Source organism: Pholcus phalangioides, unplaced genomic scaffold (genome assembly GCF_987345545.1).
Source record: "Pholcus phalangioides strain wild (caught in Gottingen) unplaced genomic scaffold, Ppha-v1.0 ptg000039l_1, whole genome shotgun sequence".
In the NCBI taxonomy this organism is placed as follows: Eukaryota; Metazoa; Arthropoda; class Arachnida; order Araneae; family Pholcidae; genus Pholcus; species Pholcus phalangioides.
In genome coordinates this window covers 7821032-8064824 of record NW_028301625.1, presented here as the reverse complement: position 1 = coordinate 8064824, position 243793 = coordinate 7821032, and the positions used below count along the sequence as shown (strand labels likewise).

At 35.6% G+C, this 243793-nt stretch overlaps 1 protein-coding gene across 5 annotated transcripts; it reads left to right on the top strand.

Moving 5' to 3' along the window:
* The first annotated feature begins 1566 nt into the window (after positions 1 to 1566).
* On the top strand, positions 1567 to 239891 carry LOC149065528 (tight junction protein ZO-3-like). 5 transcript variants are annotated; one of them, XM_089253416.1, is made up of 30 exons: positions 1567 to 1838; positions 27194 to 27311; positions 30678 to 30831; positions 112841 to 112888; positions 125750 to 125874; positions 141371 to 141473; positions 146603 to 146690; positions 147555 to 147658; positions 148709 to 148853; positions 152378 to 152438; positions 156660 to 156820; positions 157982 to 158045; positions 166061 to 166211; positions 171930 to 172032; positions 189800 to 189848; positions 191200 to 191370; positions 193213 to 193352; positions 193449 to 193499; positions 195038 to 195133; positions 203164 to 203252; positions 206484 to 206694; positions 207145 to 207242; positions 207486 to 207737; positions 211193 to 211216; positions 213250 to 213313; positions 214956 to 215096; positions 218527 to 218606; positions 228270 to 228496; positions 232934 to 232999; positions 238479 to 239891. In XM_089253416.1, the coding sequence occupies exons 1-30, from the start codon at positions 1808 to 1810 to the stop codon at positions 239191 to 239193; spliced, it is 3930 nt and encodes a 1309-aa protein (XP_089109542.1). In that variant the 5' UTR covers positions 1567 to 1807; the 3' UTR covers positions 239194 to 239891. The 5 variants fall into 5 exon arrangements, with proteins under 5 accessions (XP_089109542.1, XP_089109543.1, XP_089109546.1 ...); XM_089253417.1 differs by having other exon boundaries at positions 214956 to 215100; positions 218531 to 218606; positions 238479 to 239317; XM_089253420.1 differs by lacking the exons at positions 1567 to 1838; positions 27194 to 27311; positions 30678 to 30831 and adding an exon at positions 44536 to 44761.
* Positions 239892 to 243793: the final 3902 nt, after the last annotated feature.

Genomic DNA, 243793 nt, shown 5'->3' with positions numbered 1-243793 from the left:
AAATGCAGATTTTCTGAATTAATGAAAATGCAGCATTCCAGAATGGATGAAAATATGTAGATTTTCTGAATTGATGAACATTCAGAATTAAAGAATGGATAAAAATGCAGCATTCCAGAATGGATAAAAATGCAGCATTCCAGAATGGATGAAAATGCAGATTTTCCGAATAATGGATGAAAATGCAGATTTTCTGAATTAATGAAAATGCAGCATTCCAGAATGGATAAAAATGCAGCATTCCAGAATGGATAAAAATGCAGCATTCCGGAATGGATAAAAATGTAGATTTTCTGAATTGATGAAGATTTTCTCAGAATTCCGGAATGAATGTAGATTTTCTGAATTGATGAAGATTTTCTCAGAATTCCGGAATGAATGTAGATTTAGAATTCCAGGATGAATGTAGATTTAGAATTCCAGAATGAATGTAGATTTAGAATTCCAGAATGAATGTAGATTTAGAATTCCAGAATGAATGTAGATTTAGAATTCCAGAATGAATGTAGATTTAGAATTCCAGAATGAATGTAGATTTAGAATTCCAGAATGAATGTAGATTTAGAATTCCAGAATGAATGTAGATTTAGAATTCCAGAATGGATGAAAATTCAAAATTTATGAGATGAATAATGCCAGAATTGATGAAAATGTAGATTTTCTGAATTGATGAAGATTCAGAATTCCAGAATGGCTAAAAATTTAGAATTTATGAAATAAATATTTCCAGATATAATGAAAATGCAGATTTTTATTAATTGTTGAAGGTTCAAAATTCCAGAATGGATGAAAATTCCGAATTTATAAAATAAAGAATTTCAAAAATAATGAAAATGCAGATTTTCTGAATTGATGAAAATTCAGAATTCCAAAATGGATGAAAAAACTCAGAATTTATAAAACATTTTTTTGAATTGATGAACGTTCAAAATTCCAGAATGGATGAAAGATTCCAGAATGATGCTGCAGATTTGCAAAATTGATGAAAATTAAGAAATTTACGAAAGATATTTTTATTATCGTAAGTTCAAGTGCTCCTCCCGCCTCCACACACACAAAAAACGCTAGGCGCGGTGCGACCGCACCTATTGCCAGTGCCGTCTTAACTCATGGGCCCACCCGGGCACGACCCAGGGGCCTCACAAAAATGAGAACCGGTTCAAATTTTCAAGAATTCTCCAAGTAGGGTCCCGGAAAAATCACTTGGCCCGGGGGCCCATGATGCTCTTAAGACGGCCGCGCGCAGGGCCGCAACTAGATGCTTGGTCACCCTAGGCAAGCGCGCATTTTGACGCCCCCCCCCCCCGGTAATGTTGAAGGAGAGGTTTCAGAATGAAATTTGCGCTCCCTCGGGTCTAGCACCCGGGGCACGAGACCCGCCTGCTCCCCCCCCCCTAGTTGCGGTCCTGGTGCACCCCTGAGGGCGTCTCCGCATATGTATACGAGTGTATGTTTTAGCAAAGGAGGTAAAAAGAAATGTAATAAATTGAGTTTTGTTGTTCACCCGTGAGATGGCGCCCCTTATGAAAACAACACCGGTCACAAACTTTGCCGAACCTTTCGAATAAACTCTAAGCGTCATGTGTGGATGATCTTACGCTGTTTGATGTGTATAAACATGTGTCAGATCATGCTCATTTTCTCCGAGTAAAAATAGAAAAAACGTGAATAAATTACCTTCAGTGAAGCCATTGTTAACAATTTAGAGATCTAATAACAACAATGTCCAGCTGAATCAAATTGGAAAACAGTGAAAAATTATAAACAATCATCCCTTCAGTATCGGTGGCAATTGGAATATTATTAAATGCATTCCTCTTTAAATGTTTATGGACGCGGTAAGTTTTTTTTAATAACTTTTATTATAATTATTATGTTATTAATTGATTATCAAAAATAATTATGTGGTCTTAAATAACAATACGGTCTCGCTTTTTTATAATTACGTGATGATGAAACCGTTTTTTTGGGGTCAAGAAATTCTCGATGGCACTTGTTGCTCCGGGTTATCATTAAGTTTCGGTGAAAGTTGTTTTTTCGGACTTGGTAGTGACCATTGGTCCGCAACAAAAACGGGCCCGTCTTTTGTCAGGGTCATTTATTTTTTAGATTGATAATTCGATATTGTATAACAATTGTTTGGATTTCTTTTTTGTAACGAGTTTTTTTTTGTTGGAATATATTTTATTTATTTATTTTATTTCTTCCTTTGCAATGTGTTATGTCACGCTTTGCGATCCATTGACATTGATGGATATCATGACCGTTAATAGACAAAAAATACTGTCGTTGTGGATGATTTTATCGTGAGAAATTTCAATTATTCGAAATCTGTTTTATTATAAGATTTAAGTATTAATTTTGATTTAATTGTCGAATATTATCTTAAAATGTTTGAAACTCGTTTTCGTTTTCCTAAACTGTGATTGAGTCGAGTTATTACAGTGAAACCTCTTTTTGATGCAGGGTCGTCTTAAGGGCCTGTTTCTCGCATGGGCAAACGGGGCACGTGCCCAGGGTCCACAAATTTTCAGGGCTCCGAAATTGGCTGCCTTTTGTATTATAGGCACTGGCTCCTCCCCCACGCCTCTGGCTCAGAGAACATCTACTGCGCCAAAAATTCATAGTTGCCCAGGGCCCGAACTTATAAAAAAACAAGCCCTGGTCGTCTCAACAAGTTCGGGGCCCATGGCAGAAACTTTTTTTTGGGTCCCTTGAGCGAGCCTCGACTTTTTTTGTGGTGTCCAAAAAAGACATATCTAAAATGTACAGATGATGTTGCAAAAACCTACACAAAATGTTTCCTCCCCCCTTTGATAATTTAAAAAGGTCCGGTTTTATTTGGAGATCTGGGGTTGGGCCCCGTGGTCTAGCCCGGTAAAATGCCACTTCGTAGAGGGCCACTCTTCTCGTTTCTCATAAAATCGGCCTTACGAAGCTATCCTGTCTCTTTATAGCTTCCCCCCACCACCAGGGTCAAAATTATTTTCTAAAATGAAATCCGGAAGATTTCCAAGAAGAAAATCTAGAACACATTTTCAAAAAGAAAATTTGAAAGTCCGAGATCCCCTGCCTCGTTAGAAGTACCTACAAATTTACATAGCCTACTTACTTTCGAAAAAATTGGAACTCTAGATCTAAATTTAATGAGTCCCGTTTCTACAGTTGAGGGCTCCGGGTCTTGCCTAGGTGGGCCCCATAACAGTATTGTTCCGAAGAGGTGAACCATGGCTCCCACAACGGGGGAGGGCCGACAGGGCTCCAGTCCGGGGATCTAAGAGACCTATACATTCGAGCAAATGTAACCAACAGGCTTATTGGTTGTTTTTTTCCAAGTTTTGCAAAAGATCTTTCCTAAAACTTTTATAGTGTAATGCGCTGACCTTAGACCGGGTAATATAAAAAGTTTTAGAAAAGATCCTTTACAAAACTTCAAAAATGCAACCAATAAGCGTATCGGTTACATTCGAGCGAATGTTTCTAATAGGCTTATTGGTCGTTTTTCTCAAATTTTGTAAAAGATCTTTTGTCAAACTTTTATAGTGTAAGGACGGTATTACACTATAAAAGTTTAATAAAATCCCTTTTATAAAACTTGAAAAATCTAACCAATAAGGTTATTGGTTACATTCTAGAAAATGCAACCGTTAACCTTATTGGCTGCATTTTTCAAGTTTTGTAAAAGGATTTATATCAAACTTTTATAGTGTAATACCGGCCTTAGGCTATAATTTCTAGAGACCCGGGGACCATTAATTTTTCGGGGCTCCCTGGAGCTCCGATTCGATATAATTAAGGTCAGCATCCAAAAATCACACAAAACTTGAAAGCACAAAAATGTACTAAAATATACGTAGACTAAAAAAAATTTATAAAAATTCAGAATGAATGAGTTTCCAATAATATAATTTGGGTTCCCCCAATAAGAAGCCATAAGTTATAAGACAGTTGAAATTATCAAGTTTTATGTAATGATGGGAGTAGACATTTTATTTTATTTTTTTGGTTCCCAAAGAACATGCAACTGCTCATGTGACGTAATAAGCAAGGATGGTCGGCCTTTTTTTGCGGTATTGTACGCACACCAACACTTGTCTTGTATTTGAAAGAGTGAGAGTTCTTTCGTAGTACGTAGTAGGTACTTGTTGCTCACCTCACACATACGCTGGAGCACCTGTTTCAAGTGGGAGGGTGAACAAGAGGGCCACAAAAGAGGCATCAAGAGAGAGGGTGAATAAGAAAAGAATAGCTGAACCTTTTTGTCCGGGTGAAAGGTCAATTCTCAAAGCTTAACATTGAGTCACGTTACGAGGCGGGACGTCGTCAAGGAACCTGGAAGATGAAGCATCATCATACTTCAAGAGAATCCCCCATAATTCTTATAATTTTTTTTTTTTTAAGATTTTGAAATCTCTTGAAATATCCTCAAATGTCTTCATTATTTTTTTCGAAATTAGTTTTAAATGGAATTAGTGGATCTATGCAAGACCGGACCAGCAAGTGCGCATCGGGCCGAAAATATAAATATTAGATGCCGCCAGGGCCGGACTAAGGATGGATTCACATCTACAGACACTTACCGTGGCGTGTCAGACGCGACAAAATTCTTTAACATAACCAATGAACGTATTCATATCTATATTATCGTGGCTGTGCAGGCGCAGACAGAATTTATGCCGTGTCTGTAGATGTGACTCCACCCTTAGGCAGTGCTGTCTTTTATGAATGGGCCCACTCGGGCACTGTCCGGGGGGGCTCACAAAAATGAGATCCGGTTGAAATTTTTTGGAATTTACCAGGTATGGCCTACCACTTACGACGGCCCTGCCCTTAGACAGGTGTGAAGGGTGCGGCCACACCGGGCCGCTACATTTATGGGCCACAAAAGAGGGATAAAAATGTTTTGATTACATTTTGACTTCTTCTTAACGAAGCAATAACTTAAAATTCAGTCCGAGATAGAGAATCTCTAACATTCAGACAATGAAACATCTGGCCTAGGATTTTGACATACCTCCTTCATCTTGTGTCCTGGGCGCTGGATGGAAGGGGGAGGCGTTAAATAATGTTTGCCCCAGGTGGCAAAAATTTTAGTTACGACCCTGGAAAAGAGTATCCGGTCGAGGCCCTGGGTAGATAATCTTTCTATCCCTGATAGCCCTCAACCGTTAAGTGCCTGGGAATACACAATTTTTTCACTGGGCAGCGGGTACTATTGTCTATATTTATTTCCGAATGACTTTTTACTATGATATGTATTATATAGTATTTGACTATAAAAATAGTAGTTTTTTATAGTCATTCTTGGGTGCCAATGTGAACCTTGCACCAGGGACAACAATGTGAACATAGACACTATGGTATTGGAAGACCCTGTTCAGAGGGCCGCAAATATTTTTTTTTTTGCACCGGGCCGCAAAATACTTAAGCCCTTCCCTGGGTGCCGTAAAACCGGATTTTAATGCATTGATAATGTATTAAATTTTGACTCTGAACTGCTTAACAAAATGGCTAGAAAAATTTTACCTATTTATAGATGTGTCACATGAAAAAATGCTACTTATCAACAGACACACATAAGGGCAGGAACCCATGGCCTTCAATGGGGCCTCGGAACAGAGGGGCTGAGGCTGTTTGAGCCCCCCCCCAATAATTAATAAAACAATGCAATGCACCCCTCCTCCTCCTAATGCGTACGGGCTCGAGTCCCGTATATACGGAACGACTGCCAACTTTCATTGGCTGAAAGTTGCCAGTCAATGTTTTCATGTACTCCTTATATTGATTTTCAGAAAATTACAATGTTTTGGTTTGTAAAGTATTTAAATGATATAAGATCAATCATTGGGACCCCAAGCTAGAATCCTGTCGGCCTTCCCCGTGGAAAGAACTGTGGTCTAAACCAGTGTTTCCCAAAGTAGTCAATATCTTCCCCCCGGGGAGTGATGAAATGATCCGGGGGGGGGGGGGGTGAAGCTATGAGTATAATATGGAATCTTATGGGTTGGCTTGAGTTGGGGGCGATGAGAAAAAAAATCAAGGAGAGGTTCAACGATAAGTTTGGGAAACTGGTCTAAACAGCACCATAATCTTCCCCACCCAGAGCAAAGGTATCCTCTATTTTTAGGGCAGTATTTCTCAAGTGGTATCGGGCATGGACATCAGTCAAACCGGGCAGTAAGTGGTTCACCATTGCATTTTTACCCATTTATTTCCCATTAGTCTTGTGTATAACCGGGCCGCTGGCTTCCAAAGGTTGAGACCTATTGATCTACCCTACTAACAGACTTGAAGAGCGTCACAGATGTCTCAACTTTTAAAAAACTTATATGGTGTATCAGAACTTTTTTTTAAATTTTAGTCTCGTTCACACGAGTCTCCGCCCTTTATGCACCTATCCGGAAATCCCTTGATTTTAAGACGGTCCTGCATGCAAGAATATAAACCCTCTAAAGCCGGGATTACACTATAAAAGTTTGATGAAAGTCCTTTTATAAAACTTGCAAAATGCTACCAATAAGATCATCGGTTGCATTTTCTAGAATGTTACCAATAAGCTTACTGATGGAAATTTTCAAGTTTTATAAAAGTACTTTTATCAAACTTTTATAGTGTAATCCCGGCCTAAGACCGTGTTTTTGACGAGGTTTCCAGCCAAGACTTCTGGCAGACACCCCATAAACGAATTTTTTGGTAGATGTATAAAATAAAGAATATTAAAACTCTGGGATCTATGGACTGAATTAGAGATCTTCAACCTTTTTCCAGTAGCGAGTACTGCCTGTATCCCATGGGCGGAGATACGGGGGTGGGGGGCATGAGGGGGGCAGCGTCAAAGATGAAGCCGACTGATCTAATGCGTACGCGTGCATAAGAACTGACATAACCATCATCATCATGCCGCAGGAATCATCATCATCGTACCCCCCCCCCCAAACTTTCATGTCTGTCTTATGCTGTATACCCATTATCAAAAGAAGAGCATTCTTACGGCAAGTTTGGCATACGAGTGTATGAAATGAGGATAATTTCAATTCTTGAATGCAATTTGTACAAGGTGTTTAATTGAAATGTCGATCAAGTGCTGGCGAGTACGAAATCGAACACGAGCATGAGCATCGAGTACTCTAGGGTACTTCAGGCAGCAACATGTTGAAGACGCCTGGGCTAAATCATTGTCACAAACCGCTGTTGAAGGAAGTCCCGTATATAGATATTACAGAGTTTGCTGCGAGACTGTTTTTACACCAGGCAGCAAACTTTTCAATTCCGGCCCTGGATCCATGATTAAAAGAAAGATGTTTGCTGCTTTTCATTAACTGGTCAGTGTAAAAATCGATTCGGAGCAGATAGAAAAGATCTTAAATTACACCTTTTTCTTCTTTGCAACCAGTTTTTTCAATAGCTTTCTAGCACACTTTTTCTACACTTTTGCGTTTGGCGCCAGCTAATCAGACTGGCGCCCGAGTGGCGTGGTGGTAAGATGCTCGTCTACCACCGTGTCCCGGATTCGAACCCAAGGGAGAATATAGGTAGGATATTTCCCTAACGAACTTGAGGCGACCACCGATAGACAGCGCCTTCATTTCCAACCCATCTCATTAATGGCAGTAAATTGCGATATGGCCAGAGTTGGTGTTTGGTGAAGTAGAGCTATTCTGACTGGATGGGTCCTTTGCCGTCAGTGACGCTTCATTTTATCCGGTGATAAGGTTTTTATAGATAAGGCTCTGAGTTGCATTAGCAATGAAAAGATAGACATCCATAAATGATAAATATTTTATACGGACTAGATATTTTTGTAGGACCATGGTGTTCTTATATTCAACGGTTTTTTCATGGCCGAAAACAACGTGGTACTTAGATCTTGAGAACACTAGTATCCCGACGCCACGTGCTGACTTCTTTATGCAATTATAGGACCACTTGCAATATTTTTTATAAACCATCATGGCCCTCTTAACAGCGTCGTGGTCTCCCGTTGAAAATGATGTTCTGAGTCCTGGCTGGAAGTTCTAATTAACGAATTTGAATACTTACTCTCGAAAATGATTGGTACAAGATGACTCATATGTACCTGAGGTTCTCAAGCCATGCCATGATGGGGCCCATACTTTATGACGGCCCTGGGTGCAACCTATCAGAAAGGGTGTTTAAGTAGTTCTCCGTTAGTTGTCAATCATTGCTCGAGAGTCATTGGAATCGACAAAGGTTTTTAAAGGTGATCCGTTGTGGTGTATTTCAGACTACATCAGCTCGTTTATAGCCTTGGGCCTTCGATACCGGTGACGTAGGCAGGAACGACCTTTAGAACTTGAGGGAGGGGAACTCAAAAAAAAAAAAAACCTTATCCAAAGAAACTTTGAATTACTAACCTTCAAAAAGCCTTTTGAATTAGCAAAAATTTCAGCAAAAATATAGGTATTTTCTTTTGATATTTTAGTTTTTTACAAAAATATTTAGAAATATTTTAATTTTTGATCGTCTTGGGAGAGGGACAAGGCTCCATCGTCTTAGTGAGTTCGTTGGACCAACACCAGCTATAGTCTACTATAGCTAAAGTCGGTTGGACTCACTAAATATTTTTGAGGTCCGTTTTTTATAACTCCTCAATTCTGTGAAAAAAGGAATTTTAGTGGAAAAACACCGACTGAATCGGATTGCTAATAACAAAATAAAACAAAAATTTAAGTAAAACAAAAAAATCAGAATCAATAGAAATTTTCTATGATTAGGGACTCCTGTTTAACTTAACCCCCCGTAAGTCTACTCATTAATACTTCCTGATGAGATTGATTTAATGTTAATTAAGATCTCTGTCTCATTCTAAACACAAGCTTGAACAATCGCGGATTCAATTCCATTTTTTTTCCCACAATGGGCAATGACCCTGTATGGACTTCAACAGTTACTCCAGAGTACAATTTGGAGGGCAGTGTTCTCAACTTTTCTAAACTCAAAGAGTAGTAAAATGTCCCAAAGAGAGGACCACTCATTTACTCTATATGTAGTAAGAAATGAAGAATAAATTAATAAAAAATTGAAACTGGAAAAAACTGATTTCCTTTTGGAGACACGTTTGATTCGGGGCCATAGCCCTAGCCCCGTTGGCCCACCTATCAACACCCTATTCATTTTACCTATAAGTATGGAATCTAATTAATTATAGAAGGGATGTATGTAATAATTTTAGTATGCGGACGATAGAGAAGACGTTCCCAACTACAATAACAATCAATATAGAATTTTTACAATCACATAGAAAAATTGTCAATCATATAAAAAATTGTAAGAAACAAAATTGATCCTAAACGCCGCGTACCTTGAACGTGGAGCTTTTAAAAACGTAAACGTCATGGCTCTTCATGCAGAAAATACGGTAGTTATATACAACTGAATAATTTTCATTTAATTAGAACCCATTTCAAGTCTCGCTGCAAATCAAAGTATGAGATAAGCTGATCTAAGGATAACGTCGAGATTCATTCAACTGAAGTAAATCTTAAAAACACACTCTCATAACCATTGTTTTCCCACCCCAGGGATCAAGTTCACAAAAACAATGAATTCCAACAGAAGCTTGGAATAAATAAATGATTGAAAAAAAAATGTTTTACTTCATCAAACGTTTTATTTCACTAACCTACTGAACTCAAGGTCCATTTGCAATACAGAAAAGAAAGTAAATTCTTTCGTGAAGTTTCACAGACGGGCGTAGACACCATTTTTTTATTACATCTATACCTGAAACCCATTTTGAATCGGTCAATAACAGTCTTTTATTGTTATTATTTTTTTTGCCTATGTAATATGGTGATATATATATATATATATATATATATATATATATATATAGTGCGTATACCCTTCCTCTCACTCTCTCTCTCTCTCTCCAATTTCTCATCGTGGTTTTGAACTCTCTTACATACAATTTTCAAAGGAAAGAAAAAATATATTATAACTGACGGTTACGTTCGTTTGTGAAGAAGAATATGAAGAAGAAGAATCTACTCTACACATATATATTCTAAAAAAGCTTCTAACCAACAAGTCTTGTATAAAGAAATCCTTTAAAAGAAAAAAATAAGACAGGAATGGGGCTATCCACAATGAAAGTTGTAGAACTGGTTCTGTTTGATAATGTGACTTGTCCAACGGGGTTTAAGGGTGGAATATAAAAAAAATGTATAGTGTATATTATATATATGATAAGCTAAAAGAATAATATGCAGTATATATAAAAGTTTAAGAAAAAAAAAATGTAAATAAAGGCACGCTGCTGCTTCTTTAAAAAAAAATTTAAACTTGCGCCATTTTTTTACGTGAATTTGTGAGTCTCGCACTCATTAGAAGTGTTTTGTTTTTAAGTAATGAGACACGATATCTTTTTGGTAATTGAATCTGATTGTTTTTTTGTTTGTTTTTTTTAGTTTAGGAATTAATTACGAGAGGAAAAGTTATGTTAATGTATGAGTATATGAGTATGGACTGTACACGTGTCCAACACGGAATTTCGGTTTAAAAATATTACTGATGTATCGTTGTTTTAGATATCCGTAAGTGCTTTTTGTCGATGAAACTGTTTTGTATTCGTCTGAGAACCTCGAATGTTCTAGGAATATTGAAGAGGTTTTTTTTTTTTCTGTTTAATAAATCTGTGGGTATTCGATATGAATGACATGAACGAAAATGCTTCGAGATAATGAATTTTTAGCCTTGTATAAGAGTTTTCAATCCGTTGTCTGTGAGCTAAATTGCTACCATAGCAAATGGTCGATTGCAAATTGGTCGATTTTTTTTTTTTAACAAGAACTACTCTAGAACATAGACTAAAGTTTTTAAACGTTTTAGTTTTCACAGAACCCTTGATGATTACGAGTTATGTATTCTATAAACCAGTGGTTCTCAAATTTATGTCGCCCGCGGCTCTCTTGCCCCAATTCATGGTTTGTCCGCGGCTCGCCAGAGTATATAGTTTAGTAAATATTTTAACATAAAAGGACCACTTTTTTTAAAGCATAAAAAGGCACACAAATGAATATCTGCAGCTCGCTGCGACGCCCCTGACAAAGGTTGGTGACACCCCTAGGAGCCGCGACGCACACTTTGAGCAACACCGATATAAACCTCGGTCACGAGACTGTTCCACGGAACTCAAATATGAATACAGGGAGACCAAAAGTCACTAGACTTTTTTCGAAATTCATAAAAATAAAACAAACTGTCGTATGTGGTTTGCATCCAAATTCGTGTCATGAATTCGTATTTCATTTGCCAACAAAAAATAAATTTCCAAGTTTTGCTGGCTTTTTGATCGTAGTAGAGTATTTTGTTGTCGTTTTAATCTGTATCTAGCCGGTCATCTACTGAAAGCTACTACGAGCGGAAGAAGTTGCGTGTATGCGCAACTATTCCGCAGTCATGCCACAATGTACGGAACTATCTTAACGTCGAAGCAGCTAATTCTTCTTCCTTTTAGGTAGAATAATTTTGCCAGCGATTAATACAAATTAAAGTGCCACAACTCGCAAATTGAATGAACGAAACTCGAATAACAAGGACTCTTTGCAACCCCCCCCCTCCCTCCTGAATTTGTGACTAGTTTTTGTTTGTACTGCCAAATGAAACTCGATTTCAGGACTTGATTTCCTTTGCACACTCGCACGACAATTGTTTCAATTTTCCTGAATTTTTTAAAATATTTTTTGTTCATCCTAAAATTTCCTATATAGAAATTTTCATTGTAAATCCAAGCAGCTTTTGATACCACGAAACCACTAAAAAAAAGCTCTTTTGGAAAACCAGTTGGCAAAAAAAAAAAACCTTTGCTCTAGATACACATTTAGATTGATGGTAAAGAACTCGAAAACGTTATGAATTTTTGGCTTTAACCAAACTCTCTTTGATTTTTGCTTGTGGGCTCTGGCTACCATATTTTAAATGGGGGGTATCGTTGAATTTTTCGTAACAAAATCTATAGATACCATTTTTTTTTGCGACGGTCTATGAGGGAATAGCATGGGGCCCGACTTTGGGCCACAGAGCCCCTAGGCTGGGATCTTCGGCAGGCTCTTTCATAGTGAATTTACAGTGTGAAAGAACGAAAAATGATAGAAATCATCTCGGGCCAGGGCTAGAGCCCTGTCAACCCCACCCTCGTAGGGGTCATGGGGGAGAGGGCTGCATGATGAGATCTGGTACTATTTTTTTCGAAAGTAAGAATGTAAAAAAGTGTGTGTGAGAGAGAGAGCTGTATGACTTCCAGCCAGTACGGGGCCTCCTAGAACATCATTTTATCTGGGAGGGAGCCTATGATGTTGGGACAGTCCTGCATAAAACAAAGACAAGAGAAGAGAAGTTCACTGAACTCCCAGGGGCTCGGAGACGACTTTATTTATAGAAGTTTTATTAACTATAAATTTAGCGAAAAAAAATAAATTCACAACAAGTAGAAAGGGTTTTGAATCTGGGTGACGGTGAGGGCCCCTGGATAAGATGGGGTCAACGAGGAAAAAGTATAGTCCGAATGGGGGCAATCAATGGGTGAAGAAAGGTTTAGAAACACTAGCGTAGAGGGTATAACGGTTGCAAGGGCCCCTTGTTTGGCAACATGAGATACAAGTGATCCTGGGCTACATAATGATATAGTTATCTGGTCATTTGCTGAAATTGGTTAAGGAGATTATTAGCGTGGAAAAAATCATTCATTTTTGAGTCTCTCGGTGGATTCCATACACGGTTTCGAGGTTAAAGACGTTTTATCACGTTTTCATTCGAAATCACTTTAAAATTCGTTTTTATTCGATTACTTTTTTTTAGAATATGGGCTTTATGAAGTTCAGTGCACTAACACGTGACTTGGCTGTAATGTCTATCGGAACTGTCTGCGGTTTTTTGACTACCAATGACTAGCTAGAGGGCGAGGTTTTACTGGTGAGAGGGGGAGAGAGAGAAACTTGTTGGAAGGTTATACCACCAGCAGCGAGAAATAAAAACGTGTCTACACGTATAAATATTGATGGTAGACTTTAAAAACGGATCTTTTTCTGATCTTCGATAACGCAAACCTCTCCATTTGTATAAATACGTTTCTACAGGTGGTTTTCTTAAAGCTATAATTTAAAGATTACATCTAGACGTTGAATAATATGCGAAATAAAAAAAAAATTATTCGAGGAGTTTCGTGATTTATCTGAAAATGATTTAATATAATTTAAATAAATGAAAAAATGAATTAAAAGTTATATATTTTTAAGAAGTTGATCTTAAGGCAAAATTCCACACACTGAATGGAAATCACTTGAATATAATTTTATTCTTAAAAGATTTTGCTGTATATTCCTATAGATTTCACAACAGTTTTTATGAGAGTCAATGCTATGGATTAGCGTTTCTCAACCTATATATATATATATATATATATATGGTCCGCATTCAGACTAACTTAATTCTAACTGTGAATGAAAAAAAAAACTGCTCAATTGTTTTGATTCTTAATGAGTAATATCCTCATAGGTTCAAATAAAAATTAAACCTTTACTTAATCGTTTCCGTGGCATGGTAGAAATCACTAAACCCCCTTTTAAATGCCGTATATTTTTTTTAATGAAGTTTGGCTTCCTTCCGATTTTCAGCAGGTGAAAACCAAGATACATATATAGGGAAAAGCGTTTCGTTGAGAAATCAACTTTATAAAATATTCTGCGTTTGTCAATGCTAAAGCGCGAGTGTTGTAGTGGCCCGATCGGGTAAGGTCTCAGGTTAGCGATGTCAAATTCTCATTGAACCAGGTTCAAATCCAATCCTAGAAAGGTGAAGAGAATTTTTATTTTTTTTATGGGCAGTGTATTATATTTTATCATGTATTTTTTCGTTGCACTTTTAATTGGGTTGTATTTTTGGAAATGTGTGTGTGTGTGTTATAACATCTATATTTGTTATGGGCATCTTTTTTTCAGCCACGTTTGGCATTTTGCCTGTTGTGGCCTCGTATTTGTATTTTAAGGAGGCGAGATACCTAGTCAATGTGTGTGTGTGCGCCGCTTAGGGGATTAAGGGAATCATATCTCATCGAGGAAAAATGCGGAAAATTGCGTCCCTAAATGCAGGCTATCGCTAAATGGTTCCCAACTTCGAGGCGCGAATACGAACCGATCTCCCAGTTAAAAAGTCTCGCCACGGAAAGCAACAGGCCTACAACAATACAATTGTTCAATCATTACACTTCACTCATAGTTAGAAAAATTGAGGGCAGATGGAAGCACTACACACAACAAGCATTACACAGAAACTAACTTCACGTCAGGTTCACTATACATACATTCCCACATGTACCAATTCGTTAGAAGTTCCGCAGAGGAATATGGACGAGGTACACGTGTGATTCAGTAGTAGTAGTAGTAGGCTATCGCTAAATGTAGCCAAAAAATGAAAAATACAAATCATTGTTGAAATCGCCGAAGGGAGTGTGAACAAAGAACTGCTGCTCATCGAAGTAAACAAAATGTATCTCACGAGAAAAGCATTCATCATGACTGATTCATATTTCGTCGAGGAAAACGCCGGGCGTTGGGATCTCAAATACTGAAAAATAAAATACATTGCCCATTTTTACAAAAACGTGTTAATTTAATTTGGCAAAATGGCCAATTGTTTGCTGAAATTGCCGAGAAACTACCAATACAACGGGAAATAAGCGGCTACTGGAAATTGCATCGAAATGAAAAAAAAAAATGTGTTCGGGTAAAAAACAGTGAACCCGACAAATATTTGAGATGAATATTTATTTTATAGCCATAGTTATCATAATATAATTTAAAACTTAACTTTATTTAAAATTACCATTATTTTCGATTCCTGTAAAGATTGAAAATTTAATAAGCTTCGCATTGGAAAAACAAGACAGTTTTATGAAATAGTTGAAACGGCCGAAAATGCATGTCATAAAATACGGACACTCCTGTATTAAATTATTTTATTCCTGCAGTCATGTCCCTTATTTTACGGAATATATGCACTACTCATGCTGTACGTAAGTTTATGGCCCGTCCAATTGTTTCAAACATTTCACTGATCCTTGGGTTCAGAAAGGAGGAGAACCGTTGCTTATCGATCATTTTATTGAAACACATTCGTATGTTCAGTTATGTCACTTGCTTGCACAGTCCTTAACTATCTTTACGCAAAACTATAAAAATATTCAGCTGAAACGGACGGAAAGAATGAAAACGGATAATTATTACAGCGTATCACGTACTAAAAAAAAAAATTTGCTACATATTTCCTGTATTATTCTCGGAATAAAAGGCAATTTCATGCGTCAGTGAGTCATATTGAGTCTTCTCCTCCCTCGCAACTGGTAATTGTTTGGCTCATTTTTCGCTCTGTTGCTCTTACGTGCTGTTCGTGTGTGAGTATATGCGAGGTGTGGCAAATCCACTTGTGCTAATTGGTCTTCTTGCTCATTGACTTTGTTTGTAGACAGTACATTCATTGATTTCATCTCTTCTAATCAATAGGAATTAGTGGGTGAAGATTGAAGTTTGTTGCTCCTGGGTAAATACCCTTGAATTATTGTTGTTTCGATGCGGTGGAACATAATGTTAAATAAAAAGTCATGTATGCGTATGTTATTTACCTAAGATTCATACTTTTTCATTCTTGCTTTCTGAAGCTTCCGATAATTAAACCAACCTGTTTGACACCTTCTCGATTTCGGTCTAATTAGCCCGCTTGTACCTAAAAATGATCGTAGTGTGAAAGGATGATCGATGATAAACGAATAATTCGGATCTTAAAATAGTAAAAACAATATTCATTTCAAATGAGTGAATTTTCCTCGCGTTTATTCCTCGTCATTCAATTAACCATGATCAATCTGCTTTCGTAAGTGAAAGTTTCATCAAGCATCCCTGAGGGGACTATCTAAGAGGATTATTCAAGTCTGCTATTGCATCTGAAAGTAATCACATGTTAGAAATGCAAAAGACAAAATGATGAAAGAAAAGACCTATATGATTGGGGAGCGAACTTCAGTCGAACGTCGTATATTTACAACTAGCTGTTATCCGCGGCTTCGCTCGCGTGGATTTGGTAATCTGAAAATTACTCGGCGATGCTTACCCCGTATAACATTTGAAAATATCATGATCCCCTTGTGGGGTTGAATTTTAAAAAATCCCTTTTTTTAGTGAGTCATTATAAAATAAAAATACTGACCAAATTTCATATTTTTCACTTCACTGGTTTTGGCTCGGCGTGATGCTTCTATATAATCGCGTGACCCCCTTGTGATCCCTTAGGGGTGGAATTAAAAAAAAAAAAACATTCTTTACTGAGCCTTTGCATCATGAAATGAAACTACTGACCAAAATTTTATATTTGTAGCTTCAGTGGTTTCAGCTATATATAGGCGTGATTTCTCTATCTAATATTCTTCATATTTGTCATGGGCATCTTAACTCAGCAATTTCGTTGGACATGTTGACAGTTATGACTTTGTATTTGTATATTTGTCAAAGTGCAATTATAAAAACTAAGAACTACATATACATGATAAAATGTTATACAATGCCCATAAAGAATTCTTATGGTTGTCTTATTCTACATATGGATAGCTTCTCGATTTACCCCAACATGTTTATCGTATTTCTTTTTAAACGTGTCAATTGTGTTAGAGTTTACTACGTCCGGGGTAAGCTATTGCATTTATTAACAATCCTATTAAAAAAAATTGTCCCTTACCAATCGATACTGATGTTCCCTTGTAAAAGTAGTCGATTGACGGTGTACCAATAATTCATGGTCCATCCTGTACATCCCGTTGAAAATTTTGAACACTTCGATCATATCACCCCGACACCTGCGTTCATCCAATGTAAACATATTTAAAAGATGAAGTCTCTCTTTATAACTCAAGCCCCGTGTGCCAATAAGGACACGCATCGCTCTTCTCTGTACCCCTTCAACCAAGTCTATGTCCCTCTGTAGGTATTGGTCTCCAAAACCTTACAGTATACTCCATTCCAGGACCAAGTAAGCCTCGGAAAAGCGGAAGAATGACTTTAGGACAAGAATCTTCAACCCGTTGCTTGCGAGCACCACGGTACTCCCTGAAGCACCCAGAGTACTTAATGCTCGTATCCGATTTCATGTTCGCAAGCACTTGATCAATGTTCCAATTAAACACCCTGGAGGAATTGCATTCAGGGATTGAAACCATCCAGATTTTTCGCGTATTCATATGTCAAACTTGTAAAACTATTCATCTGTAAAAGTGCTCTTCTTTTGATGATGGTACAGGTAGTGCTCGCGACTGGAAAAAGGTTGAAACCTCTGCTTTAGGAGAACGCGAAGAGACCGTTTTGAAAATAAAACCGAGCATGCTATTCGCTTTTTTGACCACCACTGCACAATGTTCAGAAAACCTAAGCCGCTCGTCAATGAGAATTCCCAAATCGGTGACCCTAGTTGCATTCGAGATAGTGGCACCATTCAACTCGTAAGAGAAACGTTAGTTGTTCGAACCAAATGAGCGACCATGCACATGTCAACGCTAAATGTCATGCTCCATTCATTTGCCCATGCTACAATGCTGTTTAAGTTGGTCTGGAGCAACTCCCTATTGCTTTGATTCCCGACTACCCCCATTAGCTTCACGTTATCTGTGAATTTGCTAGCAATCCCATCGATGCCCCGATCGAGTTTGTAGATAAAAAGTAGAAAAAGTATGGGGCTAAGAACACTTCCTTGAGTAACTTCACTTGTGACGCCTGTCCAACCAGAGAATTCCCCGTTCACCATAACTTGTTGTGACAAATCTCTTTACCATGATTCTATCCAATTCAGCAAGTTGCCCCTAATCCCAATCTCGTGTAAATGCTTCAAGAGTTTACCATGTTGGACCTGATTGAATGCTTTTTGGAAATCAAGATAAACAACATTGACATTTTTTCCATTTCCCAAGGCCTTAGTCACGTGATCATAGAAGCAAAGGAGGTTGGTTACACATGACTCCCCCTTCCTGAACCTATACTCATTTCCCAGCAATACATTTTCGACATGGTTTCTCTACTACCCTTTTTAAATATGGGAACGATATTAGCAAGCTTCCAATCCCTTAGGACGATACCCTCAGCAACACTAATCCTGTAGATCTGTGTGACTGGCCCGAACAATTCATTAGCACATCCCTTGAGGGCCCACATTCTTGGTCCATCCTATTCATCCCGTTGAAAAACACTTCGATTATATCCCCCCGACACCTGCGTTCTTTCAATGTGAACATATTGAAGAAATCAAGTCTCTCCTCATATCTCAAGTCCCATGCTTCAACAAGGACACGCGTAGCTTTTCTCTGCACCCCTTCAACCAAGTCTATGTCCTTCTGTAGGTATGGTCACCAAAACCTTACAGCATACTCCAGTCCAGGACGAACTAAGTCTCGGAAAAGCGGAAGAATGACTTTTGGAGAACGAGAAGAGACCTTTTTGAAAATGAGACCAAGCATTCTATTCGCTTTTCTGACCACCGCTGAACAATGTTCAGAAAACCTAAGCCGCTCGTCAATGGGAATTCCCAAATCGGTGACGCTATTTCCATCCGAGATAGTGACACCATTCAACTCGTAAATGAAACATGAGTTGTTCGAACCAAAATGAGAGACTTGCCAACGCTAAACGCCACGCTAAACGTCATTTGCCCATCTGGCAATCACGTTTAAGTTGGTCTGGAGCAACTCCCTCCACATGTACGAAAGGTTCTGGTAGGTTCAGCTCTCTTGATAATTATTAAATTAGTTTTTGGATTGGTTAGACAGTCTCTTGAATTCGATTTTTTGCTAACCATTGGGGGTGAAATAGCAACAATTTTATGTGTATTTATCCAAATTATATTTCTTATATAAAATCGCATACTCACCCGGAAAGCTACAATAAAAGCGAATGATTGTTTCAACTGCAGGAAAAAAAATGGCGTTCAAAGATGTATCCGGTCATTACGATGCATCATGTTCGTCAGTTCCTACGCATTGAAGAGAGGGGGTTGAAAAGAAATCATTTTGCTGTTTCTTTTTAACCTTGCTTCAAAATAAATCCGCCCTTGGGAGGAGCTGTGAATTCTCATTTTCAGAAAAGTTACTTTCACATGTCTTTGTTATTTTTCTCCTTCAATTGTGTTTTTTCAAATACAGTACTTGTTAAAGAAGTGCCGAAAAAGTAGATGTAGACAAAATATAAAATCACTAAAATTCTGGGTAAAAAAAAAGCCATACTTTGATGACTTTCCAATTTTGAAAAACACCCATACATATGCATCAAGGAAATAGACGTTTTCTGGATATTATGCCGAACGAAGTGAACTTGGAAAGAAAAGTCATCGAGTCTCCGCCGGGAATCGAACCCAAGTCCTCTTGCAAATTGGGCAAATGTACTACTATAAACACCATTGGAGACACGACTTTGCCTTCCTTATTTAACGCACTGGGGCATGAGGCGTTGAAGTAGAGACATTAGTAGCCCCCCTAACTTCAGCAAATAGCCCCAGGTGGGATGGTTAGCGCCCGAGTGGTGCAGTGGTAAGATGCTCGTATCTTCCACCTTTTCATTCTTTCAAACCGAGCACAACTCAGGTCTATCGCCATTGACAATTTACTACCTAATGAGTTGTGCCAGAAGTATAAGTGCGTGTACCTAACAGTCTGAGTGCATGTGTCTGATTTTTCTCTCTCCCAGTGCTGCTATCTGTATTTAAGAAGTGAAGTGTAATGATTGAATATTTTGTACTGTTTGTAGGCCTGTTGCTCTCAGTGGCGAGACATTAACGGGGAGATCGACTCGCATTCGCTCTTCAAAGTTAGTAACCACAGAAAACCAACTTCAGCCGACCACCATCCCATGAACGTCCACGGGTTCGAGTGTGTGTGTGGAAGAACATCTAAAATAAGTTCTTTACCTGCCAAGCTTGTAACGACCGCCGATGGATGGCCCCTTTCCGACCCAACTCCACTGATTGGAAATTGTCATATGGTGATACGACCGGAGTTGTGTGTGGTGTGCGGTAAAGTAGGTGGAATGGTTGAGAGAGTAAGATGGCATAATATTCAGAAATAGGTTCCCCCCCCCCCCGTGATGTCTTGGGCTGAAAGTAACCGACTCACTCTCTCACACATATACATTGTTGAGGAAAGAATTGTCGCGTAAAAGCCGAAAAGAACTTATAAACTAATTTCTACAGTTTTATACAATTATTTGTTCTATATTCTCTCGCAGTGAATATCAGTAATTTATCTCTGAAAATTATGTAATTTAGAAAGTTTAAATTTAAAAAAAAAGGAAATAGATGATTGATTTGATGATTCCATAATTCATCATGATTTCATGACCTTTTCCTAAGGTTTTTTAAGATGTATAATTTAGAATATATTGATTCGTTTTTGTTTTGTTTTTTTGTTCCATTATACGTGTATTCGATGCTATTAATAAGAGCATTTTTTCGAAAATGATTGGAAAAATATCCGGAAAATATGTTGTATGAGATATATTCGCTCTATCATCTGTTTGATTAACTACCGATTGTATCATTTGCACACAAAAACGTGAATCGAGCATTAAGGGAATAATATGGTTTAAAATTTGTGTGTTGTGTGTATGGTGCGAGGAACAGGAAACACGCGTGAAGGATAGGACAATGCTGAATTTACTTATGGAAAGTTACAAACTTGCTGAATAAATAGATCAGTTAGCGTGTTATATCTGCCTGAATACTGAAACCACAGCGATATAAAATGAACATTTTTAGTGAGATTATCAAGCTGTTCATATAAATACAGATATTTGTCCTGTTTAGAACAAAACTTTTCTTATTTAATATTTTTACGTATGACCTTAGATTGTGGCAGACCTAAGATTTCTAAAAAAAACATTTTTGCACCATTCCGAGGCATTTTTTTTCTCATTAACTGCTTTTTGAAATTCCTTAAACTACCTTCACGAAAAATCACCGAAAGTTCATATTACTCTCAGGTTAAGTGGAGAGAGAGAACCTCTTTTATCCAAAACTAAGAACACTAAATTTATACTGGATAAGAGAAATTTGAATATGAGTAAATATTTTCGTCCTGGAGCTATAAGAAAACTCAAATACGGGCTTGAAGCTAATGAAGGACTGAAAATTGTAGAAAATTTGGCTTGTTTTATTCATAGAGTTTGACATAAATCTAAAAAAATCAGCTTACCATTTCTTTGATTAATGAGCTTGCGCTGGTTTTTTGAAGCCTCACGTAGTTATTAACCCATTAGCTGCCACGATCCCCCCATTTGGGGATTTTAGAATTTTACGTGCTTTACGTTTACAACTTTTTGTACATATATATAATTTATCTGGCCAAAAATTAAAAAAAAAAAGAATTCCGCAGTTAATGGGTTAATATGCACGCGTAAAAATTATTTTGGTTCTTCTGGGTGTCGGAGGTTTCTGATATGTCGGTTTTATTTTAGCTTGCAATTTACCAAGACTTTTTTCCTTCTGAAATCAGGACTCGAAATGTCCACATTAATTACAATTTTAATACTGTACTTAGAAACAGAGCATGTTAATGAGAGATAGATGACTTTTTCTCAGCCCAAGATATCAAGGAAACATTTTATTTTCTGGATATTATGCTGAGGTGAATTCGGAAAGAAAAGTCATCATGTCAAGAGTCCCGGCGGAGACATGAGGACTTTTCTTTCCGAGTTCACCTCAGCGTAATATCCAGAAAATAAAATGTTTCCTTGATATCTTGGACGGAGAAAAAGCCATCTATCTCACTAAACCGTCCCACCTGGGGGCCGATTCCTGAAGTTAAGAGAGACTACTAATGTCTCTACTCATACCGGGCAAGCATGCTTTTCAGCGCCTCACGCAACAGTACGTGAAATAAGGAAGGCAGGGTCGTGTCTCCAGTGGTGTATATGGTAGCATGCTTGCCTGGTATGCAAAAGGGCCTGGGTTCGTGTCACGGCGGAGACATGATGACTTTTCTTTCCGAATTCACCGCAGCATAATATCCAGAAAATAAAATGTTTCCTTAATGTTGCCATGTGATTCGTTTGTTTATGAGATCACGATTTTAGAAGCTTTCACAGTGACAGTTAAAGAGTTATTTTCACTTGACTAAGGCCGGGATTACACTATAAAAGTTTGACAAAAGATATTTTACAAAACTTTAAAAAAAACAACCTATGAGCCTGTTGGATACGTTCGAAAAATTCAATCAATGCGCTTATGGGTTGCATTTGCGCGAATGTAACCAATAGGCCTGTTGGTTGTTTTTTTTCAGGCTTTGTGAAAGATCCTTTATCAAAGTTTTATAGTGCAATCCCGGCCTTATTCCTCTTTAAGGCTGGTTTAGGCCATAATTACACTACAAAAGTTTGATGAAAGTTCTTTTATAAACCTTGAAAAATGCAACCAATAACCGCATCGGACCAATATTTTAGGCTTAGTGAATGTTTTTCAAGTTTTGTGAAAGATCCTTTATCAAATTTTTATAGTGTAATCCCGTCCTTATACTATAAAAATTTGATAAAAGATCTTTTATAAAACTTGAAAAACAACCAATGAGCCTATTGGTTACATTCGCTCGAATGTAACCGATACGCTTATTGGTTGCATTTTTCAAGTTTTATATAAAAGGACTTTAATAAAACTTTTATAAATACAAATACAACGCCACAACAGGCAAAATGCCCAACGAGGTGGCTGAGAAAAAGATACCCATAAAAATATGGATGTCATATATTTCAAAAATATAGCAACCCAATTAAAAATGCAATTAATAAAAATTATAGCAATATATACACGTGATAAAATATTTTACAATGCCCATAAAGAATACCTATGGTAGTCTTATTCTAAGTATGAATAGCTTCTCGATTTACCCCAACATGTTTATCGTATTTCTTTTTAAACGTGTCAATTGTGTTACAATTTACTACCTCCGGGGGTAAGCTATTCCATTTATTAACAACCCTATTAGAGAAAAATTACCTGCAACACCATAGCCTTGCATTGTCCCTCACCAATCGATACTGGTGTCCCCTTGTAAAAGCAGTCGTGCGATCAAAGCTTATAGTGTAATCCCGGCCTAAAAAGAGTTTAATAACTAAAATTTATTAAATGTAATGATTATTTGGCCTCGGCTACAAAATCTGTATAAGCCCTGGTCACGAATAATTCTGGTATTTGCTTTGCTCTACTGCCGAAAGATAATTTCGATTATACTCTAAAAATGTTCGAGATAGAAAATTCCATACATAAGTTATTAATCAAAACTGAAATCCATTTTTGTTTTCAGAATCGTGTTGTTTTTTGATTATGTAGTATATCAAAACTGCTCTGCTGAATATATCCTCATTCGTCAGCCATGTTTAAATTTCTCTTATAAAAAAATATGGAAGCACATAACTCATTCCCTTTCTAGTTTTTTCTGTCATTTCACCAAATAAACCTGAATTTATATTATTTCGTGTATAAACAATCGTGAGATGATCTGTTCCATTTATGGATAGTCATGGCGTGTTTCTCATTTCTGAGGTTTCTTTCATAACTATTGTTAGTCATGTCTGTTGCAATATTGTGATGTAATTGTTTTTGATATCGATGTTATTTGCGTATTTTTTTTAGATACCCTTATGTAAAACCTTTCCGTCTTATCTATTCCGTCTTATTCTATTCCGTCTTGCGACATCTGCATTCATTAGGTGAAATTTAAATTAGTTTTTCCATTTATCGCGATAGAAGTTTTAAATTATTTTGGAGTATATATGCAATTTGAAATTAATGTTAAAATAAATAAAAAGTTTTGATAGTTTCTTGAATGTGACTTTCACACAACCGGTAGTTTTTAATAGAATAAAGCTATCCGCACTAAGTTTTAAGATTGGTAGCTAGACCTTGGTATGTTTCTCCATATTTGGCCACACGACGATTCTAAGGATGAAGCAATTTCACTGTATTTCGCATGACTATATATAAGTGGATATTTAGCTTTTCGTCTCAACCATATCCCCTTTCAGCTGTATACATACATGCCAACCTTGGAACCAAGCCTCTCCGTAGTAGCAATGTTCATCGGCAAAGGAAGAGGGGTCCCCCTTTTCGAAAATCCCGAAAAAAAAATTCCCTGCAATTTCTTTTTTTGGAATGGGGCAGTTCCCCCCCCCCCCTCCCCATTTTTTTTTCTCGTGGTTTGTTTTGTAAGTTCAAATCAATTTTTAGAAATAGATGGCCCCTTTCTCAGTCCAAGATATTAAGGAAACAGACATTTTCTGGATATTATGCCGAGGTGAACTCGGAAAGAAAATTAATCTGTTCTCCGACGGGACTTATACAAAAAATACAAAAACAATGCCACAACAGGCAAAATGCCCAACGAGGTGGCTGAGAAAAACCTCTTGCAAACAGAACAAACATGCTACACCACTGGAGTTTAGAGGGGCTACTAATGCCTCTACTTCAGCGCCACAGTGCGTGAAATGAGGAAGACAGGGTCATGTCTCTAGTGGTGTAGATGGTGGAATGCTTGTGCCCGGTTTGCAAGAGGGCCTAGGTTCGAGTCCCGGTGGTGACCAGTTGACTTTTCTTTTCGGGGTTGACTTCTGGATATTATGCCGAAGTCATAATATCCAGAAAATATGTTTCCTTCAAATCAATTTTCTTCAATTTCAGAAAAAATTTTGAATCTGTCATTCTGTATCATCTGTATCAAACTAGCAGTAATGTCTGGTGCTGCCCGGGTTTTCTTCACATACTGGGAGCATTAAAACGTGACAAACCATTGTTTGAGAACCAAGGTAACAAAAGTAGACATTCCAAAAGTCATTGTTACTGGGCAATTTTTTGACCCCATCGGGCATTTCCTCTAAGTTGGAACCTGTTTGGTGCACATACAAAATTTGGCGAAGATTGGTATGAAATTGTAGATTTGTATAGAGAACATAAACACAAACACAGTAGACACACAGGAAAATCAGTTTTATATACATAGTGTCGAGTTTTTTTTTCGTTCCATCTGTGTGACTGAAATTTGAACTTTCTTTTATTTATCATAAATAATTCTAGGCCCCATGATAAGTTATCTCAGTGCAAACCGCACCTTTTTATGTCAATCGGTTTATTTGTTATTAATTTGATATTTATTCTTTGGAAATTCGGTCCTTGCGTGACGTCATTTTGTACTCGATAGGATAACGGAATTCAAAGAAATCCTTGAACAAAGGAAGTTCGGAAAGAGATAGATGGCTTTTTCTCAGCTCGGGATATCAAGGAAGCAGTTATTTTCCGGATATTATGCTCGAGGTGAACTCGGAAAGAAAAGTCATCACGTCTCCGCCGGGACTCGAACCTAGGTCCTCTTGCATACCGGCCAAGCATGCTGCTACCATCTACACCACTTGGAGACATGACCCGGCCTCCCTTATTTCTCTCTCTAAACTGTCCCACCCGGGGCCATTTCCTGAAGTTGAGGCTACTAATGCCTCTACTTCAGCACCTCACGCCACAGTGCGTGAAATAATGAAGGCGCGGTCATGTCTCCAGTGGTGTAGATGGTAGCATGCTTGCTCGGTATGCAAGAGGGCCTGGGTTCGAGTCCCGGCGGAGACGTGATGACTTTTCTTTCCGAGTTCACCCCAGCATAATATCCGGAAAATAAAAGAAGTTTTGTTTCTAAACAATACAAGATTTCCGTAGTTTTTCACGATTCGCCATAGTTCCGTATTTTATGGTAGAAATCCGTAGAAACTATGGAAATTCCGCAGTAGTTGGCAAGAGTATATTTAAACTGATTTAGAGTCGATACAAAAAAAAAATGCGTCACATGTGAGCGAAAATCGTCATACCTCTGTAAGTTATAGTATGACGATACCTCGTCATTTTCAACCTTGCAAGATGAATGATGAAAAAATTTGCTAAAAATAACAAAACTTCTACATAAAACTTCATGTTCTTGATGCTGATCTATCATCATTTCTGATTTATTACTTTTTTTATTGCCGCTTTTCCTCGATTCTTATGGAACTGATTCTTCTCTGTAGGAAATTCTGACATTTCCGCACGCGTAGATGAATAATTCATGAATCGATCGATGACGAAGTAATTGATTATTTGAAAATTGCCATCAAATGCGTTTTGAATTTCCGTTTCCAATGAATAAGATATTTAAATTTTTTTAATAAGACTTTTTTTGTAATTTCCTGTGTAATTTAGACCCGATAACGTCCTAATGCTAGTTTCAGTACAAGTGGGTAATGCAGTTTTGACATAAGTTGGTAGGCGTTCCAAAATCCGGTAGTACATGAAAAAAAAAATCCAAAATCCAAATCTTTAATTATGCTCCTTAGTCTTCAAGGTCATTTCGAATTTTACGTTTTTTACGTTTATTTTTAGCTGCGAAACTGCCTGAAATATTAGTTTCTGTCGACAGATGAGTATGAATAAGTTGCTACCAAATATTATGTTTACAACATCGAAAACTAATTTTGAGGTTTGAGGTCGAGCATTTAATTCAGCTGGGTAGACTTTTTTTTAAGTGCTGTTTGGTATCTTCCACAGGCACCGCTGTAATGGTCGAGTGGTCATAGTGACAGTCTCGTATCGCGAGGACTTCGGTTTGAACCTTACTGTAGTGGTCAGCAGAAGTTGGTTTTCTATGGTTCCCAACTTCAAGGCTTGAATACGAGCCGATCTCTCCCGTGAAAATGTTGAGCAACAGACCTACAACGGTACAAATATCCAATCATTGAACTTCACTCTAAATATTGACGGCAGCACTGGAAAATCAGACACAACACTAGATACGTACTCAGACTGTTGGGTACCAGACTGCGACGAATCTGGGCTGGAAGACATCTCGCTGGTAGCCGAGCCCTGGCGTTCATTCATTCATTGCCTCCCACAGGCGACGCAGGGACTGAGGAGGTTAAAGGCATGTTGTTTTTAGCTACACCATATATCTTCTGCATTTGTAGTAATTTAAAAGAAAATACCCGACCACAACAGGCAAAATGCCCAACCAGATGCCTTGAAAAAGATGCCCATAATAAATATATTTATTCGAAGGATTTCCTAAAATTTTTCACTATTAATTCGATGTTTTGTTCAGAATAAATTGTGTTTAAAAATTTTGATGATTAATTTCTGTTCTTTTTTTCAGGTCCCACAGTGCACCATAATCAGCAGCGAGATTCATGGGGTGGTTGGAGGCATAGCACTGCTGTTGATAGAGGAGGGATAGTTAGTCTGGAATCATTGGCTCCAAAGCTGTTCAATAGGTATTTGTAAATTTATGATAATTGTAACTCATCTCAATTAATGAACTGGATGACAGTGGATGTTTCTCATTGATTAAAATGGTGGTCATGGTCATCCTAACAAAATATATTAATTTTCTCGGCCAACTTCACAATTTTCAAGAGAAATGATGCCCACTTTCGTTCACATGCTCACGTTCGTTCAATATTTTTTTATGTACAGCATGTACCTCGAGTTCTTCATTTTTCAATTGTAGTTCATGTTTAGCAGAGTTATAGCATCAGTTCCGCGAAGCTTAGTTTGCTTGACAAACTAACTGGAAAATATTATTTTCCACTGCTAAGAGAGTTTTTCCCTCATTTTTACGAAATGCAGGCCAAATTTTCTTACCATCTCTTATTATCTCTTCGGAAACTTGGAGTGTTGAATCAAAATTTTAAGGTTAAGTATTATAATACAAGAAAATAAGATTTTCTGAAGGGAAAAACGCGTTCGGATAATAGAAATTAAATGAAAAAGAGTTCGTAAAATTCAACGAAATTCGAAACTTCAATGCACGATGTTCTGGGGCAGAGGACTAGTTCGTAAAAACGTGTCGATTAATAAAATTGAGTGGAGACTGTATTTAGAGCAGAGCTGGACATATCGCAAAAAAATCTAGGCGCCAGAAAAATTTTTGCCCGAAGAAAAAGGTCCAAAATAATGCTTCTTTTGACCTTTTCAGGGCATAGTGACACTCAGTGCTGATACCAATTTCTTAGTCACCATAGCGACCTGGCACCTGAGATTTGTCCCGCCCTGATTTAGAATGTAAATAAGAATATTATTAATTTATTTCATACCATAATATTTATACAAGCGAATGGTTAACATCAAAGTAACCCAATATGAAAAAGTACATGAAATGACGTAATTTTTATATACCTCGACCTAAGAAACGGCTACTGTAGCTCTCAAACATCATCCCTTTAAACTCTGAAGGGATCATTTTAGACATCAAGAGGAACAGAAATCGTTATAGAACATGTTATCGCAAACCCCGTTTAGTCGGTGAAAATCGTAAAAATACTTATGAAGGGTGTGACGTCGAGTTTGACAAAAAGGCCAGTAATAAGTAAAAAAAACCCATTTATTTAACAGCATGATTACAACACAGCCTGTTGTGTACAAAATAAAGTGCAATAATAAGTACAAAATTAAGCACAAAAAGGTAAATTAAATAAGTACAAAACCATTCATTTACTTGGCAACATGATTACAATACAGCCTGTGCAGTACAGTTCAATGTCAGAAAATACACGAAGAGGAGTTGTTCGTTTACTGATTACAGGAGTTGTTCGAAGTTATTATTATACTTTATTTAGCACACCACAGCCTGTTTTGTAATCATGCTTCCAAATAAATGTTTTTTCTACTTATTACTGGCCTTTTTGTCCCACTCGACGTCACACCTTTCATAAGTATTTTTGCGATTTTCACTGGTTTCGATACCGTGTTCTATGACAATTTTTGTTTCGCTTGATGCGTAATATCACCCCTCTGAGTTTTTCGCCACTTCAAGGCAACACCCTGTGTAACCGTTTCACAAATATACTGTAAATTTGATTCTTCTGTTAGAGCATTAGTTTTCAAAAGGTGCTTCGAAATAGGTTGCTAAGGGTTTCAACTAGATGTGCTTCAGAACAAAGTAGAAACTAGAGTGAAAGTATAGCGATCGCAATATGGCATTCCCCGGGAAGAGAAGGTGGTTCTTGATACCAGGGCTGTAGCCAGAAATGTTTTAAGGAGGGAGACAACTGGCATTTGGGGGAACCAAAGTGATAGAACAATAGATTTAATTATACAGTGTGTCCCATAAATTAGTAAATAGCTTAAAAATTCATAAAAATTGTAGGAATCGGAAGGGTTGTGAAAAAGTTATTTCATGAAGGGGGATTTTGTTTTGTACAGAAAAAATTTAGTTCAAAATTTTGTCAATATAGGGCAATGTACGAAAGCAAATCACTAGAAATAATTCATTAGAATACTAGCAAATCAGAGTCCTATAAAATGCAGGGTGTCGGTTAACAACTCATTTCCGAATTTTCCTGTTACTGGTGCTTACATAAGCCTTTCATTGTGATATTGACATTGGTGGATAAAGCACTGTTGGTGAAGTTGTTTTACCTCAACCACAAATCACTGGCTGAAGCTTTACAAAGAAACGTTTTGGACGCAGAAGATCTTAAAGAAAGGTTCAGGTTGTTAATTCTGTTATTAGCCTCTATCAACAAAAAATTGAAACAATTTTTTTCTGTGCCAAAAAAAAAATCCCCATTCGTGAGAATAACTTTTTTTCAATGCGTTTGCATTGAAATGTACCAATTCCTTCAATTTTTATGAGTTTCTAAACTATCTATTTACGAACTTATAGGACACCCTGTATTATTCCTTATACTGTATACTGTATATTAGTCATTTTCTTACATTTTCATATTTTGGGTGAGAAGGCTACAGACTTGGTTGGTTCCCTTGGTATTTGGCCAACGCGTTCTTAGGTAAACGCTAATTGAAAAGCACTGCCACGCCAATTGCATGGGTTTTTGCGAAAATTGTTGTGCGAAAACGAATCAACTCTGTCAAGCATCCTGTTATCTGTTGTCTGCATATGAAAATTCAAGTAATGATTTGAATTTTTTTGGTAAAGAAAATGAAATTAGTCCAAAAAATTATCAATAGGCGGCACTGAACCCGTGAGAGCATAGACATGCCAGTAACTTATTCGATCAGCAAAGTCGAGTTCAGTCATCACTTGAACTCGACTTCTCTGATCGTTCGAGTTTTTCATGACTTGTCAAACTGTTTCACCTGAACGGAGAATCGGTTGCTGTGTCATCCACGAGAATTTGGAAACAGACGGAATGACGAAATCCTGTGGGTTTGACCAACATTTTCTATATCTGCTATAGGTTGTTAGCTTGACCAGGCTGACAGTTTAATGGCGCGTATACATTAGTGTGCGGAACATGCAATGTAAGCGTTTGCAATTCGTTGTTCAGTAATTTGTACGGTGTTTTGGATGATTTTTGAGCTGTTTGAACTGGACCCCACCTGGAATCGGGTTTTTCAATGAACACAAAAAATTTTGGTGTATTCAGGAGCGGATTAGAACCGGGGGGTCGTACACTATTAGATCGGCGCACTAATGTATACGTGCCCCACCCCCCTCCTTTACACAGTTCATACAAATTTTTATGAAATTTTCCATATCTCCGCCGAATTATGATCCCTCCTGTACAATGAAAATCTCTGATTTACTTTTGTTAAAGCTGCCTATACAAAACTCCATTAATATCGATAAAATTTGAATTCTTTAGCAGTTTATATTATCAATATCAAAATCCTAGGGATCAAGATCTGAGGCGCCACGGTGCATCTAGCACAGGTTCCTTGAGTGCTGACCATCCATCACTTACAAGAACAGTAAGAAACCGACTATCACAAGCTTTTGGGAGGCAGCCAGACTTACCACCTGCAAGTACCTCTCACAGTGATAATACTGTAAGTTAATTTAAATATTTTTGTTTGTTTATTTTAAAAAAATCATCCCAGATTTGATTGGTTTGGTTTTTTTCATTGTTTTGGTATTACCTTAACATATACAACTTATAGCATCCACAAAAGGAGGACTAGCAATGTCGAGCCATTAACTGCCATGTCTATTTTTTCATATTTCCATGAGCTTATCAATTATATAAAGTAAATGAATATACATATGCATAATTGGGAGTTCTTATTTGATATCATTGGTTTTTTGAACGCAAAGGCAGGATTGCATAGAGCTTTATATTTCTTATCTCTTGCTTTTTCTTGCGTGTGGTCGACCGCTGCAGAATTGATTGATGAAAAGCGGTTTTTTCTTATCTCTGATTTTGAGAGCACCTCTCTTCGATTCCTTAGCCTTTGTGCTTACTTTTTTCTTTCTTCTAACGATTAAACTTCAGATCAACTCCCAGTTATCAAAGAAATGCAATTGAATGATATCCTCTGTAGAAAAAATAAATCATTCAGGAGATAAACCTTGTCGTTGAATGAAATCAGTAAAATTTGTATTGGATTTTACTACATCTAGTCAAAAAACATCAGTCCAAGGATAAAAATAATAAGGCGCTAGATGGTTTGAACGAAAAGCTCGAACTATAATTCTGAGTGTCCAAAGTCAAACACATTTTTTGCTGTAATTCAAAATATCTACCACTTATATTTAAAAAACATTGATGTGTTATATATTGGGGGGGGGGGGCAACAGCTGACCCGCTGCATGCGGCTCATGACATGATCAAAAAACTATTATATTTTTGCATTAGTTTCGAATGACTAAATTGTGATTAATGTAGAAAAAAAATATTTCTGATTTGACAAACAATTTGTATTTTCATCATACCAACACCAAACCTCTTTAAATACACAGGTCATATGATTGATTTCAGAAATCTACTGTGAGAGTTATGGAAGTAGCAGTAGCAGATTTTCTTGCGCAACTGACCTCGACGAGCAAAATATAACTCAAAATGTTTTTTAACTAATTTTTTCCATAAAAATGCAAAACTAATGTGCTGCTGTCTATTGGTAAAAATATTCAGTCAAGTATTTAGCTAGTAAAAAGCAAACTAGAAAAGCATTGCACAAATTCAAAGAAACAAATTTCAGAATATCAAATTATTATTATTTTTTTTTTGTTTGTTAAATTAAACGCTTTATTAAGTAACATTCTCCACTCTAGTTAGAGCATTAACATTCATAATTTGCTGAAAGAAAAGAAAGATGAATAAAAGTTTTCTTGACAACTAAGAAATTGCAATCAACAAAACTAAAAAAGAAATGCGCTAGGCGCATAGAAAATATTTGGCCGAACTGCGAGCTACTGACAACATCAGCTCGAGGATTAAAAAAAACCCCAACCAGAAAAATCTCAGGAATAGATAGATTAAGTTCACCAGGGGTTGAAAAAAATCTCAGGGAGAAGATCACACCAACACCACATTTCTACCGCGAAGTGCTTGGGAAAAGTTTCGCAACCATGAAGAAAGATAAGTCCAAAATCCAGTCATCAGTAGAAATTTTTCCAAAAAAATTTTGTCCATAAAAGACCGCACGTTACTGACTTCGCTAAATCTAATGAGTTGCGAAAAAAATCACGTGTCAACCTTAAAAAATTTTCCAAGTCCAGTCTTGCGGACTTACGGAGTAGATCTCCCGACTGAAAAAAAACTCAGGAAAAATTCTAGCCGGTGACAACTTAGCCAGAGGCAGCCCGGTCATCACCAAGCAGACCAAGTTCACCACCAAAGTACTATAACTAATACACGTGCAATGATGATGACGAGGGCCCGTTCTTTTTCCCGGAGCCGGATGATGATTCCGCGGCCAGCTCCAACTCAACATATCACATATTGGAGTTTGCAAAGTCCTGCCTGAAGGATATCATGAAGTGCTGCTCAAAGGAGGATAAAGAAACAGTCCTGGACAAATTCCTCACACTGAAGCCGGGAATATTCTCGTCAATTAATATGACTTTGAACCAAGAGTTGCTTTTGAACTTTTAAAAACTATTTATCCCAGAAATGTTTCTTCTCTGTATTTTTTGGAACTCTAATATATTGTGTCATTTCCCGATTTTGACAATATTTCTCATGCACAAATACGTACTTACTGACGTACATTAAATACACTTTCCTAGGCTGTTAACTAGTCCGTCTGTATTTCTACCATTAGCACCTGAAGGTTGGGCATGGGGGGGGGGCAAAAATTTGAATTTGGTCTGGTAAGAAATTGTAGTCCACGCTGTAGTTCTTATTTACGCAGTTTATTTCTTCGCTGATCTCACTGTCTATGAAAGAACATATAAATTCTTGTTTACAAAAAATTAAGCGTTCAGTTAATAATTCAATAATAATTATTTATAATTAATATTTCATTAAATGAAGAGTTTAGTAATATAATAAATCAAAATGCTTGTGGCCTCCGATGCCATAGCAAGCGATCAACTGGGTGCGGCTTATATACGGGAGTTCTCTCCCCTTGTGCATATATCAGAGTTTTGTCCCTGGTGTGACCCGCGACATTGCGTCTAACCATCATTTTGGCCCTCGAACAGGGAGAAGTTGGCCACCCCTGTCATATATCATTTGGGAAGCCATAAGTGTAATGTAAATACGCATTGTTTATCAAACTTTTAAAAGGGTACACATGGTAAAACGCAAGGATCCTCCAAGCGTTGAAATTCTCACATTTAGAGGAATGGGATTTGTTTCCACAAGCTATGATCAACAACCTCTTGCAGTAATGAGAGCCCGTTGTTTGACTTGTAAAGCTCTGCGAGATGGCCACATTCCTTATTAGCCTGTAGATTGACTGTCTCATAGTATGCTTTGTACAAATTTTCATTGCGATAAAACCAATCCGTTTTCGGGATTTCACATTTTGTGTCGGTAACCTCAATTTTGGCCACCAATGTGTTTTCTCAGAACTAGAAACTGACAACCAGTGATTTCCTTAATCTGTAACACTGAAGCCGTACTCGATGACGTAGACTTGGCTTCAATCGCCTGAAGATTAGTAACTTCAGTATGTATGTACGATAATAATTATGAGAAATTATTAAGTGGAAAATATTATTTTCCACTGCTAAGAGAGTTTTTCCCTCAGTTTTACGAAATGCAGGCCAAATTTTCTTACCATCTCTTATTATCTCTTCGGAAACTTGGAGTGTTGAATCAAAATTTTAAGGTTAAGTATTATAATACAAGAAAATAAGATTTTCTGAAGGGAAAAACGCGTTCGGATAATAGAAATTAAATGAAAAAGAGTTCGTAAAATTCAACGAAATTCGAAACTTCAATGCACGATGTTCTGGGGCAGAGGACTAGTTCGTAAAAACGTGTCGATTAATAAAATTGAGTGGAGACTGTATTTAGAGCAGAGCTGGACATATCGCAAAAAAATCTAGGCGCCAGAAAAATTTTTGCCCGAAGAAAAAGGTCCAAAATAATGCTTCTTTTGACTTTTTCAGGGCATAGTGACACTCAGTGCTGATACCAATTTCTTAGTCACCATAGCGACCTGGCACCTGAGATTTGTCCCGCCCTGATTTAGAATGTAAATAAGAATATTATTAATTTATTTCATACCATAATATTTATACAAGCGAATGGTTAACATCAAAGTAACCCAATATGAAAAAGTACATGAAATGACGTAATTTTATTACTCATTTTTAAAAATTGTTGTTTCTCAAATCCCACCTTTTCTTGGTTGTAATCTTTTCTGCAAAAGAATGTGAGAAATTGAAACAAATTTCGTACAATATTATTCAGCACGTTGAACAGAGTGTTTTTATCAAGTTAATGATACATTAATGGCCATGCGCGATGAGAAAGAATTCTTTTTATAGTAAGCACTAGTTCCCATTAATTGATTCATTTGTTCTATCTAATAAGATCGCTAAAAACACTTTTAAATTATTTGCTATTAAACAGACGTATGAATTTATATAGGGATATCTAAGAAATTTTATTTTTGTATATATACTGTGTGGAAGGGGGTTCTATTCTTTTATTACCATTGATATGCTATGTTGTTGTAACTTAACTGTTCTTAAAGTAATAATTAAAAAAAACGCATTCTTTCGAATAGAACTGTTATCTCGCTTCTATCACACAACAAGATCATTATCTTTGTTTTTGTTTTTTTAATTGCACTTTTCATCGCACAAAATTGATTTGCTAGTTGCTATGAATTGAGAAACAAATTAGAAATTCGACGATTCAAATGAAACTGAGTGGAAATTATATTGTGGATTAAAAAAAAACAGTAAAAGATGAGTGGTATTATATCGGAGGCATGCGAAGAACAGAAAAAAATGTCGATAAATCTGGAAAAAAAATTAATAGTGAAAAGTAACTCAAAAATAATTCTTATTTTCGACAAAAAGAGTTCAACTGTTTGTTATTGCTCTATCAAATTTTTCCTTGAGGTCGTGCCTGTGAAATTGGGAGTTTCGAATTTTTTGTTTAATGTACTAAATACTCATCGATTCCCGAACCTGCATTCTACGTCACTGTTTATTTCCTTCACACAATAGGACTCAAAAAAATTCAAATATTACATACTGTACACACGTGTAACTAGGTTTGAAGCCCACCGCCTAATTATTGAACTTTTTCTCCAATTTCGTTTTCAATTTATGTAAACTAGGGCATTGTCAATTTTCTTTTATATGTTTAAATTACTAAAACAAAGAAAACTTTCTCTTGTCCTAATCTTTATGCAAAAACTATAACTATACTAATCCCGCTAAACTCAGTTTTTACCATCAGCTCACTGATGAAAGTTGATGCTTCTTTTTAAAGTTTAAATAAGTAATAATAACTATAATTATTTCCTTTTTGAAGGTCAAACTAGAAAGTGAAGTTTTAGACAATCAGATCATACACGTATTGCTTTTGTGGCTAGATTCTTGATCGTTAAAAGAGTGTGTGTGATGAAATTTTATACTTATATTAGAAGAATGTATGCTCAAGTCATATAAGGGTAAGGATGTACATGGCAGAAATACACTCATACGTGGGTGGTTAATTCGTGTGAGAACGTCATATGTTTGTATCCGGCCTTATACTTTGCCATTTGGACCATATGGTGGTGGTTTCAGGTGTCGCCTTGTTGCTTTGTTGCTGGAAAATGGCTGCTCTTTCTTCTCTGTGCCCCAGAAGTTGTTGAATTTTTTTTCCCTTTTCAAGATGGAGACGGAATTTATTGATGCTGCTTATATTATCTTATCGGGAGATGTAAAGCCTCAGCCGCGCATTTGAATTGGATGTTCTGGAAGTATAGTGAGCTAAAAATAAATTGATGCTATATGATACTAATTTCTCTTCAGTTGGCGGAAATGACGACGGAATCTTGATGTAGAAATGGTTTCCCAACATAGATGAGCGCGTCAATTTAATATTTTTGAAAATAAAATAGGACAGATTGTGGTGATTGTTGCTAAATTGAACGGAAAAAAAATGTTATTGAAAACTGTTCTCCATCTCATACAGCTATTTTGTGAGGAGATTGTTTTTTTCATTTTATAATTCTGTAAACACAAAATATAGATTTCAATAACTTTTTCTGCTCATTGATCATTTTTGTCGCACCCCGGTAATTTTCTGCACACGAGGGGTCATTAAATCGGGACCTACAATTTATTGCCGATTCCGAACGTCAGGCTTGTTTTTTATACTCATCGAGAGGTTGGTGCGCTAACCCCTCGATGGGGGACTCCTTGCGGTAGCAATCTTTTTCTGTGTTCATGTCGCCGTTTCTGTTGTACCCCTGTGTCAGGAAAGTTTTCTGACAAGGACGAACCGGGTATCGAACTCACGACACCTCTAAACATCTTTTTGTACTTTAGGCGAGTATCTTATCGACCTGGGCTACCGCGCCCGTCTTTTCCTGAGGCTAAGCAGTGAATTTCTATCTTTTTTGATTCGTAGTATCGTATATTCATTAATATTTTTTTTATGTAGCCTAAATTGTACAATACAATAATAGAAGGACTATCTTCTTGAATGTAGGAGTAGTCCATTGAATCGGGAACTGATTCAAGCAGTTCGACACCACAATCGACACTAATTGATGCAGATGTCCTCTAGTCTGAACATTTTCCGTGCATCAGTGTACATTTAGCGGCTCAAAGGCCAAAAATAGGAAAGAAATCCCATTGTATTGATTTTTCTGTACCGAGGATAATACCGGATGTTTAGAAGGCCCCTGCTTTAAATCACAGGTTAAAAAAATCCTTTGTCCAGGAATTCGTTCCCGTTAGTTTGGTGAAGGAAAAGTTATTTATTCTATGACTTGAGATTCTTTGGCGAGTAGGAAGTTAGGATAATGCAGGTGATATAAAAAAAAATGTGTGTGTTTTTTCTGACCGTCACGATCCGGACGTGCCGCGCACGCTTTTGTATGTGTGGGTGAAGGTCGAGGTGAATGTCAGTGAATGAGCCTTTTCAAGGTTTAGTTGATCTTCTCGTAAATTAAGCTACCAGCAGAGCGTACGTTTACACGAAATGGTCCTAGAGCTTTGAAAAGAGCATTAGCCTGCTGAGAGAAGTGACAAAGTGAATTTCGATCCCGTGTCGAAATTCTTTACCAATATTCATTCCAATTTACGTTGATATTTGCTATGAAAGTAATTTAATTTTTAATTCCAGCCAGATCGTTGGGCTATTCGCCTATTGTTGGGGCAAAAACAATTGTTAAAAAAACTTTTTTTTTTCATTTAAGGTTTTGTCATTCTATAAAATTAACTAATGCAATTGGTTAGTTTTGCATGTAATCGATCAGAATCACTAACGTTTTATTTAAAACTCGATAAGAAATTGTTTCTTTCTTCATTCGCTTAGCCGTATATACTGTGGTAAATTATAACACAAAAAGATGTCATATATTTTTTAAGAGATCGATTTTGCATTTTAGGTTTATATTTCTTTTACTAGTATCATGTCATGAGCTTTCAAACGAGAATGTCAAGTTTCTTCTCAGAGCACTGTATTTGATGAAGTGAATTTATGAACTTCCGCAAATAGTTATCCGGTTTCATGGCCGATCCTCTCTCTGTGAGGGATCTGCAAATTTTTATTCGTTGCAACAACCGTTGGGGGAAGAGTAAATGCTATGGAAACTTAGATAAACAACTTCGCGTGACATACTAAAGCCGACGCCTACTTGTCAAGAAGCTTTATAAATGTAGAATTTTTGCGTCTGTAATAACTGGCATTTTTTTGATTTGGCAGACCAAGTATGCTGTCTGGGACGAACGCTATTTTATGCTCGATTTTTATTTGCTTGGCCTAGGCATGGATAAATTAACACTGGTTGGGAAACGCTCCCATGTGGTCTTGCCAAGGTCATTTCCTCTAGTGAGGAAAGGCTACACACACGGGCCATAGATGCTCATCTATGAATATTAACACACTGATGCCATCTCTCTGTATCGTTCTTCTTAGTTGACGTTCGCTACCTGTCGCTTGCATTTTTTATGATTCTTCTAGTTTTTTTGGTCTTGTCAGTGCATGGAAGGAATGCGATGTTGCGCAAATCTTAAGCGTGTATATTTTAGCCCCAGGCGTAGAACTACAATGACTGACGTTGTAATGATTTGATCTACTCAATTAGTAGAGAACATCGAATTTATAAGATACTTAATGTTTAACGTACAAAAGACGTGTTAAAAAAGGATTCACGAACGTGTCTCTTCATGTTTATTTATTCGTATATTGTAAAATGGAAAGTATAATTTTAGCTTCTTAATTATTGTTAAAAAAAGTCAATTTTCCAAATGCATTTTTTTACCCCTGTGGGCGGTTCCCTTTGAAAGTTTTCTCTTTTCGTTTCCTTTGGGTTTGTTTCTCAAAGTTATATGCGAAGGTGTTATGAGAGAGGGGAAATGTCAGTTTGGGTTGATTCATTAAGAAACCGGATGACATAAGGGAAGGTCGGAATGCGAAATTAGTTCCGACTGAGATCTTGTTGATTTTTGTGTGTGTGTCCACGTCATTCACGCCCATCACTCACCACCTTCGGTTAAGTAATGCTGCCATTCTATTTCAATGAATACGAAAAGAAAAGCATAAAGAGAAAATTTCTTTGACATACTTTATGAAAAAAAACGTATCTTTAAAACAGTTCAACAATCAATTTTATCGAAGTAGTTACACGTACGGCGCACGTAAGAATGGATTTTATTTTGTTCTGAAAAACTTGACTGGTGATTGGATAGCGATGTCTTTTAAAGCACTTAGATTTCTCTTTTTATGGTTTCATGACGCAAATTTTAAATGAACTGTTCTCTTATTCAATGGAACAGAGTGAAGAAAAGCTATTTCAAATTCTTCTCTTTTGTTCTCTGATCATATTACTATCGTAAACATATTAACAAGAGTTCCACAATCGATGCTTTCAGATAGTAAGTGGCAAAAAAAGAATGTCGGAGTTTTTCCGTTTCTTTTCCTTTCTAACCCTTTCAAGTTTCTCACAAGGTCGTCAGAAACGCTATAAAGTGTTTTTTGTTCGGATTTGAAGCAAGCTACTTGAAAACCATAATAAAATTCTATTCCATGAATCTCTGAAACACTATTTATCACGATATCACTATTTCTTACATTTTCATACTTATACTCACAGTATGAAAAAACTATCTGGGGATATTTTAAAAAAGTAATAATAAAAAAAAAAGAGCGGGATTGTTAAAATTATGTGGAACGGGAAATGTAGCGCCATCTACATTCTATTAATGCAACAACATTGAATTTTTATTTCATGTATTTATTTACAGTGAAATTATTATTTTTATTAGTAAGTGAAAATGGTTGATTTTTGATTTTCAGTTTACGTCGTGTTTTTAATTGAAAAGTTAAGTGGTTTTTTTTTATTAGAATTTTATCGATGAGCGTTTGATAAAAAAAAAGAGGTTAATTATACCGTGGTCAAGACCTTATGCGGCGATTTCATTTCGTAGTTCAACATCCACTGGTAATGCTGTTCAGTGTTTGAGTAACAAAGCCAGCATCAGTTGTTATCAGTGGCGTCGACCATCCGCGGAAGTTTGTAGAACGGGTCCGAGCACCCACAGAATTGATTCAGAAATCTAAATTTTTCCTACATGAATCTCAAGACGAGCACCCACAAGTTCGAAACATTTCCTACGCCCCTGGTTGTTATTGAAATGTTGCACGACAAATGATGACAATGATGAATAGAGCCCAGAAGTTTTTTAGGCACTAAAAATGGTAGAAATAGGCAGGCAAAAAGCACTAAAAATGCCTAAAATAGGCACTAAAAAAAGGGCATTTATAATTTTTATGGAAGGAATTGAAACTAAGGTAAGGGTTCAAAAACTAGCTGAAAAATTGGTCGCACTAATCCGTCTACTGTTTCAATTATTGTTTATAATAATTGCATTATTATTCAAGCTAAATTGATTCCAGGCCCAAAATAAAATGTTAGTGGGCACTCAAGATTAGGTCAATTCCAAGGCCACCATTACCAGATGCGAAGTCCGAAAAGAAAATGATCTGTGGGGCTCCTTCGAGTTGCGAATAATTCTCGTTTATTTGATGTATTATTTGGGGGGAATATATAAACTGAAGAGCCAAAAAAACTGGTACAGGCATGCGTATGCAAATAAAGAGATATGGAACCAATCAGAGTACGGCGCTGCGGTCGGCAACGCCTATATAACACAACAAGTGTCTGGCATAATTGTTAGATCGGTTACTGCTGCTACAATGGCAGGTTATCGAGATTTAAGTGAGTTTGAACGTGGTGTTATAGTCGGCGCACGAGAGATGGGACATAGCATCTCCGAGGTAGCGATGAAATTTGGATTTTCACGTACGACCATTTCACGAGTGTACCGTGAATATCAGGAATCCGGTAAAAAATTAAATCTACGACATCGCTGCGGCCGGAAAAAGATCATGCAAGAACGGGACCAACGACGACTGCCGAGAATCATTAAACGTGACAGACGTACAACCCTTCCGCAAATTGCTGCAGATTTCAATGCTGGGCCATCAACAAGTGTCAGCGTGAGAACCATTCAACGAAACATCATCGATATGGGCTTTCGGAGCCGAAGGCCCACTCGTGTACCCTTGATGACTGCACGACACAAAACTTTACGCCTCGATTGCTTCGAGCTGATGGACGTGTACGGGTATGGAGACAACCTCATGAATCCATGGACCCTACATGTCAACAGGAGACTGTTCAAGCTGGTGGAGGCTCTGTGATGGTATGGGGTGTGTGCAGTTGGCGTGACATGGGACATGGGACCCCTGATACGTCTAGATACGACTCTGACAGGTGACAGGTACGTAAGCATCCTGTCTGATCACCTGCACCCATTCATGTCCATTGTGCATTCCGACGGACTTGGACAATTTCAGCAAGACAATGCGACACCCCACACGTCCAGAATTGCTACAAAGTGGCTCCAGGAACACTCTTCTGACTTTAGCCACTTCCGCTGGCCACCTAAATCGCCAGACATGAACATTATTGAACATATCTGGGATGCCTTGCAACGTGCTGTTCAGAAGAGATCTCCATCCCCTCTTACTCCTACAGATTTATGGACAGCCCTGCAGGATTCATGGTGTCAATTACCTCCAGCACTACTTCAGACATTAGTCGAGTCCATGCCACGTCGTGTTGCGGCACTTCTGCGTGCTCGCGGGGGTCCTACACGATATTAGGCAGACCACCAGTTTTTTTGGCTCTTCAGTGTATAATCACTATTGTTTCTATAGTTGAAACATAGCTACCTTGTTCTATTGTTGTAAAAAAAATTATTATTTTTTGTATTATCACGTATGCGGGACTCCTTAAAGCGTGGACCATGGCTCGCACAAGGTGGGGTAGGAGTAGACAGGGCTCTGGAACCCATGTTGTTTTGATGTTATTTTTTACATCACAAAGGCACTGAAGACAAATATAACTATTTACTTTACATACATATCTAGTATTCGATTAAACTGACGAGAGTCACCCTCAAGGGTGTGCGACATATGCTGCCATACCATGACCTCAACGGATGACCTCTTGAGACAGTCATCTGTCAGCTGTACATATGCAATGCAGTCCAATGCCTGAGCAATACATATGATATAAAGCATGTGGAGAAACAAAATTTCTTATTTTCTTCGGCTTTTCTGATATGGGCTGCGTTCATCTGAAACAAAATCATTCACGTCTAACACGATCCGGTTAATGAATGGCAACACCAAAATTTTTTATCTCTCAGATCACTTATTCGCGATTAAATGGGGCTGGGAGGTTAAATTCACTAATAAACTTGAAGCTATGTTAAAATAGACATTAATGGCAGAAAGGTTCAAAAAAGGCATTTTTACAAAAAAGTTTGAAAATAGGCAAAAAAAGGCATTCGTGGCATTTTTTCCTGATCTTCTGGGCTCTAATGATGAATTTACCGCAGTTGTGGATGAAGCATCTAGTTTATAAACAAGGTAATTCGTCAACAAATGCAATAGATAACATCTGTTAGCATTCTATTTAGCGTTTAAACAGCAGAGCTAGCTTCAGACGCTATCGAAACGCAGAACTAAAATTGTTGATGTCTGCCGCAATTGTGGTGAAACATCTGGTTTAAACACTTCTGGATCACCGATTGGCAACGCGTCAATCTTAACTTGCTTTTTGTTACTCCTTTTTATTGTTATTTTTTTACTTATCATCATCCCAGGTTGATTTTGGAACAAAAGTTGTTCAACCAGATAAGTTTTTCATGTTAATAAATCTTGACGTTTTTTTCTTGAAAATCGTTTTGTAAAAACATTTTGTTTTTGAAAAAATTGTTTTCACATGACCATTTACAGCTGCATACCACCCTCAATACAAGAAAAATGCAAATCACAAAAATATCTTGTTAAATTGTACTTGATAACTTGACAAACTTTCAAGAACGTTACGGATAAATAATGGTACCGTGAGCTCGTACCAGAGTAGATCTTTGGTAAATATAAAAGTCATCGAAAGGTCTAGTGAGGTTTGGTTGCCGATTCCTGCTCTACATTATAGTATAATAATTTGGAAAAATTTCGACCATTTTGGTACAATCCATGAAAGTGTATATTCGTTATCGACAGACACTTTTGACTGCTTTAATTTTTCCTACCGTGATTACGCACTACAATTCGTACTTTTAATTGGAAAAAAATTACTTCTGTTTATCCATGTTATTGTTTTATTCTTTAAAAAAGAAAAATGAACATTGTAGCATCCTGTGGGGAAGAAGAAAACTATCATCTTAAAAAAAATACAGTCTATTGGGAGGAAGTAAGCTCTTGTAGGTCCTTATTGCTTTGGATTTATCTGGTTTTCTTTTGCAGGATATCAATCAACTTGGAATTATTTTTGTCATTCTCAAGCAAAGGGGGACCCTCAGAGGCCCTTTCAAGGCAAAAGGAACGGAAAAGAAAAATTATTATGTTGTTTTTTCCCTCATTTTTACCAGAAAATGTGTGATAATGATAGCAACCGCGGATCTTCGAATAAGAAATCCTTCGCGAGTAAAAAAAATTAAAATAACCAAGATATGTCTCGGAATCTGGGGATTTGATCAGTTTATTTTCATCCCTACAAACCTGGTAGTAATAATATGGCATTCTTGAAATTATATTGCTGTGGAACATAGTTTCCCAAACTTTTTTGTTCCATCGCCCCCTTCTTCAGAAACTTTTTTCTCTCATCGCCCCCAACTCAAGCAAACCCATAGGATCCTATGCTATATCCGTAGCTTCTATCGCCCCCCTGGACTATTCCATCGCCCACCAGGGAACGATATTGCCCACTTTGGGAAACACTGCTGTGGAACATTGTTCCGAAATATTTTACCATGTATTTAACACAAGGCAGCTTGTACTTGCGTCAGAGAAAGCTCTGTAAAAAAGACAAGATTTGTAATTCAAGATACTGTATGGCATCGGAATCGAACACGTTGAAATTTAATTCAAATCAGGATTCCGAACTGACAAATGGTTCATGCATTCACCTTCTTAGGCTCCAGGTTCATTCCTTAACGGAGACATTGTTACGATATCTTTAGAATATCTGTGGGTAGAAATTGTAGATAAACAGACCCTGTTTGCTCTCTTGTGCGAAGAATGACTATGATGTGACTACAGAAATCTGTGGAATCACGATTATATATAAGAGTTAGTCAAACCGTGGTCATAAGATTCGATGAAGTGTATCCATAAAAGGAACCCGGATATCAAGTGCAATGTTCTTCGTATGCCAATTTTCTCTGGTTTGATTCTTAAGAAGAATATTATTGTTGTTACTTTTTTGCAAGTTATTTATCTTCTTACAAACAAATATTTAGGCTTGGAGGCTTCTTTTGCTACTTGAGTGGCAGAAAATTCTATTATGGCTTTACCAACGCAAGGGCGGGAAAGTGGAGATTTCCGGCTCTTATTAATGTGAGTCAATAGCAAGTAACATTTCTTTCTTAATTGCTTTCTAATTTGCTCGACCATACGTAATAGTGTGTGTTCTTTTATTATTATTATTATTATTTTTTTTTTTGGTGTAACTTTCATCTTCGATGTTGTAACCCTGCTTCGCCAAATTGGCGATTATACGCTCCAGGGGCTTTTGATGGCCGACGGCTAAACTTACCGACGACGAGTATTCGGGCCTGTCAGCAGACAAAAAGAGTTCTTATGACAGGTGGTTGGTGCTGGACTGACTGGATGGTAGTGCTCGTGCAGTGTTATGTTAACTATATTGTTGATTTCACCGGGCTGATATTCTGTTAATATTAATTCTCTTCATTTGGTTGTTGTTACGCGCCGCTAGACACATGAAGACCTTGTGTTTCGGACTGTTGGACATGGACTCCTCCTCCACACAGGACCAGGTACTTTCGTATTGTTTGTTTATTTATGTAAATTATCAACACTTGTCCTTAAGTGAGCGTAATTGTTAATTACTCAATACAGATATTGTTGTGCGAAATTCGACCAAAACGGGCCTATTATATATTGATTTGCGGTAAATGAAGGCAATATTCGCATTCACCTAGATTCAGAAAGGGAAAAGAGATCCATAAATTTGTTGATGCTTTCTCATAATATTCAATTAAATGGCATAAAAACAAACTCTATTTTTGGTATTCTTAGAATTTTTTGTAATTTACTATGCCGTGATTTTAATCAATTCACGTTAATGGGATTACTTTCATTTATCGTGCACCAGAGGGCTGGTTCCTCGTAAGTTGGTGCCCTGTGCAAGTATAAATTTTTGGGGCCCCTTATACGTAGTATTATACGAGAAGCTATTCATAATTAGATAAGACAAGCATAATCTTTTTTATGTATTTATATATTATTAATTATTAGGGTTTTTCCCGTGATATATATGCTCTTATTTTAGGTTGCTATAGTTCAGTTATATTTGACATCCATATTTTTTATAGGCATCTTTTCTTAGCCACCTCGTTGGACAATTTGCCTGTTGTGGCATTGTATATGTATTTGTAGTCTTCTTTAAGGCAGGGCGTAAGCAGTGGAAGGGGCATGTGGGCTGTGCCTGAAACTCGACCTCGTTGGGCGTTTTGCCTGTTGTGGCGTTGTTTTTGTATTTGTAAATACAAAAAGCAGCCAATTTTTTAGGGCCCTGAAAATATGTGGGCCCTGGGCACGAGCCCTGTTTGCTCATGAGAGAAATAGGCCCCGATCTTGACATTTCTTTTCAGATCAAGATCTATTTTTTTTTTTTCAAATCTTAATTCGATATCTAATTCTTAAAAGACATTTCGATTGTCACAACTGGTATTTTGAAAGTATAGAACTATATACAGTATTAACTTCGATTTCATTATGTAACTGAGAATTTAGTTATGAAATGTTAGTGAAGGCATTTTTTTGTTTTTTAAAACCATCTTTATGGAATCGTCTTTTTCGATCTTATCTTCTGGGGCATCAAGTCCAAATGGAGCATTTTGGCAGTTTTTCCGTCTTTCTCTCCCCCACTTTGTACAAAGTTATGTTGTCTATTTTAGGAGAAAACCCCTTGTCCTGTCTACAATTTCTTGTTTGTTCCCTGGTCGTCCATAGTGAAATAAATCTGCACAAAAAAATAATTTTTTTTTCCCTTTGGCATGTTCATCTAGCAAAGTCTTCTGTTAATGCCATTAAGGATAAGAAGGACTTATGAACTGCCCAAACGTGAAAACAGTTTTTTCTCTCTCCTCGGTGCACTTGGGATTCTTCCATTCTAAAATCAGAAGAGAAGGAAGTGTGTCGAGCGGCCCCAGGGCATTGCATACTCAGTAATAGACAGACGGCATTCTTGTTGCTTTGCGATGTGTGTCACAATAATCCCGTCATCAGCATGCCCTGCACATCGCAAACTCTGCACAAGTAAAAACTTGCTGTTTTTTTTTTCTCAAGAAGGGAAATTCGCGTCCCTGAGCAGCTATACCTTCCTTTGAGAAAAATAGAATTTGTACCTAAAAATATATTTTTTCTCTCAATTCTTGCAGCGAGGCTATCATTGTACGACCATTCAAAATTTGGACACTTCGATTTCTGGAATTCTCGTTCCTGCCTTGTTTTCGTCAAGGCTATTGGAAAACACGGGAGACGTAAAATATAAAGGCAAACAAATGCTGGAGAATTCGTTAAAATCAACATTCCTCATATTTTATTTTATAAATCTCACCATATGACTATTTCTAGCCTTTATTTATTTATTTTAGGAAAATGTTATGATGCGTAATTGAAATTAAATAGAATGATTATCTTTTCGGATCTTTATTTATTTCATATACAGTATAATTTCAATACATTACCGCCTATGTTAAATTTAGACATGTAAACATGCATTGGTTCTGATTTCAGACTTTATTTCTTTTTACACAACTTTAATTTATTTTCAGGTATTTTCCGTTACGTATAATTTAACTGGTTTGGAGGCAAAAATAAATGTGACAGTAGACAACATTAATTAGATCAAAGAATGATTTACCCACACAGTTCCGTCATATCTTCGTTCCTTAGGTACACATGTGTACCTTCATTTTTAATGGTTGTAATGATTTTTTTTTTCAGTTAAGACTTAAGGTATGCGTAAGGGTACCTATGGTCTCAAATGGTAATAGTAAAGATATCCACCCAAATCTCAATTAATTAATTTTTCAATTTTCTTTTTAAAAAGCATTTGGACATATAATATAAACACAAATCAATCGGAATTTTTTTTTTAATGATTAGTTTTTGTCTCATGTTTAAAGAGGTTAAGAATCATGGGCCCTCGGGCGATGGGATTTTCTGAGGCCCCTACCTATCTAGAAATGCCCGCCTACCAATTAGCATGCTTACTTACTCTAGAAATTTTTAACTGAGTCCCCCCGGGCCGTGACCGTTGGGCCCATGCGTTAAGACGACACTGTTCCCACCTAAAGAGTTTTTGTATAGAGTGATACAAATGAAAGTAAAATAGCACGATAGTCGATCGTAAAATAGTCGATGCTATATAAAAAGCGAGCTTATATCTCATCAATATATGTTTTGGGTTACCAGAGAAAAATGTGGCCTTAAAAATGGGTCTTTTTGTTGCGTTTCAGAAGCGTGTCATACACTGAATATCAATCCATATAGTTTTTCCTTTGGCTATTTTAGAAAGATGTTTGTGAACTGTGCTTTTAAGAATTTTAAGAATCATTGCTAAGTTTCGAATGGTAAATTTGGTTTATCCTTCTATTTCCCATTCTCAGACCTCGTCATCCACAGCAACGTGCTTTCAACTCCGATCCTCATTTTCTATACTAAGAAATTTCCAATTTTATAACGACACAACCTTAAATATTTTGATTCCTGTAAAGCAGTGCTTCTCAACATTTCTGAAAACAAGGACCAGTAAAATGTCTGAAAGAAATTGACGGACCACTTGTGTCCCGTATTACGGAACATTTCTGTAATTTTCGTTGTTCCGATATTTATATTGCGTTATACATTTGTCCCGTTTTTTCAACGATACATATTTGAATTTGTGATATCTTATGTAGTGAATACACAGCGCTTTTTCATAATATAAATTACATTATGGTAATTATGGTAAAAATTATAGGGTCTAAATATTCATCTCACATATTTGTCAGGTGAATTTTAATTACGATTGGTGATTGTGCCTACTTGTTTTTGATGACAATTGGTGATGTCCCATATTTTACGGATTACTATTTAAGATTCCAGTTAACCGAATTTTTCTCAATGAAATATGGTCATCATATCATTTGAGTATTTTTTCGTGAGAGAGAGAAATACATTTTTGTTTACTGAGATTTGTAGCAACCCTTTATTTCCACAACATTAAGCAACTTTAGTAGTAATTAGCAAATTGTATTTAAAGCAATAAATTGCCATTTTTGGTAAAATTCAGTGACATCTCGTATTTAGAATCACAATTTCTTGCATTCTCCTCGATGATGTATGGTGAACCTAAGCATGAAGGTATAATTTTATTTTAATCCAATATGGATGTTATTAATATCAATAACGGATGAATAATTTTATCAAATCTGTCTGCGGACCACCTGTGCCATCGTCGCGGACCATAGGTTGAGAAACACTTCTGTAAAATATCACCTCTCTGATATTTTACAGCAGTAAAATATCCTGTAATTTATAAATATACAGTAATAAATAAATATATAGGCCCCTATCAGAGAAAATTTTCACCTTCATACATTTTTAAAAATTGGTTTCTAGTGCTTGAAATGAGATTTGTTTTTAGCCATATTGAACACTGTAAAAATATTAGAAATACACGGAGTACAGTAAAAGCCAGATTCGATAAATCTCTGTAGACTTTAAACTACTCTGTGTTACCACACAATGTCAAATGTTACCAAAAAGAAATGTCAGTAGTAGGGATGGTCCGATTATTTGATTAATCAGGTAAATCGATCAACTGTTAATTGCAGTTGAAAATTTTAGTTGAGTTAATCAACTCGATCAATCCGATTAAAATTCGATTAAAATTGTTTTAAAAGTTATAACTTGATTTTCTTGACAAAACCACTTGAATGTCTTACAAATTATGTTCCTATACATAACATTTTGAATAAGGGACCATTATTTAAAGATATTTGAATCAATATTTTGATCAAATTTTTCGGTATGGAGAAATAAAAGTCAATTTAACGAAAACATGATTCAAAGTGAGTTTGATGGCAGTTTCAGAAGACAGGATCAAAATTTATTGTCTTGACTGTGAACAGCAGTTTTCGTATTGGGAAGCTTCATACTCCTCTCTCCCCGAGTACTGTTAGGGAGGAGCGTCTGGAAAAACAAGCAACAGCAGAGTCTCGATAATTCGAGGTCAACGGGACTGAGGCCAACTCGGATTATTAAAACAAAAAACCAAAAACAAAATTGAAATCGACTTGTACGGGAGGAGGGGGCTTTGGCTTATCTATCCGTATTTACCCCCACCTATTTTGTCCTTGATTCAGTGCCTTAGTTCAGTGGTCCGCAAACATTTTCCCATCTGCGACTCCCTTGGTCTCATCATCGTTTATCCGCGGCTCCTCAGAACTGTCTGGGGGAAAAAAATCACTTCAAAGCACTGAACAGGCCGGGACATCGGAGATCTTCAACGCATGACCCGCCGAGCTCTTTGATAACGTGTGTAACCTAGTGACCCGCGGCCAGACTAACACGACAAATGTGGAACGCGATGTCAACGGTTGGAGATCCCCTACACCACGCCAACTTTTCGCGACGCCTCTGACAGAGGTTGGTGACGTCCTCAGGAACCTCGATGCACACTTTGAGAACCATACTAGCTTAGTTTATCAAGATCAGGTCTGCCAAGACCGATGGTCTCTTTATGAGGAAGGCTGACAGCGGCTCTCATAACCTGGGACCCGATATATGAACGTTATTACTATATTTTTACACTATAAATTTACCAAAGAAGGGCCTGTGGAAATTTCTCTCGTGGGCGAGGGGTGGGGGGGGGAGAGATTCCTAACCCCCTAAAAATTGAAATTACTCACATTCGTAGGAAGAATCAAACGAAAGAAATACGTAAGGTGCTTTGAGAAGGAATTTTTCAAAATTCCCAGTACCTCGTATTATCCGGAATCTCGAACTTACGAGACTCGAATAATCGAGACTACTGTACGATCGAAAGTAGTTTCGGAATCAGCGACTAACCTAAAATAACCGATTTTCTAAGAAAAACACGACAAGATCCAAGTGTAGGAATTCCAGTGCTTGACAAGTAATGTCTGGCATAATGAATTGCTTTTCTAACAGACACACAACTTTAATTTCTTAACCTATTCCTGTATGTGTTTAAAACTGGCGGATAGGTAATAATAATAGGTGAAAATAAACAAAATATATTTTTGCAGCATCAATTACACTATAGTATATAGTTACGAAAAATATTTGATTAATCAGTCGATTAATCGATTAAACTTTTTCGATTAACAAATTGTAATCGATTTTCAGCCGTAGTCAATATCTGAAACATGCGCCTACCAAAAACTTATAAAACATTCGAGATGACTGATAAATATTTATTGTATTTTCTCCTTATGAACTTCCTATAAAAACAAAAAGTAATTAATGATTTTTAAGCTCCCAAAGTAGTTTAAGGGGCTTGGTGCACGCAAACTTTCCAAAAAACACATTTTCCAATTTTTAAATATGTACTATGAAATTTTCTGTGTCTAACTGCGTTGAAGTTTTTGTTCTACCTGTACTAAAAATATTTTTAAAATATTTTAATATAAACTGCTGGCAGGCATTATATATATATATACACATGTGTTAATGTTTTTTGTTAGATAAGGAACATTTTTTTTTCAAACACTACTCATTCAAATGTCTTGAAACTTTGTATGTCTCAACACTGTGGTGTTACATACTTTAATACGAGGATTTTTTTATTAAAATTATTTTAAAAATTTTTATGGCACAAAATATGGTTAAATTTTGGTCATTTTTGAAAAACTTGCATTTAGTTGAAGTTAAAAAAATGAGAAAAAATAACCAACAATTAAAATTCTAAAAGCTCGTGTTAAAGTACGTAACACCATAGTGTTGAGAAACATACTAAGTTTCAAGACATTTGAATGAGTGGTATTCGAAAGAATATTCCTTATCTAGCAAAAACTTAGTTTTGAGAATAAAGCATTTTAGTGGGAGAGAAAAACATTATTATGTGTAATGCCTGCCAGCAGTTTATATTAAAATATATTTTTAGTACAGATAGAACAAAAACTTTAACACAGTTAGACGCAGAAAATTTCATAGTATTTAAAAATTGAAAAATGTGTTTTTGGAAAAATTTACGTGCACAACACTCTTAACATCAATTTCATCAGAACAGTTGGTTAAGATTTCAAAGCTGAATCATTGATTTCACCAGTGAGAAATTCTTGTAATTGATTCAGTGATAGGAGTTTTTATGGTAGTATAACGAGTTTTTAAAATGAACTTAATGTGTGTTTTTGTTTTCTTTTAACTTTTTCTGTTATTTTGCGTTCTATATGCCCATCAGTGTTCAAAATAGATTACGGCCATTTTCTGCACTTTGATGGACTAATCAGACCGGGACCTATAGTATAGAGCTTATTCTTAATTAACAAACATGACTATTCTACATTGGTATTCAAACGCAGACCTGTCCATAGCAGAATGTTAACTTATTGTGGTATAAACTAAATAAAATTATACTTTCTTGATAAATATCATAATAAATCACGATATACTTCAGCGCATAAATTTCCATAAAACATTGGTTTAGAAACCAAATGCCTGAGCTCTCTGAAAGAGAAAAACACCAAAACAACATCATGTCTCTAAACAACGGGAAAACTTGTCCAAGCTCAATGCGTACGTTCAAGAAGAATGCGGAACATTGCTCGAAGCATTCTCTATGAGAAAAAAACACTCACACACACACACATAACACATCTCTCTGTGTTATACCGATTCATTCACCTTCTAAAAAACAGAAGGTTGGGGGGGGGGGAAAGAACACAACTTTTTTTTAATCGTTTCTTGTGTTATTGTTATCGTGCGTGGAGCGAACTTGTGGAACAGAAGCAGAAAAAGTGACAAAATTAACTAAAAAAGCACACACACATACAAACGAAGAAGCAGGAAAGTTAGCAAAGAAACAATCAAAATAATAAGAATTAGGTCTTAACCTTTTCCTCCAGACCTACACTACCACAAATGAGGTACGAATTCTTTGTGGAACGAACGAACTTGCTTGGACAGGTTTAAAATAAAACACGAGCAGTTCATAGGCTAATAAGTCAACATTGTCCTATTTTCTTCTTCATTTATTAAAAAAGGAAAGATTTTTTTTCTTTATTTCTGTGAACTTTGAAATTCATTTTAAAAAATGAAATTCTAGGAATCCAGGAGATCAAAACTTCTTAATGGATAACTCTTTGTTTAAACGAACTTATTTCTCATTCAGTTTTACATGATATGCTTGAATTGCACGCAAAAAAAAAGAAACAGGAAAACTTTATGCGAGTAATGGTGTAGAATATTTACATCACTAAATTCTGACAAGTACACACAGTACAAGAAAAATATTGTACAACATTAATGCATACAGGGTAAAGAATACCATCTATATTTACATGACCATCTTATAAAGCAGGGGTACTTAACCTTTTGGTGTGGGGGCCGCGTGAGGGATTAAAAAACCTGTCAGGGGCCACTTAATTGGTTTGATAAACGGTCGCGGGCAGCAATCAAATAATATGTTTCATGACTGAATGTTTTTTTTACATTTTATATTGCGTAATGAAAATTTTTAAATCAAAGCCAACGAATTTTTTTAACATAAGACCTGTCTACTCCGGATAGTGGTGCAACTTTAACTACCGACCCGTTGGAATTAAGCGTGGATGCTTCAAAAAAAGGACCCAATGTTGGATATAATCACTGTTTAATCACCATCCGATAAAAAAGACCAAACAATACTTGTGCAAAAAATCATTCACTTCATTTTTACAAAATTAGGTTTGAGGTCACGGGCCATGAATTAAGCGTTTATGTTATAAAGAACAAAAAAAAAGCTTAAGAAAAACATGCAGTGGAACTTCGGTTAACGAGCAATTCGCATAACGAGCAAAAATTTTGAATAAATTTTGACTCGTTTAACGAGCGATGATTCGCATTGCGAGAAAAAAATTCCCGCCTTGTTTATTTATTTTCACGTTATCACAACTGAGCTTATGGTTTTTCGCTTTCGTCCACACACGTACTTCGGAATTGTAGGTAATATTCTCTCCTACAGTCTCCGGTCAGCGTGCCTCACACGAAAAATGAACACACGTACAAGCGCGACTGTTCACGATACGAAACTAGATATAGCGTTGTAACTACGCATATGTGCGCTTGAAGTTTTTTTTTTTTTTTTTTTTTGATTCAGCTTGGAGAAACCAGCCATGTGGGCTGATTACATAATTGAACGTGACTTTGAGGGGCAAGCTTATGAACAGGAGCCAGCATTTGTCAAAGAGATTTTGTATCTTTGGGGACCATGGGACTGGAAGTACATGAGGATGACATTCAAGAACTAGTTATTGAATATATCCAGGAGTTGAGCGTAGATAAACTAATAGATCTCCTTTGCACGCAACAGCAAGAGTTTATGGAGGGTGTCATATCTGAGGAAGAGAGAAGTGATGAGAAGTTCCTCATTATTCAAATGAGATAAGAGTGATATATAGGCTGTGGGAATGTGCAAAATTTTGCAGAAAAGAGCCAATCAAACAAAGTTGTAGCAAAGCGAGTAGGGGTGCGGTAGCCCGGTCGATAAGATACACGCCTAAAGGATGTTTAGAGGTGTCGCGAGTTCGATACCCGGTTCGTCCTCGTCAGAAAACTTTCCTGACAGCGGTACAACAGAAACGGCGACATGACCATAGCAAAAAATTGCTACCGCTGGAAGTTCCCCCATCGAGGGGTTAGCGCACCAACCTCTAGATGAGTATAAGAAAACAAGCCTGCCATTCGGAATCGGCGATAAATTGTAGGTCCCGATCTAATTAGCCTTCGCGTGCGAAAAATGACCGTGGTGCCACAAAAATGATCAAGCAAAGCGAATAATGAATCTGTCCAACGACAATGCAATTTCTCATTTCCGAGAAATCCTAAAAAGAAGGCAAAAACAAGTGCCACTGGATGGGTTCTTTTAGTCACACAAAAAGAATAAGTTTACAAACAACAGAGTCCGTAAATCGTCCTAAACGATAGGTCTCCTCTCTCTCGTTTTTACGAGTAAGATATCATAAACATTATCGTGTTGTATGTTTGCTTATATATGGCGTCATTATATCATATATATATTTTATTGTAGTATTTATTTATTATGTTATTACTGTGTTGTATTATTGATTGAATACCGTTTTTATTTGTCATTTTTATGTTAATGAATATTGCGGAACGAATTTTATATCCCAGTTTCCATTATTTCCTTACGGGGAAGTTTGGGCGCCGTTCAAGTATTACGTCAGCAAATTTTTAGCCATTTTTGACTCCCTCCGTCAGCAAAACTCTGACCCCCCTCCCCCTTGTCAGCAAAATTTCGTCAGCGCTGCCCCCACCTCCTAACGCATATGGTGGGATCAGAAACGTACGCGGAGGAGAGAGGGCATAGGGGGCTCGTGCGCCTCCCCACTCAGACGAAAAAAAACAATTTTTAAAAATTAAAATTCGAAAGAAAATAACTTTATATGTTGTTGTAATCGATTTCTGTGTTAATTTCAATGCTATTTGAAGGGTAAGAACTCTCTCAAGGGAAAATTTCTCTTTAAGAAACTCATTGCGACCTACTTTTTAAGCCATATATGGTAAACCCTTGACCCGCGGACCAAATGTGGCCCTAAAAGTTATCTGATGTGGCTTGCCCCCGCAAACCCAATTCTGTAAAAATGAACTAAGCGGCACATTTTTACAGATCGCTTAAATGACCCGTGGTACAATTCCAGAGCATTTAAGTGGCCCGTGGCACATTTTTAAGATCACTGAAGTAGGCCCGTGACACATTCAAAAATCACTCAAGTAACCCGCGACACAGTTCCAGAACAGTTAAACGATTCGTGGCACATTTAGAGATCCCTTGACTAACATGTGGCGCAATTTTAGAGCACTTAAGCTCTCACCCCCCCCCCCTCCAGTACGGTTCTACATCACTCAAGTTATCCGCGGAACATTCCCAAATTATTTAAGTGATCCGTGGCATAATTACGGATCACTTGAGTGATGCGTTGCACAGTTTCAGAGCACTTAAGCGGCCCGGACACATTTCCATAGCACTTAAGCAGCTCGGACACATTTCCTGAGCACTTGAAGGATCCGTGATGACGTAAGCATCATCCAAACCCCCTCCCCACCTTGTCATCAAAAGTCAGCAAATCGGAAACCCTCTCTCCCCCCATCGATACTGACGTAATACTTGAATGACCCTTTTGAGTCTATATACGAGTGCTTCGGATAACGAGCACGTTGGCGGAACGAATTAAGCTCGTTAACCAAAGTTTCACTGCACCTGGAGAAAAGGTCCTAATATAGCGTTTGATCATCTCTTATTAGGTTGTACAAGACTGACACCCAGGGCCGTAACTAGGATTTTTGCTGCCCGGAGCAACATGACTTTGCCGCTCCTACAACTTTAAAATTCAATAATTTTATAACGGTTTTCTTTGTTCCCACCTAAAACTGCCTCCCTCTAAATATTGCCGCCCGGGGCAGTTGCCCCTCCTGCCCATCCCCTCTCGTTCTGACCCTGCTGACACCGACAAGGCATAATTTGAATCATGTCATCTGTGACAATCTCTGCAAGAGGCATTCCATTCTCCTCTATGAATTTTCTTCGTAGTTCTTTGATCATTTTTGTCGCATCTCGGTCATTTTCTGCACACGAGGGCTAATTAGACCCCGGGACTTACAATTTATTGCTGATTCCGAGCGGCAGCCCTTTTTTACACTCACCGAGAGGTTGGTGCGCTAACTCCTCTGTGTGGACTCCCTGCGGTAGCAATCTTTTTCTGTGGTCATGTCGCCGTACCTGTTGTACCCCTGTGTCAGGAAAGTTTCTGACAAGGATGAACGGGGTATTGAACTCGCGACACCTCTAAACCTCCTTTGGTACTTTAGGCGAGTATCTTATCGACCTGGGCTCTCTACCGCGCCCTTTTCTTCGTGGTTGCTGCAGAGTTATGAACGCTGGTTGCTATACGAAAGGCATCTACAGTGGATCCCGCTTATAACATTTTTCCCAGTGAAGGATCATTATTCTGTACCGCTTACAAACTGGTGGTTGAGAATAGGAGTAAACTATTTGACCGCACAAGAGCTTAAGAGAAGCTAAATACGAATCTAGCTATTTATTGCGAAATCTAAAGAAATAATTCTTGAATAGATTTTAAATTTTAGCAAGAACTTCTTATTGAAGAAGCGCCATTCGGAATAATCAATAATCTTGTAGGTTTCGGTCCCATTAGCCCTCGTGTGTATAAGACGTCCGTTGGTGGGACAAAAACAATCAGATAAATGAAACAACAAATTATGAAATAATCTGCATCATCGTTTCAAACGGAAGTAAATTGAATTAATTTTTTTTCTGGAAATTTAGATTTGTATAAATACTGATGACTGTATAATACTGATCTTTTTTTAACATTTGAAAAAATTTACTTTCATTCATCGTTATAATTATCTAATTTTAAAGATCTATTTTAGGACAATTCGCAATAAAAAAATAATAAAAGTGGGTTTTTTCGCATTTTTTTATTGAACAATTAATTGATTCTGGAACCTTGATTCCAAAATTTCACCTTAATGACCAGTTGCAGTGTGTATTCAAAAGACTGGGTGTTCACTTGTTCTATGAAGTTGTTTGCAGTTTCTTTTCATTTCCTTTTTGTAAGTAGTATGAATGGGGCACCATCTACTGTTTGTTTGTTTTGTCGTAAGATGATGATTTAAATGATGCAGTAGGTATAGTCCTACCGTCCACTTTTCACGGGACGTCGTGCGTCTTGAAAAGCATCGCTGAGCATCAACTAAACAAAGTCCCTATTCACGGTTTACGACTGGCTTGACAGCAGGGTTTTCTGTTGAAGTTGCCATTTAGGTGTTTCAATTCATGAGAAAAAATGCGTTGATTGTATGTTTAATAAAGAAATCAACATGGAGCATTGGCCAAAATAAATAGGTTCACTGCATCTAACCAGTGAACGCACTTTGTCGGGAAGAAAGAACGTAGAAAAGACGTTCGAAGTAAGGTTACCTCGAGAAAGACAAACTTGATTCCCCACGATGCTTTCATAATATCAATCGGTGATTATCATTATTAATGCGGAATATGGAGAGACACCGCTGAACACCATACTATATCATTCATTGCTCCAGAAAGCTCTGACTCGGCATCATTGCTATCATTCCCGTTGTGGGAATCCAGCCGCTCCCAACGTCATACAGTTCGTCAACGTGGAAGTATGGTTTGGATTAAGATTTTTGATTCAGCATTGATAGCATATCTGGTGGGAATAACGTGCATAATAACAGCACACTGACACGATGACTTGGTACATTTTGTCGCATTACCTTGTATTCGAAAAATGGCAGAGGTTGTTTTCAGCAACAACCTCTACACACCAAACATCAGCAGGCGGTCTCTGCAAGGCACTCAGACACTGCATTAGCTAGCACGTGTGAATAAGGGCAGTGATACACATGCTACTAAGTAGCACGAAAGCATGCTACTAAGTAGCACGAAAGCACGCTACTTTCAAGCATATGGTACCAATAAGCAAATGATTAGCACGTGTATTCGAAATGAGCAAGCTTATTGAAGAGCAAGACGCCGGTCTATTTTTCTGTGCTTGATAGTATGCAGTTAGAGGAAAAGAAGTTGATAAAACAAGTCTAAAAAAACACGCTCTCACGGGTTTACTACGAACTATAGTTTTGTTATTACTTTGTAATAATAGCTCGATGAGTGGATGGAAAACTTTTAAATTTATTATTTTTCATAAGAACATTGAATGCTTATGGAGTACCGACTGTACACTAAAAATTGCTCCACCAATTTTGTTCATTTTTGCGGAGGAATAATTGATAAGACCGGAAAAATATCGTACACATAATTTTTTGTGAAATTTTTAAGAGCCAGAGCATAACTATTAAGAAGTCCCCAACGAATATAAGGCAAATATACGAAAAATACAAAAATGCCTAATGCATTTCGACGCCCAGTGGGTGTCGTCTTCAGATGTAAAAATATTTAGCCACTAACCACGCTGACCGAGGATCCCATTTGGGTTGGATACCAAATCTTAACTCTCGGTTGCTCAGCGAGGGAAAAAAGTACGTCTGTTCACTTAAAACGTTGTGGTCAGACTTAACAAAGCTTATTTACAAAGCTCATTTAGATATCAACGAATCTACATATATTCGATACATTCGGGCCTTCAAAAATGTATTAGTAAACGACAACAAATCATCACCATCGATTGCAATGCTATGGCTTAGATTCATTACGAGCGGGAATTCTAAGAAAATTCGTATAGACCAATCGGGTAGCTCCATATCGCGAGCGTCCAATCAGGGCGCTGCATTAGTCTTACACGCAGGCTTTCAGCTTCATTCCGACCACGAAGTTTAAAATAAGTAGACGTGCTTTTTTCCTCGAGAGTTAAGATTTGTATCCAACCCAAGTGGGATACTCGGTCAGCTTGATTAGTGGTTAAATATTTTTACCTGACACCCACTGTGTGTCGAAATGCATTAGGAGTTTTTGTAATTTTCATATATTTGCCTTATTCGTTGTGGTGACTTCTTAATATTCTTAGGCAAAGTTTATCTACTCTTTCAGAGCATAGCTTCCCCCCAACCCCCCAAAAAATTATTTATTTCGTGTTACTCATTCATAGAGACACGTAAATTTCTCAAATAAAAAGTCCAAATTTCGCAAAAGATCCAAATTTTACAATTGGAAATTTCGCATTTCTTGACAAAAATAATTTTTGAATCAAAAATTTTGCAATTGTTGGCTGTACTAAGTATTGTACTTAGTAAAAAAATCTAGAGTTCCAGTGCGCTCAGCAAAATTGCTACTCATTTTGACTTGAAAAAGTGTAAATTATCGAGATTCGTGGAAAAGTGGTGAAAATCAAATTTTCGCATTTACTGGATTTTTCATATAAAAACTGGCACATTTCGCATTTATCACACCCATTTCTTGAATACGAAAAATTACGTATTCAAGAAATGGGTGTGAAATTTATTAGTCAAGCATTGAGTGTGGCACACATACAAAACAAACCATACATCAAAAGTATGCTTATAACAAGCAAGGCTTTGACTGTGCTAGGCCCTAGCAAATGTATACGCACGGCGATCATGCTATAAACCAGCACGATACCTAGTGGCAGCTGAGCAAGCTTTTTAGTAGCATGTGTATCACGGACTTATATATAAATGCTCTTCCCTGCAAGAAAAACCTAGACTCTCTCTAAATGCAAATACAAGGCCACAACAGGCAAAATGTCCAACGAGGTGGCTGAGAAAAAGATGCCTATAACAAATATGGATGAATCATGGATGAAACTACGGATTACCATCAACATCATATGTTTAGCAGTACCCCAACATGCACATAAAAATGCTTATCCAATCAATGCCACGGTGAATATTTTATCCATAGCGCATTATGGTGGCTTGCATATCCCCCCGGTATACACTATCGGTCGGAGCGTGCAGTATTTCAAAATAAAGATCACACGCTCAAAAAAGGAGTTTTCCTATCTGTATTTCATGTATTCCTTCATGATGTTGCATTTTTTCTATCAGGTATTGTTGTTGGCAAATACCGATGAAGCCATTACCTCTTGGATCGGCAATACTCGACATCAAGAGATATGAGCCAGTTAGAACCATTGCATCGTTATCCGTCTCGAACATATCGACGGCCATCTTTAAAGAAAAATGAAAGTCATCTTATGCATATAATAACAGGACCTCGTGCTGTCTTCTAATGAGACGGAATATTCTCAAGCATGGTTTGGTCCATCATTCTTCTCAGATGCACGTTCATATAAATTACCGAGGATGAAGGAAGGTAGGAAGGGAGCTGAAATAATGTCTGATGTTAGACATTACGTGGCCGAAGCAACTTATGCTGTTATTAGCGTGTGTGAAGTCCTGGAAAAAAACGGGGACAAATCAGAGGTTAGTTAACTAAACATATGCAAAAGCCCCCGAAGCTATTAATCAAATCTGCAACCATTAAAAGTTGTGACCCTGAATACAAAGCAGCCTTTATTGTATGTTATGTTGTGTGCATGTGTGTGCGGCTTTTCTCTTTTCTTCTCGTTCTTGGTACAGTTCTTGAGGAATACGACCACATTGTGGTTGAAAAAAACGGGGCGTTGATTGGACAGTTAGTTTTTATGTGAGAGAAAGAGAGAGAGAGCTCTACATATGAAATAGGAAATATTAATTATTTTGATGGCGAGATTCATTTTCCTAAAGAAAAAATGGTGCTGGATATTTTTTTTTAAAGGCCATAATGAATTTCGACTTGGGTTTTATTAGTTCGATGTTCAACAAACTCCTGTTAAAGAACTGACCGTTGTTTATGAGTTTCGGGGTTTTTTTTTTTCAACGAAAGCCTTCAGGTAACAAATGTGTTTAACCTCTTCTAGCCTTTTCACCCCCAATCTCTCCTTATCTTTCCCTCTTTAATCCCTTGGAGCGACGAAGACGACACTTGGGCTTCAAGAACGTGTTACCGAAGACAGCAAAACACAATCTCGAGAAAAAAACTAGTTGATGTTGTTGCTATTGCATCTAGAAGCTTTCATGTGATTCGAAATGTGCGGGGAAAAAACACCAAATGTTTTTTTTTTTAATACTTTCCCATATCTTGATGTAGTAAAACAGTATGAGTAGAACTCGACGATACCTTGGAGATGCTCCTACAGTGAAAGTCCGATATAATAGAGCTTATAATGAGAATCTCGCTTAAATTACTGATTTGCAAGTGATTGTCAAATAACTAATGTTAAAGATACAAAAAATATTCAGTTATAAAATGAGAGTTGAAAATTTTAGAAATCTTTCGTTACAACGTCAAAAAATCTCAAAAAAAGCGCCCGTTTCTCTTTCTTCAAGAGTTAAGATATGGATGACGTTGCTCACATATGCTGCTCCTCATAAACATTTCTCTGAGGTACTTCTAACAAAGAATAAACATAGAAAAGTCGCATTTTTACCCTCCTGTATTCTGGTTTTCCCACCACACACACGAGATATGTGACGATTTTATTAGACTTTAGTCTCTCCCAGTGAATGACACGGTCACTCTGCCTTTGCTTATTTAATTACAATTGACTTAAAAAGCTCGTTAACTTATAGTTTAAAGTCGTGATGGCAAATTGTGCTAGAAAAACTTATCCGATTAGCGGGAAGGGGTCATTCAAGTATTACGTCAGCATCGATGGGGGGTTTCCGATTTGCTGACTTTTGATGACAAGGGGCGAGGGGGGTTTGGATAATGCTCACGTCATCAACCACCCTTTATGAAATATTTTTAATGGCATCTTATTCGGTGCGCCAAAAACGGAAAAAAACCTTTCGATAGTTATTGGGCACCTGAACTAACATTCTACCCGTTGATAAGTCATTCCCTACAGAGCCACTTTAATGATCCGTGAAACATTTCACGATCCTTCGAGTGCTCTGGAAATGTTTCCGGGCCGCTTAAGTGCTCTGGAACTGTGGCACGCATCACTCAAGTGATCCGTAATTATGCCACGGATCACTTAAGTAATCTGGGAATGTTCCGCGGGTAACTGAGTGATATGTAGAACGCACTGGGGGCCGCTTAAGTGCTCTAAAACTGTGCCACATGTCACTCAAGGGATCTCTAAATCTGCCACGGATCGTTTAAGTGTTCTGTAACTGTGTCGCGGGTTACTTAGGTGATCTTTGAATGTAAAAGTGATCTTTGAGGCCTACCTCTCAGTGATCTGAAAATGTGCCACGGGCCACTTAAATGCTCTAGAATTGTGACACAGGTCATTTAAGCGATTTGTAAATGTGCCGCTTAGTTCATTTTTACAAAATTAGGTTTCGGGGGGGGGGGGGGGGACAAGCCACAGCAGATAACCTTCAGGGCTACATTTGGTCTGCGGGTGAAGGGTTTACCATGTATGGCTTAAAGGGTGGGTCGCAATGAATTTCTTAAAAGAGAAATTCTGAGTTCTTACCCTTCAAATAGCATTGAAATTAATAGAAATGGATTATAATAACATATAAAGGTATTTTCTTTCGAAATTTTAATTTTTTTTTAAATATTTTTTTGCATTAAAAAATAATTTTTTTTCCTTCTGGGGGGAGGGAGGCGCACGAGCCCCCTATGCCCCCCTCCCGCGTACGTTTCTGATCCCACCAATATGCGTTAGGAGGTAGGGGGCAGTGATGACGAAATTTTGCTGAAAAGGGGTGAGGGGGTTAGTTTTGCTGACTTTTGCTAGCAGGGGGGGGGGGTCAAAAATGGCTAAAAACTTGCTTACGTAATACTTGAACAGCCCCAAATATATTAACAGGTCTATAAAGCCATGATTAAAATTGGGCAGATATTAATAATTAAGAATTATACTCATTCACACACACAGTTGGTCGACTAAATCGCTTTAATACTAACGAAATTCTATGAAAAAATGTTCAGAACTTTCGTGAGAAAGAGAATCAACTGTTGTGAGACAAAAAAATAATTTTCAGGACTATTCATTCACTAATATTAGAACGAAATACGATGAAACTTTATAACGATACGTTGCGGACTAAGAAATAATATCGTTGTAGAGTGATTATCGTTATATCGAGAGTAAGCAGTTTAACATTAGAGTATAGACATTTTCAAACAAGACTTGAAAAAATATCGTTATATCGAGAGAGAATATATTATATCGTTATATCGAGTATCGTTGTAGTGAGTTTTCACTGTAAAGATCTTTTCATGCAGATAAAATAGCAATTCTCAACAATTTACAACGTAACGGAGCAAAAAAAATCTGATGTTAGTTTATAACCAGTCCGTTATAACGACAATTTTCCTCGTGATAATGAGCTCTCGTTATAAACTTTTTTTACTGTATTCACATTTTTACCTGCTCTATTAACTATTGATTGCTATATCAACGTATGTTGAGAATATCTGTTGTTATTAAATCAGTAAATATACGACTCTAGTAAAAGAATGATAGAATTATTTTATATACAATGGTTTCGACACCTTATGGGTGGAGTACCATTCGACCTTCTTGATATTGCGGTCAGTCAGTGGTGTCTATATGTCTTCAATTCTTCGGAAGTCGTCAGAAATAACAGCAGCAGGATCAGGTGTCAGCACAATAATTAGCCGAAATTAAACGGAGGATATTTCCTTTTGAGTGTCGTATTTACGAAAATTATCCCATTTAATTTGTGACAATTATCATAAAAGTGTTTCGATTTTAAAAAATAATAAAGTGACGGGCTGCTTACTTTGAGGTCGTATGGTGCTTGGATTTCAAGGTTATCCCTGGTTTTCTGGTTCTAGACTTACTGAATGTTGTAACACAACAATTAAGTAACAATTCTCAACAATTTACAACGTGACGGAGCAAAAAAACTGATATTAGTTTATAACCAGAGTCCGTTATAACAATTTTCCTCGTGATATATATAATGAGCTCTCGTTATAAACTCTTTTTTTACTACTAATAACTACTACTCCTACCAATGCAACAATACTTTCCACGGCGAAAATTCAATTTTTAATGAAGCCTTCATCATAACCTTATTCGTTCTATTCAAAAACATATTATTCAACTTTTATGGAGTATGACATTCATTCGTTTCGTGAATCTCTCTGAATTTTACTTCCTTGAGGAAGATACTCAGATATTAATTGAATCAATTAATTATAATTCAGCAGTTGTTAGCTTCTTCCAAGGGAGAATGTACACTAATTGGTATTATTGGTATTTCTAATTAAAAAATAAATGTAAAATTCATCGAAATACTACCATCATCAAACATGAATGAAAACGAAACTAAAAACATACTTTTCAGTCGGATTTATATTTCTGTTTTATGTCGGTTGAAAATTGATCTATTTTCAAGAAAATTGTTACTTATCCTCTTCGATCTGATCTACTAAACATCCTTCAATTTCATTGGCGAGTAATTTTGATTTTTTTTTCAAAAGATAAGGAAAGGAAAACCTCAAAATTTATATATATATGTATATATATATATTCTTTTGACAATGGCAGTCAGCCTTCAAGTGGCCTTGCCATACGAAAAAAAAAATAGTTTTGATTTTGTTTCTTTGGCACCTCTCTTTTTGGGGGGAAGAACGACTATCAGAAGCAACAGAACAGGGTAAACCGGACTTTAGTGTTTTGCGAATGAGAGGAAAGCATTTAACCAACCAATCTACCGTTAACCCGCGAGCGAGCCAAAAGCTCATCCTTTTGCTGAGGTCATATCCAGCAGCCGCAGCAGTCAGGCCAATTGCCTGAGAATCCTCAGCTCACTCACTTCTTGCCCTATCATTATTCAGCCAAGCCATCTTGTAGTAGTTTTTTTTTTTGGGTTTTTTTTTTTTTTTTCTCATTCCCAGTTGGGTAAAGAAATGAAAATGATACAGATCGCGTGGTTGGTTTTCTGACGGTGATGGTGGTGATGTTAGAAGAAGGTCTTTCCCCTTTTCCTTGGTGTCCTTTTCTTTTATAATTCGTTTATCCTCTTGTGTGATGGTCATCATCAAACGAGCGTTCATGAAGGTCTCCAAATTGTGTGGTCCGGAGTTTTATAACTTCATGGATTCGATAACCGAATCAATCATGCGTATTTTGAAGATGGTGAGTTACGTAATACATCTTCTACATGCCTTCTATTATGAAACTTTACCCTTCACCCTTTCATTTTCTATCTCTCCGTGTCATTTTTTTAGAATTTCATAAAAATCTATTAGTTTTTCCTCTTCTTGTATACGGAAATGTACTAGCATTGAATATATTTTGTTGAAAGATTTCAATTTCCGATATTAGGATAGAAACCCAATTTTCTCCTTCAAAATGAGACAAACTCAGAATGTGTTCTTAAAAATATATTTTTCACGTGGTTATTTTTCGCAAATAACCTTGCAATCTTGTAATCTCCTTTCTGTTTTATCTTCGATAAATTGTAGACATGGTAAATGAACGGATTATGAGGACCATTTTGAACCCTGCAATGCATGAATTTTTACTTTATAATTTAAAATTACCACACATAATTTAAATTTATCTCTTTAATCTAATCTTTAGAATTAGAATTAGTCTCAGAATTATCACAAGATTAAACTCTGGCTTAACAATGTTTTCAATTAAAAAATTACCATTAGTTTCTAAGGACTATAACTCAAGAGAATACGGTAATTTTGCAAGAAGCACCACTGCATTTACGCGTTTAAAATATCTACTTCGAGGCATACGGTTCTCGTACCAATGCGGCGTTTATGCGCATTTTTCTTCACCGAAAATGTTCAGCAATAAAAGCTATATATGGGTGCTAATTTTAAGATATCGCTTCTACTGTCCATGTGCGACACTTCAAGTGAACGATTCAAGGTTTTTCACACATCGAAAAGAAATGTTCACTTTCAAGCTGACCAGTTTCATGTTTTATCACGGAGTCTTTCACTGATGTGGCTCCTGCGTGCGATGCGATTCTAAAACATTTGGCACTTTTCCGCTCTGTCATAATAATAATTGAACCGCTCTGAAATAATAATTGTATCGCATAAACTCTAACCAATGGTAGGCGTATATCAATACCCTTGACTCAACGCAATTCCCTTTACAGAATTGATAACGCTCCTGAAAGCCACGATGCACTCTTTGGAAATCACCCTTGGAGCTTTAAAAATTAGATTAGTAAGGAATGACGTTAAAAGTTGCACTACTTCACTGGGAATCGAATGCAAAATCTGCATGTCAGTCTGAGTTAGGTTGAAAAAAAAAAAAATAGTTAAAAGGTATAAAAATTTTAAGAGAAGCATTCTGAACGTAATTTTCTCAAATCTCAGTTTTAGAAGTTGTCGTAAAATTAAAAAAAGAAACATTGCACAAAAATTTTTAAAATTTTGTAGGAATATTTTTATACAATATATATTTAAAGTCTACCCCTATTTTTGATGAAAACCTATTTTGATCTCGCTTCAATTTTTGTCAAAAAAGTGCATGAATTAAAAAAATTAAAAACAAATTTAATTTCAATATAATTTGGTTCAAAAAAAAAATACTTCATATTCATCAACTTGATAAAGTGAAACTTCGTTTTATTAATGCACTTCTTTAAAAATTCATTTCATGTCATAAAATAAATTTTATCGGCTTTACCTCAGTAATCTTACGAACGATATAGGAAGCCTCCGCGAGAAATTTAAGAAATATTTTATTGGTTTTTTTTTGTAAATTTTCAAAAAAAAGTGATCATGCAAAGAATCTAAAACTAAAAATTATTCATGAATTCCCAGATTACTATCAACAGCATGTGACATTTTGTGAATTAATTGCACTATGGACAGAAAATATTCAATATTAAGGTATAATTTACTCCGTTATTTTAGAGCTGTAGAAATCCCCCGAGTGGCAATAATTGAAACTTTATTCATAACAATAATTTAAGTAAGATTAATCGTGATGATAATGAGAAATATACTATATCAATGGAGACAGTTTTTATTCTGAATAAAATAAAAAGTTTTGATAATCTGAAACCGAAACTAATTTCCATCATTTTGTTTCCTATCAAAATTTTAATTAGAGTTAATATCCGAGGTACAGAATTTTTAGAAAATAATTGTGTTCCTCTTTCGAGTATTTCTGAATCTATATTTATGTATTTTTAGGCATAAAATTTGAATTTTTTTTAAATCACTAAAACCTATTAATTTCTAAAATGCGTGGGGGTTGGTGTGGGATAGTGGTAAAAAATTGCCAGTGAGAAACAAGCTTGAGTAAAAATATTCTCTGTGCTGCAGCTAGAGGTCACTTGATGACCATGCTTGAAGGCACAGCAATTTAACTTACGCGAACCATTACTTCTTATTCATGTTGCTCTACCCACGCAAACTCTTAGTATCAAAGAAGCTACTTTCAAGACGAACATTTGCCCTCTGTTATCTAATGCGCTGTGGATAATATATTCCCCGGGAGCTTTGGGCTAAGGCCAGGATACACTATAAAAATTTCATAAAAATTCTTTTACAAAACCTTTTTACAAGAAAACAGCCAATACATTTTCAAGTTACATTTTTACATTACAGGTTACATTTTTCAAATTTTATAAAAGAACTTGTATAAAACTTTTATATTGTTATTTTGGCCTTAGAATCAATTATTTTTCTAAGAATTTTGAAACTCTATTGCTGTAATACAATGTCGACGATTGACTTTATTAATCAGGAAAAAAATTTTATAATTTATTTCTCCTTCAGTAGGCTTTTGTTTTTCCATCGTTATAAAAAATTTGTTTTTCCATCATTGTTATAAAAAATTTGTTTTTCCATCATTGTTATAAAAAATTTGTTTTTCCATCATTGTTATAAAAAATTTGTTTTTCCATCATTGTTATAAAAAATTTGCTTTTCCTAATTGTATAATAATTTAATTGTTGAAGTTTAGCTGTCTTCTAAAGTTATAATGAGTATAGTTATTTTCGCTTCATTAGCTCTTTGAACACCGAAATACAGGGTGTTTCAAAAAGAATCACCCGATTTGAAATGCGTATATTACGAAAAATATTGAACACATAGACACTTAAGATTAATTTTATATTACATGGCTAATCATAAAGTTTCTTACTAACCAAATTAAAGGTGCTCAATATGTCCACCTTGGGATGCACGGCATATATCTATACGGTAGTCACATTCGTCCTCAAGTTTTGCGAGCGTGTTTGCATCCACTGCGAGTGGATTTCTGTGGACTACGTACGAAATTGTCGGATGCGCTCCACATTTTCGTCTGACATGCGGGGACGGCCAGGAGATTTCCCTTTACACAGACAAAATGATGAACCAAACATTTTAGCGCAAATCAGTTTTCACTGTAATAGCATCAATCTTCGTAACTGAAATCTCTTGTATGTCCCACCGTACCGAACTAACGTGTTGGAAAATTCTCCTCTTTTCCACTTCCTGAGGTGTGGAAGTTTCTCATGTGCTTTTTTAACATTTTTTTTCTCCTTTTTTGTACACACATATGGTATTATTTGTATTATATTCATTTACGTTATTATTATTGTGCCGTTATTATTTGTATTATTCTTTGCCTTTCTGTATTGCAACGTGCTGTGTGTGTGTGTGTGTTTATGTGTTTGTTTTTTAATTTTTTCTTCACTCCACTGTAATTGGGCATATGCCTGTTGTGTGAGTTTATAAATAAATAAATATAAACAACCCGACTCTCGGAATTGTTTATACCATCGCCTAATGCTCTGAGCGGTAGGAAATTCAACACCAGGGTATATTCGACGAAAAGCACGATGAACAGTTGTTACAGACTCGCACTCCGCGAAGCTTAGAACACAAAACGATTCCTGTTGTGCAGTTGCCATCTTGACAAACACTGAAATGGCGGCCGAAGGAAGAGCGTTAGCGTTACTTGTCGGCAACTGCGTGAAACTTGAGATTTATCTCTTTCTACCTATACATTATTCGATCAAAACGGATTAAAAGCCGAATAGCTGTGATTTTTTTCAAATCAGATGATAATTTGAATTGAATTAATTTGAAATATTTTATAATTGAATTGTATTAATTTGATTCTGCGGGTGTTTGAAGTTGTACCATCATTTGGATAAAACTCCGGGTATTCAAAACAGTGCTTTTAAAAATCTGCCAAGCTTCATTTTAGCCCTCCACTTTACAATGGCAATCAACATTGTTTAAGCTCCAAATTTTATTACTGAGACCTGAGCATATCTCAACATTGGAAGTTTGAGGACAACTGAAATTAATAAAGCTCCAAGGCCCTTTTCTCACAAGTTTGGGCCCTGGACAAACACGAATTTTTATTCCCCTCTTGGCGTTTTCGAAAAGTTGTTACGGTGTATTCAATTCCGTAGAAATGTCCAAAGTCTTGACTCTTCGCGAAATGGGCTTCGAACTTTTTCTGAAGCACGAATACTTTCAAATTAAAGTTTCTGAAATTTGCTACGGCATGTAGATATTTCACAATTCTTCAGTGTTCATCAATGTTACAAACACCATTCGAAAACTCAACAGTATGACAATGTAAATATGTTGAATAATTTTTGGGCCTTGAAAATTTGTGGCCCGTTTGCCCTTGCGAGAAAAGAGCAGCACTGCAAAGCTCCCAATTAGTATGTCGTGAACTATTGACGAACTTCATGTCTTTCCAATGTCCGAATTGAGCAAGATTTACTGCGCAAAATGTTGAATTGAAAAAGAAAGGTAACGGAAATCTCTAAGTCTTAGAAAATTTACCTTTAAGTTAGAAGTAGTGTAATTGTGGACTGAATGATTTTATCATTCTATTGTGCGGGAAGAGAGAGAAAGAGATGTGGTTATTCTTTTTTTTTTTTTTCTTTTTATTAGCTTTCACAGCAACATCTGCCCCACTGCCTTATTGAGGCACCATCTAATGATAATGCACGAAACCTTGGCACTTCCCGTGTCCAGTGACCGTGTCTGCTCGACATGGTCCGTTGTTCTAGTTAATGACGTTTACCATTGATGCCACCCACTTTCACCACCTGCTGTTCTTCTTCCATTAGCTAAGAAATGTAGTGTAATGTCTATTTCAAAGAATAAAATTGTCGCGATATTTGCATACCTAATTAATGGTTCGTAGCAAACCAAATTAACAGTTATGTTGAGGTCTTTCCCCCCCCCCCCCACATTTACAGTACGAATTAGAATTTACGTGACTTAAATATTCAAGGATTTAATGTCTTTAAGAGGGTGTATGATTTGACCACCGCTTTACAAAAAGGTGTGATTGGTCGTTGAGCGGAGCTGAATAAGATGCTTCTCGTCGGTCCCGAGACCGATCTACTATGCAGTTTTAAAAATTTGATGAGTGTTGGTTTGATAACTAAGAAACTATTAAATACACGGCCTTATCACCAACATCACGAGACCCCAGACAATGCTCAAGTAGGCCTATGCCTCAAGAAGGAGCTTAAGTTGAATCGAGACACTTCCATGCATGCTAGTTAATGCAGGTATTTGGTGTTGATTATCAGTTGTATCCAAATTCCAAAGACGGTAGCGAAATCTCACAAATAATGCTGTATCAAATCCTGAACTTCATTGCAATTTCAGTGCTTACTTTTTGGACCTAATGCTCTTAAGCTCACGTGAGGAAAATATACAGGGTGCATAGCTAACAGTTTGCACCGCAATTTACTGACGAACCGTTGATTCTAAAAGCATACTCGTACTTCTAGTTGGAAAAGTATTCAAATAACATGGACCTCACATACATCATTCATATTGCAAGGGGTTGATAGTTATTTATAGGGCTTGGATTTTTAAATGGCACGTCATATTTTTTTTATGACAACTCATATCTTGGGCATTTTCGAGCTATTGGTCATATTTTAAGAATTTTTGAGCGATCGGTCATACTTTAGGAATTTCCAAGCAATGTATCTTTTTCTTTTTTGGTCATTTATCAGCGAAAATTTTAATCTGTATGCATTTTTTTCAGTGATACAGTTATGCATTTACAATGAAAATTCTTGTCTTTTCTTTCTTTTTTGGAAAAAACTGACATTCTCAGTAGAAACTTCGTTTTCTCGGTGGATCCTCTTGCTATGTTTCTAAAGGAAAAGACTGAATGGTACGCCAAATTACGCGTGAAAGATCTTGTTCATTCGGACACTCAAAATCTTTGCGTTCAATGCATTTTCATCCGGCCTAAACCAGCACCTCCTAGAGATAGAAGGCCTCTCCACCGTTTGCCATAAACGTCCTTCAGACAACCTAGCAGGTTTGCCACATTTTGAAACACAGCAACCTATTTCGTTTCTTCTTATTTTGGCGTAGAATATTCCTGATTGGCTCGCAAATACCGCATAGTGATTGGATGTGGAGCATAGAAATCGCCAATTCTAAGCCCGATCATTTCTTTCTCTCACAACCATGATACTGGCACGAGCAGGGAATTTTTTTCTCTGAATATTCTGAGGGAAAATGGACTACTTACTGACTTCACAAGCAGACTGCAGAGGCTTTCTATCTCTAGGAGGTGCTGCCTAAACACAGGGATTTTTTATCAGAATAAGGGGCAGACTTGGTTTTACCCCCTCTCCCGGTCACTTAAAACTCCAACTTATACAACAATGTTTTTGCATTATATTGTGAGAAGTAAGAAAAAATCTTTTCTCTTCTTTTTCTCTTTTTATCCCTATAATTAGTTTTCCCTTAAGTTTGGTATTTGCTCCAATTAGTTTCTTCCTGTAATTCTGGCGCTGCCTGAAGTTGTATGTTCAGAGTATAAAAAGTTATGGAATTTTTCAAGGACTGGGGAGGAGATTTTCAGCGTCGATGGTAGCTGCTCTGCGGTCATGTGGGCATCCTGAGTGATTCGCATCATGGGGAGCTGGGTTCGAATCCCACCGGTTGCGCAGTAGTGGTTGCCTTTCTTTCTTTCAAATCGAGCGCAACACGGGTCGATCGCCACGGACAATTTAAAACCAAGTAAGTTGTGCTGGAAGTGTGAGTGTGCGTACCTAACGGTCTGAGTGCGTATATAGTGTTGTGTCTGATTTTTCAGTGCTATCATCTATATTTCAGAAGTGAAGGGGATGATGTGTAATGATTGAATATTTGTACCATTGTATGCCTGTTGCTCTCTGGCGAGACTTTTTATCTGTAGTTTCCAACTGTGAGGAATAAATGTAACGCGATGTAAGCCGATCTCTCCCCGTTGAAAAGTGGTGGTTGGCGCTGAAGTTGGTTTTCTTTTGTTTTCCAGCTTCTGGTACAAATATGTGTCAATCTCTCCGTTAAAAAAAAATCTCCCAACAGATTCTAAAACTAGGGCTGCAACCAAACGCAATTGTCACCCGGGGCAAGTACCCATTTTGGTGACTTCTCATAATTTTGAACGAACAAAAAGCAAACTTGACACCCTTCCTGGTCCATAGCCCGGGGCATCAGACCCTCCTGCCCTGTCTTTGCTGCGGTCCTGCCTACAACTGTACAAATATTCAAGCATTGCACTTTACTCACAATTAAAAATACCGTTGGCAGTACTAACGTCAAGCACAACACTAGATGCGCAGCAGACGATTAGGTTTATTTGGTATTAGTTAGGTATAGACATACACACACCTTTAGCACAACTCAGTTTCCTCTGAAAGAGGGTAAAACGGTAGCAAATTGCCCAATGGCGGTAGACCGGAGTTATGCTCGATTTAAAAGGAGAAAAACTGATGGTACACCACTATGTCGTATTTTGTTAAACATGTTAAAAGCTCAAGCACTAAACCGATTTATTGTGCAGCAAAATTGCAGTTCAGCTTGAAAAACCATCAACGAGATTGCAGAAACTAGATGCCTGCCTTATGACAAACCTTTTTCAAGTAATGGTCCATCTGGTAATTTTTCCCGAATTTTTAAAAAAAAAACCATTGCCAATTAGTTCCTTCAAATATTTCTTAAAATATTTAAGAACATTTATTATTAAATATATTTTTTATATTTATATTGAACAGTTATTAAATATATATTTTTGTAAAAGAAACAAGCAATGGCAGTTTTTTTTTTAAACCGAAACTGCATCTCATAAAATTCAGCGTGATTCTAGAACGTACAAAAGAACAGTTATAATACTTAAGTTATATAACTTAACAGTAACTTAAGTTATATAACTTAACAGTAACTTAAGTTATATAACTTAACAGTAACTTAAGTTATATAACTTAACAGTAACTTAAGTTATATAACTTAACAGTAACTTAAGTTATATAACTTAACAGTAACTTAAGTTATATAACTTAACAGTAACTTAAGTTATATAACTGACAGTTATACATAAGGTAGGCGTGGTATTCATTAGAATTTGGTGAGAGAATTTTAATTAAAAATGTAAATTGATGAATTTTTTGTTTATTTCTTAACTTATTAAGATAAGAAGCGATAACTGAAAAAGGAGAGATGAAATATATAATGGGAAAATTATAAAGTATTATTTATATATTTTTAGGTCATAAATGCTTGCCATATTTTTAAGATTTTTAGATCATAAAAATTCGTACCCTAGTTATTAAAATAAAAAAAATTAACTTCTTATATACGGACACCCTGTGTTCAAGAACCCAATTAGAAAGTTGTTACCCTGCCTCTCAACAAAAAACATTCCACGTTTCACGTTTCTAAATGCAATATTCGCTGAAATATTTGAATTAAAAAAACAGAGAAGTTGGGAAAAAACAAAAACTAACGGAAAATGTTTTTTCCATCATGTGTGTGTATGCTGTTTTTCCCCAACTTTCCTCGATTTTTAAGTCAAATATTTCAGCGAATATCGCACTTGGAAACGCGTGAATTTTTTTTTTTTGCCATAAGAGAGGGGAGATAGGGCAACAACTTTCTAATTTGGTTTTTGAGCACAATCCATATAAAAAGTTAATTTTTTTTATTTTATTAACTATACAACCCCTTGCAGTATGAATGACTTATCTGAGATCCACACGTTATTTGGATACTTTTCTAATTGGAAGTATGCCTCTAGGATCAACGGTTCTCATTGCGAGCTGTTGGCTATGCACCCTGTATATATGCATATCCACTATGGCTACTTTAAAGAATACGCTGTCCATCCATTCTATTCTGTTAGAAAACTAATGGCTCTTTCAGACGTAGATCCTTTTTTTGGGATTTTGCAACGTTTGAATGCTTATACATACTTCGAGAGTCTGTAATCCTAGCAGTACTGCTTCACAAGTTCAATCACCCGACGATAATGAACCGTAATTTGTATCTTAAGACGTTCCGGTCCTCGTGTCTCTGATAGTGCATGCGAAATCCAAGATGAAACCAATTCTATTTTTCGGTCTAATTTGTTATTTTCATCATTTCTCAAATACCATGACCGTCAGCTGATGCCAGCAACCGCATCTTATTATTATTATTTTCCTTTTATTGTGTAAACCACGTGCTTTGCTGGTTCCTGGGCCTGTTCTCTTCTCTAGTCAGCCTACTTGCTTTTTTTTTCCTACGTATCTATCTACCTGTCTACTACTCTATGCCCGCTACGTTGCCGCTTCACCTGCTATCAAGTAAAAATGCCTAACCTAGGTAAAGAAAGGAACAAAAAAAAAAAAGAAGAAAGGAAGACTTATATACATTTTTTTTTTTTTATTATTATTAAAATACAGTATATATTTTCTTTTCTTTAGCGATTCCCCTTCTGGACAAGGCTGCATTCCAGCGTGTGACGCCACTTCCTGCCCTAACCGGATTGGGCGACCTGTCATAGGTATTTGTGATGTCATCGAAATACCGCGGGTTGCTGGACCGGTGGGGGGTTTTTTCCTCGTTGAAAATGCCTTATGATCGCCAAGAAAGTAGCCCGTGTCAGACCTGCGGGTGTTTCGCGTTGATAACGTTGTTTGGCTTTTTTTTTTCTTTTCTTTTTTTTTGTGGAATAATCCAGGGATCGTTCCCTGTATATGTGTGAGTGTGTTTGGCGAGGGTGTTCTTCTATCATTCGACTGCCGTTCTGGTAGCGGTCGGAGGACACATCTCAGGCTGGATTGCCAATTTGGTTAACCCCACTCTCTAAGATCCATTGACAATCTTTGCAAATAAACAAGAAAGTTAAAGGTCCCTGCACAGTCGAAGAAAAATTTTTTTTATAAAGACGGGTCTTTTTCCCATGGTGTCGTGATGGAGTGGTGCCGGCATTTCTTTTTTTCCGTATCTTCATTTAATTGAAATTATGTAGCGTATTTTTTTTTTTTTTTTATTGTTATCGTGAATTTTTATGTGTTGCGCATGAAATCCAAAAGAAACATGTTGTGGATCATGAATAGTTTCTGCTCGTGTTTGCAGTTGCGAATCTCATCAAGAGTTTCCAATGACAACGATGACAGTGAGGTAGGTGTTTTCATTGAAATATTTCGATCTAAATATTATGGCATGTGTGCTTGAATAGAAACTTCTTTCGCATGCTATTATTATTAATTAGAATTTTCCTTCGGGTAATCTGTCAGGCGGATCAATGCCGAGATAATATTATAAATCGTCAACTATAGTTAAATTATAAAAATATATGAATTACAAATTGTTTTAAACAGCTGTCACTAATTATTATTGCAGTTGTTATTTTGAAACTGTATAGCCCCCCCCCCCCCTGGTAACAGAAGATGACCGTGGTGTGACGGTCACAGAAGTGGCATATGTCAAAGTCATTAATTTTTTGTTCCAATAGAATTTCCGGCAGAATGTTGATGTCTTTTAGGTCTTGTTGATGTCTTCTTCACTTGAAACTTGCGAAGTTCGTGAATGAAAATTTCGTTTTATAGAAACTTAAATATTCAGAAATGTTGCACCCCTTAGTGTTTTTCTATTGGCACACACTCGCGAAAACCTCACAGCAACTCGCTATATTTTCGTTTATGATTTTTGCATTCCGTGGACTCCCTTTAATAACCTCTTGTGGATCACTTTTTGATATATTAATTAGGAAACTTGATGGTAATTGATATCCAAACAGGGTTGCATCTATTTACTTTGTCAGCAAGGGCAAGCACGCATTTTGACACCCCGTGTAATGAATAATGAGCAGTTGAAGGGTTAATTCGGTGCCATCTTTGGTCCAGCGCCTGGGCACCAGACCCGCCTGCTCCCCATCTAGTTACGGCCCTGATTCCAAACGTACATACTACAAATACAGCAAAAGATTGTTTCGCCAATACCTGGTCTCCAAACTAATTGATATTTACTAAATAAATTACAATGATAATCATAAAAACTTGAAGTTATTACGAATTAATATATGAATTATTACTTACTTCAATTCTTATCAGCCACAATAAACTGACCGAAAATATAAATCTTCTGTTTATGACTTATTGTGCCCTAAAAAAGTCCAAGGTACATAATAAATAACCATGAACGTAAAGGAGAAAAACAATAGTTCATTGTTGAGCTATTTCTCTTTTTTTTTCCGATATTTCAAGGTCCGGATTTAAGTTTCTAATGGATGGAATTTAACCAACCATGTATACTAGAGATCTTCAACCCGTGGCCCGCGAGCCACTGGTGACCCGCAGACGACATTTTAATGTCCCGCCAAAACACCGATTAGTGAAAAATGAAATCAGCATTCCACTATCTAAAAATATGATAGTAATTCTTATTCATTTTGGAAATTTCTTCTATTGTGTGAATATAATTGATATATCTACAGATATATGAAATCTTGACCAGATTTCTTACTGACTAGTTTCTACTTTGAAGCAATAAGAGTTTGTTACAGAAAATTTAATTACTGAGAAGCAATAAGAAAAAATTTGCTGAATTACATCAGAAAATGTTTTGTCGATAGTTTTCGAGGATTGAAATCTTGGAATAAATTTGTTGAGGAATTTGCTATTCTCCAAGATAGAAGTGTTTTTCTTTTTTGAACGTCATAAATTTTACAACCACCATAATTTTTCATTGCATGGTCACCAAGAGGGAGGGGGAATGCCCAACTTCACGAATCTATTGATGTGATCCTCGGATGAAAAAGTTGAAGACCCCTAATGTATACTATTATACCATCCATGTTATTATTATTCAAAGGAAGGGAGAAGTCAGTTCTGATCACATTAACGAGATGCAGAAGCTTTCTGAAAACGTCACATGTCAATGTTTTTCTTCATATTTTCTTTTATTTTGGAATGTCTGTACGTTTTCTGCTGAGGTTGAGGAAAAGGATGTAAAGAGTTATTTCTAGTAGAAAAGGAACATTAAACTTAAGGACAACAGAAAGAAACAGTGTCACTAGGTTGCGTTCGCCGAACGGTCATGAGCCTGATTATGGCTAGTGGTGAAAACCATTTTAGTCCGTTTAGTCTTTTCTCGATTTATATTATTATATTTCTTTCGTGCTTCTCTTTTAGAAAGTGAGTCGCTCAAGTCATCGACTCCATAATTGAAACTCGAGTTTAATATAAGTTGTATTTTAATAAAAAACAATCGATTGTGTGTGTTCATTCTAACTCGGCTGCAACCGAAATTCAAAAGGAATTGTGAAATTTCGTCTTCATGACCAAGTTTGAGATTTTTAAAACACTGATTTGAAATGTCAGGCACTATCATGAAGTGGTTCTTTCCACCCTCATAGAGTGGGATTTAAACACTTGATAGAAAATTTAAGGGATTATGTAGAACACACCTGAACTCAGTGGCGTCGGAGTCGGGGGTGCTGTGGGTGCTTGAGCACCGACGGAAATTTGTAGAACGGGTCCGAGAACCCCCAGAATAGATTCAGAAATCACAATTTCCTGCATGAAACTCAAGGCAAGCACCCGCAGGTTCGAAACAGCAGGTTCCGACGGCCGTGCTTGAACTAGCATTTTTTGGAATGCGTGGTCGAATGTGAGGCTCTGAGGTGCAAACACTAATAAGACACATTAATGACACTAATTTTGGCAACGAGTTTCTCGGGGGTTTCAGTGGGAATTGCGTATACAATGCCTAGGAGGTAGTCGTAGAATGAACGTGCAATAGGCCCTCCGATTCATCATTGGAATAGAATTGTAGTGGAAGTAATTTCACATTTTATGGCAAAAAGGGGCCAGCTTCATCACGCTAGAACCACATACGCATTGGAATACTTGGCATATATTGCAGCAAAAACATATTGAGAAAAACATGGGATTTGCACACACAGGTAAGTGCCTGTTATACACTTTTTAAAATGCAACTTCTACCATTTTCGCTATTGCGGTTCGGCCCACATGATATGACAAATAATCTTGTTTAGATGTGTTCTATCACCCCTTAAAGTTTTTACCAAGAGTTTTGCATCATTCTGTATGACTAATGCCGAAATAAACAAACCTTGCGCCTCCCAAAGCGGAATATGCAGAAATCTCCGACGAACGTCGCAGAAAAATCTGAATGAATTTTAAGGAAATTGTAAAATACACTATTATATGGCGATTTTTACCGCAGAACAGTTCCAGTCAGCCAAGGGCTTGTTGCAGAACAATGCAAAACATTCCGCTTTGGGGACTTGCGCTACCCCCCAAGAGATGGTCTTCATATACAGAGACGCAAAACACACCTATGAAATAATTATTGATTATAGGATTCACAAGAATGCGCTTGTTGTATTTCTTAAAGTAAAGTGATATGTGTATTCAAATAAAAAAGGGGAGCCTTAAAACATAACGAATGAATTGATTAAACAGGGTTAAGGATCCCGATCCCCGGAGCGATACTGATAGACTTCTATACAGGGTGTTCTGTTGATGGACCGACAAACTCAGAGAGTTGTTAGTAGACATCAAGAGGAACAAAAATTGCAATGGAACATGGTGTCGCAAACCACGCCAAGAGTGAAAATCGCGAAAAACGCATGCAGATTTCGACGTCACGCTGGAACGACAAAAAGTACAATAATAACTACAAGCTAATTAACTTTAACTGGACCCATTCCATACGGATATGCACCTTGATCTGATTATCGGACGACACGAAGCCGTCCTGCTCAGTCGAGTAGGTCCCTCAATAATAACTAAAAAAGATATATTCTATTAATTATTACAAGAGTTGTTGGAAGTGGCTGACATCATCGCACAGTCTACAAAGACGTAGAAACGATTCCCGGACGCGCTCGGTATGGTTGGTCAGGTATGCTTTTGATGTCTGCCGCAGTGACGACGATCCGCGCTATGAGTTGCTCCGGTGTGTCCACAGGCATCGCATAAACGAGTGATTTAACCCCATAGGAAAAAGTGACGGATTGAGATCCGACGAACGTTGAGGCCAAGCAACGGGTCCCGCACGTCCAATCCGCCTCCTTGGGTATATAACGTCGAGATGATTACGCACCTCGCGGGAAAAATGTGCAGGGGCACCATCGTGCATGAACCACACGCCTCGCGGCCGGCACACTTTGCAGCGAATCCGGGAGGACGTGTTACAGAAAAACAAGGTACGTTGCTCCATTCAGGCGTTCGGGCAGCAAGTACGGCCCCAAAAGATAATCACCGAGGATTCCTGCCAACACGTTGACACTAAACCTCTGTTGAGATTTCCACGGTACACTGGCATGGGTACATCCATCGTCCACGTGGTGAGAGCGAACCCACGAATGCATTCAGCGATCAACTGACATCCACCTTTCATTTCCTCTGGTCTCAGAGCGTGCATGCGTTTTTCGCGATTTTCACCCTCTCAACGTGGTTTGCTACACCATGTTCCATTGCAATTTTTGTTCCTCTTGATGCCTACTAACAACCCTCTGAGTTTCGTCGGTCCATTAACAGAACACCTTGTGGATATAAAAAAAGATGAAAGGCTTCTACGATTTCTGACTATGTTCCCATGCATAATGGAACTTTCCTCAACGGACACTCTCGGTAGCGGACAGTAAAATCAGGCAAACTAATTTTTTCCCCAACTCTAATTTGTGAATTCTTGTTTATAAATCAGGAATTTATCATATTCAACGGTGATTATGTATAATCCCAAGCTCGTATTGGTAAATATGATAATCCGTCAATTAATTACTTGATTACCATAACTATGGTGCAGTTTTGTTTGAACATGTTGATACTTGTGACGAGTGCCAACATAACTGATAAGTTATGAACGTTTATTTCTTCTTCACACTTTTTAATTTCATTTAATTTTTATTGCAAAATATGTGTAGTGCACGTATCATGTACGGGAAAAAATAATCAATTTTGTGGTTTAATGACGAGAAGAAAGGTTATAAATTTTCAAATATATTAATAAAAATAAATATATATCAGACTTTCCGACTTTATTTGGAAATTATGCATAATCACCGATAAAAGTGATAAATGTAGTGAAATTTAATGAAATTTTCTCTTTATCGAGACGATTGATGATTATGAATAACCACCGGTATCATTTTTTTTTGCACACAGTAAGAGTAACATATAGGGAAAAAATTGCGACCGAAGCCAAACGTCGTATAAATGTGAAAGTCTTATAAACGGGGTTCTACTGCATATCGTACCTCCCCAATAGCGGATAAAAGTTTTGGTCCCATGGGTGTCCGTTATCGAGAGGTTCTACTGTATAATGAATAAAAGACCGACAATCCACTCGGCTCTTATTTTAATAGCCAATAGTCAAATCAGAAAAATACTTCATTGGTGTGTTGAGCTCTAATTTTAAGAATTTCGTGGTAAAACATCCTCAAAACAAAAGTGCTGAAAAATGTGTCATTATATCCGAGGTTGGGCATTTCGCTGACGTTAAAAATGAGGTTTTATTACTCATTATCGGCCAGGACCACCACACGCATTGACGTTATAGCTGGGAAGTGATGATAACCGAGGACGTTATATAACGGATTTAGATTCTTTATCAAATGCGCATTTGTGTGAGCATTGCCATACTCACATATAACAATGAGAATTTGAATGAAAATAAATTAAATATGTTATTTTCGTCAATGTCGCGATTATCCCACGCGATTTAACTCGAGGCTTTTGATTATATATCCGAAATATCTCTATATGTCCGTCGAGGAATTTCATAGGTCAGGAATAACTAGATAATTCGTGACACCGTCCATTCTGGAACGATAATTCTGGTGACTGTAAGGTGTGATGAAAGGAAGCCGCCCTCAGACAAGGTGTATCTTCTTTTGATAAGTCAATGGTATGTTGTCCCTTTTTCCAGCTATTAGAAAAATTATCCGCGTGAGTGCTTTTTCGATCATCATCTCATCTGTATTATAGGTTTGCTGTTTTATCTTTTCTTCATTGGCTCGGATCTGAGAAAGAAAAGGGAAAATGCGACGTGTTCATTAGCGAAACTTGTCTCCTTCTGGGCTGAGAGAAAATGAGGCTGTACAAGAGAGAGAAAAGCTTTGATGGAATGTAAAAAAGGGGTTGGTGAACAAACAGGTTGTGGCTCTTTTGGAAATCTGCCAGTGAATTCTTAGTTTTCTGGTGTGAAGTCATGCATGTCAAGGAATAAGAAAAATGAAAAGAAACATGAACCAAGTCTTAAAAACGAACACTTTCCAACGGGAGAATAAAACAAGGATTTTTTACTCTTTATATGTATATACACACGCACACGTACTATTGATAACAAATGCTATTATTCAATTGATCATTCACTGACAATGATCGCAGTTTTGTGCAAGATAACAGTGCTGAAGACGAGATTATCCTTTGGTGGAAAACGAACAAACTTGGTGAAAATAAAAACCAAACAAAACAATAATACACGTTGTGTCCCATCGTCAGTACAATAGGATCAGTCACTCACGCTGTTGCAAACATCTTGCCACTCTTCTTCAACCCCATGTGAGTAATACTTCATCACACTTCATCCAGAAAATAAAGGACCTTCAATTATCTCCATCAATCCGTATGGTTAATTTTTATAGTTTTGATGGGGTATCGCTCTTCACGAAAGTCCCTCTGAAGGACGTCATCTCACAAATTTACATTTTCCAGAAGATATAGCGAAACTGTTTCGTCACTGCATCACGTCATCCTACTTCATCTGGAATGGCAGCTTCTATGAGCAACTTGACGTTGTAGCAATGGGCAGCCCCCTCAGTCCAATGGTGGCTAATTTATTCATAAACGGAGTTGAAGCTGAAATGTTGCGGTCTGCTCCACTAAGACCCATGGAATGGTACCGTTATGTAGACGATACTTTCGTGTTATGGCAGTGTGGTGACCTTTAACTACAAAGATTCCTGGAACATGTCAACAATATTCACCCAGCCATCAAATTCACAATGGAGACGGAGAAAGACGCACAGCTAGCGTTTTTTGGATGTCCGGCTGAAGATAACTGGTGACAACAGCTTAGGGCACGGTGTTTTTAGGAAACTTACTCATACAGACGAATACCTCTACAAAAATTCCAATCCCCATCCGAGACAGAAGAGAGGCGTACTAAAGACACTGGTGAACTGTGCTAACCACATCTGTGAGCCGCAACATCTATAGACTCTAGACACAGAATTGATCCATCTATAGAAGGCCTTCAAAGCTAACGATTATACGATAAAAGAGATTCAAAGAGCCATACGACCTCGCATGATAAACAACAATACTGTATTATCGAGGAACCCTGAGCCTAAGCCTATTTCCATACATTTCGAATCGGGAGAGTTTTAGAAAAGTTCAACATCAAAAGCCTATCTTCAAACCCACCAGAAACTTAGCACAGTCACTACGCTCTGCAAATGATCCGAGAAACCTCGCTTTGCATGGCAGGTGTTTACCGGGTTCCATGTTCGTATGAAAATGTATATACACTGCTCAAAACAATTAGGGGAGCAAGCAAAAAACTGAAGAAAACCGTGCGAGACAGCCACGTATTGGCACACAATGGATAGTACACGCGTATCAATGCGCAATACAGAAAAAAGACGTAAAAAAATTTGGAATTAAGCTTTAATTCTTTGAAAATATGGAAAAAACATGAAAAGATGATTTAGGGCAACAATTTGGTTACATGTAAACGATAAAAAAAAGTACTGTTTAGACATGATGCATGAGTTTTAATTGGGCGTGTGGTCTCCTCGAACAGCTAAGACTGCTGCACACCTGTTTGCCATGGATGCGATGAGGTTATCGATCAGACTTTGGGGAATACTGTTCCACTCCTCAAGAAGTGCAATCTGCAAGTCTCGGACAGTAACAGGCGGCCTTGGTCGCGCAGCAATGCGTCGTCCGAGCATGTCCCAAACATGCTCGATTGGATTCAGGTCAGGAGAGCACGCTGGCCATTCCATACGCTGTATTGTTTCAGCTTCAAGCATGTTCTCCACCAGACGAGCTCTATGCGGTTGGGCATTATCATCCTGGAAAACAAAGGAATCTCCAATGGCTCCAGCGTAAGGGATGACATGAGGTCGCAGTATCTCGTCTGCATACCTTCGGGCCGTCAAAGTGCCATTCCGAATGATATGCAGGTCCGTACGTCCGCCTATGCTGATTCCACCCCATACCATCCAACCAGCTCGTCTGTATTGTGACCTTTCACGAACGAATGCGGGGTTATTTCGAGTGCCCCTGTCCCTCCATACCAGAACACGTCGGGTGTCACACTCCAGACTGAATCGGGACTCGTCTGTAAACAGCACTTGGCTCCAATCATGTTGCTCCCAATCTCGATGTTCAGCAGCCCATCTTCTTCGGCCGCACGGTGGCGTGGGGTCAACGGAATGCAGACCATTGGCCTACGTGCATGGAGCCCTCCCTCATGAAGCCGATTACGTACTGTTTGGCTGGTTACCCTTCGTCCTGTTGCCAAGAGCAACCGTCTTTGCAGCTGCGTAGCATTCTCTGTTCTGTTTCGACGGGTTGTTAACCGTATATACCGGTCATCAGTTGCTGTAGTGGCGCGTGGCCGACCTTGCCCTGGTCGACGTCTAACATTTCCTGTTTCTTGGAATCGATTCCACAGCCTTGCAACAACACTTCTGGCGACTCCAACAGCGTCCGCGACACTACGTTGTGTTTGCCCGGATTCCAGTCTGCCTATAACACGCCATGCCATGGATTCCGGTAAATCACGTTGTTGAGACATCCTCAAGTCACCTTGTCTCAAAAAAAAATACTGCGCAATCGAATTTCACAGTTACGGCAGTAAAACAGACGTTTCTGCAACATCCCGATTTCTGCCCTTATCTCCTTTTTCTGGTTTTTGACGTCATGAACTTAGATTTGCATATGAAGTTTTCTTCTTCCGTTTCCTGCTAGGCTTTAAATTATGGATGATTCATTTTATGTTACTTATCGGTATACATCTTTGCGTAATTTTGTTAAAACCATATGCTCCCCTAATTGTTTTGAGCAGCGTACATAGGAACAACAAAAGAAGTACTGCTACAAGAATAAAAGGACATCAGAGAAACTGCCGCCGGGGAAAAAGGGAAAGTTCAGCCATTGCAGAACATATGTGAGAAACCGGTCACAAAATTAAATTTGAAAACACCGAGGTAGTAGCGTCCGAGGCGCTCTACTATGTTCGCATTCACAGAGAAGCTATTGAAATATTCAAGCACCACAACATAAATATTTAAAAAGAAATATGATAAACATGTTGGGGTAAATCGAGAAGCTATCCATACCTAGCATAAGACAACCATAAGTATTCTTTATGGACATTGTATAATTTTTCTCACGTGTATATATTGTTTATAATTTTTATTAATTGCATTTTTAATTGGGTTGCTGTATTTTTGAAATATATGACATCCATATTTTTATGGGCATCTTTTCTCAGCCACCTCGTTGGGCATTTTGCCTGTTGTGGCGTTGTATTTGTATTTGTAAATAGATAGGAGGAGGCGATGAAGAGATGCATCCCACTTGAGTCCCGTTACCTCAGCGGCACAGAAAGCTGAAATGATGCCCCCCCCCCCCCACGACGAGAGCCAGAAACGAAATGACCTCGCCTCAGAGGTCTATATAGTGAACAATTCGACGACACGAGACCTTTCTCACTTGTCGCAGATATCTACGTAACCTCAACCTCAGAAGATGCCTCCCGCCACAGATGTGGGCGAAACGTCAGGAAGAAAATACCTTAGGCCGAACACATAGTGCTGCGGTGAGAAAAGAGGTAGAGGCGAGCGGCGAAAACAATTGTATTTTGTTCTACCTGTCTCACATACTCGAGCAGCGAGACAAAGAAGAAAAAGAGCCGACTCAACGAGGTAAGGGAGTCGAACAAAAAAATCTTTTTACCGCGACGTAAGGTATTTCGCTCATTGGTGATTGGCCCGTTTTCTCCCTTTTTTTTCTCTCTCTCTCTCTTGTGCGGAGGCATCATCATCACACCCTTCCATTTCAGAACCCCTCCGCTTATTTTCGCTCTCAGCCTCCTCCTCCAGTATGTGCGGGCACCTCTACAAACACCCCAATGCATTTTCTTGAAGCTAGCCACCCTCTTATCTCGCCGCTTCACTATGTGTTCGGCCTTAGACCAGGGGTTCTCAAACTGTGCGCTCCAACCTTTGTTAGGAGCGCCGCGGAGTGGTAATCCTAACAAATCGGTGATCGAAATAAATTCAAACCAGTTTTCTATTTTCTTTCCTCTCTCCTCATCATTGCAAAGCCTTGTTTTAACCCTTAGAAAAAAAGTCGTTCTTTTTTTCCTTCTATTTACTTCTACACTCCTATTAGTTATTTTTTTTCCACTTATGATGTATCCTTCTACTATATAGACATGTAAGAGCGAAAGAGAACAGGTAGGGTGAGGGTGAAAAGAGAAATCTACTTCGTACCCACTCTCTTATATCTATAAGTATTACATATAGGAGTGTATAGTATAATAGGTAAGTATATCTCTTATAGTTATCTATTATGCTGTTTTCCTTTCATTTGTTTTTTATTCCTTTTCTTCTACTCTTTTCTTTCTCTTTCTTTTCCTTAATTTTAACGTGTGGTTAGGTTGCCATTTATCGCTGATTCATCAAATAGAGATCATCCGAATTTCTTGCCAATAGCTTATAAGCGAATGGGGTTAATGCAAAATTCATAGTTTTTTGAAATAAAATACGCTAATTCCCACGTTATCCTCGAAATCTATACTATTAACTACTTTATGTACAAGCTTTTGGCAAGGAATTTGGATTATCTCTATTTGACGAGTCGGTCTATTGATAAATGAAAAAGCTAATCATACTTAGATAAGACAACTGTAATCTTTTTTATATGGTCAGTGTATTATTAATTTTTTTTTTTTTTTGGTGATATAGTATATGCTTTTATATTGGGTATTTTGGTTACATTTTACATCCATATTTTTTGTGGACAAATTTTTTCAGCAACCTCGTTGGGCAATTTGCCTGTTGTGACCCTTGTATTTGTACGTATTTGTCAAAGAAAGGGGAAATTCGCACATTCGTGCTTCTGGCATGCGGGGGACGATATTATAGCCCTATAATACTTGCTGGCCTCGACTTATTCAAAGCGCTTGAGCATTGTGCGTGGAATGAGATTTTTCTCGTGCGTTTCAATTTTGTAAATTGAATATTTACTCTCGTGTCCAAAACACTTGTAACAAACACGTGTTTTTCGCTCGAAAGTTGAGTCACTAGTAACTTGAGGTGCCACTGTCGTTGTTTACTGTTTCTATTGCGAAAGCGTCTGGTTGCATAATATCGTATCTTTTCATTTTAACTACAGTAACGTGCCCGCATCGTCCGCCCTCTCTTATCGGCTGTTTTTTTTTTATGTGAATAAGTGTCAGTTCGTTCTTCACTTATACTCTCTCGTTTTGCTCTCTAGTAAAATGTCAGTCATAACTTTATCTACGCTAAATTGATGTTTATTGCTCGTATCATCGAATATCTTCACGGTAGAGAGAATTCAAGGATTTTTTTTATTTTATTTTATTAATCAAGGAAAAAGTTTAACTTGTCCACGAATGCTACTCCACATGCTTAGCATTCGGTTTGAATCTAGTTACCGTAGATCCAGTGATATTCCCAGTGTGAGATTCGGAACTTTTTCATTAATTGTAACATAAGCCAAAATTTCCATTGAACAGAAGATTTAAAAAGTGGGAGTTCTTCGAAATTCGCATCTAACATCTGATCAAAATTGATCTTCCTAAAGCAATTATTGTGACATTAACCTGATAAAATTAGAACCATTATAACTTATGTACATTCAAAACTTGTTATTTGACATTGAAGTAGCGTTTCTATTAGGGTCCCGAAGCCGCTGTAGTAGTGGACTACTAACAAAACTTGTTAGTATTTCTATGAACGCCATAATTTATATAAGAGTTGCAATATATTTCCTTGATTCAGTGTTGTGCTGATGTGACCATTAATTTGATTTCAATCATCAGATGTTCTTGTATGTTGTTTTAGATTTTTTGCCTTTGTTCTGATAGAATGCACACTGAATATTCGAATTACGCTCGAATGATTCTCCCACATCATCTAATGCTTGTAAGAATGTAAAAGTGTTCGTGGAAAGCTACTTATTATCAATCTAATACTGCATTATTGTATATCAAACAAAGTCGAACTAAGGTGGGAGGGAAAGTAATTTGTGAACTCTCTCTTCGACGTTAAATACTACAAAAATCTCACCGAAAAGAGATTTCACACGAAAAAAAGTTTTCTCTATTGTAGTCTTTTTTTTTCTTTTTTTGTTTCTCAAGTTATTGAAGCTTGAAGTCGGTTATTGCCCAAGGAGCTTCAATCTGAGAATCTTTATGGTGATTTTTTTTTTTTTTCATTTTTGTCGCACGGACGTTTTGCACATTGATTTCCCATGACAAAAATTCTAAGGTTTCTTATTGACATTTCAAGTGAAGATTGAGTTCGTCGACTCTAGTTTCTTTATAAAAAAATAATTTAAATTTATTACATACACTCATTGCCATAAAAATTTGCGCACCCAGAAGAAGTCGTCAAAATGAAACGAAATTTTACACATGTAAGTACTACGTTGATATAAGTAAGTGATTAGAAAATCCAAGAAAAAGGATCATTTGTTGCAGAAAAAAGTACAGATGAACAGAAGTTTTAGTACTCTGTTGGACCCCCTCTAGCGCGAATGCACGATGCGATACACAGAGTAATAATACTATAGAGTGCGCGCGAGGGGTTACAATGTGAAGCAAAGATCCGGAGTCACGTGACTCCGGTCGAAAGGCTGGTCAGGGAATCTCGCTGGCAATGCTTTCCTTATGGCTACTCGAATGACGATCTACACGCGCTGTCTTATTTTTGATTAGAATGGCCAACACTTGCGCAGCTTTCGGATGTTCTGAGCGGTTTAGGAAAGGGGGACCAGTATCCTTTCACAAGGGAATACTTTTTTGCTTATTCCTCTTCTTATAAATTAAAAATTGGAATATTAAATTGACGATGCAATGGATTTCTGACGTAATCTCAGTTTTTAACGACTCCATTTTGGATTTAATTCAATTAAAGTTCCAAGTTTTGGTAAAATTCAAATGTCATGAATCATTATTAAATGTTTTAATAGAATTTTTGGCAATAAATGATTGAAATTGTGAGTTTAATGAAGTTTTAACTGAAATACACGTCTCCGCAAGATTTGGCGAGATTTGGCGAGCTAGTGAGTTCATTCGAGTTTTGCTCAACTTGGAAGAAAATATGCTTTTCAAAAGGAGAAATTTATGAAAAATATTCTATTTAAATAGAATGTGAGGAAAACTTCCCCCCCCCCCTCTAGAGAATTGCAGTTTGGCATAAAAATGCATAACAACCTCTAAAAATAATAGTATTTTTACCCCTCTTCACACCTGAGATAAAACTATTACAGAAAATAAATTTTTTTATTCATTAATTTATGTTTGTTGTATGTGAAATTGCCGCTTCAAACAAGAAAATTAATTATTCAATTGATTTTTTGAGTCAATATCTGTACTAAGACCTGAAGTCATATATTGTGTACCTCAGATGTTATCTTGAAAAAGAATCATTCTAAAAACGATTTAATACCTTAAATTAAGATTAACATATGCATACTTTTGGAGCGAAGAGATTACATATGTATGTGACATGTGTAAATATTATATTATATATATGAAATATTATATCCTAAAATATTATATATATATATACACACTTTAAATTATTACATATATACTCTACATGGAATTTTAATTCTTATAGTTTAGAGAAATTGATGATGAGATTCTGTAATTTTCTTGAGTAAAATCTATTTTAATCCTGAAATTTTATGTAAGTGTTTACAGTTTTGTGTGATGAGGTTATAAAAGGTTTTTCAGGAATGTTAGAAATGACACTTTTTCTTATTGTTTGAATATTATTTCATGACTGAATATGGTATGAGTGTGAATGTGTTACATTACATAATATGATGCATTATAATTAATTATACATTAATTATGTCTATATAGAGTAATTGTAATGTTCTGGAAAGATATATTTTTGTTTTAATAACCCCTAGTATAAATAAATTTTCGAAATTAAAAGCGACAAAGTGAATGAAGAGAATATTTAAAAATATAAATGAATTAGGCTTTACAACATATACGTTGTTCCGTTTTCCAATATTTGTTTATTTTATAGAATTTATTTTTTCAAATCTGATACTCCCTAAATATTTCACATAAAAATGAGCGAAATTCATTGAAAAAATGAAGGAAAGTTTTCATCAACTTGATCGAATTGAGTCAAATTTCGTTACAGCAACATCCTAGCTTCTTCGAAAACGCGCCAAATGTAATAGCGCAGAACCTGTTCTTTCCCCGACAATACTGCTCATCTTTTCTTCACGTTCGACAAGTTTTATCAATAGCGTGCGCGGTCTATTTATATCTTAAGTCTATGATGCGATACGAGCGGGCATTGAGGCATACAAGTTCCGTATGATGTCCTGAGACAAATGCGCCTCTAGTTCGACCAACTTCGTAGGGTGTCCAACTTGCCGTCCCAAATGATCCCAGATATGCTCGATTGGTGACAAATCTGGGGATAGAGCAGGCCAGGGAAGGGTGGTAATGTGGCGTAGGCAGTCTTGTGACATCCTTGCTGTGTGTGGCCTAGCATTGTCTTGTTGAAAAATGGCTACTGGGAGCCCTGCCATGAGTGGTAACACATGTGGCTGAAGGATGTTATGGACGTACCGCTGGGCTGTCATTGTGCCATGGATCAATATTAGGGGTGACCGTGTATCGTAAGCAATGGCACCCCATACCATGACACCAGCTGTGGGAGCGGTGTGTCGCTGTAAAGCGAAGGCAGGATTGAAGTGTTCACCACGGGGCCTCCACGCACGAACACGATTGTCATCACTGCTCAAGTTGAATCTCGATTCGTCGCTGAAGACGACCTGGTTCCATTCCGTTGCAGTCCAATCCCGTCGTGCTCGACACCACTCCAAACGGAGGCGTTGGTGGGTGGGTGTCATTGGCAGCACACGTAATGGGCGCCGCGATACCAGATGTCCTTCAGCCAGGTGCCTTGCGATGGTTCGGGAAGACACAGGGGCCCGTAGTGAAGCTGCTACCTGTGTCTGGATAGCGGCCAATGAGGCAGTTGGCTCTACGCGTGCGTTTCGGATGATGTGACGGTCTTCTCGACGACTGGTCTGTCGAGGGCGTCCTGAACCTGGTCGCCGTGTAAATGACGTCTCTTCTGTCCACTGGTCCCAACACCTCACAGTAAAATCAGAACGGCCTAGTTGATGAGCTACTCGCCGAGCTGACCACCCAGCTTCCATCATCCCGATGATTCTTCCCCTATCGAACTCTGACAACTGCTCATATGGTCTTCGACGGCGGCGTAACGGCATGTCTACCTCAGCATTTCCTTTGCAAACGATTAAATACACTCCAGCAAGCTCTGCTTACCTGTTTTATACTCCAAGGAGAACGAAGTTCAACGCCCTCTAGTGGCATTACGCAATGCGCAATCACGCTGCATTTCTAATCATTTGCATATCTGCCCGACATGTACCTTCAGGCCAACTTTCGTTTCGATCCCACAATTATTTCTTGGTGCGCAAATTTTTATGGCAATGAGTGTATTAATACAGTCGATGTAACGACCCCCCTTCGTCTCGTCGAAAACGGACGTTATATTGGGAGGGTCGTTATATCGAAAGTAAAACATATATAAGACATATGCTAGTCGTTCTACTAAAACATTTACTTATCCTATCGTTCGTTGTAATGGAATTGTCGCTATAACTAGCGAGTACTGTATATCGACTGAGGAGTTTAAATCATTTTATGGAAATTATCATAAAAATCTCTTATCAAACTTTCCCATATAAAATAATAGAGATCTCTGTCATTGGCTCCACATCTCTACAATATTGATCCGAGTAAAAAAATAAATTAGCATAGTTTACACATGCAGTACAGTGTATATTCAATGTAGAATAAATTTAGTTTCGCTTGTAAGTTATGAGACAAATACAGTACCGCACTGTACAACTGACAACGCTGTTGGATTTGACTTGTTCAAAAATCGAGAGCTTTAGTGAGTCGAATTAGCACTTTTTGTACTTTTCACGCTCGTTAGTCGAATATTCGCTCACAAGTCGTGACACTAGTAACTCAAGCTACTACTGTATCTTAATTTCTGTGCTCAGGTGGCAAAATGTCATATATAAGTCACTTTTCCCAAAAAATTGAGTTGTTCGCATTCCAGAGTTTCGTTCGTCAAAATTTTGAAAGGTGGCAAAATTTCGTCTTTCTCTTTCAGTTTATGAGGAAACAATGGAGGCAAATTTTATTAAGTCAAAAAACCACAGTATCGCATTTTGGCAAAATGTTGTTTGCAAATTTGCCATCATGAAATTTTGAAAAAGTGACTACATTTTGCCATCTGAGCACAGATTTATTTTTTATATAAATAAAAATAATTTAAAAACTTTTTTATAAAATTTATATACTTTCGAAGCCATAGATTTCCAACTGGTGTTCGGTGGAATCCTGGGGTTCAGCGAGAGCTTTTTTGCGGTTCCGTGGAATCAAACATCACTGAACCCTTAAAAATTCCAAAACCCAGGGAGCTTGTAAATAAAAACAACTTCTTGTTACTGATGCTGTTCTTTCTTTTTAATTTTAACAAAAAAGTGGCATTTAAGCAAATTCAGATCATTTAGATCAGTGATTCCCAACGTGAGCGATGGAAAGTTCCGGGGGGGGGGCGGTAGAAGCTACGGATATAACATAGGATCCTATGGGTTAGATTGCGTTAGGGGGCGATGGGAGAAAAAAATTCCTGAAGAAGAGGGCTATGGGGCAAAAAAGGTTGGGAAACTATGATTTAGATTATTGAACAACAGAGAAACAGTACTTCCAGTTGTGTTTGAGGACATTTCTATCACAGAAAGAAATAAAAAAAGTCATTGCATTTTTTTTCAAATCATTCTTTTGTTTATTGTTAAAATCGGGTGGATTTTTTCAATGTTGAATTTTTAAACAAGACACTAGTTTCAACTTCATGCGGCGGCAAGACGCTGTAAACATTACCGGTATTTATGCAAAAGCATTTTATATGCTTTTTAAATATTGGATATTTTGATTATATTTGATATCCATATTTTTTTATGGACATAATTTTTTCAGCCGCCTCGTTGGGCAATTTGCCTGTTGTGGCCTTTGTATTTTCCGTTTTATCTGGACATTACTACATTGACCATATAACGTATTTTACGGTACATTCACTTATAAGTAGTAAAAACAATTGATTTTTTTGAAAAAACAAAGCAAAAAAAAAAATTTATTCGCTATGAGTGAGTTTTCTTGAACCACAAAACTTACTCGAACTTTACAGGGTACCTAGTACATTAGAAAAATATCCACAATTTTTAAAAAAAATTTTTTTTTGAGATCCGTGGAAAACCCCCTTTTGCGGAACAGCCTCATTCAACCATCATGGGTTCTGTGAGAGCTTTTACATTGGAAACCTCTATTCTAAATTATGTAGACGTGCTCGTCAAGGAATCAACACACAGAATTTATTGTTGAAACAACACCACGTTAATTTTATAAGTTAGAAAATCTTGCTGTGCTGTGAAATTTCGAAGTTTGATCCATCGATTTAACCATTTGACCTTCATTGATTGCAACAATCGAAAAATGAAATTGTGTCCTTGCCTTTTTCGGTTATTTCCGTGAATTGAAACTTCGTACATAATTGAAACATACATTACATAGTACATTCAGGTAATATGAAATAGTCGGGTGAATACCAGGTTTTTCTCTGCCTTCGGGTATGGTCTTCTCTTCAAGTAAAAGAGAACAGTGATAAACAACTTTAAAATGTCCCCCTTGATGCTATAGAACATAAAGTAACTTCAAATATTTTATTTAGACAGGAAAAATGGTAGTACCTTCATAAGGAAAATAAAGAGAATACAAAACAATAAAAGGTAAACAAAAAGAACGTTGCCACACATATGTAACATAATACACACTCTGAGGGGTGAACAAGATTAAGTGAAATACTATTGGGGGACTACTAGATTAACAATACTCCCACTCACACCGAAGAGTCAATTGAGTCCTAACATTTTTCGAAACATGAACAATTTTTGAGGTGTTAAACTTTTTGTCAAAATGTCTGCTTCCATTTCTTCAGTGGGCTTGTACTTCACTGATACATCACCAGATGCCACCTTTTCTCGAATAAAATGTTCTTTGATGTTAATATGTTTCGATTTTGAACTAACAATTGGATTTCTTGACATGTTGTTTGCTGATTTATTGTCATTATATATAATTATCTGGCTTTGATTTAGTCCCAATTCATTTATCAGTTCTTTCAGATGAATCGCTTCTCTGGTAGCTTCTGTAAGGGACATATATTCAGCTTCACATGATGACAGAGCCACGGTTCTCTGTTTCCTTGATTCCCATGATATAGCAGAACCTCCAAACTTGAAACAGTAACCAGTGTAGGACTTACAATCTTCACTACATGAAGCCCATGTTGCATCAGCATATCCAACTATCATCTTCCCAGTCTTTTGGTATACTAATGATAGATTCTTGGTACCTTGTAAATATCAGAGAATTCTTTTTGCTGCCATCCAATGTGATTTTTCATGGCAATTATTGTATTGGCTCAAATAGCTAACAGCGTATGTGATGTCAGGTCAAGTACCTACAGATAAATACATAAGTGAACCAATAAGGCTTTGATACGGATATTCAGATGTTATATTTTTTCCTTTTGACAGTTTGAGAGATGATTCCATCGGAGTAGATATTGGCTTACATTCTGACATTCCAAATCTTTCAAGAATACTTGTAATGTACTTTTGTTGAGACATTATTATTTTTCCATCTTTACGTTTGAATTCGATTCCAAGACAGTACTGGAATTCACCTAAGTCATGCATTTCGAAGGATTTCATAAGTTCAATTTTCAATTTTTCAAATTGTTGGACCTTATTCGTGGCTATAATGAGATCATCCACATATATTGCAACAATAGTTTTCTCTCCCCCTTTCAATGAAGAGTATAGACATGGATCAGCATTTAGTGATTGAAACCCAAGCTCCTTGAGTTTTTTGTCAAGTTTTGTGAACCATTGATGACTTGCTTGTTTCAGTCCATATAATGCCTTTTTCAAATGACAGACTTTATGTGTTTCATCATTCCTCAGATCAGAAAGCATCTTTCTGGCTTTCATGAAGACTGTTTGATCAGTGTCTGAGCTGTGTTCCAGCATTATTTCAAAGACAAGTTTTTCAAGCATCTCTGGTTTTTCCATGAAAATGTCCTCATCAATTTCTCCATTTAGAAATGCTGTAGAAACATCTAGTTGATGCAAATCCAAATCTTCTTCAACAGCTAATGCCAGTAATAGCCTAATTGAACTTAACTTCGCTACAGGAGCGTATGTTTCATTGTAATCAAGTTCTGGGCGTTGGTCATAACCTTTTGCAACTAAGCGAGTTTTTCTTCTCTCAAGATCTCCATTAGACTTGTACTTGTTCTTCAGAACCATCTTACATCCAATAATGTTCATCGAATTTTGCTTTTGAACAATTTCGAAAGTATCATTTTTTAAATGGGAAATAATTTCCTTTTTCATAGCATCAATCCATAACTGAACATCAGGACCTTTGAGTGCTTCTTTCAATTCACAATAAGCTGACATTTCATAGTCATTGAACCAAATCGGCTGTCTTCTTGTTCTTTGGATTCTAGTTTCATTCTTATCTTCAATTCCATCAGGTTGGTCTTTATCATCTCCATCAATATGTTGATTTTCATCAGATTCTGAGGATTCATCTTGATCAGAGTTTAACACAACATCAAATACTTCACCTATATTTTCATTTGGGACAGGAACTTGAAATTCTGTTTTGTCAGACATTTTTTTATTTCTTTCTAGAAGGTCATCAATATTATTTGAGTTCTTGTCATTGTAGAAAGTGTTCAGTACTTTCACATCTCTGGCTATTTCTATCTGCTTTTTGTTATTCATCCATATTCTATAAGCTTTTGAATATTCAGCATAACCTACAAACATGCCAACATTACCTCTTGGATCGAACTTCCCCTTTTTCCTTTTCTTGTCTAGGGCATAAGTCTTTGATCCAAAAACTTGTAGATGCTTTACAGATGTAATTCTTCCACTCCATCTTTCAAAAGGTGTTTTATGATTAATCACTCTTGAAGGCGTTCTGTTACATAAATAATTTGCAGTATTGATGGCTTCAGCCCAAAGCGAAGGTGGAGCTTTAGATTCAATTAGCATGCATCTTGCTTTATCTAGAAGAGTTCTGTTTTTCCTCTCAGCTAGACCATTTTGTTCTGCCGTATATGGTGCAGATAATCTTCTCTTGATTCCACATGCTTTTAGGAATTCACTGAATTCAGTACCACAGTATTCTCCAACTCCATTGTCACTCTGCAAATGTTTGATCTTTTTGCCAGTGTGATTTTCAACTTCATTTTTATATTCTTTGAAGAATTTCAGCACTTCATTTTTGTGTTTCAGGAAGTACACTTTACAATATCTGGAACTTTCATCAATAAAGGTTACAAAGTATTTTGATCCGCCAGGAGATGTTACTCGCATCGGCCCACAAACATCTGAATGCACAATCTCTAACAAGTCCAGTTCTTTTGGATCTGTTCTTCTCTGAAATGGGACTTTTGTCATCTTTCCTTGAATGCACGCTTCACAGTCATTCAGTTTTTCATTCAGATTAAAATACATTCCTTGAACTGCATTGTTTCTTTGTGCAGATTTCAGGTCGACTTCATTGATATGACCTAGTTTCTTGTGCCAGGTCATGATCTTGGATTCTGCTGTATACCTTGAATTTTCTGGTCGATTACTAGCATCGTATGTGTACAGACCATTTTTCTTGGGTACAATCAAAGCTATTTCTCCTTTTTGGTTTTTAACAAGAGCTTCATTCCTTTTGAAAATGACAGTTCCTCCATATTCAGTGATTTTGTTCACAGATAATAAATTTGTCATCAGTTCAGGAACATACAGCGTATTCTTCAATGTAACTGTAGAGTCTCTGTTGGATTTCAGTTCTATAGTTCCCTTTCCTTGGAATTTAGTGTTTTGACCTACAACTGCTAGATTTATCATTCCAGTATCATGGTCCTCGATGAGATTTTTGAAACTGGAGTCATCACAACACATGTGAGATGTGCTTCCACTATCCAAACACCAGGATGATTTGGCTTGTGGTTTGTCTACAAGTGATGACAGACACTTCTCTGCTTTGAAGGAAGAGTTATCTTTTTTCACATTCTTTGACCAGCAGTCCCGAGCAAAATGTCCAGGCTTTTGGCACTTGTGGCATCGAAATCGTGTTTCTTTTTCACTTGATAATGCTTTTGTATGCCGAAACCTGTGGTGTGGTTTCCCTTTTCCATAAAATGCATCTTCAGGTTGCCTTTCAGCCTTGGAATACGAGCTCCTTGCTTCACTTTCCTCAATTATCTTTATTTTCAGGTCTTCTGGTCGTGGCAATTCATCTCTGCACTCTATTGCAACCCGAAAGTTCTCGAATGATTCTGGAAGACTGTATAACATCATTACACACAGCAGGTCACCATGGATTGTAACATCCATATCTATCAATTTGTCTACAGTGTCCATAAATGCATTGAGATGCTCTCTTGCACCAGCTTTCTCTTGCATCTTTAATAATATCAATTTTTTTAACAAAGTTGCTTTTCTTGCAGGACCAGAACTTTGATAGATACCTTTTAGTGTATCCCATACATCTTTGGATGTAACACAATTTTTTACTTGTTTCAGTTCTGTAGGGCTGATGATAAGCAACAAATCAGATCTTGCCTCTAGATCTTTGTCAGCTGGTTCTGTGATTTTCCCATTCACATAATCCCACAGTTTACTTTTAATAAGTAAAGCTTGTGCCTGAACCTTCCAGGTGTCATAGTTTTCTTTGGATAGTGGCTGTATACAACTTGAAACTCTGGTGGTTTCCATTTTAATATATTTATTGAGACTCACTAACTTGCATTAAGCGAGCACTGGTCCCCATAACCTAAAGTAACTTCAAATATTTTATTTAGACAGGAAAAATGGTAGTACCTTCATAAGGAAAGACAAAGAGAATACAAAACAATAAAAGGTAAACAAAAAGAACGTTGCCACACATATGTAACATAATACATACTCTGAGGGGTGAACAAGATTAAGTGAAATACTATTGGGGGACTACTAGATTAACAATAGAACAACCTGTGGAACCCCGCTGCCCGCAAAGCATGAGCCCACCTAGGCACGGCCCGGGGACCTCAAGAGAACAGGAGGTCTCACAAAAATGAGAACTGGTTGAAATTTGCGGAATTTGCCAGGTAGGGCCTTAGAAAAATCCCTCGGCCCGAGGGCCCATGATGCTCTTAAGACGGCCCTGCTCGGAAAATCTCGTTTGTGTAACTGAAAGCCCGGTCATTCACACAACTCACGAGAAATCAGATAGGAAAAATGAAACTGCGAATCTCACCATGGTCCCCACATAGGGGGGACTGACAGGGCCCGGGACGGTTATCATTTTTTTTGCTTTTTCACGCTATAAATTAACTACAGAAGGGGCCCGTTAAAAGTCTGACCGAGGGGCCCGCAAAAGATCAAAGCCTAAAGGCCCCGCTACAGGATGTGGGGGCCATGAATCTCACTCTCGGCCCAGTCTGACTAGTGGCGCCGAGCCCTGACACTGCACCGCTATTCCGCGATTGTACAATTTTTTTCGTAATTTTTTCCATGCAGCTAATCACGTTGCTTCAGCCTGTACGATAATTCACGTAACTGCACGATATCTTCTTTTTCTTATGTGATCGCCAAACAGTGGTGCAAATAAGGTGGATATTGTTGATCCCACTGTTCCGCGAGGCATTTCTAATGTGCAATCGTGCTATTTTCAATGCAATACGAACGATTTTACTTTTTAAGCCAACAAATTTATACACTGAAAGCACGAACTGAAACATTCAAACAGCTAAAGGTGGATCATGATTTCAAATTGCTGAAAATGTGATAGAAAATCTTTGCATTTAGTAAAACATTATTTTATGTATTGGTCCAATTTATCAATGCATTTTTCGATAGCAAATCAATAAAAAATAAATAGAAAAATCATAGTATGAAAAAATATATTATACATGCTAATAATCGTAAAGGGGCCGTTCAAGTATTACGTCATCATCGATGGGGGAGGGGGTTTCCGATTTGTTGACTTTTGATGACAAGGGGGGAGGGGGGATTTGGATAATGCTTACGTCATCAACCACCCTTTATGAAAATGTGAGTTAGGATTCAGAGGGGCAGAGCTGATGACGAAATTTTGCTGATAATGGGGGGGGGGTCAAAAATGGCTAAAACTTTGCTTACGTAATACTTGCACGGCCCCAAACAGTTATAAAATAAAATATTTGAACATCTATTTAAATATAGAAACTTCGAAGAGAAAAGATGCTAAAAGGAATTACATTATTTAGAACAGCGATTCTCAACCTTTATTGACTCGCAGAGCCCTTTTTAGTTTATAATTTCTATGACGAAGCCCCCCCCCCCCCCACTATGCCTCTCTCTCTCTCTCTTGTTTTTATAAAAACATGATAAACTGAAAAATATCAAATTTACAAAATTTATTTTAACTATATCACAAATTTACTGATTCATACTATTCTCCTCAGACGGAACATTTCCGGTACAATGGTTGAGAACCACTATTTTAGAACATAATTATTGGTCTCGATTATTATTATTATTTTTTTTTTTTTTTTGCATATTTTTATTATTGTGTCAGCAAAGAAAAATTAAAGCATTTAAATCATTTTCGGATGAGAAGTGGAAAAAAAAACTTATGAATTCAAAACCCTTGATCTTTTGATTCACATTCCGATACAATACTACATACACCAATTTACTTGACAGAGAAGGTGCTTGATACCAAAAGCATATACTTTTAGTGAAGCTTGAAAATTTTGCCTTTTTCGAAATGTATTACTACTTTCATCATTCGCTACCAAATTAACCACGGAATTTTGGTTTTCCCCTTACGCGTGAAAGCACAACAGATTGTATGATAGTGGGAATCATAAACCAAGAAGCGACGTGATTGGCTGAATAGGGCTCTTCACTGAAAAAAAAAAAATCGTTTAATCGCGAATTTCCGCCTGGCAGCCGAATGGTTAGGTAGCTAACCTCTCACTGTGCAGGTCTGGGTTCGGGCGTGGATGTCTACAAACACTAACAAATTCCCTGGATGGATCATGCTGATCCCTTGGGAATACGTAAGAATCGTGTTATTTAAAAAAAAAAAAAATTTTAAATAGCGGTGCACTTGCGAAATATGCGGCCCGGTGGCTGAGAAACACTGTTATAGATGCAGTATCACTCACGGGTGCTATATATAAGGAAATACTTTTTTTTTACACTTCCAAAAATTTGCTTAGGCAAGTTTTGAAAAGTGTTCATTAATTATTAGAAATGTGCCCAATATAATTTGAAATTAAGCACAATGTACATCACAAGTTTTATATTTTATTGTGCTGTGCTCATTTTAAGCTAGCTATTCTTTCCGGTTAGATGGAACGCTATTTTTCATAGATGGTGTGTCGGGTAATATGGAATACTATGAGTATTATCTGAGTTGGGCTATAATTATAATATCTCGGCAAGGTGGAAAGTTTAGTGAGATAGAAGAGGAAAGGTCCAGAAATAATGTGTATCCTGTTCTCCGTGGGCCCACCTTGACTGTTTTAGGGCAGAATAGGAATATTGCATTTGTGACTCTTGTTAATAGACACCACCGCATCATCAACTACAAAAATAAACGATGAAATTTTTATTTTTCATTTTCATAGACTCATTAAATCTTGTTTTCGATCAATTCGAATTAGTTTTATTCATTTTGAACCCCGCCTCCTTATTCCTTATTACCCGACAGAAACGATTTTTTAACCGCTTCGCGTACAAGCTGTTGACAATAAATTTGAATGATCAGTATTAGACATATAGGCAATAAATGTGGTAGCCTCGTTCCACGTTCAAAAAAGGAAGAGAGGGAAAGAAGGAAAAAAAAAAAAAGAAATGAAGGTGGGGAGAAACAATACAGAGATAACACTGGTAATAACACTGGTAAACAAGGTTTTTGTTTCTTGGACGCTGAGTACTGTTTCTTACATATTTTTCGATGCTGATTCTGAATCCGTCATCAGAAATCGTCCATCAGGCACCAGTTTTCCGCAATTGCATTTTTCATTGTTGAGGGTTAGCCTAACCAGCCTTAATACTGTATACTTAGAAGATCAACATTTTTAGCCTAATAATGGGTATTATGAATATTAAAACTTACCTCATCTGACTAAATATTATGGAATAGTACATCAAAATTCTTTTGAGATACCTCTGACCATGTACTAGCCATGGGGACAAGGGAATTACAAGCCCCTTTCACCCTTTCTAGGGAATTCCTGATCAAACTGTCCAAGCTTTGCTCCTCGACCAAAGCAATTTGAGCACCTTTTTTGAAGGAAGATGACTCAGTCTATTGCAATGATGTCGATGCTCTGTACGTTGCATTGGGGCATCAGTATAATCCCCTAGAGTGGAGGTTATTCATAGATTCCTCTACAACCAGCTTGAAAGCAGTACTTTTGCACACTGGTAACGAAAACCCCCTCCATTTGCATCGCTTACGGGCCCACATGAAGGAGACATATGAAAACATTATTACGGATGGTTCAGTATGAAAGACATGTCTGGCACTTTTGCGGTGATTTGAAAGTCATTGCCCTTGTACTCGGTCTTCAACTAGGATATACCAAATTTTGCTGTTTCTTGTGCTTGTGAGACAGCAGAGATGGACAAAACCATTATGTAAAAAAAACAATGGACACCAAAAAGACAGCTCGTTCCGAGAACCAAAAATGTCGTCAGTCAGCCCCTGGTGGATCCTCAGAAAGTCTACCTGCCACCTCTACACATTAAACTGGGATTGATGAGAAATTTTGTTAAAGGAATGAACTGAAACAGCGACGGTTTTAGCTTTCTACAAAACAAATTTCCACGGGTCAGTGACGCTAAAATCACGGAAGGCATATTCGTTGGCCCTCAAATTCGAGAATTAATGTACAATGCTGAGTTTGATGCCACCCTAAATGAGCAAGAAACACCAGCATGGGAGTCATTCAAGAAAGTAGTCCAGAACTTTCTTGGAAATAACAAGACGGACAAATAAAAGGACCTTTTGGAGGAATTATTTCAGAACTATAAAGCTCTTGGTTGCAATATGTCGCTGAAGATACATTTTTTTCATTCACATTTGGATTTTTCCCCAGAAAACGTAGGTGAGATGTCAGCGACGAGCACTGTGAGCGATTCCACCAGAACATGTCCATCATGCAATCACATTATCAAGGCACGTGGGGCACAAACATGCTGGCCGATTACTGTTGGACTTTAAAAAGAAATATTCCTGCTGCAAAATACAGAAGAAAATCATGTAAAAAGACCTTTGAACTGCCATTAATATTAGAATTTAAGCTATTTTAAGTTGTAAGCGAATGCAAAAAATATGTTTCTCAAAATTTTAAACGTGTGTTACTCAAACACTATGCCTGACACACAAATTCTGAAAGCAGATTCGGAATCAGTGGGGAAAATACTATAAGAATGACCCTATTTGATCAAAGAAACACGAAAAAAGTGAAATCTTGTGTACCAGTGTAGTTGGATAAGACAGTATCAGTACAGTGCCTTGCTTTTTCACCCTTACCTACGAACTTGTTTTGTAAGTTACAATTCAATTTTAAAGTTTTCAGGTTTTTTGGCCGACACGATGTATACTTTTTGGATTTCGACGTTTCGTTCGCACTGGTGGCAAACTTTTTCAAGAATTATGTAATGGCGGGCAAACAGCTACCACTTATGCCTTCTCCCTGCTTGAGTTGCACTGCTTTGTCTGGATTTGTCTGTTGAGCCAGATTTTCCCTATTGGCCGAAATCGTTCCATCTGACGAAGCAGTGCAACTCAAGCAGGGAGAAGGCGTAAGTAGTAGCCGTTTGCCGGCAGTTACATAGTTCTTGAAAATGTTTGCCACCCGTGCGAACGAAACGTCGAAAGACAAAAAGTATACATCACGTCACCCAAAAAAACCTGAAAACTTTAAAATTGAATTATAATTTACATTGAGGGGGGGGGGGCACGAAATACTTTTTTGTTTCATTGTTTTGTAGGGTTTTTTACTTGTTCTCTTTCTCACTTCTATGTACAGTATATGTATAATAGAAGGATTAGTTCTAGGAGAAAGATACATTATATACATTATGTGTGTGTGTGGGGAGGGGGATGCTGTGGAGAATGAGGAGCAGGAAGAAACTGAGGGGAATCACCATCATCGTAATGTACGTTGCTCATTATCAGCTGATTGTTACGTCATTCAGATATCATGATGGTGGTGGAAGAACTGGGGGAACACACACACACAATTTTGTTTCATATGGCTACAATAAACCTTCGCTATGAGGAAAAAAGAGGATTGAAGAAAGTCAGCTGGATTGAATTTATTCCACTGGTGTTTGGATGCAGTATTACATCCTTGATCGTAAAGGGGTTAAATGCCATTTTCTTAGTTATATTTGTTTTTAAATAAAATATACTCGTCAATGCAAAGACAAGAACCCAAATTTTATAGAACACAGGTTTCAGATTTTTACAGTTTTTTAAATTGGAATGATTGAAAAAATGAAAGTGGTATTCCATATTACCTGAATGCAATATACAGGGTAGTTCAAAACTCATCATACAAACTTTTAGGGGAGGTAGAAAACACAATAAAAAACAGAATCACATAAGAATGTATGACTGAAAACTCCGACCTGATCAGCTGGAGGATAAACGAAGATGCAGAAATGACAAGCCAGTAATAGGTGGAAAAACTCTTTATTTAATGATACTTTACACGAGGACAGTAAGTGTACACATTATAGTACTGGTCTTCTTAGTAAAAAGTACTTGTGCCACAAATGGTTGTGGTTAACTAAGTCAAGTGCAATGCCCAAGAGATCTTAATCTTAAGCCGAGAATTTAGGAAATACGATACCATAATTTCTCACAACTATGGTTCAAAATAACACCATTTTCTACATTAATTATCATAACTTCTATATTTAAGCTATTCAAAAAAAATTTTTTTGCTGATATTGCCTGTAGAAAGATCAGGCATTAATGTTAAACACTTTTTTTTATTCCTTATGTAGCTCAAATATAGGTTTTTTAAAAATTAAATTTTGGGCCATAGTTGTGTTATCAGGTACCAACTATAGTCCATCAAATATTTTGTGTTATAAATTGCTTACAAACCGTAGTTGAGAGAATTTACTACAACTATATCATATATCCATCTTTATCCTCATTGCTAGAAGAAGATGAAGAAGGTTTTTTTCTAAATTCGGCCCCTAAGAGGGTCAAAAAGGGGAGTAAAAACACATGGAGAAATAACACAGAGACAAAACCATCATCAAGAAATTTGGCAGAAGTTTTGTTTCATGACGTAAAGACTAACTACGAAGGGTTTTTTCAAAATTCAACTGCTAAAGAGGGCATAAGGGGGTTCAATAGTGGGGTGGGGGGGGGGTCATATGGAGAAATCAGCCAAGCCAAAATTGTTTAAAGCAAAATTCAACCCCGCTAAAAGAGGGAGGTTCAAAGGTTATATAGAGCAATCATCACTGAGCTGAAATCATAAATAGGAAATTTAGTCAATAATATATTTTATAAAGTAGATACCCACTAAGACAGGATTTCTGAAAATTCATCCCCCCAAGGGGGTCCAAATGTTACATGGGGGAATCATCAATGAGTAATTTTCAGATTACCAAATCCACATGAGCAAAACTGCGAGTAACAGATTGTGGTCCATAAAAATGGTTGGCAATAGTTGAGAGCAAAGTACAAGTTTCTGTTATTTTTCCTATAAATATTTTTATACGCATGCAACAGTAAAAATGCTTATTAAACATATGTAAGTACTAAATTACCTATAACAGAACATCAATAGCACAGAACAGCTTGCTGCAGTAACTTGTAACTGAGGACGTTTGCAGCTGCCAAGGTAATGTGAAAAACATAACCCTCAACTAAGAGCTGATTTGCGGGAAGTATGGGAGAGAGGGTGTCCTAACCACATCCCCATATTACACTATCTATGCTCTTTGCTTTAGTAATTAAATAGTCCATTAGATGTTGTTAGCATTCTGATTATCAATGTTTTAGTGAGCATGGGCGTTTGGACCATAGTTACGTGAAATTACGATACTGCAAAAAAGTGTGATGAAAGAAATTATAAAATTGTAGGAATTCCTAAACTTTTTATGTTCACAGCACTCTTATGAATTATGTTAAAATTTTGAAATTGATTATTGATTTGAAGTCAAATCCCATGATAATGAACTCCAAGAGACTGAAGGAATCATTTCGTTATAACAAAATTTTGTTATAAAGGAATTGCCAATTTAACAAATTTTAACATTTGCTAAAAATATTTCTAACTAGGAGAGAAGACCCTTTAATTGCTTCATTATGAGGACTTGAAGGAATCGACTAGGAGTAGAGGCTTAAAGTCCAATCTGCACCTTCTCATGGTGCAGCCTGTAAGTAGCCATGTTTAGCATGTGGTGAACGAATGCGGATGGGCTTCCTCCAGCCCGCACTGGCCATCGTGAAGGATTACAGCCAAAAATCCTCTAAAAAGAAATATGAACTCTATCAATAAACTAAGGTCTTCAGTCCCCAGCAGTCTGAGTGTCCCTGGTTATGGCAGCAACCAGCAGGACATGAAGACAGAGGGTGCTAAGAATCTCTGGGTTGGACCAGGCTGCCATAAGATGACCTTGGCCACTTATAACGGATGATCTCTTTCTTCAGAAAATTGTTTGCAGGAGTTGGAAGAAGAACTGGAAAGAATAAATTGGGACATCTTAGGCATCTGTGAAATAAGAAGAAAAGGAGAGGAGAAAATCGAACTTGCCAGTGGACATGTATTTTACTACAGAGGAACAGATAATGGAAGAACCAGTGGGGTAGGATTTTTCATTCATAAAAAGTGGAAAAATCACATCGCTGAGTTAGATAGTACATCTGATAGAGTTGCAAAGCTGGTTATGCAAATATCAAGCAAATACCGGATACAGATTATACAAGTCCATGCACCAACAACAAGCTATTCTGAAGAAGTAGAAGACTTTTATGAAGAACTAGAAGAGCTGCATAGCAAAGTAAACCATCATATGAAAATAGTAATGGGTGACTTCAATGGCAGAATTGGAAAGAGAAGACATGGTGAAAGATGTATGAAAAAAGGAAATGCCCAGGTGAAGATGAGATTTCAATAGACATTATTAAAGAAGCAGAAGAATTTTCCAGTATGCTAGCTGCCGTGTTCACAAATTGCCTCAGAAAATCGGATGTGCCTGAAGATTGGAATAACGCAATGATGGTTCTTTACAAAAAGGGCGAAAAAGAGGATATTAAGAACTATCGAGCAATCAGTCTCCTATCAGTAATTTATAAAATCTTCACCAAAGTGCTGACATATAGGCTTGAATCCAAATTGGACGAAGCTCAACCAAAAGAACAGGCAGGATTTCGAAGTGGATTCAGTACAATGGATCACATCCAAACAATCAGGAAACTTACAGATAGACACAAGGAATACGAACTACCATTGTGCATGGCCTTCATTGATTTTGAGAAAGCGTTTGACTCTGTCTTCACATCTGTTGTTAAAGCTCTAGATATAATTGGGGTAGAGAAGACTTACATCAATATCATCAAAAAAATATATGACAAAGCAACTGCAATGATTCATTTGGATAAAGGAAAAGCAAAGATTAAACTCGGAAAATGAGTCAGACAGGATGATACTATCTTACCAAAACTCTTTACCGCTGTTTTAGAAGAAGCATTCAGAAAACTGGATTGGGATAAAAAAGGAATTAAAATAAATGGAGAATTTCTCAACCATTTGCATTTTGCAGACGACATTGTTGTTATCAGCAGTAATCCAGACAAACTAGAGGAAATGATACAAGAATTGGCGAAGGCAAGTATTCAGGTGGGCTTGAAAATGAATCTGCAAAAGACTAAAGTTATGTTCAACCCCTTTACATTGAAGAGGACAATCCTGCTCAACAACATAGAGAGTAGAAAGCTATGTATACCTGGGACAAGAAATTACCATGGACAACGGAATCATTAATGAAATAAACAGAAGGATCAGGATTGGATGGATCACTTTTGGCAAAAACTGTGTAATTCTGAAGAGTCACATGCCATTATGCCTGAAAAAGAAAAGTTTTTAACCAGTGTGTGCTACCAGCATTGACTTATGGAGCTGAAACATGGACACTCACAAGCAAGACGATACAAAGGCTACAGACAACACAAAGGAACATGGAAAGATGTATGCTAGGCATCAAAAGGAGAGACAGAAAATGAATCACATGAATAAGGAGCCAAACAAAAGTATATGATATCATGGATAGAATTAAACGTTTGAAATGGAAATGGGATGGACGTATTTGCAAGAAGACAGGACAACAGATGGACCACAAGCATTCTAGATTGGTACCCAAGTGGTGTTAAATGACCAAGAAAGCGTCTCCACGAAAGATGGATTGACGAGATCAGGAAAGTGACAGGAGTCAACTGGATGGTTAAAGCATCAGACAGAGCAGAATGGAAAAATTTAGAGGAGACCTTCATCCAGCAGTGGATTGAAAATGAATGATGATGATGATCATGATGAAAAATATTTCATGGTAGCAGAATTAAATTCTAGGGAAAAACTTATTCATGTTCTAGATGATAAAAAGAATGAAGTTAAAGTTTAAAATAACACAAAGCAACTCAAATCAATTAGGCATTGAACTTTTTTACATACATGTTACTTAACATTTTGGAGGTGTAATTTCTTTTTTGTACAAGTATTGTGGAAATGACAAATTCCTGTGCAGGCTCAAACAAATGGTCTGGAAGGTTCCCTTGAGTTGATATATATATATATACTGTTGTAGTTTCCAAACTAGCTAAGGCTTCAGATGCTGTAGATGTCAATTATGAAATTTTGTTATGTCAATTTGCCCCAGCTGACTATTTTTTCCATTCTGTGAGCGAATTTCCCCTGTTTCACTAGTACAGTGCCACCTATCCGTAAATTTTTAAGTACTTTTTTCCTTTGCCAAATGAAATTCCATTGCCTCAAGATTGTTATTCAGGCATATTTTTAAGTCATTCTGACCAGTGGTTATTATTTTACTGCATTTTGAAATTGCTACTTTAATTATAATCACCTTGTATTTTGTCGATTTTCAGAAACTTGTTTTCGCATTTGTTATAACGGATTTTTCATTTCTTAGTATTTGCATTTCTTTGTTCCTATGTAAACTTATTTAGGGATTAGAAAAGTTTTCATTACAAGGAGATTTTTGCTATAACGGTATTTGTTAAAACGGGAACTGACTATATCTTGCAGCTTCACTGCCCGATCTTGAGGAAATTCCGTGTCATCATGAAATGCCATAACACACTGGATGGGAATCTAAACCTTGTTATTCCTTTCACCTGCAGCATAATTTCTTGCACCCTGGGGTGCCGAGCAGGGCTAATCTAAACAGCCTCACGAACATTTCCTGACCTTCAGTGCATTGGAGTCGCTTATAAGGCTGGCATAATTGACATTAGTTGCTATTGCAAGGTCATCAGAAGCCCTTCGTCCACCAAGAGGCCTTCAAGAACCTATGGGGTAAAACAGTCGTAATGCTACCATCATATTATTTGGACATCGGTAAAAATGTTCTATACATTAGTCTGATTATACAGAACATTTCTTGCAATAGTTTGAATTTAAAAAATCCTGTCATTATGCCAATCCTTGTTATAATGCACGTTCATATATTATGTGTGTCTCTGTGTTTTTAGAGAATCACTATTAAAAAATGTAATCAACATTATAACTTGTACAAAGTCGTCTGTTACATCATGCTTTTCTTTGTCTACCGACAGATGAGATATAACCACAGATCAGAGCCGGAACTAGGGGGTGGGGGCAACTTTCCCTAGCGGCAAAATTTGAGAGGTGGCAAATTTTAGATGTGAACAAAAAACAACATTATAAAATCATCTAATTTTACAGTTGTGGGGGTGGCAAAATCATGTATGCTGTCTCCCCCACAAAAATCCTAGTTACGAGTGAGGGGTTACTCTGCAGTGGTTCTCAAACTTCTTCCACAAGTGACTCCCTTCATCTTCTCATCATTTATGTGCAGCTTCTTTGAATATTCTAGAAAAGAATCACTTCAAAGCACTGGTAGGCAGACACCAATACACCTACAACTCGTGATGCCCCTGACAGAGGTTGCCGGTGCACACTTTGAGAACCGCTGGGCTACTGTATTATGACCTCATAGAACTAGGAACATTGTCAGCAAGAAACGGGAAATTTTGATGAGTATTAGTGAAAGATGGAACCATGAAAATAAGTCATACTAAGCAGGAAAAATTTCCAAAAGGAAATGTTATAAGTGGGATCATGATTTTTTTCTAGCGTTGGGTGACTGATACAATAAGACCTTGGTATAATGTCATCACTTCTATCATCGTCCAGCTATATAACATCACTTTTTATTGGGCGCCCGATTGGCGTGGTGGTAAGATGCTTGTCTACCACTGTAAAGGTTGCTGTCATGGTCCCAGGTTGAAACCAGAGGGAGGATATCAATAAGAAAGTTTCCCTAATGAGCTTGAGGCAACCACTCTGATAGACATTTGCGACCCATCTCATTAATGGCAGTAAATTGCAATATAGCTATATGGCCAAAGTTGGTGTTTGGTGAAACTTTTTATTGGTCACTGCCAGCATATTAGTGATTTGGGATTATTCCTTATTAGTTATTAGTCACCCCATGTATGAAGTAATTTTTATTCGGTCCCCAGGGGTGACATTATACCAAGGTCTGACTGTATTTCCTGCATTTTTTGATGCATACTTGATTATTAAATAACATATAGTTCTATATATAATTACAACAAATTTTCATAAAGTCTGTAAATGCATTCAAATGAGATTATTTACATTTCTATGACCACATAAGGGTACAGAATATTACCATATCACTAAATCATTAGCTCTAATATTTAAAATTTGAGGTGTGGGACAATGAAATTAATGAAATATAAAATTCATGGTTACAAGGTAAACTTTGCAAAACCTTCCACACATTCATTGTTAATTTTTTTTTTATTTATTTAACCCTTTCAGAGCCACATCAATTTTTTTCTATAGCAAAAATATATTTATATAGAGCCTATATTAACCCTATGCAGAAATAATTATGAAAATTTATTTTTTAAAGAAATTACAGCTATGTCCATTGAGATGGACACTAGGTCTCAGTGATTGAAAAACTCCTGAAATCTTGTTTTCGATATGTCAAAGTTTAAAATACTGTATTCCAAGATGTAGATTCAAAAATAGTTGTGTCTGAATACAGCTTACTCATGCCCCAGCTTACTCAGCACTTACATGCCCCACATGTAAGAGCCCTGTCAAAACATGTGCTCACTAGAACATGGTCTGAGCCTCTTGGTGCCTGAGGAGTCTCTGATGACCGTTCATAGCAATTAGCATCAATTGTAAAGTAACTGAAAAGGGTCCATTGGATTGCTCAGCCGGGGCAGGCTTGATTTTGTTGTTATTTCTCTGCTCATATTTTGGGGGAGGGGGGCTGACAGGCCCCTCACGAATCTTGTGGGTTTTGTTTTCTCACACTAACTTATAAGCTTATAATTGGAAGGGGATGTGGAAAATCCTGCACTGGGGCCCACCAAAAAGTCCAGTTTAGGGATCCAGAATGTGTTCCATGAGTTTATTGATTTGAAATTTCTGTTCAGTGACATCACTTTCTAACATGGCAATATCTAATGCATCTGATTCGGTTATACAAGGTGGGCAAAAAGTCAGTATGACACATTTCGTAATTTATATATGTATATAAAATCAATGAGCTTATATGATAGGGTAGTGGCAGTGAAATAAACATATTGTTACTGATTTTTTTTCTGAAAAATGAAAAAAAATGTTTTTTAGTTTTTCTGAAAAAAAATCAAAATTTCACGTATGGATTGCACTTTACTGTTTAGAATTGGTTAAAATGAAACACGTTGAGATGAATCATGCAAATAATCTATACTTTATTTCATAAAATATCGATACTGCAGATCATGTTAGCAAATTCATGAATTGAAATAACATAAATTTAAGATACAACTTGCTTGGCCTACAAACAGTATATCCATTAAAGTGTAATTGTGATTGGTGAAAAAAAGGTCAAAACTCAAATTTGTACGGTTACTGTTTGTCAAAATTTTGCTTTTGTTTATATGTTTTAAGGTACAATACAATCAATGCATACAATTTTGTACAATTTCTTTGAATACCCCCAGAAATAATGCTCAACCATGGCATTGCAAACATCTATGTAAGATTTCAGTTTGTTGATTTTCTATTGATTTTTTAAAATAAGTCATGGACTTTTTTGATACACCCTGTACATTAGACATAACTGCTGAAATATCGTACTGATCTTTCCAATCATACCTTTTGAAAAAAAATTTTCATAGAATCAGTTGCCATTGAAGATATAATTAAAATTTCAAGCATAAGAACACAACAACAAAATGCTGGAAGGAAGAATGTACCCCCCCCCCCCCAGTAGCACACTATATTGTTAGTACACTCTTTTGCAAAAAAAAGAAGCACCGTGAAGACAGGATCGTCTTAAGAGCATCATGGGCCCCTGGGCTAAGCAATTTTTCCTACCTGGAAAATTCTCAAAAAATTCAACTACTTCTCGTTTTTCTGAGGCCCCTCTTTCCTTGAGGTGCCCGGGTGAACCCATATGTTAAGACGGCACTGCATGAAGAAAGTGACTAGGAATATATAAATCAGGAAGCTGTCTGCTTAGTATAGTATCCTATGGGTTGGCTTGAGTTTGGAGCAATGAGAACAAAAAAATTTTTAAGAAGGGGGTGATGAAACAAAATGTATGGGAAACTATGATATAAATAAAAAGTAAATCAATGAATAAAACTTTGAATAAGCCTTAATATGAATAAACCTTAACTCTATGGTTCACCCACATTAACACATATTGAGTTTTTTTTTACAAAACCTGATGTAAATTGATGCAGTTAGCATATTTTCAATCAAAACAATACATCCACTCCGCAATTTAATTAATTAGAGTGGATTTTTTACTTAGTTATAATGATCAATTAAGTTAATATAGTATTCCTTAATTTTACTGTTATGCGTAAACTGATGAAATCTTGCTTATCAAAACTGAATAGTTCTTATCTTGAATTTTATTTAAAATTCCTCAATTCGGTGTTATTTTATGAATTTTTGAACACGAATTTCGGCAACACTTAAAAAATTACACCAACAAATAATAAGCTCTTTTTAGATAAAAAAGTTATACAGCCGTATTTTCTACTGAAAGACACTAAAAGATGTACTTTCCCAAATACCAAAAACATTTATTTTTCTTAAAAATAAGAAATTAGAATCCTCAAGAGTCAAGTAAAGGTTATGCTATCTTAATTATCATTTTTTGAGAAACTTAATTGAATTTTGTAATTTTTCCCAAGTATTCTTTATATTGAGATTATTTTTAAGATTTCAAAAATGACATAAAACCATTGATATTTTGAGAATTTGGAGGTGTTTTATCGAATTAAGTTGCTGTTGCACAATTTTCTTATTAAGATTTCACAGTGTTATGCAGGAAATTTTGATATCTGAATTAATTCTCATTGTGCTTGTGCCCGTGAGACAAAATACAGTAGCCCCAACTCCAACACTACTGGTAGTAAATTAATGTTCTCTCTACACTGAACTTGTGCCCAGCTGCACACTGAAAAAAGGCTTCAGTGTATGAAAAATTACTGATACACCATCGGTGTGTATTGCAATTCTCACTGTACCATGCACAGAAAAAACAAGGCCGCTCAAGGAAGTAATATCAGAGTGAATGTTAGCAGGGGTCTGTCCAGACATTTTTCATGGGATCCTGATTTTGTGAAAATATTCTTTATTTTTGTGAAAATGATTCATAATTTTGGGGGAAGCATAACAATTTAGTTAATTTTGTAGGAAAGGAATTAAATTTAAAATTAATGGTTTCAATTAATTTCTATTTTGTGAAGGGACCATGTTTTTAAGATTCAGAATCTCATGAAGGGTCTGTTTTTTTTTTGAGATTTGGAATTTTGTAAAGGGTCAGAAACATTAACCCAAATTTGGGCTGGACAGATCCCTGGTTGGTCATGTTCTTTACTTATTTTCATCAGGCCTTGTTTATATTTACAAAAAAAAATCTTTTGAACTATTATAGGTATTAAATACCTGTATGATACCTGTAGGTAACAGCTACAGTACCTTATAGGTGTATTTATTGAGTTTTATTCTTATTTCACTATAATAAATTTGTTTTCAGAATGCAAAGAAAAATAATATATTTTTTAGCTTTCTTTATTAAAAAAACAAATTTCTCTGCACATTTATTTATGATTATTTCATGCTTACAAATAAAATCTCTCTCTCTCTCTTTCTTTTCGTTCTTTGCTGAAACCATTAATGTTTACATTTTATTTGTAGGGAGGGGAACGTGTGGTGTGGGAGTACCATACAGTCACTCTTGGACGGGTAAGTTTATCATCAGATTGATAATTAATTATTTAGTTATAATGTGAACTGTTATTTTTTATAAGTTGAGCAAGAAAACTTTTTCCATTTAGTTTTTTTAGATAATGTTATTTTAGTTTTATTAACAGTTTCTTTTAAGAGAAATGAATGTTTCTTAGGAACTAAAGGATAGAAAAAAAATTTAAAATTGCATTCAACAATTTTATTGAAAATAAAACAATTGGAATTTTCTTACTAAAAATTGCCTAGTATGTAATTATAGTATGTAAGCGATCGTTTTGAAGAATTGAAAAAGGTTTATTACGCATGGCATTTATACACTTATGTGCTACTAAAATAGAAATACTTACTTGTGGTAATCAGTGAAGCAATCTCTGTCCTTGGTAACAACTATTACTAGTTAGCCTTACATGCACCTCGTACACACATTCCTAATGTATGGAATTTCTAACTAATCGGTACATGCCGGAACGTGTTGTGTGAGTATATGTATATGTATGGCCCTATCATTTATGTTGCCAGAGTTGTTCTTGTTTCACATTCTTGTTGGTGCTGCCATCTGTGTTCCATACTTTGAAGCAAAGGTGGTAAATGCTTGAATTTCCATAATATGGAAGTTTCGTGTTGAAGGTCTGTCTGCTGTCTACAGAGAGACTTTTTCAAATGGGAGATTGGCTCGCATTTGTGCCTTCAAGTTGGAAGACTACAGAAAACCAACTTCATCTGACCACCACTGTGCTGCCAATGAGGTTTGAACCTGGATCCTGATGGTGAGAGACCACCACTGTGCTGCCATTGAGGTTTGAACCTGAGTCCAGCACAATGCCCACATGACTGCACAGTGGTCTTTGGTAACAACTGCCGCATGGCGAGTCAGGAATTTCACCAGCCTGTTGAAATGTGGCTGTGGTATATCTTGTCAAACATCAGCTACAGCATAGTTCATGATTCAGGCAGGGTTGACTGTGTTATAGGACATGTGTGTGAGCTCTTTTCTCACTCATATCCTAATAAGATTTCAGTCTAGTTTCTAGGTGACCAATTTATTGCAGACACAAGTGAGAAGTAGCTGTCCTACCAGGTGTACAAGTATGAAATGCGGATTTCAGACAACAGATAGTGCACCAATGCAGTTTGTGCTATAAGGATTTGACACTGCGCCATTTTGTTGTGTCATCAACAAGTGTCAGATGCGCACGAGTGATAAATTGGAAAAGTGTGTGCATAGTGTTGTGTTGTTGTGTTCAATATGTCAAAATTTATACAGAACAAAGAGCATTCGCGGACAGCATTAATTTTTTGTTTTCATTTGAAGAAAACTGCTGCTGAATCATACCGATTACTTCGAGAAGCTTATGGTGAACATGCTCCATCGCAAGATATGTGTGAACGATGGCTTCGGCATTTCAAAAGTGGTGACTTCGATGTTGCAGACAAGGAACATGGAAAACCGCCAAAAAAATACGAAGATGTGGAATTGCAAGCATTGTTGGACGAAGATGATACGCAAACAGAAAAACAACTCGCAGAGCAATTGGGCGTTAGTCAACAAGCTGTTTCCAATCGCAATGCTCCATGACAATATTCAATGTGCAATGCTCCATCACATACGGCAAAAGTGGTTCGCGGAACGTTGGAAGCACTCAGCTGGGAAGTTCTACCCCATGCGGCTTACTCAACAAACTTGGCTCTTTCCGATTAGCACTTGTTTGCATCGATGGGTCATGCACTTGCTGAGCAGCGCTTTGGTTCATACGAAGATGTAAAAAATGGCTTGATGAATGTTTTGCAGCAAAAGGGGGAGATTTTTACTGGCGTGGTATTCACAAATTACCTGAAAGATTGGAAAAATGTATAACAAGCAATGGGGCATACTTTGATTAAAGCACTTTTTATCATTCTTCCGAATTTTTAATGTGTTTTTCTTTGAAAAAAATCCACATTTCATACTTGTACACCTGGTATGTTTATGTTCCCCATCCACTGGGATGGATGATAGACATGAACAAATAAGCCAGCATCTTTATTTACGGAGATGATAGTGATTAGTACAAGTACCAAATATCCCAAACAGTTCTGAGAGAAAATTCCCACACAGTAACGGTAAAAAAGTTGAACGCCGCCTTTGTTTACAAACACGTATGTTCGAGAGCTCTATATTTTGTGAATATTAGATGAATCTTAACAAGATATTACATGATAGGGATTATATTCTGAAAAATGTAAGTACCAAGTACATGAAAATTATAAAATGTACGTAAATTTATCAAAATATATAAATATAATGTAAACATAAAAAGCACATGTATCAAATTGACATAACAAAAGAATGATCATAGTGACATCTGTGAGTCAAAAAGTGAAACATAAACAATTTTTTTTTTTTAATCGGGGAATATGGAATGTAAGAGCTGTACAAGTACCATTGTGGACAGGACTGAAGTTTTTCAATGCAAAAAAGGTGCTCTGATGCTACACCCTGTTTGTGTAGGAACAAATGAAGAGTGCTTTCAGAAGAATTGCTAAAGTGAAAAAAAAGATGCTTATTTGTGCTCCAAGTGTGAAAGTGTTAATGCAGAGGAAATCAAAAAAATGAAATCAGGCTTTGATGAGAAACTTGACAAACTGTAAAAATTATTGAGAAACTTTGACAGGAGATGAAAAATTATTTTGCTGTGGCATTCAAAAAACTGACAACAAAACAAAAGGAGCTAAACAAAGAAACAGTTGACATAACAAAGGCAATAACTTTCAATTCACAGTGTGTTGAAGATCTCTGGAAAAAAATATGTGAAATGAAATCATACATTGAATGTATTGATAAGGAAAATAACAAAATTAAATCAGAAAATCGAAACCTAAAAAAAAAAGTGAAGGAGCTCAAAATTAGAATAAATGACGTAGAAAACAAGAGCAGGAAAAACAACATTGAAATAAATCGAGTTCCAGAGATGCCTTCAGAGAATGTCATAGAAATTGTGAATGAAATAAATCAAGAAAGAGGGATACAAGAGAAAACACAGAAATAGAGAACTTGCATAGAGTACCCACAAGAAATGCAAATAAGAGCAAACCTGTAATAATAAGATTTGCAAGTGAACACTCAAAAAAATTGTGGCTGCGAAAAGCAGTCTCAAGAATTGACAGCTGGTACAATAAACCCCAACTTCGCATCCAACAGAATATATGTAAATGAACATCCTTCACAGGAGAGAAAATGCTTGTTTTTTCCTGGCCAGAGAGTTTAGAAAGAGCAATTACTGCAAGTATGCTTGGGCAAGATGGAAAAATTTTCCTCGGGAGACTTGATGACTCTGAGGGGGGGGGGGGGTCATTATGTATATTAATAAATCAGCCAAAAGCCTCAAAAAAACTTACAATTTCATGATTGCTGAAAGCTTATGTATTTACCTGCCAGATTGTAATATCGATATCTTATTACTATAAAGATCTCACTCATACTATTTCACAGTTCAATGAAGAGTTGAAAGCCTTTATCTCAAAAATAAAAAATGTTAATCACTGGCATAGGCGGAGATAGACTTGGAAGTCTGGGGGGGGGGACACGATGATGATGTCAATTCATATACATACATATACATTAGATCTACCCACTCCACTTTTTATGCTGGGGGGGGGGTGTATCTCCGCCCATGATCACTGGGGACTTAAACATTAATATATTAGAGAATAATAATGATGCATTGATCATGTTTTCTATAGATCAAATAAAAATACATTACAACAATTCTCTGTACTTAAAACACACATTACTGATAAACTAAGAGAATACTTGGTTACATTGATTTTCAAGATCAAAGAGTATTAAAAACAATATAGAATACTTCAAAACAAAAATAGATTATATCAAATTTGAAAGATTTATGTCAAATGTATCTTTTGGAAATTATTTCTCAGAAAATGAAACCAAACAAAAAATATAAACTGTTTTCAGATATTTTATCTCACTAAATTCTAACCTCTGGACTAAAACACAACAATGTAAATGTAATAAGAAAATATGAGTGGATTACTAAGGATCTCATACTGAAGATAAATATTAAAGAAGAGTTATGTGTGTGAAAAACATAGGAAATATTCCACCATACTTGCATATAAAAATGAATGTAAAAACTATGATAAAATGTTAAAATTTCAAATAAAAAAAGCTAAACAAGAACATCTGGAAAACAATTTTATTGAATGTTATAGAGACAAACAAAGTGCATGGTCGTCATTTTGGTTCGAAGCACCCATTTTTCACTTACGAGGTGAATGGTATTACTATTCTGGATGCAACTAGGGTCACCAATTTGGGAATTATCATTGCCAAATGACTTCGGGTTTCTGAACATTGCTCAGCAGTGGCCAAAAAAGCAAATAGAATGCTCTGAGTTTCATTCTTAAAAATGTCTCTTCCCGTTCTCCTGAAGTCATTCTTCCTCTTTTCTGGGGCTTACTTCATCCTGGACTGGAGTATGCTGTAAGGTTTTGAAGACCATCCCTACAGAGGGACATAGACTTTATTCAGTAAGTGCAGAGAACAGCCATGCACGCTTTTGTTGGTATACAAGGCTTGAACTATGAAGAGACTTCTCATTTTTTGAATACAGGTGTCCCTCACTTTACATGGTTAATTGGCTCTGAAAAATAGTCAAGTCAGACAAAATTGTGTAAAGTTAGTTGAATTTAATATGAGAAAGATAAGTATATATGGATTAGGTATATACAGGGTGATTATAAAAAAACTATCCCGACATATGGGCCCCTAACTATCGTACCATTCACAGAAACTGAATGAAATTTTGGCATAAGGTATTTTGATGTATGCGCTCAAGAATGATATGGAAAACAACAGTGTCACTCTAACAGTTACGGTTACAGTGAGAAAATTTCAAAAATATCAAATGGCAACACCAAGTTTTTTTGTATTGGAATGTGATCTCCATTGTGAAAAACCCTAAATAGCGTACGAACGGCAACTGTAGCATGAAAATCACCGGCGGTAGATAAGCTAAAAGTGAGGACAACCAATAAGGACAGAAAAGCAGCATAAAATAAAGCATTTTATTGTGTTTCACAAATTTTCCACATGACCTTGTGGAGGACTAATCAGGCTGGGATCTCAGCCGAAGAAACAGTGTGACGAATGAAACGAACATTAATGCTCTGGTGCACGGCAAAGTCCTTTTTACTTTTTCCTTGCCTAGCTCCGGGGATTTTCGTGCTACAGGTGCCATTCCAATGCTATTTAGTGTTTTTCAGTATGGAGATCGCATTCCAATACAAAAAACTTGGTGTTGCCATTTGATATTTTCGAAATTTTCTCACTGTAACGGTTAGAGTGACACTGTTGTTTTCCATATCATTCTTGAGCGCATACCTCAAAATACCTTATGCCAAAATTTCATTCAGTTTCTGTGAATGGTATGATAGTTATGGGCCCATATGTCAGGATAGTTTTTTTTATAATCACCCCGTATATATATATTCAGCAGGATTAAAAAAATTCAACCCAACAGAGAAAGGAACATTTTTTAATGAATTAATTATTCAAACTTATATGAATAAATCCAGTGAAATTAGGCAATATGAATGAATTAAATTAATACTTTTTCTGTCTTCACTACTTCTGATTGATTCTAGAGAATGTGGATGTTTTTTTTCCTGAAGCACCTGGTATTTTATTTATTTATTTAAAATTCAAAGCTACAGGTTTAAACCCAATTACAGCTTGCAGTAAAAATAAAAATTAGCACAGAATAGAAAAAACAACAAGATGATAAAGTGCACAAAAGACAAATAAAAAGTAACAAAAATTATGCAAAATACAAAAATTCTATACAAAGATATATACAACACAATCACAGCAAAAATCTTCTAAAGTCGGTAACAGATGAATAAAAGATATCCAGATGTTGAGGAAGCTCATTATAAAATTTGGAAAATCTGTTTACAGCACGTAATTACCAGTATTAGTATTGAATGATTTGATGGTAAATAAGCAACTATATCTTGTATTATTGCACTTAATATTGAGATAGATTTCGTTAAAAATGAGCATGCAATCAATTTGGTTAGTCAAAAGTTTCTTGAAAAAAATAACAAGCACGTACCCTCTGCATTTTTGTAAACTAATGACACTGAAACATGCCCCCCCCCCAAGGGGTGGGCTGACAAGGCCTTGGGGCCCGGTGTGATTTTAGTCTTTTTTTTTTTTTTTTTTTTCACGCTATAAATTCATCATAAAGGGGCCCCATGAAAGTCTGGTTGGGGGCCCATAAAAGATTCCAGCCTAGGAGCCCTGCTTCAGGATGTGGGAGCCATGCATTGAAACTGTTTTGTAAATGAGTGGCAGATAGAATATTGTTATAAGGACCATGTTTTTTAAAATATAAATACCTTAGAAAATTGTTTTGAATAATTTCAAGACTCATAATATGGCAAGCATGAAATGAGTTCCAGATAATTGAAGCATATTCCAGTTTAAATCATATAAGCATATTAAAAAGGGATATTAATGTATTACTATCATTGAAATCTCTCGACATTCTTTTAAGCAAGCCAAGTTTTTTATACGACACAGAGCAAAGATTTCTAATGTGATCAGCAAAGTTAAAATTGGTACTATTAATAACACCCAAATTGGTACTATATAATGCCCAAATTGGTACTATAAATAATGCCCAAATTGGTCCCAGAGGTTCTTCTAAGCAATTGGCTATTATTAATGTTATATGTAAAAAAGATTGGATTCTTTTTTGTGAGTGAATGAAAGAACAAAACATTTATCAATATTGAGATTAAGTCTATTAAGTAAACACCATTCTTGAAGTAAAGACAACTCATTTTATAGGCTATAACATGATAGGCTGATAACTTTTTTTAATGAAACAGTCAAGATTTGCCTGACAAGAAGCATTTTTTGTCTCTTTATAAAAACTTTAGTAGCAAAGGTAGAGAATTCCACATATTTCTTGCAAGTATGAATATTCTAGTTTCCCTGGAACTTCTTTTTTTGAATAAATTTTTCATGACATTGTCAATGTGTTACCAATCATTGTTCATGTTTGGTAACACATTGAATCACTGAATGTGAGATCTGGTGAGTTGTGACTAAGAATTTCTCTCATATTTGTCTCAGCCACATCATTAAATCTAATGGATTTTTCTGTCAAAGAATTTAACTATGTTAAATCTTCAATTTGCAAGCCCATTTTCAAGATTAATAATAATAGTAATAGTAAGTTAAACTCCAAGCCAAATTTTGCGGGGTGGAATTCCTAAAATCAACTTTTAAAAATCCTGTTATAGCGAAATTGCGTGAAGCAAAACCACATGATGTGAAGGGTACCTGCATGTGTACATTGGAAGAATGCAGGTATCAGGGATAATATCTAAGTTTTTAAATTTTTCAATTTAATGGATAGGTTGGACCATGAGTTATTGGTACGTTATCATTTGAGCGTTTTGACAAGGGGACACCAGTATCGCTTAGTAAGAGACAACTCCAGGTTGTGGTGTTGTAGGGAATTTTTCTCAACAGGGTTGTGAATAAATGGAATAGCCTACTCCCTGGGAGTCATGGAGCATACCACAATTGATACCTTTAAAAAGAAATATGATGTTTATAATGGGATGAATCGAGAAGCTGTCATATTTAGATAAGACAACAATAATTTTTATGGGCACTGTGTTTTATCTGATCATAATCATTAGTTTTTATTATTTTTGTTTTAGTGTGCATTAGTTTTTTCTTGATAATTGCTCTTATTTTGGGTTGCTGTATTTTTGTTATATTTGATATCCATATTTTTTATGAGAATCTTTTTTCAGCCACCTCGTTGAGCATTTTGTCTGTTGTGTCCTTTGTATTTGTATTCTCTGGCTCAGTTAAGACATTAGCTAAATGACATGCATTAAACAATGGTACCCTCATAGGTCACTCATTTGACTCGATTGTCATATGGTGAAGTGTTTGTTACACTAAATACTGACGGTTTTTTGTTTGGCCTTCTCATTCAATTGGGTAGTGATAAGAGCTCATGTTTGGCCTTGATAGCAACATATGAGGCAGTTGAGTGGTCTAAACCTAATCACTCAAGATTGGTTTTTTTTTTTGCAATTTTCCAAATTACTATTGTTTCCTTCCCTTCCATCCGCATATTATTGCCATACTCTTAATACTGTTGAATGCAGGAATTCCAGTTCTCTGAGATTACAGACAGGGCCATCTTAAGAGCATTATGGGCCCCTGGGCCAAGTGATTTTTGTGAGGCCCTACCTGGAAAATTCTCCAAAAATTAAATTGCTTCTCGATTTTCTGAGGCCCCGGGATGTGCGCGGATGAGCCCATGCATTAAGATGGTACTGATTACAGATATTCAATGGTTCGTGCACCTATTATTTAGCTGCGACTGATACTGTCTAAAATTACTAGCTTTACTCATTCTGGTAGTCAGAGAGACTGGTTCACAATAATCACACTACTGGCTGTATATTTATGACAGTGACTCCTCTACATACACAGACATAAGTGAGTAGCAGTATGAAATTGGCAGGCTGTTGCCTACTCCTATTGCTTTGGCACCTCAATGAATATATATTTATTTCTAGCTAGAACCATAGCTTATTCCAATATATATTTTATAATTTGCCTATTCCAATACATATTTTTCAAAAAAGCATCAGCAATACTGTACAAGTGTTCCTTGAAGGGCCATTTCAAAAGCATTAGGAGGCTCCTTGACAAGTGATGTGCAAGAGCCTCAATCTGGCTGAAATTACTATCCTGTCAGTTATATCCAGTAGTCTGTTCCAGCTGAAATTGGTTTTCTGTGGTTCTTCCAACTTTAAAGCATGAATGTAAGCCAATCACCCCCTTAAAAGTTTTGCCATAGAGAACAACAGACCTACAATGAGACAAATATTCAATCATTACACTTCACTCATAGTTTGAAAAATAGAGATGACAGCATTAAAATTCAGACATAACACTAGATACACACTCAGACTGTTAGGGGGGGGGGGCAAGATGATGATGATGTCGATTCATCTATACATATATGCATGAAGCCTCCTAGATAAAGGTACACTGGGTTTTGGCTCAGCTAACTAAATCTTATTGCAGGGGGAGGGGGCAAAAAAATTGTAAGTATATCGTTTCAGAAATAGTATTATGGTCATTCTGCATGATTAATCCTGAATAAACTACTACTATACCATACCTGTACTCATAAATATACCTCTGAGGAATTTCTTATGAATTGATGCATGTCAGGAAGTGTGTTTGTGTATATATATATATTCAATAAATTAAATGAAGAAAGGGGTGAGAGTGCTAAATTTATTGAAAAACTGGACTGTAGTAAAAATTACACAGTCTCCCACAATCAACTGATGGTTTTGAAAAAGGAATAACAGAAAAACAGTGGCAGATATTAAAGTCATTCCTGCAGAATATAAATGTGTGTGAAGTCAGGAATTTCAGATGTGTCATCCATGTTATAAGGGGATGTATAGTTAATAAAATAACAAAAATTAACTTTTTATATGGACACCTTGTGTCAAAAACCAATTAGGACTTTGTTATCCTATCGCTTTTGATGCAAACAAAAAAAAAATTCCACATTTCTAAGTGCAATATCCAGAGATATTTTTGAATTCAAAAATTGGAGGAAAATTGGGAATGAATGGCTGTCCCTTTAGTTTTTGCTGCTTTTCTCCCCAACTTTCCTCTGTTTTTTAATTCAAATATCCCTGCAAATATTGCACTTGGAAACATAATTTTTTTTTTTGGCATCAGGGGAAACAGGGCAACAACTTCCTGATTTGGTTTTTAGGCACAAAGTGCTTATATAAAAAGTAAATTATTTTATTTTAATAACCATACATCCCCTTGCAACATAAATGATATATCTAAAATTCCTGACTTCGCGCATTTATATTCTGCAAGAATAACTTTAATATCCATCACAATTTTCTTGTCATCCTATTTTGGAAACCATCAGTCAATTGTGGGATACTCTGAATTTCTCAAAAAATCATCAACAAATAAAACAAATACAAGGAAATACAAAAATCCCTAATGCATTTCAACATACTATTAGTGTCGTCTTCACAGGAAAATAATATCACGCTCACCGAGTATCCCACTTGGCAAGGGGACCACTCGAAGGGGGACGAAAGGGATAGCACAATTTATTTGGCCATCTTTTTCCCTTTTTCGGTCATTTTTTCACATTTCGGGGGGAACCAGGCCCCTAAGCCCCCCCCCTTCCCCCGATACTCCTTTGGCACATGGATTGATAACCAAATCTTCAATTTCAGTTGTTCAGCTAAACAAAAAAAAATGTCTGTCAAAGTCAAAACGTCTGTCTAAGTCAAACATCATGACTAGAATGAAGCAGAGTGCCGGCATGTGTCTTTTGCAACACCCTGATTGGCTGCAGGGCCATCTGAAGATCATTGTGGACCCCTGAGCCAAGTGATTTTTCTGTGGCCCTACCTATCAAGTTCTCGAAAATTTCAACCAGATCTTATTTTTGGGAGGCCTTTTCTTCTCTTGAGACCCCAGGCTGTGCCCGGGTAAGCCCATGCGTTAAGATGGCTCTGATTAGCTGCTTGCACAAAATGAAGCTATCCGATTGGTCTATTTGAATTTTCTTACAATTCCCGCTCGTAATCAATTTAAGCCATGGTGCTGCGATCAGCATTGTTGATTTATTATCGTTTACTACTTTATTATTGAAGACCCAAACATATGTGCCTTCGTAGAAGTCTAAATCAGCTGTGGATTTCATTTTGTAAAAAACTCTCGCTTCCTGAAATCTGAATCTTTATATAGCCCTTTTGCCAGCGTTAAGTGGCGATGGTAGATTTTTCACATTCTTGATTTTTAACACAGTGAACATGTTCATTTATTCTGATTTTTATGGGTGTCCTTGTTTATCCTATGTAGCCAAGCGATCAATCACCACATGGAATATAATAAATTCCCCATTGTTTATTCTGTGGTATAGTATCTTTAGGAGGTTTCAAACAAAAGTGTGTTTATAGTAGTCGCATCTATGGTTGTTAGGTTAAACTTTTTGAGAATCGTTTTGATCTTGAATGAGACTATTGAATTGTAGGATGTAACTACACTTTCATTGAGTGGCCTCTCTGTAAAGTAGATCCTCTCGCTGGTTTCATAAATTTTCTACTCCTTTCATCAATGATCTTGAAATTAAATCTCTGTCTTTAGCAATTTCTCTGATGGTTTCAAGTTCATGGTCTAATGTGTTCCAATCTGATCTGATGTTAAATATGTAACATGAGGGGCCCGGGCATTGCCAGTGGAGGCCCCAGTGTCAGCATCCACCTCAGTTAAAGAAAATGCTGCAATAAATAAGTGCAATATTTACCTTCATGCCAATGGTAGGCAATGGACTGCCTTACGGTCAATAACTACATGAAACTATTCAATCTGCAATAGGCCTAATGTTGTTGGTTCTGGCCAGATCTTCAATGTTTACAATGGTGTTGATGCCAGATTTTGAATGTCATAAATGCTCTCACTACATAAGTGTAAAATGCTGGGATTTTCTGTTGCATGGTATGGCAAGGTCTAAAATGTGGTGGTAGTGAGACTGAGAAAGGCTTACGATAGACAGAGATTTGGAAATATGATTTCTGTTTAGTTACTAATACATCCAAGAAAGGAAGTTCATTGTTTGTTGTAAATTCGCCTGTGAACTGAACATGAGGGTCTATGTCATTCATAATGAGTAACAATTGTTCTAAGTCATCTTTGGAACCATCCTAAAGCACAAAAATATCATCCACATATCTCTGATAAAATGAGAAGAATACAACGATATAACTTACTCTCAAACTCGTCCATATATATATATCACACGAAATCGGGGAGAGGGGATTTCCCATTGCTAGGCCGTCTGTCTGGGTGTAAAACTTATCATCAAAACTGAAAACTGTTTGTGATACACATGTGATTGTGAGATTACTATATCCTCTACTGCAGGCTATGAGAAATTGTGTGTTTTAAGTCATCTTTCTAGACAACAAATACTACCAGTTATGGGAATGTTTGTAAACATTGAGACTACGTCAAAATATATAATGTTAAGCTGTTTGGGTTCAACTGTATGTATAAGTTTAGCGAAGCTTGATGAGTTTCTAATTGTGTTATTATTTGATTAAGTGAGTGAAGAGAGAATGGGAACAAGGAATTTTTAGCAAGGTTATATGAAGCTGTACCTATGTTAGAGACTACAAAACCACACATGCACCTCGTCCATATTCCTCTGCGGAACTTCTAATGAATTGGTACATGTTGGAATGTGCATGTCAGAGTTGTGAACCTAATGTGAAGTTGTTTTTGTGTAATGCTTGTTATAGTGCTGTCCTCTGCCTCCTATTTTTCGAACCATGAGTGAAGTGTAATGATTGAAGATTTTACTGTTGTAGGCCTGTTGCTCTCTGTTGCGAGACTTTTTAACGGGGAGATCGGCTTGCATTTGCACCTCAAAGTTGCCTATGTTAGAGATTATGGGACGGAGAGATAATGTGGGTTTGTGCACTTTGGGTAGGCCATAGATATGGGAGGAAATGACATTTGATGGAATAACACTCTTTTTTACATGGTCAGAAAAAGAGACCCTTGTTTTACCACCTCTTTTAATTTTCTCAAGTGGGAATCGGATGGATCTTTCTTCAATTCTTTATATGAACTCTGTATTTCTGTATGACTGTCTGTCGAAATGACTGTCTGTATTTAGTAAATGCAAAGGGAAAAATACACACACAATGCATTAGTTTTCAATCATGAAATACATTGGCATTTCTTTTTTCTACTTTTAGGTTGCTGGGTATGGATTTGGTATTGCTGTTAGTGGTGGGAAAGATAAACCCTATTTTGCTAGTGGAGATCCTGCTATTGCAATATCTGATGTACTCAAAGCAGGTCCAGCTGAAGGAAAGCTTTTGTATGTTTTTTTTTTATTATTTGATGTTTTTTTTATAAATCTATATATAATAAAAAAATCTCAATAAATAAATTTTGTAATGTATTAAGTTTTTTCAAACTAACAAAATTTTGGCCATTTTTGTCATTCTACTCTATAATGAAAATAATTTTCTACGACAGTTTTCTTTATTATGAAATGAATGAAGAACAGTGCACAGTGTGTGCGTGCGCATGCGTGCTTGTGATCTTTCTTTTCCTTTTTTTTTAAATTCGAAATTTTCAAGTTTTTTCTATAATTGGAAGTTTTCTCTAACACTATCAGTTGAGGAATTGACTATTGGACTATAACAAGTGGACACTCTGTGTATATATGCTTATATTATTCACTTGATTTCCAGAAGGTATTCGATCGGATCCAACATGGTAAACTCTTGAAGCGTTTATATGAGATTGGGATTGGGGGCAACTTGCTGAATTGGATAGAATTGTGGTTAAGTGATAGGTCACAATGAGTTATGGTGAACGGGAAACTCTCTGGTTGGACAGGCGTCACGAGTGGAGTTCCTCATGGAAGTATCCTTGGCCCCATACTTTTTCACTTTTTATCGATAAACTTGATCAGGGTATCGATGGGATTGCTAGCAAATTTGCAGATAATGTGAAGCTAATGGGGGTAATCAGGAATCAAAGCAATAGGGAGTTGCTCCAGACCAACTTAAACAGGATTGCAGCATGGGCAAATGAATGGAGCATGACATTTAGCGTTGACAAGTGCATGGTCCCTCATTGTGGTTCGTACAACCCATGGTTCTCTTACGAGTTGAATGGTGTCACTATCCTGGATGCAACTAGGGTCACCGATTTGGGAATTCTCATGGATGAGCGGCTTAGGTTTTCAGAACATTGTTTAGTGATGATCAAAAAAGCGAATAGAATGCTTGGTCTCATTTTCAAAAATGTCTCTTTGCGTTCTCCTAAAGTCATTCTTCCACTTTTCCGAGGCTTAGTTCATCCTGGACTGGAGTATGCTGTAAGGTTTTTGAGACCATACCTACAGAGGGACATTGACTTGGTTGAAGGGATGCAGAGAAGAGCTACACGTGTCCTTATTGGCACACGGGGCTTGAGTTTTGAAGAGAGACTTATTTTTTGAATATTTTTACATTGGATCAACGCAAGTGTCAGGGAGACATGATCGAAGTGTTCAAAATTTTCAGCGGGATGGATAGGATGGACCATGAATTATTAGTACACCGTCAATCAACTGCTTTTACAAGGGGACACCAGTATCAATTGGTAAGGGACAATGCGAGGTTATGGTGTTGCAGGGAATTTTTCTCTAATAAGGTTGTTAATAAATGGAATAGATTACCCCTGGAGGTAGTAAATTGTAACACAATTGACACATTTAAAAAGAAATACGATAAACATGTTGTAGTAAATCGAGAAGTTATCTATACTTAGAATAAGACAACCATAAATATTCTTTATGGGCATTGTATAATGTTTCATCATGTATATATATTGTTTGTAATTGCATTTTTAATTTGGTTGCTGTATTTTTGAAATATATGACATCCATATTTATTATGGCGTTGCATTTTTATTTGTATTTGTAGCATCTAGAAATAATTGAAGATCATTAAAAAGAACTTTGACTGCCTTTTAAAATATTGCTAAGTCATTGACCGTTCTTGATTTTGTATTAACTATTCGTATGTCAACCTTTTCATTCTATCCATTCTCCTTTAGCTACCTCACTGGCTCCTTCAGCCATTTTTTTTTTTTTAATTTTTAGTAATATTGTGACCCTCACGTATTCCCAAGGGATCTGCTTTTTATTTTATTTATTTTTTTTTTTTTCTTCTTTATTTTTATTTATTTATTTTTTTTTTTTTCTTCTTTATTTTTCTTCTTTATTTTTCTTTATTTATTTGTTCTTAATTTTTATAGTGCTTCAGTTTTTTTTCTATGTTTTTGTTACTGATCTTTCCTTCTTGTTTTTCCATCCTTCTAAAGTCTTGCCATTTTACTTTTTCGGATGCTAATGTCATCCAGTTGACTCTAGCCACCTTTTGGATCTGATCACTCCATTTTGCTTGGGGATGCCTTCTTGGATGTTTAGCATCATGGGGGTACCAATCCATGGTGCTTAGGGTCCATCTTTTGTCCTGTCTTCTTGCAAATACGTCCACCCCATTTCCATTTTACACGTTTAATTCTATCCATGATATCATATACTTTTGTTTGGCTCCTTATTCATGTGATTCATTTTCTGTCTCTCCTTGAGATGCCTAGCTTACATCTTTCCATGCTCCTCTGTGCAGTCTGCAGTCTCTGTATCATTTTGCTTGTGAGTGTCCATATTACAGCTCTATAAGTCAGTGCTGGTAGCACAAACTGGTTGAACACTTTTCTTTTCAGGCATAAATCCATGTTGCTCTTTTAAATCACACAACTTTTGCCAAAAGTGCTCCACCCAATCCTGATTCTTCTGTTTATTTCATTGAGGATGCTGCTGTCTATGGTAATTTCTTGTCCCAGGTATATGTAGCTTTGCACTTCTTCCATCTTTGTGTGTGTTCTTAAGCAAAATCTTTTTCCTCTTCAAAGAAAACAAGTTGAACATAACTCAGTGGGGGCTCATTGTAGATAGTCTGGAGGGCAGGGATTTTTAAATATTTACTGCCATCTATCAGTGAAAATATATAGTCAAGTATTTGCAATTATGTAGCAAAGTATTGCACTGAATTTCAAAACTTTATTTTTGTTTATAAAATGGTTTTTCACTTTATCTGTATATCTATGCAGTACAAAAATAATAATGCTCTATCAACGCAATCCCAATGTAAATAATTTGTTTGTGAGCCTAATTGATATTTTAACAACATTGAAAATCATCATTTAGGTTCACCAGTTGACAATGACAATGGTTTTTTAATATTTGTGAAAATTTATACTCCTCTTTCTATATTATATTCTAAATTAAAAGATGTATTATAGTTTAATGAGAAAGTTATAGATATATATATTATTTTTTAAACTCAAATATATTCTAATTTAAAAGATACAACAGATGTAAAAGAAAAAAGATAGATGGCAGTATCAGTATTTACTTGCATTTTTTAGCGCAGCCAAAACGAACGTAATAACCTGTGCTAACAATCTCCCTTCTCTCATATTTCTCAGTGCTAAGGGTATCTAGTATCGGCGCAGGACAGGAAGTACCTAAAGAGGAAAGAATAATACAGAGGTCTCTCTATGGAAGGTTTCACCGTACCTTATGACCGGTACTTTATATACGGAAATTTTTTTTTTAATCAGTGCCCTCTGAAAATATTTATTTTTTTATTTATCAAATTAACTTGAAAAATAAAGAAATTCAATGGTATTATAAGTTAGTATCAAATACATTCGCAGAATTGAATTAATGACTTGAAATTTTTAGGGGGGTGCATGCCTTTACGCTTCCTTCACGAGCTGCCACTCCTTTTCCAAGTTCAATCTTAGATTTTCTTTTATCCAAATGAATTGCAGTTGCTTTGTCATAGATTTTGTTAATGATGTAAAACTTCTCTTCCCCACTTGCATCTAGAGATCTTTAACAACAGCAGTTGTGAAGACAAGTCAAAAGCTTTCTCAAAGTCAATGAAGGCAGTGCACAATGGCAATTCATATTCTTTGTCTCTCTATGAGTTCCCTGATTGTTTGGATGTGATCCATTGTACTAAATCTACTTTGAAAACCTGCTTGTTCTTTTGGTTAGGCTTTGCCCAATGTTTATTCAAGCCTATATGTCAACTCTTTGGTGAAGATTTTATAAATTACTGATGAGAGACTGATTAGTTGATAATTCTTGATATCCTCTTCTTCACCCTTTTTATAAAGAAGAACCATCATTGCATTATTCCAATCTTCTGGCACATCTGATTTTTGAGACATTTTGTATAAAAAATAGGTATCATGGGTCTAGGTCAATTCATCGTACTTAACTTGTTGCACAATAATTTGTTGTGGCATCAATTCCTCATGCTACAAACTTGTTGCTACCTCATTTCATTGTGGTACAAACGTGTCACTGCGTCATTTTGTCATGGTGCAAACTTGTCCTATGTCCTAGCATCATTTTGTCTTTATGTCAAGTTGTTGTGACAAATTTGGTTGCTTTACATGTTCATTATGATCTTATAAATAAGATTTTTTTAGGCCAAAATTATTTTTCTCATTTGTTGTAAATGTTCCCCCTCCTCATCCATATTTTAATTTCTAACAAATGAAGGAAATTATTCATTTTAGTAAAAATAATTTGAAATTAATTTTTTTTTTAATTTTTCCAAGACCATTTAACAAGGTACTTGATTGAAATTTCATGAAATTAAAATTGACAGATTTTCACTTGCAGTAAATAAGATGAAATTTTTTTGCCTTTGGTTATTTAAATAGAGTGCAATACGAAACTACTTATTTATTCCAATACAGTGTAACCCCGTAATATGGCTCTCCCATTTATACGATGTGTCGCACAGGTCTCAAATCATTTCAACACATTTTGATACTTAAACGTTTCATTTTACATCGCATAACTTCAATTATATATATATATATATACACTCAATGTTTTCATTTCAACTCAAACCCCAAATTTCTGTGAAAATATCATTTCTGTCAATCAAATGACATAGTTTTTATGGCATAACAGCGCGGTGGTCACTAAAATAATCGTTTATGAATATTTTTACCATAATAGCCATAAATTTTGTCAGCAATTAAGACACATTCACATTCAGCAGGCTGATGACTGCTTTTAAGTGGGCACTAAAGTGATTTGTTTATTGTCTCTTTTTTGAGAATTATAGTAGTGCGGCAAACCGTAACAAAATAAATGGTGTATTTCGAGAGATGATCAAATTTGATGTTATATTCAACTTCCCCCCCCCCCCTATGTTTGTGTTTTGTTTCCCAGTATTATTTATTATTCTGGAATTATTGGGAAACCCATTGAGTCTTTGAGAAGATACTTGGCTGCTAATGAGAAACATAATGTGTGTGTGTGTGCATGCTTGTGTGTGTGTGGTGTGGTGCATGCGCAATGTTTCAGTGCACTCTTCCATTTCCTGTAGAATGTTTTTGGTTGCGATAACTTGCTAGCTGGATGTGTCAAATCAGCTGTTACTAATGTTGAAATAAAACAAAAAAGGATTCCTTGTCTGGAACGTAAAATGAAAATTGTACCATTATAGTATACACCCAGTTCAATTTCTGATTTTCCCAAGAATAATTATCCTGCAGAGAGTGGTAAGGAAATTACATAAGCAATTTTTCCACTTGAACAGACATTTATATCAATTTAATTCTAAAATTACACCTCACTATTAAATTCAACATGTGACTCTCATTTCAATAATTCAAAATACAAAATCATGTTTGGGAATTTAGTAATTTAATATTGCACAAAAAGTAAATGCCTCACCAACCATCAACAGTCAGGAAAATCATCCTCCATCTCGCACTACAAAAGGTGCAATATTTAGTCCATAATGTCTGGGAGTCTGTATATTAATACCACCTTCTTGAGTCCATTGACACGGTCGATCATGCAGATGAGATCAAGTCTCCATTCGATGACATGCATGATCATGCCGAGGAATTCCATTTACAGTCGCATCCATCGACGTGAGACACCACTCCGAAGAAATCATCTGGATATCGCATTGATCGTCACACCACCCGGTACTGCAGGCCCATAGCCAGAAATTTCATTCAGGGAGGGGACCAAAGTGATAGAACAACAGATTTGACCATCTTTTCCCCCTTTTTCTGTCATTTTCACCCATTTCGGGAGGGGCGCAGACCCCCAAGTCCCCCCTTGCTACGGCCTTGTGGGAATGGATGAGAGATTCCACGTAACATAAGCATATACAAAGAACGTAATTTCACTACACCATGATTGCGGATCTCATCAGCGTGTTTCACCATCAAGATGAACTTCCATGTAGAAACTCATGCACTAGATCATATTGAAGACTTGGCCCTAAAAATAGACCAACTGCGAATCAACCCATGATCGCAAGGTACTACTGAAACATGACTGCTAAAATACATGTGAAAGAAAAAGAGAGCACAATCAAAGCATACATGCAGCAATATATAGGTTTCTCAGCCATGCAGGACCATTGTAGCGAATCGGCATCAAGACATAACATTAGTAATCTGTATATCACATTAGAACATTGTAGGAAAATCGTAATAGAAATCTTTTAACAATTAAATATCAACGTTGAAGACTTGGTCAGAGTCAACAATGTATGGTTATGCCTATTGTAAAATGAATAGGATTGGAGCCATGTCTGCTGGCATCCACTGGCAGAACAGTAATAAATTACATTTAACTACCCATAAAAATATACAAAAATATGTAAATTAATGACTGAATATAGTTTTTACCAGAGGTAACATGTAACGTTATTTTTTTTGCATAATTTTTGATACGAAATTTTTAGGCAATTTTGAAAAAAGTTGGCTTTGTAAAAGAATTGTACATCACAAGTCATTTTTGAAGATGGTTACACAAAAGTCTAATGAAAATAAATCAGATCTATTGATTGCAAAAAAACTAAAAAAAAGTTTTTATACAGTATTCCTCAAATCACAGTCGAGACCAAAGTGCAAACTTGTATCAGGCCCATAAGCCGGAGCTCCCCCCTCCCACTCCCAACATTTCACTGCTCTATAGAAATACAGTCGGACCCGCTTATAACAAGCACAGATGTTATGAATTTTCATATATGACCAAGTTTTTCCATGTCCCGTGAATTTTGTATTGCATCTCTATGTTATTTTGATTGCTTATAACAAACACAGATTTCAGTAAAGTAGATTTATAACAAATTTTCAGCTGGTTTTAAAATATGGATTGTCATAAAAAAAAATTTTCTTTGTTACCTTATCTAAATCTTCTTATCGGTAAATTTACCTTTCTACAATGAGCTTTTTTTCCTTGGTGGAAGATCTATTTGAGTGTTTTTGAGTATTCTAAAAATGGTAAGATCCTCTTCACTTCACTTTTTTAAACTTTTCTCTATTAAATCCTAACAAAAGTATAGAGCCTCCTATATCTCCTCCAAAGTTAAATCCTATTTTGGTTGCAGAAAAACTTTTAGGAAGGGAAAATTAAGGCTATTTGTTTTCAAGAATCCAACCTTCAAAACACCTTTTGTGTTCATTTGCCCATCTCTGGCTAGAATGCTGGTTGTGGAGGAGTTATCATGTGCAAGTTAAGTTTGTGAATGTTCAAGTGCAAAACACTAACTATTGATTCAAAAATTAGAGCTATATAGCTGGTTAATAGCCAAAAATTGAAAAAAAGTGAGTATCGAAAAAAAATTTGGGATTCAACATAGTTCGTTACCAACAATTTGGAACAAAAAGAAATTGAATAAAAATTTATTGGATGGTTCAAGAAGAGATTCAGAAAAACTACTCATACTGATGTAGACACACTTATTTTCAAATGGTTCGAAAAGTCAGGTGAAAATATGCAACAGTGACCCGGTCCTTGCTAAAAGAAAAACAAATATACAAATATTTTCAATGAATTACGTAAGATTTAAATTAAATTTTAATCTTTTTTTCTCTAAATATATTAGTTTAATCTTTATGTGTATGTGCAAATTATACTTCATTTTGCTTAAACACATCATTTTCAAAACCAGCACGGATATAACGAACAGTTTCACTGTTTTTTCCGACTTCATTATAAGCAGGTCCCACTGTATTAGGTTACATTTATACCTACAGAAATATAAAGTTTGAGCCCACCTCCTAATATTTTTTAGCCCTCACAATCATTGGTGGAGATACAGAAGGCATGCCCCCCAAATTTAATTTAATTACTCAAAAAAAATGAAATTGAAGATGCTATTGTGTACCTTTATTTTAATCTTGAGCATTATGCTAATATCTTTTAAATACAAAAAATACTGAATACATATACCAAAAATACACAAATACCAAAGTTTTTCACTCAATATTGAAATTTCATCATTGCAAAAACCATTTTTTAATGTGTAAAATTTCAAAATACATAATTAAATTTTTAAATATGACTGATATATATTAGTTTATAACTTATTAAATAATAAAATATCAATGCCAATTCAAATTTTAATATTAGTTTTAATCTTGAATGATAATCTTAGAATGACATAAAAGAATTATTTTTACTAAAAGTGTGAACGCTTTTCTTCATGTTTCTTATTTCCTGCATAAGACAAAACTTACATATAAGATTACATGGAACATGTACAGCAAAGAATCGATGTTGCAATGAATAGACCCTGAGATAAATTTATATCACCACAAATTGACACTATGATAAATTTGTCACACAAAGAATTGACACTGCCACAAACTTGTACAGCAACAAATCAGATCTGCGACCAATTGGGACTACAACAAATTCATACCATAACAAATTGACCAGCTACAAGCTAGCGTACTGGCAAATTCTTCTCCTGCTTCCTTAACAACATTTATTGAAATCCCATCTTCACCTGGAGACATTTCTCTTTTTTCATACATCTTACAAAATATAATGCCTTCTTCTTCCAACACAGGTCTACTTGCAGTGCCCTCTTAAACCATGGGCCCAACTGGGCATGGCCTGGGGGCCTCAAGAGAAGAGGGGGGACTCACAAAAGTGATACTTTGTTGAAATTTTCTAGAATTTACTAGGTAGGTCCTCAGAAAAACCACTTGGCCTGGAGGCCCATGATGCTCTTAAAGACATCCCTGGCTACTTGTACAAATTCTGCTTCATTTTCTTTTCTTCCTGTTCTCCTTTCTCTGTTCCAACCTTTTTGTTCACATTTGTATAGACTATTATAAAATTTCTCAACAATACTAATAATTTCATTTCCATGTTTTGTGATGGTTCCATCTTCCTTTTTTAATGCAAAAATTTCCTTTCTTCCAACAAACAGTTTTTGTTTTGTCAATTTCAAACTCTTATTATCTTCCAACACTTTCTTTACAATTTTGCATTTGAACTTTCTGACATCTTCTGTAATCTGCTTTCACGCAGTCTTGCAGTTCTGCATATTCAACTTTTGATTTAGGGTCATTCTTCTTCATCTGAAATTCTCTCCAGTCTTTCTTTGTATCTTCTGTTATTTTTTTCACTGGCTTGATATCTTTTTCTCCTGCAATTTCCTTTGCTACTTCTTTTAGGGTAGTGGTTAAATTTCTGTTTACCATAGTGACATCTTGTCCACCTTTAGTCATATTATTTAACAAATCAAATTGGTTCCTCAGCTCTAACTGGAATTTATATCTATCTTCTTGAAGATTCAGCATAATGGTGGCAGTTTTTGTATTTTTAATAAGTTTTGCTCTTTCCACTTCAGTGTTAAGCATCATTCTACATCTCACTAGTCGATGGTTGCTTCCTATAATGAATTTGTTGAAAACATTGCAGTCTTGAATCACATGCTTGTTATTAGATGTAGTCAATCTCACTTGTCCCAGTTGGGCTTCTCTGTGTCCACTTTCTTTGGGGTTTCTTCTTAATAAATGAATGCATGATGTATAGTTATTCACTCTCTGCAAATTTGACAAGTCTGTTGTCTCTGTCATTTTGTGCACAGTAACCATGACTTCCAACTGAGCTTTCCCCATTTCTTGTCTCTCCAATTCTAGCATTGAATTCACTCATTACTATTTTGATATAGTGGTTTCCTTTATTATTCATCTCAACTAATTCTTCACAAAAGTCTTCCAGTTTTTCAGAATAGCTTGCTGTTGATGCATAGACTTGAATAACGTGTATCGGGTATTTGCTTGATATTTGCATAACCAACTTTGCAACTCTATCAGATGTGCTACCTAGCTCAAACATGGAATTTTTCCACTATTTATGAATAAGAAATCCTACACTACTAGTTCTTCCTGAATCTGTCTTTCTGTATTAAAATACATGCCAACAAGTTTTGATTCTCTCTTTTTTTTTGCTTACTTCACAGATGCCTGAGATGTGTCAGGTTATTTTTTCCAGTTCTTCTTCTAAATCTTGCAAACGATTTTCCATTAAAAGAGATCCTCCATTATATATAGGGTGACCAGATGTCCCAGTTTTTTGCTATTTCTTGTCGTGTCCCAAAAAATGCTTTCAGGACACCCGTATGTCCTAGTTTTTGCTTGTGCAATGAAATAGAATTATTTTCAATATTTTTTCCATTTTAATTTTTAGCTATGTTAGATATTATGCTAGGAATTTATCATTTTTCTGTTATATCCTCCCATGTAATTTTATGTAACCAAAGAACACTGAACACATTTCAAACCATTGTAGCTCCATTCACATGAGCAATATTGGGATTTGAATGGGAGGGGGTTTGGTGAATATAAACCTGCTCAGCATTTTCTCCTCAACTTCATAATTCCGCAAAGATTGCTACCAATGTTCTGAGTGTTGACCAGGCCCGTGACTAGGCTGGGGCAACCAGGGCACTGTTCCAGAGCTCAGAGTCAAATGGGGGGCTCACAAAAATATACACTTATTTTGCAAGGGCCCCGAGAAGGCATGCTATGACCCTGGTGTTGACGTTGAAAGTATAATGATTAAACTGTGTAATTTTTTTCCATATACATGCAGTACAAATGGAATGCTTGAAAGAATTTTGTGAGTCTATGGATATAGAATTTCATACATTACTATTACATACAAAAACAAGAAGATTGTCTTTGTTCATTGCTGTAGAGCCCCACGTTTTTGGCAGTCCCGCACTTATAGTAATGATAATTTCTTCAGTAAATTCTGGAATTGTGAATTTTTATAAATTCTGGAATTCTGCAGTTTCATCAATTATGGAAGTTATTTCTTTCATTTATTAGAATAATAAATGAAAGAAATTCAGGATATGAAAATGATGAAAATTATTTTAAATCAATTAAATCAAAATGATGAAAATTATTTTAAATCAATTAAATCAAAATGATGAAAATTTAGGCTTGAATTATTTCTTTCATTCATTCTAAATTTTCTTCAGGCTTGAAATTATTTCCTTCATTTATTCTGAATTTTCATGGGTGTGTGTGATGTGTGTGCTGGGATTTTATTTCTGTTAATTATTTTTCTCACTTTTGATTCATTGATTCTGAATTTTCATTAGTTCTCAGACAATTTCTTTTATCAAGTCCCAATTTTAATTGGTTTTGAACTTATTTCTTTCATCAGTTTAAAATTTTTTTCTGTAAGAAATTTTTTTTTTCATTAAATTCTTTTATTAATTGAAATTTAATTGTTTCTATATTTTTTTGTATGGAAATTTTTCGGCATTCCTGTGTATTTTGTTATAATGCAGGATTTTTTTTGACGATTCCCCTTTTCCCACAGAATATATAAAGTTGATATAAGGGGCCCCGAAATTCTAAAGTCTCCTCTGGCCCCACTATTATTCTTGCAGTAGGTCTTGCATCTGGTAAGGGCAGCCCTGTTAGTGATCATTTCATTGATTTTATTCGGGTAAAGCTGATAACAGAAGAATGGTTCCTTGCTTTCGAAGAACCAATTTTGATCTTTTGAGAGAAAGGTAAGCGGGAGTTTTCAAAGATGGCTTGGAATCAGTTGGTGTGGTACATCAATGGGAAGAATTTAGGGCCAAAATATCCATTGTTTTACACGATGTCATACCCTTTGTTCGTAAAAAGCATGTTTGTTTATCACACCCTCATCTGGTTCATGAAAACAGTGTGAAATGTTTATCTTGCAAAGAAAAGGGCATTTAGAAAGAGGAACAGGTGACCTGTCAATGTTTACTGAAAAAAGAAGGGCATTGAAGTAGCTGATTATAGGGAAAGTAAAAAGGAAGTTGAATCTCTCTAGGTTGGCAGATAACTTTGGTGCTGACCCAAAATCATTTTTTAAGTGTGTCAATAATAGTTGTAAGGGGGCAGTTGGTCCCTCTTGATAGAAGGGTCTAGGGTAGAGAGCAATTCTGGTAGGCATGTGTAGTGCTTTCAATGACTTTTCCACATTCGTTTTTAATAGAGACAGTGATATACAAAGTGTTGATGCGTCATGGGGGATAAAACCTTCAACAATATTCAAGTGGAAGATGCAGAAGTCCTAAAACTTTTAAAAAATGTCTGTGCAAGCAAAGCACCAGGACCAGATGATATTTATCCTAGGGTCCTTAGGGAATTTGCTGATGAACTGTTGGGGCCATATTTACAGAAGTGGTGTTGCTGAGGGTGTCGTCCCAGGGAATTGGAAGCTTGCTAATGTGGTTCAGATATTTAAATGGGTAGTAGAGAAACCATGTCGAATTACCGTCCAGTGAGTTTGATGATACCCCTCTCAAAAATTTTGGAAATTATTATCAAAAGGCAAAATTGGTGAAGTGGATAGATGAGAATAATGTATTGCTGGGAAATGAGTATGGGTTCAGGAAGGGGAAGTCATGTGTAACCAACCTCCTTTGCTTCTATGATCACGTGACTAAGGCTTTGGGAAATGGAAAAAATGTCAATGTTGTTCATTTTGATTTCCAAAAAGCATTCAATCAGGTCCAACATGGTAAACTCTTCAAGCGTTTATATGAGATTGGGATCTGGGCAACTTATTGAATTGGATAGAATCACGGTTAAGAGATAGGTCACAACGGGTCATGGTGAACAGGGAATTTTCTGATTGGACAAGTGTAAAGAGTGGAGTCCCTTAATGAAGTGTCTTTGGGCCTGTACTTTTTTACTTTTTAATGGTAAACTCGATCAGGGCATTGATGGGATTTAGAGAGATATAGATGGCTTCTTTCTCAGCCAGAGATATCAAGGAAACAGTTATTTTCCGGATATTATGCTGAGGTGAGCTCGGAAAGAAAAGTCATCACGTCTCCGCCGGGACTCGAACCCAGGCCTCTTGCATACCGGGCAAGCATGCTACCATCTACACCACTGGAGACACATGAATCTGCCTTCCTAATTTCACGCACTGTGTCGTGAGGCGCTGAAGTAGAGGCATCAGTAGCCTCTCTTAACTTCAGGAAATGGCCCCCGGGTGGGACGGTTTAGAGAGATATAGATGGCTTCTTTCTCAGCCAGAGATATCAAGGAAACAGTTATTTTCCGGATATTATGCTGAGGTGAGCTCGGAAAGAAAAGTCATCACGTCTCCGCCGGGACTCGAACCCAGGCCTCTTGCATACCGGAAAATAACTGTTTCCTTGATATCTCTGGCTGAGAAAGAAGCCATCTATATCTCTCTAAACCGTCCCACCCGGGGGCCATTTCCTGAAGTTAAGAGAGGCTACTGATGCCTCTACTTCAGCGCCTCACGACACAGTGCGTGAAATTAGGAAGGCAGATTCATGTGTCTCTAGTGGTGTAGATGGTAGCATGCTTGCCCGGTATGCAAGAGGCCTGGGTTCGAGTCCCGGCGGAGACGTGATGACTTTTCTTTCCGAGCTCACCTCAGCATAATATCCGGAAAATAACTGTTTCCTTGATTGATGGGATTGTTAGCAAATCCGCAGATGGCATGAAGCTAATGGGGGTAGTCAGGAATCCAAGTGACTGGGAGATGTTCCAGGCAAACCTGAGTAGGATTGCAGCATGGGCTAATGAATGGAGCATGACCTTCAGTATGGATAAGTGCATGGTCACTCATTTTGGTTTAAACAACCCAAGTTTCACTTATGATTTGAGTGGTATTACTACCCTGGATACAACTGGGGTTCCTGATTTGGGAATGCTCATTGACAAGCGACTTAGGTTTTCTGAACATCGTTCAGCAATGGTAGAAAAGTGAATAGAATGCTCAGAGTTTCATTTTTAAAAAGGTCTCACATTCTCTTGAAGTCATTCTTTTGCTTTTCTGGGGCTTAGTCATCTTGGACTGGAGTATGCTGTAAAGTCTTGGAGACCATACCTACACAAGGACGTAGACTTGGTTGGGAGTGCAGAGAAGAGCTACGCATGCTCTTGTTGGCCCACAAGTCTTGAGCTATGAAGAAAGACTCAATTTCTTCAATATGTCTACATTGGAGGAATGCAGGTGTCAGGGAGATATGATTGAAGTGTTTAAAAATTTTAATGGGATGGATAGAATGTACCATGAGTTATTAATACACTGTCAATCAACTGCTTCAACAAGTGGACTCTTGTATCATTTAGTAAGAGACAATTCCAGGTTGTGGTGTTGCAGGGGGATTTTCTTTAATAGGGTTGTCAATAAATGAATAGCTTATCTTCAGGAATTGTGAATTCTAACACAATTGACACATAAAAAAAATATATGATAAGCATATTGGTATAAATTAAGACCATAACCGCAATCTTTTTTATGGGCAGTTTATTATATATTTATTTATGAGTTATTTCTTTCGTAATATGTGCTTTTATATTGGGTTGCAGTATTTTAGTTTTATTTGAGATTCATATTTTTCATGGGAAATTTTTTTTTCAGCCAACTTAATGGATGATTGGCCTGTTGTGGCTTTGTATTTGTATTTATGTTTGTATATTGCTTAGCGGAGAATGCTGTTCATAATTACTTAAAACTTGAAAGCTTTCATCAATCTTCTAGTCACACACAAAAATCAAGATTCCTTTGCAGAAAAATTACATACCAAGATAACAAAATCACATTTTAACTGAAAATGAAAGACATTAATAATGTATAAATAATGATGATTTCTCTTGAGATAGTTCAAAACACATGTTAATTTGATTATAGTTACTTCTATTTACCTGGTTGCCAACAGAAAAAAATTTGCTTGCATACTCTTGCCCACTTTTTTCAAATATATATATTTTTTCATCTCATTTTCTTCCTCTTTGCCATGCATGTGGATCTCTTCTTAATTTTCAAAGTTTCTGTAAAGTATTTTTTCAGGTTTTATCATTCTTATTTATTAATATTTTTTTCCCTGGCTTTTTTCTTCATCTATATCTACTTATAATTTTTCTTTAAATTCCATATAAAAAATTCATATAAAATCCAAATTGTCTAAAAAATTCTGTAAATACCGCTTTAAATTAAACCCACGTGACACTACTACTGCCACAAAACCACACATGCACCTTGTTCACATTTCTCTGCGGAAGTTCTAACGAATTGATACATGTTGGGATGTGTGTGTACGTGTTCTGAACTTAATGTGAAGTTTGTTATTGTGTAATGCTTTTTATGTGTAGTGCTTCCATCTGCCTTAAATTTTTCTAACTATGATTGAAGTGCAATGATTGAATAATTTTACCGTTGTAGTCCTGTTGCTCTCTGTGGGGAGATGTTTTAAAGGGGAGTCGACTCGTGTATGGAGTACCACTATTGTCTTAGTTCGTTCCTAAGTGACAATAAATTTTAATTTTTAATAACATTTTTGAAATCAAACTATTTCAGCCTTTTAGTGGCCTTGAAAGGTTTTTAGCTCATAATGCATGGATATGCTGTTCAAATGAAATTGGATTTTATAATTACATTCGTGAGAATGATATGATACATTTTCTTTTCTTTACAGAATCAATGATAGACTAGTCAGTGCCAATGGAATCTCTCTAGAGAATGTAGATTATACAAGGGCTGTGCAAGTCTTGAGGGAATGTGGAAATACTGTAAATCTGGTAATATTCCAATCATTTCAACTATCATATTCTCTTTTCGTTTATTAAAATTTCGTTTATTTATTCGAACATTATAATCAATAAAAAAAAATTCTGCTATTGATATCAGTATTTATACTTATCTTTTTCTATCTCTCTTTTGCATTTTGTTTTTATTTCAAATTATTTAGTTTTGTTAAAGGTTGTTTTTTTAAAGTAATACCTATCATTTGAATGGTATTGCTGATCATACCAATCACCATAGCTCAAATATTGCACTGAAAGCGCTTTTTTTAAATTAAAATTTTTGAAGACATATCCGTGGGACCCTTTCCTTGTAAGGAGTTGCATTGCTGTAGCTCTTTTCGTTTGCAAATCATTTCAGGTCCAAGGGACTTTCCCATACACCCTATATGTCCATTAAGCATGAGAATAAAATGAGCATCATAGAATCTCAATACTACACGTAGTCACAGCAATAGACTTGAGACAGTGTATTTTATTGCTGATTTCAGACGGATCTCAACCTTTTAAGTGGCATTAACAAGATATTTCGCCTCCTTATTTTAGCATAGGCAAGCCCAAATATTTTGTAAAGTTAATCCCTCTCTCAGTGGAACACTTTTCCCTATACACTAATGGTTCACAAACTTTTGTCAACCACAACTCCCTTGCCTAATTCATGATTCATCATCGGCTCGTCAGGATAGGTTAATAGATATTTTCCCATATAAAATAACTTCTTCAAAGCATAAATAGGTGCACAAATCAATATCTCAAGCTCGCCACACATAGGCGGAGATAGACTGGAAAGTCTGTGGGGGGCACAGTCGTTATTGCTGGGGGGGGACACAATGATGATGATGTCAATTCATATATACATTTATACATTAGATCAGTCGACTCCACCTTTGACGTTGGGAGGCAGTGCCCCCCTCACGACCCTCCGTATTTCTGCTCGTGTTGCCACGACACTCCACATAAAGGTTGGCGATGGCTCTAAAATCAGCGACACACACTTTGAGAATGCTGCTCTATACCCATTACTTTTTCATTGCTTTATATACTCATTTACTGCTTAAAATCATAAGGAAGCTTATTGCTATTCTGCCGTGTAAAGGGTTAAAAGGCATCAATCAAGTCTCATCGATGTAGTTAAAAAGTACAAAAAAAATAAATGAATGCAATAATGGCATAGCTTTTTGTTATCTGAAGTTTATACTGCAAAAAAAAATCAGACTACAGAATTTTTTATTTCAGTGCTACTATCAAAATTAAAATTCAAAGCTCAACATAAGTATAAATAAACAAATACAGACACAGAAACATGTATTAAAAAACATCCTAGTGAAATGAGATGCTCTATATTGAGATTCAAAGAGGAAGGAGAAATAGTTTGACGTTTGTTTTTCCATTTTTCACGACTTCTAGAAGTGTGAGGGAGAATTTGTGAATAAAAAAAAATACATTAATGACTTCAAATATATATAAAAAGAAAAGATACACAACGTTTTAATTATCACCATGAAGTTATCGTCTAAAACAGTGTTTCTCAACTGCCGGGCTGTGGTACCGCGCTGTGACATCAATCGTACCGGGCCGCGAGACATGGGCGGAGATACGGGGGGCGACTACACCTTTGATGCCCCCCAGCATCAAAGGGGGGAGTCGACTGCTCTAATGTATATATGTATATAAGAATTGACGTCATCATCATCGTGTCCCCCAGCAATAATGGCAGTGAGTTCCAGAACAAAGGCTTCCAGCTTAATTGGCTAAAAATTGAATTTTCTATTAGGTTTTAAAATTTTGAGTTGGCTATTCCCTTGAAAAAACTTCTGGTTGGTTGCCACAGCGATCACACAAACCTAAAACACAAATATGTATACATTAAACTTCAAATGCATGCATTACCAGTTTGGAGGATATATGCAGGGCCACAACTGGGAGGGTGGAGGGACAGATGGCTCTAGTGTCCCTGGCTCTGGACTAGAGGGGACACCAAATTCACCCTTTATAACTGCTTCTTTTACATTACATGGGTGTGCCAAAATGTGTGCTTGCCCCAAATTTGAGAAAGTACCTAGTTGCAGCGCTAGATAGATGGCACCACCTACTGAACATAAAACATGCCAAATGCTGGGCACACACACATAAGCACACTGTTAAGTTTCTAAAACACAAATCTGACATAGCTCCCATATTCAGGTGTGAAAACGTGTGACAGTTAAATGGCTACAGATCAGAGTGGTGGACCATCAAGGAGAGAAAATAAAATCATTTTACCAGGAAAACCAAAGTATGAATCTAATTAGAAGATAAGTGTCTGAGAGAGAGAGAGAGAGAATTTTGAATTTGTTTTAAATTTGATCAGAAGATATTGAAAGTGTTAAGATTTTTTTAACTAAATGTAAAATCAATCAGAAGGGAATTTATAGATTGATTTATTAGTAAATATATAAATGTGTGCCTCCTACTGTTAATTAAAGTGAATCCTGCTTATAACTTTTTCAAAAAACCATCATAAAAACATTGTAAACAGGAAAACACTTTAAACTTGAAATCTTAATGAGAATTACTTATTGTTAGGACCATGAAAATAAGTTGCACTAAGTGGAAAAATGTTCTAAATGGGAGGAACATTATAAGCGGGATCAACTGTATATTTGTTTTAGATTTATTACATGTGCGGAATTCCATACGTTAAATTCTCAGTGCTAATGAGCTTCTTTGCAAGCTTTTCATACTAGTAGACAATAAATAAACCTTTGAATAGAACATGTTTTTAGAAATGAATAATACTCACTTCACAGATACCTTCTTCTCTTACCCAGAACATGAGTCACTGCTCTGTCTCAACAAAGAAATAAAAGCAGGTGATCAAAATTCATAGAGTATTAGTGCCCCCATAATACCAGTGAATTATGGGGGCATGATTTGTTTCAAGATAATTTTTTTTGAGAGGAACCCACTTTCACCCAAAAAGGACCCAGATTTTTCGAATGGGACCCAGGTAAATTAGAGTATAGCGGTATCTCTGAATACCAATTAATTAGGACCAGAATATTACAAGCACCCCTGCCTTTTGGCAAGAATTTTAATAAAAACTGCAGTCGTTTCTATATAACTTATTAAATAATAAGATTTATTTTTTGTTACTGTTGTGTGACCCCTTAAAAATGTTTTTATGACTGCAATATTGTCATAAAAAAAGTTTGTGTTAAAATATGTGATAACAAATGCCATGTGGAACATGTTTAAATGTTTAGTTTTCTGGTATACTGGAAAAGCTACTTGCATTTCAAAGCAAGAAAACTTTCGCTTGTGGGTCAAAATTTTACCAAATTTCCTGGTAGGCAAGTGATCTAACAAATTATCAGCAATGGAATAACATGGGAATACAATGGAATATACATATATATGTATTCAAAAATATATATACCATGCCATTAGATCAAAAGGCAATTGGTGAAGTGGATAGTAGAGAATATAATGTATTGTCGGATAATCAGCATGGCTTCAGGAGGGGGAAGTAATGTGTAACTAATCTCCTTTGCTTCTATGATCACGTAACGAAGGCTTTGGATTAGGGCAAAAATGTAGATGTTTACCTTGATTTTCAGAAAACATTCTATCAGGTTCAACATGGTAAACTCTGGAGCATTTTTACATGAAATTGGGATTGGTGGCAACTTGTTGAATTGGATAGAATCATGGTTAAGAGATAGGTCACAATGGGTTATAGTGAACGAGGAATTCTCTGATTGGACACATGTCATAAGAAAAGTTCCTCAAATAAGTGTCCTTGGCCCCATACTTTTTCACTTTTTATCAATAAACTTGATCATGGTATCGACAGGATTGCTAGTAAATTCGCAGATGATGTGGAGTTAATGGAAGTAGTTGGAAATCAAAGCGATAGGGAGTTGCTTCTGACCAATCTAAACAGGATTGGAGCATGTGCAAATGAATGGATCATGACGTTTAATGTTGACAAGTGCATGGTCGCTCATTTTGGTTCGAACAACCCACATTTATGTCACAAATTGAATAGTGTCACTATCCTGAATGCAACTAGGGCCACCGATTTGGGAATTCTCATTGAAGAGCAGCTTAGGTTTTCTGAACATTGCTCAGTGATAGTCCGAAAAGTGAATAGAATGCTCGGTTTCATTCTTAAAAAAGGTCTTTTCATGTTCTCCTAAAGTCATTCTTCCATTTTTCCTGAGGCTTAGTTTGTCCTGGACTGGAGTATGCTGTAAGGTTTTGGAGACCATACCTACATCGGGACATAGACGTGGATTAACTCAGTTGTCAGGGAGATATGATTGAAGTGTTTAAAATTTTCAATGGGATGGATAGAATGAACCATGAGTCACTGTCAATCAACTGCTTTGACAAGGGGACACTTGTATCATTTAGTAAGGGACAATTCCAATTTATGGTGTCGCAGGGAATTTTTCTCTAATAAAGTTGTTAATAAATGAAAAATAGCTTACCCCCAGGGGGTACTAAATTCTAACACAACTGACGCATTAAAAAAAAATATGATGAACATGTTGGGGTAAATCAAGAAACTATCCATACTTAGAATAAGACAGTCATGATTTTTTTATGGGCATTGTATAATATTTTATCGTGTACATATAGTTTCTAGTTTTTATGATTGCATTTTTAATTGGGAGTTGGTTGCTGTATTTTAGAAATATATGACATCCAGGTTTGCTATAGAAATCTTTTTCTCATCCACCTCGTTGAGCATTTGGCCTGTTGTAGCCTTGTATTTGTATTTCATTTCTAAATCACTGTTGAAGTTCTCATCTTTAGCTGCTCTATCACCTTCTACTTTTATCAGCTCAAAAATTAGTTCAGCTTTTAGCTTTCTGATCAACTGGACAATTCTTACATGTACCAAGTACAGATGACTGGATAGTTCCCACATTCCTCTGTGGGGAATTGAATTTAGGTTGGTGATTCAATTCCCCACAGAGGAATGTGACTTTTCTGTCCAATTATTTTCGCCTGGTATCCATTCATCTGTACTTCATACAATTAGCGGAGGGGTTCATCGTTTTTTCTAATTCTTACATGATTATGAAATCATAATAATTTCTATCTCTTATGATTCAATTTTTTTTTGTTATAAACAGGTCATAAAGAGAAAGAAGTGCTCGACAAGCAGCAACAACAATTCACAATCAGTCAAAGTCACTCTCACAAAGAGTAGGAAGAAAGATGGTAAATATTATTATTGCTTAATAGTAAAATTTATTCAATAATTTAATAAAATTTTATACTTTATCTGAGGAAAACTAAGTATTTTTATTCCTTTTTTTTTGACCCAACAAATGCCAAGGGAGTGTTACTTAAAAAAATGCATTATTTTTACTGTAAAATTCATGGAAAAATGAATTATGGTGTGTGCCTGTTATACTTGGTTCAGTGAAAATCCACTGGTATTTGGGTATTTGCACTTGTAACTCATAATGGGGGTAACTTGTAACTCATAATGGTAACTTGTAACTCATAATGGTAACTTGTAACTCATAATGGTAACTTGTAACTCATAATCCAAAGTTTATTAGGAAAAATGGACAATTCTGTGTTATCTAACCTGTATAGGGTTAGAGAATTAAACTTCTTTGGGATAAATTTTTTAAAGCATACGTTGAAAGCCAAGTCAAACAACTCAAAACTATTCATCATGTTGCAGAGGAAATGAAAGAAAATATCTTCAGAAATCTATGTGAAACTTGGTGGAAAGTCTTCCTTAAAGAATAGAGGCTGTGTGTATGTGATATTGGCAAATGGCAGATCTAACATCACGTACTGATACCATACAAGTGTGCTGTAATTAATAGCTGTCTGTAAAATGCATTGAGCTCAATGGCGTTTATTTAGTTCTTTTACTAAACAAAGAACGTACATGATTATAATTTGTATTGCAACAACTATTATTAATATTATAAACTTTCGATTGTGTTTGACATACATAATTTTTCTTATTTTCTGTTTCCTTGAAAAAAATGGGAAAAACTGTATTTTAGTGATTCTAGTTCAAAAATTGTGCAAGTTCCTTGAATATATTTTTTTATATTACAGATTTTGGCATAATATTAGGATGTAAAATATATGTTAAAGAAGTTTCCAATCATTCTGGTGTCGAAAAAGATGGCATATTGCATGAAGGAGACATTATACTTAAAGTAATATTAGAAAACTGTTCATCTTATATCATTATTTTCACCTTCCTACTTCCTGATCTTTTTCTTTTACTCTATAGAAGAGCTTCTGAAGGGATGGTTACAGTAGTATTAGACATTTTTGCTAATAATAATAACTTAATAAATCATATAAATAGACAATGTGAATTTATTTATAGTTAATACATTTTATTTAGTTCAAAGGTTTTGTAGAAGTCACTTTTTATTGGGCGCAGTAGCCCAGGTTGATAAGATACTTGCCTAATGTACCAAAGGATGTTTAGAGGTGTCGCGAGTTTGATACCCAGTTCATCCTTGTCTTTCCTGAACAGGGGTGCAACAAAAACGGTGCCATGATCACAGAAAAAATTGCTACCGCAGGGAGTTCCCCATCGAGGGGTTAGTGCACCAACCTCTTGATGAGTATAAAAAAAACAAGCCTGCCATTCAGAATCAGCAATAAATTGTAGGTCCTGGTCTAATTGGCCCTTGTGAGCACAAAATGACCATGGTATGATAAAAAAGGTCAAATGATCAAAGCACATCTCGGCTCTCTGTGCAATGAGGTAACGGGACTCAAGTGGGATGCGACAAAACTTATCAAATTAAATGATCAGTTTTTATTAGCATTTTGTAGATGAATGCCACCTGGCAGTTAAGTGGTTAGGGAGTTAGCCACTGACTGTGCAGGTCTGGGTTCCCATCTCGGTTTGGACATGGAGATGTCTACTAAAATTAACAAATTCCCTAGATGTATCATGCTGATCCCTTGGGATTACCTTTATAAATTATAAAAAAAAGTTTTAATAATCTTGTTAAAGGATTCTTAATACATAATCATAATTGTTAGGTTTGATAGGAAATTAATCATGGAAATGCTGGCTAATGTTTCTTTCATATCTAATTTGAATTATTTAGCACAAAATTATCTAATAGAATTTTAATGATATTTGTTGCTATATCTTCCTGGGACAAATCCTGTGACACCTACATTAATAAAGCTGTAAGAAAACACAATTTGGACAAAACAAAATTAATCTTTTCTTTTCTTAGATAAATAGTAATAGTACAGATAGCATGACACTGAAAGAAGCCAGAAAGCTGATCGAAAGCACAAAGGAAAAACTGCAACTGGTCATCAAAAGGGAATCTAAAAATACATCTACAGACCTAAATGAGCAGCATGCTCTGAATAATGGTATGTCCTTCATAACTATGCATGAATCTCTTTTTTTTTCCATTTCAATCTGTTTTTTACTAAATTATACAAATCATTCAGTTATACTTCTTCCAATCATTTCATGATTTGCTGCCTGTAACTAAATTATCAACAGCTAGCAGTCAAGAATGGCAGATGTTTTTAAATCTAAAATCATGACAAAAAAGAGTTATCTTAATCATATGTATTAATATTTTTTACACAGGTATCCCTCTCTTTACATGATTGATTATGTCTGCAAAATAGTTGCATAAGACGAAATTAGGTGAAGTGAGTTGAATTTAATTAACATGGACAAGAGGAGAATAGGGAAAGTTGCTTCTGAAGCATAGAAAAATAAACTTTCGTGAATGAATTAATTATTTATTGTTATTATTATTATTAACACTTTTAAAGGGTTATACTTCATATAACCCTTTCCTGCTGCAAGACCTTCAATTTTTCTTTCTGACTGTATATAAATGTCTATATTTTCCATTCTGGTAAGGGTGAATCTTTTGCTTCTAAAGAGCTTGGGATGATGTGACCAATTTTTTAATGAAAAATTCGAGATTCGGCTGGTAAGCAGCATTCTTTGTCTCTATAAAAATTTATGTTGCGAGCCAGAGAATCCCAGATATCTCTCACAAATATGACAATTTTAAACTTCCAGTCGTTTTTTTCTATTGAATTCTAATGTTCAATCAAAAGCTATTCACTAATAAGCTCTGATGACTAGGATTCAATTGTTTCATGCATATTTGTCTAATCTACATTCAAAAATCAGTGGATTAGCTTCATTTCAACTATGCCATAACTTTAATTTCCAAGTGTATTTTCAGAATCAAACTCCAAGCAAAATTTTGTCGGTTGTAATTTCTTGCATTAGTTTTTCAAAATCACATTATAACAGTAAAGTGTGATCATGTAAAGCAAGGGATGCCTGTAATGTCATTTTATAACGTCCCAATATATACTCCATGAAATGTAAAATGCCCTGTTTTAACAGTACAATATGAATTATTATTAATTTTTTTAGCATTTCCTTTTCAACAATGAAAATAAAATTAGACATTTTCAAGTTTATTCATTATACCCAGTGAAATTGTCAAAATAGGAAGTTATATAAAATATAAATGAAAAATTTTCTCAAATTCTCATCCATTATTGAAAAAGAAATGACAATTTTTTTTCTTACAATATTGCTGCTGTACTATCTACCATAAAGATCTCAAAATATTTCAGTAAAATAAAAGTAGTGAGACAAACAAACAAACAAAAAATTAGCGAATACCTTTTGTAGACTTATTACTGAAGTACAACAACTTTTTTTACACAGTTCCTGTGATTTATATGATTAATATTTTATTTTTAATTAAAAAGAACCATAGGAAAAGTGCTATTTTAAAACATCAAATTATCAACATTGGCTGAAAATAATTTTTTGGCTATCTATGCTGGTTATAAAAAATATTTTCATGTTTCATCCACTAAAATACAGTCAGAGCTGCTTAGAATGAAGTCAGAAAAAACAATGGAAATGTTTGTTATGTACCCAAACTTTGCTATATCCATACCGACCTGTATAGATAAGCAATATAAAATTCACAGGGAATGGAAAAACTTGGTTATGAGTCAATTTTTTTTTTATTGGACTGAACACAACAGATAAAACATACAACCAAACTGAGAAAAACACAAAGCAATAAAACTCCACAAAAAGTAACATTATGATGACACAGACACTCTGTGACCCCATAGGACTGATAGTCCTTCCAGTGGGTCAATATAAGTTAAATTAGAGAGTTAATTGAATTATGCAACAGAACTAGTTGGTTAACACATTTTATAAAATCATATATATGTTTTTAAATATTTTTAATCTGAACAAAGAAAATATATATATATATATATATATATATATATATATATATTTATTTATTTATTTATTTATTTATTTATTTATTTAAATCCAAACATATAAAATCAGTTAGTTGACAAACACAGAATTCATGCACAGTATGTATCCACATGTATTTTTAAGTTGATTACAAGAATGGTTATATTTTTGATGTTTTTAGAATGAATTATTTTAATTGTGTTGTTTTATGATCCATTATTGTTGTAGTATGGATTCTAAACTATTGTTTATTGAGAATATAAATATATTGTGATTAGATCTTATGTTATTATTTGTATGATTAGTTGCATGATATTGGTTCATTATGTTCAGGGCAGTATATCTATAACTCTTTTGGAATAGTTTTTTATTTTTTTCGGCACTTGATATAAGTTATTCAGTCTAAATGAGGTTCTATTTTGTTTCGTTTCTAACCAGTTATTGTTTAAAAATGAAAATTTTATTAATTTATAAATATAGTTTTGTCTTACAGTTAGTTTGTGACATTCTGTCATAATTTTTTGCTGTAATGTTTGTTATTTGGGATCTCATTCTATATATATATATATTATCTAGTTTTTGTATATTTGTTTGATAAGCACCTCCCCAAGCAGTGATTCCATATGTTACTATTGATTATATCCAAGCATAAAATAAATCTTTTAGAAAGTTATTGTTGATTGTGTTTTTTAATCTATATAAAATGGTGGCATATGTTCTTAATTTCTTTATTATTTTTTCCCATTGTGAGTTCCATTTTAGGTCATCTTGTATTATTATTCCTAGGTAAATTTCTAATGTGCGTGTTCATTATATGCGAGTTCAACTGTATTAAGGTTTTGTTCTTGTTTATTAGCTCAATCGAAACACTGTTGACAAAACAAAGGTTGTGATGAATTTGTTTTATCAGTTTCATATTATCTTTTTGGATTTTACAAGAAGAAGAAAGCATTTTAATATAATATGTAATAGACATTTTAAAGCACCTAATAAATCAGGAATATTTTTATTAATGTAAATAAATGCGCAAAATTTTACCTAAATAATATTTTACATTTTCAATAGGCTCAATTGAAATACTGTTGACGAAAAAAAGGTTGTGATGATTTAAAGGTTGTGTTATATTTTTTTATGTCTTTAAAATCATAAAAGCCCCATCTTATAACATGGATTGCCAAGTATAGGCTATCCTTTGTTTTACAGATAACACTTCTCCATACCACTCATTAGAAGTCCCTGGTATGACAAGGCTTCAATGGAGTAACCAAAATATTTATGTACTACCCCCTACTAGAGGTTAGCATTACCTTCATTCTCATGTCATTTTATATGGATTACTACAACAGCATAGTAGAGTACACATTTGAAGAATGGTAATAATGATAACAATTTAGAATTACATCCATGCTTTGTTAAATATGAATGAAACTTTGAATCTTCAATATAAATGACTCCAACTTTGTCATCTACCAAATCTAAAATTTCATCCTTCAATTTTGTATGGAATGTTCCACGCTTCTAGATCTACACAGAACTGAATGGTGCTACTTACAGAAGTTTTACTTATGAAATTATGTACATTTTTTTTACTAGTTTCAAAATTGATATTATTTTATACTTTTAGGAGATGCAAAACCATTGTCCATCACACCAGATAGATCAGAAGATAAAAATAACTTAACAAGGTGAGTCAAAATTATGCCTATATGAATAAGATCAGTAAACAAGTGTTATCTTTGAGCATATGCATGATTGACCTTTGTAGGGGGGGGGGGCACATCTGTTTTGGGGAGTGCACAGGGAATTTCTTCCTGGGAAACTAATTACTAAAACAATTTAAATTAGAAGTTGATTCACTGCTTTTCACTTACAAGATTTTGGGAAGAAATTCGGTTGATCTCTTTCTGACAAATGGGCAAAAAATATGGTAACCTCGTCCTAACCTAGTCACATGTTAGAGAAAGGTAAAGAAGTTGAAGAAAAAAACCAAATGAAAGGAAAACAGTATAATGCATAAGTGCGGATAAGAGAGTGTAGTTATACAAAGTAGATTTCTCTTTTCACTCTCACCCAACCACCAATATAGTAGAAGGATACATCATATGTGGAGAAAAGGTCACCAATATTGTATAGAAATAAAAAGAAGGTTAAAAGAACAACTTCATAAGGTTACAACAAAGCCTGGCGGTGATAAGAGAGGGAAAAAAACAGAGAGAACTTGTTTGACTTTATTCCAAAAGCATTTGGATGCAATATTATACGTCCTTGATCACAAAGTGGTTAAGATACCATATAAAGGTAGTTCTTTTGATATTTTAATTTTGTTTACAAAATATTTATAATTTTTGATTGTCTCATGGAGGGGCACAAACCCCTATTCCCCATCTCTGTGTACACCTCTGTTTTTGAGTAATATTAGTGATCTATATATTATTATATTATATTTTGACATGTTATTTTAACAGGTGATATCACTGAACATTTTTAACTGTAATAACATTGATATAAAACTTTGCAATTGATGCATGTTAAGGCTTTCTTTGTTTTTGTAAGTATAAAACTTTAAAATGATGATGAGCACACACCTATGGTAGCAAGTACAGTAGAAATTTTATTTCCCAAGTCCCATAATCTGGATACATCTGTCAGGGCTTTTTTTTTACTTTTACATTTGATTTTTTTCACAGAAACCAGTTTTTCTTCACTCATTTTATTACTCGTATATTAATTTTGTCCTAAATGTAAGGATTAAGCTAGATGAAATTTTTCAAAACTATTTATGCTTGATGTGGGGTGTGAGCAAAAATGAAAGGTGCATTCAGCTTTAAGCATACATCTGCAATGTTTATATTTTAACAAATCCAAAGCTTCTATTGGCCAATTTAATGTGCAGTTAGATATAACAGAAAGTATCATATTTTATTGTGTCATGGTGTACGATGAGTATGTATGTATCTGTATAAGCATATGTGTATTTATATGTGCATGTATATGTATTTTTAAGTACAAGGTGTGGTTCAAAATTAAGGGCTGATCAGTAATAAAATAAAAACAATTGGAAAAATGACAAACTTTTATTAATGGTTACAAAAATCTACATATTTACTTTATTTTTATATATAATAACCATGTTGTTTCAAACACTTTTGATATTGTGAAGCAAGCTTCTTCAAACCTTTTACATGAAATTCCACCAACAGGATTTTAACCAGTTTTGCACTGAGATTTTTAATTCCTCACTTTACCCAAAATATGAACATTTTCTGTGCAAATCTATGAGCATTTTCAGTGTCTCTCGTGCACATAGTTACCGCTTAGAGTTTGTCATGATTCTCAGCAACTTCTGTTCTAGAAACTTCTGGAAGTTCTAGAGAAAGATTGCTTATTGTAAGTGACGATTTTCTTTCACTTTCACATGCTCAGTGAGATCATCGGTCTACACATTAGGTCTGCCCCTCCTCTGCTCATCATGAACATTTGAACAGCTTTCCTTTAACTGATTATACCATTGCCTCACTTTTCTGTTTATTCAGACAGAATAAACAGAATTCTTCACTCAATTTATCATTGCCTCAATGAATTTCAGCAGCATTATGTCTACTTGCATTTAGAAATCTAATCACTGATCAAATTTCATCACCAGCAGGATTTGTTATTACCACACTCAATTTAACACACTGTCTTGCAAAGGCAGACAACAATCAACTGATGGCAATGTGGAGGTTGCATTTAAAACAGACCAGTTAATGCTACTATGCAACACACGAACCAATCAGTACTACCAATTGCTTTTTATACCTGATAGGACCTTAATTTTGAACCATGCCTCTTGATATGATGTGAAACCAAATGTTATATTTATCTCATACACTTGTTTATTCCTATTTATTTTATGTGTAAAATTTTTTTGTAGACATAAAATAAGTAGCTAATTTCAAATGTGCTAATTCATATATATATGAATTTGCACATTTGAAATTTATGTATATATATACACGTATTCAAATAATTACTTTTTGTGTATGTATAATTTTTGAATGAACAAGTGAGCAGCACTAGCACTTTTGTCATTTAAAAAGTATTTTAACTATTTCTTCATTCTCTATTTTCATATATATATATATATATATATATACAGTAAAACCCCTCTTAATGGTCACCCCTGTTTTATGGCCAGATAAAAATATCCTGACAAAAAACCTATTTAAATTATGTGTATCTCGAACCCCTGCTTAATGGTCACCCTCAGATAGTCAGAGACACTATTTTCGTCATTTTTTCCATTGGACTAAAACCCCTGTATGGACACCAATAGTTGTAATTTTGGTTCAAATTATGCTCACTAGATGGCAGCATGAGTTCTAATATTTCATTCACTTTTGGCTACTTTTCAATGAAATATATTTTTGCTTGAAATATTTGTTAATGTTTGGTAACTCTGATATCAGTTTGCTGTTGTGCTTGTAATTTACATGATTTAACGCTGTTAATTATGGCCAGCTCTAGTATAATCATCACTCTAAAAAATTGATTCCAGCAAATACAGTGAAAAACGTAATAAGAGAGTTCATGCTCATTCAAATGAATGCAATGTTGGAAGGACATAGATATGATCCATTTTTAAGCAAAAAAACATTAGGAAGAAGAATGGCTGAAAAATGGAAAGCAAGCTAGGAAAAATAAATTTCCAAAGACAGAAAGAAGAACTTGCCATAGATGAGAGAAGTTATATGCAATTGGTTTGTTTCAGCAAAAAGCAAAAATTTACATGTTTCTGACCCGATTATACAAGAAAATGCTTAAGAAGCTGCAGAAGAACTCTGACTCATAAACTTCAAAGCTTCAAATGGTTAGTTGGATTTTTTTTGTGTGCATCACGAAATTACATTTAAGAAATTATGTGGTGTATATGCTGATGTCAGTGATGAAGTATGCAAAAAATGGAGTAAAAAATTAAAAAAACATTATCGAGGGTATTCAGCCATTGATATATATACCAGGGGTGGCCAACAGCTGGCTGCACGTGGCCAATGTTAGAAGGAGTAGGAATACTCAGCAAATCCCACCAAACATTGATTGATCAGTTTTTCTAAAAAAATTTAAATTTGGTATATATACAGATTTTGTGTAATATTTATTTTGCAATTTTAATTTTGTGTCCTTGCAATAATTATGTACTTTCATGTTTAAATGTATTTTATACATGCATTGTCTCAACACTGTATTTTATGATTTCAATAGTGACCCCTTTCTGATGCAGTCACTCCTCTTTTATGGTGAAATTTTTTAGTCCCTCGAGTGTCCGTGAAAGGGTGGGGTTTACTGCACACACACACATATATATATATATATATACATATACAGTTGAATCCCATTATAACAAACTCCAAGAGACCAGAGAAATCACTTCGTTATAATGAAATTTCGTTATAAAGGAATTCCAAGTCTATACATTTTTCCTATGTAAACTTATTTGGAGGATTAGAAAAGTGTTTGTTAAAACAAGAATTTCGCTAAAATGGTATTTTTTAAAACAGGATTCGACTGTACATATATATAATAATAATTTATTAACACAGTATATGGTTTAGGGCTGCCTGGAAGGATGTCATGTCCCTTGGAGCCTAATAGGGAGATATATATGTGCTCATGTCTTTTTTATGTGTTTTTGGGTCTGGTCTTGTGTAAATATGAGTGTATTTTTATGTTTGTTTTTCAGAAGTATGACAGAAACAATTTATATGAGGAGCTGTGAGTCACGTTGGTTTTAATATTGTTTAAATCTTCTCAATACTGAATATTAATGCTTCATTTTTGGATTTTGAAACACGCCTTCCTTGCATATTAAAAATTATTATTTGTTGTCTCGCAACAAAGTTACAAATGTTTTTAAAATTTTTTTTAAGATTGCAATCAGGTCGTAATCGTGGTCCTATCATGGACATATCCTTGAGTCAACTTGATCAACCAGCAACACCTCTACTAACTGGACATGGGCATTCAAGACAGACTGTTGGTTTAGAAGATGAAGAACCACTGCAACGTCCTTCTCTTCCTCGTATAGATGGTAAACTTTTATTATGAATCATGTACTGTGCGTTATTCATTATATTTGGTTAGAACCCTTGTACAGACACATAAAAACACTCAAGGAAAACTTGAAAAGCAAGATCTTAAACAAAACTTAGATTCTTAAACAAAAATAACATTTGTGTTATGTGATGCTGCAGCATGTGAAAGGTTGTAGTTTTTTTTTAATGTTTTTCCCCGTCCGTTTTTTCTGGATGCAGCTTATTTATCTGAAACTACTATAATTTTTTTCATGTCCCACTGTAAGTTTAATTGAGTATTTGTACAAACATATGTGTTAGTTTCACATATATAATCTCCAACTTACATATTATGCATTTATTTCAAAATACAAAATCATTCTAAAACGCTCAAATTGGAACCCTTTTCTATGGTCACCCCTTTTTGGTTTCACTGAAATCCCATTATAATGATGTTCGGTGGACCAGGAAAAAATATTACTGTACTACTATATCAAGAGGCGGCATATGATTATCATGTGCCACAAAACTTATGCTACTGTTGACACCTATTTTAACTCAGTGTTGTTACTGCTATCAGAAAATGCACTTATGAGTATTTATTTATCCCAAAAAACACTCTGATTCATTTGTTGATTAGTAAAATTCAGTTAAGTGTCTTGCCCCTGGGACGAGGTTTATCTTATCACACTTTTGTGTACTACACATGAAGTGGCAATACTGGCAATTTTCTTAACTCTTTCTGCAATCAGGTTGTGCAAAATACCAATGTTATTATATGCAATTGTTTGTCTATTGGAGTTTAAAATTAGACTATAGGCAATTTTGAACAGGATTTGGAAAAATATTTTTCAACGAGATTAATCAATATAGTGAAGTTTCACTGAATTTGAATCTGAGTAATTTGTAGATAGTATCATCATGCATACTGAATACGTAAATCTTAAAATTCTTACAGTATTTTAAAAAATTACATATTCAGACAAATAAGTCGAGCATTGTCTATTGATAGGTTTTTCTTGGATTCTGTTCTTTTTTCTGAATGCATGAAATTTAGGAAGCAGAAATCTTTATTCATACTATCATTATATCATAGATAATTTTAAAAAAAGTAATATTCAATGTGCGTTTTCTCAAATTTGATGTGTATAATGTATTTTTTTTTCAATCTATTTTAGAATATGCTGGACGACGTGACCAATTTGATGATGATCCTCTTGCGAGGAGAAACAAAGTACCAGTGTATGTTACTTACCATTTCCAAGTGTTTCTTTTGAATTTCTTGTTTTCTGCTCTTGAATTATTTTAAATTTTTACATAAGTTTTATACATCTGGTTGCATTTTTAATAGTTTTTATTAGCTATGTTTATATAGCCAGTCAGAACATTTTTGAAACTTCGTGTTTAATTTTTGTACTTCTAAAGAAGGTATTCAAAGCTCATTTTAGAAAGCGTGCAGCATAATAATGAATGGTTTTGAAAAAAAAAAATCAAAGTTTTCTATTAATTCTATGTGAATTCTAGTGCTCTTTTGTGGTAGCTCTCAGTTGATTTGACGCAAACATACCTGTATGTACCCACTACATCACGGGAAAGTCACAAAGTCACGGAATAAGAAAAAGGTCACTGAAGTCCCAAAAAAGTCAAAAAATCTGAGTGAAGGTCACGCTCTTCCTTGAGGAACCCCACTTGTGACACCTGTCCAACCAGAGAATTCCCCATTCACCATAACTCGTTGTGACCTATCTCTTAACAATGATTCTATCCAATTCAGCAAATTGCCCCCAATCCCAATCTCATGTAAACACTTCAAGAGTATACCATATTGGATGTGATCGAATGCCTTCTGGAAATCAAGGTAAATGTCTACATTTTTGCCCTTACCCAAAGCCTTAGTCACGTGATGGTAGAAGCAAAAGAGGTTAGTTACATATGACTTCCCCTTCCCAAGACTATGCTGATTATCCGACAGTACATTATTCTCATCTATTGATTTCACCAATTGCCTTTAGATAATAATTTCCAAAATTTTTGAGAAGGAGCTCGTCAAACTCACTGGGTGATAATTGGACACAGCTTCTCTACTATCCTTCTTAAATATTGGATCAACATTAGCAAGTTTCCAATTCCTTGGACGATACCCTCACCAACACTACTCCTGTATATCTGTGCGACTGTCCCCAACAATTCATTAGCATATTCCCCGAGGACCCTGGGATAGATGTCATCTGGTTCTGGTGCTTTGCTCGCACATACATTTTTTAGAAGATTTAGGACCTCCATGTCTTCCACTTGAATATCGTTGAGGATTTCATTACCCCATACAACACCCGTACATCGAATATCATTATCTCCATTAAAAACAGACGCGAAAAAGTCATCGAAAGCACTACACATGCCTACATTGCTCTCTAACCTATACCCTCCTACCAAGAGGGGGCCAACTGTTCTCTTACATCCATTATTGACGTATCTAAAAAATGATTCTGGGTCAGAGCCAATGTTATCTACCAACCTAGATTCAACTTCCTTTTTACCATCCCTTATCACTTTCTTCAACTTTTATCAGTAAACAATGACAGCTCACCTCGTCCACTTTTATACTCTCTGAATGCTCTTTTCTTTTCAAGACAAAGGTTACACACGCTATCCGTGAACCATAGAGGGTGCAATGTACAAGCACGATTTTTTTTGAACAAAGGGTATGATGTCATGCAAACCAGATGACAGCTTCGTACTGAATTCTTCCCATTGACTTACCACCTCAACTGATTCGAACTGGTCTTTGAAAACTTCTGCTAACCTTTTCCTCTCAAAACATCAAAGTTAGTTGTCTAAAAACAAGGAACCAGTCTTCTGTTATCAACCTTACCCGAAGAAAAGTTACAGTGAAAACTGATGACACAATGATCACTGGAAGAAAACTCATCTCCCACCAAAACATGTTCAACAAGATCCTCAGAACTAGTAAGAAATAAATCCAAAATAGCAGTACCCCCAGTGGCTTCTGATACATGCTTATACAAAAAATTTTCAAGCACGAACTTAAGAAAGTCTCTTTCATACTGATCTCTAGCTGAAAGGTTCTCCCAATCAATACCCAGGCAATTGAAATCCCCTAGTATGACCACCCTCTCACGCTTACACATGTAGGAAATTTCATCATGAAATTTGGTGATGTAGTTTGGATCCCTATACGGTGGATTATAACAAACCCCAACAAGTTTATGATGTCTTTTGTTTTCAAGCTCAACCCATATAGTTTCAATATCACTTCTTTTCATGTTACACTCTCTAGCCTTCAAACATGATTTCACGTATATCAACATTCCACCCCTTTCCTATCAGATCTATTTTTCAAAAAAGTATTGTGTCCTGAGATGTGTAAAAAAGATTCATCCCCATCATTTGCCCACGATTCTATAATGGCTATAAGATCCAGGCCCTCCACAACCATCATAGTTTCTAAAAAACTTTCTTATTACTCAAGCTCCAGGCATTAATTAGCACATATTTTAATCTGCCTGGTGATTTAGTGTCAATAAAGAAGCCATTCAAGTCAGAGGTGGGTAATTCCCCATCAGTACTGTTGTGATTATCATTAACTAACCCGCATTACTGACTATGTGGTCTGGGAATAAAAAACCTGACCTAAGCGTATCATAAACCTCCCAGACCTCTCTCCTATTCAGATGGATTCAATCCCAACGAAGCCACCTATAGGTAAATGTGGGAAGCTCGAAGAACATGACCCCTAGTGAGGAGCAAATGTCCTTCAGGCCTAAATTGAATTGGTGGATCCTACTCCTATATCCCTTACTACCTCTTGGCAGTACTGGAATTACTGCCAAATCTGAACCCCCCCCCCCCAAGTGGATAATAGTAAGTCCCTGTACTCTCTGTTCCCTAGTTCCCTAACTATAGAATCGCCTATGATTAAACCCCTATCACTATCCATCTCTACCTCATCCACGACCACCCATTCACCTTCTAAACTGTCATTGTTTGTGGAGATTGCTTCTTTATCAACAGGTGGCTCCATTATAACCGGGCCCTCCAGAACCCTAACTTTTTCCCGTAATGCTTCGACCTCGAGTTTCAACCTTGCCCTATCCAAACACCCCTTATACTTGAAACTATCAGCTACTATCCCCCTAATCAGGGAAACCTCCCATCATAAGCTCTACAAACACTAGTCGAGGTATAGTAACACTATTGCCAAAACTACATAATAATACTTAAAAAATAGGAAAATGAGAAACGTTAACAGGAAATTAAAATAACATAAAATACATTACAATGCGAAATATATGTAAAAGATTGTATGAAAAAATTAAGTAAAAAAATGTTCAACATTAAATCACAAAGAAGAAAATATATATGTATATAAAGAATACAACACCCAAAAAAAGTATTAAGCTACAAAGTACTGTACTTATTAGAATTAGCTAAAAAACTATCTCTATTCACTAATACTAAAACAATAGGCCCAAATGAAAAAAAAACCAAAAATTATTGAGAGTACATGGGAAAAGGTATGCTGTTTGCTAATACTAAGGTCTAAAAAACTCACAAATTCATATCAAAGAAGCGAGGAAAACATAAACCTGGCAAAAGTACAATGAAAATGAAATGAGAGCAAGAAAAAAAATTAAGTTGATCGAAAATACACAACAAAAATTTAAAAAAAAATTCAGAGCAATAAAAAAATAGTCCTAAAAAATCTGGTGACATAATCGAATTAGAGAGTAAATTAAACACACAATCTAGAAAAAATAAAGACAACACCGCAGAATATAACTAAAAAATAAAAAACATGCTAAGTAAAACTAATGAGAATGAAGAAAGACATAAAATGGCACTTTGACGTGATGGATAATCCTTTGGTAATCCCTGGCAATGGTTTCCGATAAAACTGCTGCTATCGGTCGGCAAGCAGAGCATGATAAAAGTACATCCGATCCCAACCATGGCAAAGATGAGAATCACTGAAAATCAAAAAAGAACTTTTCTTTCTTTGCTTGTCTGGACCTTCCAACATCTGTAATATTCCCCCTAAAGCAGTGTTCTCAGGATCATGTGATAATTCCTAGAGGGAGGGGGTGACTGTAATAGACCATGGCAGTAGGGAGTCCTCTTGGGAACAATATTGGTTTTCCATAGAAAGGACATGATCTTCCCCCCACATCCAGGAGCAGGGCTGTTGGATTTTTGCGGGTTCGCAAGCCATAGTTTTCACTGGGGGGGGGGGGGGGGGGCTCTGTAGTAAATTTATAGCATGAAAGCATTATATCAATGATGGTGATTGTCCTGGGCCTTAAGGCTGCAGCCCTATCCTTGCGGGAGACAGGTGAAAGGGTACCAATTTTTTCCCCTGCGAAAGAATTTCTTTAAAAATTATCATCCATTTTTTTTTTTTTTGATCATGTCGATCTTTACTGACTAACTAGTGAATGACGCATGCGACAGAACAAGAGAAGACAGACATCTGACTTGTTCGACATTAATTTTGTTGCAATATAACTTTTAGGGCAAATTTCCGAATTTAAAGGAGTACCACAGTGCTTCCAAAAGTGTGCGTCGGGGCTCCTAGGAGCATCGTGGTGAGCTCAAAATATGGCTTTGTGTGCACAAAACCTATGCTTTAAAGTGGTTCTTTTATATGGTGAAAAAACTGCCAAACTTCTTGGGAAGCCCCCAATGAACCATGAATTATGCAAGGGAGGCAGCTGACAAAAGAGAGTCATTGGAATATGGTAACAAGCTTGCACTCTAGACCAGAGGTCTTTAACCTTTTTCCAGTTGTGAGCACTGCCTGTACCTCATCATGTTTGACATACGAATGCATGAAATCCATATAATTTTAATAATTGAATGCAATCTGCTCAAGGTATTTGAATGAAACGTTGATAAAGTGCTTGCGAGCACCAAATCAGACACAAGCATCAAGCACCCTGGATGCTTCAGGGAGCACCATGGTGCTCGGGAGCAACGGATTGAAGATGCCTGATCTAGACGGACAACTAAGCATGACGATAGAGCAAATAACAAGCGTCTAATATTGGACTTCAAAAAATGTGAATAGGAAAAAGAATATGTTAAATCCGTCCTTTGAAAGGGCCCTTGGTTGGTCTAGTGTAGTGTTCCTCAACCTCCGTGCCCTGGCATCTGCCAAACTGGGCCCTGAGTGGTTTATTGCTTCATTTTTACCCATTTATTTCCCATTAATCTTGTGTATGCCCAGGCATTCCAATCAAGAAAAAGAAATCAACCGTGCCACGGGATTCCAAAGGTTGAGAAACAGTGGTCTAGAGTGGCCCCACATCTTGCAGTAGGGCCCCTTAAGCTGAGATATTTGGCAGGCTCAGACCAAATTTTTCATGGGTCCCATATAGTGAATATATAGTTTGAAAGAACAAAAATGAAAATTATCTCATTTAGAGTTTCCCGGCTGGATCAGCCCTCTATGTGCTTCCCTCCGAATTGGAAAATCGGCTGGACTATGTTTGTACCCTTAAACGATGGTTTCGGCTCTCATATATGAGACATTTTTCTTCTAATTTTTTTATTTTACCTGCACCAATACGTTAATGTAATCAGTAAAGAAATGAGCTCATTCATGCAGATTCTATTAAGACGGCATTTTTTCTGATGCACATCCCTGTCTCGTGATGAGCGTCAATTCTGTTGGCAAACTGTCAATTTCGAAAGCCGCACCGATGAACTGATGCCGAACCGAACTTAAACCGAGTTAAGAAACTGCTCGATCAATCACACCTTGGTTCATTCAACATCGTTCGGGTCTTTTGCTCTGTTTTGAGCCCACTATTGCTATGTGTCACAGCGCAACGCTGCTGTTGTGCACACGGCTTAATATCGAGCAGTAGTGTGTTCAGCAGTTTTGTATTCACAGGACATGTTTTCAATGAGCGTGAGTGCACCCATGGAGCTTGTTTTGGAAAATTGAAACAAAAACATTGATGAGAGGTGGGGGTCTAGGGTTGCCAGGTGTCCGTATATACGACCTGTAAGGGCGTATGCAGGAATGGATTGCATTAGAATAGTCATGATAACATGAGAGCTTAGGTGATTTTGCAAAGTTGATTAAAGCCACGGGTAGAGGATATGGGGGGCAATAGAGAATAGAGAATACCACCCCCCCCCCCCGATTGAAAAAATTATTACCATAGGCAGAAGGGCAATAGGTGGACATTAGTTCCCCCCACCTTGTTAGGGAAACAACCTGTATTCACGCTTATGTGGCTTGAGCCCTTAGGGTCCAGTTTCTATGGGGCATTGTTGTATTTAAATCAACTTCAAAAGTTTTTAAAAATTTGAAACAAAATTCAGGTCTTTTACTTGCTCACAGTTTGGGAACATTTGATGTACGAAAACAGTCCAGCATGGCTCATTTTGTTGAATGCAGGGTTCCCACTCATCCTTCTTTTCTACTTTTTGTAAAATGTCCTATTTTGTCCCACTTTTCCTACTTTTTAACAAAATCCTATCAACAAAATTTGTATAATTGATTTTAAGTGAAAAGGGAATCATGGACATAATGCCAAATAATACAAATGTAGTAGATTACAATTAATGATTCTGCCAAAGCAGAAATTTTATTGTTTTTAAGGTTATTTGGGGGCGGGGTGTATGTGGACCATTTGGTGGTTTAGTAATTTTTCATTTGCTTAGTTTGAGGGTTCTACAAGTAGAGTAGTCATTAAAAACTTCTGCCTGGTTGAAAAAAAATAATTTTGTTATTACTACTTCATTTGGTCTTGGACAGTAACTAACATTCATCGTTCAAAATTATGGTCACATTTTGTGTATAGGGGATACAACAGTTTGCATAACAAAGCAGTTGAGTACATAGGCCTATTCTAGGTTTTGTGACTTTGATGATACCTAATAGCATTCAGTTTTCTTCTGTATTTTCAGAGCATACAGAGGCACAAACAATATTTAAATGCTCAAGTAATGAGCTAGAAATGAAAGTGCTTCATTTGTCAAAAACGATTACACTGGTATTGACCACTAAAATTTGAACAAATCTTTTTTCAAAGGGATGGACAATGCAGTAAAACCATCTGGTCCACCTTGACTTATTTATATTGGACCTTGTAGTTTACACATTTTGCTTTTGGAAGTGGTATCAAAAGAGTGTCATTCTTAAAAAACTTACATATCTCCATAATTTGCTGTGTGTGTTGTCAAAGAGAGTTGACAGACTGGACTGTAGAAGACTCCCAAAAAAAGTATGTAATATATATATTGTGAGGAGAGCAGAAAAGAATTATCTGTGGTTGCTAAGACCCTATTTTTTGGCCAAGCATTTTTTTTGTAACCATGTCATTTCTGTCATTTTGCTTTGGCTTGAGTCAATGTCACAGGATACTGAAATAGTGTGCTATGAAAAAAAATTCCAGAGATTATTTTTAATTATGCCATGATTATGTTGTCTAAAAGGGGTACCTCCCCGCATCTTACTTTTCTAATTTTTTAAGTGGGAGCCCTGTTAATGAGAAAAAGTCACAGAAAAGTCACCAAATTTTACTTTTTGTATTTGGTAGGCACCCTGACCCATTACCTGCTCCAGTGCTTTAAATCCTGAATTAACTTCCAAATGAATTTTTCACACAACTTTTATCTCATTTGATGAACTTTTTCATAAAATGAACATTGATTAAGGAAAAACAAGTTTTCTAAAAGTCTTATGATCAAAGTTTAAGGTGCAACTTTTGATTTAAAAGAAATAAAATAATGATAAAAAGAAAACATATATTGCTATGAAACAAAAGGATTCAATATTTAATAGCTATCCATATTTAAATGTGCAGAATAAAATATTACATATACATACATATACATGTTACACATACATGATATTGTTCCGAGAACAATTGTTCCCTAATACTGACAAAAGCAATGCAGTTTCTTAGCAATAGTTTATGAGAAAAACATATTGCCAGAAAACAAAACGATTGAATATTTAATCACTATCCATGTTTTAGCCTATATCAAGTTTTTTGATGAAATATTAATGTTATTTTATAAAGGTACCACATTTATGTTTGTTTATTTTTAACATTTATAAGGGATTGCATAATATATATCTGTCATTTTCTTGCCTTAGGGAAGCATATGTAAGTATTTACTTATGTATACTCTTCTGTTCTTCATTTACCTTTTTTTTTATATTAATGATGACAAATAGGGGAGTCAAGTATTTTTCAAAACTTTTCTTCCATTAATTACAGGCCAGACCCTCGTTTCATCTCCTTTCAGAAAGATGGTAGTGTAGGGATTCGTCTAACAGGTGGCAATGAAGTTGGTATTTTTGTTACTGCTGTGCAACCTGGAAGTGCTGCTTCATTACAGGGGCTTCAACCGGGTGATAAAATTTTAAAAGTAGTTATATCTCTACTTTACTTATTTATTTTTAGATCAATTGCTTTTCTTTTCTGTATTCAAAGAAACTGTATTAAATCATGATTTTGCTTTTGAGAGTGATAACATTGTATTCACTATATACCTTAAGTGTTAAGTTGTTGGTGAGAAAACTTTATTCATCTGGTGTCATTTCGCATATAACAAATAGTCTGGCTGCAAAATTTACATCCTTATGCATAATCATATCCTTCTGTTGTAAATTCTCCAAATAATGTACACCAAACCAGTTATGAGTCATTGCAGTAGCATCATTCCCTTACAGCAATGAGCGTACCTGGAGTCCAAAAATAGCAAAAGCAGGATGTATATGCTATCAGGAAACCAGCTTTTTTGTGAGGTTTTTTGAGTTGCAACATGTATAAAACAACTACAGTAATCTCTCAGTTATAAGACTATTTTCCCGAACTTCCAATCTTCGATTGGATCTGGCCATACGAAAGGATGATACACAAGAAGAATGAGGCACGGTCAGGAGGCACAGCAGCAACATGGAAGAGTGGTAGAGAGACTGGAACGATGCTGTAAGCACATTACTGAAGATTCAGTACATTGTGACGTGTGAGAAGTGATCCGACATAACAGCCCTTTTGGACGGAATGTCTTATGAACCGTATTGGTTAGAACAGATACATTGAAGCGGAAGAAATGTGTAGACTCCCAGCACACCGCTGGATATGAGAGAAATAACTCCCATCATCCACCGTCACAGCAACCAATCAGGAAATGGGATCAGCAACCCTGTAAAACTAAAATATTCAGACAGAAATATACTTATTTGCATAATCACACTGAATAAAATAATATTGTGCAACAATATTGTTCCAATGTCATATGGAATCTGACAATAACTCAAAATGAAAATATTGGAGACCTGGCCAGGGTCTACAATACTAGGCCTATTACACATTGAGGAATTTCATGTCATCGACTGCAAAGTGTTCCATGGCCCACTGATGACATGAAGGTAAAATATTGCACTTTCATGTATAACTATAATTGTAAAAACATTTATGATCTAAATTTATATTGTACATTTATTTTATCACAATTTCTCTGAGTTTGATCACGAACCCCCGAGGGATTCCCACCGGCAATCCGCAGAATCTCCCCATCATAATCTGCAATTTGTGGGGCACCTCATGTTACACATGCTCAGGATTATGATTAGAATACAGTGGAACTTGAGTTAATGAGCAATTCGGTTAACGAGCAAAAATTGGGAACAAATTTAGATTCGGTTAACAAAAGTGATGATTCACATTACGAGAAAAAATTTTGAATTTTGTTCATTTATTTTCACGTTGCCACAACTGAGCTGATGGTTTTTCGCTTTCATTCAGACATGTACTGTGGAGTTGTGGGTAATATTCTCTCCTATAACCTCTAGTCAGTGTGCCTCACTCCAAAAATTAATGCACGCTGGAGCGTAACTGTTTACGATACGAAATTAGATGTACCATTATAACCATGTGTATGTGCGCTTGAAGTTTTTTGAAATTCTGCTTGGAGAAAACTGTGCACTGATTGCATTATTTGTTGTCACTTTGAGAGGTTAGCTCATGAATCGGGCGCCCGAGGGGCGTGGTGGTAAGATGCTCGTCTACCACCGTGAAAGTTGCTGTCACGGTCCCGGGTTCGAATCCAAGGAAGGATATAGTTAAGATATTTTCCCTAATGAGCTTGAGGCGACCACTAATAGACAGCGCCTTCATTTCCAACCCATCTCATTAATGGCAGTAAATTGCAATATAGCGATATGGCCAGAGTTGGTGTCTGGTGAAGTAGCTCATGAACAGGAGCCACCATTTGTCAAAGGGATTGTGTCAGTGATATCCAAAAATGTAATTTTTAATAGTAATTTCCCTCCTCTCCATAGTTTTAAGGGGTATTTTCATAAAAAGAAGGGTATATTTTTGTTCACCAGTGAGAAATAATTCTAATAAAAAACTTTTCCTGATAATTTGAAGGAGTATTTTCACTCCTCAATGAAATTCGAAAGAGTAAAATTGAAATTTCATGCTTGAATCATTGGCTAACACTGTATTGTGTCTTTGGAGAAATACCATGGTACCACAGGCACCAGAACCTAGGGGCTGAGACCATTTGACCCCCCCCCAATAAATTTTGAAAGGGGGGCTGAGCCGCCCCAATAATTTCTGAAAAAATAATGTAATGCACCTTCCCCATCCTACATACATGCTTAAGTCCCATATATATGGGACGACCAGCACCTTCCAGCCCTAATATGTTTTTTCTTCATGTCTGTGCCTCTGCATGGGACTGGAAGTGAATGAGAACAATATTCAAGACCAGTGGAGGAACATGCGCCCGAGTGGCGCCATGGTAAGATGCTCGTCTTCCACTATGAAGGTTACTATCAAGGTCCATGGGTTCAAATCCAGGCATAGAATGTTAGAAGCAAGTTCTTTACCTACCGTACCTGGGACGACCACTGATGGATAGAGCCTTCATTTCCCACCCAACTCCTCTGGTTGGAAATTGCTGTATGGCGATATATGACCGGAGTTGGTGTGCGGTAAAGTAGTGGAGGAACATGAACAGGAGTTGACCATAGATGAACTTGTTGATCTCCTTTGCACACAACAGCAAGTGTTTATAGACGGTATCTTGTTAGAGAAAGAGAGAAGTGAGAGATTTCTCTTCTTTCAAATGAAACTAAAGTATAGAATGTGGGAATCTGTGCAAAATTTTGTAGAAAAGAACAACCAATTAAATAAAGCTATAGCAATAAATCTGTGCACCGACAATATAACTCATTTCTGAGAAATCCTAAAAATGAAGGAAAAGCAAGTGTCATTGGAGAATTGTATTATTTATTCTATTATTATTCTGTTGTATTATTGATTGAATGTCGTTTTTTTGTCATTTTTATGTGAATGAATAATTGTGGAGCAAATTATCTGAGTTTCCATTATTTTCTATGGGAAAGTCTGATTTGAATAGTGAGTGATTTGGCTAACGAGCACATTGGTGGAACGAATTAGGCTCATTAACCAAAGTTCCATTATATAAGATACTTCTCAGCACCCCATTGCCTAATCCTGAGACCAAGGCTCTTGTGAGAGAGGGAGGAACGAGAAGGTCCTGCCTTTTCTTAAAATCAGGGCTGTAACTAGACTGGTGGAACCAGGGCACTGCCCCTTCACCCCAAGCTGAATGGGGTCCCACAAAAGTTTACACTTGTTTTGCATAACGATAATTACCCTTTCAAGGGGGGTCCAAGGAAAAGTCTGCCCTAGGGATATGAGAAGGCACATTATGGCCCTGCCAAAATGCGAGAAAGTTACTGATATATATGGAATAACATGGCTAAATCTATTGTTCTATCACTTTGGTCTCCTCCCCAAAATACCAATCGTCCCCCGAAAGTAATTTCTGGTAATGGCCCTGCTTAAAGCACTATAGTGGCATTTTAAAATGCAGTGGCACACTGATTGGAAAGTCCTATATTAATATGTTCAATATAATTTTATCCCTGACATAGCTCATATTACCCTGACTGATCTTACGACATCTGAGGATGTTGTGATACTCCCTTTGGGAATGACTGCTTTACATCAAGATTTCCCCATAATCCTACATTTGTATATTATAAGCTAACACTGTGAATGACTGTGCATCACTCTCCTGAATATGCCTGCCACCCAAGAGAAAAAATTTTGTGGATTAAAAAAAAAGCATATATCATACCAGCTGAACAATCTGAATAATTTTTGTAATGTTATGATGAAATTGCTCTAAAAGTCATATATCCATTATTTAAAATTGTTAATTTAAATGCAGTCAAACCTTGTTATAACAGTTTAATACTTTTCCCATTAAGTGAATTACAGTAATATCTCTGTTTAATACAAGCATTTAAAGCACATACCTGGTTAAAACAAACTAGTTACTAGTTGATAAGGTTTTCGCGGCCATCATTTGATGAAAATTGTTTTTTCGGGTTCAAAGACTGTCGTCCGTTTGAGTTAGTTCTCAACGTTTCCCCAACACTAGTGGTTGGCATCATCAGGAGAATTGATAAACTTAATCAAAGTTAAGTTTTCCAGAGTCTCAGGTTGTATTTACGTACATGGGTGGCTTGACCTACACTATTGTTTTGCGATTGGTCAGTTGATTCTATGGCTGGCAGCGTATTGAAAACAGTTCTTATGTTGGTAGAACCTGATTCGCTGAGAGATGTGGAGTTATCTGATCTCGTGGTATTCAAGTCATACCGGAAGTTAAGTAAACTTAGAAGATCAAAAGCACAACTGCTGTCATCGCTGGCATTCCTGTCATGCTGCCAAGATTTGAATATAATTCCCACTAGAATAAAAGAGCACGAACGATGCTGCAGAATGGGCCAAACAGAAAAGTCAGCAGTGGCAGAACATGTACTTAACAACAACCACAGTGTATAGTTCAGAAAAACACAGGTAATAGCTAATGTTGACCACTTCTTTCCACGAATCTACACAGAGGCTATTGAAATATACAAGCACAAAAACAGCTATTATAGAAGAGAAGAAGCTTTGAAATTGAGCAGTTTCTGGACACCAGCTCTCAGAAGAACAAGAACCTTCCCCGTCAAGATCCAGCAACAGAATAACGACAACAGCCAATCAGATAACTCCACATCTCTTGACAAATCAGGTTCTACCAACATAAGAACTGTTTTCAATACGCTGCCAGCCATAGAATCAACTGACCAATTGCAAAACAATAGCCACGCGTGTACGTAAATACAACCTGATTCTCCAAAGAACTTAACTTTGATTAAGTTTATTGATTCTCCTGATGATGCCAACCACTAGTGTTGGGGAAACGTTGAGAACTAACTCAAACGGACGATGGTCTTTGAACCCGAAAAAACAATTTTCATCAAACTAGTTACTGTCCCTCGAATAAAAGAGGGAGTCCAGATTCTCCTTTCAAAATATCTCTACTGTTGCAATTCTGGAGCTTGCAAGGTATATCAATGAGTGAGTGACACTACCTTGGTCTTTCTTGAAGCTTCACAATACAACAAACGTTCTGTACTTATGGTTTTCATTCCAGACGTGGTCTGTGAAGATGGGATAGGTAGGCTATATATTATAAGCAGAATGCAAAATTGAATTTGCATTAATAAAAGTTTTTATATTTTATGCTGAGGGTATTATATTCAACTAGGTTCAAATAATAAGAACACATACTGTAAGTTGGGGGTCCGTTGAGTTGTCTCGTGTATTTTACTGATCCTTGGGTTCAGAAAGGTTGAGAAACACTACTCTACTACATATTTTTCTAACTATTCCCAGCAGAATTATAGGGTTCTACTAGAACAACTTTTTGGGTTTTGCAGGATCAAAAGCGGTAAAATTTTTTATTTTTGTTACAATAAAAATAGCCTATCTTTATTTGAGAAGCATTTGTGTTTGTTTGGGTTTCATGAAATAGTCATAATGTAACCATCGGAAGTTCCAAGCAAATACATTGGAATCTTCTGCTTAAGTATTTTATCAGTCAACATGGAGTTTGGTGAGCACAAAATATCTTCTGGTTTTTCTGGGTTTTTTTCAACTTACTCTATAAAGGTTTTGACTGTATCATTATTTTTATCAAAAATCATATTATGAGATTTGTGAATGATGAAAAAAATTAGTAAATTTGTTCATTCTACTTTGGCAACAGGTTAACGATATGGATATGAGAGGAGTCACTCGAGAAGATGCTGTTCTCTTCCTTCTTAATGTTCAGGATTTTGTAAATCTTATTGTGCAGCATCACAAAGAGGGTTAGAAAATCATCTTATATTTTACCATTTATAACGGTACTTCGACCTATGAATGTCTTCTCCTCTTGTGAGTAATCTAATTTATGAGGGAAATATTTACTATGAATACACCAATTTTTAAATTGATATTCAGCTAATGAGCAAAAGATGTAACATAAACTCATTCATTATATGGAGAAGCTCTCTCTTTGAATAAATCAAAGCCAACCGCCTCTGCATTTTTGAAAAAGTGAGAAGTCAACTGTTTCTTTGCTCTCAGTATAACCAGGTGTAAAATTTTATCCCTATCATATGCAGTGAAACCTCTACAGGTGGTCACTTCTATTCAGCAGCCAACCTCCCTTTGCGGTCAGTTTTTTTCAGGGGGGGGGGGAAATATATATATATATATGCACACATAGGGTGAATCCGACCTATTCTGCCAAATGAAAGGGGGTGATAGATGAGCCCAAGTGGATCATGAAACACTCCTTCAACCCCGTCCTATCTCAAACCGTTTTTGAGTTATGGTGGATAATCGATTATGGAAAAAAAATGTGTCAAGTCTGAAAAAAACCAGAATTTGTGAAGTTTCTGAAAGACCTAAAGCACACATTTGTAAAGAGCTGAAAAAATAGTATGAGGTGACACCAATTTCATCAAAATATCTGGTCTAAATTGGCAAGCTACAAGCGTTAAAAAATTGGAAAGTTCAGAATCAAATTGTCGCCAAAATTTTTAAGCACCAATTCCACCAGTTTCTGAAAGAGCTTACAATAAACCATATCAGTTTTCTGGTTCAGGAGAAATTTAGTTTTTTGTTTGCAATACATCACTGAAATCAGCATTTCTTGAAGTAGATACTCAACAAAAATTCGAAATTGGCAGTTACAGATTTTGGTGACAATTTGATTTTGCACAAGAAATCCTATAAGGTGACACTACTTCCACCTACAGCATATCCCTATTTAATGGCGAGCTACAAGCGCTGAGAGATCGGTGAAGTGAAAAATGAAATTGTTGCCAAAAAATTACTTCAACAAATGCAGATTTCAGGGATGTATTGCAAACAAATGACTAAATTTCTCCTGAACTAGATGACCAATTTTGTTTATTCTAAGTGCTTTCAAAAGCTGGGGCAATGGACAAGTTTTTGGAAAATTTTATTTGATTGTAGCTAGAAGGGTGTTTGCGGAATTACCAATTAAAACTTTTGTTGACAATTCGATTTTGAACTTCTCCAATCTTTCAGTGCCTGTAACTTGCCATTAAATCAAGATATTTCAATGCAATTGGTGTGAACTTATAGGATTTTTTCTGCACTTTCGAAATATGTGCTTAATTTGCATGTAAGTCTCTTAGAAACTTCACAAATCTGGGTTTTTTTTTCAGACTTCACACATTTTTTTGCCCCCATAATCGATTATCCACCATAACTCGAAAATGGTTTGAGATAAGACAGGTTTGGTAGGTTGTTTCATGATCCACTTGGGCTTGTCTATCACCCCCTTTTGTTTGGCAGAATAGGTTGGATTCACCCTGTATATATCCAAGCAGAAATATAACTTGGCAGAGTAAATAAAATTTTACAGTTCAAGTAACATACCAACATCAGCGCCAAAGGCAGCTAGAACATATAGTGTGGTGATAAATTATATAATAAAGATGGAATAAAATTGAAACAACAAATTTAGTTGTACACTACAAACATCATTCAGCGGAAATAGAAACTCCAAGATGAATTTTTCAAATTGAAAAGTAAATAGATTGACAGAATTGTTGATTCGAAAAAAGCAAAGTTATCTCTTGGTTCTTCTTCAGGAGGATACACCACAGAGAATAGCCAAAATTATGCAAACATTTTTTATAGCACCTTGGCTTGCATAATTTCATGAATTGAAAAATTCATCTTGGAGTTTCTATTTCTGCTGAATGATGCTTGTAGTGTACAACTAAATTTGTTGTCCCAAGATGATGTCACTCTCCACTATCCATATGAAGGTTTTAACAGCTGGCTGATGCGAAGATATATTTAGGAAAGAGAGAAAATTCAACTGCCCCTGCAGGGAATCAAACCAACGTCTTTTCACTTTCCAGGTGAATGCCCTAGACCACTAGACTACAGAGGCAACGAATATCTGAATCTTTCTTTGGAGCTCATGTGCACTGAATGGGACTGTACATGGATGGTTAGCCTAACTCGGGCCAAAGCTCACAATTGCTGACAATGCCACCAGATGGCGACTTATCCGAGGATGATGTCACTCTCCGCTATCCATGCAAAGGTTGTTAACAACTGGCTGATGCAAAGATATATTTAGGAAAGAGAGAAAATTCACAACTGCCACTTGCTGAAAACCTTCATATGGATAGCAGAGAGTGACATCATCCTCGGATAAGTCGCCATCTGGTGGCATTGTCAGCAATTGTGAGCTTTGGCCTGAGTTAGGTCCAACCATACATGTATGGTCCCGTTCAGTGCACATGATCTCCAAGGAAAGATTGAGATATTCATTGCCTCTGTAATCTAGTAGTCTAGGGCATTTACCCAGAAAGGAAAAGAATGTGGGTTCGATTCCCTGCAGCGGCAGTTGAATTTTCTTTCTTTCCTAAATTTATCTTCACATCAGCCAGCTGTTCAAAACCTTCGTATAAATTTGTTGTTTCGATTTTATTCCATCTTTATTATATATATATATACACACAAACACACACACACAAGATGTTTACTTAATTCCCCTTGCCACATTTTAATGGCAAACTGTTGTTTCTTGAGGCATACTTCCAATAAAAAAAATTATTCAAATAACGTGTAGAACTCAGATACATCATTCATGTTGCAAGGCGTTGTATCGTTTTTAAAATAAAAAAATTAACTTTCAATACAAAAAACACTATCATCAAAAACCCAATTAGAAAGTTTGTTCCCTGTCTCTCCTCTGGCCAACAAAAAAATTCCATGTTTCTAATTATTAAAATCAAAAATTGGAGGAAAATTGGAAAAGAAGTGTTGTCCATTAGGTTTTGCTGTTTTTCCCAACTTTCCTCCGATTTTTGAAATCAAATACCTCCTTGAATAATTGTACTTAGAAATGTGGAATTTTTCTGTTGGCCTCAGAAAAGACAGGGCAACAACTTTCTAATTGGTTTTTGAGAACAGGGTGTCCATAGAAAAAGTTAATTTTTATATTTTAATATTTATGCAACCTCTTGCAACATGAATGATGCATCTGAGTTCTATATATACACAATATTTGAATAATTTTTCTAATTGGAAGTATTCCTGTAGGATCAATGGTTCACCAGTAAAATGTGGTAAGGTTAATTAAATAATCATCCTGTATATACAACATAGACATGCTAAAAGTTCTATTCCACTGCCTCCTCTGCAGGCTGTCTTCAGCCATGTTTCACAAAGGGAAATATATACAGTGAAATCTTGATATAATGATAGCGAACCAAGAAAAAATATTACATTATATTAGAAAGCAGCAATTTAACATTAGACTATAGAAATTACTAAACAAGACTTAGAAAAATATTGTTGTAGAGGGATATCACTGTAACTGCATTATAATTTGAATACTTTGCACTATATAAATTCCATAAATTAGCAAATGTTTAAAATTTATATATTTAACTACACCTAAATTAAGCATCTGCTAATTATAGTTATTTAATAAATATAATTTAATAATGAACCAATGAATAAATTAACCATTGTAATTATCTAATTTACACCAGAGTAAAGGCCCATTTTTAATGATTCAATTAACCATCATAGCTCCCCAATGCTTATTAATTAATGATCATAATTCATTAATAATTGACTGATCATCTATCATTAATTGACTGATCATATTATCATGTTTTGATATCAATTCTTTTTTGCTGTTCTTTAAGACGTGTACTAACAGACTACTTGTCTGATACATAGATGGTTTTGGGGGGGTCTTCCTCCAACCAGGAACATGATGAGACGGGTGGGGGGGGGACTCATGATAGTGATTATCTTTTTATTGATTCACACAAGAAACAAATCATATCGTTGTCACGATGCGGTAATCATTTGTTTTCTTCAAAATTTTTAAGAGGAAAAACTATATGTCTGTATTATTATATAAATTAATTAATCATTGATTAATTAATTAATAACATCAGTAATTAATCATTTCAAAAACTCATTTACATTTAGTATTAGTATAGTGGAAAGTATCCAAACTAAAGTGTGGTTTATTCCATCCCTTGTACGAATAACAACTAAAAAAAATGTTTTACTTGTTTGGAATCACTGCAAGCTATTTTTTTTTAAGGTATATTTTTTTATAGAAAAATGACCCAAAAATATTTTGATGATGGCAAAAACTTGGAATTTAAGACAGTAAATAGAAAAAAAAGTAAACTGATGTAATTGATACCCAGACAAATCTATTCCTGAGAGTCAAGGGCTCAGGCTGTTTCTCTGTGGATGTGTTATAAAAACTCGGCTAATAAGTAAAAAATAAAAATAAAACAAAGGGAGGTTGGCTATTCTCGCAACACGGCTGCAAGTTTGGGTGTGAATATATGTCTTTTGCACCTTGTTATTAAACAAGACAACCAAAATAGTATGCAACATTCAAGCTCAGTTTTAGGATTGGGTGATATTGAAAAATTTACATCATGATACATCGTCAACCTACATCACAATATTATATCAATATCCGAAGATATGCCTGCCAATTTGATCATAAGTGGGTACAGAATCCTTGGGGGTTGAATCTCAACCTCCGCCTAAGTGAAAAGTATAATTATTTTACTACAGAATGGGAAGAGGGCGATAGGGGCAATTGCCCCCTCTGTATCCACTCAACGTTGACAAGGGGAGGTTTGCAACAAAGATGAGCCAGTGAATATATGTTGTTTAGATGTCTGGGTCTTGGACAACTGCCCCTCTTTTACATGCGTGAAACAGGGCCTGATCTATGTTTAACAAGTAATTGCTCCCACAAGTTTGGGACTGACGGCTCCATCCCTAGGGTTCAGGACAATTACCATAATGTTTTGTTTTTTCATGCTATAAATTTACTATAGAAGGGCTTGTGAAAAGGTTGGCTTGGAGTGAAGATGGAGGCCACCAAATATCCTATCCTAGGGAGTTCTGCTCTAGGATGTGGGGCCATGCAACAAGTAATATGGAGCTGAGGTATAAAGAAAATAATGAAATCCTAACTTTTTTCATTTAATCCATACCTGATAAATATTAAGTATCAAAAGGTTTATTCTACCAGTGTTTTCCCCATGAAGGAAAATTTCTAACAATTCCATTTTGGAAAATTTTCTAAATGTAGCTGCTTCCCAAAGATTTAACATTGCATGCATAGATAGGGAAAAACAATTGACAAAAATCAAATAACTTTCAGAAAAATAAATTATTATCTTGATAATAAGTGATATCTGTGGTATCCATTCAATCTGAATCTGCTGTGCTTGTTGATGTGTTGTTAATTCTGATATCCAACATTGTTATGCGAAGGCCACAATTCCGATTTAGTGAATTTGCTTGCACAGTTTCTAAAAATCTGATATCAGAAACATCTGAGTTGTCTATGCCAATCTATCAAATATGCGTGCGTGATACAAATACAAATACAACGCCACAACAGGCAGATTGCCCAACGAGGTGGCTGACTTAAGAACATCATGGATCCCCGAGCCATTTTTGGAGGCCCTACCTACTACTGCTACACCACACATGCACCCCCCCCCCCCGCGGAACCGTAACGAATCGGTACATGCGGGAATGTACGTGTAGTGAAACCTGACGTGAAGTTTTTTGTTTCTCTGTAATGCTTGTTATGTGTAGTGCTGCCATCTGCCACCAGTTTTTCTAACTATGAGTGAAATGTTATGATTGAATGATTTATCGTTGTAGGACTGTTGCTCTCTGTGGCGAGACTTTTTAACGGTCAGATCGGCTCGCATTTGCGCCTTGAAGTTGGGAACCACAGGAATATCTTTCCATATCTAGAAATTTGATGTAAGAAATATCGGAGTGCATAAATTGTGCATGTGCATTCGTTAAATTTACATCGCCAACTATGATATTCCTTGTGTACCGTTTAAGTACATTCCCAGTTTTATTTTATTTTGTTTACCAAACAATTGATTCATCAGCAGATAACAATAATGAATGACTTATTTGTTTCCACTTAAAACATTTATTCAAAAAAAAATATTAAGTTTAAATTTTTACACAACACAGCATTTCTAACTTGACTTGTCACAGAATGTTAATTTTTTTGTTTAGAGTTATTAGCACTATAGGGTTTAACAAAATGGTTTGTTCTCACCAGTGCAGTCCGTCAAGACACCTTTCACATTCTTTCCATCACAGGAACCACAACTTCTGGTTATGAATGTTCAGCCCAAGCATCTCCCAGCATTGCTAGTACAGCATGTATCCAGCATTGATGAATCCAGGGATGATGTTGGCAGGACATTGTTGTCAGCGGCAAGCTCTCCAGGAAGATACATGAATAAATTCTGGACAGACAGCGAAGGGGTGATCAGGGGAAGTAGCCGGATGGCTGGAATGGTGCTGAAGCACACTACTGGATCATAGATACATAGTGATGGAAAAAGTGTGACTCGGCGCACAGCTCTCATTACAAAACAGCTTAGGAAAGAACTGCATTAGATTGAAATTAATTGGATGCGATCATTCCCAGCACCCTGCTGATATTTGAAGAGAATATTGCCCATCATTCATCTGATGGCAAATCAGAATGTGGGATCGGCAGCACTGCAAAATTAAAATAATCTTTTGACAGACAACTTCTCATTTGCATATTTATACGGAATAAAATATTATTGCACAACTATGACATATGGAATCTGGCAACACTAAAAACATAAAAATTGAAGACCTGGCCGGGATCTACAACATTAGGCCTATTGTAAATTGAAGAATCTCATGATAATATTGACTGTAAAAGTGGTCCATGGCCCACCATCGGCGTGGAGGTAAATATTACAACAGACCTGCCAACTCTCCGGATGTAGGCGGGAGACTCCGGATTTTTCATCCTACCTCTCGCTCTCTGGATTTTCCAGAAAATTAGATTTCAAGCGAGCTTTCACGTTATCGTGACGTCAATGACTGCCGTCGTCGTTAAGAAAAACACCCATAGAGGACAGCTGTGGTCATTTCCATTGAGCAGCCATAAAAAAGTCTTGGTGACCGCATTTTAGCAACTGACACAGACGTGACTTTGTTTACGTAGCATTTATCGGCAATCATTTATCAGAGGCATGACCTTGGATTTCTGGATTCCAAAAGTTGGCACGTCTGATTACACATTTTATGTGTAATCAGACATTTTATGTGTAATTATATTTGCAAACATTTCTAAATTAAAATTATATTGCACAATTATCACATTTTATCTGAGGTAGATGATGACTCTCTTCGGGGTTCCCACCAGTAATCCGCGGGACCCTACCTATTATACTATTGGTGATTTGCATTACCTCATGCTACACTTGCATCAGATTCCTAGATATAGTGCATGCATATTCGGTAAATTTGCATTGCAGCATCTGCATAGCAATGTTGGATATCAGAATTAATGATACATCGCCATATTCACAATCACAACATTGGGATATTGATGGGAAATCTTACAATGGTGATTTATTATAAATTGCCCATTCATACTGTGTTCACATTAATGGGTCGTTTGGATATGTGTTAACAAGATGCATCTGTAGGTATCACTGATGTAAACCTACATCATATATGTTATGAAATCTAAGTGTTTAAAATGCGACTGATTTTCATCTCTGTAAAGCATAAAATTTTATATCCAATGATCTAGGCTGGGATTTTTTTTTTTTTTTTTTTTTTTGGGCTCCTCTATAGTAAAGTTCAAATTTTCAAAAATTAATGAGATTCATCCTAGAGCACATGAACTGAAGCCCCATCAGCCTTCTCCCCATCCAGGATGGAACTAATGGGGGACAAGTAGGGCAACTGCCCAATGCAGCAAACTTTTTGGGGCAGACAAATTTAAGGAAAGAACAAAAATACTGTTATAAAATCATCAAATTTTGCAGTTGTTGAGGTAGCAAAATCTTGTTTGCCCCCTCACAAAAATCTTCGTTAGGCTTATCCCCACTACGCATGGTCTCTATTTGGCAATAACTTTTGTATGAAACACCAAGTGGTGGTTTTAGAGAGAGAGAGAGGTTTCACTGTATTTATATAAATATTTCAGGAATGTAGTAGAATGAATTTAATAGATCTTCATTTTATATGATAATAGTTTATTTGGGATATACAAGATTTTCACGTTCAAGTGACATTCAGAAATAAATTAATCTTATGAATATATGGGAATCTTTTTGGCTGATAATAGCACAATAAAGAAGATAATAACTAATAGAAGGGAAGTACAAAAAAAACATGAAATCCTGACATGTTCAGAACACACTAGCAGTGTTGTTTTCAAAGGAAAGGTATATTAGACCTCTATCATACTGGCTAAGGATCCCATTTGGGTTGATTTACCTAATATTCTGGTTGCCTGGCAGAAAAGAAATGTTACTAAAACTGCTGCTCCAGACTTACATGAAGGCATTCGGCTTCATTCTGAGTTGTGTGGATGTAAAATTTCTTCTGAGCAAACAGGGAGTTAAGTTTGTTCAACCCAAGTGGGATGTCCAGTCAGCATGATAGTGGTCTGATACATTTTTCTTTTGAAGTAGCGTGTGCAAAATGTATCTGGATTTTGTCTTTCTTCTGTCATTTGCCTCATTGTTTGTTTTGTCTTTATTTTGTCACAAATTAATCTTGGAGGTCGAAGTACCACTGTATTTCCATTATATATATGCATGTGAAAGGTTCCAAAAAGCAAGGACTGCAGTCACCCCTCAATGAAAATACAGGCAATAGTAGTTGGAGTTTCAATGTTTGCAATACATTCTATTTTTTTCCTTCTATGGTCAGAATGGCTACACTAATGGAATATGATTGGATTGTGCATGCAGACGTGTTGTGCTGAGTTCTGTCATCTTTGGTTTTTAATTTTAGATACATAGATTTTCAAGAGCAATTATGCAACATTAAATTTTCTTAATGGTTGTGTAAAACAGCTGCAGAGACTTGAAAAATGTTGACAAAAGTGATCACTAGAGTTATCATACACTGTCATTAGAATTCTCTGTAGCTGTTTTACTTGATAGCTGACAAAATACAATTTTGCAACATTACCTTTGAAAATCATTTAAAATCATAAACCAAAAACAACTAACTTCAGTATAACAAATGTGTAAAGAATTCTGTGTGCTTCAATCAAGTTACATGTGTAAAAACATTTTGACTATGGAAGGGGTGGGATTATAGAATGTATTTCCAATGCCAAAACTTTAACTATATGCTTGTGTTGTCATGGGTGCCCCCAGTCCCTGAACTTTTGGATTATACTTTATGTACTACACACCAAATAAATTCTTGTGTTTATTTCTATTCAAACTTATATGCTGTCTATATTTAATTGTCATTTATATGCAGTGAAACCTTGCTACAACAGTACTCGATAAAATGATAAATCCCTCAAAACAACAATATTTTTTCAAGTCTTGTTTGGAAATACCTATTGCCTAAACTGCTGCTTCTTGATATAACAATAAACCCTGTACAATGATATTTTTTGTGGTCCACAGAATAAGGAATCACATCATCATATTGAGATTTCACTTTATAACATTGTAATTTAACCCTATTTATGATTGGAAAAAGACAGGGTTGTTTTATAATTTGCAGGCAAAAAAAAAATCTTAATCCCTGTTAAGAGGAAAGTTAACATTCCTTTTAGATAGCTTTTGTATAGAATTTGATATTATCAAAGCAATTTAGCCAACCAACAGCACAATTGAAACTTTCAATTACTGCCACTTTCATGGCTGTATGGACTCATTAACATTTTCCCTCTAATCTAAAAAGAGCTTGTTAACAGCATTGCCATATGATTAAAAGTCACCATAAAAGCCTTAAGTACTAAAACGGAACAGTTTGAGTAACGAAAGTTACGCTGGAGAAGTTCATTTGCCGACTAAGGTTTTTGGAATGTTGGGAACTGTTCAAGCTAGATCTCATTTCTGCCTGGGCTCCATTGGAGAAACTGGACAAACCGCGAGACACCCAAGCTCTGTCACAACAAGCAACGTAGGCACTTTGCCCCCCCCCCCCCTGGGGGGGCATCTCCGGCAAAACCAAAATTTATTGATATATCAAAGATTACATATAGTGCAAGGAAATCAAAAATTATGTAAATCAAAACATCAAATTAATCAAGTCAAAGTGCAACGCGCGCCGGGCATGGATAATAAATAATCATAGAAAGCATAGACTCTACTAATTTAGGGCTTGAAATTTAAACAAAATATCTTTGTTTGAAAAAATTAGACATTCTTTCCCAAGTTGAGGTTTTCTGTTTACTTTTCCCTGCCCAGGGTCTCTCCACCAAGTCAAAAGTGTTTGAGATTACTTTGTAGTTGCATCATGAAATACTGATGAAGAATTCAAACACTATAATTAAATTTGATGTATATGTAACATTAATGTGCAATAGAGAGTTCTGTTATGAAGAAAAGCTACTTATTCAAACAGTTGCTCTGTTAGTCTAAATTAAAAATTACTAGTATAAATAAAAGTGTACAGTACATTTCACCACAATAATTTAAGTAATAAGAGATAAAAAAGATAAGAAATTGCTATTATTTTTTCTTAAATTTATACGATTTTCATAACATTTCACATTGAAACTGATGGAACTCCGCTTAAGTCGTCCCTCCGCTTAAGCTGTCATAATTTTTTGATAACTTGATGTGACAACTTATCGAGGTTTTACTGTAGTTGGTTGAAATTACTTAAAAAAGTCTTGGCAGTAACTGCGGTAATTTAGTCACTAAGAAGGACAAAAATCAAATGAAATTGTCATGTATCCTGTATGTGTAGTGGGACGATTAAAAATAAGAAAGGGGGTAAACAATTTGAGTTTTTGGTGTTCCTTCTTTGTTAGAAGTACCTAAGAAAAATGTTTACAAGGAATATGTGCAATGATTTCATCCTTGAAGAAAGAGGAAAGAAAAATTGGCCTTTTTGAGAATTTTTTCAATGTTGTAGTGAAATTTTTCTGATTTTCAACATGCTATAACCAAATATTTTTTGTATCTCTAACATCAGCTCTTTGACAATCATTTGCTAATTACTCATTACAGATAGAATGCCGTTATAAGCCATACTCATTATATCAAACAGTTTACTCTGTAGCATAATATATAAAATCATATAATAAATAAGACTGCTTCAGTTATTGGAGCAATGAACTGATTGAATGTTACAATTTAAAATTTTACATTAAAGGTTTTCTAATTAACTTGATTTATTTGACAAAATCGATTAGATTTTCCTATTATAACATTTTGGCAAAAAATCATTAGTTTTAAAAAATAAGTTGATGCTCGTAAAGGATCTAACAAATTGACAAAAACAAAATGCAAGAAATATTTTTGCTTTCCTTGCCTACATTGCTAGCGCACAAGTTTAAAGCAAAGGATGATAAGACTGCAAAAAAGGTCAAGGGCAAGTTCTTAGTCTTGCTGCAACAATAAATTCATACTCATTAAATTTTTCAAGCAAATGTTTTTGTCTCAGAAAAGTAGAAGTTAATTCAAAGAAAAATTCATGATAATTTTGGTTTCGATTCAAATTCAATGGGAGATTTAGAAGACAAGATCAAGCTATGAAACAATCTATGAAAACAATTTTAAACTAAGAACTGAGAATATATGATTTCTTCATTGGGGAAAACAATCAGAGATGGATGGATCACGATGTAGGAAGTGTAACGGTAAAGTGATAGACGTGAATGAATTTTTCTTGTGTACAGTGTGTAAACAATATATACATCCCATTTGTGCTGGATACAACGAATCTGCATTTAGAAGGATGGCAAAAGACAAAAGAAGCAAATTCACCAGTGAATGATACACAGCAAGACAATTTTGACAGGATAGAAAAAATCATAGGTGATTTCAAACTGGAAGTAAAGGAAACCATCCAACAAGTCACAGAAAAAATCATACATAAACAAGAAGCAATGGAAAATGAAGTGAAGGAGGTTATAAAGTCTATAGAATACAACTCAAAATGCATGGAAGATTTTTTAAAGCAGGTAGAAAACTTGAAAGAAATGGTTCAACAAATGAGCAGAGAAAATCAAGAACTCAAGATGGAAAATAAAAACATGAAAGCAGAAATAGGAAATTTGAAATATCATATGAATGAGTTAAAAAACCAAAATGAGACGAAATAACATTGAGATAAATGGAATACCAGAAAGTCCAAATGAGAATATACAAGAAATAATTCAAGCAGTAAAAACACAACTACAAATAATTGAAAAAACTAAAATTAAATGTGCTCACAGAGTCCCAACAAGAAATGACAATATACCCAAACCAATCATAGTAAGATTCAATAGTGAAACATCAAAAAACATCTGGATACAAAAGGCTAAGCGACAGAATACCCTTACAGCAGATAAAATAAACCCAATCTTTCAAGATGTCCGAATATATGTGAACGAACATCTAACCATTGAAAACAAGAAGTTATTTGACCTGGCTAGACAAACGAAAAATAAACTGGACTTCAAGTTTGCGTGGGCGAAGGAAGGGAAAATATTTCTCTGGAGGGATGAAACTTCAAGAGTAATCAGGATAACAAACCAAGAACATTTGCAAAAGTTAGAATCAAGCCACAGTACAAATGATCACAGAGAACTTTCTGGAGATGCAGGACCAACGACCTCTGGAGGACATTAGCGAAGCAAAAAAATTTATGAGCTGCCGCAGTGAACAAAACTCAACATTGAATATCCAAAGTATAAGAGCAAATTTTGACAGTCTGGTGGTATTTCTTAGAACTTTAAATAAATTAATAGATATCATATGCCTAAGTGAAATATGGATTGAAAGTGAAGAATTATTTAATTACTATATTGACAATCTTGAAGGAATAATAATTACTATTGCTATATAAACAGTAGAACATACAATAGAGCCGGGGGAGTAATAATGTATATAAATAAAAATATCAAATCAATACAAAAGAAAAATGTTAAATTTTTAACTGCTGAAGAATTATGTATATACCTCCCTGATTATGACATTGATTTATTACTCTTATACCGTTCGCATTCTTTTTCCATCTCACAATTTAATGATGAATTAGAACAAAATTTACAGAAATTGAAGCAAAATACTTCAATAGTGGGTGATATTAATATAAATTTACATGGAGATGATAACGAAACTTCTCAATATCTTAACATAATGGCAATAAATGGACTGGTCCCCCTTCACAAAAATATAACAAGAGAAACAAATAATAATAAAACATGTTTAGACCATGTATTCTATAGATCAAAAATAAATTCAATAGAAAAATTCACAGTGTATAAAACTCAGATAACAGATCACTATCCAGTATTAGGATACGTAAACTTTATACAAAAGAAAATAGAAGAAAATGAAAAAAACAAACATATAAAAATAATAAATTATGATAAATTTGAAAAATTCATTGAAAATATAAATTTTGTTAGTGTCCTAGAAGAAAGATGTATACAAAATAAATACAAATGATTCGTGGATATCATACAATCAAACTCTAATTTATGGACGAAACAAGTCAAGATGAAACCCAAAAAAAGTAAAAAAAAACTGGATCACAAAAGAAATAATAAATAAAATAAATCATAAGGAAAAATTATACAAAAAATATAAAAAGAACCCAAATATTGTGTCATACGAGCAAGAGTACAAAGAATACAATAAGGAACTGAAAAAGTATATTAGAAAAATAAAACATAAATATATCAGAGATACTTTCACAAAATGCGAGAATAACAAAAAAATGCAATGGAAATGTATAAATCAGAATATACTTAATAAAAGTGCAAAGCAAAATATACTCCCTATCTGTGATAACCATAATGTTTTAGCGAAGAAATTTAATGAAGACTTTGTTACAAGAAACTTGGAAGAAATAGAATTAAACACAGTCTGTAATTGTGAAGATGACCAAACAATGACTAATTCTAACAATTCCATATACTTCTTTGAAATTAACGATTATGACATTGATAAGATTATGTCAGAATTGAAGACTAATAAAGCAAGTGGATATGACCAAATAACCCCTAAGATGGTGAAAATAATTGCCCATTATCATGTGGATGTAATAAAAAACCTAATTAACTCATCTATAACGGAAGGAGTCTTTTATAGTGATTTAAAGTATGGCATAGTACACCCCATTTATAAATCAGGAGAGACAAATAACTTACTAAACTAAACTTACTAAACCCATATCAATTCTTCCAATATTTTCAAAAGTAATAGAAAAGTGCATAAAAAAACAGCTCGTGGATTTTCTTAATTATCAGCATTATTTAGCTCCTAACCAATATGGGTTTCAGAAAAGTAAGAATACAGAAATGGCCATCTTAGAGCTGTGCAATTATTTAAATACCGGGTTAAACTGCAATAAATTTTCTATAACGATATTTCTGGATTTAAAAAGAGCCTTTGACTATGTAGATTTAGAGATACTCACAGGAAAATTGTCATATTTTCATTCTTAAACAATAATTGGTTAGAAATGAAACAAAATAGAACGTCATCTGGATTAAATAACATATATAAAGTGCCAAAAACAAATAAAACGTTATTTCAAAAGAGTTATAGATACACCGCTCCAAAAATAATGAATCTATACCATACAATCAATCATACAAATAATTACATAAGATCTAATAACAATATATTCACATTTTCTATGAATACCAGTCTAGAATATATATTACAACAATAATACAACCACATGATACAATCCATCTGTATGTAAAATTTCTTTGTAACATAAATACAAAAAAAAAACAAAAAACTTTATATTGAACAATTATAAACCGACCTAAACCATAATAGGCTGTTGCTAAGAAAAATAATCTACGGAGAAACCCTTGTAGACCTACTGGAAGGACAGGCATGTCCCTTGAGGTCAAAAGTGTATGTTGAATGTGTTTCTGTATATGCTTGTATATATGTTTGTATGTTATAATAATAATAATAATAAAAAAGCTTTATTGCTGCCAGCCAGTTTTTGTACTTTAGCAGAATTAGCTTCCTTCATAATGGGTCATGTTTCCAATAGATGTAGTGGCTTCAAGATCAAAACTAGTTTTGAAATCAGTGACAAACTAAAATTGACTGATTTTCTGAAAATGGCAGGGACCCAGAGAAGAAAAAGGATTTGACAAATAGTTTAGCATACTAGATTTTTTCCCCTTAAACAGCCTTAGGGTATCTACCATCATGGAAAAGTCATGAATTTTCAAAAAAACACAAAATTAGTAAAAAGGTCACAAAATAAGAAAAGGTCACATTTTTTATGAATCAGATTTTTAATTTTTCCCCGACAAGTACCCGTACTTGATTTTATCCCTGAAGATTGCGGCCTCTTATCAGGTTTTCCACTGTGAAAGCCTGCTACATCATACATACAGTAGTCATTGGCTGAAAATAGTTTTCTGATTTTAGGCGCGAATTGAAGTTTGTTTCCATTTGAAAAAAAAAGTCACCACAGTGAGCAGCAGAAACAATCAGGATTTCTATTGTAGATTGTGATTGTACTGAATCTCTACAAAATGTTTCTTATGCAATTTTTTCCTAGCAAAAGCTATTTCGGCAAATAATGCATGTTAATATGCCAATGTTGCTAAATAGCAAGTGCATCACTACAGCTATCAAATAATAGGTGCTGAATTAGGTTCATTCTGATTCATCTTTATATACATTTTACTCATAAATTATTTTATTTATATGATATACAACATCTATTATACAATTTTTTCACTTTTGCTTTCCTAAAAAAAATCTCTTAGATTTTTAAAAATCCTAAATTTTGGAAATAAATATCATTTCTATGTCTATTCTTTGTAGTTTGTTGTGGGTAAGTTAAACACATTGCTGAAATTACCTATGATGTAAGTTTTCACTGCAAAACCAATAAATTCAAGGTTGATTAATAAAATTATGATTTTGAGCAAGCTGATGACCACTTTAGAAGGGACGCTAAAGTGAAATTTTTATTCCTCTTTCTGAAAATTATAGACACTCTACAAGCCCTAAAGAAACATATTTAGGTTGTTTGAAAGACTTTTCTTTTCCTTTGCTTCTGCCGTGTTTTCAGAGTTATCCCCTGAAGGTTTGGAAAACATTTTGACACTGTTTGGAAGGGTATCAGCCTGTTAATACAAAACATGTATAGCATCAGTCCTTCCAGTTCTAGTATGATTATCTTTGGTTGTTGTGTTGTGCTAGATGGCTATGTCAAGTTTGCCATTCCCAATGTCGAAGAAAAAAAGCCCTTTCCCTGAAAGATAATTTGGAAATTTTAAAAGAAAGATTCAATAAGAATTCTGAAAGTGAAACTTATAAAAGAATTAAATATCCCAGTGTCAACTTTTGTATTGGACAGAAATAAAATGAAAGAGCAGTTGCTTGCTGATCATCTTTTAAAAAGATTTGATATTATGCCTTTATTATCTCTTAAAATCAATATAATCAGGATACTCAAGATTCAAGTAAAAAATTGGGATTTAAAAAAAAATTTAATAACAATATTTTTCAATTTAATGTTTTCATATAATCAGATGATTTTCAAACAGAAAATGCAATAAAATATTAAGCCTCTTAAACCTTGAGTGCACAAGTTGGGTCTGCTAGACCCATGCACATGTACACTGCTCAAAACAATTAGGGGAGCAAGCAAAAAAGTGAAGAAAACCGTGCGAGACAGCCACATATTGGCATACAATGGATAGTACACGCGTATCAATGCGCAATTCAGAAAAAAGACGTAAAAAAATTTGGAATTAAGCTTTAATTCTTTGAAAATATGGAAAAAACATGAAAAGATGATTTAGGGCAACAATTTGGTTACATGTAAACGATAAAAAAAAGTACTGTTTAGACATGATGCATGAATTTTAATAGGGCGTGTGGTCTCCTCGAACAGCTAAGACTGCTGCACACCTGTTTGCCATGGATGCGATGAGGTTATCGATCAGACTTTAGGGAATACTGTTCCACTCCTCAAGAAGTGCAATCTGCAAGTCTCGGACAGTAACAGGCGGCCTTGGTCGCGCAGCAATGCGTCGTCCAAGGTCAGGAGATTCAGTCCGAATTCAGGTCAGGAGAGCACGCTGGCCATTCCATACGCTGTATTGTTTCAGCTTCAAGCATGTTCTCCACCAGACGAGCTCTATGCGGTCGGGCATTATCATCGTGGAAAACAAAGGAATGTCCAATGGATCCAGCGTAAGGGATGACATGAGGTCGCAGTATCTCGTCTGCATACCTTCTGAAAAAAGAAGGTGTATAAATATTTTTTGTAATATATAATTCAGTATGGGTTTCAAACCATGCAATCACAGAACATTCTCACCCATGCGCTGGAGGATTAAATAGTGGCATAGAGTGGAAGTAAAAGTTAACTCTCATTTTGAACCAAGTTTCAGTTGTATGACTTTCTCATTTATGCAAAATTTGAATGTGGTTTACTGAAAGTAGTATTGCTCCAACTGTATATTATGAAGGTTCCATTGTAAATTTCCTCACTGTGTATCCATTTTTCTTTTCACCCTTTATAAGGATGATTTATGTTTTTCTCTTACAGAATATGATGAAATTGTTGCTAATCAGCGGGGAGATTCTTTTTATATCCGGTAAGGAATATCACTGCATATATCATGGCATTATTAGATTATTTGAATAAAATCTGTAGTTTGAGATTGATGTAAAATATCTTTTATAACTTCATAAAATTTGCATCATTTTAATTCAAGCCTCAACAAATACAATCGTGTTTCCTTGTATACTTCCATTTAATAATTTTTTCTGTCTAACCAAATTTTACTGAAATGCTGACATTTTTGTTAATTTTTTAAAAATTATTTGTCTTAAAAAAATACTACTAAGAAACAAATTTTTTAAACTCAAAAAGGTATTTCAGGAGTGCATTTTGCTTTTTCATTGTCACTGAAAATGAATTTAGAAAAAATCTATTTGATAAAATTTAAATTTTAGTATAAAGGGATATAAGCAGGAAAATGTTACAAAATTACATCAAAGCAGTTTATGTACAATTATCAAAAATCTTCAGTCATTTATAAAAAAAAATCCAGTACTAGTTTAGTGAGGAAAAAGTATGAGGATGAATGTCTATGAAAATTGGACAAAAACATTCCAAAACAAATCAATCTGATAAATTCCAAATCACCGTTTTTTTCACTATTTTCAGGAAAATTAATTCTGAACAAGACAAGGAATTCATAAAATTACATTGGTGCACTTCAAGGGCATAGCGAGGGGGGATTTGGGGGTCTGGTCCCCCCCCGAAATGTGAGAAAATGACCAAAAAAGGAAAAAAGATGGCTAAATCTATTGTTCCATCACTTTGGTTCTCCCCCCCCCCCCGAACGAAATTTCTGGCTACGCCCGTAGTATACTTGCTCAAAATTTTGAGCAAGTGTTGTTAAGAATCAACAAATTCAGAAAATTGACATTAAAATGTTAAATGCAAACATATTAATCTTTTTCTAATATCTTTGAATTATGTAAACTTTTATAAAAAAATTTATTATAATATATAATATAATTATAATTATAATTATAATATATAATATATATTTATTATATATATAATTTCTGGTATTTCTACCACAATTTTTTTCTACAGTACAAATTTTTTGATAGTGAAGTGACTTCATTATACTCAACATTCATAATACTCAACTGTAGTTCTTGGACATTAAAATGGTCAACATTTTAGTGTTTCAATATGTTTACTTTGATTAATCATATTTTATATTATTTGATGCACTTGAACACTTCTTTTTTGGTACATACCATTTTAACATGACTGCAGAGTTATCCTTTACTGCAGTAAACAGAAACTAAAAACTACATGACTGGGGTTTGAAAATATTTTCTAATGAATATCTTGTTCTTTTTCATTGAAACAGATAACTTACTGAATTTTTATGAGTTATTTTCTATATTTCTATTATTTTCCAGGACACATTTCTCTTATGAAGGGTCAGGTAAAGGAGAACTTGGTTTTCACGTTGGAGAAGTGTTTCATGTCATTGACACACTTCATAATGGTGTTGTTGGTTCTTGGATTGTATATAGACTTGGCCGTAGTAATCAAGAAATTCAGAAAGGAATAATACCAAATAGAAGTCGGTAAGTGCAAATTGTGAAAATTCATCTTAAGTTATAAATCAAGACACCATTCTAGATGACTGAATTTCCTCATCTTAGTACTTTGCAACCCTTTCATTCCTAAAACCTAAAAAATCCCCAAGATCAGATAGCCTCCTAAACAAATTTCTCATCAATCTCCCCCAGGTGGGGCATGAGGCCCTCCTGAACTACTTCAATTTTATCTTTGAAACCAGAAATTTCCCAGAGTCCTAGAATGAAATCATTATATGTCCACTTCACAAGAAAAGCCCTACCACTGACCTGGTGAATTATAGAGGGATTTCTCTTCTGATTTGTTGTTACAAGTTTTTGTCACTTATTCTTACCAAACGACTCTATAACTGGTCGGAGGTAAATGGTATACTTCTGGAATCCCAAGGCACTTTCTGTAAACATAGAGGCTGCATTGAAAATATATTTACATTAAGCTCAATCATTCAAGTACGCCTTAACCGACCATCTGCCAAGGTATATTCTTGCTTCGTTGACCTCTTTAAAGCATTCGATTCAGTTGACAGAAATCTACTCTGGTGCAAATTACATGGTCTAGGAATTAGCGATAAAATGATTAAAATCTACAAAATTTTCTTTTCTAATGCCTGTGGTAGAGTGAGAACAGGCAATTCATTCGTGGATGCATTTACAGTCAACTCCGGTATTTTGCAGGGTGAACCTGCTTCCCCTTTATTATTTATCTCTTTTTCTTGCCACCATAGAAAAAGTCTTTGAAACAACCAATGTCCAGGGAATTCAGATCGATAGTCATACAGATATTAATTTGCTCTTGTACACTGATGATATATATAGTCCTCCTTGCCGATACAAAAACCCAACTCCAGAAAAAAATAAATCTGCTTGACAACTACTTCAAGAGGAATATGCTACGAGTGAATATTAATAAAACAAAAGTTATGGTCTTCCGACGTTCTGGTCGCGTCCCGAAAAACACATAATTTTTTTGGGACAGAGTAGAACTTGAAATAGTTCATAACTATACGTATTTAGGTCATCCACTCACCCCATCTGGTAAATTTTCATTCGCCGCAAATTTAATGGTGAAAAAATCATATGTGCCATTAGCAGAGCTATTAAACCTTACTCTGGAGAACCAAAAACCCTTCCTTTCATGTCGCCTTCAAACTTTTTGATAGTCTTGCGTGAAGTATACTATGTCGCGCTGGCTCCGTTTGGGCCTTTTCCCAAACTGATGCCATTGAAAAAGTTCAAACATTTTTTCTGAGAAAGATCCTCGATACCAGTAAGTTATGCCCAGGCTATTTCTTGAGGCTTGAACTCGGCTGTTGCCATCTCTCTGTATTTATTTTTAACCAGTACATCAAATTTTTGCTAAGGCTCATGAAAATGGATAATGACAGGCTTCCTAAAATCTGTTTCTCTTCACATTGCTCATTCTGGTTGGCGTATATGTTGAAACTTGGTATATATGTTACATGAACCATGAGAAAAAGAAAACTGCAATAAAAAATAATTGACAAGCTTCTGAAATTCTGTTTCTGTAGAAGAATTCCCTCCCCGCTCAGATTTTGATCACCAACTAGGGGGAAAAGTTGTGCGTGAATAATAAGAAACAGAAACTGGAAGCATAAAACTTCATTCAGTCACAGCATTTATTCAATTTGTATCAATCACATGTTCAAAGCCAAAACCAGGCTCGCCCTATTTTGGGCTAAGCATGATAATCACTGCATTTAACCTGTATTTTTCACTTTTACTCTACAAGTAAATAAGGTTTAGTAACTAATCTTTATGTCTTAAGAAAAAGTTAAACAAAATCTATTTCATTACCAAATTTCCTCTCAGAGCTGAACAGTGGGCCCAAGAGCAACATAATCAAGCGAAAAAAGATGCAGCATCAGAAAACAGGGGAAGCTTTTTCAAGAGACGAAGTGCTCGTCGCTCAAAATCTTTGAGTAAAGACCATTGGGAGGATGTTGTTTTTGGTATGATAAATAACTACCGTGCTTTTAATTTTTGTATATGTATCATCATCTTTCAAACATATATGTTATAACTGTAGCATATTGTGTATTTTGCAGCTGATGGGATTTCAAAATTTCCTGCATATGAAAAAGTGACACTAAAGCACCGTAAGTAGCATAGTTTGAATGATCACTTCTGAAATTACATATTTTGCTTCTTGCAGTTCATCATTATTTTTGTAATTTTAAGTTTAGGACACATACATTGAAAAAGGTGACAAAAAAAATTACAATGAAGTGTGATAAAAAGATACTGGACAACATTAAAGTGTGATTACTGTAAAGTTGTCATTCAAAGTGTTCCTCTAACCTTTATTTAAGGACATCATATATTTTTCTACCATCTATTTTTATTCCTTTTCATTCATTATTGTTCATTCTTATTTTGTGAGTGTCTAAAATTATACTGTCCTAGCTGCCTTGATGTCCTGAATTGAGTTTAAAAGTTTACCTCTTAAAGACACTTTTTATAACTTTAAGATAAAGATCTCTGCTGATTAAGTGAATTGAGAGTACGCAAAAAAAAAAATTTTAATCAAAACATTATCATACTTGAAGTGATGTTCAATACATGATGGAGGACAAATTGTTTACACGTTTTTTGGATTCACAGCCTGTATACAATCTGCCTAAGAGTTGATCGCTTCATTTTGTTGCCTTTTTCAACATTCTCTTAGTTTTCTGATGATGAAGGATGTTCTAAATTTTTCTTCATCTTCTACTAGTCAACATCAACAATCATTCCACAGTCACCTAAACCAATGCTGTCAAACTGCTGTTATTGTCAATTCAGCATATCATGCCCAATAACTTGTTAGTAACTAAATCTTATGTTAATGTAGTGTCAATGCTTCATAATCTAGGCACATTTTCATGCACACACAGAAAAAGATTCCTGTCACTGTATCTCACAAACAATCAAGTGCTCTGAACTTGCTGAAATTTGTCACACACTTTTACAAAATTTTAATGCAGAGTTTCCCAAACATTTTTTTTTATTCATCGCCCCCTCCCCTGCTCAGAAATTTTTTTCTTGTTGCCCCTTTTCCTGAGTGATGATGTAGGATCCTATATTGTATTTTTAACTATTTTACCCCGTACTTTCCAGCGCACCCCCAGTCTTAATGCATGGGCCCACCCAAGCACAGCCTGAGTTATTTAGCAAATCAGATTAATAAACTTAAATATATGCGTTTTTTTAATGCATTTTTTTGCAAGAGAACAAAAAACTATTTAGAGAACAAATTTGAATTTACTTTTATTTATTTATTTTTCTGAAAACTTCACAGATTCTTTTGGTTTTAAAATATTTATATCGTGATGTGAAAAATGAAAAGAAAACTGTGTGTGTGCTTATAAGAATATCTAGGAGCTTCTAGATTAAACGTCAAGATTCATACTGTGAAGCAAAGCTCAGTTTGATTTTATGTTACATATTATCATAAACTTTTTTATATTATTGTAAAATTATTGTTTTGTATTATTGTAAAATCATTGTTTTGTATTGTTGTAAAATTATTGTTTTGTATTGTTGTAAAATTATTGTTTTGTATTGTTGTAAAATTATTGTTTTGTATTGTTGTAAAATTATTGTTTTGTATTGTTGTAAAATTATTGTTTTTGTATTGTTATAAACTTTTTATTAGCTGGATTTATAAGGCCTATTGTATTATTTGGAGCCCTAGCCGATGTTGCACGAGATAAATTATTGAAAGATTTTCCTGATAAATATGCTTCACCTCGTAAGTGGACATTTTATAACTTTGCTAAATTTGTTAGACAATTTCAAAAGAATTTAGAAAATAAACTTTTATTTGGAAAAAGGTTTGAAATTGAGAAAATAAGTTTTTATCATACAGATATTTAGAAATATTTATATTAACTGTTATAACTATGTAAACATTTATTTTTACTGGTTGAAAAATGTCTTAGATTATATGACTTCCCAAGCATAAGTTTTTTGTCATTTTTAATTAATGAAATGAAACATCTAAAGATTTAGAAGAAGTCTAAGGTATTTGATAGTTTTTTTATATTAAAAATTCCACAAATAATACAGTAATACCTTGGCTTATGCTGCCCAGAGTTGTGCAATTTTAGAGTAATGTGAATTTTTATGAAAAATGTGCATTTCTAAAATTCAAACATAATTACTGAATTGCTAAGATAGTTGAGTGTTATGTATCTGTCAACACCAGAAAAACATGCAGTTATTATGTTGCATGAAGGCGGCAACGAGAGCAAATAACATACTGAGAATGAGTCCATGTAAATATTGTCTATAATAAAATACAATAAAGTTATTGATCAGCGAATTATTTATTCATGAAAACGTCTTCCTCATAAAGAACAATAAAGTTGGCGACGAGTGAAAAAAAATCTGAAATGACTGACATCAATGATCTAGTAACCATTTTAAATAATTTGGTCTTGAAGCTAAACCAAACTCCTCCAGCACCTTCAACCAGCATCAGAAAACGCTTCTCCAGTCACAATAGATCTCATTTGAATGCTACATCGAAACTAAAGGAACTTTCAGTGAATATGTACAAAGACTCAAAAACTACTTCCAACTCAAAGGACTCACAGATTCCACAGCAGATGCTACCAAAGCCAAGAAAATGTCTCAGATCCAAGTATTACCATCTGCTTTCCAGTCTCACTTCACCAGATCTCTCTTCATTGAAGACCCACGACGATCTGCTAAAAATCTTGAAGGATCATCTCTGCAAAAGGGTGAACATCTTGATGGTACAACACAAGTTTGTTTGTCACACACAACACCCTGTCGAGCCGATTTCAAATTATATCGCTACATTAAAAGAACTTTTGAAAATCACTGAATTCTAATCTATTTGTGACAATGGAAAAGATTGTCATTTTGAATGTGACACTGGTAGTCATGTGAGCATCATGAACTATACACTGTCAATTGACTGCTTTTACAAGGGGCCACCAGTATCGATTGGTAAGGGAAAATTCTAGGTTATGGTGTCTCAGAGAATTTTTCTCTAATAGGGTTGTTAATAAATAGAATAGCTTACCCCAACGGTAGTAAATTCTAACACAATTAACACGTTTAAAAAGAAATACGATAAACATGTTGGGGTAAATCGAGAAGCTACCCATACTTAGAATAAGACAACCATAAATACATTTTATGAGTATTGTATAATATTTTATCATGTGTATATATATATATATATATATATATTGTTTGTAATTTTTGTGATTGTGCATTTTTAATTGGGTTGCTGTACTTTAGTAATATATGACATCCATACTTGTTATGGGCATCTCTTTCTCAGCCACCTCATTGGGCATCTTGCCTGTTGTGGCCTTGTATTTATATTTGTATTGTATTAGTGACTACAGGTGCTTAAATCATCCAATCCTGAAAACAAATATATTTTTCTGAAGTTATACAGGTGAAATTTTGAAACCCATCAGATACGTCAAAGTGACTGTATACTACAGTACTAAATCCAGTGAAGAAGAATCACAGATTGTCAATTTGAAGAGAGAACCTATCCTTAGTCGAAAAATTGGATGCATAAATTGGATAGCAACATAAATGACATTCATGATTTCACAAGTGTGAAGCATATTCCTGTGTGTGCTGCAAAAAGTTCTGTTCCTAGTATTGTCAATGAATACTCTGATGAACAGTGGGCAAGATTCCAGATTATACATGCTCCCTAAAATCACGGAAAGAAAAAGTGGATCATTCAGAATGGAGAACTCCACTTGTCATTGTGCCAAAATCTGATGGTTCTGTAAGAATTTGTGCTGATTATATATACAAGGTGACTGTAAACAATCAACTTCATGATGCCAAACACCCAATATCCAAGATTGAAGACATATTCAACAAGCTACATGGTGGATCATATTTCTGCACTCTGGACATCCGCTAAGCACATTTGCATTTAGCAGTTGACGAAGACAGTTCAAAAGTTCAAACAATCTCTACACATCGAGGTACCTATTTGGAAAAACAATTGTTTTTTGGCATTAGAACAGCACTGAATGAATTTCATTCCTTCATCGATCAGTTTGTTCAAGATTTAGATGGAGTAACTGCACATTTTGATGATTTATTTATACAAAGCAAGATAAATGAAGAAAATGCACAACACACTTGCCGAATGGTCTAGATCAGCAGTTCTCAACATTTTTTGACCCACTGAGCCCTTTCTGGTATATAATTTCTATGGCAGAGTCTGTAGGCCTATTTTTTATTTATTCATCAAAGTTACTGACTTATTTTTATTATTAAAAAATATTTACAATTATTTTTTTTAATTTACTGTCTTTTTTTTTATTTTCCTCGAGCAGCCGCAAAACCCCTGGGAATTTACATGGAGCCCTGGTGAAGAACTGCTGGTCTAGATAAATTACAAAAATATAATTTGCATGTAAATGTCAACAAATGTAATTTTTTTTAAAAAGTGTAGAATACCTTGGACATGCCATAACTTCCGAAGGACTCAACAAATCTCCAGCTAAGATTCAAGCTATTCAAGAAGCACCCAGACCAACAAAATGTTGGCAAATTGAGACAATTTTTGGGCTTAGTTATGTATTACTTGAAATTCATTGCGAGTGCATCAAGGTTACTTCATCCACTAAACAACCTTCTCAGGAAAGGTATTCTGTTCAACTGGACCGCTGATTGTGAAGCAGCATAGATAAAAATCAAGTCTGAAATTGCTAGTGACCAAGTCCTCATACCATTCATCCCAGCACTTCCAGTGACTTTGGCTACTGATGCTAGAGTCCATATGGTCTATCTGGAATATTATCACATATTATGCCATCACCCCCAATTGCATTTGCCTCAAAATCACTAACAGCTGCCGAGAAAAATTACAGTCAGCTCGACCAAGAAGCTACACGTGTATATTGGGCATGCAGAAAGTTCTATGATTACATCTTTGGTAAAAAATTCAGTAAGTTAGTAGTAGAAAATATACCAATGATGACTCTTTTGCATCCAGAGAAAAAATGTCCAGTATTATCCGCTACAAAAATGTGGCAGTATGCACATTTCCTTTTCAATTTCGACTACAACATCAAGCATTGAAAATCATCTGAACATTTTTAGTCGAAGTTTTCTGGGATATTTCAAGATATATTCATATGATAATTTGTTGTCACAATATTATCATATAGAAGTTCTGGAAATTTTATGAATTATCACATTTCACTTCGGGGGTGATCAGGTGATCACAAGAGTGTTTGAGAGAAGACAAACTCTGAGCGGATCTGTTTTGTCTGTGCGTGGAAGGCAATATTTATAGCCGCGTCTAAACCCGCCACTCTTCTTGATGCCCAAATGTGCAAAACATGTTTTCTGTCAAAACCGCCTCACACTGTAACTAAAAACAGGTTTTTCAGTGGTTCAGCACATCGGGTCTGGACCTGGCACAGTGCATGGTCAAACTCTGCGGAACTTGTGTCAGAAAGAATGTTTTGTCGTAGGTGCCATAGAAGCACTGATACAAAGAAAACAGAGATGGGGAGGGAGGTCTAGGGTTGCTAGACGTCCATATATATGGTCCACAAGGGTGTATGCAAGTTGGGATTGCATTGAACATTGAACATTCATGAAATATTAAGGGACTCTGCGACCTCAGAAAGTTGCTTCTGGAGGTGGGGGGGGGGCTCATGTGGCCTGAGCCTTCTAGGTTCCAGTGCAAATTATGTGTTGTATTTAATGAACTTTCAATAAAAAAAAATTTAAAAATTAAACTTTTGAGTGAATATTTTTTATTGTAATATGATTATGTTGTCTTAGAGCAGTTTCCCAACCTTTTTTGTCCCATCGCCCCCTTCTTCAGAAATTTTTTTCTCCCATCACACCCCCCCCCCCCCCCCCACCAACACAATCTAACACATGGGATCTTATGTTATACCCTTACCTTCTACCGCCTTCTGGAACTTTCCATCACCCCCAAGGCGGCATTAATGCCCATGTTGGGAATCACTGTCCTAGAGGGTACCCCCCATGGCAAAGCTGAACATTCATCACTATTGACAAGCTTTAAGCCATTGTTGGCGTGTCTGTGAAATCAATTCCCCTCCATGAAAAACAGTGCTCGTCTGACAACTGGTAGGGTGTATGGTAAATTTTGGCATACAGTGATAATTGTGCCCATCTAGTCCCATGCTTATTTTGCCTTGCACGTAGTCTAGTGAAACCGAAGCATGGGAAGCTATCACTCCATTGAAGGGAAATGATGGAAAAGCAACACAGAATTGTAAATTCTGTTGTGGTTTCAGCACTTTTATAAGGAATGCTCCCACTATATTTTTTTTATTTTACCTTCGCAATATGTTTTGTCTGTACTCAGAAGGGAATCTGTGAAGCTGGGTCTAGACCTGCTGCGCTACTGAATGCTCAAATGCCCAAAAAACCTGTTTTTGACATTAAAACTGTCCCATGCTGGGGATAAATATAGGTTTTTGAGTGGTTTAGTGCAGCGGGTCTTGGCCTGATTTTATTTGCACAGATAATTCATGATTGAGCACTTGGAACTTGTTTTAGAGAGAATATTTCATCATAGGTTACATAGGAGCTGTGATACAAAAAACCATCTCTCTATCTCTCTCTCTCCCTCCCTCTCTAGGGTTGTTAGGCCATGTGTAGAGTTGAAGTGCATTTAATATTCATGAATTACTAAGGGATTCAGTGGCCTCGGAAAGTTGCTTGGGGAAAGGGGGGGGGGCTCATGTCACCTGAGTCCGTAGGCTGTGTACCTCTGTGCTGTATTTAAATGAATGAATTTTCAATTTTTTTTTAATTTTGAGGGTTTTTAATTGTACTATGATTATGTTTTCCCAGACGGGTACATCTCCCCCATGGCGAAGCTCAACATTCATAACTACTAGATGCCAATGTTGGCATGTCTGCATCTGGTTTGCGACTCTTGATTTATTTCAACTAATGGGTAAAAGTTGTTTTATTGTCTCCAAACAAAAGCAGCTTATTTCTTTTGAAGGACCAAAGTGCTATCAAAACCTTATAGCACTTAACACATCACTTTCATTTGCACAGATTTTAGGGGAATACTGCATTTTTTAAGGATTGCAGTCACAAGGCAAGTTAAATTTTATGAAATCATAGCCATGGTGGTCAATGCGAACCGATCTTGCCATTAAAAAGTCTTGCCACTGAAGCAACAGGTCTACAATGGTACAATTATTCAATCATTACTAGGGTTACCATCCATCCTCCTTTAGGCGGGCATGCATTGACATGAGTGTTTGCATGTGTGTGTGTGTTTTGTTTCTCATATTTTTACAAGCTTTGACTAATGCTCTCAAAATTCCCACATGAATCCAAGTGTACTCCAAGCAGGCTAGATGCTATTCTAACCATGGCTCAGCTTGTACCAGAATAACATAAAAAACGCAGTTGCAAAAACAGATCTGGAATAAGAAAACCACAACATCCATTTTAAGAATACCATACTCACTAACAACAGATGCCATTTACTGAAATGAGGAGGGGGTACCTATTCCCTTCAGAAATAAAGAAAATAGGATGCAAACACCAATCAATGCTGATTCCTTCGGCAAAAAATGCAACACTCTCAAAAGATAAAAAAACTTCTGAGATTATAGGAAGACCCCCCTCTCTGCTATAAGCAAAGTAATAAAATTGACCAGACAATAGGCACAATTCATTAGATATAAGGGGAGATGGATCATTATTATTTTTTATTCTTTTTGCTCCAACTCATAATGTCTCTGCTAGACATATGCCAAAATGTCGAGACGTTTCAATTCCAAGACTATTTTACAGCTTTTTGGCCATCATTATCCTACTCCCCTTTTTGCCTGGTCTGAAATTCTGAAGGAAAGAAAATTTAACCAATGTATGGTAACATTAAATGAGCTTGACAGCTGTAGGAGCGACATATTACTTTTTGCTGATTATGACAGTTCGACTTCACAAACATCTAAATATCATTAATATTTGTTCCTCTCTTTGTTTATAACTTATCGGGTGAATTCAAATAACCTTTTTTATAACTAGAGCCCAGATTATATGCAAATGCATATGTACATAATTTCAGGATAAATGCATATTTTTGAAGTTTAACTTCAATCACATTTTTATAACTTTTCAAATGAGTATTGCTATTGCAAATGCACATATCTTATGTAAAAGGTAAACAGCATTTAGAGAGAGGATTTTTTAGTGAGTTACCAAAGATGTTTGTAACCTTTGATGGTATGCATTGCTTAAAGCAGATTAAAAAAGAATTAACTTATTTCATCCTCATTAAGATAGAGGGAGTATTAAAATTTTTGATTTTTTTTTAAAAAATGTAAGACAAACCAATTGCTCTATAAATAAATAATGAATTAAAGTGAGCATCCCTACTAGAGTAACCAACTCAATCATTATTAGAAAATTCCCTAATAAAAAACGTGTAGAAATAATTTGTATGAGAATTTCTTTTTTGTTAATGAGTATGCACTGAGAATATGGAGAAATGATAAATATGGAAAAAATCATGTGAAAATATCACTGAAATTGAATCACTTAATCAGTTGCTATCGTACATGATGGGAGCACTACACATATTTTGCCACAAAAACTAAATTAAATGAAAATAAGTGTTATGAGAATAAAAAATGTATAAATTATCATCAGCATTGTAATGTTAACTTTCTTCACATTCATCAACATTTTTAAACACAAGCAACATTGATCAAATCCATCATCCTAGACTGAAATTTGAGCAAAATTTCTGGTAAATTTAAATAATTTATTGACGATTTATAATATTTATCAATACGAGCTGGGGATTATGTATAATCACCAGTAAATGTGAAAACAAAATTATTAAACTTACAAAATAGTTGAGAACTATGCATAATAGCTGGTGATTGCGCATAATAACCAAATTTGTCAAATTTTCATAACATATATAGCGGTTCTGTTTTAGTTGGGAATTATTGCTGTGGCTCCTTTCTTTTTTGGAAGAAAAGTGACGGCATCTATTGTGAAAATGATGCCATAAAAGGTGTGTGCGCAGGCATCTTCCTGTCTCAGTTTTCGAATCTTGTAACCCTAATCATTCCACTTCACTCTTAGTTAGAAAAATTGATGGTGGATGGCAGCACTACACATAACAAGCATTACACAGAAACAATCTTCATGTTAGGTTCACAACACAGACGCACAAATTCTGTACCAATTCATTAGAAATTTGGTAGAGGAATGTGTATAAGGTGCAGGTACGGTTAAGTAGTAGCAGTAGCCATGGTGATCAGTCAAGTGCCATTCTGATACAGGCGTAGTAAGAAGCAAAAAGAAAAGCTTTTCCTAAATTTCATCCCAGATCAACCAATATTTACATGCATTTGTATGGAAAATCATGACTTGTGCTGTCATCGTCAGTCTATCAGGTAAGTTTGAAATATTGCTGTATCATGTATCACACACTTTAATTCTTGAAGTTAGAAGGTGTCAGAAGAGAATATTTTCTGGCATCCAGATGTTTTCACAATCCCACAAGTGGTCACCATAGCAATCACTGCAGCTCACCAACTGCATCACAGATAACGTAAAGTTTGTTCCAAAGAAAGCATATTGGGTTTGGGTTACTCTGAGTCTACAGTTATTGTTATTTGATTATCAATGTTGTCCTTGACAGTTAGTGAAAATACAAATACATTATCTTATATGTATGTTTTTCTGATTTCTTTCATTTCCCCCCGTATGCATTATATTAGGATTTTTTTTCTTTTGCAGAATTAGATAGCCATCTGGATGACACTCCAAAAAGTCAAAAGTCTTCAGGCATTATAAGATTAAGTGCAATTAAAGAAATTATCGAAAAGGTAGAAATTTCTTTTTGCAAACCACGAAATACTTTCAAAAAATAAATTTCAAAATGTTTTTCAAGCTTGTATTTATATATTTGATTGTTAGAAACATATTAAACTGTAGAAAAGTTGTCAAAATTAATTTAAGTTTTATTTAGGTGATTCTCAATGACATAAATGAGTAATTACAATATTAAAGTCAATGATACTTTATTGCTAAAAAAACTGAACCACTAAAAGGAAGCTCTAGCACTCTTGTTGGGCCATTTCTAAACTGGATACAAGATATGGTATGGATGGGCATAAAATCATGTAGGTCCTGTATGGTATTGTGGAACATGTTTTGGGACTAAGCGTTATCCTGCTAAAAATTCCTCCAGGTAGTCTTACTTAAGGAGCATTTCTTCCTAGCCACCTTGTTGGGTAATTTGTCCGTGGTGTTAACCAGTCAACTGTCAAATTAATTTCTCCGAGCGTTATCCGCAGTGCCCACTTTTTTTTGAAGATGTGTGCACTTTTTCCCTTTTTTTTCCTTTTTTTGGAAGTTTGAAATATTAAAATATTTTTTTTTACAGCATGTTTTTTTATAGCTCGAATGTGTTGAGACATAATATGACACCCCAAAAGTGGGGAGAGGCGGTCATAATGTCCTGTGACTAAAAGAAATGCTGTTGATGGATTTATGTGGAACCATAGTAGTTGAACCTTTGCTAAAAGATATATGAGTAATAAAACAGATGCATCTTCGCAAGGGAGTTGGAAATCGAAACAAAAGCGATGGGGATGCAGCTTTGCAAAACATGACAAAGATAATAGTAATAATAATCTCAGACCTTGAAATATAATTGTCAACTCCATCTAGTGATGAGATAATAAAGTAGAAGGATGGCTGTATAGAGATGGCAGCACATGTATGACAAATTATTTCATCATATCTATGTGAAAAAGACAGAAAAGTCTGCGTGTCTGCAAATGCCGTTCTAGGCAACACCATTATGTATATCAGCGACGGCAAATGCCGTCTTAACCACTTGACTGGTGAAAAAGACCGAAAAAAGTCTAAGCGTCAGCAAATGCTGTCGTAGGCACCAACATTATGTATGGCAGTGACGGCAAATGCCGTCGTAACCACTTGACTGGTTAACTGTTTCTGGATGCAGACAAAAAAACAGTTGGAAGTGAACAAACAGCGTGTCAGAAGGGCACAGAGTCCTCTCAGAAGGTCCATTCAGATTTTGTCTTGATATCTTTTATAAACTTTTTCTTTCATTAATAGAAAAGTTCCTTTTATATTTATAAATAAGGTACCAAGTACTATAATTTCTCCCATAATAAATCCACATCTACTATCTAGTTTAGCTTTAAAAGTTAATTTTTTGCTCTTGTAGCTAATTCAAAGGCATGGCCTATTCCATAACTTTTTTTTCTTTCACTTTCCTAAATATTTTTTATTCTCAATTTTGTTAGTGTTGATGAGGTCTTCGTCCGACTTTTTCAACTATTCCTATATTATCATGAAATAGTGTTTCCCAAAGTGATCAGTATCTTCCTAAATAGGGCACTGGAATGACCAATGGAGTATAGAAGTGGCTATGGGTATAAACGTACATACTGTTATACAAATGGATATTAAATGCAGGGGTGGGAACTCTGCGCCAATTGCGCCGCACTGCGCCAAAACTAATATCTTGCGCCATCCTGCTCCAATAGCGTATTTTCGCATTTTTCTGCTCCAAATAGCGAATTTTGCTTCAGTATGCTCGGAATTTCGGAAAGGGCGCCAAAAAATTTTTGTTCCTGCTAGCCACGAAACGTTTCTTTACGAGAAGAGCGTGTTTTATTCCACTATACTTAAACTATCGCCTTAAACTATCGGCCCCTGATCGGGCTTTCCATCGCGAAACCCCGATATTGTCCGTGATCGTGGAACTGAAGATGGTTTGCAATGCTTTTCAGCTTTAAAGTGCAAATTCGAGTGTTTCCGTTTAAAAAAAAAAGTCGTCACTAGAAGCAGCAGAAATTACTGTAGTCGATTGTGATTGTGTTAAATCCCGATGTTTCGTGAAAAAAAATTTCATTCCGGGAGTAAAAAGCGCATGTCCGCCGAATTACGAATGTTAGTTTAGAAACTTTGCCGAATAATGAGCTTTAAATCGCCAATGTTGCAGAATAACGAGCGTTAAATCGCCAATGTTGCCGAATACCGAGCATTAAATCGTCAATATCGCCAAATAACGAGCGTTAAATCGTCAATCTCGCGAAATAGCGAGCGTCAGATCGCCAATCTCGCCAGATAATGAGTGCTGAATCGCCAAACATAGAGGTGATTCTTCCGAAATTCTCTCCCATTTTGCAACAACTTCTTTCCAAGTATAAAAAAATTAAAAACTTATAAAATTTTTTTTAGCTCATTTGAAGTGCTGCTGTTCAAGGCAGCAGATAGTGCCCTCAGTAAGCAAAAATCATCTTACATAGACGGGTGCAAAAAATTTTATGATGGCCGCTCTTTCAAACAAGGGTCAAAAGCCTAAAACACCAAAAACAAAAATCAAGCTGACGAAAAGATGTTTGATAACAAAAGACAGTGCAGTTTTATTTTGAAAAGGGTTGAGGGTTAATGAAAATATTCTTGTTAATTTCACTGCTCCAATTTATAAATATCTGCTCCGAATCCCGTATTTTGCTGCTCCAAAATTGCTCCAAATCCCGAATTTACTGCTCCAAATCCTGAATTTGCTGCTCCAAAACTGCTCCAAATCCTGAATTTTGCTGTTCCAAAGCTGCTCTGAAATGGACTTAGTCACTTCCCATCCCTGTAAATGAATTTCTATTGTATGTCCCTATTAAGGTGGAGAGAAATATTAATCATAGCTTTTGAAACAAGGGCCTGCTGAATGAGACAAGGTTGGTGTAATACAATCCAGATGATAGCAGGCAGCATTCAGACATTCAGAATTGATAGTGAAGACCACATTACTGATTGATCAAATGAGTATGTGATGATGCCAAGCCATGAACATATAAAATTTATATCAAGTAATAAAAACATTGAAGAAGTCAGTTTTTGAAAAATATTGCTCAAAGTGTGTAGAGAACATATAGGCAGACACATGATGGACATAGGGGGTGGATTAACATTTGACCAAATATGCTTTTTGCTACATTCATTGAATATTTGATGTGCTGTAAAAATAACATCACAAAGTTTATTTTTGAGATTAAAATTATATATTTTTTATATAATAGGGTAAACATGCTGTGTTGGACATAACGCCTAGTGCAGTCGATCGTCTAAATTATGCTCAGTTTTGTCCGATAGTTATTTTTATGAGGGCTGAGAGCAAACATACTGTGAAAGAGCTCAGATCTCGTCTTGCAAAGTCTAGCCACAAAAGTTCTAAAAAACTGTATGATCATGCTATGAAATTGGAAAAATTATGGTCCTATATATTTACAGGTAGTGTGTATTTTACATCTTTTAATTTTTGGATTGTGATATGAGACATGTATTTTAACTTGATATTAATTGATTTTTGGAATTTTATTGCTATTTGCCGTACAAAAATTACCAAAACTTCAGGAAATACATCTATATAAATATTTCATATTTTATATAAATACTTGTATTTGAGTTTCAAACTGGCATCTCTTAAAAATTATGTTCTTATCAAATTTTCAAAATCTTTCTTAAAAACTCAGTTTTCTGAGATTTTATAAAATTATAAGTTACTACTGTCTCTTTTTTCCAAAATATTACACAGTAAACTTTTAACTAAAGAATAAATAAATTTTGTTATAATTTTGAAACTTTTATTTTCCTGGTTTCTTAAAACTCATTCTCTACAAACTGTGGAGTCCTATTTCATTTGTTTGTTAGTTTTTAATTTTAATTTGATTCATTTTCCAGTAACCATTACTCTAACGAGCGCTGACATGTGGTACAAAAAGTTGAGGGAAACCATTGACAAACAGCAGCAACAGTCAATCTGGATGTCAGAATCGAAAGTAAGAAAGTATTATGTTTGTTTCTTGCCACTTCCTCCTTGAGCTGAGATTTTTTTTTTTTGCATTTACACACGAGTAGATAACAAAATAACATTAAAAAACCCCCCCATTCCCAGAAAATTCTGTGTATGCTACTGTTTCTTGCAAAATTAAAATTTTGTTTCTAATTAAATATAAAGGTTTTTGTTAGAATTCTGTCATTTTTCTGCATTAGGATTAACTTGTGTTGCCTGTATATTTCAGCCAGAAGAAGCTATATCTGATGACTTTTTGTTTCCCATGACCTCTCGGCTAAGCTATGCTTCTTCACCTGAAAGTGATTTAGAACTAGCAACTGAAAGTAGACCAAATGGAGTGCAAGATTTGAGTCCTCCTGGGCCTGATAGACATCTTGTAAAAGCTTCAAGTGATCCTAGCATAGCCACTCAAGAAGAAATGAGTGGACCTCCTGGTTATAATCAGTTACCTGGCTACTCAATGTCTCGATCACGACAGGTAATAGCTTATAATTATATATTTATGTTATAAAGTTCATACAGTTAGACCTGCTCATACAGTGGAACTTCCATGATGGACACTCTCCATTAATGAATACTAAGTCAGTGAATCAGTGTATCAATATATTTCACTATACATTAATGAACACTCCCTGTTCGCAGACAAAACTTTTGGTTGCACGGTGTCCATTATTGAGAGGTTCCGCTGTAACAATGTTGAAAGGAGTGGTGAAAATAGTTGTTATACACAAAACTTTGTTACATCCATACCAGCTTGAAATGAGACAAAGCTGTATAGCATGGGGACAGGGGCTATGGCATAGCAGCTGAGAAGTCTCCTGAATGTCTACTTCATCTCTCGACTCCCAAAAAATTCTTACATCTCCCAAATTTATGACTGTGATTGTAAAAAATCCCTACGTTTGGGGAAAAAATTATTCCTAAAGAATTTTTCCGGCAAAAAAGACTGCTGCTTTCGTTTTTAATCCCAGAAATGATGTTACAAGTATAATGTGAATTGCCACCATTGTGTCAAATCACAAAAAAAATTCATTCTCAGGAGGGGGGAGACAAAATTTTCCAATAGCATTCAATCAGCCTTTCAACATCCGAAATTGGCGAGATGACTTGAACCTGCTTTGACCACATGTCCTGTTTTGGGCCCAATGACAGTTTTCTTTTTGTTGGCATGATTTGTAATTTGAAAGTAGCAATTACAGGTAATTTAAGTTCTCAAGCCTAGAGGACATTTAAATGGAATTGCTGGTTTTTTCAGATGTTTATATATATATATATATATATATATATATATATAAGTAGTAAAAAATTACAACTTTTAAACTAATCATTGAATTAATTTGAAATTTTTATGTTTATAAAATAACACATACATGTTGTCTTTAATATTATGTAGTATCACTTGTCTTATCTAAAAATTTATAAGACACTTTCTTTTATGAAATAGTTTTTTTCTCTTCTACCGCTCCCAAAAATGAGATTTATAACTCAACCTCCTGGCTGTAACAAAAAAACTACTAACTCAACTGCACAGGACATATTAGCTTAGCGGCCTAAAGCATACTCTTTACAATAATAATTATACTGGGTGTTTTTTAGCTCAACAGCTAAAACATGCTCTTTACAATAATATCTTGGATCCCCATGTGTTTAAGCAGCAAAAGGTTCATCACTCACAATAAAATATGATAAATGAAAATAATACAGAAGTTATGATTTTACAAGACTACATTATTCCTCTTTTGAATGATACCAAACATGCATAGATCGTGAAATAATGAGATGCATTAAAAAATTAAGACATGCAGTTGGCCATTGTGTAATGTCGCTTGACGGCATGTGAAGACTGAGCCCAACATACTCAGCATGCCCTCAATGTTGAGGGGTTAATCTACTAAGTGACAATAATTGGTGATGGCAAACATGATGCCATGTTTTTGTGTGTCAAAGGGAATCCCTACAATTTTACTTTTATTCAATGAAAAATCCCTACAATTTTACTTTTATTCAATGAAAAATCCCTACAATTTTACTTTTATTCAATGAAAAATCCCTACAATTTTACTTTTATTCAATGAAAAATCCCTACAATTTTACTTTTATTCAATGAAAAATCCCTACAAATATACTTTTATTAATCAAAAATTTCTACACACAAATTTACTTTTTTTAATGAAAAATCCTTGCATTGTTTTTCAAAAATGCTTTTTTTATTAATTTTTGTATAGAATTTGATCTCAACAAAAACCCCTCCTTAATTCTCACTCTCCATAGTTAGTAGCTATGCTATGGGGTCCGGTCTACTTTCCCCCAAATTTTAGAAAATGATTGATTGTTATAGAATAACATGGTTAAAAATCTAGTGTGTTATCACTTTAGACCCCCTCAAAATACTGGCTGTCCCCCTCTAAAATAACTTTCTGGCCCCAGCCCTGAAATGGGCTGTGCTTTGTCAAATTTCAATTTCAAATTTATTTTACAATTTGTGTGAATACATGTTATATGATACTACAAGGAGACGAAATGTCCCATACTGGTTGTTACAATGAATAGGTTTACAAAATATGGTTCAGTGAAATTATTTTCAGATATATGATGGGGGAAAAACAATACAAAAAGAAAGATAGTGGTTATGAATAAAAATTGTATAATTAACAGAAAATAAATAAAATATGTTAAAGATAAATAATAAAGGATATTCTCATGCAACGGTGCAGGTGCTATAAAAATTACATATGAATAATATCTCTACATGAATTCCATATAGACTTAATATTGACCCCAAATACACAAAAAAAAAAAATATGGATAACATGTTAATGATATACATAATAAATATGGAGCCAGCACATGAATTTGTACAGGATTATGGAAGGTGATTTAAAGATATGATTTAATTAAGCATAATGTTAGAGGATGTAATCAGAAATGGGACTCAATGTTAATGAGTTCGAGCAGGTAAAGTTTGAGGCGTTTTAGCCTTGAACACAAATTGAACACAAGTTGTATACATGATGCTCGGTTACCATTAATATGAGTATTTTCAATGAAAAGGGTATCAGCCACCTCGTTGGGCATTTTGCCTGTTGTGGCGTTGTTTTTGTATTTGTATTTGTAAATTTGAAATAGAAACTAAATTAAGCAATAAAACATTTGCAAATTATAGGAATGAAAAAAGTTTAATTATTTCAATTAATTATCTTGTATAAAAGGAAATATGTGTTTTGTATACCTCTTCTTTTTTTATAAATCTCCATTGGAAAATTTTGGTCTAACCAACTCTACCAAATACTGAATAAATTCTGTTTTAACATTTTGTTACTCAGCTAACTGTATAGCTTCAAAAAGCAATGCATTTAATTTTTCGCTTAGACATTCATATAGGTGATGACATCCCAGATCTGGATATAATGATGTATGTTGAGGGTGTTTTGGTCATTAGCAGATTTCAAAGGAAAACTTCCTATTCTCTATAGAAAGTTCTCTGCTGGTAAAACTTGAATACATGAAACCACTTATTGTGGCTACTGTTTTCACAGAAGCTCAGTGAAAGATCCAGTCATTTGACTGGATACTAAGCTGAAGTAAGGATGAAATTTAGGAAAAAAAAAAGAGCTCTTGCTGGTAAATAATCAATACAAAACTCTGTCTTAAATACATTTAAACTAATTTCAGATTATGCTTTTTGTAATTTTTTGCTGATAACAACTTCCATCATTGTTTGCTGATAATAATTTTCCTAATTGTTTGCTGATTTTTATGTTCATACTTCTTATCATGTGAGTATCGTATCAACTTGGGCTACTGCACCCTTCATACTTTGTATCATGTGCCAAATATTTTGGTCTTATTCACATATTTTCTCTTTTTTTTTGAGTGAATTTGTGTGTATTTATACATTATTTTAATGATTATGTGTGTTAATTTGTTTTTCAGCTTCCTTTTGACTTTTTACAACAGGTATGTTCAATAAATATTTTATCTATATCTACTATGGTTGAGCTTTATTATTTATCTCAATTGCTTCTGGAAATTGATATTAAAATTGAGTTATCAAAAATTACAGTTACAGAACTTAGATTCATAGAAAGATATTCTGCAGGAAATTAGAATCATCTCAAGATATAAAAAATTCAAGTTATATAAGTTTGACTGTATAACAGTTTCTGCAGTCAAATGTGAAGAACTTGTGATTTAGGGATGCAATAAAAAAGATTTAGGCATGCAGGTCATTAGTAAAAATTTTGTTCTAGTAAAATTAGTTGGTTTTTTATTTTAGAATTAAAATTGAATTTTATTTCCCAAAAAATCCATACTTATCACAAAAAACAAAAATGATCAAGCTCTCAGGGCCTATACTGTGTGTTACAACAGGGAATGACAAATCCCAATCACCAGGTCGCCATGGCAACTAAAAAATTTATACTGGCATTTAAAGTTTTCCAGGTGTTATTACTAAATTTGGGTCAGAGGACAGTAAAATTTTTTGGAATTATTTAAGCATCTCAATCAACATTTGAAGGGGTTGGAAGAAAGGATAACGAGTTTGGGAGTTTGGCATTATATTGAATCATACATAAACCGGCGTAATCCCTATATATATATATATATATATGGAAACTTTGTTCACCAAAAATTTCTGGTGCTAAGCAGGTTTGGTGCAATATTGGGAGTACTATAATGGGTTCAACTATAGTTAAATAGCTGTAGATCACTACAGGCAATCCACTTTTTTTCCCAACAAATTCAAGAGTCAATTTCTTTACTAAGATCATAGATATAAGAATTAGTTTTAAAATATTCTTACCAATATCTAAATGCAGTTTTAGCATTAGAAAATGTTTGAAGGGTTGATATTTGTGAATAAAAATTCATCTCATCTCCAGTAGTATACTATATTGGTAGTATATCGGCCCTGTACCGATATACTAACAATATAGTATGCTACTGGGGATACAAATGATAATTGAGAAAATAAGTCAATGGTCATAAGTTTTAATTTATTTCTGAAACTCTCAAGCTTACAATTTTCGCTATCATTAGTTCATTGAAAAAGTAAATAAATTCTTTTTTCTATAAAAGCATGTTTTCACAGCTCATCACATTGAGAAAATATTTTTCTATTGTTCTATTGATACGTAACGATGAAAAAAACAATTAATAAACATGTGTTGTTCTGAATCATTTACTGACATTACCCATATATGGGGTATTCCTGTATTTTTCTGTAATTTTGCAAATTTCTGACTTTTTTCTAAAACTGTCCCATTTTTTGAACAGAGCTACTTCTATTCATTATCTCTTCTAGAATAGGGGATGAAGGTAATTGGTGAAAAAGACAAATTGTGTTATAATGAATATGACTATCATATTCATCTCACATGTTTGTCATGTTAAATCCCCCCCCCCCAAGAAATGTATTTTGAATCACTGCTGAATTGTGCAGCATTGTTTTTCTCATCAAAAGTTATTCATAAGCAATATTTGGCCATTTTTCAGACAGCTGGTAAAATTTTTGTTGAGAATCGGCGATGTCTTGTATTAATGACCCCATTTCCAGTATTTTTATTGATCGAATATAGTCACCCTGATCATAATAAAATAACTTCATGCACAGTTTTTGATTGCATCTCATCACATTTTTTGTCAAAAAATGTCTTGAAAATATCAACTTCAGTTGTAACAACAAAACTTTGTGGAATCTTTGGAGTTGTTACAAATGAGTTATTGAATGTGTAGAAAGATTGAAATCTGGGCCCCAGATGTCAATACACCGGAGACCCCTGCAGCACATAGTACATTTCTAGTAAAATTCATTCTTTTTAGAATATATATATATATATATATTTCTGTAACTTTTTATTTGAATTTTTCTATTTTGCAGCAAGCAGGCTTTAAAAAAGGATTTCGTTGAATGAAAAATTGCTTAAAAAAATTTTTCAGGATCATTCACATTATGATTATTCTAGCATTGCTCTCTTTTTTTCAAATAGGAACCACAACCTCCCCCAGCTCCTGATGTCAGAGATTCTGTAACCAGCAATAAGTTCAAGCCAGGTGATTTTTACAGCAAAATTAAATTTCGTGTTGAAAATAATACTAGAATAGATATATAGATCAGATAATTTTTTAAATGAAACCACAATATTTGGAAAAATATACACTGCATTACAATTTTTGCAAATGTACAGCTATCATAAAAATGTGTCTCTGCGCTTTACTGCGGTACAATGACTGCTGTGCCCATCACCCAAAGTGCTATAGCCATCAGTAGATTAGCTGCTGCTGAGCGGTCATGTGGGTATTGTCATGGACTCTTCTATCAAGAGAATCCAGGTTTGAACCCCAGAGACTACACTGTGGTGATCCACTCAAGTTTGTTTTATGTGGTTTCCATTTTCGAAGTGTGTATGGGAGCCAATCTCCCCCTTAAATAGTCTCGCCATAGAGAATAGCAGACCTACAAAAAGTGCAAATATTTAATTATCACACTTCACTTATAATTTGAAATATAGATGACAGTACTAACATTCTCCCAGACTATTGTTACCAATGATCCTCCTTTTTGGTGTCACTTCAATCGTTGTCTTACGTTTTAGAAAATTTGTCTTTTGGTCTTCTTTTTTGGGTTTCCAGAATCATTTTCTTCTTTTCAGGGGAATTTTTTCCCCTGAAAAAAAACACTTCCAAAAGATAAAAAAAACTTCCTCCTTGGTCCAGGCGAAGCAATAAAACTGATCAGATGGTGGGCACAATTTATTAAATGTTAGGGGAGAGGGATAATTTTTTTATTTTTTTCTTCAACTCATAATGTCTGTGCTAGACATATGTCAAAATGTGGAGGTGTTTCAAGTCTTAGACTATTGTGTAGCTTTTTGGCCATCATCATCCTACCACCCTTTCTGCCTCATCTGAAATTCTAAAGGGATGATAACCAATGAACAGTAATATTAAATACACTCAATTAATATTAAATAAGCTCAATTATGCATAACCTCTACTAGTCATTTCAGTAAGTTTGGTACATTTTTCTATATTTGTTACTTTTACCGATAATTATGCATAATTCCTGATTGGAGTTGATAAGTATGAAGTATAATAAATATGGAAGAAATCATGTTAAAATATCACTTAAATTTAACCACTTAAAAAAAAAAAAGCTGTTAAAATAATATATACTTCTATTTCTATTGTTAGCTCTCTTGCCTGTCCTAAAACACAAAACAGATAAGAATCTATCAGGAAAACTTGTTGAATCTATCAGATCATTTGTTGAAATTTTGATTGACCTTATAAAAAAAGAGACCATATATATAACAAGTTTTATTCATATTTTTATCCTTTTTGGTTTTCTTTAAAATGGCATATAATTTGCATATTCCATGAACAGAACTAATGTCACTCCCTAAAGTTTAGAGCTTGAGCCAGAGTGAAAATATTAGGTAATTAGGCTGTGCATCAATAAATATTTTTATTTTTTATCACTGAAATGTAAGAGATGAGCGGAGACCAAACTTAGACATCATATGGATGAGAGACTTAGAAATAAAGTTCTACTGTACTTATCTTTTCTTTTTGATACATGAAAAATAGCCACTCCTTTTGTTAGATAATAGATTTTGCTATGTATCAAAGCAGTAAAAGAACTCTGTTCAAAATCACCACATGTCATATGTTAATATGATTTTTTTCTGACTAGGTGGTGAAACTCTTTCCAAAGGTCGTTCTCCTTTGCAACAAGAACCTCCCCCCCGAGTTGACAGGAACAACAAGCCAACACATTATCGTACAGCTCAAGAAAGGTTGTTTGGCCATGGCAGGCATTCCATCCTTATTGAAGGCAAGTCAATATTTTCAATTTACTTACTTTATTGAAATGTAGAGTGTCTGATTCAAACATCCTTATTTTTGAGCAGTTCCTACACTTTACAAGAAGTTGGAAAGGATGAGAAAAGTATATAAATTGAAAGTAGCACTCACAAAGTTTTTGTAAGAAAATCAGTGCACCTCTACTCATGTTCCTTTTGTTTCACAGATGAAAAAAAATGGCCAGATGACCATATCATGTTAGAGCCTGCACCCCATATTGATTTTGGGATTGTTTTTTTGCCACTTCAAACATTTTTATTGAGATTTTCTGAGCCCTAATTCAGCAATTATAAGACATACCAATATTGGCACTAAGCCTCTCAATAGTGATGAATTTTGAGCTTTGAAATGGGAAAGGGAAGGGAGTACCCTGTCCCCAGGACAACATAATTATAGTCCAATGAAAAAAAATCACTCAAAAATGCAATTTTTTTATTTAGTCATTTTTTTTATTCAATTGAATTTTCATTTAAATGCAACACCTCCTAAGCCCTGGAACCTGGAGGCTTAGGAAACATGAGCTACCCCCTCTTCTTCAAGAACCTATGTGAGGTCTCCAAGTTCCTTAGTAATTCATGAAGATTCAATGCAATCCCACTCTGCATACCCCCTTGTGGGTCGTATATGCGGACATCTAGCGACTCTAGAGCCTCTCTCCCCTATTTCCTTCATATCAGAGCACCCACTGCAAAACATTCTCTCTGTAACAAGTTCCACGGATTTGACCGAGCACTATCAGTGCAAATTAACCTGGGTCCAGACTTACAGCTCTGAACTACTCAAAAAGCTGTTTTTAGCCGACAATGGGGGGAGATTTTAACAGCATTTGAAAATTCTTTTTTGCACATTTGAGTAGCATGACAGGTGGATCTAAAACCAACCTCACCAGACATGGCAACCAACCACAGATCCTTCTGGAAGACAGATTTCACATATTCTTTATTCTTCTCAGATTTTTCGAAGTCCAATATTAGATACTTGTTATTTGCATCTATCATCACGCTCTGATGCCATCCTGGATTGCAAGTTTGCTCTAACCTTCCAAAGAGCATACATATATGTATATAGGGTCTATCTCTTACATACTTGTGCCCACTGGAAGGCTAAATTTGATCACAACCCTTTTCAAGTTGAGTTTGTCTTCTCTCAAACTTTCTCACATGAGTATATAAATTTATCGATCAACTAAAAATCAATGTAATTTCAAAATAATAATAATGAAAATAAATAAAATGCAGTGAGAAACCCAAAGACCTGAATTTTTTTCAGAAAAAAGAAGATAATATACAATATGAAGAAAAACTGATTTCCATAGAATTGAGCATCTCCCATAGCTCCGTAGTTGAGTGCAGTTGGCAACTCTGACAATTGTGCTTTTTAACCCTGTTGGATAGATGGAATGTTGCTTTATTGCTTCATCTGAAAAAATTATCCTGGAGATGAAAGTTGATGGAAGCTAACATCTCTAAAAAATAATACACACTTTCATCTCTTATGGTGACACCATTGTTTTCTTTGTTTGCTTGTAGGAATGGCAGTATACTTAATGACGCTTTCAGAAAATTTGTCATCAGACTTTCAGAGTTGGGCAGCCAAAATTTTCTAATACTGTCATCCTAAATGACATTACTGATTTTTAAGCACTGTTTAAAATTGGGTATATTTGATCCAGACACCCTGTATAATGAACTTTAGCCACTTCAGCAAATCCCTTCTGGGATTAGGCAGTAAATTCCTAAGTGATAGGCCTGGGCTGTTGTAAGTTCTCCATTGCATTATGAGCAAGTCTTTATGGAAAAAATAATTTGGTCTAATTAAAAGCTTCTAGTAATAACATATTCCAAATAGTTAGGAATTGTTAGTACTTGAAGACATGTTTTGAACACTCATGAGTATTATGGTTTTTCTGATTTAAAAGAATAAAATGCTGTCCACAAACATGATTTACAAAATTACAATATTGAGAACAATATTGAATATGCAGCTGGGTTTTATCAATTTTTCCTTGCCACTGAATGCCTCCAAAGTGGGGAGTTATCAGGGGGGGTCTATCATGAAATTCCAAACATATGATTCATTTTCTCCTGCACTATGTAATTATTAAAGTTATAATTATATTTTTACTGATGTATGGTTTCCTTCAGTATGCTACAATATTTTTAAGGCAATACAAGTTTCAAGATATTTTAATACAGTGAAACCTGTATGAAATAGAACATCAATAGACTGAAATAATATTCTGATTTAGAAAGATTTCTGTTAAAGGTGCTTTTTATATTAAAGGTGCAAAGAAAAACACTAATTATTGAACAGACTATATTTTGATTCTATTTAAGACAGGTTTTTGTCTCATACGGTGTCCATCTTAAACAGGTTTCACTCTACATTTCAAATTTTTTCATACCTTTCACACACATCAGTGTTTTTCAACCTTTTTTTTATCTTGGGAATGTATGTAGAGTATGTTCAAAACTTCAACATACTGTTGAACTTCCATGGCACCCTTGAAGTGAGATTTTAAAGAGTATGGTTTTGATGATTTAATTATTGGTATACAAACAATTTATTGCTATTTGTAATTAAAAGATAATTAAAATTCCTGGAACACACATGATAATTGAATATCTGAGCTTGCAACTTTCGTACAATATCTTCTTTTTTTGCAAGGTCAAATTTCAGACATGCATACTCTACCAAGGATTCCAGCTATAATCAGTTTTTATTTTTGATATCGCATAGCGCAAATCCAAAAAATTTGATTTCCACTAATGTGTGTAACAAATATTATATAATATAGTGTGGCTTATTAATTAATATCCTCAACTCCTAGATGAGTTAATCGAAATGGAAGCAATTATAAATGAAACTGAAAATATCTTGTCATTTTGTTGTTGTTTAGAATAATTGATAAAATGAAAAATATTGTGCGACATCTTTGCAAACAAATTTACTGAATGCTAAAAATTAGGCTATTGAATTGTATTGCTTATTTGTTTTGTCCTTTCAGGTGAGATATTGTTTTTTATTGTATATTACTTTGTATTTTCTACATTTTCAGTCAAATACTTAATAAAATGATATTATCTCAGCATTGCCACACCTCAAAAAGTACATTTTTTTTTTAAATTCTTATGTTCTACATCAAAGAATTTATAATTAGAGAACAGACCAGTATGAAATAACAGATTCCCTTATCTTGACTCTGAAAATAAAAACCTATATACCTGTGTTTTAATTTGAATATGGATTCTATTTCAGAGACAGCCTCAAAAATTTAACCCCCCCCCCCTCCAAAAAAAAAAATTAGACATGTCTATATTAAAATCTTTATAAGTAATGTTTAGTATTTACTTCAATTTTTCTTTTTGTTCAATTACTTGTTTTAAATATTAATTGCTTAGGAAGAGAACAGAGGGAACCTCCAGACTATATCAATACAAGTACTCAGCCTCATTCATTGGATCGACTAAATGGAAGAGGTGTAAGTTCTACTATTCACACCTCCTTTCAAAATCAATTTGTATATTAATTTGAGAACTGTATTTTCTTGTTCATAATCTGTGGATTGTACATTAAAAAATGTTGAAATTTCTCATTGGGGATCATACACTGCTGCGTCTTACCTCCACATATTTTTTCTGAGAGGTAGGAATTAGGGATTAATATTTCCCGGGTTTTTTCAATCCCTGGAAAGTAGAAATTAGAGTGATCGATCCCGGGATTTAGTTATTGTAAATAAATGAGCAATTTAAGTAAATTCAAAGGTATTTAATAACAGATGAAGTATTAATATTGAAAAGCTATAAATATTTAAGGTTTATTAACTAATATAATTAATAATTATGTGTCTATTAATTTGTTATTAAAACATTCTGAATAAATATTGATTTATAGAACTAATTTGTTTTCTTCTTACCGAAGGATCAATTTTATAACAAGTAAAGGCATCTGTGAGGGGGTGTGAGTATATCTTGTGGATTGCCAATCGTTCTTTATACTGCTTAAAATACTACAGTAAAATCTCTCTTTTGCGGATACCAGCGGAACAAAAAAATTTGTCCATAAAAGAGGGGTGACCAGGGGTTTGAAATGCATACATTTATTATACTAGAGGAAATTATTATTCATCTGTGCAAGACGGGTGACCGCATCTGAGGAGGGTGTCCATTAAGAGAGGTTTTACTGTACTTCGTAATGGGTGCAGTTAATAAATTATTGTAATTTAACTATCACACTATAATACGAGGCATGTTTTTTAAGTAAGTACCGCTTTGAAATTCTGCCGCTGCAGTCGGCATTCTGCACACTTGTACTGTGTACCTACATCTGTTGGCAAACCACAGACGCCATTACGGAAACATTTGACCATGTTTAAGTTTGTTTGTGAGTATTTAAAATGCCTCAGCAGATTAAGAATGCCTGCAACTGTGAAATACGCGCTGTGATTTGTTTTCTTAGTGCTAAAGGTGTGAAAGCGGCTGAAATTCATTGTGAGGTCAGTGAAGTGTATAGAAGAAACATTATGAGTGATGGAATGGTATGGAAATGGGTTAGAGCTTTTAAAGATAGCCGCACAAATGTTCATGATGAGGAACGAAGTGGGTGACCTTCTGTCATTACTGAAGATTTGGTGCAGAATGTTGGCAAAAAATTGAGGGAGAACAGACGCTTTACGATTTCATCATTGTCTAATGAGTTTCCTCAAATTTCCAGAAGTGTTCTCTATGAAATTGTGACAGAACACTTAAATTATCAAAAGTTGTGCAATCAAAAACAAAAGGCGAGGCATGTTGAGTAAGGGGATCATTTTGCTTCATGACAATGCCCACCCACATGTGGCTAATTGCACCAAAGATCTCATTCCCTCATTTCGCTGGGAACAACTTGATCACCCTCTGTACAGTCCCAATCTAGCACCCAGTGACTACCATATGTTCCTGCATTTGAAGAAGCATCTGTGTGGTCAGCGCCATAACGACGATGATGAAGTCAAAACGGCTGTGTTGCGGTGGTTGTCAAATCAGGGGGCAGACTTCTATGAGGATAGGATTCAAAAGCTGATTGTACGATACGATAAATGCCTTAATATTGATGGAAATTATGTTGAAAAGTAGACTATAAGGTACAGGCTTTCATGTAAAAAAAAATTGTTAAGGAAAGTCAACTTGTTTTCTTTTTATTTCAAAACGATACTTACTTAAAAACATGCTACATATTTTCATTAATTAAAATAACTATCAAAGCAAAACTATTCCAGTGTAACTTCATAATAATTTAATTTCATATTATTATTTTTTTAAGTAATGTAAATAATGTTAAATAATGTAAATTTCTTTAGAAAAATTTACTAAACTACAGAAAAAAAATCGGTTTTTTTTTTCCTTTTCAGATTAGTTTTAATATTTGTAGAACAATCTTTGAAGCAATTTGAGCTAGGTACTTTTTATTTTTCAAAAACATTTTGTGGAATTATTTTTTAAATAATTTTATTTTAAAAGATTTTCTCATTGCATAAAAGGCTTCACTTTCTGCCATTACAGCAATGTTTCAGTGCTTGTTAACTCTTAAGTAACACAGCAGAAATCGTTAAACCCCCTTCAAAGTTTCATATCTTTTTTAATGGAGTAGGCTTTATTCCGATTTTCAGCAGGGGCAAACTAAAGGGGTGTAGAGAAAAATTTCCCATTGAAAAATCAACTTTAAAAATATCTGGGATTGTCAATGCTAAAGTAAGAAGCAAGAGATTGATGAGATGTCTCGTCAATGCCGCCTGAAGGGTTAAATTCACTGTGTAATTCATTGATTTAGTAATTTATCTATTAATATGATCAGCTTTATTCAAAATTTATTGATTCCCATTTCTAAAATACATGCTTCTCATGATTAAGATCATTAAAAGCATGCATTTGGGTACAAGGGAAATTGAAATGAAAATTTCTTATTACTGTACATTTCTTGCTAAAAATACTTTAATGCCATTTCAGTATCAATATACTAACTATTTCAGGTCTCTTAGTTTAAAAAATATGTGTTTCAACAAGCTTGGAAGTTTATTTAGACACCAAAAGACACCAAACTGGAACTGACATTTTTTGTCCCCTGCATCTAAAATTTCATCGAAAAGCATCAATTTTTTTTATTTAGCTCTATCAGCATATATCAATGATTTGTAGCATGCATTTTGTATGATGAGGAAACCATTAATTAATAAAAAATATAGATCTGTTTTTGGGGCATAAATTTGCAAATTTGTCATAACTTTCAACTTGTTTTGCCAAAATTATCATGAAAATAAAATCACACAATAAAATGGATTCTACAAATCATTGATATATATATACTGAGCAAAAAAAAAAAAAAAAAAAAATGATGCTTTTCATTGCATTTTGAGATGCAGGGGGACAAAATATGACTGTTCCGCTTTTATGCCTTTTGGTATCTAAATAAGGCACCAAGCAAGTACCATAGTTTTTAGAAATTATGATAGCAGTAGAGGACCTAGACCTTGCAGCCATTATAGAATCTTGGGCAAATGATGGGATGAACCAGTGGCATAGCCAGGTTGAGAGCAGAGAGAGTGATTGCTTCTCCAATCAAAATTTTGCCTATTCTCCTAAATGACTTTTGATCTCCAAAAAAATTTGAGAAAAAAATTGAATTTTTCATTTAATACCTTCATTGACCATCATAAAATTATGAGTGAGGAAAAAAAATCTCCACTTATATATGCACCTCTTACAGTTTCACAGTGATTGATTTTGTACTATTTATTTGAGAGAAGAAGAAAGAGAAAAAGTGAAGGTTTTCATTACCATTTTTGAAAATTGCCCTCAAGCTCTTCATCTGAAAGCATGTTCAGAGCAGCCTCTGTTCCCACCTTTATTAAAAGACAAAATCTTGCCCACTTCTTGATGTAAATTTTTTTCCCGTTATTGGTCATTCTCTGTAAAGCTCCTAGAAATACCTTCCATATTTTGCCTCAGTTCTGAGAATATGGCATTCACCAAATGCTCATTCTGTTGTGAGTTGTGAAGAGCCACCACAAGAGCTTTAATTAATGTTCCTTCTGAAGGCAGAACACAGCTCTGAGCTTTTGAGCACTGAAAAACCCAAGATCCCTCTCAATCTCTCCAGAACCCCACAAACAAACTACATACAAACTTCAAAACAAAAAAGTTTTGCTTAAAGTTGGGTGAAATAAAAAACTTCTCATATTGGGTCAACATAGCGCTCTGAAATGCAGAGAATGAGAGAGGAAATCACAGTCATGTATATTGCATGGTGTATAAAATTTTATTATATTATACGTTGCTAATGCACAATATTGTGTTGAAAATGTGACTTTCTCAAAATTATTGTCTTTTTGTAGTTTCTCTTTTCTTTGAATCACTGTTTGTCTCATCATTATGCATATACAGCAGTGTGCTGAATCAGAGAAATTATTCCCTGGAAAAAGTTATGACCGGTGTGTTTTTGTACTCATGACACATATATCTCTCTTCCAATTGAGTCAGTGTTTCTTAAAATTTTGGCTCCCATGCCCCCTCCCCTTGACTTCACTATCATTTATCTGCAACTTCCCAGAATAGTCTAATGTAAAAAAGAACCACTTCAAAAAAGTTTGGCGATGAACCTAGAAGCCACAAGTGCGACGCACACTTTGAGGATATTTCCAAAATAAAATAATATCAAAATGTGCTATATATACTCATTGCTTTTTGAAGCACAACTTCACGCATTATTTGTTTAGAACAACACATGGGTGGTCTATGCAGGGCCATCTTATGATCATCAAAGGGATTTTTCTAAGCCCCCCCCCCCCCACCTGTTTAGAAATATGTATCTAAAAGTTTACTCTCGAAAATTTTAACAGGATCTCATCCTCATGAAGTGCCCCTTTTGCACTTGAGGCACCCGGACCAAGCCTGGAGCGTGGGTGTGCCAATAAATTATGTGGAAAGTTTAAAAGTGAAATTAAGCTACACACATATGTATACTGTTTCAGAAAAACAAAAAATGTCTGCAAAATGTTGAGTCCACTCTTAAAAGATTATCTAGATCATTGTTTTTTGATTAGCACGTATCCAAGGGCTTACGATACTTACTAATATGGACTTTGCTGCCATGCGGTTTGCCAGTACTTACCCGACGACAGGGCCGTCTTAAGATCATCATGGGCCCCAGGACAGAGTGATTTTTCCGAGGCCCTACCAGGCAAATTCATGAAAATTTCAACCAGATCTCATTTTTGTGAGGCCCTTTCCTCTTGAGGCCCCCCCCCGGACGTGCCCGGGTGGGCCCATGCCTTAAGACGGCACTGCCCGAAGACCCTCTGGTCAATCAATCAGGGAAAAATTAGGAACTCCCTAGTCCAGGGTTTCTCAAACTCTGTGCTGCCACGGTGCCCAATAAAGGTTTTTGCCAAGAGATTCTATGTTAAACTGCTCTGGGTGCCATGGATAAGCTTTGATTAGGGTAAGGGGTGCCGCGCATGGGAAAGGTTTTAGAACCCGTGCCCTAATCAGCAAAGAATGAAAATATATCGAGGGATGAATAGTAACCTCGATATATTTTCATTCTTTGCTGATTTGTTATAAAACAAATCCCATGAATTTATTTCACTAAAAATAAAAATATACAGTCGATCCTGCTTATAACATTTTTCGAAAACCGCAACTAAATAACGTTATAAGTAGGAAATGTTTATATAAGAATTATAAGACATGGTTTTTCACTGACCATAGCTATTTTATGTCATTTTTAATTTATTGATAAACATTAATGTACATATAGGGATTTAATAAGAAGGAATCATTTGTTATAACTAGAGCCTAGAAGTTAAGGCAAAATGCCATAAATGTCTTTTTTGGCCTATTTTCAAACTTTTTTTGGTGAAAATCCCTTTTTTCAATTTTTGCATCATGAATGTGCCTATTTGGACATAGTTTTAAATTTATTAGTGAATTTCAAAAGCCATAACCTGTAAAACTTGGATATTTTGAGCATTGAAAACTTCAAAAGAATTGGTCTGTTTTAAAATTTTCCAACTCTCATTATTAATTATTATCAGAAAGCCCCTCCCCTTCCAGCCCCATTTAGACACAAATAAGTGATCTGAGATATTGGTGTTGTCATGCATTAACTTTGCTTTGACCAGATAGCATTAGGTGTGAATGATTTTGTTTCAGATGAACGCATCCCGTGTTAGAAAAGTAGAGGAAAACTGGAAATATTTTTGTTTCTCTCCACACGCTTTAAATAGTATGTCTCACTCAGGTATCAGACTGTGTTGTATGTGTATAGCTGACCGATGACTGTCCCAAGAGGTCATAAATTGACGTCATGGCTCACATGAGGGTAGGAGCAGACTAAGAAGCCTTCATATATGGTATATATAAAGGGGCTCTAGAGCAGACAGGGCTCTAGGCCGATGTTGTTTTGGTTTTATTTTGTGCACTGCAAACAACCATGGCTATGAAATATACATATCTAATATTTGATTAGATTGACCAGAGTGGCCCTCAGGAGCGTTAGACAGATGCGACCACACAGGGCCCTTGCATTTGAAGGAGTCCCGCATAGGTGGTAATATTAAAAAGAAAAAGTTATAATTTCTTTTACAACAATAGAACAAGGTAGCCATATTTCAACTATAGAAATGATAATGATTATTCCAAATAACACAACAAATAAACGGGAATTATTCGCAACATTCTCTGCATCTGATAATGGTGGTTTCTGGAATTGGCCTAATCCTGAAGTTCTACTAACATTTAATTTTGGGCTTGAAATCAATTTAACTTGGATAATAATGCAGTTATGATACTCTAATTGAAACAATACATGGATTAAATGCAACCAGTTTTTCAGCTCTAGTTTTTAGACCCTTAATGCCTTTGTTTTTAGTTATTTTTCTTTCTTCCAAAAATTATAAATGGATTTTTTTTAGTGCCTATTTTTGGCATTTTTAGTGCCTGTTTGCCTGCCTATTTCGACCGTTTTTAGTGCCTAAACTTTCATGCTCTAGTTATAACCAGTCAAACTATAACAGTTTTCTTTTATAACAGTCAAGTTTCTGTAAAATCTGGATAACATCATGACACATTTTCTTTCCTTTCCACAAAATATCAAAAAGTTTCCGGCCCTTTAATTGCTTCTGCAAACGTTACAACTGGTGTTGACTGTGGTTATCATCTACAAATTTAAGAGTTTTCATTTTTTCCTTTAAACTTAGAGCTTTTCTTTTTAACTTGCTCTGAGACACTTTGACTTGAACTGTGCTCTGCAAACTTTAATGCTTTTACTTCTTCATTTTCAAAAATTTGAAAGGTCATGAAAGCATTGTATTGGCTGTTCTGTAAAGAATCTGATTCCAAGAAGAAAAATCTGATTTTCCTTATCTGAAAAAGCCACTTTTAAATGATACTTGATGCTGGTGCTTGGAATTCTGTCAAGTTGTTTGTTTTGTGTCAATGTAACTCTTTTGGGGCTTGATTTTGTATCAATAGATTCAGAAGTGGATGAGAAAGACCGCTGTTTATTCTTTTGTTTTATGCAATAGTCTATAATATCAATATGAGAAGATTCATTTTTTGAAATTGATCTAAGGTGTGAATTTGAATAAGGCCGCAATGGAAAAAAGGAACCTCTTATTAGAACGTTTTAAGCGGGAATAGCAAAAAATTTAAACGCTGTATCCTAGAAAAGTTAACATTATCAATATAGGAAAAAAGTTAAATTCACAAAAATATAGGTCATTCTAAGTGGGAAAAACGTTCTAAGCAGGGACGTTATAAGCGAGATTGACTGTACATATACTGTGCACAATGATTGCCTAAATTTTTCAATTTCAAGCAAAACTCCCCTTTAAACAGGTTCTCCAAAGGAAGCAGTTAGACCAGCAAACACATAAAAATTATTTCAATCAATTTATATACCTGCCATTTTCACTTCAATTCAGAAGATGAACAGTGGTATTTCAAACATGTAATACGCCTCAGACATAGTTGAATCCATTATGGATACATACAACAATTTCCAGCGCACACACAAATTCTTTCTAAGCAGTGGTTCCCAAACTTTTTTGGATTCATGGCACCCTTTGCTTGTGCATCTGCAATCTAGTAGCATGTGATAGCCACTATGGGATCGTGTGGGCATCATGATGGACTCATATTGCAATGATCCAGGTTTAAACCATACCAATGGCACAGTGGTGGTTGACTAGAGTAAGTTTTTTTTCAGTTTTCCAACTTCAAGGTACAAATGATAACCAGTCTTTTGTTTGAAAAGTTTTGCTGCAGGGAGCAGGCAGGCTTTCAACGTGGTATTTGCATAACAGGAAACTTCAGGCACCTGCCAGTTTTACTTCTAATATAAAAAACAGATGGCAAAACTTCTCAAACACAAACCAAGCATAACTATGACATCACAAATACATTATGGTCACACATATAAGAATTTGTACACCATCAATCGACTGTTTTACAAGGAGACACCAGTATCGATTGGTATAGTATAGTATTGATTAAAATAAATTAATCAATTGAAAAGTAATTAATTTAATTTGAAAAATAACATCAGCTGAAAATAGAAAATAAACTTAAAATTGAAAAATTTCAAGTTCTTCCTACTAATGCAGGGGTTCTCAAACTGTTCCCACTCAAGGCACCCCTTTCCTCTATTCAATGCTTATACGTGAGCTCTGTCAGCTCCCCAGAGCTGTTTAACAAAGAATATTTTCAAAAAATCGTGGAGGTGGCACCAGAATGCTGCAGCATACAGTTTGAGAACCCCTGTGCTTAATCATAATTTTAAGTTTGTGTCTGAAGCAGGAACAAAAAATGGCGCCTTTCTGAATTTTGCTCACCCACTGACCAAAACCTGGCTATGCCACTGGGATGAATCATTCTTACATATCTCAGGATATGATACTTTTTTCAAAAATAGATCAGGCAGGAAAAGAAGTGGGGTCTTGATTTACATGAAATCATGTTTGCAGGCTTGACAGTGTAACATACAGAGTAGGGATATTTAAACTGTTGCTCTCAAGAGCAACCAGTAGCCCACTAGGGGGGGGGGGAGATGTTGTCAGAGGATAACATGCTATGGTGCATCAGCATCAATAGTGTTGAGGAGGCAAAGGCAGTAAAAGGCACTTCTAGAACCTTTCCTGTGACACCAAAAATGGTTTGTCCCCAGTAAAAGTGTGTTGATAGAAAAACTGAATATGTTAATACGATTAAATAATCAACGTTTGGGTGTACCCAAAATTCCAAAACGAACATGGCTATACACGTTTCGGAACTATATGAAGTTCCTTCATCAGTAGCAGAAACAAAGAAAAAATTGAAAAAACTCCTTATAACAGGGGTTACTCGCTGTTGTAGACAAGAGTCAAATTCAAAAAAGTAACTCCCGCTATAAGGAGTTTTTTCAATTTTCAATTTTTTCTTTCTTCTTTGTTTCTGCTACTGATGAAGGAACTACATATAGTTCCAAAACGCATATAGCCATGTTCGTTTTAGAATTTTGGGTACACCCAAATGTCGATTATTTAATCGTATTATCAAACCAAAAAGGTAATTCATTTCTATTCTACTGAATATGTTATTAGAAAACTTTTCAGTGAAGTCAAATTGCAGACTTATAAAAGTGCTTGCTATAAAGAGCATCAGTGCTGATAAACTTGGATTTTTCCATTAAACTCAAAATTTGTACATATTTTTAACTCATTTTATTTATTTGATATGGATTCAATAACATAAAACTGCATATCTATTGGTTCTTGATTAACTATTTTTTTAGGTAAGTTGCAAAAGTAAATCTTCAAGTACTAGATATTCCTTTTGAGATTTCATGAATTGGATTTAGCAGATGAATGAACTTGATCACTGAGAAAACTGTTAACTAGAAAAGTAGTAACTAACTAGTAGCTAGTAGCTCCAGTAACTAACTTAGAAAAAGTAAAACCTGATTTTTATTAGTAAGCTTATTGCTAATTAAGTTAATGGATCAAAAACCTTGATCATTTAGAATGCCATACCCTACTGTACAAAGCATCACTGTGATGTTCATGTTTTTATTTTATTTTCACCTCTTGTGTGCTGCTAAGTTAATGAAACATCATTTTGTTTTATTATAGGGAAATTTTGACAGTTCCTCTTACAGCAGTGATTCTTATAACCAGTATGGCTCGACAAATCCTACTGAAAATAAAGGGAGAAGTGATAACTATTCTTCAGCTAATTCAGCTCAAAATAACAGATTGTCACATGATCCTTACCGATATACCCGAAGTACTGCTCAACCTCAACTGCCAGTAAAAAACATGAACATGGATAGGACACGCATTCCTTCAACAAAATATGGGTATGTATAAGAATTGTTTTGTAACACTCATAGAAATTTGCAGGATGAAAGGAATGTATTTACTTTGAGAATAAAATCTCACAATGGTGATATCATCCCTTTTAGGCATGGTACTGGTGCAGGTTTAAAAAACACACATGCTCCAAAAACAAAACAATCATTTTTAGGTCTTTGGCAAGACTAGCAAAATGATCATACCACTTGGTTTATTTTATCCTGTAAAATTTTAGCATGGTATACCAAACAAAATTATCATAATGCATGGGCTATTGTTTCCTATCAAAGTTTAGTAAGGTCCACCTTTAACTGCTATACACTTATAGTATTGGTTGGAAAGATAAGTACTTGAAAAAGGGTCAGGGTGGTAGAAATTCATAAACAGAGGGAGACAGAAACTTTAAAGGGGGGGGGCAAGAAAAGGGGCAGTGATTCAGAAAAGGGATACTTTTGGAATTACTACAACATATATATGTTTTAAGTGACTCTGAATCCTAAAAACATCAACATAATTCATGAATTAGAATAACTCATGAAATACAACAAGAGACTGCAATTGTCCTTTGGCCTCTTTCGGGTTGAGAGATTGAATTTTTCAATGAATTTTACAGCAGATCTTGAAGTAAATTTGGCCATTTCTGTTCTGGTACCATAACAAATTTTTGTTTGATATATAATAGGGATCACACACACTGAAATGCATCTCCCATACGTTTACTTCTACACATATTCTCTGGGATTGATGTCGAAGGCATGTGCAAGCCAATCCGTTCAATCTGTTCCTCTGCTGACTTTTTAGCAGACCGTCAACATAGGTCGAATGACGAAACATGCATTATCATTCATAAAAGCCAAGAAATGATGATCTCCAACATCATCACAAACATTGCGTAAATTAAAGGGACAATAACATAACAGGGGTACTTATAGAAGAGTTGATCAACTTTGCCAAAGAATATTAAGAAGACACCAATGAATAAGGCAAATACACGAAAATAAAAAGTCCTAATTTATTTATTTATTTTTGTGTATTTGCCTTATTCTATGGTGTCTTCTTAACAGGGGTACTTAGTTGTGATGGTTCCACTTTCCAACACGTAAAAATTAAGCACATTCATTCATAATGGTACCTCTTCACTAACTCTAGTTAAATTCCAGAATGTTGCAGAGCCATGCATGGTTCTACCCAGGCATGGCTTGGGCCCTCAGGTGTATAGGGGCCTCCCTGATAATGAGATATGGTACTATTATTATGAAGATACTATTTTCTTCAATAGCGAGCAATTTGTCGAGATATTGATAAATTTATTCATTTTTACCCTTTTTTACATGAAAAAAAAAATCTAAATCCCTCTCTTACAAATTTTGATCTCTATATGGTGCCAGTTTATTCCAAAAAATGAAACTGAAAATATTTTTAACACTGTCAAAGATGATGAAATTCTGATTCATGTATACTATCTATAAATCAGAATATAATTAAAAAATCTTGGTGTCCACCAAAGCCGAAACTAGAGGGGCGGAAGGCAATTACCCCGAGTGGCAAAATTTAGGGGCTGGCAACTTTTTAGATGAGAACAAAGACCACTGTTATAAAATTATAGATTTTTAAATGTGGGAGTGGCAAAGTAATATGTTTATCCCAGGTGGCAAAAATCTTAGTTACGGCCCTGGTGTCCACTTATGTAAAGTCTTGTATCACAATGACCTTATCTCAAAAACTACAAAGTAAATGCTTGTCATTTTATTTCAAAATTCTAGAGCAGTGCTTGCAATCCCTCTTCAAAATTCTAGAGCAGTGCTTGCAATCCCTCTTCAAAATGAAGTACACTAGCCAACTGTGTTTGACAAATTTCCGGAGTTGTAATGAAATTAAGGTTTCCATTATTTTTTTTCGCAATGAACTGTAGATTAAGGTTAGACTCGATTATAGCAATACCAGGCCCCATATAATTTCCTCAGAACTTAATTCTTATAGAAATCTAGAGGGACCTTCATGGCAAGTGATTTGAAAATGCAACAGAATTGGTTGATGGGAGTGGTTGGCTGAAATTGGTTTTTTGTGGTACCCGACTTTGATGCACAAATGTGAGCTGACGTCCCTGTTAAAAAGTCTCACCGCAAAGAACAACAGTCCCACTATGGTACAAATATTCAATTATTACACTTTACTCATATTTATAAATATACATGGCAGCATTGAAAATTCAAACACATCACTAGATATGCACTTGAACTGTCAGGTGCATATACTTTTGGCACAACTCAGTTGGTAGTAAATTGCCCATGGTGATGGACCGGAGATGTGCTCAGTTTAAAAGAAAGGGGTTGATAGGATGATTGATACTTTAAACTGCCTCTCTTCAGAATTCTTTCAGGATCTGGTATGAAAAAATGCAAGCAAAATGCATTGATGATAAAAGAGTGAAATAAATTGAAAGAATGAATAATTTACTGAAAGAAATTTTGATGCTCTATGAAACCAGCTAGTGAGAGACTAACTGGTTCACTGGACTAGCTGGCATCACTTGCTCATATGCAGCAGTATCTGAAAGGGACAAGAAGAATAAACAGATTCAGTGATCCCGAAAACAGTTATCATCCCAGTCAGTCAGGTTGTCACTAACCAGTCTTTTTGACCAGCAGAATGTGTAAATCACATGATTCAGATACCTTTGATAGGGGCTGAATATTTGGTTACTGACTGGTGTGAGCTATTTAGTTGCTGAATGAAAGTCATCATGTTTTCTTGAGCCAGAGTAAGGTGGTTATGATGTGTATGTCTGGGCTAATGATTGGAGTACCAGAACAACATCCAAACTTGGCAACATTGTCATCATTACGGACAGGTGTAGCTGATTTTTTGAAAACAATACCATCGTCAAATGTCCACTCACTGGCCCTAGTTGTGTAAATGCAGTTGAAAGGTTTAGTGCAAAAAATAAATTCTGATGTTTGCTCCGATACATTTTATCATGTTAAAAATGAAATTTGTTTTTATTGATACAAGAAAAAGTTAGCTGCCAGCTCTCTCTTCAACGTGGAACAAATGAAAGTTTTGAAATACTTGGTCAAATTTATTTATTTTCCAATCTCTCTACTGAGCAAATGAGCAGCTGTTTTGAGTTTATGGCCTTAGTTTAAGAGTTAGTTTTAAGTCTTGATTTTAAATTATAAAATTCAAAATCTATTTAAATGTACAATCAAATCCCATTATAGTGAACCGTGTGTGGACACAATAAAAAGTTCACTATAACCCAAGATTCACTATATCCAAATTTGTTGAAACATTGACATTTCTTAGCATTTGATGGTGGTTTTGTTGGAAACATTTACTGCGATAACACACAATTTACTAGTAAATAATTAATTTCTTAAATAGACAATTAATCGAATATTAGAAAGGAAGAATTTTGAAGTGGTATTACTTACTTTTATTTTTACATCCTATGGAAAAAAAAAATTGTTATTTTTGATTGAATTCATTTCGATTCTAAGTAAATTTCATCAATTTTCTTAACAACGATTAAGAAAGAGTCGAGTCCAAAGTTTTTGTCCACATTTTCCGTAGAAAAAGTATTCAGAATGTTTGCAGCCCTTTCACTTCAGAGATTGAAGGTGCTGACATTTCACTTTCTTCTGAGGGTAGGGAATCGTTGTTTTTTGCTTTACTTCGGATACGATGTCATCATCGGTAGGAATATATGAAGTACACACATCTTATCATAAGATTCAAAGCGTCCAATTTCATCTTTGGAAAAAGATTTACACAATGCTTTTCCAGCTACATAGCGATGAGTAGGTTTTCATCTTTGTCCGCAATGCTGTCTCTTCCTTGCTCCAATACATTTGTGGAAAGACCCGTGTGTCAAAAGCACTTGTGAATTGTTGCATCTGTTACTTGTCACCAAGACTTCTCCAGCAAAACGATTGCTTCCAAAAGAGAGATGCAATACTCGCTGTTCATCATACCTTTCCAAAATATGCATAACAAACTGCTTCTGTAGTGAGATCTGAAGTCTGTTCCACTATTGTTCCGATTTTTCAAAAGGTGGTTTGAAAAGAGTGGAGTCTTGTAGTGAATCAGTGATTGATTTCTAGAAACAGTGGGAGGATAAAAAAGTGGGATTTGACATGGAAGTCAAGGAATGCTGTCGTTCGGGATCCTTATATGTGTAAACTTATCTTCGAAAAACTGTAAAAAAAATCTGTGGAAGGGACATTTCAGTTCACTATAAGCAGACTTTCATTTTCTCAGTTCACTATAAGCTTTTAAAATAACATTATTTAAATAGGTGTTCATTTGGAACCACTGAAAAAGTTCACTATAACTGAGAGTTCACTATATCCTGGGTTCCCTATAGTGAGGTTCGACTGTATTTTTAGCTTGAAATGTATGTGTTTAAATTTTTTTATATTTATTAATCTTTTTTTTTGCAGACGACATTCAGAAGAACGTCCTCCTCCACCATCACCTCCACCAAAACCTGTGAACTATCAGAGCAGGTATGATAATTAGATGACATATAATTTTGCATTGTTGTTTACTAATGTTCAAACAAAAAATATTTCAAGTTTATGACTCTGAACAAAATGAAATAAACTTGGCATGCTCTGAATTTTCTATGTAAGTATATCTTTTAAATAAGCTATCCGACAGATTTCGTCTCCATTTCCAAAATGTTGGCATAATGAAAATACTGTAAATGCTCATACAATATGTGATGTTTAAGTTGTCACAACCGGGGTCAAAAATAATGAACATCAAAGACATCGTTTGACAAAAGTTAATATCACGAAGTCGTCTGTCCACATTTCCATTCACTGAGAGTAAGTCCATCTCGTAGCTGGATATTGAAGTCGACTCGTCCATTCTTTTACCTCGGCAGGCCTTACACGATGAGAAGCGGCCTAGTAAGAGTTCAGGAACATGGAGGATTTACAGACGCATTCCAAGATATGAGTGGCGAAATACGGCTAGATACGAGTGAAGTGAGAATACAAGTGAGTAGAGATGACACTATCACTGCCTTTTATACTGAAGCAGCGACCAATCACCATCGACCGCATCGCCGATTTGCATACATTCCGGATTTTCCCGATCAGCGGAATCGCAATGCAGCGGCAGTAGGAATGACGTCATTTCACCACAGTCAGTAGAGAGCCTTGGGAGCGATGTTTACCTATTGCTTCGGATGACGACGACCTTGGACTGGCACCAATGACCTGACTTGCAATATTTTAGTGAGAAACAATTAACAAAATTATTTTAAAGCACTTATTTTAAATTAGGTGGTTCCTCTTCACTCGCCACGGGTTCGTACCGTTACAAATACCCTCTGCTAATAAAATCACCAGTTAAAATAAAATCAGCTACTTAGTTACAAAAATGAAATCAAATCATAACCAATTATACAGGGTATTTATAATTAAAGTTCTACTTTGAAATGGCCACAAAAGGAAAACTACTGGACAAAATGTTATCAAACTTGGTAATAGTTTACAGGAGGTCATGAGATTCAATTTTCCACAAAAAAAAATCAAAAATTCACCACCAGCAGAGAAATGACGCTGTATGCAATATTCTTAAACTAAATAAGACATGAAGACATCAGTTTAAAATGTTTTTAATCGTTTCTAAAACGTGTTACAAAGAATGCTCAATGTGGCATCCACCATTTTCTGAAAGCAAGTAAAATCGCATTGCTGCATTCTCAACACTCTTAGCATATCAGGAGGAATGTTATGGACATGTTGGTGTTTGCATGTTTCTATTCCGCCAAAACCCCACAAACAGTTTTGTTTTAGAAATGATTAAAAATATTTTAAACTGATGTCTTCATGTCTTATTTCATTTAACAATATTGCATGCAGCATCATTCCCTGCTGGTGGTGAGTTTTTGAACTTTTTTTGCGGAAAATTGAATCCTATGACCTCCTGTAAACTATTACCCAGTTTGATAACATTTTCTCCAGTAGTTTTCCTTTTATGGCCATTTCAAAGTGGAACTTTAATTATAAAGACCCTGAATAATAAAATTTCCATTTTATAAAATCAACACCACTGCTTTTAAAAGTCAAAAACATTTTTGAAATGAATTTCATATGCAAAAACACTGGAACTCAAAAGGAAATTTAACTTCTTGAACTACTTTTTCTTATTTTTGACATCTAGATTCATTTGTATTTTTTTTTTCAAATTGAAATTTTAAAATTGTTCACATAAATGAAATTATGTAAAAATTAAAAATTTCAAAATTTATTTACCATATATCTTTTTCTATCCACTGCAGCTTTCACAATTTTATAAGCATGCATAATTTTGGAGGCTTGCAGCAATTATAGTGATGCTGCATCCACGCTAATTTTTGTTTTTGAAAATACAATCTGTAAGAAATTTGCCATGAATGTAAAAGAAATGGAAGAAGTGACAAAAGAAACTGAGAACTCGAGAAAAGAGGTTTTCTTCCTCTAAATTGAACACAATTCCAGTCCATCACCATTATGGGCAATTTACTACCATAAAGAGAATTGCAAACATCTGTGGAAAATTCAGATTCAGAGAAAATTGTAATAGAAATCATACAATCAAGAGATATGTTCCATATATTTTGTAATTTATTTTTAACTTGGACAAGCTCGGACACTATAATTTTATAAACTTGTTATATAATATATATATATAACTCGTTTTATAATATGTTATAAACTTGGATGAATAATTTTTTTGTCAATAGCATTTATTCATCAATTTTATGGGGACAAAAGATTCCTAATTTGTCTCTGTTTTTCTAGAGCATAAGTTGTATTTTCAAAGCAGTCTTTAGATGAAACGTTACCGCAGCTTGATGTTGCAACCCTGAAATTGGGATTTTTAAAATTTTTCCATCTTTACTTATGACCAAACCTTCCTTTTTGTTACCTAATGCCAGGAGAAAGACATTTTTACATATTTTGCAACGCTGATCAAAAACTAAGCATATTGAAAACATGTGCTTTTCAGAAATAAGATGTTTATAAACTGAAAGAGGAGCTAAAAATTGAAAATAATTTTCAATTATATATTTCTCAAAAAAAAATGTAGCCAGGAGGACATTTAATGAAGACACTTTGCCCGAATAAATCTAATTTGTGAATTATTTTACAATTCTAATTGATTTAAAAGCATGTTCAAATCATCACTTGAACATGCTTTCAAATCAATTAGAATTGTAAACTTTTTTGGAAAACATTAATATCACAAATGGAAAAAAAAAGTTGGAGAAAATTTTCATTTGGCTATAAACTATTGATAAAAAGCATTTAAAATTATGAAAAAAATTAAATATGAAAGTATACTGATCCTAAAATTATATACAGGGTAATTATAATTAAAGTTCCCATACTCTGAGTAATTTTCCTCAAAAACTGCTTATATGAATACAGCCAAATTTTTAGGATATCTTAATGAGATCATGGTAGAGAGATTTATGAAGAAAAAGTTCAATTTTTGACCACCAGGTGAAAAAGTGGTGCTTTTTATTTCATTTTACATTTTCCTGTGGTCCATATAGCTTATATGCAAATGTTTCAATGGAATATGTCTCTTGCAAGAAGCAAACATTACTATGGCCGATCGTAACTGCGTCAAATCCTAATTTTTCATTTTTAAAAATTTTTGCTCATGGAATGAAAAATGTTTTTATTCCATGAGCAAAAGATAACTAATGTTAAATCGCCAATGTCGCTCAACAATGTGTGTTAAATCGCCAAACATCATGTTCATTCTCCTAAAATATTCCCCCATTTTGCAACAATTTCTTTTTGAGTATAACTAACAAGTCAGCAGGAATCATGCCCATAAAATTGAAAAAAATTAGTTTTACAAACCAATAAAAATATATTATAATATAAATATATATATATAGTTTATAATTTGTGTTAATTGCATTTTTAATTGGGTTGCTGTATTTTTGAAATATATGACAACCTTATTTTTATGGGCATCTTTTTATCAGCCACCTCGTTGGGCATTTTGTCTGTTGTGACGTTGTATTTGTATTTGTACAATGTAGCACCCGTCAATATACTGACTGACACTATTCTGACCTATATAGAGTCTGTTCTGGAGGACGTATTTCATTAAAACTTGGTATATATGCTATATGGTCTATGGAAAAAGGAAAATTCAATTTTAAAAAAAGCGTCACTTTTTAACCGTGTGGTCGAAACTATTTTTTTTTATTTCATAAATCTCTCCCATGGTCTCATAATGATATCCTAAAAATTTGTCTGTATTCGGATAAGCAGGTTTTGAGAAAAACTACTCAGAGTATGGGAACTTTAATTACAATCACCCTGTATTATTGAGAAATATATATTTTTTTACTTTAAGACAAAAAAATTATCATTTTAAAATTTGAAAAATGAGATGGGGACATCCAGGAGAAGGATATTTTCATAACAAATGAAAATTTGTTTCAACAAATTTTTAAAAAATCTATCGATGAAGAAATTATAAATAGAGTGGCAACTTGTGTGTCAGAAACAGGAATATAAACTGAAGAGCCAAAAAAACTGGTACAGGCATGCGTATGCAAATAAAGAGATATGGAACCAATCAGAGTACGGCGCTGCAATCGGCAACGCCTATATAACACAACAAGTGTCTGGCATAGTTGTTAGATCGGTCACTGCTGCTACAGTGGCAGGTTATCGAGATTTAAGTGAGTTTGAATGTGGTGTTATAGTCAGCGCACGAGAGATGGGACATAGCATCTCCGAGGTAGCGATGAAATTTGGATTTTCACGTACAACCATTTCACGAACACACCATGAATATCAGGAATCCGGTAAAAAATTAAATCTACGACATCGCTGCGGCCGGAAAAAGATCGTGCAAGAACGGGACCAACGACGACTGACGAGAATCATTAAACGTGACAGACGTGCAACCCTTCCGCAAATTGCTGCAGATTTCAATGCCGGGCCATCAACAAGTGTCAGCGTGCGAACCATTCAACGAAACATCATTGATATGGGCTTTTGGTGCCGAAGGCCCAATCGTGTACCCTTGATGAATGCACGACACAAAGCTTTACGCCTCGCCTGGGCCAGACAACACTGACATTGGACTGTTGAGGACTGGAAACACGTTGCCTGGTCTGACGAGTCTCGGTTCCAATTGCTTCGAGCTGATGGACGTGTATGGGTATGGAGACAACCTCATGAATCCAGAGGACTGTTCAAGCTGGTGGAGGCTCTGTGATGGTATGGTGCATGTGCAGTTGGCGTGATATGGGACTCCTGATACGTCTAGATACGACTCTGACAGGTGCGTAAGCATCCTGTCTGATCACCTGCACCCATTCATGTCCATTGTGCATTCCGACGGACTTGGACAATTTCAGCAGGACAATGCGACACCCCACACATCCAGAATTGCTACAAAGTGGCTCCAGGAACACTCTTCTGACTTTAGACACTTCCGCTGGCCACCTAAATCCCCAGACATGAACATTATTGAACATATCTGGGATGCCTTGCAACGTGTTGTTCAGAAGAGATCTCCACCCCCTCTTACTCCTACGGATTTATGGACAGCCCTGCAGGATTCATGGTGTCAGTTACCTCCAGCACTACTTCAGACATTAGTCGAGTCCATTCCACGTCGTGTTGCGGCACTTCTGTGGGCTCGCGGGGGGGCTCTACACGATGTTAGGCAGGTTACCCGTTTTTTTGGCTCTTCAATGTAAATAGAAAGTGATGAAAAAAAAATTGTGTGCCAAATATATTTAATGTAAACTGCTGTGCCAATTTAGGACAATTTCATGAGAATCACTTGTTTGTATATTGAATGCGTGTGTGTTTTTCGCTGATTTTTTTTTCAAATTTCTCCAATTTTCATTAACGTGAAATTTTCAATTAGGTTATTATAATTGCAAAACAAATTTTCTTTGCTCCAACTGCTTTATATTAGTGAATCTAAAATAACTCTTCCTTCTAGAATGTCTGATGGTCGACCTGTTCCCCCTCCTAAACCTGGCCATTATCAGTCTCGGTCATGGAGAATGGATGAGGATATGATGTCACCTCCTCCTGCTGGGATCAACCATCCACCTCAACATCATGATTACACACCACACAGCAATCGTTCACCAGAAGGAATGCCTCCACCCTACACTCCAAATCAAAGAAGCAGAGACAGTTTGGACTTCATGGGATCACCTCCGTATTATACAGCTAGAAATTTCTCATCAGGTGAGCTGCTTCCCCCCCCACCACCAAAGCATTCTCCTCCTCCACCTGTACCTGATGAGAATCGTGATAATTACAGAAATCAGCCATTAAATTCACCAAGTCGAAGACAATATAAAGTTGAAAATGATAGTAGTGGTTTTGATTCAGGAAGAGGAAGCAGCTTAGATAGAAACTATGATGTTCGTTCATACCCAAAACCAGGAAACCCCCCTTCATGGCCAAATGTTCATGTTAATGGTGGTGGGCCTTATCATAATGTGCCTTTTAGAGGAGGAGGAGCATCAAGAAGAGAGCCAATATATCCACCTCCGTATGACCATCATTCTTCTCCACCACCTCCACCTACCAGTCTTTTAGATTTATCTAATAGAGAGAACAGAGGAAGTGCTTTTGAACTGTACAAGAAACCAGACACCAGATCTTCTTTAGGACTTCCACAAATGAGTGACAGACAGAAATGAAATTATCTGTAACATATTCTAAAGTGATATTTTAATAGCTGTGTCAAATTATGAAAAAAATATTATTGAAATGCTCAGGATACTGGGAACATTTCATTTGTAAATATTGAAAATTATATATATATGTGAGTATATATATATAGAGAGAAATGTGTATATGTGATTTATTCATTGATCAGTGTGTGTAACATATGCTCAAGAACATCACCCTGTGCAATCACACAGAATTTTATAGTTTGGCATATTATCATCAGTAAAATTGTTTTGTTTTTTTTCAGCATTACATTTCTTTATTGCATTGCCAAACAGTCGAGCCGGTTATTTTTAAATTTTTATTCTTACTTAATATATATGTTGTGTGCTTACAAATGTGAAAATGTTGTTCAAATGTGTATGATAAAAAACATTACTATAGAGAAAATATATTTATATATTTTAACAAGTCAAACTCTTAGTGAGCTCTTCCAACAACCTCTCTCATAAATAAGATTCTATATACAACAGATTATCTATAGGGTGGTGTTGGCTTCCCACTTCCAACTCCAAACTATTATGTAAACCAGCATTAACGATAAAAATAATTTGCCATGAAAATCACACATAGAGTTATTTGTTTCGTAATTGTAGTTTGGGGCAATCAACCATGAATGATGTACCATACATCCTGCATAATAAAAATATGTTTGTGTTCCAATCAATTTCAAATTTTCAGCTGCAGAATTTGGTGCACAATTACAAAAATTCAAAAATAAAACGTTTTTTTTGTTTGTATAATTAGTCTTCTATGCTGGAGAATTTTCAATAAATTTTTCAGTGTTTTTTTTTCTTTTTCGAAATTTATGTCTTCAAAACAGTTGGAAAAAAAATGAACAATAAGAGTAAAATTTAATGTGTGAGTTAATCTATAAGTTGCACCCCATAACAACATATCTGACATTCTCACTTTCTCTTTGTCATTACTTCACCAAAAATTCAGTTTTTTTTACTTCGCTCTGTGGTTTGTTATAAAGTAGTTTACGGTGGAATATGATGCAATTGACAAGTCTGTCTTGACAGTATCATGCCCCTTTCCCAAAAGCAAGGACCTTTTTACCAGGTTGAAAACATCTGACACCCTAATATTAACAATCTTGATAATTTTTGAACTTTGATAAGATTGATTCCCTCTAGTGTGAATAAATACAAATACAAAGCCACAACAGGCAAAATGTCAAACGAGGTGGCTGAGAAAAAGATGCCCATAAAAATATGGATGTCATATATTTGAAAAATACAGCAACCCAATTAAAAATGCAATTAATAAAAATTATAAACAATATATACATGTGATAAAATATTATACAATGCCCATAAAGAATACTTATGGTTGTCTTATTCTAAGTATGGATAGCTTCTCGATTTACCTCAACATGTTTATCGTATTTCTTTTTAAACGTGTCAATTGTGTTACAATTTACTACCTCCGGGGGTTAGCTATTCCATTTATTAACAACCCTATTAGAGAAAAATTCCCTGCAACACCATAACCTTGCATTGTCCCTCACCAATCGATACTGGTGTCCCCTTGTAAAAGCAGTAGATTGGCAGTGTACTAAAAGTTCATGGTCCATCCTATCCATCCCATTGAAAATTTTGAACACTTTGATCATATCACCTCGACACCTGAGTTCATCCAATGTAAACATATTCAAAAAATGAAGTCTCTCTTCATAACTCAAGCCCTGTGTGCCAATAAGGACACGCATAGCTCTTCTCTGCACCCCTTCAACCAAGTCTATCTCCCTCTGTAGGTATGGTCTCCAAAACCTTACAGCATACTCCAGTCCAGGACGAATTAAGTCTTGGAAAAGCAGAAGAATGACTTTAAGAGAACGCGAAGAGACCTTTTTGAAAATCAGAGACCAAGCATTCTATTCACTTTTTTGACCACCGCTGAACAATGTTCAGAAAACCGAAGTCGCTCGTCAATGAGAATTCCCAAATCGGTGACCCTAGTTGCATCCGGGATAGTGACACCATTCAACTCGTAAGAGAACCGAGGGTTGTTCGAACCAAAATGAGCGACCATGCACTTATCAACACTAAATGTCATGCTCCATTCATTTGCCCATGCTGTAATCCTGTTTAAGTTGGTCTGGAGCAACTCCCTATCGCTTTGATTCCCGATTACCCCCAATAGCTTCACATCATCTGCGAATTTGCTAGTAATCCCATCGATACCCTGATCGAGTTCATCGATAAAAAGTGGAAAACGTACGGGGCCTAGGACACTTCCTTGAGGAACTCCACTTGTGACACCTGTCCAACCAGAGAATTCCTCGTTCACCATCACTTGTTGCGACTTATCTCTTAACCACGACTCTATCCAATTCAGCAAGTTGCTCCCCAATTCCAATCTCGTGTAAACGCTTCAAGAGTTTACCATGTTGGACCCAATCGAATGCCTTCTGGAAATCAAGGTAAACAACATCTACATTCTTGCTCTTACCCAAAGCCTTAGTCACGTGATCATAGAAGCAAAGGAGGTTAGTTAAACATGACTTCCCCTTCCTGAACCCATGCTGATTATCCGACAATACATTATTCTCGTCTATCCACTTCACAAACTGCCTTTTGATGATAATTTCCAAAATTTTTGAGAGGGAGCTTGTCAAACTCACTGGACGATAATTGGACACAGCATCTCTACTACCCTTCTTAAATATCGGAACAACATTAGCAAGTTTCCAATCCCTTGGGACGATACCTTCAGCAACACTGTTCCTGTATATCTATGCGACTGGCCCCAACAATTCATTAGCATATTCCCTGAGGACCCTGGTATAGATATCACCTGGTCCTTTGCTTGCACATACATTTCTTGAAAGATTTAGGACCTCCACGTCTTCTACTTGAATATCGTTGAGGGTTTTATTACCCCATGCAACACCCGTATATCGAATATCAATATCTCCATTAAAAACTGACGCGAAAAAGTCATTGAAAGCACTACACATGCCTACATTGCTCTCTAACCTATACCCTCCTATCAAGAGGGGGTCAACTGTTCTCTTACATCCATTATTGACGTACTAAAAAATGATTTTGGGTCAGAGCCAATGTTATCTGCCAACCTAGATTCAATTCCTTTTTACTATCCCTTATCGCTTTCTTCAACACTCTTCTTTTATCAGTAAACAATGATAGGTCACCTCGTCCACTTTTATATTCTCTGAATGCTCTTTTCTTTTCAAGATAAAGGTTACGCACGCTATCCGTGAACCATAGAGGGTGCAATGTACAAGCACGATTTTTTTTGAACAAAGGGTATGATGTCGTGCAAACCAGATGACAGCTTCGTACTAAATTCTTCCCATTGACTTATCACCCCAACTGATTCCAACTGGTCTTTGAAAACTTCCGCTAACCTTCCTCTCAAAACATCAAAGTTAGTTCTTTGAAAACAAGGAACCAGTCTTTTGTTATCAACCTTACCCGAGGAAAAGTTACAGTGAAATCTGACTATACGATGATCACTGGAAGAAAACTCTTCCCCCACCGAAACATGTTCAACAAGATCCTCAGAACTAATAAGAACTAAATCCAAAATAGCAGTACTCCTAGTGGCTTCTGATACATGCTGATACAAAAAATTTTCGAGCATCAACTTAAGAAAGTCTCTTTCATACTGAGCTCTAGATAAAAGGTTCTCCCAATCAATACCTGGGTAATTGAAATCCCCTAGCATGAGAACCCTCTTATGTTTACACATGTAGGAAATTTCATCACGCAATTTGGCGATGTAGTTTGGATCCCTATTCGGTGGATTGTAACAACCCCCAACAATTAAATGTTTGTCCCATTAAATAATATACAGGGTGATTATAAAAAAACTATCCCGACATATGGGCCCCTAACTATCATACCATTCACAGAAACTGAATGAAATTTTGGCATAAGGTATTTTGATGTATGCGCTCAAGAATGATATGGAAAACAACAGTGTCACTCTAACAGTTACAGTTACAGTGAGAAAATTTCGAAAATATCAAATGACAACACCAAGTTTATTGTATTGCAATTGTAACGTATTGTAATCGTTACTTCCCGGTTCTTTAATATTTTTCCCCCAGTAACCATTGAGTGGATGACAACAATGAAATAGACAAAGGTTTTGATTGAACTATAAACATTTATTCAATTATATGTTAAACTATTAATGCTACGTTTTATCAACAATTATCACAGTTAGGCTTTTCTCTCAATGTTACAATAAAACAATAAAAGGGATCGATCTCACCGCCATGTCCAGGTTTTCACGTGTTAGTTCTCATCGTCCGATAGACACTCCCAGGTGTCTACCTCACAGCCAAATACTCCCCGGTACCAGCTTCAGTCGGGTTTGATGTCTTCAAACACTTGTTGAGACCAGAGCTCAGCCGCTGCACATGGAACTGGAGGCGAAAGTTCACGGGTAGCCGGTCTGGCCACTAACCAATCCACTGGATCATGACGACGTTGAAACCTCACGTGAAGTCAAGCGATGAGACGGGTTAAGTGCCAAGGCACACTTCTACAATTATAACTTCATTGTATTTATGAGACGATCTAGTTCACACCA

Bases quoted from the DNA above. Each gene is read 5' to 3' on its own strand.
- LOC149065528 (XM_089253416.1), top strand. From the start codon at position 1,808: ATGCATTCCTCTTTAAATGTTTATGGACGCG. The intron at 172,033-189,799 runs GTTAGAAAATCA...TTTCTCTTACAG, and splicing joins TGTGCAGCATCACAAAGAGG to AATATGATGAAATTGTTGCT. The intron at 191,371-193,212 runs GTAAGTGCAAAT...ATTTCCTCTCAG, and splicing joins ATAATACCAAATAGAAGTCG to AGCTGAACAGTGGGCCCAAG.